This window comes from Anomaloglossus baeobatrachus, chromosome 5 (genome assembly GCF_048569485.1).
Source record: "Anomaloglossus baeobatrachus isolate aAnoBae1 chromosome 5, aAnoBae1.hap1, whole genome shotgun sequence".
NCBI classification, from domain to species: Eukaryota; Metazoa; Chordata; class Amphibia; order Anura; family Aromobatidae; genus Anomaloglossus; species Anomaloglossus baeobatrachus.
The window spans coordinates 295,312,414-295,599,980 of record NC_134357.1 but is presented as its reverse complement, the minus strand read 5'-3'; the positions used below and the strand labels follow the sequence as shown (position 1 = coordinate 295,599,980).

The following is a 287,567-nucleotide window of genomic DNA, read 5'->3' as shown; positions in this document are numbered from 1 at the left end:
GGGGCACGGCAGGGGCTATCACGGCAGCGCGCAGGGGCACCACGGGAGCGCGCACGGGCTGCAAAGTGAGCACAGTACTCACGTGCAACAGCAGCGATGACCTCAGCTACGGCGTCGGCGGCAGCAGCAGCGGTGGCGTGGTACCACAAGTACCAGCCACTGCACGCTGCAGACATGTTGGGGGAGGGCTCGCAGGCCAGCACAGGCCTGGGGAGGGCGGCCACCGGCAGATCAGACCGCCCCACTGCACACTGATTGGAGCGATTGCGCGTCATAGCACGATCGCTCCAATCAGTGCTGCAGGGGCTGGGGGCGGCATGTTTGAGGTCCACCTATGATATGCTGCAGCAGCTGCGGCATCTCATAGCTGGATCTCACAGGATCGCACTAATTCGGGCATTATTTTTGCCGAAATTAGTGCGATCGATGTGGTTAGCGGTTCAGATTTTGAACAGCCAATCACATCGATCGTCGATAGGGGGTGGCGATGCCGCCCCCCCCTGGGGTCAAGCAAAGGTCCCCTGCTGTAAGAAACAGCAGGGGACATCATTTGAAAGCCGTTGCTATGGCCACGGCAATCAAATGAAGTTTAGGCAGTAAAATTACATCCCTGGTCGTTAAGTCACGTTAAAAATAGGACGTAATTTTACTGCCCGCGGTCGTGAAGGGATTAAGCCAGGAGAGGCTTCATTGTGTTTTGGAAGGGCAGTTTATGTTGGTTACTAATAAACTGCTGCATTTTTGAGAGAGACTGTGCTGCCTGTGTATGCCTAAGCTACCCTGCACCGCTGCAAGCGAGTAAAACCCCCGGGTTGCGGTAAGCAACGTTCACATATGGTGGAGAATGCGGGCAGCAATCCAGGCAGCACGTCTAGTGGATCAGCCGGGTCTACGAAGGTTGTTTTTTTTTTTTTGTTTTTTTTTTTTCTGCTGTCTACACACTGCAAGGAAGTGTTGCCTGTGGATTGGCGGGTCCACGAAAACAATTTTCGAAGCTGTCTGCAGTGCATCGGCGGGTCCACGAAAATCGTGTTGGCGCACTCAAGCAGCTGGCGGTGGATCGGTGGGTCCACGAACAGGGACAGCGTACTCCAGCTGCTGGCGGTGAATCTGCGGGTCTGCGGGGTTCCGTGCTGCAGTGGCGAGAGACCAGTGACTGGAGGTTCCAGGCCAACCCAGAATTGCGGGGCCCTGTTTGGTGAGCAGTGATACACCACAGGTTGGAGATCCTGGTTGTACGGGCGGTACAACCTGGAAAGGTTAGTGGTTCTCTAACCCCCCCCCTCTTTAGACCACCGGGTATTACCCATTGGAGTGCCCCTCCTGTTTGTTTTCTTGTTTCAGCATGGAGGGCGCACAAATGGATGCTATGGAGGAGCTGTACCAGTTCCTTGTGCGTGGACAGCAGGAGCCGTCAGTGCGCACTGATGTGGCAGCAGTGGACCAGTTGATGAACTCCCCTTCTGGGGGCCAATACGAACACAGGGTGCCCAGCGAGATAAAGGGGAACTGTGTGAATTCAGGTCTAAAGACACTGCAGGGGAAGCCACAGAAACCCCAAAAGGAGGCGGAGTCCCAGAAAGGGGTGGTTAGCCAAAAGGGGACAGAGGCCCGGAAAGGGGTAGTCGCTCAAAAGGGGGCGGAGTCCTGGAAAGGGGCGGTTACCCAAACGGGGACAGAGGCCCGGAAAGGGGTGGTTACCCAAAAGGGGGCGGGGTCCCAGAAAACGGTGGTGACACGAAAAGGGGCGGAGCATCCCAAATCCGAAGGTGTAGTGGCACCAATGGACAGTAGCCAAGGACAATGGTGTTCATGCTATTCGTGTCCGGTCTGCGGTACAGACTGCCCGGCTGACGAGAAGTCACGTCTGTGTTCTGTGGAAGTTGATGGCAAATGTGTGACTGGGCTGGTAGACTCGGTGAGCTTGGTGTCCCTGGTGAGGGCCACGCTCGATACCTACCCGATTCTTGGAAGGATGGAAGCCCGCTGCAGACATGGGAACATTGGAGAGTATCCACGGGTCCCGAGTGGTCGTTGAGACGGATGGGGTGTTTGGGATCCGTTAATGTTGGGGGTAGTGCCTGACTTACCGCATCCCATTATAATAGGCCGGGACTTTAATTTTTTTTGAGGACTTGTGGTCGATGGCAGAAATGGCCAGCTGCTTGTGTAAAAGCCGGAAAGGCTCAAAAGGAAGCCCTATCACAGCGGGAGGCTGAAAGTGTTCCTAGTAGTATGATATTGTGTAATAAGGGGAAGACCGTTAAAAATGGGAGAGCTCCACACAGGGGGTTCAACACTTGGTTAAGTGGGGGCTTGTTAGTCCAGGACACAGGAGTGACACTGACTCTAGTAACCTGACGACTGAGTACAGTGAGGTACAGACAGTTGAGAAAGATAAAATCTCCTCTCGACGCCGAAGACGTAATAAGCGCCGAGGGGTAGTGCAATGTATATCGTCTGAGTGGGGAGAGAAGGTTGAGGAAGGCACGTTGACAGTAGCAACCGCTAATGTAGAGTCAGACAGTGAAATCCTGAAAAAGAAAGTCAGAAACTGAACAGACACACTGTAACGACAGAAATCAGCAGGGTGAAAGTGCAAAAAAGGAGCCGACCAAAACAGTATTGGTGATGTCCCCTATGATTTCCTGGTGTGAAGCTGATGGTCTGTTGAGTGAAAACACTATAGGAGAAGAAATCCTGGAGGCTGTTGGTGGAGGAAAAATCCACAAAGGTCATGGTGAGCAGACCAGTGATCCACCCAGTGCTGGGGTGAATAATAGTGCAAACGGCACAAAAGCTGTTGTAGACCCCAGAGAATCTGAGGTTGAAGGTATGGAGTGCAAGAAAGCCTCTGAAGTTGCAGAGAATCAAGAGGAAATTGAGGGAGATGCTGCAGAGTCCCAAGAGATGGCTGAAGCTGCAGAAATTGAGAGAACCCTTAAAGTAGGGAAATCTAGCCCAGAAGTCCCATCAGCAGCTGAGAGCTTAACTGAACTTACTGGTAAGACCAAGATGGAGGCCATAAAGATGGACTTGGTACAGAAGATTGAGAGAATCTTGAGGCCAAAGATGAGGAAAAATTCAAAGGCTCTGAGGCTATGGAAAAACCTGAGGAGAATGCAACTCCAAAGGTGGAGCCTGTGATAAGAAAAGAGGATGGATATGGGAAGACCCAAGGAACGGTCCGATGGCCTTACAGGTAAAGAAATTCGGCCAGTCTTTACGTGCATGGTAGAAGTCCCTGCAGACTTGAGAAAAGCCTGTGCCAGTGAGGCGGTACATGAAAAATTCAAGACGGCCGCAGGAGCCTATAAAGTGTACTTTGCCCCAGAGTCTTGTCGGTTGCTGGTGTGCTCTGTAAGTGATGTCACAAAGAAGCGGGTGGCTATCCTGAGTGGCATGCACCTACAGTGTCTTCGCACGAAGTGGCTCATCTCTACAAAGATGGAAGAAGACACCAGACGATTGGAGCATATGAAGCGGCTCACCGCAGCGTTTCAGGAAGTGGTGGTTGTGAAGAAACCATTAATTGGGCTTGCAATAAGAGCGCTGAGAAGTAACATTCAGCAAGCCAGGAAGGTTCCAGGTATTACAGCTATTGAATTGGAAAAAAACAGTGGAACATTCCGAATCTATGGGAAAACTGCAGGAGCAGTCAAGACAGCTCGGAAGTTGTTGGAGTTTGTGGAGGAGGTCACACAAGTGCCCAGAGAACTGGTTAAGAAGCTGATTGGAAGAAATGGAAGAGTCATGCAGGAGATGGTTGACAAGTCCAGTGTGACGAGAGTAAGAATTAATATTCATAATGAAGCCAAGATACTCTGTGAAGTCGGTATGGTTCCATGTGTCATTGTGGGAACAAAGGAGTGTGTTGAAAATGTACGAGTCCTCCTAGAGTACCGCCTGGGTTACCTGGAAGAACTAAGGCAGTTGAACCTAAAAAGGCAGAATATTGCAGAACAACTCCATCAAGTGGGTATGAGGAGACCGCTTTCAGGCTGGGGCCAGGAGAAGGGTTGCCCACATGATAAAGGTGTTGCTTCAGTTGGCACAGAAAGTAGGTCTTATAATGAAAGGAACCAAGGTCATGGAAGACCTAACTACACTTTGGGCTATAGCATAGACTCTGAATGGTCCAAGTCCTCTACTCTAAACTCCAAAGGAATGGATGAAGGGAGTGATGTATCTACAGCGAAGGATGGTCTTGAAAGAACACACCAACAGAGCGATGACAACCGAAGACGCCATGGCAGAACAAGCCATAGTATATCTGCAAAAAGAGAATGCAGACTGTCTAGATATAGCAGATCGTCTATCCGCTCAGTGCTGAGGTGCCCAGACAGTAGCCCTTCTAGTGGATTAGATAGCTCAGAGTTGGACCAGACAGTAGTTTCGACTGGAAGAGACTTTCGCTACTACACTAGCCGTTGGAGACAGTCATGGAGAGATAGGTCTGACCGGGGGGCATACCTGACAAGGAGGTTGACTGAGACGAGTCTGGTGACAATGACCGACTTTCTGTCAGGAGCTAAAGCTCAAATTTATCAGAGAGGGCCCTCTCAACTTGTAGGGCAAGGTAACACTAATGCCCTGTCTCAGGGCCCCTGTGGGTTATCAAATGTTAAACCCTACAAGTTTGAACAGAGGGGGGGATATGTGAGGTAGCGACCACCAATGTTGTGGATGGTCGCAGTGGAGAAGGATCCCCCCTGTGATATTGAACTGAAGGTGTGACGGTGGGACTTGTAGTTCCACAGAACTTGGGTTGTAATTAAGGGTTAGGTTCCCTTTAAACTGTGACCAGTGTGATGGACAGAGCTGGAGAATCACATACCTCCACCTGTGGGTATATCCGGTTGGGTTTTAAGAGACTGTTAGTTTTAGAAACAGGGGGGAAGCCTGAGAGTGCTGCACATGGAGGATGTGTGCTGGAGATCTCAGTCTGTGTGAAGACTGAAGAGAGACTCCTGGAAATCAGTCCCGGTGATGACTGGGGAAAAATACTGCAGCCTGGCTGGAGAGGGCTGGAGGCTGCAGGAAGCAACCACAGTGACTTGTGTTCGCTGGCTGGAGCCAGAGTGTGGAGAATCCACTATGGACACTTAATTGGACTGGAAGCCCACGGTATGTGGATGTTATATTTTCCTTTAAGCCAGGAGAGGCTTCATTGTGTTTTGGAAGGGCAGTTTATGTTGGTTACTAATAAACTGCTGCATTTTTGAGAGAGACTGTGTTGCCTGTGTATGCCTAAGCTACCCTGCACCGCTGCAAGCGAGTAAAACCCCCGGGTTGCGGTAAGCAACGTTCACACTATCTAGTATCGAAATACAAAAAGAAAACTAAAGTGGAACATTAACTTTTTTTATTTTCACACTGTGAAGTTGGGGATGATTTGAATTTCTAAGCAATTAAGTGATTGATAATGGTTTTCAATCCCTAGAGAGATCATTTGGTTACTGTATATAGTCCTAATCATGGTCTGCTATGGTTGGAGATCACAGGAGTACTAAGATGGCCTTCTGCAAGCTCTTCGCTACCATGGCAGCCCATGGACGGGGGCTGATAGACGCCTAAAAGAATATGTGATGATGAAGATTGAGTGTTATCTGCAGATTTTTCTCCATAGACTTCGGCGGGCTTTACACGTTGCGACATCGCTAGCAATTGCTAGCGATGTCCAGCGCGATAGCACCCGCCCCCGTCGCACATGCGATATGTGGTGATTGCTGCCGTAGCGAACATTATCGCTACAGCAGCTTCACACGCACATACCTGCTCGGCGACGTCGCTGTGACCGACGAACAATCCCTCCTTCAAGGGGGAGGTGCATTCGGCGTCACAGTGACGTCACCGAGACGTCACTAAGAGGCCGTCCAATAGAAGCAGAGATGCGGAGATGAGCGGGACATAACATCCCGCCCACCTTCTCCCTTCCGCATTGCCGTCGGGACGCAGGTGAGGAGATGTTTGTCGCACCTGCGGGTTTACACACAGCGATGTGTGGAGCTGCAGGAACGACAAACAACATCGTACCTGCGGTCGACCCGACATTATGAAAATGAATGACGCTACACAGATCACCGATTTTCGACGCTTTTGCGATCGCTTATCGTCGCACCTAGGATTTACACGTTGCGATGTCACTACCGGCGCCGGATGTGCTTCACTAACGACGTGACCCCGCCGATATTTTGGAAATGATGTCGCAACGTGTAAAGCACCCTTACAGTAGATGTGGAAAATCTGCAGATAAATATGAGTTTTTAGTGCATCCCTGCAGCAGGAACACACTAAAAATGCATGGAATCTGCTCTTCAGTAAATCAGTAAGGATTTGTCAAAGCCACATACCAGGAAGAATCAAAACAAAGCAACTTTATTTATTTAAAACATGACATACCAACAAGAGACAAAAGATATAAAAAAAACCAAAACACACAAGTCCCAGAAATCTTTCAGAAAATCTGCAACATCAAAGATTCACCAAATACTCATCGTTAGGCCACATGAACTCATTAAAGGGGTTTTTCACTACTTGGAGAACCGCTACTCATTCCCCTTATTTGCCCTCATAGAATTAAATAAATAGTACACTCCCCTCTGGTGCGGTCGCGGTTCCAACGATGTCTGAGGTTGTGTTCCCGGCGCCTAAACGACATGGTTATGACACGCGGGCAACCAATCAGTGCCGGCTTCCTTCTCCTCGTCTTCGGACATTTGAGCAGGAAGTCAGCGCAGTGCTCACATCGTGCTGAAATGTCCGCAGTCTGGGAGAGACGCCGGGCGCTGATTGTTTGCAGGGTTCTCATGTCATAGCCATGTCACGTTGTCCCCGGGAACGCGACTTCAGAGATCGCTGGAACCGTGGCCCCACCATAGTAAAGTATAGGCTTATTACGCCTAAGTTTTTATGCAAAAAATGTTCAAACATGTCTTATTACATTTGATATACATTTAAAAGGACACGCATCAGATTCAGTGTGATTAACAAGCCAGAAAAGGTTACCATAACCCCAGAGACATGCAGATAGAAATAACAATGCTGTTTAAGGCCTCTGCCACGCATATGTGAAAGTCACGCAGTGCCGCGAGACACATATTTTCCCTGCGTGTTGCGTGTGGTAAGTAAGTGTCTCCGGTACGTGCGGGCCACGTGTGTTCTACGTGTGCTATTCGCGATAACACACGGAGAACCGGTAATTTGCATACTCACATGGTCCTTCCTGCTGTCCGTGGTGCTGATCTTCAGTCTCCGGTCCTGCCGACTCCCCGCTGCTGCTGCTTCCGGCCACAGTGAAGTGAATATTAAATGAGCATAATGAGCGGCGGTCGGAAGCAAGTGACAGCAGCGGCAGAGACTGCAGGCCAGGAGAAGGGGAGTAAAGATTTGTTATTTTTTTCGCTGACCCGTGCGTTTTCTCTGGCATGTATCACACGGGACCGCATCCACACTACATCCGTGTGGTACGGGCTGTGTGACACCCGTGATGCGGGAAAAAACGGACAAGTCAGCGTGAGAAACTCATGGACACACGTAAGTACGGAACTGACACACGTTCCATTCCAAAATACTTACGTGTGTCCAATAAATTAGGAAAACATTGGACAACGTGTGTACGTCTCCGGTACGTGAAAAAACTGCCAAACACGTACCGGAGGCACGAACGTGTGACAGAGGCCTAACAGAGGTGATCCTGGTCTGTTAAAAGTCCAGCTATATGTGGTAGTACAAGTACATTGACGTAATTATCATTAAGTACTGTATATTAACTATCTACAGCTAAATATTTTAGGACCATATAACCACCATAAGTGCTTTTAGAATTAAGGGTGATGGTCATCCATTGGTCCAAAATATAGCATAAGTACAAAAGTACATATATTTAGTGCTTCACAGTAACATTGTCTGCAGCCACATTTTTGGTGACCATATGTTTAGAACATAGAATCAGTGCGTAGATCTCAACTTCAGTGGGGGTTCTCAGCTAAGTTCCCGGACCTTACTCTTTACTCACCTTCTGGCATCTTCACCCTCTAGTGTCAAGGAGCTGTTTGTGATCTGCCGGCTGCTCCAGTGTTTCCTGAAGCTGGAGGTCACACCTCAATACAAGTTTATGAAAGCCTCGTTCTGGCTCTCATATACACTTATGAAGAAACGTTTGACATACAGTCAAAAGTTGCGCTCACAAGATGCCGGCCCAAGGGGGGGGGGGTGCAGGGTGAAAACACCAGTGAGTGAGTATAAGGCCTCTTGCACATGTCCATGAAAAACGCGCACGTACGTGTAAAAGGTGCGTATGGCCCTCAGTGTGCCATGATATCGGCACATGAGCGTTCTCCGCGTGCTATCCGTGATAATACATGGAGAACAGGAACTTGCATGCTCACCTGTCCAGGTCGCTGCTGTCCATTGGGCTGATGTCTTCCTCTCTGTCGTGCCGACTCCCCGCTGCTGCCGGTCCTCAGTACAGTGAATATGCGATGAGCATAATGAGCGGCGGTCGGAAACAAGTGAGAGCATCAGCAGAGACAGCAGCAGTGGAGAAGGGGAGTATAGAAATTAATTTTATTTCACAGACAGGTGTTTTCCCTGGTACGTGTCACACTGATGTCACAAGGAGCACATCCATGCGGTCCGCGTGACACCCGTGCTGCCAAAGAAAAACTGACATGTCTACGTGTCGAGCACATGGACACACGTTTGCTCCATACGGTCCATGTGAAAACACACATGTATGCGCAGACCCATTGATTGTCATGGGTCTACATGTGCCTGTGTCTACGGTACGTGTGAAAACGGACGTCACACATACCAGAGACATGGATGTGTGAAGGAGGCCTAAGAGTGGCAGAGAACTTGGGTTAAAAGCATCTCTCCAGTGGTGAAAAAAAAAAAAAAATTGCTGGAGTGGTGTATTAACCCCTTCACCCCCGATTTTCCGTTTTTCAATTTTCTTTTTTCCTCCCCTTCTTTCGAGAGCTAGAACTTTTTTTTACTTTCAATCAATATTACCACGTGAGGGCTTATTGTTTACAGGACAAGTTGTACTTTAGAATGAAACTATTAGGTTTACAATATAGTATACTGGAAAACGTGGGAAAAAAAAAAATTCAAGTGCAGTGGAATAGCAAAAAAAAATGAAAAAAAAAAAAGTGGAATTGCACAATTGCTTTGGGGGTCTTTATTTACCACTATATGGTAAAATTGATGAGTCATTATGATGCCTTAGGTCGGTATATGTTCGTAGACACCAAACATGTATCGTTTTACTATTATCTAAGGGGTAAAAAAAATTCAGAAGTTTGTCCAAAAAAAGAATTGCGCTTTTGTCACCATTTTCTGAAACTCGTAGTGGTCTCATTTTTTGGGATCTATGGCTCAGTGATGGCATATTTGTTGCGTCTTGAGGTGACATTTCTAATGGTACCATTTTTGCGTAGATGCTACATTTTGATCGCCTCTTATTGCATTTTTGAAAAAATATTGCAGTAACCAAAAAACGTCATTTTGGCATTTAAAATTTATTTCTCGCCACGCCATGTACCGATCAGATTAATTGATTTTATATTTTGATAGATCAGGCATTTGATTGCGGCGATACCAAATGTGTATTTTTTTTAACTGTTATTTTCAAAGGGGCAAAAAGGGGGGGGCGATTTGACCTTTTAGGTTTTTTCTTTTCATATTTTTTAACTTTTTTTTTTTACATTTTTAATGTTAATATGCGCAGGTGGATCTCTGATCTCTGATCCACCCACGTCTGTAGGCCACACATGTCTCCTGATGAGATCAGCAGACGTGTGGGGAATACAGGGGGCTCGCCGCAGGAACCCGTGGTCAGGGCTGCCACTAGGAATTTCAGGGCCCCATATTGGCAAAATTTTCGGGCCCCCTTTGGACTCCGCCCAGCCTCCACCCCAGCTCCGCCTCCACCCCTCACTGCCACCCTTGGAAAAACGTGTGTGTGTATATATATATATAATATATTAATAATATGAATATATATACCCACCCCCCCTGGGCACATGCGGGTATATATGTTCCCAGCCTGGTTTCTGACCCTTCCTGGTGAATATGTCCTCCTCCCGGTATATATGTCAACAGATTGGTAAATCATATACATCATGCAGGAGATGCTGAAGGCACGTACATCACAGAAGGGAGTGGGGGCATATATATATATACACATCACAGGAGTGGCTGGGGACAGATATACACGTCACAGGAGGTGCTGGGGACATATATACACACACACACACACACACACACGAGGGGCTGTAGACATACACACACACACACACACATCACAGGAGGGGCTGTAGACATACACACACACACACACACACACACCACAGCAGGGGGGGCTGGGGACATGTATATACATCACAGGAGGGGCTGGGGACATATATACACACACACACACACACACACATCACAGCAGGAGGGACTGGGCGCATATACACATCACAGGAGGGGCTGGGGCTCGGACAGTACTGGCGGTGGCACAGACAACATTAGAGGGGCACAAACTGGACTGGAGGACATGAACAGGACTGAGGGGAGGGTGGCTCACAACATCGGGAGACAGCAGGCCCACAGGAGAGAGGCAGGAGGCCCACAGCAGAGGGGCAGGAGGCCCACAGCAGAGGGGCAGGAGGCCCACAGCAGAGGGGCAGGAGGCCCACAGCAGAGGGGCAGGAGGCCCACAGCAGAGGGGCAGGAGGCCCACAGCAAAGGGGCAGGAGGCCCACAGCAGAGGGGCAGGAGGCCCACAGCAAAGGGGCAGGAGGCCCACAGCAAAGGGGCAGGAGGCCCACAGCAAAGGGGCAGGAGGACCACAGCAGAAAGGCATGAGACCACGGGCCGGGGGTTTCCCACCCCTGATCTAGCTGAAGCAAGGCAGGGGTCAGCAGGCCTGCAGTCGGGGGGCCTGTGGTCAACGGGCTTGCGGCCGGCGGGTCTGTGGACGGCGGGGCCTGTGGTTGGTGGGTCTGCGGTCGGCGGGTCTGCGATCCGGCAGTCGGCGGGTCTGCGGGCGGCCCCAGGCAGAGCTTAGCGGGCACCCCTCGAGCTGGGATCAGCACCTCACCACCCCGACGATCGTCTTCAGCTTACAGCGCTTACCTGTCCCCGCCGGATGCCAGGTCCTCGCCACCTCCGCGTTGTACGCAGCACTGTGATGAGGCGCAGAGTGATGACCTCATCACAGTGCTGTGTGATGACGCGCCGCCTCCCTGCTCTACTCGCTTCCAGCCACATGGCTAATTTGCATGCGATGTCCTAGAAGGGCTTCGCCTGCAATTTAGCCGTGTGTGCAGTGGAAGTAACGACACGGCCGGGCCCCTCTGCTGCGCCTGTGACTGGGGCCCGGTGAAGAGAAGGGGCCTGGCCTGCCTGGGGCTTAACAAACCCAAGTAATTACCCTGGGCCTGACCGGGCCCCCTCTCTTCACCGGGCCCGGTACACCAAGCACAGTAGTAATGCCATGATGGCGGCCCTGCCCGTGGTAACTGGAGGGAGGCGTTCAATGACATACCAGTACGTCCCTGGTCTTAAAGGGGTTAATGTTATAGAAAGAGCTAGCGCCCACATTTTGGTGAAAACTCAATGATAAGTGTACCCTGATGTGTAGTAACCACAAAATGAATTGACCGATGCTGCAGTTTTGACATAAAAATGCGTCAATTTATGCTGCGGATATTCACTTCTGATTTCATCCTTTGCAACACAAAAGGCAGAGGTCAGTGGTAAAGGTGAATGAACCATTTGTGTACTAGTAAACACAGCAATATCTACACAATATTTGCGTGGATATTACCTCTGTTAATTTGCTGTGAGATTTCCATTGTAGAAATTCTGCAGCAAATACATTATGTGAATCTGCATACTATGTGTACTAAAAGTGGTGGGGGTGCTAAATCAGTGTGTGATATAAAAGTCTCTGTCACCTATAAGACCATAACTTTTGATGAAAAGTCTCATTTTGTTACTGGTGGGGGAAGAAAACCAAAGTCAGTCAGGGTTGATACAGGGGGAGGGGACGAAGTCAGTCAGGGTTGATACAGGGGGAGGGGACGAAGTCAGTCAGGGTTGATACAGGGGGAGGGGACGAAGTCAGTCAGGGTTGATACAGGGGGAGGGGACGAAGTCAGTCAAGGTTGATACAGAGGAAGGGGGCAGAGTCAAAGGTGATACAGGGGAGAAGGGGCTCAATCAATCAGTCAGGGGTGATACGGGGAGGCGGCGCTGTCATTCAGGGGGATGTAGTCAGTGTGTGGTGATACAAGGGAAGAGTGTGCAGTCAATCAAGTCTGATTCAGGAAAAGGGGATGCAGTTAGTCACGGGTGATATAGGGGAAAGGGTAGAGTCAGACGGAGAGGAGGTGCAGTCAGTCAGGAGTGATACAAGGGAAGAAGGGGCAAAGTAAGGCAGGAGGAAGGGTGATACAGGGTGAGGTGACAAAATCAGTCAGGGCGGATTCAGGGAGAGAGTGCAGTAAACAGGGGTGATACAGGGGGAGGGTACATAGTCAGTCAGGGGTAATTCGGGGAGAGGGTCTGAGTCCGGTGTTATACAGGGGGAGGGGCTGAGTCTGTTAGGGGAGATACATGAGGAGAGGGCTCGGTTAGGGGTGAAAGGAGAAATAAGGATATAGGGCCCTCATTCATCCTTAACCCCTTTACGACCGCCGATACGCCTTTTAACGGCGGTAAATAAGGGTACTTTTTCCGATCCGCCGCTTTTTAACGGCGGTCGGAAAAAAGGGTCTAGCGCCCCCCAGAGTCAGAAAATTTCCGGGGTCTCAGCTGCCGGGGGTAGCTGAGACCCTGGAGATCATGATTCGGGCCGGTTTTTCCGGTCCCCAGTCACGTGATGACCGGTATACACCGTATACCGATCATCAAGTTATAGTAAATGACCGCGCCGGTAAAAAATGATTTATCTCCCATCTGGCATGATCAAACATGCCAGATGGGAGATAAATCTTTTTCCCGGTTCCCTCCGGTCCCCCGGTGTCCCCAAAGTGCCCCCCCCGACCCCCAACCCCCTCCCGAAAATCCAAGATGGCCGCGCGCACCGGCGATCACAGCAGCGCGCCGGCCGCATTTCCACTGTTCCTATGGTTTCTGTCGTATGTGCCATAACACATACGACAGAAACCTGCTCCCTAGGCCCCGCCGGGTCCCCCCCTACCCCCCCCTGGTGTCCCCCGGTGTCCCCCGGTGTCATACATACCTGTCGGAGCCCTGATCCCCCGCGGCCCCCTCCTCCGGCTCCTTCTCTGCAGACTCCGGTCACATGAGCAGAGCGCAGCTGTCAGCTTCCTGTGTTCAGGACGCTGGCTGCTCGCACTCTGCAGCTGTGACCCAGGGAGGGTGGGTGCAGATTCTTTGCACCCACTCTCCTAAAATGGAGGGTCTGCCCTCCTAGAAAATGGGGGATACGTTCCCTGAACGTGTCCCCCATATTCTAGAAGGTCCAGAGGCGACGTGGGACATCCAAATGGATTATTGTGGATTTTTTTTTTCTTTTCAATAAATTGGTCAATCAGGGAATGTTTGGGGGAGTGTTTTTTCAAATAAATTTTTTTTTGTTGTCAATTTTTTTTTTATTACTGTCAATTAGTTATGTCGGGTATCTGATAGACGCCGTGACATAACTAATTGCTGGGCTTGATGCCAGGTGACATTACACACCTGGTATCAACCCCATTCATTACCCCGTTAGCCAACGCACCAGGGCGCGGGATGAGCTGGGGCGAAGCGCCAGAATTGGCGCATCTAATGGATGCGCCACTTCTGGGGCGGCTGCGGCCTGCTATTTTTAGGCTGGGAAGAGTCCAATAACCGTGGCTCTTCCCATCCTGAGAATACCAGACCCCAGCTGTCAGCTTCACCTTGGCTGGTGATCTAATTTGGGGGGACCCCACGTTTGTTTTTTTTTTTAATTATTTATTTATAAATAATTAAAAAAAAAAAAACAGCTTGGGGAGCCCTCCAAATTGATCACCAGACAAGATGAAGCTGTCAGCTGTGGTTTGCAGGCTACAGCTGTCTGCTTTACCCTAGCTGGCTATCAAAAATAGGGGGGACCCCACGTCATTTATTTTAATTCTTTTTTTTTTTTTTTGGGCTAAATACAAGGCTAGGCATCCTTTAGTGTCACATGAAAGGCAGGTAAGGGGAGCTTCCTCGTTCCTGCGGCGTCACACATAGCGATGTGTGCTGCCGCAGGAGCGACGAACTACATCGTTACTGCTGCAGTAACGATAATCGAGAATGGACCCCCATGTCACCGATGAGCGATTTTGCACGTTTTTGCAACGATGCAAAATCGCTCATCGGTGTCACACGCAGCAACATCGCTAATGCGGCCGGATGTGCGTCACCAATTCCGTGACCCTAACGACTCCGCATTAGCGATGTCGCAGCGTGTAAAGCCCCCTTAACAGTGAGAAATTTTTTGATACAGCAACAGTTTTGTGAAGTACCTGTGGATTCAAAATGTTTACTATACTCCTGAATAAAATCCTTGAGGGGTCCAGTTTCCAAAATGAGGTCACTTGTGGGGGGTTTCTGATGTATAGGTGCCCAAGGGGCCCTGCTAATGTGACATGGTGCGCGCAATTTACTTCAACTTTTCCAAAATTCAAATGGTGCTCCTTCCATTCCAAGCCCTCCCATTTATCCAAACAAAGGTTTTTGGCCACATGTGTGGTATCCCTGCGCTCACAAGAAATTAGATAACAACCTGTGGGGTACACGTTTTGTTGTTGCCTCTTGAAAAAGTGAAAAATGTGTCGCTAAATCAACATTTTTGTGAAAAAAATGAAAATTTCAATATGGCAACCTAAGCTTATCAAATTCTGTGAAGTATTCGTGGATTCAAAATGCTCAATATACACCTAGATTAAAGCCTTGAGGGGTCTTATTTCCAGAATGGGGTCACTTGTGGGGGACCTCCACTGCTTAGGCACCTCAGGGGTTCTCCTAATGCAACATGGCGTCCGCTATTGATTCCAGCCAATTTTGCAGTCAAATTGCACTCCTTCTCTTCTGAGCCCTGTAGTGTGCCCAAACAGTTGATTTCCACCACATACAAGATATCAACAAACTCAGGAGAAATTGCGCAATAAATTTCATGGTGATTTTTTTCCTGTTACCCTTGTGAAAAAAAAAGCTACCTGGTTGAAGTAACAATTTTGTGGTAAAATTTTATTTTTTTATTTTCATGGCTCAACGTTATAAACTTCTGTAAAGCACCTGGGGGTTCAGGGTACTCACCAAACATCAAGATAAATTCCTTGAGGGGCCTAGTTTCCAATATGGGGTCACTTGTGGTGTTTTTTTGCTGTTTACGTACCTTAGGGGTCCTCCAAATGCGACATGGTGCCCGCAATCTTTTTCAGCCAAATTTCCTTTCCAAAATTCAAATATTGCTCCTTCCGTTCCAAGCCCTCCCATTTCTCCAAACAAAGGTTTCAGACCACAAGTGAGGTATCACCGCGCTCATAAAAAAGTGGGTAACAAACATTGGGGTCACATTTTTGGAATTACCTCTTGAAAAAGTGAAAAAATTGATGCTAAAGCAACATTTTTGAGAAAAAAATGAAAATTTTCAATGTGACAACGTAACGTTATCAAAATCTGTGAAGTACCTGTGGATCCAAAATGCTCACTATACCCCTAGATAGAAGCCTTAAGGGGTCTAGTTTCCAAAATGGTGTCACTTGTAAGGGGTTTCTGCTGTTTAGGTACCTTGGCGGACATGTAAATGCAACATGGTGCCCGCAATCTATTTCAGCCAAATTTGCTTTCCGAAATTCAAATATTGCTCCTTCTGTTCCGAGCCCTCCCATTTGTCCAAACAAAGGTTTCTGACCACATGTGGGGTATCGGCGCGTTCATAAGAAAGTGGGTAACAAGTTTTGGGGTTCATTTTGTTGTGTTATTTCTTCTAAAAGTGAACAAATTTGGGGTAGAGCAACATTTTAGGTAAAATTTTATTTTTTGCTTTTTTTCATTCCACTTTGCTTTAGTTCCTGTGAAGCACCTGAAGGGTTAATAAACTTCTTGGATGTGGTTTTGAGTACTTTGAGGCGTGCTGTTTTGAGAATGGTGTCACTTTTAGGTATTTTCTGTCACTTAGGCCTCTCAAAGTCACTTCAAATGTGATGTGGTCCCTAAAAAAATGGTTTTGTGAATTTTGTTGAAAAAATGGGAAATTGCTGATGAACTTTGACCCCTTCTAACTTCCTAAGCCCAAAACATTTTGTTTCAGAAATTGCGCTAATGTAAAGTAGACATGTGGGAAATGTTATTTATTAACTGTTTTGTGTGACATAACTCTCTGGGTTAAGGGCATAAAAATTAAAAGTTTGAAAATTGCAAAATTTTCAAAATTTTCATCAAATTTCCGATTTTTTCACAAATAAAAGCAAAAAATATCGTTCTAAATTTATAACTATCATGAAGTACAATATGTCACGAAAAAACAATGTCAGAATCACCGGGATCCGTTGAAGCGTTCCAGAGTTATGACCTCATAAAGTGACACTGGTCAGAATTGCAAAAAATGGCCTGGTCATTAAGTACAAAACTGGCTTCGTCCTTAAGGGGTTAAGTGACTTAGCCCCTAGCCCTGCTATAAACTCTGACTAAAATCTCCCATTTACACTTACTCACAGTTAGGCTGGCAGGGGAGCCCTCCATTATTCTTTGGTGCAGTAGCAGGCAGCCATTTATCTCTCTGTGCTCTGTACACTGTGCCTATGATGGTGCGGCGGGGTAGCACGCTTTATGAATCCCAGCACAGCTCATTGCCTGAGCTGTGCTGTAGAGGAAGGCACAAGCAAAACAAAACACCGATTGTCTGCCCTGTGGCCAATCAGTGTTAGTCTTATCAGTAGCAGCCCAGCTCTCCCTGCTCATTCAACACAGAAAAGAGCGGTGATAAGAAGACTTCAGAGGAAACAGTGTTCTGTTCTTTACCACTAGAAAACGGCAGTCTGCAGCTGACTATCCTGTCAGCAGTGACACGCACCGCTCTCCAATGTTGTCTAACTCTGAGAGGAGCATGCACAGTACATCACTACTACCCTCCCAGCGTTAGACAACGTTGGAGAGCACAGCTTGCGTCACTGCACAGGATCGGCAGCTGCAGACTGCTAGAGGTAAGGAACAGAACGTTGTCCCTTCTTGATGACTTCTTATCACTGTGCTTCGCACAGAGTTAGACAACCTGGGAGAGTGGTGAATGCATCACTGACAAACAAGTGTCATATCTATGCGATGCCAGCAGGTGCCAGTGCCTGGGCCCACCGGAGGATTCTCCGATGGGGCAATCCGACCCTGCCATGCTATAAGATTGCCAACACCCTGAAACAGATCTGCAACACGGTGGCCAAGACCATACAGTGGTTTATCAACACTGGTTCCATTCAGATCAGGCCTCGCCATGGTCAACCTAAAAAGTACAGTACACATGCTCAGCATCAAATCCAGAGGTTGTCTTTTCAAAATAGACGTATGAGTGCCAGCATTGCTGCAGAGGTCACAGGGGTGGGGGATCAGCCTGTCAGTCTTCAGAACATATGCCATACATTGCATCAAACTGATCTGCATGGCTGTCATCCCAGAAGGAAGTCTCTTCCAAAGATAATGCACAAAAAAGCCCACAAACAAGTTTCTGAAGTTTAATCAGACCAAGGACATGAATTACTGGAACCATGTCCTATGGTCTGATGAGACCCAAGATAAACTTATTTGGTTCAGATGGTGTCAAGTGTGTGTGACGGCAACAAGGTGAGGAGTACAAAGACAAGTGCGTCTTTGCTAAAGTCAAGTATGGTGTTGGGAGTGTCATGGTGTGGGGCTGCATGAGTGCTGCCGGCTGAGGAGAGCTACATTTCATTGAGGGAACCATGAATGCCAACATGTACTGTGACATACTGAAGAAGAGCATGATCCTCTCGATTTGGAAACTAGGCCGCAGGGCAGTATTCCAACATGATAACGACCCCAAACACACCTCCAAGATGACCACTGCCTTGCTAAAGAAATTGCGGGTAAAGGTGGACTGGCCAATCAGGTCTCCAGACCTAAACCCTATTGAGCACCTGTGGGGCCTCCTCAAATGGAAGGTCTCTAACATCCACCAGATCCGTGATATCAGCATGGAGTATGGAAGCAGATTCCAGTGGCTCTTGTGAAGGTCTAGTGACCTCCATGCCCAGGAGAGTTAAGGCAGTGGTGGAAAATAATGGTGGCCACATACAATATTCTCACTTTGGGCACAATTTGGTCATTTTCACTTAGGGGTGTACTCTGGTTGCCAACTGTTTTGACATTAATGGCTATATGTTGAGTTATTTAGAGAGCACAGCAAATTTACACTGTTATACAAGCTGTACACTGGCTACTTTACATTGTATCAAAGTGTCATGTCTTCAGTGTTGTCCCATGAAAAGATATAATAAAATATTTCCAAAATGTGAGGGGTGTACTCACATTTGTGATATACTGTATAAGTGATGGAGTGGGAAGGGGTTAAGGGCCAAAATTACACGTCTTTTTTCCTCCCAATGAATCATTTGATGATGCACTATAACAAATGTATTTGTATCATGTAGCCTCCAGCTTCACAGGGCAATTCCAACTGTTGTATAGAAGGCACAGACCATCTCCTCTGTACAAACAGCGAAAATCGCCAACTGATGGAAAAATACCGCCGTTGAAAGAAATGAGAAGGCTGGTTATGATATACATATTACCCATATCTACATGGAAAGCACATATACGGTAGTTTTACACTGGTGCTTATTAATCTCTATTTCCACAACAACAAGTAAACAGTGAAGATTCCACACTATATTGCCAAGGTGAAAATAATAATAATATTTATTCATTTATATAGCGCTATTAATTCCATAGCGCTTTACATACATTGGCATCACTGTCCCCATCGGGGCTCACAATCTAAATCCCCTATCAGTAGGTCTTTGGAGTGTGGGAGGAAACTGAAGAACCTGGAGGAAACCCATGAAAACACAAGGAGAACATACAAACTCCTTGCAGATGTTGTCCTTTGTGGGAATTTAACCCAGGACCCCAGCGCTGCAAGGCTAACCACTGAGCCAAAATCTGCAACTAAACAGGCAGATCCGGAGAACTGGTCCCTTTCTGCGGCAGATTTTCATACAATCTGTCCCGTCACCGTGTGGATGTACCATTAGGCTGTGTGCACACTGTTTTGTTTTATTGGCGTGCAGATTTGTCACAAAACCTGAAGGGGAACCTGATACCAGCAAAGTGACTGAGAATCCTGACGTATCATGCATACATTGCTTATTTGGGACATAGATAATAATCTCAGCATGTCAATTTTTTTAGAGTTTTTGCAGCGTTTTGTTTTTACCCCATTCAAGTCCACCGTTCCATGGGGTCATCAGGTTACCCCAAGGCACCATGGGAACGATCGGTCCATGCGATTACCATCACGGGGGTGACGATCTTGCCTTGGGTGGGGGGGCTTTTAACCTGTTAAATACAGCTATCATGATTGTCAGCGGTATTTAAAAAGTTAATTGGCTCTGATCTGGTGAGGGCCGATGTCCGTGGGTGTCAGCTGACACCCACATGATTTCCAAGTGCAGGGCCGCGGTATTCACTTATTCATCAACCCCATTAGAAAGCGGTGCTGAGGAATAAGGCCCATCAATGACTGCCATTAAAAGGCGTATTGGCGGTTGTTAAGGGGTTAACATATTATAATGGTTATTATTTGATTCTGCTCATTTGATTACATTGGCTTAGTTCTCACTTTGTGAGACTCCCATACTTTCACACCTTGGGGCAATTATTCACACACAGTTTACTTCCTTTTATCTTTACATATACACACACATTTACCTATTTACCCCAGGCATCACATTTCCATTCATTAATTAAATGTTACTTGTACAACCAATGTGATGGTTCAATTCAGACAATGTTTTTAGTTTTTGCCCTGGGCCTGTTTTTTTGCATTCTGCACATTTCCATATTTTCGCTCTGTATATAGTTTTAATATGTATATCTCTTTGAACTGATGTACCAATAAAGGATTTTTACATTGATCATTGGAGACGAGTCTTTATTTCTGTCAGATCTATTGAGATAGACAGAGCGAGTGAAAGACATATACTAAAATTGCACCCTGTGGAGCATATTGCACACCTTTCTATAATTACGGTAAATAAAAAAAAAAATGATATGGGATCCCCATTTTGATAACCAGCCAAAATAAAACATGCAGCTGCGGGCTGATATTATCGGGATGGGAAGGTCCATGGTAATTGGGTCCTTCCTAGCCTAAAAATAGCACATTGCAGCTGCCCCAGAAGTGGTGCAGCACATTAGATGTGCCAATTCTTGAGCTTCACTTCAGCTCTTCCCGATTACCCTGGTGCGGTGTCAATTGGGGTTAGGGTCAGCTGTGTAAGGTCAGCTGGCATCAAGCCCTGGTGTTAACATTGCAGAGGTGTCTATCAGACACCCCCCATTACTAAGGCCCCTTCACACATCAGTGTTTCCAGTACGTGCGACGTTAAAATTATTGGGTCTGCGCACACGTGCATGTTTTCACATAAATAGTGTGTCTGTGCGGAACATACAGGTGTCTGTGTGCTCCACACGTAGACATGTCCGTTTTTCGCCAGCAGAACAAGTGTCACACTGACCGCACGGATGTGATACGTATGACACGTACCAGGGAAAACCACGTTTCTGCTAAATAAAATTAATTTTTACACTCACCCTCTCCAGCGCTGCTGTCTCTGCCGCCGCTGTCACTTGCTTCCGACTCCCGCTCATTATGCTCATTGAATATTCACTGCACCGAGGACCGGAAGCAGCAGCAGCAGCAGGGAGTCAGCAGAGCGGGAGACCACAGAGCGGAAGACATCAGCCCCACTGACAGCAGTGCCAGGACAGGTAAGCATAAAGTTCCTGTTCTCCGTGTGTTATCATGGATAGCACACGGAGAACACTCATGGGCATAAATCAATCATAGCACACGGAGGGCCATATGCACCTTTTACACGTTCATGCAAAATGTGCGTGTTTTTCACGGACGTGTGAAAGAGGCCTAACACAGTAAGTGAAAAGAAAAAAAAAATACTTTTTGATGAAACACTCATACTTTCCCTGGTTGACACACACACATATATAAATATATAGATAATTCAAGCAGGTCTGCTGTAGTCCGGTGATTGTTACGTAGTCCACAAGTGGAAATCTAAAAGACATAAAAAGATAGACAAAAGCAAGACACGGTCCCTGGTTCACCAATTTATTAGAAAGCAAAGTTCCCGGGTCTGACATAGTCCAGCGCTTCCCACGGCTTTCCTCGATTACATGGATTAATGGCTATGAAACCTCCGAATGAGGCTCCGTAGACCTTGAGAAGCAGCCAGACCCGGCTCATGCTGCACTCCGTGACTGTGATAAGCGGTGACATTCCTGACGTCGCTACCCATTAGTGTCCTAAGTACAGCGGAGCACTGTGTGAACCGGGACCGGCTGCTCTCAAAGTCTATGGAGCCTTGTTCTGAGATTTTATAGTCTTTAATCCATGTAATTATGGATCCCTGTGGGAAGAGCTGGACTACATCAGACTCGAGAACTTTACTTTCTAATAAACTGGTGAATGAGGGACAGTCTCTTGTTTTTGTTTGGTTTTATGCCTTTCAGGTTTCCACTTGTGGACTATATTGGATTCCTGGTCTACAGTGGACCTGCATGGATTTTGTTTTATAAAATTTGTGAACCAGAGAAAGTGTGGAGGAGTGTTCTTCAATTAAACTATTCTTGTTTGTGTTTTTTTTTTTCTTTCCACCTACTGGAGTAGTAATGGGGGTGTCTGATACACACCTTGCCATTACTGACACCGGGGCTTGATGCCAGCTGACATGAACCCCGATTGCCACCGCACCAGGGCAATCAAGAAGAGTTGAAGTGACGCTCCAGAATAGTGCCTCTAATGTGATGCTCCACTTCTGCGGTAGCTGCTATTTCATTCATAAAAAGCTGTCCGATAGGCTCCACAGGGTGCAATTATATATGTCTGTAGGTCTATACAGTATATCTGTCTATCTCCATAGCATTCATTGGTGATCAAAACCGCATGCATAAATGAGGCAGAACGCAAAGGAGGCAGAAATGGATCCAAATACTGGTGTGCACATAGCCTTATCCTATGCAGTGATCAGATGTAGAACTACAACTCTAAGCATGCTTAGAGAGACATATGTTGGGAACTACTGCACCAGACCTGCATATACGTTATTCTTAATATTGCTAATCCCACAAGTGCCAGGCGGAGTAACAGAGGAACACGAGGGTGACCCTCACTCACCTTTAAATCCACTCTTGTTTTTGAAGGCCTGAAATATAGAAGAGTGCTCAGTAAATGACAGGTGGTCACACGGCCATGATGGGTGGCTAGTGCTACACATCCCGGGGCTCACTCACCATACTGCTGCACTGGCCGCCTTATACACGGCTCCTGCCAGGAGTAGAGGCCATAAGGCCGCATTCAGACCAGTATTCCAGCACACAGAGCATGAGGCGTCTCCCGGTTACCATGGCAGCCGAGATTTCCCAGTCTCCTCCCCTCCCACCATGGCCGTGCATTTACACGGTATCTGGGCCACTCACATTAACCGCCACTCTATCCATATCCTGCAATAGCAGGACTTCCGGCCGAGAGCACGGCATTATGGGGAATGTAGTTTACTGTTAGTGACGTCTGGACTCGGGAGAACCGATAGTGCGGCACTGGACTTCCGTCCGTCATCTGTGTTAAATGGTCTATTTTGTCAAGTGTTATAGCAAATGTCTAGGGAAAAACAAAAGGAAAACGTAGCAGGTACCCATAACAGCCTATCAGATGCTGGCTCTCATTCTTCATAGCACCTTTTGAAAATGAAAGCAGCCACGTAATTGGTTGCTACAGACAACTTTTGTCAACATGATAGATCTACATACTGAGGAAAAATGAACAAAACAGAGTAAATGCTTGTTCATGCAATCCAGTCACCCTTGGGCAAGGTTAAAGGGGTTGGCCAAGACATTGCTGGGGTGTGACACCTGGTGCCTATGGTGGCCAAAACTACTCAGCTGTGGAGCTGCTTGGCTCTGACAGCTATATAATGGAGACAGCTGGATACTGCATGTCTGCCCCCTCTATTTCGGTCCATAGGGGCGGATATGCAGCTCCCAGCCGCTGCCACCATTCTATTGACGGAGCTGTGCTCTGCAGGGTCAGGCACCCCCGGCAATCAGACATTGGCTACCTATTCTACAGATAGGCCAAGAATCTAAAAGTCCCGACAACCCCTTTAAGGGTCTGTGCGACTTTTAGAAAGGACAAATTCTTATGGGTAGACTACCGGGTCAGAAAAATTACCAAAATGGACGGTCCGCCACTCTGCTGGTGGCAACCGCCCACCACTTTCCTGGCTTCCTCTTCTAGATGGGGGTGTCAGGTGACCACTGCAGCCAATCACCTCCTCCTGGAAAAGACCACATGCGGGTGCTTTAGGTGAGTAATATTTTTATTGTTTTTTTACCACCACCATGAGCCCATGAATACAATGTTTATTAGTGTCCGGCAACCACCTAACGTGCTATATTTCCACAATTTGTAAGCTCCGCTAAAAGCTCCTTCAATGATGGACAATAAAAGTGGGTCATGGAGAAGTAGACGAAGGTGACCTGGCTAATAAATCCTATTTTCTTTTACATCAGGTGTGAAGAAATGGCACAAGGACAGTAAATGAAGAAGGCAAAGTGGCATAGGCAATATTCTGGTAAACATTTGGTCCTGGCAGTCATACGGATGTTACTTTTTACATGTAGCACCTACCTGTACAATTAATGGGTTTTCAAAAATGGAAACCATTGGCTAAACTAGGGAGATACCTTAGAATACCAAAAGAACCATTAGGCCATGTGCACACATTGCATTTTTCTTGCATATTGGTTGCGCTTTTAATTGCACCGTGTCAATGATAGAATGCATGCATTTTGCTTCCCCAGCAAAGTCTATGAGAAGTCAGAAATTTCCATGCGCACGTTGCTATTTTTTAAGCCCCCTTCACACATCCGTGAAATACGTGCGTGTTTGTTCCGTTTCCGTATATACCAGAGACACGGACAAACATGCACCAATGTTAATCTATGTTTGAGGTCACACGTGCGTTATTTCATAATGTGCATGTCCGTGATCCGTATGTTTTTCCGTTTTGAACGGAAGCATGTCCGTTATCTGCACGGAGCACGCACACATGGACCCAATGAAAGTCTATGGGTATGTGCGCACACGTTAGTAAACACGTATGCATCTCCCTATGGTCCATGTCCGTTTGGTGTTTTTTTTTTCTAGCGATGTCGGTCATTCTATTTCTGTGTATGTAGGTCGGTCTCTGTCTGTCTGTCTGTCTCTCTGTCTTATAAATAGGAATAACGTTTGGAACACCATTCTAAGTCTGAACTGGGTGCAAAAACCTAAAAAAACATCACTATGGGGAGATAAGGTATGCACACCAGTGACTATGTAAGGGGAATACATGAAATAGCAGAAACTGCTGTGTGAATACTGACTTGAAAAATCCAATAGCTATATGTAAGAGTGAATATGTGAAAAATGGAATCTGCATTACTGCCATGAACATATGAATCAAGAGAAATTTAGCTACTGAATTGATCAATGCAATAGAGCCCCAACACTACGCCAAAGTATTTCAATCAATTAAGTAGCTAAATTTCTCTTGATTCATATGTTCATGGCAGTAATGCAGATTCCATTTTTCACATTTTCACTCTTGCATATAGCTATTGGATTTTTCAAGTCAGTATTCACACAGCAGTTTCTGCTATTTCATGTATTCCCCTTACATAGTCACTGGTGTGCATACCTTATCTCCCCATAGTGTCTCTCTGTCTTGTCTGTCCCTCTCTAAGTCTGTTGGTCAGTCTCCCCCTCTCTCATACTTACTGATCACCGAAGCGGCGCTGCACAGCTGTAAAATAGACTCCGTCGGCTTTTACTATTTTGAAAAAGCCGGACGCTCATTAATCAATCTTGTATTCCCTGCTTTCCCTGCCCACCGGCGCCTATGATTGGTTGCAGTGAGACATGCCCCCACGCTGAGTGACAGATGTCTCACTGCAACCAATCACAGCAGCCGGTGGGCGTGTCTATACTGTGCAGGCAAAAAAATAAATAATTAAAAAAAAACGACGTGCGGTCCCCCCCATTTTGATAGCAGCCAGGGTAAAGCCACATGGCTGAAGGCTGGTATTCTCAGGATGGGGAGCACCACGTTATGGGGAGCCCCCCAGCCTAACAATATCAGCCAGCAGCTGCCCAGAATTGCCGCATCCATTAGATGCGATAGTTCTGGGACTCTACCCGGCTCTTCCCGATTTGCCCTCGTGCGTTGGCAATCGGGGCAATAAGGAGTTATTGGCAGCCCATAGCTGCCAATAAGTCCTAGATTAATCATTGCAGGCGTCTATGAGATAAACACTACAAAAAAACCCTCGTTCACCAATTTATTAAGCCCCAAAAACCCCTCCAGGTCCGACGTAATCCACGGAGGTCCCTCGTCGCTTCCAGCTCTGCTACATGAAGGTGACAGGAGCTGCAGAAGAACACCGCCGCTCCTGTCACCTCCACGCAGCAACTGAGGTGAGTATCGCGATTAGCTGAGCTGTCACTCAGGTAACTCGCGGCCACCGCTGGATCCTCCAACTGTGACAGCAAGTCGCCCGAGTGACAGCGATGAAGTCACAGGTGAGTTGCGCTCATGAGTGGAGGATCCAGCGAGCCACGGGTAACCTGAGTGATGGCAGCGCTAATCGCGCTGCTCACTACAGTCACTCAGGGGATTAGCGGTCACCGGTGAGTCCTTCACGGGTGTCTGCTAATCAGTATGCGACACAGACAGAGCCACTGGATGACAATGAAGTCGGGTGAAGTTCACCCGAGTTCATTCTCAGCACACGACTCTGTCTGCTGTCAGCGGGTATGCATCAATGACATGTTACATCACACACGGACATTTCACACGGACAACACACACACACGTCAGTTAAGTTTCACACGGATATTACACACGCACACACGGCTAGCATACGCAGTTCACACAGATGCCACACGGACCTTAAAAACGGACACAAAAACGGGACAAGGACCCGAAAAACGGCCCGTAACACATGTGCGTGTATTTTCACGGACGTGTGAAGGGGGCCTTAAGCAGCGTTTTGTTTGTCAAATATTTGTCAAAATCGATGCCTAAAAAAAAGCAGCATGTCACTTCTTCATTGCGTTTTGTGAACATTTTACACCCATTGAAATCAATAAGGTGTGTCAAGTCACAACCAAAATGTTTAGCTGTGCGCTTGCACTGCATTTTGGTTGCATTTTGGATCCGTTCTTGTCAACAAAAATGCAGGTCTCTCGGTCTCTCTCTGCCGGTAGATCTTTCTCTGTCTGTCTCTCTGTCGGTCTCTCTCTGTCGGTCTCTCTCTCTGTCCGTTTCGGTCTCTATCTCTCTCCCTCTCTCCGCTTCATACTTACCAATCACTGGCGCGGCGCAGCGCAGCTGTCACACTGTTCCCATGGCCTCTCCTGCTTCTGAAAGTGCCGGCCGCTCATTAGGCTCATCTCATATTCACTGCTTCCCCGCCCACCAGCAAATATGATTGGTCGAAGTCAGACGCGCCCCCACGCTGAGTGACAGCTGTCTCATTGCATCCAATCACAGCCACCTGTGGGCGGGTCTATATCGTGCAGTATAATAAATAAATAGAATTCTATCTCATTACCCCTTCTTTTCAAAGGTGCTTACACAGACCCTGTCCACTACCTGCGGCATCCTAACTATTCAAGTCTCCCAGTTAATTAAATAAATTACTTGAATTGATTCATTCACAGCTTTTTTTTTTTTCCTTTTTTGAGTGCCAGTGTTTCACCTATATACATTTTTAAATAAATAAATAATTAAAAAAAACAGCGTGCGGTCCCCCCCCAAATTTTAATACCCAGCCAAGATAAAGCCACACAGCTGAGGGCTGGTATTCTCAGACTGGGGAGACCCACGTTATTGGGAGCCCCCCAGCCTAAAAATATCAGCCAGCAGGCGCCCGGAATTGCCGCATCAATTAGATTCGACAGATACGATATAGACCCGCCCACCGGCGACTTTTGATTAGTTGCAGTCTGACAGCTGTCACTCAGCGTGAGGGCGTGTCTGACTACAACCAATCATAGGTGCTGGTGGGTAGGGGAAGCAGTGAATATGAGATGAGCCTAATGAGCGGGTGAAGTGAATATGAAATGAGCCTAATGAGTGGCCGACAGTCTCATAAGCAGGAGAGGCCGCTGTGATCGGTGAGTATGAAGTGGAGAGAGACAGAGAGAGAATGGAGAAAAGTTGGTGACCTGTGTTTTTGTTGACAAAAATGTATCCAAATCGCAACCAAAAGGCAGTGCAAGCGCACAGCAAAACATTTTGGTTGCGATTTGACACACCTCATTCATTTCAATGGGTGGAAAATGTTCACAAAACGCAATGAAGAAATGACATGCTGCCTTTTTTTTAGGCAACGATTTTGACAAATATTTGTCTAATAAAACGCTGCCTAAAAAAAGCAACGTGCGCATGGAAATTCTTATTTATGAGAGACTTTGCTGGGGAAGCACAACACATTCATTTTGTCAATGACACAGTGCAGTTTAAAACACAACCAAAACGCACGAAAAAACGCAACGTGCGCATATGGCCTTACTCACTTGATAAAACTTCCATTGCTTCTGTGCCTCCTCTTCCTCCAATTCCCTGTTTGCTGCAGTACTGAGATGTTTCTGGTTTCAGGAGGAGACAGCTGAGGGGAATGACTGGCTGCAGTGGTCACAAAAGCATACGTCGGTACTGCAGCAATCTCAAACCATTAGGTGAACATAAATAGAAAAGATCTATAAGACCCGATTCAGATGGATGTATTTTCGGTCCATGTAGTGTCCGTGTGAATGATGGATAGCACACTGCAAAGCAGGCTGAGAAGAGAGTAACGTCTGCGTTGCAATGTGCTGACCATTAGATACCGTAGTATATTACATCGTACGATCTTCACATTACCATGCTTGTCACATGAAAGCACCTCACTGTAACGCAGGCTGAGAAGAGAGTGACATCTGCTTTGCGATGTCCGATCATTAGATACCGTAGTATATCACATCACACCATCTTCTTCACATCGCCGCGCTTGTCACATCAAAGCACTGTACTGTAAAGCAGACTGAGAGGAGTGAAGTGTGATCTGGGCATGCGTATCTGTGGGTTCAAGGTGTTCACTACACATCTAAATAAACTTCTTCAGGGGTGAAGTTTCCAAAATGAAGTGATTTGGGGGGGTTGTCATTATTTAGGCAAATCAGAGGCTCTGCATACACGACATGGCGTCTGCTATCTATTCTATCCAGCTTTGTGCTACAAAATTCAAATAGCGCTCTTTCCCTTCCGAGCCCTGACGCGCACCCAAACAGTAGTTCTCCACCACATATGGGGTATTGGCATACTCAAGAGAAATTGCACAAAAAATTGTATGGTCCATTTTCTCCTGATCACCAGGATCCGTTGAAGTGTTCTAGAGCTTTTACCTTATAAAGTGACGGTAAAAAGAGACTGGGTGGTAAAAGGGTTAAGGTACATCCATTTGAATATATTTTTGGTCTATATGCATTAGGACTGCACACACAGCGCATTGATCAATAAAAGGAAAAATGTAGAAAATCAGATTGCACTCACCATCCCTGCGCCATTGCCATGCAGTTCTGCCTGCAGTTTTAATGTACTCTGAATTAAGATGTATTTTACGGATGGTGAGTGCAATCTGATTTTCTACATTTTATCTTGAATGTCATATGACCTTTTTTCTACATGTGTTGCACCACATCCTCTTTTTTTGTTACCACTTGTTTTTTTTTTTCTATGATACTGAGTGCCATCGTTTTATCTTTGTTACTTTGATTAATATTAAGCAAATGTGAAAGTGCACAAGTGATTTGCCACACAATGTCTCCTTAGATTTGTGGACTATACAGTGCCTACAAGTAGTATTCAACCCCCTGCAGATTTAGCAGGTTTACACATTCGGAATTAACTTGGCATTGTGACATTTGGACTGTAGATCAGCCTGGAAGTGTGAAATGCACTGCAGCAAAAAAGAATGTTATTTCTTTTTTTATTTTTTTTTTTAAATTGTGAAAAGTTTATTCAGAGGGTCATTTATTATTCAACCCCTCAAACCACAAGAATTCTGTTTGGTTCCCCTAAAGTATTAAGAAGTATTTCAGGCACAAAGAACAATGAGCTTCACATGTTTGGATTAATTATCTCTTTTTCCAGCCTTTTCTGACTAATTAAGACCCTCCCCAAACTTGTGAACAGCACTCATACTTGGTCAACATGGGAAAGACAAAGGAGCATTCCAAGGCCATCAGAGACAAGATCGTGGAGGGTCACAAGGCTGGCAAGGGGTACAAAACCCTTTCCAAGGAGTTGGGCCTACCTGTCTCCACTGTTGGGAGCATCATCCGGAAGTGGAAGGCTTATGGAACTACTGTTAGCCTTCCACGGCCTGGACAGCCTTTGAAAGTTTCCACCCGTGCCGGGGCCAGGCTTGTCCGAAGAGTCAAGGCTAACCTAAGGACAACAAGGAAGGAGTTCCGGGAAGATCTCATGGCAGTGGGGACATTGGTTTTAGTCAATACCATAAGTAACGTACTCCACCGCAATGGTCTCCGTTCCAGACGAGCCCATAAGGTACCTTTACTTTCAAAGCGTCATGTCAAGGCTCGTCTACAGTTTGCTCATGATCACTTGAAGGACTCTGAGACAGACTGGTTCAAGGTTCTCTGGTCTGATGAGACCAAGATCGAGATCTTTGGTGCCAACCACACACGTGACGTTTGGAGACTGGATGGCACTGCATACGACCCCAAGAATACCATCCCTACAGTCAAGCATGGTGGTGGCAGCATCATGCTGTGGGTCTGTTACTCAGCCAAGGGGCCTGGCCATCTGGTCCGCATCCATGGGAAGATGGATAGCACGGCCTACCTGGAGATTTTGGCCAAGAACCTCCGCTCCTCCATCAAGGATCTTAAGATGGGTCGTCATTTCATCTTCCAACAAGACAACGACCCAAAGCACACAGCCAAGAAAACCAAGGCCTGGTTCAAGAGGGAAAAAATCAAGGTGTTGCAGTGGCCTAGTCAGTCTCCTGACCTTAACCCAAGTCAAAACTTGTGGAAGGAGCTCAAGATTAAAGTCCACATGAGACACCCAAAGAACCTAGATAACTTGGAGAAGATCTGCATGGAGGAGTGGGCCAAGATAACTCCAGAGACCTGTGCCGGCCTGATCAGGTCTTATAAAAGACGATTATTAGCTGTAATTGCAAACCAGGGTTATTCCACAAAATATTAAACCTAGGGGTTGAATAATAATTGACCCACACTTTTATGTTGAAAATTTATTAAAATTTAACTGAGCAACATAACTTGTTGGTTTGTAAGATTTATGCATCTGTTAATAAATCCTGGTCTTGTTTGAAGTTTGCAGGCTCTAACTTATTTGCATCTTATCAAACCTGCTAAATCTGCAGGGGGTTGAATACTACTTGTAGGCACTATACATCGCTACTTTAATTGGGACATAGCTCCTACACCCGTTCACTATGGGGATGTGAGTGAAATAGACTCCTATGCCATTGCAACTCCAAATTAGTAAGATTTATTTTACAAGCGCTTGGGAAATCATTGCAGCACACACGCTTTGTGGTGCACTGAACGTTTCTGCTTTATTACACCATGTGATCAGTTTATATAGTATCCAAAACAAATAAATAGTTCTGGGGAGTTATGTGTAGCGCACCACGGGGCAGGCAGTTAATCTACTCATCTGCCGGGCCGTCGACTGTCGTTGTCACGGGCGGCCTAGCCCGGCTCCGTTGCCCCGAGGCGTACAGAAGATGGCTAGGGAAGCATGATGGGGGTAGTAGTGAGGGGAATGTTGTGACTCCACCTGTGGTATGCGGCAAGGGAATGGGCCGCCGCTTCTGTCGCTGTTCTCTGGGGCACATATCCTCTGCATTTTAGACAAAAAAAAATATATTTTTTACATTTTTAAATGCACAACAAAAAATAAAGTTGGCCAATGCAAAATATTGGGTACCCTGCATGGTTAGTACTCTGCAGCACCCACTTTGGCAAGTATCAAAGCTTGTAAATGTTTTTTGTAGCCAGCCAACAATCTTTCAATTCTTGTTTGAGGGATTTTCATGCTTTCTTCCTTGGAAAAGTCTGCTTGTTCTGTAAGATTCCTGGGTCCTTTGCATGCATTGCTCTTTTGTGGTCTAGCCACAGCTTTTCAATGATGTTCAGATCAGGGGACTGTGAGGGCCATTGTAAAACCTTCAGCTTGTACCTTTTGACATAGGCTAATGTGGATTTTGAATTGTGTTTAGGATCCTTATTCATTTGTAGAAGTCATCCTCTTTTCAACTTCAGCTTTTTTTACAGATGGTGTTATGTTTGCTTGAAGAATTTGTTAAACTTCAATTGATTCCATTCTTCCCTCTACCCGTGAAATGTTTCCAGTGCCATTGGCTAGAACACAACCCAAAGCATGATTAATCCACCCCCATGCTTAATGGTTGGCGAGATGTTCTTGTCATGACATTCTGTCTCCTTTTTTTTTCCCCAAACATTTGGTTTGATCATTGTGGCCAAGGAGTTCTATTTTAACCTCATCAGTTAACACGACTTGTTTCCAAAATACATCAGTCTTGTTTAGATGTTATTTTGTATACTTCTGATGCTAAATTTTATGGTTAGGACGCAGGAGAGGTTTTCTTCAGATGACTCTTCCATGAAGGCCATTTTTCTGTAGGTGTCTCTGAACAGTAGAACAATGTACCACAACTCCAGAGTCGGCTAAATCTTCCTGAAGGACTTTTGCAGTGAAGTGAAGGTTGTGATTTGCCACTCTAGCAATCCTACTAGCAGCTCTCACAGAAATTGTGCTTGGTTTTCCAGACCTTATCCTGACCTCCACTGTTTCTGTAAGTGCCATTTCTGAATTACTTTTTGAACTGAGGAAAGGGCAACTTGAAAACGCTTTGCTATTTTCTTCTAGCTTTCTTCTGCTTTGTGGGCCTTCACCATTTTGATTTTCAGAGTGCTAGGCAGCTGCTTTGAAAAACCCATGGCTGTTGTTTTATTTGCACAAGGTTAGAGGAAGCTGGGTTTTTATAAAGCTGTGAAATTTGCATCACCTGCCCTTTCCTAACTCTGGTCATGAACAAGCCACAAACCTAACAGGCTAATGAAGGTTTGAAATGATAGTCAAAGTTATCTGAGCACACAAATCTCCAAGGGTGTTCAAACTTTTGCATTGGCCCATTTTCATTTTTGTAGTTTTTAAAATGTTAAAGATGAAAAAAAATTTTTTTGTTCTTACCTAAAATATAGAGGAAATGTGTCATCTTTAACTTTATGCCTTTTAGAGATCATTTCATTTTCAACTTGATTAACTGTTCACAATAACAGTAATTTTGACCAATGGTGCTCAAACATCTGCATAGCACTGTGTATATATATATATATATATATATATATATATATATACTGTATATATAATATATAAACCTGAGTGTATGTGTGTATGTCCGCTAAAGGAATCCGCACCGTCGCATTTACAATCACGAAATTTTGCACAGACGCCTCATGTGACCCAGGGACCGTCGTAGACTATGTTTTGACAGGAAAATTTAACCCTGCGCTTTACAGTTACTCTCCAAAAAACATGCCTCCATTAAAGTGAATTAATAGGAACTGTGATTGATTGCTATAGGAACAAAGGACATTGTTAGTATAAGAAATTATGTTTTCATAGTTTTTCATAGTTTTTAAGGTTGAAGGGAGACTCTAAGTCCATCTAGTTCAACCCGTACCCTAACATGTTGATCCAGAGGAAGGCAAAAAAAACCCAATGTGTCAAATAAGCTCCAATGGGGAAAAAAATTCCTTCCTGAATGCACATACGACAATCAGACTAGTTCCCTGGATCAACACCCTGTCATAAAATCTAATATACATAACTGGTAATATTATATTTTTCAAGAAAGGCGTCCAGGCTCTGCTTAAATGTTAGTAGTGAATCACTCATTACAACATCATGCGGCAGAGAGTTCCTTAGTCTCACTGCTTGTACAGTAAGGAATCCTCGTCTGTGGTTATGATTAAACCTTCTTTCCTCGAGACGTAGCGGATGCCCCTGTGTTCCAGTCGCAGGCCTAGGTGTAAAAAGATCTTTGGAAAGGTCTCTGTACTGTCCCCTCATATGTTTATACATTGTGATTAGATCCCCCCTAAGCCTTCGTTTTTCCAAACTAAATAACCCCAAGTTTAATAACCTGTCTTGGTGTTGCAGCCCACCCATTCCTCTAATAATCTTGGTCGCTCTTCTATCTACCTGTAAGATTATGCTATTTATTGCCTTCTATACTTTTGCTATCAAGAAAAGCATCCATTCCTCTCTTAAAATCATTCAGTGAGTTGGCCATCACCACTTCCTCGGGAAGAGAGTTCCAGAGCCTCACTGCTCTTACCGTGAAGAACCCTCTTCTATGCTGATGTAGGAATTTTCTTTCCTCCAATCGAAGAGAATGCCCCCTTGTTCTTGTCATAGTCCTTGGTACAAACAGATCATGGGAGAGATCTCTATATGGCCCTCTGATATATTTGTACATATTTATTAGATTTATTAGGTCTCCCCTAAGTCTTCTCTTTTCTAGAGTAAATAGACCTAATTTTGATAACCTTTCCGTGTATTGTAATGCACCCACTCCATTTATTATTTTAGTAGCCCGCCTCTGAACCCTGTCAAGTTCAGTAATGTCTTTCTTGAGCACCGGCGCCCAAAATTACACAATACTCCAAGTGTGGTCTGACGAGTGATTTGTACAGAGGGAGAATGATGTTTTCATCTCGTGCCCCCAGACCTCTTCTAATGCATCCCATCACCCTATTTGCTTTGGTGGCTGCTGCCTGACACTGTGCACTCCACTCTTATTGACTAAGATGCCTAAGTCTTTTTCCATGTCTGATTTCCCCAGCGGTTTCCCATTTAGTAAGTAATCGTAGCATCTGTTCCTCCTTCCCATGTGCATAACCTTACACTTATCTGTGTTAAACCTCATTTGCCATTTTTCAGCCCAATTCTCCAATTTACTCAAATCCATCTGTAGTTGCAAACTGTCCTCCTTTGTGTTAACTACCTTACATAGTTTTGTATGACCTGCAAATACTGATATTTTACTCGGTAAACCATCCACCAGATCATTAATAAATATATTAAATAGTAGGGGGCCCAATACAGACCCCTGTGGCACCCCACTAGTAACCCTGGCCCAATCTGAGTATGCGCCATTAATAACCACTCTTTGTTTTCTTCCACTAAGCCAGCTACCTACCCATCTACACACATTTTCCCCGAGCCCAAGCTTTCTCATTTTACTTAGCAGTCTTTTATGTGGGACAGTGTCAAATGCTTTACCGAAGTCGAAATAAATGACATCCAATGATTCTCCTCGGTCCATGTGAGAGCTTACATCCTCATAGAAGCTGAAATCCATGTTGATATGGAGTTAAACAATTATTAACATTGAGACATTCCATAATAGTATCCCTTAAAAACCCTTCAAACATTTTACCCACAACAGATGTTAAGCTTACCGGCCTATAGTTTCCAGGTTCCCTTTTACACCCTTATTTGAATATTGGTACCACATTTGTTAGCCGCCAATCCAGTGGAACAGACCCAGTTTCTATAGAGTCTTTAAATATAAGGAATAGAGGCCTGTCTATCACATTACTTAACTCCCTTAATACCTGAGGGTGAATGCCATCAGTGCCTGCTGATTTGTCAATTTTAATATTACTAAGTCGGTTCTGCACTTCTTCCTGGGTTAGGCAGGTCATACTTAATGAAGCGTTTACATGATCACTCTGCATTTCCCGTGGCATATGCTTTTCCTGTGTGAACACAGTTGAGAAAAAAGTATTTAAAACATTTGCTTTTCCCACATCGCTTTCTATGATTTTGCCCTCATTATTCTTTAAAGGGCCAACACCACCAATTTTAATCTTTTTTCTGTTTATATAATTAAAGAATAGTTTGGGATTTGCTTTGCTTTCCTTAGCAATGAGTCTCTCAGTTTCTACTTTTGCTAAATGTATTTGTTTTTTACACATTTTATTTTTTTCTCTATATATTTTTAATGCTTCTTCGCTGCCTTCTTGTTTTAGCTTTTTAAATGCCTTTTTCTTATTATTCATTGCCCCTTTTACATCCTTATTTAGCCACATTGGTTTTCTCCTGTTCCTAGCCCTCTTATTTCTGTATGGTATGGCTAGCTCGCAGTGGGTGTTTAATACCGATTTAAAAATTTCCCACTTATTTTCTGTGCTCCCATTTTTGAGGACATTGTCCCAATCAATTTGGCGAAGGTCTTCTCTAAGCTGATCAAACTTTGCTTTCCTGAAATTCAGCGTTTTTATAACCCCCCTCCATGGCACCTTACTGAAGGACAAGTGGAATTGTATTACATTGTGGTCACTATTCCCTAGGTGCCCATCCACTCGTTCGTCTGTTATTCTATCTGGCCTGTTGCTTAAAATTAAGTCCAGAAGGGCTGCCCCTCTAGTTGGGCCCGGCACAAGTTGGGACAGATAATTATCCTTAGTTACTGACAGAAGCCGGTTTCCTTTCTGAGATACGCAGGTTTCAGTTTCCTAGTCTATATCGGGGTAGTTGAAGTCCCCCATAATAATCACCTCATTGTGATTTGCTGCTTTGTCTATTTGTTTCAATAATACAGTTTCAGTAGTTTCTGTTATATTTGGTGGCTTATAACAAACCCCTATGAGGATTTTATTAGTTTTCCCTCCTTGTATCTCCACCCATAGAGACTCCACCTCTTCATTTCCCTCTTGAATATCTTCTCTTAGTCTGGGCTTTAAACTGGACTTTATATATACACAGACTCCACCCCCTTTCCTTTTTTTACAATCCCTCCTAAACAATTCATATCCTTGCAGGTTAGCCGCCCAGTCATAACTGTCATCTAACCATGTCTCAGTTATTCCTACTATGTCGTATTTTTCCTCATACATTGCCAGCTCCAGTTCTTCCATCTTATTGGTCAGGCTTCTTGCATTGGTCAGCATGCAGGAAAGAAGTTTTGCTCCCCTTTTCTTAGCTTCCTTCTTAGTACCCTGTCTTGGGTCCTCTTTACGGCATCTAGTATCCTTGATTAGTTTGTCCTTCTGCTGCATGTTCTTGTCTGCTGTTTTTTCTCCCATCCCCTCTTCTTCTAGTTTAAAGCCCTCCTGATGAGTGTGGCAAGCCTTCTGGCGAACGTGTGTTTCCCAGGTTTTGTGAGGTGTATCCCGTCTCTTGCGAGAAGTCCATCGTAGAGGTAATTCACTCCATGGTCCAAGAATCCAAATCCTTGCTGCCTGCACCATCATCGTAGCCAGTTGTGTGAGGTAATAAGATGTCGGTGGGGAGACAGAGAGAGACAGACAGACATGCTTTGGCAATACCGATTGCATTTTGGTCCTGCCAATAAAGCCGATTTGATTTGACAGACAGAGACAGACTGGGAAAGAGACAGACGGGGAAAGAGACAGGCAGATAGAGACAGACAGAGAGACAGGCAGATAGAGACAGACAGAGAGACAGACGGGGGAAGAGATAGACCTTGATAGAGACAGACAAGGAAAGAGAGAGACAGGAAAAGACAGAGACAAAGAGATGGACAAAGACAGACTGGGAAAAAGACAGGAAAAGAGACAGACCTGGAAAGAGACAGATGGGGAAAGAAACAGAGAGATAGACAGAGACAGGCAGACAAAGAAAGAGACAAACCGGGGAAAGAGACAGGCAGATGGGGAAAGAGACAGGCAGATGGGGAAAGAGACAGGCAGATGGGGAAAGAGACAGGCAGATGGGGAAAGAGACAGGCAGACGGGGAAAGAGACAGGCAGACGGGGAAAGAGACAGGCAGACGGGGAAAGAAACCGGCAGATGGGGAAAGAGACAGGCAGACGGGGAAAGAGACAGGCCGACGGGGAAAGAGACAGACTGAGGGAAAGAGAGAGATAGAGAGACAGAGATAGAGACAGATAGACTGATACAAAGACAGAGAGATAGAAAAGTACAGACAGACAAGGAAAGAGACAGAGAGACAGCGACATACAGACAGAGACTGGGAGACAGAGAGATAGTTACTATCCCAGGTACTACAGCTAGTCCTAAATATAAATAAAAGAGACCATTTTCAAAATCTAGAGGGTTGAAAGCTAATATGATTGCTGACAGCATGTCACAGCTTATATATACGTGAAAGACAAAGTAAGGCTTTGTGCACACAGAGCTAAGGCTCTCCATAGAAAGGTATATGCTACTGATACCTCATTGGTTTCATAATAGGTGCATAATGGGGTCCCTCCTGCTGCTGATTCATGCCACCATGCCAACCTCATATAAAGATATTCTCCCAACTGTTCATCCATCCAACAAATAGGAATTGTGGTGCCTTCTGTTATTTTCTCGATTCTGATTCAGGCCCCATTCCATCATAGGCCCAAGAGCAGCCACCACTATGGTGTTTATGCCTAAGATTCACCATGTGCTGTTACATTTGAGAAATGCTGTAAAATGTTCAAAAAGAGAAATTGTGTGTATGTGCATTTATCAGGTGGGTTCAAGATCTGTACAAAGGGATGTTGTCATACAGGCACACATTCCCCCCCCCCCCCCAACAGGCACACATTCCCAGCCCCACAGGCACACATTCCCAGCCCCACAGGCACACATTCCCAGCCCCACAGGCACACATACCCTCCCACAGGCACACATACCCTCCTACAGGCATACATACCCCTCACAGGCAGTATATACCCCCCACAGGCACACATACAGCCCCAACAGGCACACATATGTAGGATGCAGGGCCTACCCTATGGGACCTGGAACACCAGTGCCAGTAACACCTGCACACACCAAAATCCTAGTTCCCACACTACACCAGGGGCATTCACTAGTGTATACATATATATATGAGACATGGCTAGAGCATCACAGGTGCTACCTTAGTCAGGTAGCACATAATGGGTTAATACCCTACCTCTGGCTAAAACAGAAGCTAGGTTAATAAATAATTAGCCATAGTTAACTAAAACACTCCCCCCACTATGCAATAAAGGGAGAATAAGAAACTAAATTAATAAAGGGAAGATAAACTACTGCCTATCGACTCCAAGTAATGAAAATTGCAGATGAGCAAATATTAGTTTTTATTGGATGTCCTACGGCAGCATATAATGGGATATAAAGAGTAATAAACAAATATTGAGGGAGAGAACAGGAACCAGTTGCTTGCTTAGGCAATCTTTTGCTGAAGGCTGAACACCCTGTGGCAGAGACATCTAACATACAGAGCTTCACAAAGGTAGACATAGAATCATAGATGATCACGAGACGGCTCTGTAGATGTGGAAGTTGCCTGGGTTTAGTCAGCTCTGACTAGCAGCGGTGGATCTTGGTGATTAAGCAGGTAAGTGTCAAATATTAAATCTCCGACAAGGGGCATAACGATCTCTGTCCCAGAGGGTTCAACCAAGCCTGTGCGTGAAGGGGGCCCACCGACACAGGTGCCTATTTCAGCTGGATATGTGTCAGAGAGCAAAACATTCAGCAGAAGTGTATTACAGCTCAGAGATCCACCAACTCTCTGCACTGCAGTTCACACTGCCAGCCAATCACAGGCCTGCAGCTGATGTCGGCCAGCCGATCACAGGCGGCGCATGGATGTGCCAGCTACTGAGGACGCTGTATATCGTGGGAGCGGAGAAAGATAAGAAGAATCATGTTTTTTTAAATGTGTTTTAAAAGAACAGAATAGGGGACATTATAATAGGAAGGTATGGGGAGATAAGGTATGCACACCAGTGACTATGTAAGGGGAATACATGAAATAGCAGAAACTGCTGTGTGAATACTGACTTGAAAAATCCAATAGCTATATGCAAGAGTGAATATGTGAAAAATAGAATCTGCATTACTGCCATGAACATATGAATCAAGAGAAATGTAGCTACTGAATTGATCACTGCAATAGAGCCCCAACACTACGCCAAAGTATTTCTCTACGTTGGGGTCCCTAGCTTGTGTGTTTCCTCTCATGCAGTTAAAAAACCTACCGTGTATGGGAAGCTGAGACCCAGGCTATTTATGCGTATGATATGGATTGGCAATAGGTGTGATTGGGGAGGGTTCACAAACGAAAAAATACTAACAAATAGGAATAACGTTTGGAACACCATTCTAAGTCCAAACTGGGTGCAAAAACCTAAAAAAACATCACTATGGGGAGATAAGGTATGCACACCAGTGACTATGTAAGGGGAATACATGAAATTGCTGTGTGAATACTGACTTGAAAAATCCAATAGCTATATGCAAAAGTGAATATGTGAAAAATAGAATCTGCATTACTGCCATGAACATATGAATCAAGAGAAATTTAGCTACTGAATTGATCAATGCAATAGAGCAATTGCAATAGGTTTTTGCACCCAGTTTGGACTTAGAATGGTGTTCCAAACGTTATTCCTGTTAGTATTTTTTCGTTTGTGAACCCTCCCCAATCACACCTATTGCCAATCATTATCATACGCATAAATAGCCTGGGTCTCAGCTTCCCATACACGGTAGGTTTTTTTTAACTGCATGAGAGGAAACACACAAGCTAGAGACCCCAACGTAGAGAAATACTTTGGCGTAGTGTTGGGGCTCTATTGCATTGATCAATTCAGTAGCTAAATTTCTCTTGATTCATATGTTCATGGCAGTAATGCAGATTCTATTTTTCACATATTCACTCTTGCATATAGCTATTGGATTTTTCAAGTCAGTATTCACACAGCAGTTTCTGCTATTTCATGTATTCCCCTTACATAGTCACTGGTGTGCATACCTTATCTCCCCATAGTGATGTTTTTTTAGGTTTTTGCACCCAGTTTGGACTTAGAATGGTGTTCCAAACGTTATTCCTATTTATTATAATAGGAAGGGGCCCAGGATTGGAAACATTTCTTACAAGCTGAATCCCAGGATGGGGCCATTATGAGAGGATGAGGCCCAGGATGGGCATATTATTGTAGGAAGGGGGCCAGGATGGGGGATATTTCTTATGAAAAGTGGCCCAGAATGGGGAACAATTCTCACAGGCTGCGGACCAGGATAGGGCATTATGATGGGCACATTATTGTAGGAACAGGCCCAAGATGATGGTCATTTCTTATAAGATATGGCCCAGAATGGGGGACATGTTTTATAGGATGCAGCCCAGGCTTGAGGACATTATAAGAAGTGACCAAGGATGCAGAACATTTATGGTAGGATGCAAACAACGATGGGGGATATCATAAGAAGAAGGGATCCAGGATGGGTGAAATTTCTTATAGGAAGCAGCTATTATGGGGGATATTATTACAGGATGGGCCCAGAATGGAGGACATTATTACAGGAAGGGACCCAACATATTTACAGGATGGGGGGCATTATTACAGTAAGTGGCCCAGGATGTCTCTTGAAAATAATGTTTGAATTTCCTCAACATTCATAACAATAGTAATAGCTACCAAAAATAGAACTTTAAAGGATAGATTCTTAATGGAAGTCTTATCTGGATCAAAATGAGAATCTTACAAGTCTTTGAGGAAAAAAAAAAGATACATCCCAGGAGGGCATCGGAGCAAGAATGTACATATAAGATGACCTAAGGAGGTTACTTGAGAAAGAGCAGACCAGGTGTAAGCACTAAGAGTCAAAAATTAAGTTTAAGGGTGTTGAGCTTTAAACCCTTATTGAAGCCAGACTCAGGAAAATGCAAAATTGAGGTTATAGATCTCTGATACAACTGTTCAAAAGTGTGCCATACAGTATAGTTTCACCAAATCCTGAAATAGTGTAACTAGCCTTCTAGCGGCAGCCAAAGTTGAAAAAACTTGATCTGAGAGTCCCTGAACTAAATTTTCCCATATATTCTCCTTGCTGTTCAATGCACTCTGACTGCATCTGGATGATAGATGTTCCCTAGGATCAACAAGTTTGGCAGAGGAGATAGCTCCCAACATCTGCCTTTCAATATATGCCAAACAAGTGGAGACCTAGCTCCACGAGGCCATAGGGAATGATTGCTATTGCCTCCGATTGTTCTTGTTCAGCACTTTCAGTATTAAGAGATGGTAGAAATAGATAAATTAGCATGCCCTTCCACGGAGAGTAGATACTGTTGCCATCCATGGAGGGCAGAAAGACTGGAGAGAGCAAAACTGGCAAGTCTTCGTCTTCCGATGTGTAGCCATGATGTCCAGATCAGAAGGGCTAATTTTGGTGGTAAGCTGTAAGAAAACCTCTCAACTGGATGAAGCCTGTTGCGGCTCAGCAAGACTGAACTGACATCGTACATCACCCAATTGTGGAAACCTGAAGTATTGAAAAGATTCATCTCTGCCTAGATAAGATCGGCTCACATTCTACTGCTAGAGATGGACTCCTGGTTTTTCCTTGTTTGATGATGATGTAATAGCGGCCAGATTGTCGGCCTGCACCACCATGGCCTGCTGGAAATGGATAGATTGTTCTTAGTTTTTTTTTTTTGATCATAGGAGGCTTTAGTATAATAAAGTTTGTAGAACCAGCTCACCCCATCTAATATTTGTGTGTTGTTCAATCTGATTCCTGGGCAATCTGCTGTGGATGGATAATGCTTGTGAGTAGTGATAGGCGAACCCATGAATTTTCAGGATCGGCGGGTACAACCGGATTTAAAAACAAAAAAACCCCACACAAAACAGATTCAGGATCGGAATTATTCCCGAATATATGCCCAGACGCCTATCCCCATATAAGTCTATGAAGACCCGAATATTGTGCTTTAAAATACTGGTAGAAAGTGTTAAGGGGATTAGAGCAAGTGTGTTATACTTAGAGTCTCCTGCACAGCACTAACACAACATCTGGGGCCGCTCATTACCCTCATGCATATTTCCCGCTTCCCCCGCCCACTGCCAGTCCCGGCGTCTGATTGGTTGCAGTCAGACCATGCTGCCACCCTGTGTGACAGCATGTCTGATTGCTTGGAATCATACACTTTGTGTATGTATCTATAGTGGTGTAAAATATATTAATTAAATTGGCATAGGGTCCCCTCATATTTTGATACCAACTACAGATAAAGAATACGGCTACGGGCTGGAACCCACTGCAGTGTGCTTATCTTGGCGGTGTATTAAAATAAGAGCGACCCCATGCAGCTTTTTTTTTTTTTTTTAATTCTTTAAATAAATCAATTTTAAAAAAAAACAGCGTGCTTCCCCCCCAATTTTGATACCCGGCCATGTTAAATCTGACAGCTGGGGGCTGGTATTCTCAGGCTGGGGAGACCCATGGTTATTGTGCACCCCCGCCTCCCAAACACAAACACCAAAAAATCCTTATTTTAAATAAAATACAAAAAAATCCACTCTTTCACCCCAAATACCCAGTTCTGACGTAATCCACACCAAGTCGCATGACAATTCCGTCTCTGCTACATACATACTGAAATAACAGCACGCGGGAACAAAACATAGCCACACGCTGTGGCTTCGGGCAGGCACTGATTGAGCGCTGCTTTGAGCAGTGACATAACTCAGTTTACCCGTGGGCATAGGTGGGGTACCATGGGAACCTACAGCTGTGACCGCAGATAAACTGAGTGACGTCACTGTTCACAGCTGCGGCTAACTCAGTCTCTGAAGAAGTCACAGTGCGCAGCTTATATGGGAGTATCTGTCCACAGGACAACTATAACAGTAGTTGTGTACGCCACAAATGTGACCTTTATGGAAAAGTAGCAAGGCAGAAAGACATTTTTGAAAGCAAGCCATAAGAAGTCCTATTTGTAGTTTGCAATTAACCATGTATGGAACACAGGTAGCAGGTGGAGGAAGCTGCTCTGGCCAGATAATACCAAAGTAGAACTTTTTGGGCTAAATGCAAAACGCCATGTGTGGTGGTAAACTATCACTGCACAGCACCCTGAAAACACCATCTGCACCATCAAACACGACGAATCATACACCCTATACATCTCCTCCTGTTTTGAGCTGCCTTTATGTACCCTCTTTCATTTGAAACCCCATTATGTTTTTAATATTTCCTGAAGAAAAATATTTAGCTTTCTATAGGCTACATTTGTGTAGGTTTAGGTTTTCTATGTTCATTGCCCATAGCCATATGTAACAATTTACTGATGCTTGGGTGTTGTAATATATATCTTTTACAACTTTGTGATTTACCTTACATAAAACATTCCCTTTACTTCAGAACCTCCCTAATAGGCTGATTCTTTGTTCTTACTTTTACGCGGAGGAGCATTTTTTGAAAATGGTTTCTCAATTTTTAGATGCAGTTCTCAGATTGATGGATCTCTGACTATCTTTGCTTCTGAAAGACTATGCCTCTCTAACATGCTCTTTTTAATCACTTAGTTAAAAATTGTCCCTCTAAGTATATTAGTACCACTCACTTCTCCAGCCTTTTATTAACCTTTGAGAGGTGTTGCTACGATCAATTGCTAAAATTAGTTAATTTACAAATTAAATGAAAAAATGTCTAAACTTTAAACTTTCTGATCTATGTGCTGTTGAGAATATATGGCTATAAGAGATTTAAAATTAGTGGCATTCTTGTTTTATTTACATCTTACACAACATCCTAACTTTTGGAATTGGGATATTACATACAGATGATACATACACTCTTCCATCAGCATTTACAGTAGTTGGCAAACAAGGTGACAGATAAATTTTATCAGTATATTGTCTGTGTAACAATGTCCGCTAGTGAGTAGCGTGCGTGCTCAGCAGTGCTCGTTACGCGATCAAGCATCGGTTGCTCGTGGAGCTCAGCAGAGTATCGTGAGTGTTCTGATGTTTCGCCTATGAGATGACCACAATGCACAGGCTTGCTTCACTGCATGATGTATGCAGGCACCCCAAGGAGAGACATTCGCAGTCTCTGAATGGCTCTCACTGGGGGTAAGGCAATGTTTTTGGATGTAGTGTGTCAAAAGAAAAAAAAAAAAACGGTCCTCCCTCCTTCTGGAAATGGTCTCTTTGGCTGGCTGTATGTGGGCGAAGAGCCAAACTGGTCAATCATTGACTTCCATTATACTTGTTACTCGAGTTGAGCACTTTCACAGCGTCTGACCTGCTTGTTTCAAGGACCGAACACCTGAGTATTTTAGTGCTCGCCCATCTCTAATGATAGCTAGTTCCCCCTCAACTGCCCTCAAAATTACTTTTAAATGGACTCTTTTAGCCCAGAGTGACTGTTCAAATCAAGTACAGGCGCTCAGTGCACTGTGGTGTGGCCCAACATTTAAAGTGCACCTTCCTACCTGCATGTTTTCCCTCCCTCTTTTTTGATTGACAGCTCTGGCTTCATGCAGCCAGAGAAGGGTGGAGATAGATGGAAAACAAGAAAGTGAGAAGGTGCACTTTAATATTTGGTCACATCATGACACGCCAAGCTCATTGGGGAACTAAACTCTTTCTACTGCTTATGTGCACCAGTAGGTGACAGATGCCATCATTACAAATACCATTTTTTTTCTGAAATGGTGTTGCATGTCAAAGAAAATATAATCTAAACAGAGTGCCAAAAATTAGGCGATTAGACATATTAGTCATAGGAGCTGGTCCACTGGCTTTTACTCAACAGGTTCTGCTTGACTGACAGGTTTCTTTGTGTATAAAGGACATAAAATAAAGATACTTGTAAAGATGGAGACGCTCTCCGATTCAACGTGCCTTGGCACACTGTAGGTTCAGCATACTATTCCGAAACCAATGTCACAGTTTGCCTATGAAGGCACAACGTCTTTAATTTCTTTATAATGTATAGATACAATGCCACCCATCAATGAAACCATGAAGGAGAAATAAAAAATACAGACTGTTCGGTACATTTATTATTGCATTAAATTACAGTTTTCAGTGTGTCACCAGTTTCCAATATGGTGACATCACCGGATAGTGCAGAATATTACAGTAGTTACAATCTAGAATATCCAACAAATCCTAAAACATTTTACAGTTCATTCGAGTGGAAAGCTATTTAAAATATAAAATTATGTCTATTGTATACAGACACCAATATCCCCAAAATGGTATCCTAAAATGACGGGTGTGGGGTGCATGTTTAAAATGGAGGGAAGATTTAGGCAAAAATGTATGTATGTTATTAGAGGGCACTCAGTACAGGCCAATTCTGGAAAATTAAAAAAGTGATAGCAGTATAATTGGAAAGGCGTAAACCTTTATTATTCCCATAGGCTTACTCCTCCTACTTAACATTACTTCAAGGTAATTATTGGGAGAAAAGATCTTTGCATACGTTTTTTTTTACTCTTTTTTTGCAATGAATCGTGCTGGTCCTGTTTCTTTAATCAGTAGAAGAAGAATCACAATTTGGACTGAAGAGGCTTCAGATATTTATGGAAGGACGCATGAACCTTAGAGAGAAAAAGAAACATTAGTTAGAATACATTAATCAATAAAAACCAAATGAATACATTTAAACAAGAGATCCTATAATGCTGCTCATGTGCGGATTACTATAGCCGATAATGGGTGCTCAGATGCAGAAACAATGACACGGGTAATGACAAGGCATTAACCAACCTAGAGTGCCACAGTTGTTACAATTAAGCCATGTACCTCCCAAGGCTACCAGTTATCAAACCTCTACTATGCAGCAATGTAAGAGGTTCGTGGATAAGTTCCTTACCTGCGTTTTATTCAGGGGTGACTTTTTGGCCCATTCGAACATGTTTTCATAAACGTTTCCATCATATCTTCCAAGCACAGAGCCCAGCTGAGTGTCTGTGTAATCAAATGCATCCACCAAGGCTACTGCATTAGGTCGGACTACTACCAACAAGTCCTTAATCCGCTGCTGTACATGCTCCAACTGGGAAGGTGTCATGAGACCAGCCTGCAAGGTGGAAAAATGCCATTAATCCCACGTTACCCAGCACTTAATTTTATAGGTATACAGAATAGCTATGTACACTTTAGCAAACAATTTTTATTATTTATTTTAAATTGGAAAAAGTGAAACTAACCATACATTATTGTATAGGGCCATACACAATTGCATTGTGGGGAGTATTATTACTATAGCGCCATTTATTCCTTTGCACTTTAAAAGTGAAGAGTATACATAAAAAAACAAGCATAATAATCATGAACAATACAAAACAGAATGGTACAAAAGAAGAAAGGTCCCTGCCCACGAGGGCTCACAGTCTACAGGGGATGGGCGAGAATACAGTAGGTGATGGATGGTTGCGTATTGGTGTACTGGTTTGAGGGTTTTTGTAGGTTGTAGGTTTGTCGGAAGACGTGGGTCTTCAGGTTTCTTTTGAAGCTTTCCATAGTAGGCGAGAGTTTGATATGTTGGGGTAGAGAGTGCCAAAATATGGGGGAGGCACGGGAGAAATCTTGTATACAATTGCGAGAAGAGGAGATAAGAGGGGAGTAGAGACGGAGATCGTGTGAGAATCTGAGGTTGCGTGCAGGTAGGTACTGGGAGACTAGTTCACAGATGTATGGAAAAGACAGGTTGTGAATAGCTTTGTATGGTTAGGCTTTTGAACTGGATTCTTTTGGCAATGGAAAGCCAGTGAAGGCATTTGCAGAGTGGCGAGGCCAGGGAATAGCGAGGGGAGAGGTGGATTAATCAGGCCGCAGTTTTGGATAGATTGGAAGGGTGATAGAGTGTTAGGGTATGTGCCCACAATCAGGATTAACTGCGTCCTGGACGCAGTGGGTCCTGACCTGCGGGTCCGCGAGTCTCCTCCTCAGAAGACCACAGTTGCTTGTACTCACGATCAGGGTTCAGAGCGCTGCAATCTCTCGCTTGTGTTCTCGCTATGGAGGATGCATGCGAATCCACAGCAAATAATTGACATGCTGCGGTCTGGAAAGCCGCACCGCAGGTCAGTGTTTGGTGTGGAAAAAACAAGTACAGTGGGCACGGGATTTCTAGAAATCCCTCCACTATGCTTGTACTGTACAACGCAGCGTTTTGGACGCAGCTGGAGCATGGTGTGTCGAAAACTCTGCAAACACTAATTGTGGGCACGCACACTTAGAAGGGAGGCTACAGAGTAGGGGGTTGCAGTAGGAGGCGGGAGATGATGAACTCATGGACTAGTGTTTTACTGATTCTTGGTGTAAGGAATAGACGTATCCGGGAGATATTTTTGAGTTGTAATAGGCAAGAGGTAAAGAGGGCTTGGATGTGTGGCTTGAAGGATAGAGCAGAGTCAAGGGTCAACCCAAGGCAACAAGCTTGTGAGACTGGAGAGAGTAAACAGCCATCGACTTTGATGGATAGGTATTGTGGGGGTAGGATGTTGAGAGAGGCAGAGCAAAGTTAATGAATTCCATTATGTCCATGTTAAGTTTTAGAAATTGCGCAGAGTGGAAGGATGAAATAGACAGACATTGTGGGATTTTTGTTAGTAAGAAGGTGATGTCAATTCCAGAGAATCTCGTGGGACTCTATGAGCTGTCCCAGGCCGAAGGTGTAGATGGAAAAGAGAAGGGGTCCAAGAATGGAACCTTGAGGGACATCGACAGTTAGGGGGTGAGATGTGGCCTACAGTGCTACAGTTTGTGCACCAGTTAATCTTCATACATGCCTTATTTGCCTATGGTTGTCACCCCACATGGAGGATTCTCTTGCATGTATACCTGCAGAAAGTCTCCAGTATTTCGGCTGATTCCATGCAGTGCGTAGAGGAGACAGAGTGAACTCAAGATCCGTTGAGCAGCCACATCTAAGACCTCAGACACCTTGTCCACAAAAAGCTTCACGACCACATAATGACAATGTGCCTGGAATTTAAGGAAATTAAAGCATTATGGTAGCAAGAAAAGAAACTACTGACTTAAATGTGGGGTATAAAGAGGGTTATCTATTGAAGTCCTGGTCTTACATCAGTGGCCCGGACCAGATCCACGGAGTTTTTGTTCCAAGCATCTTCTTTACGCTTCCCTCGTTTCAGATCAACCTGGACGTTTTTACATGCAGCTATGACTAGCCTAGAAGATGGGTTTGAAAAAGGAATGACAGATCATAACAGATAAAAAGGTCTGATAAGTAATGTAACGCTAAATGTATTTCATATATGGAAAAACAACAAGGTAAGATTGAACATATGACAAACATGGACAACAGCCGACTATTGCCCCAAAATACAAGGTTTTATATGATAGGAGGAGCACATTACTAAAAGCATCTCTTCAAAAAACCTCCCACCAAATGATTACTTCTTACCTGTACAAAAAGACAGAATGCCAGCTATATTTGTGCAAGAACAGTATCTGATTCAATCATATACTAATTTTTAAAGATTGGCCCAAATCTCTTTTGCCTATGGTACAATTGTCCTTTTTCAGTTTTATATTTTTCCTGGATTACACAAGAGTTCTGGTCCTGTGACTGGGCCTGATCCATTTGCGTGATCAATTATAGACTATATCCACCTTCACTTAACGAGGTTGTCCACTACTAGGACAACCCCTTCTGATTCCACGTATCCCCCAGGTAAAATAATAAAGCCTATATAAACCTTCCGTACAGGAGCCTTTCAAGTGGTGTCCGGGCTCGGTGTAAGGGCTCAGGTGGGGTTGTGACATCACGCGAGCCCCTTGTCCAAACACTGCTGGCTTCCTTCTTCCCGCCTTCTAACCAAATGAGCAATCAACAGGAAGGGAGTCCTGTCGCAGCGCTCACTTCCTGGTGATTAATGCGTTTGGTCCGAAGGCGGGAAGACAGAAGCTGGGGCTGATTGGACGCAAACCACAGTTGGCGTTTTAAGCAGATTAAAAGCTGCTTTTTACAGTGCCAGTAAAAGCGACAGGATTTCAGAAATCTCATGCACATGCTTTTAATTTTCCTGACTGAATTGGAAAACTGCAGCAGTTTTAAAAATTGCTGTATGTCAATTCAGCATTTTATCACACATAGAAAAGAAGTGCAAAACGCAGCAAATACCTGGCTATTACTTTTTTCAGAGTTTTTGGCAAAGAAAAATCTAAACGCATGTAGAGCAAGATGTGAAACACTTTATTTTTAGCATTTTCCTGAGTACAAACCATAATGTCTTTGTATCCTCACAGAAGCATGGATTTTATTTTGTTTCTCCTGATGGCGTTTTTTTTTTTTTTCTTGTTATGCTGTTTACATTTCGGATTAATTTATATTAGATTTTGATATATTGGAAATTTTTGAATGCAGCTTTACCAAATACAGTATGTATATTTTAATTTTTATTATTAATGGGGCAAAAAGGGGGCAATTTGAACCTGTTATTTTATTTAATTTTGTTCATATTCGTAAGTTTTTTTTATAATTTTTTTTTTTTACTTATCTTTTTGGGAAATTGAAGTTACAATCATCCAATCGCTTGTCCTGCTCTTATAGCACAAATCACGGTCTCCTATGAACGCCGACTCGCAGTCTACATTCACAGGAGGATCATCATGACAGACACAGGGGTCACCAACTGACCCCTTGCTGTCAGGACAACCAATCGCCCAATGATCACAAGCCGCTAATGGGAGTGGGGGAATGGCGCCACCCCCACCCTCTCCCCGCCGACGTATGTTATATTTCAGTGTCAGATTGATAGTGGGATTTAACTGGCTAACAGCCGTGAGCGTATCAGATCTGCCCATGGGTGTCAGAGGCACATGTTGGCTGAAAAGATCAGCAGTCATGTGCGGGGAAAGATGCGGGATCAGAGCGTGAGCCCTCAAAAGGCAGGGACATAAACCATACATAGCACGAATACGTGTTAAAGTAAACAACCCCAACCAATTCAACTTTCCAAGCTGTTTTTATATTTTTTGCATGAACTCAAAAACACATCTCTTCAGACAAGCTTATCATCATAACTTACTAACCTAACTCTCCCGTCCCGCCTTCTAAGGCTAGGTTCGCACACTGCGTCTTTTTGACGCTGCGTTTGTGCGTTTTTGGCCGCTAAAAACGCACAAAAACGCACCTGCGTCGAAAAAACGCATAAAAAAAACGCATGCGTTTTTGCCGCGATTTGGTGCATTTTTGGCTGTGTTTTTCATCTCTGCGTTTTGCTGCGTTTTTCCAATGCATTGCATGGGGGGAAAACGCAGAAAAACGCAGGAAAGAACTGACATGTCCATTTTTTTTTTTTTTAACTCAAAAACGCAGGTAAAAAAACACAGATGTGTGCGGACAGCAAAAATGAAAACTCATAGACTTTGCTGGGGAAGCAAAGTCCTGCAGTTTTGAGGCCAAAAACGCACCCGAAAAACGTGCAAAAACGCCGCGAAAAACGCACTGTGCGCACATAGCCTAAATGCTATTCATAACCTTCTCGCTCCTACTTCGGTCCTCACATCCTCCATACAACCAATAGCACGTAAGTGCACCTAAAAGGTTACTGTCTATTGACCGCCTCATTCAACTAGATATGAAATCAATAAAATTATCATAATAATGGCCGGACCAGTTACTACACATACGCTTTACCTTTTGTGTCCACCTATTTCCCCATAGATTGTAAGCAGGAGCCCTCATTCCTACTGTAACTGCTGAACTATGTACTATTTTGTTTTTGGCTGTACAAGCCCCCATATGATTGTAAATTGCTACAGAATATGTTGGCGCCATAAAAAAAAAAACCAAAACATTATTACTACTAATATAACCTTACTGCACAGCTGAGCGTAATACATTAATCCAGCTTTTTTTGTTCACAATTTTTAAAGACAAAAAAAAAAAAAAAAATGACTTTTTCCCCTATATAAATTTGATCAAATTGTCCTTTGAAAGAAAAAAAAAAAGTTTTGGCAACATTTTTTTTTATTGCAAATAGAACAGGTTTTAGCTGCAGAAAAAAAAGCCGCAAAAAAGCAACATGTGAACAACATAGTCTTACACTTTAAACTTTAGTAACAATTTTTAAAAAGTAACTGTCATTTCAGGAGAAATCGTCTGGTCTGCCTCTAGCTCCCCCACCCCCTCCGTAGAATCTTAAACATACAGTGCTGGCCAAAAGTATTGGCACCCCTGCAATTCTGTCAGATAATACTCAGTTTCTTCTTTAAAATGATTGCAATCACAAATTCTTTGGTATTATCTTCATTTAATTTGTCTTCAATGAAAAAAAAAAAAATTGTCATAAAGCCAAATTGGATAGAATTCCACAATAAACATAAAAAAGGGGGTGGACAAAAGTATTGGCACGGTTTGAAAAAATCATGTGATGCTTCTCTAATTTGTGTAATTAACAGCACCTGTAACTTACCTGTGGCACCTAAGAGGTGTTGGCAATAACTAAAATCACATTTGAAGCCAGTTGACATGGATTAAGGTTGACTCAACCTCTGTCCTTGTGTGTACCACATTGGTCTTCTTTCTTTTCTCCATGCTCAAAGAACTGTCTCAGGACTTGAGAATCCAAATTGTGAGGAAGCATGAGCAATCTCAAGGCTACAAGTCCATCAACAAAGACCTGAAAGTTCCTGTGTCTACGGTGCGCAGGGTCATCAAGAAGTTTAAAGCCCATGGCACTGTGGCTAACCTCCCTAGATGTGGAAGGAAAAGAAAAATTGACAAGAGATTTCAACGCAAGATTGTGCAGATGGTGGATAAAGAACCTCGACTAACATCCAAACAAGTTCAAGCTGTCCTGCAGTCCGAGGGTACAACAGTGTCAATCCGTACTATCCATCGGCGTCTGAATGAAAAGGGACTGTATGGTAGGATACCCAGGAAGACCCCACTTCTTACCCCGAGACATTAAAAAGCCAGGCTGGAGTTTGCCAAAACTTACCTGAGAAAGCCTAAAACGCTTTGGAAGAATGTTCTCTGGTCAGATGAGACAAAAGTAGAGCTTTTTGGGAAAAGCCATAATAGAGTTTACAGGGAGAAAAAAAAAAAAAAGCGGCATTCAAAGTAAAAACCACGGTCCCTAGAGTCAAACATGGCGGAGGTTCCCTGATGTTTTGGGGTTGCTTTGCTGCCTCTGGCACCTCTACCAACAAATTTTGCAGCATAATGTAGGGCCCAGTGTGAGAAAGCTGGGTCTCCCTCAGAGGTCATGGGTCTTCAAGCAGGACAATGACCCAAAACACCTCAAAAAGCGCTAGAAAATGGTTTGAGAGAAAGCACTGGAGACTACTAAAGTGGCCAGCAATGAGTCCAGACCTGAATCCCATAGAACACCTGTGGAGAGATCTCAAAATGGCAGTTTGGAGAAGGCACCCTTCAAATCTTAGGGACCTGGAGCAGTTTGCCAAAGAAGAATGGTCTAAAATTCCAGCAGAGCATTGTAAGAAATTCATTGATGGTTACTGGAAGCGGGTGTTCGCAGTTATTTTGGCTAAAGGTTGTGCAACCAAGTATTAGGCTAAGGGTGCCAATACTTTTGTCTGGCCCATTTTTGGAGTTTTGTGTGAAATGATCCATGATTTGATTTTTGTTTCATTCTCTTTTGCGTTTTTTCATTGCAAGCAAAATAAGTGAAGATAATAATACCAAAGAATTTGTGATTGCAATCATTTTCAAGAAGAAACTGAGTATTATCTGACAGAATTGCAGGGGTGCCAATACTCTTGGCCAGCACTGTATTTATCTCCGTATTGTAAAATGTGTCTTTATTGAATACAGTTTTTAATAATATTTGACAATGGGGGAAATAAAAACAAAAAAAGTCTAGAAGAAAAACAAAAAAAAGCAGAGGTGTCTGATAAATTGCTATTTTCAAGCATACTATTGACCGGTTTTTATTTCATAAAAACAGTTATAGCCTGAATGTCAATTTTTTATTAATCAGTTATTTATATTACGTAATCTCACAAATTGGCTGTAAGGCAATGATCTTTTCATATGCATAGAGTGCTACCCTTTGTAATGGTGTGAGAGGGTGAGTACATTAGTGACCTTTATCCACTGTGAATATTGCAAAACACATTTTACTGTTCATTGTATGCATTGTTACTTACCAGCCACAATTCATGCAATCCACTTGCGTGAATTGTGAGAAGATTCGTGTTGGACTTTAGGGAGGAGGACCATGATTTATGTGAGCAGCACCCTGTGCCGGAGATCACCATTCTACAGTTGCTGGCTTCACTGGTCACCGTGAGAGGATCTCCAAGTGTATTATGGCAGCTGGACACCATAGTACCCAAGTACGGTAGGCTGGGCCCAGGACCGCGTGCACGCTACACTTTATGTTTTGGTACCAAAACACCTATCTGCTTGAGTTAGGCCAACTATATACACACAGTAAGGGGTACTTTGCACGCTGCGACATCGCTAGCCGATGCTAGCGATGCTGAGCGCGATAGTCCCCGCCCCCGTCGCACATGCGATATCTTGTGATAGCTGCCGTAGCGAACATTATCGCTACGGCAGCTTCACACGCATTTACCTGCCCTGCGACGTCGCTCTGGCCGGCGACCCGCCTTCTTCCTAAGGGGGCGGATCGTGCGGCGTCACAGCAACGGCAGGCGGCCAATAGAAGCGGAGGGGCGGAGATGAGTGGGACGTAAACATCCCGCCCACCTCCTTCCTTCCGCATTGGCGGTGGAGGCAGGTAAAGAGATGTTCCTCGCTCCTGCAGCTTCACACATAGCGATGTGTGATGCCGCAGGAACGAGAAACAACATCGTATCTCCTATTGGTGCAACATTATGAATATGACCGACACTACACAGATCACCAATTTACGACGCTTTTGCGATCGTTTATCGGTGCTTCTAGGCTTTATACGTTGCGACATAGTTACTGGCGCCGGATGTGCGTCACTTTTGATTTGACCCCGACGAGATCGCAGTAGCGATGTCGCAGCATGCAAAGTACCCCTAAGACTTGCCTACTCTGCTGTGTCAGTTTACAGTTACATGCATGGACTGTTGTTCTATAAGTTTTCCAAGACTGTTGCTGAGCTGCGTGGTTAGCCTTCCCACTTTTACCATTTGCCTTCTCTGTGAGGCTTCAGCAATTAAGGGTATTCCGGGGTTTATGGGATTTGTTTATGTTTTAGCTTTGTGAAGGTCTGTGCTGCACCACTGGTAGGACACACACACACACACACACACACACACACACACACACACACTTCCCAGAGGGATTACTAGGCACTAGACGACTGTTGAGACAGTCCCATGGTTAGGCAAAGGTTAGAGAGAAAGCAACAAATCGCCATGACTGGTGGTGCATCACAGGGGTGACAGCCTTAGGCATTGTATTTGTATTGTTTTGATTATGGATGCCTTTCTGTTTTTGTAGAGTACAGCAATAATTTATCAATCTAACTGGGTAGAGTCGCTTTCCGGTGCGTGGTTTGGCTGTATACTGGGGAGCCCATCCTGTACACGACTTACAATGCAGGAATCTGTTGCCTGAATCCAGCATCCTACAACCATTGGTTATCGATTGATTCTCTCTTCTTCATACCATAGCATCACGTTAGATTTCATGATCCCTCCACATGCAGTAAAATACATATGGAAAATACGGTCGTTGATTTTACATGACAGTTTGCCAATTACGTTGCATCGCAACTCCAAACCATTATGTCACGCTCCCCGGGTCCTCGGCTCCCCTTCCCGGGTCTCCTGTCCCGCTCCCCGGCTCACCTGCCACGCTCCCCGCGTCCCAGTCTCTTGTGCCCGTCCTTCCTAGGCTCCCTGGCCGCCGATCCCGGCGCCCGACGGCCTCCCAGGCCCTGGCCGGCTCCCCTGCGTCCTCCTCTCAGCCTCCTTCCCTGGCTTCTGGCACCCGGGCCGCGCGCATGCGCATTAGGGCGCGCGCAGCGGTCACTGACCCTTTCTTAAAGGGCCAGCGCCCATTAACAGGAAATGAGGTTAGACAGGTATGGGGTATAAAGGGGGTTCTTGTCCAAGGGGGCGGGGCCTGATCTTCGTGTTTCCTGAGCTAGGAGTCAGGTCTCCTTGTGTTTTCCTGCCATACTTACGTATCTCTCTTCTAGAGCTGATCCCGCCTCGCCATCCAGTCCTGCTGAATCCCGAGCCCCGCACGCTGTCCGTCTGCCATCTGACAGTCCGTACCATCTCTGATCCCTGCGGTGACCCGTCATCTCGCTCCAAAGGTTCCGGACCCCGCCTGACATCATCTTGGCTTCCGAACCTGAGCTACGTCACCCGGACTGCCATCTGTGACTCCGTGGTCCCAGGGACTCCTCCGCTACCTTCACTTGCACGGACTGTTCTGCTGCCCATCAGTGCTTCAGCTACCGGACTCCCTACCACCATCTTAGAGTTCGGCCCAGTGGATCCACCTCCTGGGTCTGCCCGACCGCCCGGCCCTGACAGTAAGATCAGGCCATGGATCCCGCTGCAGCACTATTGGCCCTGCAAGAGGAACTCCAACGCCAGCGTGAAGTCCAGACCCGCATGCTGCAATTTATGACCTCCGTGGACACCCGCCTGTACACGTTACAAGCATCAATGACGCCTGCAGCAACCAGGTCCCCCACTAGGCAATCCACGGCTCCCGCACCAGTGGCAGCCGCGTCGGATGCCTCCCGACTCCGTTTGGCATCACCACCTCGTTATGCTGGAGATCCCAAGACCTGCAGGGGCTTCATAAACCAATGTTCCCTTCATTTCACGCAGCTGCCACATCTGTTCGCCTCCGACCAAGCCAAGGTCGCCTTTATAATGTCTCACCTGGAGGGCGAGGCACTGGCGTGGATGAACCCCTTGTGGGAGAAGGAGGACCCCATGACCAAGGATCTTCAAGAGTTCCTGCAGGCCTTTCGCAGTACCTTTGACGAGCCGGGACGCGCCTCTGCGTCTGCTTCATCACTTCTCCGCCTACGTCAAGGAACACTGACGGTGGGCCAATACGCCATCCGTTTCCGCACTTTGGCTTCTGAACTCGGGTGGAATAATGAGGCCCTGACAGCCGCCTTCTGGGAAGGACTTTCGAGTCGCATCAAAGATGAGTTGGCGGGTCGTGACGTGCCCTCCACCCTAGATGCCCTGATTGCCCTAGCCACTCGAGTAGACATTCGTTTTCAGGAGCGCTCCAAAGAGCTGGTTCGTGAGCGACGTGCGGTACGGCACTCCTCCCCGCCACAGAAATCCTCTGTGCCGCAGTCATCAACAGCTGGGATTCCTGTCCACGAACCCATGCAGGTTGACCGAGTACGACAGTCTGACCAACGTCGAGCAGAGCGGCTCGCCAAGGGCCTCTGCTTTTACTGCGGAGAGGGCACACATCTCCTACGCTCCTGTCCGGAAAGGCCGGGAAACTCCAAAGCCTAGGGTTGGTAGGAGAGGCCACCCTAGGTGCTGGGACTCTCTCAGACCCAGTTATGTGGACGGTACAAGTATCAACAGGAGAGACGCGCTTCACGGCTGAGGCATACCTCGACTCCGGAGCAGCAGGCAATTTTATCCAGCAGGCCACGGTGGACAAATACCAGCTGCCTGTTACTCTACTCGAGAAGCCCCTACTGATTGCCTCGGTGGATGGGAGACCCCTCTCTGATACCATCTCCTGGATCACCAAGCCGGTGGAACTGCGTATCGGTGCTCTGCACACCGAGAACATCTCTCTCTACGTCCTTCCACACATGTCCCATCAAATCCTGCTGGGACTTCCTTGGTTGCGAACACACGAACCATCAGTCAGCTGGGGTACTGGCGAAATCACCCGTTGGGGCTCTGCCTGTCATGAAAGATGTTTAAAGTCTATACAACCAGTCCGACGACCTCCGGTTCCTGAGTACCTACCGGGTCTGCCCTCGGCCTATTGGTCCTTCGCGGACGTTTTTGACAAGAAGGAGTCTGAGGTACTTCCGCCACACCGTCCCTACGATTGCGCCATCGACCTGCTCCCAGGAACAACACCACCTCGAGGACGGATATATCCGTTGTCTCCAGCCGAAACCAGGGCCATGTCCACCTACATCACGGAAAGCCTGGCAAAGGGATTCATCCGGAGATCCTCCTCTCCTGCGGGAGCAGGCTTCTTCTTCGTTAAGAAGAAAGAGGGTGACCTATGCCCATGCATTGACTACCGGGGCTTGAATCAGATTACCATAAAAAACAAGTACCCCCTACCGCTCATCCCCGAATTATTCGATCGGCTCAGAGGAGCCCGTGTGTTCACCAAACTGGATCTTCGGGGTGCCTACAACCTAGTTCGTATCCGCTCTGGAGACGAATGGAAGACCGCGTTTAATACTCGCGATGGGCACTATGAATACTGCGTGATGCCCTTCGGTCTGTGTAACGCTCCTGCCGTATTCCAAGAACTGGTGAACGACATTTTCCGGGACCTCCTCTACGTATGTGTAGTAGTTTATCTGGATGACATCCTTGTCTTCTCTCCGGACCTCCAGACCCACAGAGAGAACGTAAAGCTGGTTCTACAAAGACTGAGAGAGAATCGTCTCTACGCCAAATATGAAAAGTGCGTCTTTGAGCAGTCTTCTCTTCCTTTCCTGGGATACATCATCTCGGGTACTGGGCTGCAGATGGATCCAAAGAAGGTCTCCTCCATCCTCCACTGGCCTCCCCCTTCTGGACTGAAGGCAATCCAACGGTTCCTGGGATTTGCCAACTACTACCGCCAGTTTATCCCTCACTTCTCCGCCCTGACTGCTCCTCTCTCCGCTCTGACCAAAAAGGAGGCTAATCCAAAGGACTGGTCACCTGCGGCCGACGCCGCGTTTTGCTCCCTGAAGCGAGCATTCGCCTCCTCTCCTGTACTCCACCGACCGGAGTTAAACCGCCAGTTCACCTTAGAGGTGGATGCCTCCTCCTCAGGAGCCGGAGCAGTGCTCATGCAAAAATCCTCCTCCGGGAAGATGGTGACTTGCGGTTTCTTCTCTAAAAGCTTCTCAGCACCTGAACGTAATTACACCATCGGTGACCGAGAACTATTGGCGGTCAAACTGGCTCTGGAGGAGTGGCGCTACCTCCTGGAAGGAGCAGTGTACCCTGTGATTATCTACACGGACCACAAGAACCTGGAATACCTGCGGTCCGCTCAGCGACTGAACCCACGACAAGCCAGGTGGTCCTTATTCTTTGCCAGGTTTGACTTCCAGCTTCACTTCCGACCCGCAGACAAGAATATACGCGCTGATGCCTTGTCTAGGTCTCTCATGCCTCTGGAGCAGGAGGAAGAGACTACCCAACCTATCATCTCTCCTAGCAAGATTGTTCCGGTGGCTCCTGTCACTCTGGCCCAGATACCACCCGGGAAGACCTATGTCTCTGAGACCGACAGGCAAAAAGTGTTACACTGGGGTCATGCCTCGAAAACAGCCGGCCATGCAGGCCAGAAGAGAACATGGGGTGCGATTGTACGCCATTACTGGTGGCCATCCCTTCGCACGGACGTTGCCGCCTTTGTCTCTGCCTGCCCCTCTTGTGCCAGGAACAAGACGCCCAAACACCTGCCCTATGGCCGTCTTCTGCCTCTGCCGATACCCTCAGTTCCATGGCAACACATAGCGATGGACTTTATTACGGACTTGCCAGTATCATCCGGACACACAGTCATATGGGTCGTGGTGGATCGGTTCTCCAAAATGGCTCACTTCGTCCCTATGCCCGGACTGCCCTCTGCTCAGGAACTCGCGGAAGCCTATATACAACATATCTTCCGCTTGCATGGCTTTCCTTCCCACATCGTGTCCGACAGAGGAACTCAGTTCACCTCCCGCTTCTGGAGGGCTCTCTGCAAACATCTGGGAGTGACTCTGGACTTTTCTTCCGCTTACCATCCTCAGTCTAATGGCCAAGTGGAAAGGGTCAATCAAATCTTGACCTCCTTCTTACGCCACTATGTCAACGCCCATCACGACGACTGGTCCACGCTTCTGCCTTGGGCTGAATTCTCCCATAACCACCACGTCAGTGAGTCGTCCTCCAAATCTCCCTTCCATGTCGTTTACGGACTGCAGCCTTCCGTCCCGTTGCCTATATCCCCTTCTTCGGATGTCCCTGCTGCTGATACTGTAGCCCGTGACTTCGCTACCATTTGGGACTCTGTCAAGGCGTCCCTTGGGCGCGCTTCCCAGCGGATGAAGAAACACGCTGACAAAAGGCGTCTAGATCCTCCGTGTTTCTCTCCTGGTGACCTGGTCTGGCTTGCTTCCCAGTACATCCGACTGAAGATACCTTCCTACAAGCTGGGTCCTCGCTACATCGGGCCGTTTAAGGTCCTCAGCAAGATCAATGAGGTCTCCTACAAACTGAGGCTTCCGACCACGATGAAAATACCCAACTCCTTCCACGTCTCTCTACTCAAGCCGGTGTTCCTTGGTCCCTTCTCCGCTGCTGCCACTCCGGCTCCTCCTCCTATTGCTGAGGACGACATCTATGCGGTAAGGGATATCGTGGCCATGAAGACTGTTCGTGGCCGGCAGTTCTTCCTGGTGGACTGGGAGGGGTATGGTCCTGAGGATAGATCCTGGGAACCCAGGGAGAACGTGGGCTCTCCTCTGATCCGTGCCTTCATGTCCCGGTTGCGGGGAGGGGGGCGTGGGGAGGGGGGTACTGTCACGCTCCCCGGGTCCTCGGCTCCCCTTCCCGGGTCTCCTGTCCCGCTCCCCGGCTCACCTGCCACGCTCCCCGCGTCCCAGTCTCTTGTGCCCGTCCTTCCTAGGCTCCCTGGCCGCCGATCCCGGCGCCCGACGGCCTCCCAGGCCCTGGCCGGCTCCCCTGCGTCCTCCTCTCAGCCTCCTTCCCTGGCTTCTGGCACCCGGGCCGCGCGCATGCGCATTAGGGCGCGCGCGCGGTCACTGACCCTTTCTTAAAGGGCCAGCGCCCATTAACAGGAAATGAGGTTAGACAGGTACGGGGTATAAAGGGGGTTCTTGTCCAAGGGGGCGGGGCCTGATCTTCGTGTTTCCTGAGCTAGGAGTCAGGTCTCCTTGTGTTTTCCTGCCATACTTACGTATCTCTCTTCTAGAGCTGATCCCGCCTCGCCATCCAGTCCTGCTGAATCCCGAGCCCCGCACGCTGTCCGTCTGCCATCTGACAGTCCGTACCATCTCGGATCCCTGCGGTGACCCGTCATCTCGCTCCAAAGGTTCCGGACCCCGCCTGACATCATCTTGGCTTCCGAACCTGAGCTACGTCACCCGGACTGCCATCTGTGACTCCGTGGTCCCAGGGACTCCTCCGCTACCTTCACTTGCACGGACTGTTCTGCTGCCCATCAGTGCTTCAGCTACCGGACTCCCTACCACCATCTTAGAGTTCGGCCCAGTGGATCCACCTCCTGGGTCTGCCCGACCGCCCGGCCCTGACACATTACTGTAATCAATGTACTTATCTTCCTGTAATAAAGTTTCAAATTGGTGCAATCCAAGAAAAATAGAAGACAGCAAAAGGACAAAGACAGGAGATTTGTATGCGCTTTCCAATTCAGTCCTACGTCAGGGGATTAGGTCTAAAAATTGGTATATGATTGAAATCAGATACTGTTCTGGCAGAAATAGTGAGGCTAAAGCTCATCGAGTCCTTTCATAAATGGTGAGAGGTCGTTTTGAGAAGAAGAGAAAGATGGCAAGATAAATTACCCTGATTAGGTATTCATAGATAACATAGCTGGTCATGCGGTCCCCACCACTGAATAGACGGAAAATACTGAATATGGTCCTGGCGTGTCATAGTGACTGACTTTATAACATGCAGAATAATCACGTTGTGTATGTGGTGGTCTGTTCTTGCAGATACAACATCAGCAATATGATCCAAGAATAAATATGCTTATTCAGAACAGGAGTAGGTTGCCCTTAAAGGAAACCTGTCATCATATCTTCTCCCCCTACATCATGTTGCTTTCAAATTTAGATAGCAGAGACCCCGATTCCGTGTCACTTACTGGGCTGATTTGCAGAGTTTTGATAAAATCATTGTCTTATCTGCAGATTTCACTAGAGGACAAGTAAACTTGCTTCCAGGTAATCAAGCATATTTATGAGTTCTGGATAATCCCACCCCCAACCACTAATTGGTAGCTTTCTGCCTATGCACAGTGTACAAAGAAAGCTGCCAATCAGTGGTGTGGGCGGAGTTATACAGAGGTCAGCATTCAAAGCATTGGTTCATCTCCAGCAGATAAAACAGTGATTTTATTAAAATGACAGCAAACAGCTCAGTAAATGACACATCACTGGAATCAGAGTCTCTGTATTATGCGGGTCTGAGATGGGGTAGCAAAAACCTGGTGACAGATTCCCTTTAAATCTAATAATTTTAGCAGGCACAATCCTAAAACAGACAGACATTCTCCTTTGCAGGGATTGAAAGCATGAGGAGAAATCCATCCACTGCAGGTTATCATTATTACAGGGAGAAGAATACTGGATTATGTGTATTATGGGCCAAAAAGACAGGGATGACCTATCCTCAGGATAAAAAAAAAAAAAAAAGTGCTGATGGCACTCCGAAAATGCAGTCTGTACAGGTGCAAAACTGAACATGACATATAATATCGAGTAACGAGATAAGCCTTGATGTGGCTACTGGGCAGATATAAAAACCGGCCATTTTTGTATGCTAAATATCTCCATTTTTTCTAGCTTTCCTTAAGAAGTAATGCAGATCTATATTCTTACATTCATTGTTTGCATGCTTTAGCATTTCAGAGTGTAAATGTCCTTTTTTGTTATTATATGTTATGTTCAGTTTTGCACCTGTACGGACTCCATTTTGGTCGTGCCATCAGCCTTTTTTGTCTAGATTATGGAGTCATCCCCTCTGACTGTGCACCCCTCCCCCATTAGCTTCAGGTGATTTTATTCTTCAGTAGCAGATTCCTACATGCCCTTACACATGGAGGTTTGTAACCCTGATACAGGCTTCAGTTCAGAGTAGGTTCCCAGTAACGAGATATGCCTTGACGTGGCTACTGGGCAGATATTAAAAATTGCCAATTTTTGTATGCTAAATAGCTCAATTTTTCCTGATTTCCTTAAGCTGTAATGCATATCTACATTCTTACATTCATATTTTACATGCTTTAGCATTTCAGAGTGCAACTGTTCTTTTTTTGCTATCCTCAGGATAGGCAATCAGTGTTAAAGTAGTGGCCAACCTCTTTAAATGCAGTGACCATGCCTGGTCATACCTCTTTTTACCTACCAAGATGCCCGTTGTTTATAGGCTTCCACTAGACTTCCCAGATCATTGATATCTGTCACCAATGATCGCCCAGACAGGGGTTGCGCTTGAACTCGCTGAGAGGACACATCATTAAGGTAGGAGACCATTCCTCCAAGGCGTTCTCCAGATAAAGCTGCAGTATAACTTTTAAACAAGAACCTATGAAGGAACACAAGGACGTCTAAATATGCAAGTTTTTAATTGTAGCAGAATTTAACTTTCTGGTGAGCCCCTCGGTTACCTGGCTGTCTGCAGCATCATCACCGTATTCTCACCCTCATAGGTACATGCAGGAGTGAAGTTCACATAGATGTCAGGGATTCCACTGCTGCAAGAGTATCCATGCCCTCCACATGCCATCCTGCACTCCTCAATACCGTAGCTTGCAACCCAGGTAGTAAAGGCTTTCAATCCAGCAGAGAGGGCATGAAGCTGTGAAAAGAGGTCACAAGTTATGCACGGTTGTTCTACATGACTTATACCATGAAACACTTGGTCAATAGCCATTGCCATCAGTTAACCTCACCTCTGGAAGCTCACTGAGGTTCCCTTGCTGGATGTCGCCTGTTATTCTATGGTATGTTTGGCTCATATAGGAGCCTACAAACTGGAATGCATAAGCTGTGGCTAATAGTGGGAACAACTTGTATTGCTGGGTCTGGAAGTCCAGGATCTGTGGTTCAGGCTCTCTGCAGAACCAGAAGAGAGTATACAATAAATTATGGCCGAAGGCATACACATTAGACAACTATGGCTGAAAGCCAACTCACCCAGGTCTGATCTCGGATTGATGTCTTACGGCACTGTAGCGAACAGCAATAGTGCAAGCTCTGGAGAGGCTACGTGCAGAGTCACCTACAATCATGGAGCGGATGAATACCATGGTGCCGTAGGTCAGTTTATCACTAAGTGGCTTTACGTATGTTCCATCTGGTTCCACCTAAGGAAGATATATAATGGCTGCACATAAAAAGAAGATGATATTTGAGGACGAAGCTTCAATAAAACATGTAAGCATCCCCAAAAAATAAAGAGCTCTAAACAAGAAAATGGGAGTATGATTAGCATTTATAGTCACATGTTAATGTTTATGTCGCGGGCGGGGAGGAGGGTGTCAGCACACTACGCTCGCCCCCTTCTGCTCGGGTCCGGCGGCCGCTGCTCAGTGGTGGCTCGAGCTGTAGGCCGGATCCCGGGGGTTCTCGAGCGGCACTCCTCGCCCGTGAGTGAAAAGGGGATTTTGGTTGGGGAGATTGTTTATTGTCCGTGACGCCACCCACGGTTGTGGTGATTTCACCACCGCTGCTCGGTGTGGGGATCCCGGGAGTGATGGTGGGGGAGCAGCTAGTTGTTGTGTTGCCCCTCCGTGGGTAGTGGTTGGTGATCCCGGGGCCCGGTGATGGTTTGGGAGGTGCAGGGCCTGGTGGGCGCAGGGACGCGGGGGCAGCGCTGTGCCTTGCGGCACGGAGGTACTCACTCAGCCAGTAACCACGACACAGTTCTCGGTAAACAAACGGCTGGTTGGACGGGTCCCTCGGACGGTTCACGGTGCTGCGGTTCCCTGCAGTTGGCGGTGATGGTCACTCTTCCCTGCACCTATGTTACGTCTATTGGTAGCGATGGATTCCCACCGGTTACCCGCTCCCCGACTACAATCTGGGCCGGAGGAGCTCCACACCTTGCCCGCAGGCGCTGGCCCTGGGGAAACTGGTGCCCTGGCGGTGGCGGTGTCTCCCCTGTAATGGTTGAGCTGTTGCCTTCAATCGGGACTTGGTTGTTGGGGGGGGGGGGGGATCTACGTCCCCTTCACTGACGGATTCGGCAAATTATGGCGACTCCTAGCCTTGCCGGGGTCCGAGAGGCCCCATGCCCTGGTACTGACTGTCCTTTGCACGCTGCTCCAGACCCCCGGGCACACAGCCTCCGTGGTCCTTCCAGGAACCTCCAGACAGTCCCACTCCAGACAATCTCCGCCGTCTGCTGACCTTGCTGTCTCTGTCCAGGCACACAGCCTCAGACCACTTCAGGCTGTACTAAACTGCCACTTTGCACTTTCTCTACTTTCACTTCTCTGTCACTTCAGCTTTCTTCTTCAGCTCCACTACACTTCACTTCCTTCCACTTCCTCCTCCCTGGCTGAACTCCTCTCTAGCCCTCAGCTAGACTTCCATTCTCTTCAAACTCCACACTCTGCCTGCTTCTTCCTGCCTCCAGGGCTGTGAACTCCTTGGTGGGTGGACACCAACCGCCTGGCTCCACCCCCTGGTGTGGACACCAGCCCCTGGAGGAAGGCAACAAGGATTTCTGGTTAGCTGGTGTACCTGCAGGGAATGTGGGGTGTGTGTGTTGTTGTGACCTGTGACCCCTGGCTTGCCCAGGGCGACACATTCCCCCTTAGCAAAATGCAGACCGTCCGCGGGCTGCCGTCCAACACCGGTTTTATTTTTCTGTAAAAGATAACATAATAATAACATATTTACATTTTTAATAACTCTTCCCAAGACGGGAGGCACATTTACTTTTAACGTTGCAAACGGTTTACGGTTACGGTTTCCGCTCTCTCCCACCCAAGCAACCTGGCCCTGATGCTGCCCCTAAAGCCCAGGCAGCACGCCTTGACCCACAGTCCAGCACACGGTACCCGAGCGGGATCTGTCCTTCCCTCCAGAGGGTAGCCACCGGTTCCTTTGGTGGCTGGGCCCTAGCCTGCTCTGCTCAGGGCCATCCCTCCAACCTGCCTCTCCGGAGGCGGCATTGCGGAAAACGGTAACGGTAAACAACATATTTACAAGCCACTAACGTTTGTGGTTGCCCTGCAAGTTCACGGGCTTGTCCATGGATAGTTCCCATGCAAAACTTTTTAAACGGTCCCCATGGGGACAACGGTGCCGGCTCCGGCCGGTTGCAAATCACAAAGAATCAGGTTAAACTTCGGTTAATCATTTTTCATCATTCACTGTAAACTTTTCAAACAAACACAAAAGGTGGTCCCAACGGGGACTGCTGCAGCGGGCATCCGCTGCCCTTGAGGCGGCTACCACCGCAGGGGGTCGGCCCTCTCCGGGACCGAGCGGTACATGGGGTTTTCTTCCCACTGGCAGTTCAACCCCGAACCGCTAACAGCAGTTAGGAATGGCGGCGGAGGCGGCATGCTTGGGACCTCTTCCTCCATCAACGACATTCTCTCCGGACCCCCAGCCGCGGTGCTGATGTCCGTCTCCCACTCAATCAGGGCCGGTTCTGGGGTTTGGGTGGACTGATCGCGACGCGGCACGGCTGCAGCGGCCCCTTGCTCACGGGCCCCCACTACGGCAACCATCCTTCGCATCTCTGCCTTCCAATCCATCAACTGCTGCAGGCTCTGCGCCCTCACCTTCACGCAGAATCGGCCCAACTCCCGCTCCAGTCACGCAGCGGTCCCGGCGGGGAGTTCACCCGGGCCGCAGTCCTCAAAAGCTACTCCGCCTCGTTTCCCCCAGAGCTTGGGTACTCCGGTGGCGGGTATTCCTGCACTCCAATTCGAGGACGCTGCCATTTCTCCATCTGCGTCCCCCTTAGCTCTTTTCGGCCCCTCCTCTCTCGGGGCGGGGTTTTGGCCTTCGCGCCTCTACTACTCGAGAAGACGCTCGAGCGGGAACTTTTCGCGCCAAAGATGGCGGATTCTGAAATTTTTCTGCCGGATACCTCCGGCGGTAACAAGGCGCACCTCTACCAGACGGCAGAGCGGTAAGATCCTGTTCGTGACGCCAAGTTGTCGCGGGCGGGGAGGAGGGTGTCAGCACACTACGCTCGCCCCCTTCTGCTCGGGTCCGGCGGCCGCTGCTCAGTGGTGGCTCGAGCTGTAGGCCGGATCCCGGGGGTTCTCGAGCGGCACTCCTCGCCCGTGAGTGAAAAGGGGATTTTGGTTGGGGAGATTGTTTATTGTCCGTGACGCCACCCACGGTTGTGGTGATTTCACCACCGCTGCTCGGTGTGGGGATCCCGGGAGTGATGATGGGGGAGCAGCTAGTTGTTGTGTTGCCCCTCCGTGTGTAGGGGTTGGTGATCCCGGGGCCCGGTGATGGTTTGGGAGGTGCAGGGCCTGGTGAGCGCAGGGACGCGGGGGCAGCGCTGTGCCTTGCGGCACGGAGGTACTCACTCAGCCAGTAACCACGACACAGTTCTCGGTAAACAAACGGCTGGTTGGACGGGTCCCTCGGACGGTTCACGGTGCTGCGGTTCCCTGCAGTTGGCGGTGATGGTCACTCTTCCCTGCACCTATGTTACGTCTATTGGTAGCGATGGATTCCCACCGGTTACCCGCTCCCCGACTACAATCTGGGCCGGAGGAGCTCCACACTTTGCCCGCAGGCGCTGGCCCTGGGGAAACTGGTGCCCTGGCGGTGGCGGTGTCTCCCCTGTAATGGTTGAGCTGTTGCCTTCAATCGGGACTTGGTTGTTGGGGGATCTACGTCCCCTTCACTGACGGATTCGGCAAATTATGGCGACTCCTAGCCTTGCCGGGGTCCGAGAGGCCCCTGCCCTGGTACTGACTGTCCCTTGCACGCTGCTCCAGACCCCCGGGCACACAGCCTCCGTGGTCCTTCCAGGAACCTCCAAACAGTCCCACTCCAGACAATATATAAGGATAAGGCTGCACATCAAACTTAGATAATGGTATAATGCCTCAAGCATATGGAAAAATATTGGAATATACAATGAAAAATGCTACTTGCTAATTTGAACATGTGAATAATGAATTGCATACCTGCCATGAATATTAGGAAAAAGGAGATATTTAGCAATCGCATTGACTTTCTTATATAGGAGATGGTTACATTGATCAATGCGATTGCTAAATATCTCCTTTTTCCTAATATTCATGGCAGGTATGCAATTCATTATTCACATGTTCAAATTAGCAAGTAGCATTTTTCATTGTATATTCCAATATTTTTCCATATGCTTGAGGCATTATACCATTATCTAAGTTTGATGTGCAGCCTTATCCTTATATAGTATGTAATTTTTGGCTTGCACTCATAATATATATATTAGTGCTCACTTCAGTTATCCTATTCAGCCACTCCAGACAATCTCCGCCGTCTGCTGACCTTGCTGTCTCTGTCCAGGCACACAGCCTCAGACCACTTCAGGCTGTACTAAACTGCCACTTTGCACTTTCTCTACTTTCACTTCTCTGTCACTTCAGCTTTCTTCTTCAGCTCCACTACACTTCACTTCCTTCCACTTCCTCCTCCCTGGCTGAACTCCTCTCTAGCCCTCAGCTAGACTTCCATTCTCTTCAAACTCCACACTCTATCTGCCTGCTTCTTCCTGCCTCCAGGGCTGTGAACTCCTTGGTGGGTGGACACCAACCGCCTGGCTCCACCCCCTGGTGTGGACACCAGCCCCTGGAGGAAGGCAACAAGGATTTCTGGTTAGCTGGTGTACCTGCAGGGAATGTGGGGTGTGTGTGTTGTTGTGACCTGTGACCCCTGGCTTGCCCAGGGCGACACATTTATGTCCACTTATGCAAAAGTTCAGCATTTTACCATAAAACAAACCAATATGTCTGAAAAATGCAAACCCGCCCAATCAATATGTCTCAGACACTTGCTTTCTGGGAGAAAAAAAACAAAAAAAAAACAAGAACAGGTAAAGCAAGGCTATTAGAGTTCTCTTCCTTAACCTACCTGTGCATATTTCATCAGCATGTTCTCTCGAGGGATGCGGACTTTGTTGAACTTTAAGAAACCATTGTCTGTTTCATCAAATCCAAACTTGGGCCCGATATCTCCAACAGTCACACCTAGTAGCGATAGGATGGTCAAGAGAAACACAACACGTAAGACCGTTACATTTCTTTAATGAGTTTGCAAAGTATTTGAAATGAAACCCACCTGGCAATGGCTCATGGGTACCCAGCTGCCGAATAGGAACAATAAAGGCATGTAGACCCTTGCATGCTCCTTGGGTGTACAGTTGTGCTAGTACTACAGCATGGTTTGAGGTTTTACCCACTGTGTATAAAAAAACCAAAAATTATTAATTTCCCCAATATCAATGGGTACTACTTAGAGTTGAGAGAGTACCTAACTAATCATACTCACTATACTCATAACGAGTACTGTCTACTACTCGCATATTCGTTCCTAATAGTGTGTGCAATGCAAGTCAATGGGGAATACTCGTAATGTAATGAATAACCAGAATGCCATACTTTTCATGCGAGTGGCAAATGGTGCGGAATTCGGGTTCCTCGTTACTTTGCGAGTTTTCCCCATTGACTTGCATTGCACATGCTATTCGGAATGAATATTCAAGTAGTAAAGTATTCGGTTAGGAGTATAGCGAGTACGAATAGTTAGATACTCTCTCAACTCTAGTACTACTCTTAAAAGGGGTTCTTTGTGACTAAGTCGTCAAGGACACTGAAGGGGGAAGTGACTTTTTTTTTTTTTTTTAAGACGCTGAGATCGTGAAGGCGAGACCTCTACTGATTAAACACTGATGATCTATTGTAATGTTAAAGTGTTGGAGAACCCCTTTAACTGTCCTCCAAGCTTCAATTATGATAGAAAAATCCATAATCTCCACCCCAACACTCTCTTACACCCTCCAGGCCACCACTTTATGGAGGAAACAGTAGGGCTGTTCAGAATGAACTCCTGCGTAGATGGGTCATAGGTGGCTGTTGTCTCCAGTCCTCTCAGATGGGTTCCTGGAAAGAATTAAATGAATAAAAAAAAGAATGGTAAGCAAATCCAGATAAAGCAACCCGTAGTACCTCCCAAATAATGTAAAGGGCATGGCAGTGCTAACCCTCCCAGAGAAACCTGCAGAACATCTAAGCTATGTACTTAAATCTAATTATGTGGGGAAACTCTATATTGTTACGATAAAACCTGCAATGAGGTCAAATGTGGCAAAAGTGTTGGTTACCATGTCCCATTTCAGTCTGGGCGTATGTTCCAATGATCTCCAGGTTCCAGGCAGGCATGAAGAAGCGTTCCTGCTGCTCGGAAGTAGCCTGGTTCAGCAGCGTGGGCAAGAACATGCCTAAGTGGAGGTCAAGGGGCTCAGGACGGCCCCGATGTACAAAGCTGCAGAGGAATGAGGATGGGGGGGGGGGGGGGTAGAAGGAAGTTTTGGAAGAAAAAAAAAATAAAAAATATGGGGCAATCATCAGACAGAAGGTACAAGGGAGTGCGAAGAAATTTGGAAATCGAATGGTGAAGTGATTTTAAGAGGAAGAAAAGAGGAGAGGAGAGAGGGAGAGAGAGAATAATATGGTAAGTGAAATGATTTCTATGGAAACAACAGAAGACTGAATTGGTGTAAAATCCCAATCATTTTACCCCATAACCAGATGTCATGCACCACTTAAAGGGTTATCCAATTTATTTATTTAGGTTTTATTTTTACAAACAGCTGAAATGTATACAATCTGACCCTTATTGTTCCACCTCTGACCCTCCCCCGCGGTGCTGGTTAGATAGAGAGCACCCCTGGAGGATCAGAGGTGGATTGTCGAGGGGGAAGAATAAAAAAGGTAATATTTATTACATCAGCAGCGGTTTGTAAAAAGTAAATAAATATAAAAATGATTGACTGGTTAACCCCTTTAGACAAGATCAATAAAATAGTGTGAACAAATCAATAAAAATAATAATAAATCGGCTGTATTAGTAAGGGATCACCAGGCCAGACAGATAAAGAACTATGAGCAAATCACTAAAAGTAACAAAAGATGCATTGTGGTACTGATCTACAAGATCAGGTAGTTTTGTCGCCATTGCAGAAATGATCCTCACACATGGATGTGACCAGGTCACTCATGGAATTAACAGATGGTAGACTCGACCGCTATCACAGTGTGCCGCTTCTCCAGGATCAGCAAAATGGCCATCATTGGGAGCAAATCTGCACTTTTCCTACAGTAGGGCCACAACTTAAAAAGGGAAGGTTTAGCCTTTATCACCAGGTCATTTAAATAGGTCCAAGTTTTCAGTTATTTTATAACAGTGGAAGCTCTGTATTCTCAGATACAAATCTACAAATCCCTTGCAAAGGTGGAGGCATCTAGAAGATTGCTGCAAATCTTTAAATTTGATGTTCCCACAAAATTCAATCTATTTCCCCTAAAGGTGGCAACATTTCATCATTAAAACATCTGGAAAGTAATACAAAAACCTATCTACTTGTTCAATCTGCCACAGCATTGACACCGACACTCAATGCTCTTTTATTCCCCTGCATGTGGTCACTGCAGACAATCACTTGCTATATTGATCCTTGCTTGAACTGCATGAAGCCCCCTATGCTTTTGGTAGCTGTCAGCCGAACGATGGCTCAACCAGTTATTCTGCCGGCAGTTCACAGCCTCTGCTCCATACGCAAGAGAACTCACTCTACCGAGCGCTCCTGTGTTTTCTAGGAGATTATCCGATAGAGAATAAAGAATCGGCAGTCTGTAATCCGACATGCCAGATACTTATCTCACCAGACAACCATTTGTTGGGGGCCCCCATACACAATAGACTTTCGGCTAAACCTGTCAATATCTGTGAGCTCGACTGACATGAGGCTCATGTGTATTGGGGCTTTGAGCCTGCTGAGATCAGTGACTGGCTGCAGTGGTCACATGGATGTACAAGACAACATTGCTACAAGGAATGGAGCTGACAACCGCCAGGCTCCAGAATATTGAACAAGTGACCATTTATAACTTTGTATGCAAAGGATTTGGAGATCTCTGTATATGAAAAAGAAGGAATTTTCATCTTGTGACCAATCTAAAAATTATGCGATCTCCGTCATGACTTGGAAGCATCTGCAGTCACCCCTGTTTAATGCAAGATTCAAGGATATGATGAAAATGATAAGACATCTTGAACATGTACCATGTCAGTAAACAGCAGAAGATTCAAACAAAAGTGATTCCAGCATCTGCAAAAAAGAGGAATGTTTGTTCCAAAATTAAAATATTACGTATAATTCAATAACTAAAACCAGGAAAATATAAAAACACACACACACACACACACACACACACACACACACACACACACGAGCTACTGGAGCCCTTAGTCATGAGAGACATGGTCTACGCGTTTCGAGCTACTGAAACCCTTAGTCATGACTAAGCTCCAGTAGCTCGAAACGTGTAGACTGTGTCTCATGACGAAGCGCTCCGTTAGCTCGAAACGTGTAGACCATGCGCCTATCTCTCATGATGAAGAGCTACAGTATCTCTAAACGCGTGGACCACGTGTTTTTATTCTTGCCTGGTTTAAATCATTGAATTACATGTGACATTTTTATTTTGGAACAAACATTCCTCCTGTTTGCGGTTGCTGGAATCACTTGTTTGATTCACCTGCTGGAGTCGGACTGGAGCTGCTCTGCACCGCACCCAAGTTATGGCATTCCTGGAACAATTGAGCTGATATTACCTATCCCCTTACTTTTCTCATTACAATGTCAGTAGCTCGAGTGTGTGCAAGAACGCCAAAAAGAAAAGACAGAAGAAATGGATAAAAGGACATTTTTTGTGTACTCACCGTAAAATGTCTTTCTTGGAGCCTTTCATTGGGGGACACAGAGTGGGTATTATGGTGTCTCCAGGGAGGCGTGACACTAGGTTTGAAAAAAGTGTTAGCTCCTCCTCCCACAGCATATAACCCCAGCTAAGCAGGAACTAGCTCAGTTTGTTGTAAAAGCAGTAGGAGAAGGACAACCAAAACCACAAGGGCGGGAGCTGTGTCCCCCAATGAAAGGCTCCAAGAAAGACATTTTACGGTGAGTACACAAAAATGTCCTTTCCTTTCTTGCCTTTTCATTGGGGGACACAGACAGTGGGACGTCCCAAAACAGTCCCTGGGTGGGAACTGAACTATTAACAGTGTAGAACATCAGACTAAGAGCTGACTAACAACTGCAACTGCAGGGAACACATAACAAACACTGTCAAAAAAAACGAGCAGTGGCCACTTATAAATGGGCCACTGCCGCCTGAAGGACTTGTCTTCCAAGAGCAGCATCCGCGGATGCATGCGTATGCACTCTGTAGAATTTTGTAAACGTGTGCACACTGGAGCAGGTAGCGGCCTTGCAAAGTTGGGCCGCCGAAGCCTGATGGCGGATAGCCCAGGAGGCACCCACTGCTCGTGTAGAGTGGGCCTGCACAGATTGAGGAGGAACACCACCTCGTGTTTTGTAAGTTTCACACATGGCAGTCCTGATCCATCGAGAAATCGTGGATTTAGAAGCCCGGTCGCCCTTTTTGTGTCCTTCTGAGAGAACGGAAAGGGCATTGGACTTGCGCAACGGCGCTGTTCTGGAGATGTAGATCCGCAGAGCCCTGACAAGATCGAGAGTGTGAAGGGCTTTCTCAAAAGGAGTGGACCGGGGCCGGGCAGAATGACGGCAACACAATGTCCTCGTTCAGGTGGAAAGAGGATACGACCTTCGGAAGGAAGGCGGGGGAAGGCCGAAGGACCACCTTATCATGATGGAATATCAGGTAAGGTGAGCGACAGGAAAGAGCTGCCAGTTCGGACACTCGCCTGATAGAGGTAATAGCGACTAAAAAGGCAACTTTCCAAGACAGCCGTCGAAGAGAGATTTCTCTCAAGGGTTTGAAAGGAGGAAGCTGAAGTGCTCCGAGAAGCAAATTCAGATCCCAGGGATCTAAGGGATGACGATAAGGGGGGACCAAATGTGCCACCCCTTGAAGAAAGGTACGGACCTGAGGGCGAGAAGCCAGCTGCTTCTAGAAAAAAAAAATAAATTGACAAGGCAGAAACTTGTCCTGTAAGGGTATTTGAGAGCAAGACCCGAGTCCATACCGTCTTGCAAAAAGGCAAGAACATTAGGGATTGGAAAGGTCAGGGCGACCGATTATGACGGTCACACCAGGACAGATAGGTCTTCCAGGTCCTGTGATAAATGCTGGCGGAGGAAGGCTTGCGAGCATTAAGCATGGTATGAACTACCCTGGAAGAAAGATGAGACTTGGCTAGAATCAAGGATTCAAGCGCCACGCCGTCAAATGCAGCTGTGCTGTATTCTGGTGGAATATTGGACCTTGCGACAGAAGATCTGGGCGGTCGGGAAGACGCCAGGGAGTGTCGCCGAGAAGGTGGAGGAGCTCTGGAACCAGGCTCTTCTGGCCAGTCCGGGGCCACGAGGATCACCGGGATTCCCTCCGCTTTCGTTTTCTTGATTACTCTCGGAATGAGAGGGAACGAAAGGAAAACGTATAGCAGGCGAAACAGCGACCACGGGAGGACTAGAGCGTCGGAGCCGAGCGCTAGCGGGTCTCTCGACCGGGATACGAAGGGATGTACTTTGGCGTTTAGCCAAGACGCCATGAGGTCCACAGCTGGGAGCCCCCAACGAAGAGTGATCTGATGGAACACCTTGTCATGGAGGCACCATTCCCCTGCCGCTAGACCTTGCCTGCGGAGAAAGTCTGCGGCCCAGTTGTCTATCCCCGGAATATGGACAGCTGAAATAATGGGGATGTGCTTCTCTGCCCAAAGAAGAATCCTGGGGACTTTTCATCGCTGCCCTGCTGAGAGTTCCTCCCTGACGGTTGACGTAAGCCACAGCCGTGGCATTGTCTGACTGGATCCGAACCGGGAGGTCCAGAAGCAAGGGTTGAAAGGTCTGAAGGGCCAGAAATATGGCCCTGATCTCCAGAACGTTGATATGAAGGGATCGCTCGGGGTGAGACCAGCGTCCGTGAGCAGTGTGGTGGAGAAACACCGCCCCCCAGCCTAACAGGCTGGCATCTGTCATGACTACGTGTCAGTGGACAGGGCGGAAGGACTTCCCCTGAGATAGGGATGAGACCCGAGTCCACCAGACGAGGGAGCTGAGGGCAGTCCGAGATAAGCGGACTGACCGGTCTAGAGAGGCTGGATTCTTGTCCCAAGAGGACAGAAGATCCAATTGCAGAGAGCGCAAATTGAATTGGGCAAATGACACAGCTTCCATGACTGCTACCATCTTGCCTAACATTTGCATCCCACTCCGGAGGGATGGGTAACGGCGGGAGCGGAGGGATTGGGCGGCCCGGATCAGGGAAGACCACTTGTCTTCTGGAAGAAAAACCCCGGGCCTGAACCGTGTCTATCAGCATACCTAAAAAGGTGATGCGCTGATGAGGAATGAGGTATGACTTGTTGAAGTTGAGAAGCCACCCTAGCATTGAGAGTGTGTCTGGGCAAATTTGCACGCTTTCTGGGCAAACTTGAGGAGAGCTCCCCTTGACAAGTAGGTCATCCAAATAGGGAACGACCAGAACGCCTCTGGGGTGCAAAATGGACATGACGGCCGCCATGACCTTTGTGAAGACCCGAGGCGCAGTAGCCAGTCCAAAGGGAAGGGCCCTGAATTGGAAATGACGGTGTCCTGCGGCAAAACGAAGGAACCGTTGATGCGATACACATATGGGAATGTGTAAATAAGCATCTTTAATTTCTATGGAAGCTAGGAATTCTCCCGGTTCCACAGCAGCTAGTACGGCTCGCAATGATTCCATTCGGAAGGTCCGAATCGTACGGACCTGTTTAGCCTTTTGAGGTCCAGGATAGGACGGACAGAGCCATCTTTTTTGGGGACGACAAAGAGGTTTGAATAGAAACCTTTGCCGCGCTGTTCCAGGAGCACTGGAATGATAACGTTTGCTTTCTGTAAAGAGGCTATGGCCTGAAATAAGGCCTGGCTTTGCGTTGTGGACTTTGGAAGCCGAGAACGCAGAAACCTGTTGGCCGGTAGGGAATGGAAATCGATCTTGTAACCTGAGGTGACGATTTCTCGAACCCAAGCATCGCGAGTATGGTTTAGCCAGATATCCCGAAAAAACAGAAGCCGCCACCCAACAGGAGTCGGCTCTGAGGGGTACCCGGCGTCATGCTGAAGGGGCCTTCGCGGGGCGAGGTCCCTTGGGTTTAGATTGTCTGGAGTGGGAACGCCAGGAAGAGTCCCTTGAGGGACTGGATCCCCGATCTGAGCGTTGCGACGACCCCTGTGATGGTTTTTGGGGGGCGAGCCGAAAGGACTGCCTGCGCCAAGAAGACTTTTTAAAATTTTTGGATACAGGCCGCTTTTGTGGTAGAATGGTACTTTTACCACCCGTCGTCTCAGATATAAGCTTGTCCAGGGATTCTCCAAACAGACGAAGACCCTGGAAGGGGAATGTGGACAGGGACTTCTTGGAGGCACTGTCCGCGTTCCATATCTTTAGCCACAGGACTCTGCGGGCAAAAACAGCGTTGGCTGCAGTTAGGGCTGACAAACTAGCTGTATCTAAGGAGCCGTGAAGCAAGTAATTAGAGGCTAGAGAGAAGAAATGAAGGATCTCAAGAGCCTCTGAAGGAATATTGCAAGAGCGAAGCAACTTGTGAAAGTTCCTACTCCACACACTCATAGCTCTCGCCACCCATGTCAAGGCAAACAGGGGGCGCAGAGAGGAGCTGGAAGCCTGGAAAATAGATTTGACCGCAGCATCAATTGCGCGGTCAGACGAGTCCTTGAGAGATGCGGTGTCTGAGACAGACATAACAGTGTGTTTAGCCAGCCTGGATGACTGGTGGATCCACAACGGGGGGTACTGCCAGAGCTTAACCAGTTGCGATGGAAAGGGATAAGCGAATGAAAAGGAGGATTTTTTATTAAACCTCCTATCAGGGTGATCCCACCGTTTTAGATATGATTTGATGAAAAATCGGATCCTGGGCAAAGGACTTAGGAGGCTTCTTGGCCCGCTTGATTGCCGACTGAGAAGTCGGGTCCGAAGGCTGATCAGAAATCGACAGAGAGTGATTGACAGCCGAAATTAATGTGGCTTCCATATGTCTAGACTCAGAAGGGACATCTGAATCAGAGTCAGAGTCTTGGGAATCGTGACTACTAAAGGTCACGGAGCCTGAGTCAGACTGATCATCGTCCGAGTCGGACGAGATGTAATGGTCGCAATGGCGCCTTTTGGAGACAGCCTTTTTACGTACTGGGAACAAGATACCAGACGAAGGCGGGCTCCCCTGGGGGAGCTGAGCCAGGGGGAGGCTGTGAGCCTGTGGAAGGCTGGGATATCTGAGCGGCCAGGTCATCTAACCTCTTAGAAGAGCCCAGGCAGGAATAACGTCATCAGACTGGGGTACTGCCTGGATAGTGGCCGCAGCCAAATCCACAGACTGCATGACCTCCTGGTCCGGCAGCGGAGGCTGTTGTGACACGGTAGTAGGGGCATCGCAGCCCCGGCATAGTGGATAGCTTCGGCCATTACAAAAACGAGCGTCCACAGGTGGTACAAGCATAGTACAGGTACATAGAGGATGCCTGGGAAGCTTTAATCACCCTTGCAGTTACGCATGTCAGCAACAGTTCCACAATAAGTACAGTGAGCCTCTAGCAGTATTATAAAAGGGACTGCTGTGGGTGAGGAGCTGCTAGCAGTATTATAAATGACTGCCATGTAGAGCCGGTATATACCGAGTTAAGTAGCACACCCTGTCAAAACAGTCGGTATATACCTACAGGCACAGTTATACTGCTAAAAGCTGATATACACCGCCAGCCAGCAGACACACCGCTAGAAAGACAGCGATATACCACTGAGCAGAGCGGTATGTAGTGCTGCAGAATCGCAGAGCCAAGGAGGCATCTCACCCGTGTCTGCTCCCCACATGTAATGGCGTCCAGTGTTCTCTGGCAGCATGGAGGGGAGAGACGGCCCACTTGAGGGAGCAGCTTCTAGAGCAGTGGAGGGGGCGTTGCTAGCAGGGCTGTGGAGTCGGTAAGCCAAACCTTCGACTCCGACTCCTCAAATTCTCTTGCACCGACTCCGACATATATTGCTTATAGTTAGGTGAAAAATTTATTGTAGTACATGAATATGTGTATGTGAACATCAGACATTTAATAATTTTTATGATACAATAATCAAGATATTTGGATAGAACATAAAATATATTTATTGGAATACAACTTTAGAACACAAAAAACTGTAATAAATTGTAAATATGTAATACACTATGTAATATACAGTAGATTACATATATATCTTGTGTGTGTATATACACTGTATATATATATATATATATTTTACATATTTACAATTTATTAGTTTTTTGTGTTCTAAAGTTGTATTCCAATAAATATTTTATGTTCTATCCAAATATCTTGATTATTGTATCATAAAAATAATTAAATGTCTGATGTTCACATTGTACTACAATAAATTTTTCACTTAAATATAAGCATTATACTAAATGTTATTATTTAGTAAAATATTCAGCACATTCTGCATTGCACTCCTGTCCCCAATTTATTATATATTTTAGGAGTCGGAGTCGGTGCATTTTATACCGACTCCGACTCCGACTCCACCAAAATGAGCTCCGACTCCGACTCCGACTCCACGACTCCGACTCCACAGCCCTGGTTGCTAGAATGCAGGTCGACGCCGGGAGCTAAATTAATGATGCTTTCCCGGGATTACGGCCTGCATCGCCCCACCGGCGCCGTTCCAGGCGGCGGTTTGGATGCAGGGGACTGACTCGTCGTCTCCCTACCTGCTCCTGGCTCCGTCTGAAGACGCGTCGGTCCTGGGATACGGTGATCTCGGGGACGCATCTTTGGCTCAAGGCTAGCAGGTGCTCGGCTCTGCCTAGCCCTCTGGAGCTACCTCTGTGAGGTGCTTCCAGGGAGCCTGGAGGGGTACGCAGACCCGACCACTTGGGCGCGAGGGAAGACTGACGGCTTGTGCACGCCAGGTTTCCTCTGCCCGTACACTGGGGGAACGGGGGTGGCAAGGCACCCTAGTATTGCCCCTATCAAAAATAGAATGAATAAGAAAAGAAAAACAAAATAAAAAGTAAAAATAAGCTGGCCTGAGGCACCTCTGGTGGAGCTCAGTCCAGACATGTCAGCCTCCCTGCTGACACTAGGAAAAAACTGAGCTAGGTCCCGCCTAGCTGGGGTTATATGCTGTGGGAGGAGGAGCTAACACATTTTTCAAACCTAGTGTCACGCCTTCCTGGAGACACCATAATACCCACTGTCTGTGTCCCTCAATGAAAAGGCGAGAAAGGAATGTTTAATTCTCAAACATTGGTCCATAACTAAGCCAAGAGCTGAAATCCCACAACAGCCTCCAATAGATAAAGCTACTTTAGTGTGTTTTATAATTGTGATTATCTACATATTTTTTCCTTATTACAGTATTGACGAGTAAGGAACATTCTGAAGAATGGTAAATTTAGCCTAAACAATCTGCATTTAAAGAGGACCGCCCAACGGCTACATAGAAGCTGATAGGCAGTCATGTAATAGCCCATTTAGACAGGCCGACAGCTTATGATAGCACAAAAGAATTATCACCAATAGATTGTCCTGTTTACACAGGATGTGCTGCCAAGAACAATGTGCTGCCGAGAATTTTTTTTAAGCCGGCCAAAAGATCATTTCATCAAGAAACAAGAGTTTGTTCGCTCACTGAGTGATCATCAGTCTGTTTACACAGCGCCAATTATCGTGAACAGAGCCTTCTTAGGAATGTTCATCCTGATAATTGTGCAATGGAAATGCACTATTATTTTTTTACTGATAAGGAAATAAGAGGTCAGTTTTTTTTGTCAAGCTATGGATCCTTCCTTCTCATGACACTCAGTCTGTTAAAGGAAACCTGTCACCACTTTTTTTTGGCCTATAAGCTGCGGCCACCACCACCACCGGGCTCTTATATAAAGCATTCTAACATGCTATATAAGAGTCCAGGCCGGGGGATAACATAAACACTTTGTAATACTGAACGAACGGTAGTGCGGTTGGCCATATGGGCGTCTCCGTTGTCCGGTCCTGGCACCGCCTTTTTTGACCATCTTTGTTCTTCTTCTCTAGCCGCGGTGCATGACACCTCTGACGTCATACACACTCGCCGGCATTCAGGTCCTGAGCAGACGTACTTTGATCTGCACTGAGCAGCACAGATCAAAGTATTGTAATGCGCCTGCACAGGACCGGCGAGTGTGTAAGACGTAGACGTGTCATGCACACAGGCTTCAGAAAGAGGACGAAGATGGCCGAAAGAGGAGGTGCCCGCACCGGACAACGGAGACACCCATAAGGCCCACTGCGCGACCATTAGGTATTAAAGTGTTTTTTATGTTATACCCCCGGCCTTGGCTCTTATATACAGCATGTTAGAATGCTGTATATAAGAGCCCAGTGGTGGTGGTCGCAGCTTATAGGCCAAAAAAGTGGTGACATGTTCCCTTTAAAGACAAGCAGACCACACTTCAGATTGCCACATAGCTATCAGTAATAGTGTTCAGTTCACATAGGCTGCCCTTGTTCTCGGCAGCACAGCTCCTGTTTAAAAAAAAGGCAAAGAGCTGCCCACAGTGATGATGTTTTATCAAACCAAAAAAAATCATTTCACCATACAAACAAAGCATTTTGGGTGATTGGCACCTTGTTTACAATCGCACATTTCCTGATGATTGTGCAGTGAAAAATGCTTGTTAGTAATCATCATGCAATGTGATTGAACCTTTAGCTGTAATGCCCAATTATTGTCATAGTCACATTTCTTAGATATCTTATCTGTAGTCGACTACGTTCGGGTGTCCATCTGCAGAAAACGTATATGTGCAAAAATGGCACAAAACAGAGCACACGCTAACGTAGTGTGCTCAATTACAGTGACTGGCCCTGCCGGCGCATGCGTCCGAAACATGCTTTGCGGGGTGGGGGAGGGGAGGTTCGGACGGATGCCCCGACGGGACCTGTGAATGTAAGGCAAAACGCAATGTGAAAGGAGCCTTAGATATAATAAAAAAAAAAAAAAAAAAAAAAAAAAAAAAAAAAATGAATAAATATCACAATTTTAAAGCACAATAAAGAGTGTTTAAATTGGATCTTCATGTAGTTAAGTAAAATACACAATTAATGGTGGCTTTGCTGCACCCATCTTTTTTTCAATGTGCACTGCCTGTTCCATCAATTGTAATGGCACAAGCTTCTTTTCATTTCAAAGTAGGTCAAGGCTACACCAGGAAAAGGAACGCACACTGTCAAAGCACATTGGCTATGGTTTCACATTCCAAAATCTCAGGAGAAAATATGCCTGAGCCTCAAAGACTGTATGTGTTCCCATTATTTGAGCCTACGTATCATTATCAGGGCTTAAAAAGGCTGAGATATTACAGTACACCATACCTCCATCCTAGCTACTGCCCACAAAGGGCAAGTGAACAAAAAGAACTGAACCATTGTTGACATTTTGGGTTTTTTTTTCCTTGCTGGGTCAATGTACTTTACAAGGTGGCTATGTAGGATACGGAGGCGGTCGGGCAAATTATCCAATGAAGGTAATGCTGTCCAGGCACAAAAGCAATAGATAGTGAGTCTACTTCATTTACATTGCAATGGCGACTAGTAAAAAAAAAAATACTCATTATGCAGATACAGTATGTCAGAGCAAGACACAGAAGAAAACAGTAAGGCCGAGTTCACACAGGGAAATTGGCTAGTACGATATTTTACACAAATCTATATATTACATCTTCTAGCATTTGAATTTTATGTATCGGCACATTTCAGTCCATTTCCCGGGACTTCTTATGATGGTTTGCTAACATGCATGCGTTTAGCATGATAGTTGGTGTTTCTTTTCAAACCACACTACAACCCTGTATGAATCCAGGGTAGGAGTCAAGAAAGTGAATATATAAAAAAAAAAAAAAAAAAAAAAAAAAAAAAAAAAGACAGTATAAAATTACAGACTATCCTCAGCTTTCAAAGCTCTGGTCAGTAAGCTGTGCCCACTGTCACTTTCAATGTTGACTTCATGAGTGGAGAAGAACTTGATTAAGAGGAGTGTAGCAGGGATTAATATGGAACATTGGGGGGGGGGGGGGGGACTGCTGCCTGAAACGATACAGATTGTGAGTTTGATTCCCAGAGAGACAAGATCATTATTTGTAATTGTTTTTCATTATTTTTTTTGTAGTTTTATAGGAAAAAAAAAAATAAAAAAAAAATTATTAGATATAGATATCTAATAATTTTTTTTTTTAATTTTTATCTATCTATATCTATCTATCCCTATATCTATATCTATATAAATAAATAAATAAATAAATAAATAAAATGTACCGATTTTCATCCAGAAATCTGGATGGTAATTCCATGCGCTTTTTTTTTTTGTCACCTACAATCTATATGACATCTGTACGCATATGACACTTTCCTAACCTCTAGAATGCAGGTACATAGAAATACGTCTGTATATAGCAGTGTATTTCTAAGTACCAGTATAATATGCCTGTGGATTCACTGCCGGCAATGCAGTTTCAAGTATGCCAAATTCTATACTGATTAATATAGATTGTGCTTCTTAATTTTAACTACTGCCTATAAAGTTGTGGGTTTGATTGCCTGGGAGACCAGATCTCAAGAGAAGAGAATTGCTTAATTAATGGCAGTGTCTGCTGAGACATGCCGGCCCTGCCCCCGAGGAGAAGCAGCTACGGTTCAATGGTGGAAGTCGGGACAAAGCTCTGACTGCCGGGACAGTGAGACTGACACCTCAAAAAATAAATAAATAAATAAATAAATAAATAAATAGGGACAGTCCGGCTGTATCCGGGACGGTTGGGGAGCTATGTTCTCGCCTACTGTAAGTACATAAGCGAGGTGAAAGGCAGTCACACATAGCTGAAAGTAAAGACTACATACAGTGGGGCTTTGTTTTGTTTTTTTATATAGTCAGAGACAGTTATATTTGTATATGACAAATAGACAAAACAGCCCAACAGTTTTATTCAAGAACAAGTAGCTTCATTTTCTAAACTTTGGTGCATTGGAAAAATATAGAGTGTATAGGCCTCATTTTCAAGACTGTGTTAACAAAAATACTGTATGTGTTACCCATAGCAAGAAATCACACTACAGGTGTCATATTAGCTAATCTCTTATTGGCTGCAACAGCAATAAATGTTTTTCTTTTAGACAGTTGATACAAGGCCTATTTTCTTTACATTAATGGTCAACATGGTGTGAATCATTGGCAGCAATCTGAGGGTTAGTGATTGTAACTAGAGATTACAAACCAACATTAGTGCAGCAGACTCACTAGTCACGTTCACCCTAGTCAGTACATAGCACATTGTACTACAAACCCTCATCACCCTCTCTGCCATGCCTGCAGGTCTCTCCCAGCACTGCCAGTACCACTTGCCACTCTGCCCAGTTCAAAACTAACCATGCCCCAGCTCGGTCTGTGCATAGGTGCCAATAACTTGTAGTCTCTTGGCAAGAGGCAGCCACTTCTTGCTCTGTGATTCACTGCACTGACTCGCCAGCATGTTGCTAAACATGCTGTAATGTAAGCCCAAGGGATCCGTCTGAGAGCCCAGACATGTTCTATAGGGGAGAGACAAAGGTCAGAAAATGAGAAGATTGATGGAGGACGTAACACAAAAATAAAATATAAGAAATGGAAATACAAGATGCAGTTTTATTAGTGTGGAGATATTTTTTTTGTTATAGTGCATTCACAGTAGGTAAGGGATATTCCAATCCCCAAGATGTAATAATAATAGCAGATTTTTCCAATTAGAAGTGTAGTATCGTTCTCCTGATTAGCCATGTGTCTTACCTCATGTGCAGGGTATTGCAGCTTAAAGGGAACCTGTCAGCAGAAATTTCACCCAAAACCTAAAAGATTCCCCCTCTGCAGCTCCTGGGCTGCATTCTAGAAAGGTCCCTGTTATTATTGTGCCCCATGTGAGACCAAAATAAAGACTTTATAAAGTGGTACCTTTTTGTATTCAGATACTGTAAATGTGACACAGGGGCGGGCTCTCTGGCGTCCGTTATTCTGCCTCCTGGTCCTGTATGCCGCCACCATCGCTCCTTTCCATAGCTGATGCACCGCCCACTGCTCCAGCCATCCCCGCGCATGCCCAGTGCCAGTCTCACGGGACTGAGCAGTGTGACCGCTGGTGACGTGTGCGCAGGCAAGTGATTATGGGCGGGGCTGTGATTGTTATCAGCAAGTACCCCGCCCATAATCTCGTGAGCGCGCAAACCTCACCAGCAGTCACACTGTGCTCAGGGTAGATGCTAGACTACATGGGCTGCTTCCAGGGATGACGTCCCTTTTGTCACGTGATAGTATTTTGAACACGCCCCTATCACGTGACAAAAGGGACGTCATCCCTGGAAGCAGCCCATACAGTCTAGCACTACCCTGAGCACAGTGTGAACGCTGGTGAGGTTTGCGCGCTCACGAGATTATGGGCGGGTACTTGCTGATAACAATCACAGCCCCGCCCATAATCACTTGCCTGCGCACACGTCACCAGCAGTCAAACTGCTCAGTCCCGTGAGACTGGCACTGGGCATGCGCGGGGATGGCTGGAGCAGTGGGCGGTGCATCAGCTATGGAAAGGAGCGATGGGGGCGGCATACAGGACCAGGAGGCAGAATAACGGACGCCAGAGAGCCCGCCCCCATGTCACATTTACAGTATCTGAATACAAAAAGGTAGCACTTTATAAAGTCTTTATTTTGGTCTCACATGGGGCACAATAATAACAGGGATCTTTCTAGAATGCAGCCCAGGAGCTGCAGAGGGGGGAATCTTTTAGGTTTTGGGCGAAATTTCTGCCGACAGGTTCCCTTTAAGCTAGGTTCACATTTCTGTTGTTTTGCATCAGTTACATGCGTTGCTTGACGCTTGTGACTGATGCGTTGTACAACAGATGACAAGAATAAGAATTCATTGTTGGATTCCATTGTAAAACGTGAGAGAGAGAGAACGATCAGCTGATCATTCACAAAAAGCCGGCCGGCGGGTGATCAGCTGATCGCCCTCATTAGCTGGCCGGTGGGTGATCAGCTGATCGCCCTCATTAGCTGACCGCCGGGTGATCAGCTGATCGCTCTCATGAGCCAGCCAATTAGCTGATCACTCACAGAAGCCGGGTGAGCAGCTGATCGCTCACAGAAGGCGGCTGCTGGGCAATCAGCTGATCGTTCGGCCACTGAGAGAGCATGCGCAGCGAAATCAAAAGGATTCCGCTGCTCAAAAAACATTACACTCTGCGTTCCTGTCGCCGACGGTCAGTCGTTCCACAACTGATCAGTCGGGCGGCGGATGCAACTCAGCGTCATCAGTCACAATCCACCGCTGATACAAGTCTACGGGAACAACGGAATCCGCCAAACGGATTGCGTTGTTTATCAGAGCGGTGGATTGTGACTGATCATTAACAACGGAAATGTGGACCTAGCCTTAGATATCTTTGGTTACATCCACTCATATAGTGACAATTAGTTGCTGTGGTTGTAACATGGATACCTAAGCTGCAATGCCCTGCACATGAGGTAAGAGACATGGCTAATCAGGCGAACTATACTATATTTCTAACTGGAGTAATTTGCTAATATTATTAATTATTATACCTACTACATAATGGGATAGGACGTTGGAGATTTAAGGCTCCTAATAAAGTAATAAAGAGATTATAACGCCAATGGGGGGGGAAGTTGTTCCCCAGTTTTCCCAGAAGATTTCAAGTAGATATTCATCAATAATGTTACTCAGGAGTTTTCCAAAACTAAACTCAAAGAAAAAATAAATAAATAAATAAATAAATAAATAAATAAAATAAATAATATGTGTCATATCTTTTAAAACAAAAACACTACATTCAGAGTTCCTTCCGCCCGATGCAGCGTCAAAATAATGATGCTGCGTCGTGCAGCGGATGCAATGCAGACACTTACATTAGAGTGCGTCGTCAATACAAGTCTATGGAGAATAGTGCAGTGCGTTAACTGACTGCGCTATTATCCATAGCGGCGGATTGCGCTGAACGCAGGTGTGAAATTCTGCCTAACTTTGTAATATATGTTATCCGAGGAATTTGCTTCTTTCTCTGACAGAATTATCAAAATTCTCAATTCTGAGGTAAAAGAAGGGAATTTTGTTTACTTACCGTAAATTCCTTTTCTTCTAGCTCCAATTGGGAGACCCAGACAGTGGGTGTATAGCTACTGCCTCTGGAGGCCGCACAAAGAACTACACTTAAAAGTGTAAGGCCCCTCCCCTTCTGGCTATACACCCTCCCGTAGGAGTACAGATTCCTCAGTTTTAGTACCAAAGCAAGAAGGAGGAAAGCCAATAACAGTTTCAAAAACAAATTCAATCCGATAACTAGATCGGAGAACTTAAGAAACAACGTGAACAACATGTGCACCCGAAAAAACGAAACCCTAAAAACAGATAGGGCGGGTGCTGGGTCTCCCAATTGGAGCTAGAAGAAAAGGAATTTACGGTAAGTAAACAAAATTCCCTTCTTCTTTTTCGCTCCTAATTGGGAGACCCAGACAGTGGGACGTCCAAAAGCAGTCCCTGGGTGGGTAAAAAGATACCACATGAACGGGCTGTCATACAGCCTCTTCCTACAGGTGGGCCACCGCCGCCTGAAGGACCTGTCTACCTAGGCTGGCGTCTGCCGAAGCGTAGGTATGCACTTGATAGTGTTTGGTAAACGTGTGCAGACTCGACCAGGTAGCCGCCTGGCACACTTGCTGAGCCGTAGCCTGATGCCTCAACGCCCAGGACGCACCAACGGCTCTGGTAGAATGGGCCTTCAGTCCAGATGGAATCTGAAGCCCAGCAGAACGGTATGTGTGAAGAATTGGTTCCTTGATCCACCGCGCCAGGGTGGATTTGGAAGCTTGCGATCCCTTATGCTGACCAGCGACTAGGACAAAGAGCGCATCCGAACGGCGTAGAGGCGCCGTGCGAGAAATGTAAATCCTGAGTGCTCTCACCAGGTCCAACAGATGTAAACCCTTTTCAAATTGGTGAACTGGATGCGGACACAAAGATGGCAAAGTGATATCCTGATTGAGATGAAAGGAAGAAACCACCTTGGGAGAAAACTCTGGAATTGGACGCAGTACTACCTTGTCTTGGTGAAATACCAGGAAGGGAGATTTGCAAGATAACGCCGCCAGCTCGGACACTCTTCGAAGAGACGTGACCGCTACAAGAAAAACTACCTTTTGTGAAAGCCGAGAAAGGGGAACCTCTTTCAAAGGCTCGAAAGGCGGCTTTTGAAGAGCAAGGAGAACCTTGTTCAGATCCCAGGGTTCCAATGGCCGTCTGTAAGGAGGAACGATATGACAAACTCCTTGGAGAAACGTGCGTACTTTAGAAAGCTGTGCCAAGCGCTTCTGAAAGAATACGGATAACGCGGAGACTTGACCCTTAAGCGAGCTAAGGGACAAACCTTTTTCCAACCCAGACTGCAGGAAGGAAAGAAAAATTGGCAATGCAAATGGCCAGGGAGAAACCCCTTGAGCCAAGCACCACGCTAAGAATATCTTCCACGTCCTGTGATAGATCTTAGCTGAGGATGGTTTTCTAGCCTGTCTCATTGTGGCAACAACTGCCTGAGATAAACCTGAGGCCGCTAGGATCCAGGACTCAATGGCCACACAGTCAGGTTCAGGGCCGCAGAATTCAGATGGAAAAACGGCCCTTGAGACAGCAGATCTGGACGGTCTGGTAGTGCCCACGGTTGGCCTACCGTGAGATGCCACAGATCCGGGTACCACGACCTTCTTGGCCAATTTGGAGCGACGAGTATGGCTCCCTGGCAGTCGGACTTGATTTTCCGGAGAACTCTGGGTAACAATGCTAGAGGTGGGAACACATAGGGGAGTCGGAATTGCGACCAATCCTGAACCAAGGCGTCTGCCGCCAGCGCTCGGTGATCGTGAGACCGTGCCATGAAAACTGGGACCTTGTTGTTGTGCCGTGACGCCATCAGATCGACGTCCGGCGACCCCCAGCGGCAACAGATCTGTTGAAACACGTCCGGGTGAAGGGACCATTCTCCTGCGTCCATGCCCTGGCGACTGAGAAAGTCTGCTTCCCAGTTTTCCACGCCTGGGATGTGAACTGCAGATATGGTGGACGCTCTGCTTTCCACCCACGTCAAAATCCGCTGGACTTCTTGAAAAGCTTGGCGACTGCGTGTTCCCCCTTGGTGGTTGATGTACGCCACCGCCGTGGAATTGTCCGACTGAATCCGAATCTGCTTGCCTTCCAGCCATTGTTGGAAGGCTCGCAGGGCAAGGTAGATTGCTCTGATTTCCAGAACATTGATCTGCAAGGTGGACTCTTCCTGAGTCCACGTCCCCTGAGCCCTGTGGTGGAGAAACACCGCTCCCCACCCTGATAGGCTCGCATCTGTCGTGACCACTGCCCAGGACGGGGGAAGGAACGACTTTCCCTGTGACAATGAGTTGGGGAGAAGCCACCAACGTAGAGAATCCTTGGCACTCTGAGAGAGGGAGACAGTCCTGTCGAGGGACGTCGATTTCCCATCCCATTGGCGCAGAATGTCCCATTGGAGAGGGCGCAGATGAAACTGCGCGAACGGGACTGCCTCCATTGCTGCTACCATCTTTCCTAGGAAATGCATGAGGCGCCTCAGTGAGTGCGACTGGCTCTGAAGGAGAGATTGCACTCCAGTCCGTAGCGAGCACTGCTTGTCCAGTGGAAGCCTCACTATCGCTGATAGAGTATGAAACTCCATGCCAAGATAAGTCAGAGATTGGGTTGGGGTTAGATGAGACTTTGGAAAGTTGATAATCCACCCGAAAGTCTGGAGAGTGTCTAGCGCCACCTTCAGACTGTGTTGGCATGCTTCTTGAGAGGATGCCTTTATAAGCAGGTCGTCTAGGTACGGGATGACCGAGTGACCCTGCGAGTGCAGAACAGCTACTACTGCTGCCATGACTTTGGTGAAGACCCGGGGGGCTGTTGCCAGACCGAAGGGTAACGCTACGAACTGTAGGTGCTCGTCGTGTATGACGAAACGTAGGAAACGCTGATGCTCTGGTGCAATCGGCACGTGGAGATACGCATCTTTGATGTCTATTGATGCTAGAAAATCTCCCTGAGACATTGAGGCTATGACGGAGCGTAGGGATTCCATCCGGAACCTCCTGACTTTTACGTGTCTGTTGAGCAACTTCAGATCCAGGACGGGACGATACGATCCGTCCTTTTTTGGGACCACAAACAGATTGGAGTAAAAACCGTGACCCTGTTCCTGAAGAGGGACGGAGGTCACCACTCCTTCCGCCTTTAGAGCGGCCACCGCCTGCAACAGAGCGTCGGCTCGGTCTGGTGGTGGAGAAGTTCTGAAGAAACGAGTTGGCGGACGAGAACCGAACTCTATCCTGTACCCGTGAGATAGAATATCTCTCACCCAACGGTCTTTGACATTTGCTAGCCAAATGTCGCCAAAGTGGGACAGCCTCCCACCGACCGCGGGTGTGGGCATCGGAGACCGCAAGTCAGGAGGACGTCGTTTTGGCAACGGTTCCTCCGGCTGGTCTTTTTGGGCGTGACTGAGACCTCCAAGAATTTGAACGTCTCTGGTCCTTTTGAGTCTTTTTTGACGAGGCGAATTGGGACCTGCCCTGTCCTCGAAAGGACCGATAACCAGACTGACCCCTCCTCTGTTGGGGCTTGTTTTGTCTGTGTTGCGGTAAGGAAGAGTCCTTACCCTTGGAGTGTTTGATGATTTCATCCAAACGCTCTCCAAACAATCGGTCACGAGAAAAAGGCAAATTGGTTAAGCACTTCTTGGAATGAGAATCTGCTTTCCAATGTCTCAACCACAGAGCCCTACGCAAAACAACTGAGTTGGCTGACGCCACTGCCGTGCGGCTTGTAGCGTCAAGAACAGCATTAATCGCGTACGACGCAAATGCCGCCATTTGCGAGGTCAATGGTGCTACCTGCGGGGCAAATGCACGTGTGACTGAGTCGACTCGCGCAAGCCCGGCCGTGATAGCTTGGAGTGCCCATACGGCCGCAAAAGAAGGCGCTAATGACGCTCCAATCGCTTCATAGATGGATTTCAGCCAGAGCTCCATCTGCCTGTCAGTGGCATCTTTAAGTGCCGCTCCATCTTCAACAGCAACCAAGGATCTGGCTGCAAGCCTGGAAATTGGAGGATCCACTTTTGGACACTGGGTCCAACCCTTGACCACTTCAGAGGGAAAAGGGTAGCGTGTATCTTTAAGTCGTTTAGGAAAACGCCTTTCAGGATAAGCGTGGGGTTTCTGGATTGCGTCTCTGAAGTCAGCGTGGTCCAGAAAAGTGCTTAATGTACGCTTAGGGTATCTGAAATGGATTCTCTCGTGCTGCGAAGCTGACTCCTCTACAGGAGGAGCTGGTGGGGAAATATTCAACATCTTATTGATGTTAAATATAAGATCATTAACTATTGCGTCACCATCTGGTGTATCTAGATTGAGAGCGGTCCCAGGATCAGAATCCTGATCAGTTAAGTCCGCCTCATCACCCATAGATTCATCCCGCTGGGATCCAGACCATTGAGATGAATGTGAAGGCCCGTCATAACGAGCCCGCTTAGGCTGCCCGGGGCCATCGTCCGAGTCAGAGTCTTCACCCTGAGGTGTAGATGCCCGTCCCGGAGCTAGGAGCTGAGGGGGACCAGGGGGCAATACATGCACAGTGTCCGTGGTCTGAAGTACAGGCCTAGCTCGCAATGTGTCAAGAATTTGTGACATAGTGAGAGACATTCTGTCAGCAAAAGCTGCAAACTCAGTTCCTGTCACCTGGACAGCATTCACAGGTGGTACACCCTGGGACACGTCCAGCAGAGGTCCCGACTGTGCAAGCGCCGCAGGGGCCGAGCACTGCACACAATGGGGGTCCGTGGAGCCTGCCGGTAGAAAAGTCCCACATGCGGTGCAGGAAGCATACAATGTCTGTGCCTTGGCACCCTTGCGTTTTACGGGCGACATGCTGCTGGCTCTCTGCATGTGAGAGAGTCTATAGCCAAAGGGCGACCAGCGCTATGTAATACCAAGTATTTGTAACAACAAAATACTAAGAATACTACGAGCACAAGAGGGGGTGAGCCCTGAGGGCTGCTTACCGCCCGCTGAACAGCGGGTAAGAGGCTGCAGAATGCCTTGTCTGGGTCTCCCCGGCTCCCCTCTGCAGCTCAGCGTGTCAGCAAGAATGGCTGCCGGCTACTGTGGAGAGGGGCGGTCCGTGGGAGTTCCCAAACAAAAGTGCGGGAACAGTGTCCCCTCTGTGCTGACTGTGAGGGCTGGAGTATGTAAAAACGACTCCAGCCCTCAGCGCTGATGCACTGGCCAGCGTCCCGCCCCTCTCCTGACTGGCAGGTCTGTGGGCGGGAACGAACGAAAGCAGGCCGCAAAAGCCGGGGACTCGAGTTATCAGCGCGGCCGCCGTAAAAGCGCGGGCCGCGCTGAAGTCCCCGGCGCACCGCAAGTGCCAGCCGCGCCGCTGTTCGAGCGGCCGGCGCGACCGAGTTCTGGACGTGGGCAGCGTCCCGCCCCTCTCCTGACTGGCAGGTGTGGGGGCGGGAACGAAAGGAAGCAGGCCGCAAAAGCCGGGGACTGTAGTTATCAGCGCGGCCGCCGTAAAAGCGCAGGCCGCGCTGAAGTCCCCGGCGCACTACAAGTGCCAGCCGCGCCGCAGTCCCAGCGGCCGGCGCGGCCTATTCCCATAAATGTGCCTGCTTCAGCAAAGCTGAATGAGGCCATGGCACAGGCGCCGTAGCGCTGATGTCCCCCGGCGCACTACAACACCCAGCATGCTGCGGTGTGAGCGCCAGATACACGGGGACACAGAGTACCTTGAGGAAGCAGGGCCATGTCCCTGATGTACTCCGCTCCATCCAGCATCTTCTCCAGGGGCTGTGGATGGAGCACGGTCTCTGTGCCTGGAGACCAGTAAATCCCACTTCACCCAGAGCCCTGTAAAAAGGGATGGGGAAGGAATCAGCATGTGGGCTCCTGCCGCCGTACCCGCAATGGGTACCTCAACCTTACAAACACCTCCGACATAAGTGGGGTGAGAAGGGAGCATGCTGGGGACACTATATGTGTCCTCTTTTCTTCCATCCGACATAGTCAGCAGCTGCTGCTGACTAAAAACAATGGAGCTATGCGTGCGTGTCTGACCTCCTTGCGCACAAAGCTAAAACTGAGGAATCTGTACTCCTACGGGAGGGTGTATAGCCAGAAGGGGAGGGGCCTTACACTTTTAAGTGTAGTTCTTTGTGCGGCCTCCAGAGGCAGTAGCTATACACCCACTGTCTGGGTCTCCCAATTAGGAGCGAAAAAGAAATCTGTATTCAGTGAAGACTTTCCCATTACTGAGATAGGAGATGGCAGTTATCATAAATGAGATACTATGATGAAAGGAGGGGGCAGCGCTCCTCCATCTTCAATCTACATAGAATCTCATGGTAACAGCTGCCATCTCCTATGTCAGTAATGGGAAAGTCTTCACCGATTACAGGTTTTACCTCAGAGTTGAGAATTTTGATAATTTTGGCAGAGAAAGAAGGATATTTTTCTGATAAGATATATTACAAAGTTACTTATTTTCAGGTGTACTATTGATTTATGAAATAAAAATGGCGGTTACACTTTAAGGCTCTTCCACCTGCAGCAGTTTATGGACCCCCTACAGCCCCACATGCTGCGTACGAGTTGGGGGAAGGCCCAAGTGCTACGCATGCGCCGGAGAGGCCAGTATTGGCACAATTTTCAATTTTAGCAGCCACCCTCAGAATACACGCAGGTCAATAAACCTCTCATGTAAAAGTAGTCACCGGCTATTTTGCAGACTGTTACTTTTATGGACACTAATATAAAATGTCTACTGAACCACTTTGCTCCAGGTAAACTCAGCCTCTACATGTTTGCACTTTGGTGCTAGGAGGATCCACTAACAACATAGCACTTTGGTCGGGGCAGTTATTTACTCAGCGCAAAGCAAGTCTCAGTCAGGCAGATGGCAGTGTACATGGCGGAAAGCCAGCAAAATACCAGAGCAGAGGTGAAGTCCAAGGTATCTACAGGTGACATAACACAGCGGGTAGTGTGCACAGAGGTGACAGTCACTGTACACATCCCACACCGGCAGCCTACGTGACATCAGACAGCACAAAGAGGAACAGAGGCAGCTCCCTCCATACCAAGAGGCGGTGACACGGCCTGCAGTCACACACATTCACTGTCAGCATGAGCCATACAATACAGTGCTAGAAACCAATACAATTACTGTTCACATGGGCTATTCTGCTACTGAGTGTTGCCCACGTCACCAGCATTATAAGGGTATGTCCATACACACCACCACATATCTGCAGTAAATGGGCTGAAAATGTGCATGTATTTCATGTAGATTCACAGCGAATTATACCTTTGTAACACTGCAAGGAGTTAAATCCGCTGGAAAAATCTGCCACTGAAACCGACATCTTATGGATGTGAAATCCAGTATTGCAGGTCTGTTTTTCCGCATAAAAAAAAAAAAAAAAAAAAAAAAAAAGGGAAAAGGAAAAAGGCTACAGCTTGTGGATGAAACGTGCCAACATGTCAACCTTGATGATCACTATTATTCTCTGAGAATTTTACCTTGCCAAATCCGCAGCTAAAATCCACAGAAATAATACTTAAAAGCACCACTCCAGCGTTATATTTTATTTCATTGCTGGCGTGGTACTTAAATCTCTGACCCCACTGTTATTCTCACCCTCCAGGAGCTGTTTTTACCGACACTTTGGTAGGTCTCCGGCCATTTGTGACCTGCCAGCTGCTCCAGTGCTTCACAGAACACACTGGAGGTGACAACTTAATATAAGTCTATGAGAGACGCTTTCTGGCTCTTATAGACTTTTATTGAGAACTTGTGAAGCAATGTCTAACTTCTGGCCAGTCAGAAGTTACGATCACAAGATGACGCCGTGGAGAGACACTAAGATAAGATGAAAATATCTACCGTATTTTTCGGACTATAAGACGCACCGGACTATAAGACGCACCCTGGTTTTAGAGGAGGAAAATGGGAAAATAAAACTTTAAGCAAAAAATGTGGTCATGACACACTGTTATGGGGCGAGGATCTGCTGCTGACACTGTTATGGGGGTAATGTCCCCAAATTCTCTACTAAGGTACTCCATCCTGGTAATGATCCTCCTGCCTTGTATAGGATCCTGCTATAAACCCCCATCCAGCCTGTTCACATACCCCCCCCATCCAGCCTGTTCACATACCCCCCCCATCCAGCCTGTTCACATACCCCCCCCCATCCAGCCTGTTCACATACCCCCCCCCCATCCAGGCTGTTCACATACCCCCCCCATCCAGCCTGTTCACATACCACCCCCCCCCCCCATCCAGCCTGTTCACATACCCCCCCCATCCAGCCTGTTCACATACCCCCCCATCCCTCCTGCTCATATACTCCCATCCTGCTATATGCCCCCATCGTGCTCATATACCATCCTGGTATATGGCCTGTATCCTATAGCACAGAGAAAAAAAATAAACGTTTATACTCCCCTTTTCCTCACTCCCTGCAGCACCGATCACATCTTCCTCTCTGGCACGCTGACCTGTGTGTGTGTGGAGCCGTTCCCCTGCTGCATCGCGATGTCTTCCTGTCTGTGCCGATCAGCTGACCAGCTCAGCACAGATCAGCTGACCGGCACAGATCGGAAGACATCGCGTGCAGCAGGGGGGTGGCTCCACACACGGGGACGGGTGAGTGTACTGATTCACTGCACCCCGCGCTGGTAATGACGCGCGGGGGGCAGTGAATACAGCCGCACATGATCACTCCAGGCTGTAATTGCCAGGGGTGATCATGCGGCCGGCTCTTTGCTATGCGCGCGTCCCCGCTCGTCCTCCCGCCCACCTGTCAGCGCCGGCTTCAGCGCTGAGAGATGGGCGGGAGGATGGGCGTGCATATGTAATGAGCGGGCCCACGTGGTCACGGCAGGCGCTGCTGCTGCCTGCTCGTGCCCCCGATGACCTGCAGCACCCTCATTCCCAGCCGCAGCCCTATAGTCAGACCATAAGACGCACCCCCAACATTTGGGGGAAAAAAAGTGCGTCTTATGGTCCGAAAAATACGGTAATAAATATATATGATATTATATATATATATCCATCTCTCTATATTATACACTAGAATGGTGTTTTTTTTTAAGGGGACTTCAAAAGAAAACATTTTAGCACATATTTTAACAGGGAAAATGCAAAGTCCTGCATCTGGGTACAAGAAAGGGGAAAAGAACTTGGGCATAATAGTGGATCCCAGATTCAACATGAGCCAACAATGCGGAGCTGCAGCTAAAAAGGCCAACAAAATTCTGGGATGTATCAAGACAAGCATCGAATCTAGATCAAGAGAGGTCATTATTCCCCAATACTCTGCCCTGGTCAGACCCCACCTGGAATACTGTGTACAGTTCTGGGCGCCCCAATTCAAGAAAGACATTGATACAGTATATTGCAGCAAGTCCAGAGAAGAACAACCAAGATGGTAGAAGGTCTGCAAACCATGTCAAATGAAGACCAGCTAAAAGAACTAGGAATGTTTAGTTTGAAAAAGAGAAGGCTGAGAGGAGACTTAATAGCGGTCTACAAATATCTGAAAGGTAGTCACAGTGCAGAGGAAACTACCCTATTATCATTAGCACAAGGAAGTACAAGTAGTAATGGAATGAAACTAAAAAGGAAGGAGATTCAAATTAGACATTAGGAAAAACTTTCTGACAGTGATGGCAGTCAGAGAGAAGAACAGGCTACCACGGGAGGTAGCGAGGTCTCTATCAATGGAAATCTTCAAACGGACGCTGGATAAACACACAGCTGGGATGGTTTAGGAAAACCTGCAGTCACAGGGGGTTGGACCCGATGGTTCTTGAGGTCCCTTCCAACTCTACCATTCTATGATTCTATGTAAGGGGTTGTAAGTGTTGGTAAGTAAGGGGCACCTGTCATGTCCCCTCCCTGAGCTTTCCAAACACGACTATAGCACCCAATATGGTGATAACTTTGTTCTAATAAGGATCTTTCATGTTGCAGACAAACCTTGCTAGGTTTTAAAAATGAGCTGCAGAAGAAAAGTTCATCATATGCCAACAAATCAGGAATATTGCAGAGGGGTACCTCTCCCCCAGAGAGGACCTGCCAATACTTAACATGGTAGTTGCCATATTAGATGCTATAGTGGCAGTGTATACCATTTGGGGGACCTGATACTTCCACATTTAAAGGGAACGTTTAACATCCCACCATGAACAACATCTGCAAGTGGTTTGTATAGGTTTGCTCGCACACTCCAAACACATACTGATGGTGAAGAACTCAAACCTGCGCACTCTTATTTTAAAAAGGGGGTGGGGGGGGGGGGGGGGGGGAATGTCACAAAACTCGATTAAGAATTAAATGATTTTTCTAATTATCATTAGCTAGTCAACCGCTTAATTTAGTAAAATGACCAACTCAGAAATAAGATAAGCGCTCAGGAGACAGAGCATCAGAAGGGATGATATAATGTAGAGATGGCCATTAGCTGGCCATACCCTTATGGAGGAAGATGGCTGAGCGACCATTTGGCTGTCAGATATTTTTATCGGCTTCCCTATACAATGAACATTTGACTCAGCCGAGCAAAGCAATCAAGTGTTTTTAGAGGGGAGAGAGGAGAAAGCCGCTTCCAGACAGCTCCGGCAGTGGTGGGGCTCCTGAAGAACACAAGGGTCGGGGAGTTGAAAATCAAACTGTGCAACCTCATCCCCCACAAATTCACCGGAGAATCAGGAAGCCCACCATAAACATTAGAATCTGACCAGCTTTAAATGTGTATGGGGACCTTTAGGCTATGTGTGCACTTTGCGTTTTCACCTGCGTTTTGAACTGCAGCGTTTTCATGCCAAAATGCATGCGTTTTGATTTTCAAGCAAAGTCTATGGGAAAAGTGGATTTCTTGTGCGCACTTTGCTGTTCAAAACGCTGCATTTAATTTGCATATTTTTGGTCAAAAACTCAGCGTTTAAAGAAGCAGCATGTCAAAATTGTTTTTGCCATTTGGGCTGCGTTTTGCTAACATTGAAGTCAATGAGAAATTGCAAAAAGCAAGCATCAAAATTCCAGCGTTTTACATGCTTTTTAGACTGCTTTCACACTACGTTTGCGTAGTGACATGCGTCCTGAACGTTTTTTTAACGCAAAAACAGATCCAGTGCAAATGCGTTTTCATTTCAATGCATTTGCAATGGACTCGCGTCAACATGCGTTCACCTGCGTTATAGTGAGGATCCAGCGAGTTGCAGTTTTTTAAACATTTTTCAAAAACGCTACTTGTAGCGTTTTTGAGCTGCGTCCAAATACTGCAAATTGCTGGATCCTGACTATACTGCATGCAAACGTATGTGAACGCTGGCATGCTGATAGACAGGATCCTGCTTGCTCTACTGAGCATGCACAGAAACCAGCCTCGGGTGATCAGTCCCTCTCGCCCCCTCCCTCTCTGTCTCTCTCCCTCTCTCTCTGTCTCTCTCCTCCCTCTCTTCCTCTCTCCCCACCTGAGAGCTGCGGACACTCGTAACCAAGATAAATATAGGGTAACCAAGCAAAGCGCTTCTCTTAGTTACCCGATGTTTACGTGTGCAGGGAGCCCGGCTCCTAGCAGCTGCGGTCACTCGTAACCAACGTAAATATCGGGTATCCAAGCAAGTTACCCGAGGTTTACGAGCTTCTGCAGCTGTCAGAAGCCGGCTCCCAGTAAATCAAGTTCAGTTCCACTGACTCCCGATCACATGACTCCAATGCCCGCCCATAAACTTAAAGTGACAGGATCCTGCAAAATAACATGCGTTTGCATGCGTTTTTTTTGCTGTAAAAGCAGGATCCGCTTTTACAGCAAAAAAAAAAAAAAAAAAAAAAAAGAAGAAGTTCATGACGCATGCTAAAAAAAAAAAAAAAAGTAGTGTAAAAGCAGCGATAGCTGCAGAAAACATGCGTTTCTGACCTAAAAATAATGGAATCATATGTCCCTTTACACACACACACACAATTAAATGAAAAATATTAAATTTGTTATTTTAGCCATAAATAGTATAAAACCGCTATTATGTTAAATATAACTCTTTTTGTTATGATTTAAATAATTTGTTTTCATTTTTTTTTCCTTTTTTCATAGTGTTTCTACGTTAAAACTTTATTTAGTAGTGTCTTTGTAATCAAAACGCATCTGACTTAAAGCAATGGAAAAGCATGTAAAAAGCGCTAAAAACGCGGCTAAAACGCACACGTATTTATCACGTTTGTGTGGTCAATAACAACTTTGGCAAAAACCATTTCTGCCAGAGAATGCATTTCGAACTGCAACTACCTCGACGCAAAGTGCGCACATAGCCTTAGATCCCAGCGACATAACATACAGTCATATGAAAAAGTTTGGGCACCCCTATTAATGTTAACCTTTTTTCTTTATAACAATTTGGGTTTTTGCTACAGCTATTTCAGTTTCATATATCTAATAACTGATGGATTCAGTAATATTTCTGGATTGAAATGAGGTTTATTGTACTAACAGAAAATGTGCAATCCGCATTTAAACAGAATTTGACCGTTGAAAAAGTATGGGCACCTCAACATAAAAGTGACATTAATATTTTGTAGATCCTCCTTTTGCAAAAATAACAGCCTCTGGTCGCTTCCTGTAGCTTTTAATGAGTTCCTGGATGAAGGTATATTTGACCATTCCGGTTTACAAAACAATTCCAGTTCAGTTAAGTTTGATGGTCGCTGAGCATAGACAGCCCGCTTCACATCATCCCACAGATGTTCAATGATATTCAGGTCTGGGGACTGGGCTGGCCATTCCAGAACATTGTAATTGTTCCTCTGCATGAATGCCTGAGTCGATTTGGAGCGGTGTTTTGGATCATTGTCTTGCTGAAATATCCATCCCCTGCGTAACTTCAACTTCGTCACTGATTCTTGCACATTATTGTCAAGAATCTGCTGATACTGAGTTGAATCCATGCGACCCTCAACTTTAACAAGATTCCCAGTGTCGGCATTGGCCACACAGCCCCAAAGAATGATGGAACCTCCACCAAATGTTACTGTGGGTAGCAAGTGCTTTTCTTGGAATGCCGTGTTTTTTTTCGCCTCCATGCATATCGCCTTTTTGTATGACCAAACAACTCAATCTATGTTTCATCAGTCCACACGACCTTCTTCCAAAATGTAACTGGCTTGTCCAAATGTGCTTTTGCATACCTCAGGCGACTCTGTTTGTGGCGTACTTGCAGAAACTGCTTCTTTCGCATCACTCTCCCATACAGCTTCTCCTTGTGCAAAGTGTGTTGTATTGTTGACCGATGCACAGTGACACCATCTGCAGCAAGATGATGCTGCAGGTCTTTGCAGGTGGTCTGTGGATTGTCCTTGACTGTTCTCACCATTCTTCTTCTCTGCCTTTCTGATATTTTTCTTGGCCTGACACTTCTGGGCTTAACAAGAACTGTACCTGTGTTCTTCCATTTCCTTACTATGTTCCTCACAGTGGAAACTGACAGTTTAAATCTCTGAGACAACTTTTTGTATCCTTCCCCTGAACAACTATGTTGAATAATCTTTGTTTTCAGATCATTTAAGAGTTGTTTTGAGGAGCCCATGATGCCACTCTTCATAGGAGATTCAAATAGGAGAAGAACTTGCAAGTGGCCACCTTAAATACCTTTTCTCATGGTTGGATACACCTGCCTATGAAGTTCAAAGCTCAATGAGGTTACAAAACCAATTTAGTAAGTCAGTAAAAAGTAGTTAGGAGTGTTCAAATCAAGAAATTGATAAGGGTGGCCATACTTTTGCACCGGTCAAATTTTGTTTAAATGCGGATTGTACATTTTCTGTTAGTACAATAAACCTCATTTCAATCCAGAAATATTACTCAGTCCATCAGTTATTAGATATATGAAACTGAAATAGCTGTTGCAAAAACCCAAATTGTTATAAAGAAAAAAAGGTTAACATTAATAGGGGTGCCCAAACTTTTTCATATGACTGTATAGTGTACGCTGCACCTTCCTCCAGTAGTGACCGCAAGAAGCCAAGCACAATTGAGGAGCTCCATTCTGGACTCTGGGGCAAGGTACAATTCAGGCTCGAAGTGACCTGGAGATACGATTTATAGGACTTTATCTGCAGAAAAGATTACGTTTTACAGTTATATACGCCATCAGTTGTACAAACTCCAAACTACAGGGATTTATCTTCACACACAAGGTCGATCTAAACAGATAATAGATTCAATGAGGTGGAAAGCCTCACCTAGCTTCAATGCAGGGCATCTACACAGAATCAGCTTTTCTATTTTGTCTATGGATCAGGAATAATTAGGAACCTTGTAATTGTTGAGATTTCCATGCCCTCTTAAAGGAGGAGGTTCAACCTATTAGAAAAACCCCATCAAACTGCTTTTATATTCCCAGCACTGACAATTACATGGTCTCCCATCAGTCTAGATTTACTTGGTAGCTATCATGATGCTACATACTGGACCAGAGCAGTGCTTCATTGGCCAGAGGTGACATGTTGTCCATACAGTCAGTGATTGGAGGTGGCATTCTCCCGTTGTCTCGGACATGTCAAGGCTGCAGATAAAGGGTTACGTGGCTCCGCATTGGAAGAGCATGGTGCTGATGATGCTACCTCCCACACACCACCATGGCTAATCCAATGAACTTCTGATCATCCATACGTCTTGGCAGGTAAGTGGGATTGCCAAGTAATCGACACCGCTCACTTCAAACACTGAAATGAGCGATTCTATATGGCAGAGGATAACCCCTTTAAGGGGCTTTTCCCAGCGATAACAGAATAGCTGGTATGTGCCCGATAGCTGATGATCCTACTGATCACAACAACGGGGGACTTATGTCCCAATTTGAGTACAGCGCTGGTCAAGCATGCAATGTGCGGCTTTGAGTGGAATCACACCGTGAATGGTCAACTTTGGGGCAGCGATTAGTCACTTCTCACCCCTCCTGTGATGTTAACCTGCATGATCTACCTTAAAAATAAACATTTTTATGATGTCAGCCTTGGAGGTTTACCTCTTGAACCAGTAGATTTCCTCAGGGTCAGATATTCCATGTTCTCGCATCTTCTGGACCATCTGAGCACTTTTCTTGATGGCCACCTCATAGCGCTCACTGCGGGACAAGAAGTTGGGGTCTTCATGCTGGAAGTCCGGGTCACTGATCACTAGGTTTTCTACAACAGTATCATATTACAACAGTCAGTATGAAGGATTCCGTAGTCTGCACCTTATAATAACACATAAGTGACCCTTCTGCCTGTCTACAATGAGCCACACGCCAAAATGTGGTCAGAGCCGATGCTTCCCATGGACGCCATGGAAACGTCAGCACTTTCTAGTTAAATCAGCTCTTTGGTGACGTCTATGATCAAAGATCACCACCGATTTCCTGACAATACAGATATCTTGGACATATTGGGACATTTGGATGGAACCTCCCTTTAAACTATAATATAATTTCTATAAAGCAACCAGATCACACAGCCTGCAGGTACCAGGAGGTTGTGATCTTCCCCAGCCATAGCACTGACAGCCTGTTATCATGCACAGCATCCCTCAGTGCCCACCTGCCCCAGTGACTACTTTTCCCACCTCCCCACCCCACAGTGGTCCCCACCAATCTCTCTCCTCCTGCGGGTCCTCTCTGGGGTCCCATCCAGGACATATGTGACGGTCTCCGGGTTGAAGGAGGCGGTGGCCCTCTCCCTGCTCAGGTCCGGATTCATTGCTCAGCTCTCACCTCTGCAACTACCCACTGCCGGCCTTTACCCCCTATTACATGTGACAAGGAAGCCCCGCCCCTGCGTCACGTGACCAGAGCGGGCGGAGAGAAGCGGGGAAACTACAACTCCCGAAGTGCACCGCTCGGAACATCGAAGACAGTGTAGTGCGGGAAGATTTTTTTTTTTTTTTAAAAGGTGAACTGATCAACTGAGGAGTGTTGATGTTACAGGACGTTGTGTCCACAGTCCTCAGAGAAATGGCTGTTCAATAAACACCTGTCCAGTACCTGCTGACTGACGAGGTACAGGAGCCCGGACACATACTGTAAGTACCAGACACTGACTCGCGGTATCCGTGGAGTGAAGTAGGGCACACATAATGCTTTATTTACTGTTATATACAGTGTCAGAGAGTGCCTCCTCCAACCTAACCTGTTCAACTCATCACCCCATAAACTGTATGAGGCCAAGGACTCCCCTCAGAAACCATATGAGGCTGCGGACCCCTCCCCCCAGAAACCGTACGAGGTAGAGAACATCCCCCAGAAACTACGAGGTAGAGAACAGAAACTGTATAAGGCACCGAACATCCCCCCCAAAAACTGTACGAGGCACAGAACATCCCCCCCCAGAAACCGTACGAGGTAGAGAACATCCCCCCAAAAACCGTATGAGGTAGAGAACATCCCCCCAGAAACCATACGAGGCACAGAACATCCCCTCCTAAAACGTACGAGGCAGAGAACACCCCCCCAGAAACCGTACGAGGCAGAGAATATATCAGAAACCGGACGAGACACAGAACATCCCCCCATAAACCGTACGAAGCACAGAACATCCCCCCCAGAAACCGTATGAGGTAGAGAACATCCCCACAGAAACCGTACGAGACACAGAACATCCCCCAGAAACCATATGAGGCACAGAACATTCCCCCAGAAACTGTACGAGGCAGGGAACATCCTCTCAGAAACTGTACGAGGCACAGAACATCCCCTCAGAAACAATACAAGGCAGAGAACATCCCCCCCAGAAACCGTATAAGGTAGAGAATATCCCCACAGAAACCGTACGAGACACAGAACATCCCCCAGAAACCATATGAGGCACAGAACATCCCCCCAGAAACTGTACGAGGCAGGGAACATCCCCCCCAGAAATTATACAAGGTAGAGAACATCCCCCCCAAGAAACTGTATAAGGCACAGAACACCCCAGAAACCATACGAGGCACAGAACATCCCCCCAGAAACCATACCACACACAGAACATCCCCCCAGAAACCGTACGAGGCAAGGAACATCCCCCCAGAAACCGTCCGAGGCACAGAATATGCCCCCAAAAACCGTATGCGGTAGAGAACATCCAGAAACCATACGAGGCACAGAACATCCCCCCAAAAACCGTATAAGGCAGGGAACGTGCCCCCAGAAACCATATTATGCACAGAACATCCCGTCAGAAATCATATGTGGCAGAGAACATCCCCCCAGAAACCGTATGAGGCAGAGAACATTCCCCCCATAAACCATACAAGTCACAGAACATCCCCCCAGAAACCGTACGAAGCACAGAACATCCCCCCCCAGAAACCGTACGAGGTAGAGAACATCCCCCCAAAAACTGTATAAGGTAGAAAACATCATCTCAGAAACCGTACGAGGCACAGAACATCCCCCCATAAAACGTACGAGGCAGAAAACATCCTCCCAGAAACCGTATGAGGTAGAGAACATCCCCCCAGAAACTGTACGGGGCAGAGAACATCCTCTCAGAAACCGTACGAGGCACAGAACATCCCCCCCAGAAACCGTACAAGGCAGAGAACATTCCCCCCCCCCACCCCCCGAAACCGTACAAGGTAGAGAACATCCCCCCAGAAACTGTACGGGGCAGAGAACATCCTCTCAGAAACCGTGCGAGGCAGAGAACACCCCCCCCCCAGAAACCATACAAGGCAGAGAACATCCCCCCCCAGAAACCGTACGAGGCAGAGAACATCCCCCCCCAGAAATTGTACAAGGTAGAGAACATCCCCCCCAAGAAACTGTATAAGGCACAAAACACCCCAGAAACCATACGAGGCACAGAACATTCCCCCCAGAAACCATACCACACACAGAACATCCCCCCAGAAACCGTACGAGGCAAGGAACATCCCCCCAGAAACCGTCCGAGGCACAGAATATGCCCCCAAAAACCGTATGAGGTAGAGAACATCCCTCCAGAAACCATACGAGGCACAGAACATCCCCCCAAAAACCGTACAAGGCAGGGAATGTGCCCCCAGAAACCATATTATGCACAGAACATCCCCTCAGAAATCATATGTGGCAGAGAACATCCCCCCAGAAACCGTATGAGGCAGAGAACATTCCCCCCATAAACCATACAAGTCACAGAACATCCCCCCAGAAACCGTACGAAGCACAGAACATCCCCCCCAGAAACCGTACGAGGTAGAGAACATCCCCCCAAAAACTGCATAAGGTAGAAAACATCATCTCAGAAACCGTACGAGGCACAGAACATCCCCCCATAAAACGTACGAGGCAGAAAACATCCTCCCAGAAACCGTATGAGGTAGAGAACATCCCCCCAGAAACTGTACGGGGCAGAGAACATCCTCTCAGAAACCGTACGAGGCACAGAACATCCCCCCCCCAGAAACCGTACAAGGCAGAGAACATTCCCCCCTCCCCCCCGAAACCGTACGAGGTAGAGAACATCCCCCCAGAAACTGTACGGGGCAGAGAACATCCTCTCAGAAACCATACGAGGCAGAGAACACCCCCCCCCCCCAGAAACCGTACGAGGCAGAGAACATCCCCCCCAGAAACCGTACGAGGCAGAGAACATCCCCCCCAGAAATTGTACAAGGTAGAGAACATCCCCCCCAAGAAACTGTATAAGGCACAAAACACCCCAGAAACCATACGAGGCACAGAACATCCCCCCCAGAAACCATACCACACACAGAACATCCCCCCAGAAACCGTCCGAGGCAAGGAACATCCCCCCAGAAACCGTCCGAGGCACAGAATATGCCCCCAAAAACCGTATGAGGTAGAGAACATCCCTCCAGAAACCATACGAGGCACAGAACATCCTCCCAAAAACCGTACAAGGCAGGGAACGTGCCCCCAGAAACCATATTATGCACAGAACATCCCCTCAGAAATCATATGAGGCAGAGAACATCCCCCCAGAAACCGTATGAGGCAGAGAACATTCCCCCCATAAACCATACAAGTCACAGAACATCCCCCCAGAAACCGTATGAGGCAGAGAACATTCCCCCAGAAACCATACAAGTCACAGAACATCCCCAAAGAAACCGTACGAAGCACAGAACATCCCCCCCAGAAACCGTACGAGGTAGAGAACATCCCCCCAAAAACTGTATAAGGTAGAAAACATCATCTCAGAAACTGTACGAGGCACAGAACATCCCCCCATAAAACGTACGAGGCAGAAAACATCCTCCCAGAAACCGTATGAGGTAGAGAACAAACCCCCAGAAACTGAACGGGGCAGAGAACATCCTCTCAGAAACCGTACGAGGCAGAGAACATCCCCCCCAGAAACCGTACAAGGCAGAGAACATTCCCCTCCAGAAACCGTACGAGGCAGAGAACATCCCCCCCAAAAACCGTACGAGGCACAGAACATCCCCCCAGAAACCGTATGAGGCAGAGAACATCCCCCCCAGAATCCATACGAGGCACAGAACATCCCCCCAGAAACCGTACGAGGCAGAGAACATCCCCCCAGAAACCGTACGAGGCAGAGAACATCCCCCCAGAAACCGTATGAGGCAGAGAACATCCCACCCGAAACTACCAGGCAGAGAATATCCCCTCAGAAACCATACGAGGCAGAGAACATCCCCCCCCCAGAAACCGTACGAGGCACAGAACATCCCCCCAGATACCGTACGAGGCAGAGAACATCCCCCCAGAACCCGTACAAGGCAGAGAACATCCCCCCAGAAACCGTATGAGGCAGAGAACATCCCACCCGAAACTGTACCAGGCAGAGAATATCCCCTCAGAAACCGTACAAGGCAGAGAACATCCACCCAGAAACCATACAAGGCAGAGAACATCCCCCCAGAAACCGTACAAGGCAGAGAACATCCAACCAGAAACTGTACAAGGCAGAGAACATCCCCCCAGAAACTGTACAAGTCAGAGAACATCCCCCATAAACTGTACGAGGTAGAGGATATCCCCTCATAATCCGTACAAGGTAGAAGACATCCCACCAGAAACTGTACAAGGCCAATTACACACACACACACACACACACACACCATGAACCGTACGAGGTAGAGAACTCCCACCATAAATTGTACAAGGATAATAACCCAACAGCTACATCCCACACCATGAACCGTATGATGTAGAGCAGGGGTGGGGAACCTCCGGCCCGCGGGCCGCATGCGGCCCGCCATGACCTTTTATGCGGCCCCCGGACAGATTCCCGGGGGTCGCAGTGCTCCCGCTACAGCCGTGGTTACCAGGCGCCGGCCCTTTAAGTCTTCACATGCGCTGCTTACGCGCACCAATGAGCTCTTTCACTGGCAGGTGCCAGCGTGCTCAGGACTGACTTTGTGGGCGGGTTTAGCGCTCTGCGCTTCCGTCCCACAGCAGCTTCACCATTTCCAGCATTGTGCCGCCCGCTCTCTTCCCCTTCTCCCGTGCAGCGTGCCCCAATCAGTGCTGTGTGCAGCCCGCTCCCCTGCGCTGTGTGCCGCCCGCTTTCTGCCCCTTCTCCGGTGCAGCGTGCCCCCTGCAGTGCTGTTTGCAGGTCCAAGTGCTGTGTGCAGCCCACTCCCCTGCGCTGTGTGCTGCCTGCTCTCTGCCCCTTCTCCGGTGCAGCGTGCCCCATGCTGTGTGCAGCCCACCCCCTGCGCTGTGTGCTGCCCGCTCTCTGCCCCTTCTCCGGTGCAGCGTGCCCCCTGCAGTGCTGTGTGCTGCTGCTCCCCGGCGCTGTGTGCCGCCCACTCTCTGCCCCTTCTCCGATGCAGAGTGCTCCCTGCAGTGCTGTGTGCAGACTCCCCAGCGATGTGGATCACCCCCACTGTTGAGTTCTCTCCAGTGCTCCGTATCACCCCAAGTGCAATGTACCCCCTAGTGATGTCTGTGCTCTGCAAGTGCTGTCTGTGCCCCCCAGTCTCCTCCTAGTGATGTTTGTGTACCCCCCCTTAGTGATGTCTGTGTGCCCCCCCCTTAGTGATGTCTGTGTGCCCCTCCCTTAGTGATGTCTGTGTGCTCCCCTTAGTGATGTCTGTGTCCCTCCCCTCTTAGTGATGTCTGTGTGCCACCCCCTAGTGATGCCTGTGCCCTCTTAATGATGCCTGTGCCCACCTAGTGATGTCCATGCCCCCCCTAGTGCTCTCTGTGCCGCCCTAGTGATGTGTGTGCCCCCCCCCCCAGTGCCTTCTGTGCCCCACAGCAATGCTTATGCCTCCCTGTGACCTAGTAATGTGTGTTCCCCAGCATCTCCTGTTATGTACAGTGCCTACAAGTAGTATTCAACCCCCTGCAGATTTAGCAGGTTTACACATTCGGAATTAACTTGGCATTGTGACATTTGGACTGTAGATCAGCCTGGAAGTGTGAAATGCACTGCAGCAAAAAAGAATGTTATTTCTTTTTTTCTTTTTTTTTTTTTAAATTGTGAAAAGTGTATTCAGAGGGTCATTTATTATTCAACCCCTCAAACCACAAGAATTCTGTTTGGTTCCCCTAAAATATTAAGAAGTATTTCAGGCACAAAGAACAATGAGCTTCATATGTTTGGATTAATTATCTCTTTTTCCAGCCTTTTCTGACTAATTAAGACCCTCCCCAAACTTGTGAACAGCACTCATACTTGGTCAACATGGGAAAGACAAAGGAGCATTCCAAGGCCATCAGAGACAAGATCGTGGAGGGTCACAAGGCTGGCAAGGGGTACAAAACCCTTTCCAAGGAGTTGGGCCTACCTGTCTCCACTGTTGGGAGAATCATCCGGAAGTGGAAGGCTTATGGAACTACTGTTAGCCTTCCACGGCCTGGACAGCCTTTGAAAGTTTCCACCCGTGCCGAGGCCAGGCTTGTCCGAAGAGTCAAGGCTAACCCAAGGACAACAAGGAAGGAGCTCCGGGAAGATCTCATGGCAGTGGGGACATTGGTTTCAGTCAATACCATAAGTAACATACTCCACCGCAATGGTCTCCGTTCCAGACGAGCCCGTAAGGTACCTTTACTTTCAAAGCGTCATGTCAAAGCTCGTCTACAGTTTGCTCATGATCACTTGGAGGACTCTGAGACAGACTGGTTCAAGGTTCTCTGGTCTGATGAGACCAAGATCGAGATCTTTGGTGCCAACCACACGTACACATAACGTTTGGAGACTGGATGGCACTGCATATGACCCCAAGAATACCATCCCTACAGTCAAGCATGGTGGTGGCAGCATCATGCTGTGGGGCTGTTTCTCAGCCAAGGGGCCTGGCCATCTGGTACGCATCCATGGGAAGATGGATAGCACGGCCTACCTGGAGATTTTGGCCAAGAACCTCCGCTCCTCCATCAAGGATCTTAAGATGGGTCGTCATTTCATCTTCCAACAAGACAACGACCCAAAGCACACAGCCAAGAAAACCAAGGCCTGGTTCAAGAGGGAAAAAATCAAGGTGTTGCAGTGGCCTAGTCAGTCTCCTGACCTTAACCCAATTGAAAACTTGTGGAAGGAGCTCAAGATTAAGTCCACATGAGACACCCAAAGAACCTAGATAACTTGGAGAAGATCTGCATGGAGGAGTGGGCCAAGATAACTTCAGAGACCTGTGCCGGCCTGATCAGGTCTTATAAAAGACGATTATTAGCTGTAATTGCAAACAAGGGTTATTCCACAAAATATTAAACCTAGGGGTTGAATAATAATTGACCCACACTTTTATGTTGAAAATGTATTAAAATTTAACTGAGCAACATAACTTGTTGGTTTGTAAGATTTATGCATCTGTTAATAAATCCTGCTCTTGTTTGAAGTTTGCAGGCTCTAACTTATTTGCATCTTATCAAACCTGCTAAATCTGCAGGGGGTTGAATACTACTTGTAGGCACTGTATATGCTCCCAGCCCCTCCTGTCATGGACACATTATGAATGCCCAGCACCCGAGCATGGTAGTGTTCGCTCATTACAGAAAACCAGAAAACATTAAGGAAGTTGTCCATTTACCAAAACTGATTTTTTTTCTCCTAAATCTTGCTATTATGTGCCACTCCACACATCTATTATGTTATATCAGCAATATTACCTTTTATCGTGCTGTAGCAGGATATACTCATTGCTGGCTCCAGCTATGATGGGGTTAATCATACCTCCCAACCGTCCCGGATACAGCGGGACTGTACCAGATTTGAGCTGGTGTCCCGGTATCACGATCGTGAGCCATGTGTCCCGTGGCTCCGCCCACCCACTTTCTCCCTGTCTCGCTTTCTCTCCCTCCTATCCACATGAGCAGAGCCGAGCGCTACTTCACTGCTCTGGCTCTGTGTGCTGCCACTGTTATGGGTGGGCGGCAGCAGCACTTTCCTGGCTGCCGGCGCTTTAAATCCGGCACCTGCAGCCCAGTGCACTGCTCACTGCTGGGCTGCTTGTGTACGGAAGTGCATCTTTGGGCGGAGCTACCGCGCAACATGCTGAGCTCTATCCACAGATGAATAGACTGGAGGGAGAGGAGCTGCAACACCAAAGAACGATGTATGTGACCCCCCCCACCTACCCAGAGCTGTATGCCCCAGCCCCCTCCTCACCAGAGCTATATATATGCCTCCAGCCACCCCCCTCACCAGATCTATATGCTCCCCACCCCCCTCCCCAGATCTATATGCCCCCCAGCCTCCTCACCAGATCTGTATGCCCCCCCAGCCCCCACACCACATTTGTATGCCCCCCAGCCCCCACACCAGATTTGTATGCCCCCCAGCCCCCACACCAAATTTGTATGCCCCCAGCCCCCACACCAGATTTGTATGCCCCCCAGCCCCCACACCAGATTTGTATGCCCCCCAGCCCCCACACCAGATTTGTTTGTCCCCCAGCCCCCACTTAAGATCTGTATGTCCCCCAGCCCCCACACAAGATCTGTATGCCCCAGCCACCCCCTCCACCAGATCTGTATGCCCCCTCACCAGATCTGTATATCCCCCAGTCCACTCACCAGATCTGTATGCCCCCAGCCCCCCCTCACCAGATCTGTATGCCCCCAGCCCCCCTCACCAGATCTGTATGCCCCCAGCCCCCCCCACCAGATCTGTATGCCCCCAGCTTCCCCCACCAGATCTGTATGCCCCCAGCTTCCCCCACCAGATCTGTATGCCCCCAGCCCCCCCACCAGATCTGTCCCCCCCCAGCCCCCCACCAGATATATATGCCCCCAGCCCCCTCCCACCAGATCTGTATGCCCCCAGCCCCCCCATCGGAGCTGTATGTGCCCCCAGAGCTGTATAAGCTCCAATACCAGAGCTATATGCCCCCTAGTAACATCTATGCTACCAGTAATTTGTATGCGCCACAGTAAAGTGTATTTCCCCCAGTAATGTGTATACCCCTTAGTAACGTGTATGCCCCTCAGTGAAAAACACAGACGTTCTTCACTGACGTGTTAAACACGCATATGTCCCTTCATACTCCGTGATTCACGGCACACAGTGGTTGTCCATGTGCAATCCGTGATGCGTGATCCATACCCTGTGATTGCACATGGACATATGCTCACCTGTCCCCGTGGTGTCCGTGGTGGTGAACAGTCCCGCGATTCAGCATCCAGCCACCGCTCTCTCTCGCTTCTGCAGCTACTTCCGGGTTGGCTCTGGCTGCATAAATGAATATGCATGCCATAATGAGCCAGGCGGGAAGAAACAGAGAGCAGCTGCCGAACTCAGCATCGCTGGAGAAGGTGAGTTGAAAAAGCTTTTTATTTTCAATGTCCGTGTTTTTCTGGTACGTGTTTCACGGATCACACCATAGTGTGGTCCATGGGATATCAGTGATGCCAGAAAAAAACGGACATGTTTCTGTGCGGCAATCACGGACACGCGTGTACGCCGCACGGAGACACGGTCAGTGAAAAATCACTAATATGTGTGCAGACCCATTGCTTATAATGGGTCTGCATAGGTCAGTGATTCTAGTACATATAAAAACTAGCACATACATACCAGAATCACTGACATCTGAAACAGGCCTAATATGTATGCCCCCTCAAGTACTGTCTATGCCCCAAGACCCTCCTGTGATGTATATACCATAACCCCAGCCCCTCCTGTGATGTATATACTGTAGCCCCCAGCCGCTCCTGTGCTGTATATACTGTAGCCCCCAGCCCCTCCTGTGCTGTATATACTGTAGCCCCAGCCCCTCCTGTGGTGTATATACTATAGCCCCCAGCCCCTCCTGTGCTGTATATACTGTAACCCCAGCCCCTCCTGTGATGTATATACTGTAACTCCAGTCCCTCCTGTGATGTATATACTGTAGCCCCAGCCCCTCCTGTGATGCATATACTGTAGCCCCCAGCCCCTCCTGTGATGTATATACTATAGCCCCCAGCCCCTCGTGTGATGAACAAACTGTAGCCCCCAGCCCCTCATGTGATGTATATACTGTAGCCCCCAGCCCTACCTCTGATGTATATACTGTAGCCCCCAGCCCCTCCTGTGATATATACTGTATACAGTCATATGAAAAAGTTTGGGCACCCCTATTAATGTTAACCTTTTTTCTTTATAACAATTTGGGGTTTTGCAACAGCTATTTCAGTTTCATGTATCTAATAACTGATGGACTGAGTAATATTTCTGGATTGAAATGAGGTTTATTGTACTAACAGAAAATGTGCAATCCGCATTTAAACAAAATTTGACCGGTGCAAAAGTATGGGCACCCTTATCAATTTCTTGATTTGAACACTCCTAACTACTTTTTACTGACTTACTAAAGCACTAAATTGGTTTTGTAACCTCATTGAGCTTTGAACTTCATAGGCAGGTGTATCCAATCATGAGAAAAGGTATTTAAGGTGGCCACTTGCAAGTTGTTCTCCTATTTGAATCTCCTATGAAGAGTGGCATCATGGGCTCCTCAAAACAACTCTGAAATGATCTGAAAACAAAGATTATTCAACATAGTTGTTCAGGGGAAGGATACAAAAAGTTGTCTCAGAGATTTAAACTGTCAGTTTCCACTGTGAGGAACATAGTAAGGAAATGGAAGAACACAGGTACAGTTCTTGTTAAGCCCAGAAGTGGCAGACCAAGAAAAATATCAGAAAGGCAGAGAAGAAGAATGGTGAGAACAGTCAAGGACAATCCACAGACCACCTGCAAAGACCTGCAGCATCATCTTGCTGCAGATGGTGTCACTGTGCATCGGCCAACAATACAGCGCACGTTGCACAAGGAGAAGCTGAGTGGTAGAGTGATGCGAAAGAAGCCGTTTCTGCAAGCACGCCACAAACAGAGTCGCCTGAGGTATGCAAAAGCACATTTGGACAATCCAGTTACATTTTGGAAGAAGGTCCTGTGGACTGATGAAACAAAGATTGAGTTGTTTGGTCATACAAAAAGGCGATATGCATGGAGGCAAAAAAACACGGCATTCCAAGAAAAGCACTTGCTACCCACAGTATAATTTGGTGGCGGTTCCATCATGCTTTGGGGCTGTGTGGCCAATGCTGGCACCGGGAATCTTGTTAAAGTTGAGGGTCGCATGGATTCAACTCAGTATCAGCAGATTCTTGACAATAATGTGCAAGAATCAGTGACGAAGTTGAAGTTACGCAGGGTACGGATATTTCAGCAGGACAATGATCCAAAACACCGCTCCAAATCGACTCAGGCATTCATGCAGAGGAACAATTACAATGTTCTGGAATGGCCATCCCAGTCCCCAGACCTGAACATCATTGAAAATCTGTGGGATGATTTGAAGCGTGCTGTCCATGCTCGGCGACCATCAAACTTAACTGAACTGGAATTGTTTTGTAAACAGGAATGGTCAAATATACCTTCATCCAGGATCCAGGAACTCATTAAAAGCTACAGGAAGCGACTAGAGGCTGCTATTTTTGCAAAAGGAGGATCTACAAAATATTAATGTCACTTTTATGTTGAGGTGCCCATACTTTTGCACCGGTCAAATTTAGTTTAAATGCGGATTGCACATTTTCTGTTAGTACAATAAACCTTATTTCAATCCAGAAATATTACTCAGTCCATCAGTTATTAGATATATGAAACTGAAATATCTGTTGCAAAAACCCAAATTGTTATAAAGAAAAAAGGTTAACATTAATAGGGGTGCCCAAACTTTTTCATATGCCTGTATATCTATGTATGTCAGTGTAAATGACTGTGTATAGATTTGTCTGTTAATATGTATTTTAGGGAATTTGTCTTCATATATGTACCGTATATGTGCGTATGCCTGTACCCACGATCAGGACTCACTGTGTCCTGGAGGCAGCGGGTCCTGACCTGCGGGGCTGTAAGTCTCCTCCGCAGGAGAACGCAGTTGTCAGTGCCCACGATCAGGGTTCAGTGCACTACGGTCTCTCGCTTGTGGTCTTCCTACGGAGGACGCATGCAACTGCAGCAAACAATTGATATGGTGCAGTCTGGAAAGACGCTTTGCAGGTCAGTGTTTACTGCAGAAAAAACAAGCACAGTGGGCACGAGATTTCTAGAAATCCCTCCACTGTGCTTGTACTGTACAACGCAGCGTTTTGGACACAGCAAAAACATGCTACATCCAAAATGCTGCAAACACTGATCGTGGGCACACAGCCTTAAACAATGTGATCAGCAGTGCTGAAAAGGATTGAATGTGGGCGTGACAGATTGCAAAATGGGTGTGGTTGGGGGGCGTGGCCTAAAATTGCCACGGCGCGCACGCTACATACATACACACACACACACACATTGTGCTCTGCACTCTACAGACACACACACACACACTGTGCTCTGCACTCTACATACATACACACACACACACACACATTGTGCTCTGCACTCTACATACACACACACACACACAGTGCTTTGCACTCTACATACACACACACACAGGGCTTTGCACTCTACATACATACACATACACACACACACACACACACTGTGCTCTGCACTCTACATACACACACTGTGCTCTGCACTCTACATACACACACTGTGCTCTGCACTCTACATACACACACTGTGCTCTGCAGTCTACATACACACACTGTGCTCTGCACTCTGCATACACACACTGTGCTTTGCACTCTACTTACACACACTGTGCTTTGCACTCTACATACACACACTGTGCTCTGCACTCTACATACACACACTGTGCTCTGCACTCTACATACACACACTGTGTTTTGCACTCTACATACACACACTGTGCTCTGCACTCTACATACACACACTGTGCTCTGCACTCTACATACACACACTGTGCTTTGCACTCTACATACACACACTGTGCTCTGCACTCTACATACACACACTGTGCTCTGCACTCTACATACACACACTGTGCTTTGCACTCTACATACACACACTGTGCTCTGCACTCTACATACAAACACTGTGCTCTGCACTCTACATACACACACTGTGCTTTGCACTTTACATACACACACTGTGCTCTGCACTCTACATACAAACACAGTGCTCTGCACTCTACATACACACACTGTGCTTTGCACTCTACATACACATACTGTGCTCTGCACTCTACATACACACACTGTGCTCTGCACTCTACATACACACACTGTGCTTTGCACTCTACATACACACACTGTGCACTGCACTCCACACATGCACACACACACACACACACTATGGTCTGCTCACACACACTGCGCTCTGCTCATCCTTTTGGAATTGGGCAGATTAAACTTTGCGAAGAACATATGAATCAAGCTGCATACAAGGTTATCCTGGAAAAACAGTTACTTCCTTCTGCTCAGGCAATGTTCCTCAACTCTGAGGACTGTTTTTTGCAGCAGGACAATGTGCCATGCCACACAGCTAGGTCAATCAATGGGTGGATGAAGGACCACCACATCAAAACCCTGTCATGGCCAGCCCAATCTCCAGACCTGAACCCCATTGAAAACCTCTGGAATGTAATCAAGAGGAAGATGGATAGTCACAAGCCATCAAACAAAGAAGAACTGATTACATTTTTGCACCAGGAGTGGCATAAAGTCACCCAAAAGCATTGTAAAAGACTGGTGGAAAGCAGCCAAGACGCATGAAAGCTGGGATTAAAAATCATGGTTATTCCACAAAATATTGATCTCTGATCTCTTCCTGAGGTAAAACATTAGTATTGTTGTTTCTACATGATTATGAACTTGTTTTCTTTGGATTATTTGAGGTCTGAAAGCAATGCATTGTTTTGTTATTTTGACCATTTCTCATTTTCAGAAAATAAATACAAAATGTATTGCTTGGAAATTCGGAGACGTTGTCAGTAGTTTATAGAATAAGAGAACAATTGACATTTTACTCAAAAATATACCTATAAAAACAAAAATCAGAAAATTTTGCAGTGGACTCTGAATTTTTGCCAGAATATATATACAAGTGGGAGCGAGGCCTGATGGTGATAACAAGTCACAAACATTTGTGCATTAACTTTTTTTTTTTAAAGGGTATTTTATTCCGGTTCATCCGACATTTTGAAATGTGACTAGATCTTTATGGGAAATTCACTGTAATTTATATCACAATAGTATCGTAAATTATAGAATGTATTCCAGTCCAGGATGTTTCTTAGTGAATTTTCGTGCATCTTACCTCTATTATATACCGTAAAACACGTCATGATGAATTCCTCATTAAATATGTGTAATGGAGAAACCCCGCGGATCCCGTTTTTGCCTATATGATTCAACAGCTCTGAGGGAATACTGCTACTACTGCCCTGCATTAGAATTCATACAAACTGTAGCTGTGCACACATTGTGGTTTTGATGGGGGTTTTTTTCTGCGCAGATTTGTCACAAAACCTGAAGAATTTTCTAGTCCCAGCAAAGGGAAAGAGGTTTCTCAAGTCTCATTCACACGTTGCTTATGTTTTACTTGCAAAATTAAATCTGCAGTACCGTATGTCAATTTTTTCACTGTTTTTGCTGCAGATTTTACTCATACTAATGAGTGGGGGAAAATCTGCACCAAAAATGTATGTGAAAATCACAGCATAAAGGCACCTGTTTTAGGCCATGTGCATACTCTGTGGATTTACCCACGGAATTGCCTCGGATTTCGCTGCAGACAGTGTTTATAACATTTCTGCAGTGCTTCTCCAGCAAAATCTATGGGGATAAAAAAAAAAATGCTGTGCGCACACTGCGTTTTTTTGTCCCTCCGGATCTACCCGCGGAATTTCCGCTGCAGAATTAATGTGCATATCACTTATTTTCTGCAGGTCCCTGCGGTTTTGCCATTAATTATTGGTGAAAACCCAAAGGGACCAACCCGCGGAAAAAACGCAGAAATTCCGCAACATCCCGCGGTAAAACTGCTTGCGGAATTTGCGTGCGGATTTCTGCTGTGGGTGCGGGAATCTTTCAGAGTCCAGAATTTTCTTAAGAAAATTCCATTTTCTTGTGCGCACATGGCCTTATGCAGCTGTTTACCTGCCAAGAAATGCAGAAATTTCTGCTGCAAATACTTAAAGGAGTTGTCCACTACTAGGACAACCCCTTCTGATTTCACATGTTTCCCCCAGGTAAAATAATAAAGCCTATACTCACCTCCCATATCGGCACCCTTAAAGAGGTCTCTGGTCTTGCGGTGCCGGGGCTCACGTGGGGTTGTGACGTCACGCTAGCCCTGCGTCCAACCAGCATCGGCTTCCTCTCCCCGCCTTCAGACCAAGAGAGCAATCAGCAGGAAGTGAACTCAGCCACAGCGCTTACTTCCTGTTGATTAATTTGTTTGGTCCATCCAAAGGCGGGGAAACAGAAGCCGACGCTGATTGGACGTGAAGATAAATAGGAGGTAATCCAGCATCCACCAATTGTATTAAAACATGGCTTTAATGAAAAATATATTAAAAAAAAATGTTTTTTGGCTCATGATTAAGAGCAGTTGTCCTGCTTGAAACGTGTAGACCAGAGGTCTCCAACACGCGTGCCGCATGCGGCCCCTGAGGCTGCTTGTTGCGGCCCGCAGACCCCAGTGACGATCGCGTCCCGCAGACCCCGTGACAATCTCGGCTCTATGCTGAGGGTCGGCACCAGCAGGACTTTACTGCATTTGAATCCATTTGCGGTGCTGCGCAGAGGAGCTGTCAGCTCTATTCCAGTTGCTGCTGCTGTCTGCCAATCAGATGCAAGGAGGTGACGTCATACAGCGACGTCACTTCCTTGCATCTGATTGGCAGGCAGCATCCATTGGTCCAGACACAGCTCCTCTGCGCGGCACCGCAAATGGATTTAAATGCAGTAAAGTTCCTGCCGGCGCCGACCCTCAGCATAGAGCCGCGATCGTCACGGGCTGCAACAAGCAGGTAAAGTACGTGCTCAAAATCAGGACCCGCTGTGTCCTGATCGGCGGGGCCACAAGTCTGCTCCTTAGGAGGCCGCAGCTGCCCGTGCCCGCGATGAGGGTTTGGAGCGCTGTGGTCTGCTTTCTGTGTTCTGCCTAGGGAGGACGCTTCTGGCTCCGCAGCATAAATTCACATGCTGCGGCCTCTGGAAGCCGCACCGCAGGTTCGTTTTCACTGCGGGCCATACACGGATAATGGTCATGGGGTTTTTAGAAATCCCATCCACTATGCTTGTACTGTACATAGCAGGGCTTTGGACGCAACTGAAGCATGCTGCATCCAAAACTCTGCAAATATTGATCGTGGGCACACAGGGAACGGAGGAAAGGTGAGAATTATTTTTTTTTTTGCATATTACTAAAGGATGGGCAGAATACTGCAGGGATGGCCACAACACTACAGAGCACAATACTACAAGGATGGGCACAATACTACAGGGATGGCCACAATACTACAGGGATGGCCAAAATACTACAGAGCACAATAATACAAGGATGGGCAAAATATTACAGGGCATGATACTACAGGGATGGCCACAATACTACAAGGATGGGCACAATACTACAAGGATGGGCACAATACTACTGTACAGGGATGGCCACAATACTACAGGGATGGCCACAATACTACAAGGATGGGCACAATACTACAGAGCACAATACTACAGGGATGGCCACAATACTATGGCCACAATACTACAAGGATGGCCACAATACTACACTGATGAGCACAATACTACAGGGATGGCCACAATACTACAGGGATGGGCACAATACTACAGGGATGGCCACAATACTACAGGGCACAATAATACAAGGATGGGCAAAATATTACAGGACACGATACTACAGGGATGGCCACAATACTACAGGGATGGGCACAATACTACAAGGATGGGCACAATACTACTGTACAGGGATGGCCACAATACTACAGGGATGGCCACAATACTACAAGGATGGCCACAATACTACAGAGCACAATACTACAAGGATGGGCAGAATATTACAAAGCACAATACTACAGGGATGGCCACAATACTGCAAGGATGGCCACAATACTACACTGATGAGCACAATACTACAGGGATGGGCACAATACTACAGGGATGGGCACAATACTACAGGGATGGGCACAATACTACAAGGATGGGCACAATACTACAAGGCACAATGATGGGCACAATATTACTGGCCACAATACTACAGGGCACAAGGATGGGCACAATACTACTGGGCACATACTACAAGGATGGGCAGAATACTACTGGGCACAATACCACAAGGATGAGCACCTTACTACAGGGCACATGGATGGGGACATTACTACAAGATGTTGGCTACAATTACTATATTATGCTGCTAATTGTAAAATGATTACAAGAAGGTGATAAATGTAAAAAAAAATCATAATAAAGCATGAATTTTTTTTGCCATTAAATATGCTTTTTTATATATAAACTTAACAAAAAACATGCAGGTTTGTTATAATATACAAGCAAAAAATGTTTTAAAAAAGTGATCCAAAGATGTATAGAAAAAAAACATGGAATCATTAAAAATGTCACTTTGTCCTGCAAAGAATGCGGCCGCTCTCAATTTTTTTTTCTACATGCGGCCCATGCACCCTGCGGAGTTTGAGACACTTGGTGTAGACGGACGTGGTCTACACATGCTTTCATGAATTTGATCCCTTTTTTAATTAAACCCATGTTTTAATACAATTGGTGGATGCTGGATTACCTCCTATTTTTCTTCATGTGAATACCTGGTTGCCGATCCAGGTCTCCGAGCACCACACCCATATCCATGCTGTCTGTTGAGCTGTTACAAACTCTTTTTTATGATTGGACATGGTGCTTGAGTGACGTCACAAACCCCCATGAGCCCCTGGAACATGAACCACAGCACCACTGGAACAACGCCGGTACTGGAGGTGAGTATAGGCTTTATTATTTTACTTGGGGGAAACGTGAAATCAGAAGAGGTTATACTAGTATTGGACTACCCTTTAACATGTGCACATACCCTAAAGGTACAGTATGTTAGTTTTTGGTGTGTTTTTGTGAAAATGACTGCAAATAAACACTATTGGCTACTATGTGAAAATAGCCAATCCTGTTTAAAATAAAAATGCACCATAAGCCAATAAAGGCAAAAAAAAGTTTAAAAAAAACGCACCTTATGAATGAAATTTTAGAGATATCTTTCATTTTACATATCTTCAGCTTGAAAAGAAGCATTAGAGGCACTATAAGTAGGATTTGGAGAGCACTTTATGCCTTCTCTGTGAAATGTGCAGTTGTAAGGCCATAAAGGTTGGAGCAGATGAGTCGCCCCAGTACCATGTTGCCTGTAGTGTAATCTTGTGTTATTTGTCTCCAGCTTTAAAGGGATCCTGTCACCACTGCTGTGGGCACCACCATATAAGCTGTGGGCACCACCACCGGGCTCTTATATACAGCATTCTAACATGGTGTATATAAGAGCCCAGGCCGGGGGTATAACACTTTATAATACTTACCTAACATTTGCGCGGTGGGCCTTATGGGCATCTCCGTTGTCCGGTCCCAGCGGCGCCTCTTTTGGCCATCTTTGTTCTCCTTCTTCTCTAGCCGCGGTGCATGACAGGTCCGACGTCATCCACACTCGCCGGCATTCAGGTCCTGAGCAGGCACACTTTGATCTGCACTGAGCAGGGCAGATCAAAGCATTGTAGTGCGCTTGCGCAGGACCGTCGAGTGTGTATGATGTAGCCGCGTCATGCACACAGGCTTCAGAAAGAGGACGAAGATGGCCGAAAGGGGAGGCGCCAGCACCAGACTACGGAGATGCCCATATGGCCACTGCGCGACCGTTAGGTAAGTATAAAGTGTTTCTTATGTTACCCCCGGCCTGGGCTCTTATATATAGCATGTTAGAATGCTGTATATAAGAGCCCGGTGGTGGTGGCCGCAGCTTAGAGGCCAAACAAGTGGTGACAGGTTCCCTTTAAGGCCACCATACACATTAAACTATTGTTGGCCAAACCCGCCGATATTGATGACATTACATTTTTAATGTGTATGAGGGGCGCTGGATAAGTGATGGTTGGTGAAGATGTCAATTGGCATCTCTGATTTTGAGCTGACGATCTTTGAGTTAAGACTCTGGCAAAGATATCATCCCGCGGCTTCCTTATAGAGAACTCATCCAAGCAAGCGCTCCTGTGCATGGAAGAGACAGTCAAGATCTCTGTCAGCTGAACGATCGGCCAAAGCATCGTTCAACCTCAAGCCATCTAACATGTATGGGGGCTTTATAATAGAAGTGTTGTGAACCTGTCTGTGATGATAATGAGATGACTGCTGAAAATTGATCTTTCAATAGCAGAACATTTATTGCGAGCCAAAATGAAAACTGCAAAATTTTGGGATTTTTTTTAAAGATTTTTTAATAATGAAATGGTTGATTGAATAGGTGGGTAAGAAATGTACTGCTAATAATGTTAATTGATAAGTCAGTGGGATGTAATCTAAGTCTTGCTTTGTAGACTAAGAGGTCACTACGTGAGGAGGATGCTCCCAGCTCCAGCACTGTATCGTTACTTGTGGGAGATCAGCTCAGGAGACGTGGCAGCTGGATCCACCGTGAGGACGTTCGGAAGGTGGGAATCTCAATCTTCTATTATATAAACCTTTTGTGTCCACATCTTAGATAAATCGATTTTCTGCTTTCACATAGTGGCACTCTGACTGCATTCAAAGTACTATGTACAGTAATGCAAAAGACAACACAAGAAAACAGAGTATGTCTGACCCTTATTTGTAATGTTATAAGCCAAGCTCTAACCGAATCCTCAGATCATCAGGATTTCAGGACCTGACCTATTGATCAGCAATGTGGTTTCCCTTTAACAAGCTCACAACACTTGGATATAGCGCTGCTTTAATGAAATGGAAAAAAGGAAAGTGTTCTTGAATATCAGTTTTACGTGACTTTATTGGATGTATTAGAGGGGAGGTTCCATAAACTAATATCCAGCTTCCATCAACTATTTTTTGTCTTTTCCATGCGTTCCCTTTGGTAGAGCTTCAGGGTCCTGTTCTTGACAAAATCACTGTTCTCTCAAATTGACATCTGACAATATAGTCACTTTTCCTTTTGAATGAGTCTTCTCAGCAGAGGCAGTGCTCCTTCCAACAAGCAGGGCAAAAAGCTATTTCTTTTGATCGATTTACAGGGTATTAGTATACACTGAGCTTTTTGTGGGGCAAGACACTGAGACAAACAGAGGAAACCAAAACTCAATCACACATCAGGTTCCCACAGAGTAATTAGACAAAAAGTGCTAAGGAGGAAAACTAAAGCAGGGAGCAAATAACCAGACAACAGGACCTGAGTAGTCTGGAAAGCTTGCTATTATTACCATCTTTTCAGTTAGCCATTAAAAGGTATCAACTACTGAGGACTCTCAGTTCTTTTAAACAAACATTTTTTACAGACAGCAGGAGGAATTCTTCAGCACACCAAATAAATCACCAGACTGGAAACCAGCACACTAATTGGTGTAGCAGAAAGCTATAAATGGCATAGGAAGGCAGATTTGTTGTGAATGTCAGTTATGCTTTGCTGCTGGGAGGCTCCCTCTTGTGGCCAGGAATGGTTTGGACATAGACCAGGTGTGTTGAGCAATGGGCGTTTCCATTGCTAACTGTCTGCTTATTTAAATCCTAGTCTGATAGCGGGCTATGCCGGATGTCAGTTGTTCTTTGTTCACCAGCCTGCTTCATTCTGCTCCACACCACATCTACCCCAGATAAGTGCTTTGCTCTTTATTTGTTGTTTGGTTCTTTTACTCTTATCTGAGTTTGTCATTTGCTGTGGTTGTTTTCAGTTTATTTGCATGCAGGGTTTTTCCCTTGCAGTTGCTTATCTGGGAAACTCCCTGCAGTTCTGTTTGGAGTATAGCTCCTATAAGTCCATGTGTTTGTGGCTTTTTGAATTTGTAATGATTCTTGTTTTCTGTTCATTGATATGACAAGAGCGCCTGGTATAGGACGGAGTTCAGATCGTGCGATCTGAGGGCCTTTTTGTACTATCAGACATTTTGAATTTTGCAGGGTTTTTCTCTGGCCACCATCAGCCCCTTTCCTGTCCTTTCCTATTTTAGTCAGGGGGGGCCTCACCTTTTGCTAATCCTATCATCTATCTGTGTATTGTGTTTTCCTATATCACCTCAGTCTTTGAATGTGGGGGGGCTTGGTATAACTTTGTCTGTTTTCTGAGGCAGAGAGTTATTCATCTTTCCTTCCTTTAGGATAGTTAGTTCTCCGGCTGGGTTCGCGGTGCACAGGATGTTAGTTCACCCCTCGCCTACTTCTAGTGTTGATGGTTAGTAAGGGGATGGCGGCCAGATTAGTTGCCAATGCTCTTGTCACCTTTTACCAATGAGTTATGGTGGTCTTCCATGGTTCCGGATCATAACACAAATTCCTCCATCTTAAAAATGAGGGGAGTACCTGTGATAGGTCTACTGCAACATGTGATCCAAAATGTAACCAGCAGGCTAGCAGAAATTAACTCCTGCTAGTCTGATCACTAATGAGCACACAGCTGGTCGATGCCTGAGCCTGCCTGTGCAACTCAAAAGCACCAGAGAAAGTATTGTGAGGAGTGTCAGTCTGTGGTCTGAACAGCATCTGATGCCGCCATGACACTCTGCGAGTTTAGAGCCAAACACTGTGTGACAATTCTTCACTGAATAATTTTTTACTAGCAAGGAAATGCTATTGCATATTGTACAATGATCTATGAGTATGAAATAAATATGTAATAGTTCAACAACCCTTTTAATGTACCAACCGTTTTTTCTGAATTCCGTGTAGAGACTTCTTATTCAGCTTATGGGATTTTAAAGGGTTATTCCCAAAATCGCATTTATTTTTTTCACAAAGTACAGGAAATGCACACTTATTAATATTTTGACTAAGCCCAACATAACATTTCCTTTTTTTTTGTACCTTTTGTGTCTTGTTTTCATTTCTATCTGCACCTTGGTGCATCCTGCTTCACATAGCTGAATGGGTAGTCCTATTTTTATCAGTTAAAATTACATTTCCCAGCAGCAGTTTCTCCCCCCCAGTGCTGCAAGACCTCTCCTGTAAGTCCTGACTAGCCACACCAGTATCCCACTAGCTACCGTAATCTAAGTGTAGAATTCACTTTAAGGCTGGTTTCAGACGTCCATGTTTTAGGTACGTGTGGCATCCATTTTTAACATGGATGCCACATGTACCCATGTTATTATTTGCTGATACTCACACGGACCATGTGACCTCTCATGACCCCGCATGCACACACGCAGGCATGTCCGTTTTTTCTCCGGCAGCACGAGTGTCACAAGGATTGCACACTTTATGTGATCTGTGTGACATCAGTGTGACACATACCGGAGAAAACACGGGTCTTTTTAATAAAAATATTTTCTATATTTATCTGTATCCAGTGATGCTGTCTCCGGCTCTGCTGCCTCCCGTTCCTGACCCCCGCTCATTAGACTCATCACTGAATATTCACTGTAGTGAAGAGCTGGAAGCCGGAACATCGCTGGGGACTTCAGTGCCGGGGACCGCATCGCTGGGTGAGTATACAGCAGAGTGTGTGTGTGTGTGTGTGTTCAGTGTATACATGCATGAGCGCTATGTGTGTATATGTGCTCGGTGTATCCATGTGTGTCTGCTATGTGTGTATACATATGTGTGTATATGTGCTCAGTGTATATGTGTGTGGTGAGAACCTGGAAGCCGGAGTATCGCGGCGACAGCATCGGGGACTCATCACAGTTCCCAATGAACTCTGATGAACCCGTGAAGCTGTAGCTCGAGTGTCGCGGGGGTCATCAGGATGTCATCAGAGTTCATTGGGAACTCCGATGACCTCCTGGATGTCACTGTGCTTGCAGAATACTCACCTTTCCCCGCGATGTTGTCCTCAGCGGTGCTGTACCCAGCGCTGTCCCCGTGATGCTCCGGCTTCCAGGTCCTGAGTGCGGTGAATAATCAATGAAATATAATGAGCGGGGGTCAGGAGCGGGAGGCAGCAGAGCCGAAGAAAGCAGGTAAATATGGAAAATCTTTTTATTTCACAGACCCGTGTTTTCTCCTGTACCTGTCACACATATGCAAACACAGATGTCACACATGTGACACATGTATGACACACGCATGACCATAACCATGCGTGTGACTGGTATCTTATTTTACGCGGATGTCTGATACCGGCCTAAGATTGTATGCACTCACTTCTCTTGTATAGTTACCCTCATGACCGATTTTTATCTTCAACCACTTACATCCTATAGCTGTGTGTGTTTTTACATAATTGTCAGCTGGAACTGGTTTTGTCACAGCTCAACCCTCCTGCACTTCTCTACAACTGCAGTGCAAAGTTGTTTGTTGCCTGCGGCCGACCGATCAATAATGTGAAATTGCAAATGCAGCTATATTGACGCATATGGCAAAAGATAATCTTCTGTCGTATGTATCATTTGAGTAGCATTGTAATTCACATCACTGGTCTATCAGCAGTAGGAGACTCCTTTCAGCCTCCTCCTGCAGTATATTTCTCATTTGCCTGTATACTGTCCCCTCCTGCAGTTTCTTTTCTTTCAGCCCCTTGTAAGCAGTCCCATACCTCAGTACATCACTTCTTTCAGCCCCTTTATGCAGAGCCCATCCTGCAGTAAATCAGTTTTCTTAGCTTTTCTAAATACAGTTCGGAGTGAGTGTATAGAGCGGGTTCAAAGCCTGAGCCCGCCCCATTCCCGGCAGAAGATGGCTGTATTAGGTATCCATTATCTGCCCTAGTGGTGTGGAACTGAGCTTCACCCTCTGCTGTTAACCTCTTAAATGCCACTGTTTTTAAAGTAAGTGATCATCTGGCCTTTTTTTGTATGTCTCTCTTCACAGACTTAGCAGCTATGACTCCGCTCGGTCAGAGGCAGTGCTCACAGCTCAGCACTCTGCAGCTCAGCACAAACTTCAGTTGAACACTCTATTTGTGGAGCCTTTTTCTGCTCAACTTGGATCATTCTACCTAGCCCTGGGAGAGCTGGACACCGTGGATGGTGAGTTCACGTGTGTGAGCATTAATTCACGTTTACACCCTTTCCAAGGTAACCTTGGTACTGACACTTTTGTTTTCCAGAGGTGCATCCTGTTCTTTGTACTCGCCTGCTGACCTGCATTGAGGGTGTAGACCTTTCCCTTTTACAGAATGCAGTAGAAGAACAGAGAAGATACTTTCAAGAGAGAGAAGCAGCCAAAATAAACACTTAAACCCCCTTTTAGGATATGGGCTTATTGTATGTGTCATTTAGCCTTTGATGTTTTCCATAAGTAAGTAGACATTGATCTAATTGTATGGAATATTCTTCTTGACAAAAGAGCCAAGTGGAGGCTAAGCAGATGTTTTATATACTCTAAGGGTACCTTCACACTTAGCGATGCAGCAGCGATCCGACCAGCGATCTGACCTGGTCAGGATCGCTGCTGCATCGCTACATGGTCGCTGGTGAGCTGTCAAACAGGCAGATCTCACCAGCGACCAGTGAACAGCCCCCAGCCAGCAGCGACGTGCAAGCGACGCTGCGCTTGCACGGAGCCGCCGTCTGGAAGCTGCGGAGACTGGTAACTAAGGTAAACATCGGGTATGGTTACCCGATGTTTACATTAGTTACCAGTGCACACCGCTTAGCTGTGTGTGCAGGGAGCAGGGAGCCGCGCACACTGAGCGCTGGCTCCTTGCTCTCCTAGCTACAGTACACATCGGGTTAATTAACCCGATGTGTAATGCAGCTACATGTGCAGAGAGCAGGGAGCCGCACACACTGCTTAGCGCTGGCTCCTTGCTCTCCTAGCTGCTGTACACATCGGGTTAATTAACCCGATGTGTACAGCAGCTACATGTGCAGAGAGCCGGCAGCACAGGCAGCGTGAGAGCTGCAGAGGCTGGTAACTAAGGTAAATATCGGGTAACCACCTTGGTTACCCGATGTTTATCTTGGATACAACTTACCTCAGCTGTCAGACGCCGGCTCCTGCTCCCTGCTCGCTTCATTTGTCGCTCTCTTGCTGTCACACACAGCGATCTGTGTGTCACAGCAGGAGAGCGGCTTTGAAGAAAACGAACCAGGGCTGTGTGTAACGAGCAGCGATCTCGCAGCAGGGGCCAGATCGCTGCTCAGTGTCACACACAGCGAGATCGCTAATGAGGTCACTGCTGCGTCACAAAAAGCGTGACTCAGCAGCGATCTCGGCAGCGAGCTCGCTGTGTGTGAAGCACCCCTAAGTCTGGAAAGAAGTGACCTAGGTAGGTTATATGTCACATTTGTTTCCAGAGATTTCTGTATCTACTTGTACAAGGCGTGCTGCATATTTCAGCAGCTATTTGGCTTTAGGGATAGGATTGCTTCCAATTACTATAGTATAAAGACTAATGAGTCTGAGTCTTTTCTTTTTGTAAATCCTCGAAATATCTTATGTAATTAAACTTGTCTGTTGGCAAAGTGACATGAGCCAGTTAACATCAAAGAAAAAATGAGTGTTCCCCATTGTAATTATTCATAATACAGTGCATTAAATTTGGTAATACAAATAAAGTGAAATCTTTTCAGAAGAACACATCCCATGAGGATTAGATCTTTATGTGATTGATTTATATTAAAAGGAACCTGTCACCAGATTTGGGGCCTATAAGCTGTGGCCACCTCCAGTGGGCTCTTATATACAACATTCTAACATGCTGTAAATAAGAGCCCAGGCCGCTGTGTAGCACAAAAAAGCACTTTATAATACTCACCTAACAGGCGGTGCGGTGCAGACTGGTCAGATGGGTGGCGCCGTTCTCCGGGACCGGCGCCTCCTCTTTCGGCCATCTTTGTTCTCCTTCTTCTGAAGTCGGCGTGCATGACGTGTCCTACATCATACACCCTCGCGGGTATTGAAGTCCCGCGCAGGCGCACTTTGATTTGTCCTGAGCAGGGCAGATCAAAGCATGTAAGTGCTCCTGCACAGGTCCTCAATATCAGCATGTGTGGATGACGTAGGACGCGTCATGCACGCCGGCTTCAGAAGAAGGAGGACTAAGATGGCCAAAAGAAGAGGCATCGGTCCCGGAGAATAGCGCCACCCATCTGACCAGTTTGCACCACACCAACCCCCTAGATGAGTATTATAAAGCGTTTTCTTTTTCGCTCCTAATTGGGAGACCCAGACAATTGGGTGTATAGCTACTGCCTCCGGAGGCCGCACAAAGTACTACACTTAAAAGTGTAAGGCCCCTCCCCTTCTGGCTATACACCCCCCCCGTGGGAGCACGGGTCCCTCAGTTTTTGCTTTGTGCGAAGGAGGTCAGACACGCACGCATAGCTCCACTGTTTAGTCAGCAGCAGCTGCTGACTATGTCGGATGGAAGAAAAGAAGGCCCATATAGGGCCCCCAGCATGCTCCCTTCTCACCCCACTTTCTGTCGGCGGTGTTTGTTAAGGTTGAGGTACCCATTGTGGGTACGGAGGCTGGAGCCCACATGCTGATTCCTTCCCCACCCCCATTAGGGCTCTGGGTGAAGTGGGATTTACCGGTCTCCAGGCACAGGAGACCGTGCTCCATCCACAGCCCCTGGAGAAGCCGCTGGATATGGAGCTGAGTATCGTCAGGGACATGGCCCTGCTCCGTCAAGGTACTCTGTGTCCCCGTGCATACGCGCGCACACCGCAGCATTGCTGGGTGTGTTAGTGCGCCGGGGACATCAGCGCTGCTGCGCTTGTGCCATTTCCTCACTACAGCTCGGCTGAGTGGGTAGATCAGGGCGAACGGTCGCGCCGGCCGCTGGGGTCAGTCGCACTGTGACACGGCTGGGACTTGTGGTGCGCCGGGGACTTCCGCGCTGGCCATGCATATATCTCGGCCGCGCTTATTACTACAGTCCCCGGCTTTTGCGGCCTAGTTCGTCTCGTGCCCGCCTCCGCACCTGCCAGTCAGGAGGAGGGCGGGACGCTGTACAGAGCATCAGCGCTGAGGGCTGGAGTCTTTTTTACATACTCCAGCCCTCACACTAGGCACAGGGGGACGCAGTTTCCCGCACTTTTGTCTGTGGCACGCCCACGGTCCGCCCCTCTTCACAGGACGCCGGCAGCCATTCCTGCCTGCACGCTGAGCTGCAGAGGGGAGACGGGGAGACCCAGACACGGGATTCTACGGCCTCATACCCGCTGTTCAGTGGGCGGTAAGCAGCCCTCAAGGGCTCACCCCCACTTGTGCCGTTTGTGTACCTGGTATTTTGTGTTTGCAAATACTGACACTGTACGGTCGCTGGTGTTCTCGGCTATATACCCTCCTAGATTACAAGGAGGCAACAGCATGTCGTCCGCAAAACGCAAGGGTGCCAAGGCACAGACGTTATATGCTGCCTGTACCGCATGTGGGACTGCTCTACCGGCAGGTTCCACTGACCCCCATTGTGTGCAGTGCTCGGCCCCTGTGACACTTGCACAGCCGGGGCCTCTGCTAGACGTGACCCAGGGTATACCACCTGTGAATGCTGTCCAGGTGACAGGAACGGAGTTTGCAGCTTTTGCTGACAGATTGTCTATGACTATGTCTAAAATTCTTGAAACATTGCAGTCTAGACCAGTAACTCAGACCACGGACACTGTTGAATCATTGCTCCCTGGTCCCCCTCAACTGGAACACTTCCGTGCTCCGGGGGTGTCACACGCACCCCAGGGTGACGTCTCTGACTCGGACGACAGTCCCAGACACCCTAAACGGGCTCGCTATGAGGGGCCCTCAACTTCGTCTCACTGGTCAGGATCCCAGTGGGATGAATCTATGGGTGATGAGGCGGATGTAACTGACCAGGATTCTGATCCTGGGACCGCTCTCAATCTGGATACACCGGATGGTGACGCCATAGTGAATGATCTTATAGCGTCCATCAATAAGATGTTAGATATTTCTCCGTCAGCTCCTCCTGCGGAGGAGTCAGCTTCACGGCATGAGAAATTCCATTTCAGATATCCCAAGCGTAAATTAAGCTCTTTTCTGGACCACGCTGACTTTAGAGACGCAATCCAGAAACACCACGCTTATCCTGATAAGCGGTTTTCCAAACGGCTTAAAGATACACGCTATCCTTTCCCCCCTGACGTGGTCAAGGGCTGGACCCAGTGTCCCAAGGTGGATCCTCCAATCTCCAGGCTTGCAGCTAGATCCTTAGTTGCAGTAGAAGATGGAGCGGCACTTAAAGATGCCACTGATAGACAGATGGAGCTCTGGTTGAAATCCATCTATGAAGCTATTGGAGCGTCGTTGGTGCCAGCATTTGCAGCCGTATGGGCACTCCAAGCTATTTCAGCTGGGCTTACGCAAGTCGACTCAGTCACACGTACATCTGCTCCGCAGGTGGCACCATTGACCTCTCAAATGTCTGCATTCGCGTCTTACGCGATTAATGCTGTCCTAGACTCTACGAGCCGTACGGCGGTGGCGTCAGCCAACTCCGTGGTTTTACGTAGAGCCCTATGGTTGAGAGAATGGAAGGCAGATTCGGCTTCCAAGAAGTGCTTAACCAGTTTGCCTTTTTCTCGTGACCGATTGTTTGGTGAGCGTTTGGATGAAATCATTAAACACTCCAAGGGTAAGGATTCATCCTTACCTCAACACAGACAAAACAAACCCCAACAAAGGAGGGGTCAGTCTGGTTTTCGGTCCTTTCGAGGCTCAGGCAGGTCCCAATTCTCCTCGTCCAAAAGGACTCAAAAGGATCAGAGAGGCTCAGATTCTTGGCGGACTCAATCACGCCCAAAAAAGACAGCAGGAAGAACCGTTACCAAGACGGCTTCCTCATGACTCTCAGCCTCCTCTCTCCGCATCCTCGGTCGGTGGCAGGCTCTCCCGCTTTGGCGACATTTGGCTGTCACAGGTCAAAGACCGTTGGGTGAGGGACATTCTGTCTCACGGGTACAGGATAGAGTTCAGCTCTCGTCCTCCAACTCGTTTCTTCAGAACTTCTCCACCGCCCGACCGGGCCGATGCTCTGCTGCAGGCGGTGGCCGCTCTAAAGGCGGAAGGAGTGGTGACTTCCGTTCCTCTTCAGGAACAAGGTCACGTTTTTTACTCCAATTTGTTTGTGGTGCCAAAGAAGGACGGGTCGTTTCGTCCCGTCCTGGATCTAAAGTTGCTCAACAAACACGTAAAAACCAGGAGATTCCGGATGGAATCTCTCCGCTCCGTCATCGCCTCAATGTCTCAAGGAGATTTCCTAGCATCAATAGACATCAAAGATGCTTATCTCCACGTACCGATTGCGCCAGAGCATCAGCGTTTTCTACGCTTCGTTATAGGAAGCGAACACCTGCAGTTCGTAGCGCTTCCTTTCGGGCTGGCAACAGCCCCTCGGGTCTTCACCAAGGTCATGGCAGCAGTAGTAGCAGTCCTGCACTCACAGGGTCACTCTGTGATCCCGTATCTGGACGATCTGCTGATAAAGGCACCCTCTCTAGAGGCATGCCAACACAGTCTGAACGTGGCACTGAAGACTCTCCAGAGGTTCGGGTGGATTGTCAACTTTTCAAAGTCAAATCTAACCCCGACCCAATCACTAACATATCTTGGCATGGAGTTTCATACTCTCTCAGCGATAGTGAAACTTCCACTGGACAAGCAGTGCTCGCTGCAGACAGGGGTGCAATCTCTTCTTCAGAGCCAGTCGCACTCCTTGAGGCGCCTCATGCATTTCCTAGGGAAAATGGTGGCAGCAATGGAAGCAGTCCCTTTCGCGCAGTTTCATCTGCGCCCTCTACAATGGGACATTCTCCGCCAATGGGACGGGAAGTCGACGTCCCTCGACAGGGATGTCTCCCTCTCTCAGACAGCCAGGGACTCTCTCCGGTGGTGGCTTCTTCCAACCTCATTGTCAAAGGGAAGGTCGTTTCTACCCCCATCCTGGGCGGTGGTCACGACAGATGCGAGCCTATCAGGGTGGGGAGCAGTGTTTCTTCACCACAGGGCTCAGGGTACGTGGACTCAGAAAGAGTCCACCCTTCAGATCAATGTTCTGGAAATCAGAGCAGTTTTTCTTGCCCTGCGAGCCTTCCAACAGTGGCTGGCAGGCAAGCAGATCCGGATTCAGTCGGACAATTCCACAGCGGTGGCGTACATCAACCACCAAGGGGGAACACGCAGTCGGCAAGCCTTCCAGGAAGTCCGGCGGATTCTGACGTGGGTGGAAGACACAGCATCCACCATATCCGCAGTTCACATCCCAGGCGTGGAAAACTGGGAAGCAGACTTTCTAAGTCGCCAGGGCATGGACGCAGGAGAATGGTCCCTCCACCCGGACGTGTTTCAGGAGATCTGTCGCCGCTGGGGGATGCCGGACGTCGACCTGATGGCGTCACGGCACAACAACAAGGTCCCGGTTTTCATGGCACGGTCTCACGATCACCGAGCTCTGGCGGCAGACGCCTTAGTTCAAGATTGGTCGCAGTTCCAGCTACCTTATGTGTTCCCACCTCTGGCATTGTTGCCCAGAGTGCTCCGCAAAATCAGGTCCGACTGCCGCCGCGCCATTCTCGTCGCTCCAGACTGGCCAAGGAGGTCGTGGTACCCGGATCTGTGGCATCTCACAGTAGGCCAACCGTGGGCGCTACCAGACCGTCCAGACTTGCTGTCTCAAGGGCCGTTTTTCCATCTGAATTCCGCGGCCCTGAACCTGACTGTGTGGCCATTGAGTCCTGGATCCTAGGGACCTCAGGTTTATCTCATGAAGTTGTTGCCACCATGAGACAGGCTAGGAAACCATCCTCCGCCAAGATCTACCACAGGACGTGGAAGATATTCCTATCTTGGTGCTCTGCCCAGGGAGTTTCTCCCTGGCCATTTGCATTGCCTATTTTTCTTTCCTTCCTGCAGTCTGGGTTGGAAAAAGGTTTGTCGCTTAGCTCCCTTAAAGGTCAAGTTTCCGCGCTATCCGTATTTTTTCAGAAACGCCTAGCGCGACTTCCTAAGGTACGCACGTTCCTGCAAGGGGTTTGTCATATCGTTCCCCCTTACAAGCGGCCATTGGAACCCTGGGATCTGAACAAGGTTCTAATTGCTCTCCAGAAGCCGCCTTTCGAGCCTATGAAGGAGATTTCTTTTTCTCGGCTTTCACAGAAAGTGGCTTTTCTAGTGGCGGTCACGTCTCTTCGGAGAGTGTCCGAGCTGGCGGCGTTATCTTGCAAATCTCCCTTCCTGGTGTTTCACCAAGATAAGGTAGTTCTGCGTCCAATACCAGAGTTTCTTCCCAAGGTGGTATCTTCCTTTCATCTCAATCAGGATATCACTTTACCATCCTTGTGTCCGCATCCAGTTCACCAATTTGAAAAGGGTTTGCATCTGTTGGACCTGGTGAGAGCACTCAGGATCTACATTTCCCGCACGGCGCCTATGCGCCGTTCGGATGCACTCTTTATCCTGGTCGCTGGTCAGCACAAAGGGTCGCAAGCTTCCAAATCCACCCTTGCGCGGTGGATCAAGGAACCAATTCTTCACACCTACCGTTCTGCTGGGCTTCCGATTCCATCTGGACTGAAGGCCCATTCTACCAGAGCCGTGGGTGCGTCCTGGGCATTACGGCATCAGGCTACGGCTCAGCAGGTGTGCCAGGCGGCTACCTGGTCGAGTCTGCACACTTTTACCAAGCATTATCAGGTGCATTCCTACGCTTCGGCGGATGCCAGCCTAGGTAGACAAGTCCTTCAGGCGGCGGTGGCCCACCTGTAAGAAAGGGCTGCTTGACAGCCCTATCACGAGGTATTCTTTTACCCACCCAGGGACTGCTTTTGGACGTCCCAATTGTCTGGGTCTCCCAATTAGGAGCGAAAAAGAAGAAGGGAATTTTGTTTACTTACCGTAAATTCCTTTTCTTCTAGCTCCAATTGGGAGACCCAGCACCCGCCCTGTTTTTTTCTTAGGGTATTTGTTTTTCGGGTGCACATGTTGTTCATGTTGATAAGTTGTGTTCTCCGATATTATCTATCGGATTGAATTTGTTTTTGAAACAGTTATTGGCTTTCCTCCTTCTTGCTTTTGCACTAAAACTGAGGGACCCGTGCTCCCACGGGGGGGTGTATAGCCAGAAGGGGAGGGGCCTTACACTTTTAAGTGTAGTACTTTGTGCGGCCTCCGGAGGCAGTAGCTATACACCCAATTGTCTGGGTCTCCCAATTGGAGCTAGAAGAAAAGGAATTTACGGTAAGTAAACAAAATTCCCTTCTTTTATGTTCTACACAAAGGCCTGGGCCCTTATATACAACATGTTAAAATGCTGCATACAAGGGCCCAAAGGTGGTGGCCGCAGTTTATAGTGACCAAATCTGGTGGCAGGTTCCCTTTAAATCTTTGTACACTGACTCTGAATCCAACCTCTGACCACGCTTATTAAAGGAAATCTGTCTCTAGGGTTTTGCTATGTAATCTGAGAGTAGCATGATGTATGGGCTGACACCCTAATTTCATCAATGTGTCACTTGCTTGTCTCATTGCTGTTATTTTGATACAATGAATGTCTTCTTTAATGCAGATCTACTAGATCCTGTGTATAACCCCATACCACTGATTGGTAGATTTCTGTGTACACTGTATGTTAAGAGAAAGCTGATAATCAGTGGTTGGGACTGAGTTGCACAGAGCAGTTGACCAGTAGGCACAAGACTCCTAGTCTGGCAGTGATAATCTCCTGCTAATAAAACATATTTTATTGAAAAACAGCCTAGTAAGTGACATATCGCTGGAATCAGGCTCTCAGCCTCTACATCATGCTGCTCTCAAATTACATAGAACAAAACCTGCTGACAGATTGCCTTAAAGCGTGCTATTTCTGGTATCCCAGCACTTCTCAGATTTGCAGTGTGAAATTTTTAGGTAATTTGTTTCCTTAAAGTTGAGTGAAAAATTTGAGTGTTTTATATTGAACATATTTGGCCTCAAATCCTATTTGATTTATTTACACCTCAAAGATAATAAATGTATTGATAGATAATATTTAGATTTTATTAATGATCAATGACTTAAGGCGGCGTTACACGCTACAACTTATCTGACGATATGTCGTCGGGGTCACGGATTCCGTGATGCACATCCGGCATCGTTAGCGACGTCGTTGCGTGTGACACCTACGTGCGACTCCGAACGATCGCAAATAGGGTGAAAATCGTTGATCGTTGACACGTCGTTCAGTTTCAAAATATTGTTCATCAATTGGAACACAGCAGACATATTGATACGTTTGACACCCTGCAAACGACGAACAACATCCACACGACCGCCTTGGTCAAACAATATATCGCTGAACGATTTTGCGTCGCTTGTGAGATCGTTACGTGTGACCGCTAATAAACGAGCTATGTGCGATCTCGGCAAATTGTAACTACGATCTGGGCGTGTCACATCGCTAATGAGATCGTCAGATAAATCGCAGCGTGTAACGGGGTCTTTACACAGCTATATCTGTCATACACTAGGTTTTTTAAATGATTAGCTAACCACCAAGAATTCATGGGACAGCTTCCATTTTTCCAATCTGAATGATGACCTCGTGTTTTGTGTACCAAAAGTTTGGAGGTTTATTTTTTCTTTCTTTTTTATGTTCAACCCGGTTCTAGTAGATAAAACGGCATGACATTTGTAGCAGTAACCGGCCATTACAAGTGTAAGTGTAAAAAACAGACTCTCTCATTTCGATATAATAAAGATAAGTTCCCGTTTATTGAGCGGCACAAGACATACAATATACACCACAGGCATAATTTCTCCCTCAGAGGAACAATATCATTATTAAAAAGGGTACACTTACATAGCAGAAAATAAAAACACAGATATAACGGCAACCATCACCACTAGTACTTGTAGGATGTCAAGGAAGGTACAACATTCACAGGGCGGTATACAGCATGCTGAAAGCTCTCTGATGCTCCTTGGAGGAGAAGCAGGCCACTGACTGGGTCTTTCCGGCATCGTGCTATGGCCTCCTTGTAGTTCACCTTCTCTTTAGTTGAAGGATCTACGAGGTTCTTTTCATATGTGGACTCATCTTGGACCTGAGCAGCCAGTTCTTTGGTTATCAGACCCTGCTCTGTTGCTTCTGCCAGTGGAATTCTGCCTGTCTTTTTGGGATCAATTAAGCCACCTGTAAGATGCTGAACTACTAGGTATGGCATGGCTGTCTCCTTGGACATTAGACCCTTCTGCACAGCCTCGCCTACTGACAAGCGCTTTTTGGTGACTGGGTCCTCAACACCTGTAAAAGCTTTCTGGGCATTAAATAGGCTCTGTGGATTGCTGCTATCTATCACCCCCCTGTCTATTGCTTTATTAACTGAATACCTGTCCTTGCTAATGATGTCAACTATACCCCCTGTAGCTGCTTGTGCTTCCAGAAGCTTCTGACCAGTTGCGGGATCTAACAGTTTTCTTGTTATTGCACTCCTGACTGTGCATTTGCCGTCTGTGTTGGTATCATACACACCAGCAATGGGAAAGCTGTCATCATGGAAAACTTTTGGTGCACTTTGTGTGAAGAAGCTACGACTTTGGGATTGGCTTGTGGGGGAGGTGGCTGGGGACTTGGATCCAATTATAGATCCAATTGACATTGATTGCGGCTTGTTCTCTCCAGCCACAAGTAAGGCAAATTCTGAAATTGGGAGTTTTCCATCTCGATATAATTGCAGCTCTTCTTTTGTAATTTTTCTAGATCTTAGAGCATCTTCGATAGAATATTGCTTGCCACTCTTTTTATCTAGTAGAACAGAAATTTCACCACTGGAGCCCATTGTAGAAATCTCTTCCCAGTCACACTCCAACTCTTGCAACTGAATATACTGATGACGGTCTATTATGCCTCTCTTATAAGCTTCATATGGTGACATTTCCTTACCATTGTCAGGATCCAAGATGGATATTTTTGTGGAGACGTTAGTTTCCCTCATTTGTGTCTCTTGATTGCGCTCCTCACGGTTTACACGTGACACCAGATCTCTGATATTTCTTTCTTTTTCATAAATGCAATCTTTTTCTTTTAGAATTTTGGATTCCAAGAGAGAGAGCTCTTGTCCCAGCTGCATCTTCTTTTGACGGTCATTTTCTGCTTTTTGCGTCAGCAACTCTGATTCTTTGCTTAAGAACACACTCTTTTGCTGCTGCTGCCTCCTTAGTTCTAATAATTCCTTTTCTATGGATGACTTTTCTTGTTGTGCTTGGAGTCTGGACTTTTGAAGATCAGTTTCTTCCTTTGACCATGTGTTTTTCATGGCACCTACCCTTTCAATCTTTTCTTTCAGTCTTCTGCACTCATCTTCCATGTCTTGCTTTGCAATACGCTCCTTATTACACATCTCCCGTAATCTGGTCCACTCATTCTCCAGCACTTTATCCTTCTCCACTCTAATAACTTCCTTGTAAATTGTTTTTTCTAATGACTTCTCCCTCTGTAAGATATCAACTTTGACCTGCAGATTTTTGCATTCTCTATCAATGTTGAGTATCTGTGTCCTTTCCTTATCCAGTTCACTACGTAGAGCATTAGCTGATTGTTCTAATATGGGGTCCTTTTCCACTTTAACTACTTCTTCCATTACAATCTTCTCCTGTACTGGTGGTGGGCTTTCTTCAATTTCCTTTATTCTAAGAGTGATCTGCCTCAACTCTTTTTCTGCAGTCAATTTCTTATCTCTTTCTTCCTGGAAATTCAGGAGTCTCTCCTTCTCTTCCACTTGGGTACGTAGCTGTTGTACCTCACGTTCCAGGCGACGCCTGTTTCCAACCTCTTCGTCTAGAGTTCTGTTTAATCTATAGTGTTCTTCTGCTACCTTAGGATCCTTCTGTAAATGAACTACCTCTTGAACCACTACCCGCTCTTCTGGTTTCCGTCTTTCTAGCAACATGTACTTGCTTTGTAGGTCATAAACTAGATCTTCCACTTCTCTTCTGTTCTGGGATTCATTGCGCACTTCTTGACGCAGTTGCTCTGCCTCTCTTATCAGTACTGGGTCATTTTCATACTTAACAATCTCTTTGTTCACAACCTTTGTTTCTACCTTTGACCGTTCTTGTTTCCAGTCATCTCTCTCCTTGCTTAACTTGGATTTTTGGTCTTGATACCTGTTGTTTGTGGACTCCAGGTCTTTAATTTGTGACTTCACTCTTTCAATTTCTTTCATAACTTCTGGGCTTTTCTCTAACTTAACAATTTCTTGAACAATTTCTTTATACTCCACCACCGGCTTTTGTGATCTCAGCACAAACATTTCACTTTGTGTTGTGTTGAGTTCTTTTTCAAAGGAAGATTTTTTGGAATTGACCTGTTGCAAAGCAATTTTCAGCCTGGCAATTTCTTTTTCTGTCTCAGGCTGGACAACATACACTTCATTGACTCGTTCCTTTATCTCTACCTTTGGTTTTTGCTTCTCCACCACCACATATTTTGATTGCAGTTCGCTTAACTCCCGGGTCAGAGTAACACTTTTGTTACGTTCCTCTTCTATTAATGTTCTAAGCCTAGCAGCTTCCTTTAGAATTTCTGGATCTTGCTCTACTTTCTTTACTTCCTTCACAATGACTTTGGGTTCTACTGACTCAATTAGTCTCTCCAGTTCTTCAGTCTTAGTTCTAAGTTTCACAATGTTTTCTTGAAGAGACCTTCTGCGGAAGCTCTCATCATCAATCTGCAATTGTAGTGCCTTAGTAGCCTTTAACATCTCGGGATCCCTCTCGACTTTAACTACCTCCTTCAGTACCACTTTTTCTTTCACATTAGGTTGTTTCTGCTCTAGTACCATTACTTCCATTCTCAGGCGCTCTAACTCTAGTGTGATAGAATTGTTCTCTTCTTTTAGTTGTTTTATCTCTTTTCTGAGGGTTTGGGCCTGAGCCTCTAGATTGGCATCTCTCTCTATCTCTGTCACTTCTTTTGTTAATAGCTGTGGTTTGATGTTCTTTCTCTGGTTTTCCAGAGTAACCAACTTCTTGCTAACCACCTCTATCTCAGACTGTGTGCTTTCCCTTTCACTTGAGGCACTATTTGCTTGGTTCTTCAGAGTTGCTAGTTCACTCTCCAGCCTGGGTTCTCTGTAGTATTGCACCATTTCCTTTTCTTCCAGTCTTTCCACTGGCCTCTGTGTCTTCAGCAGAAGTATCCTCTTTCTGTTTTCCTCCAGTGTCTTCTGTACTTCAGCTACCTTCCTTTTCTCCTCCTCCAGATCCTTTGACAGAGTTTCTGATTCCCTTGCTGATCGCAACGTATTCTCCGAGCGCAAGTTGTTCTGCATTGACAATTGGACTCCATCATGTGTGTCTGACTAAAGAAACAACAAGAACATCAGAGATTATTTATTCAGTAATTAAAAATTTAAAGCAAGGTAATCTATATTTTTTTCTGAACATGTATAATTGCCATCTTTAGCATCATAATTTTAATATTGAAATTCTTTTTGTGTACCCCAGCAAAATATTTTGAAGAGGTTTTTTTGCCTTTGAAGTAATAAATTGTGGATAGCTACAGACAGATCGGATGTATGGTGGCTTCTATGTATTATAAGTGGGTGAGATAATATCTTGATCAAATAATTCTTCCTATAGGTCCCAGCCCCCAACAAGATGTGGAACCAGTCTTGGGCTTGAGGAAAAAAACCCAGGGCATTTGGGCTTCTTCACACAATAATGAGATTTTTATGTCTTAAAAGAATGCCTTTCGAGGTGTTAACCCTCTTATTGAAATGAAAACAAGATACCTTACTTTTTAATTTGAAGGAGAGGATTAACCCCTCAAAACACATTATTTTAAGATCTAAAAGCCTCATTATTGTGAGAAGAAGCACGACTGCCTTGAGTTTAATTTCCTCCAGCCGACTGGCTTCACAAATGGATATCTCGGCACATTGGTTACCTTTTTACCAGCTACCACAAGCGTTCCTATTGAAGTTAGCTGCTCTGAACTTCCACATACCCATTACATGAAAAAATCAGTTGTTGCAACTTGACATAAGGTGAGAGATTTTCCAATCATTTTAAACCTACACCTCATCTTCCATATGGTACACGCACTGTGTTTGTACCTTTTGTTTTCTCTGCCTCTATACAGATACATATCTCTTAACAAGAGTAGCTAATGGCAAATATAATAAATATCTCAGCATACACATCTGTAAATTTGTACAATGATACATATATCTTCAGAATGATGTGGCACCAGATCACCTCAATGCAATCTTAAGGTGCTCATATGCATTAAGTTCCTCCAGGCAAACCAATTTTTTGTGTGTGCAGGTTTTGTTGTCCTGTTTGCAACTAAAGAAAGAAGGATCAGGCACATGGGATTCAAATGTTCTATTAGTGATGAGCGAGCACTACCATGTTTGGGTGCTCCGTACTCAGAACGAGCAGTTGGATGCTCAGACGGGCATGACTCTAGTGCCTGAGTATAATGGAAGTCAATGGGGCACTCAAGCATTTTTCTGCTAGACTTCCCAAAAAATGCTCAAGTCCCACATTGACTTAAGCCTGCTTTACACTGTACGATCTATCGTGCAATTTCACGATCAATCGTACCCACCCCGGTCGTTTTTGGTTCATGGGCAATTAGTTGCCCGTGGCGCACAAAGTCATTAACCCCCGTCACACTCACCTGCTGTGCGACATCGCTGTGGGCGGCGAACATCCTCTTCCTGAACGGCGTCACAGCGACGTCACACAGCTGCCGGCCAATAGAAGCGAAGGGGCGGAGATGAGCGGGACGTAAACATCCCGCCCACCTCCTTCCGCATAGCCGGCGGGTGCCACGGGACGGAGGTAAGCTGCTGTTCATCGTTCCCGGGGTATCACGTGGAGCGGTGTGTGCTACCCCAGGAACGATGAGCAACCGGCACCATTTTAATTAAACGAGATTATGAAACCGAGCGACGATTACACGACTCACGAGATGTGAGCGATACTGCGTCGCTCGGAGGTGTCACACAGCCCGACGTCGCAAGCGATGCCGGATGTGCGTCACAAAAACCGTGACCCCGACGATCTATCGCATGATAGATCGTCTCGTGTAAAGCACCCTTTACATTATACTTGGTACTCGAGTCACTCCCATCCGAGCATTCAACTGCTTGTTACGAGAACCGAATACCCGAGCATGGTAGTATGCGCTCATCACTAGTGCCAAGCCACTCTTACAGCAGATAAGCCTATGCTAAAAGTGGCTGGAGGTAGCTTGTTTTCCTCTACCTTTTGAGAAGAGTAGAGTTTGTATCTTTATGGAGGAGTCAAGGGTAATAGCTGTATGACAGTTTTTTAAAGTGTATGGACATCTTAAGAGCTATGCAACCCCATTTCCAAAAAAGTTGGGACTCTGTGTAACATACAAAGGGCCTGATATCACGAGCATCCAATATTTACCATTTGGCCTTGTCCTTTGTACACATGGATTTCTGCAGCATCTCTGAATCTTTTGATAATATGCAATGTGAGTGGTGAGATATTCAAAGTCTTTATAATTTTACAGTGACAAGACTCATATGTGATAACAACTAGGGAATAACAAAATACATGCACATAGGCTATCCCTATAAAACTTAAATACTTTATTAAATCACTTAAAACCACACCGTGATTACTAAAAGTGCACAGGATAGATTGCTAGCCCTCAATAGCTGCACCTATCTGTGCACTGCCTTACAGCGGGGGTTGGCACCCTAAAAATGCGATGTGGCGCCCCCACTCCGCAACGACTTTCCCTGCTGCCCCTGAAGTCCCTGCCGGAAAAAAGGTGCAGTGCCTAAGATAAGTGCACTTATCTTAGGCACTGCACCTTTTTTCCAGCAGGGACCTCAGGGGCACTTATCTTAGGCACTGCACCTTTTTTCCGGCAGGGACTTCAGGGACAGCAGGGAAAGTCATCGCGGAGTGGGGGCGCCACATCGCATTTTTAGGGTGCCAACCCCCGCTGTAAGGCAGTGCACAGATAGGTGCAGCTATTGAGGGCTAGCAATCTATCCTGTGCACTTTTAGTAATCACGGTGTGGTTTTAAGTGATTTAATAAAGTATTTAAGTTTTATAGGGTAGTCTATGTAATTTTACAGTGAGGAATATTTTTTTTTTAACTGTACTATTTTTTTTCACGTTGGTATCCCTCTGATAATCTTTGCTTCTGGGAGACTTTCCATCTTTATCATGCATTTTTGTACATAAGGTAGTAATGTGATTTAGTTGAAAATTAGCCCTCCAGATATATTGGTATCACTTGCTTTTCCAACCACTAACCACTTAAGAATCGGGCGCTTTTTTTTTCATTTTTGTGTTTTTGTCTTTTTTTCTCCTTATTCCAAAAGCCATAACTTTTTAATTTTTCCGTCGATATAGCTGTGTGAGGGCTTATTTTTTGCGGGACGAGTTATATTTTCGAATGATTCCATTAATTTTATTATACAATGTGATGGTAAGTGGGAAAAAAATTCCAAGTGTGGCGAAATAGCAAAAAAAGTTTAAATTTTGCAATTTTTTTTTTAGTTTTTTTTACTTAGCGTTCATTTTACCATAAAACTGAGCTAACAGTGTGATACCCCAGGCTAGTATGATTACATAGATAACAAACATGTATATTTGTACATAAATAAATGTTATCTAGATAACAGCTGTTGTTCTTTACCCGTTGGGGTACTTACTTTTCCAGAATTTATGTCTATGCTGTGGATGTTTTGACATGTTATGTTTGTATGGACACTTTTGTTGCTCTTTTAAAACTTTAATAAAAGTTTAATAAAAGAGATTAAACATAAATTTTATACATAAAGTGTATATTTATGTAAATGTTTGTGTTTTCGTTAAGTGGTGAAAAAAAATCTCAAATTTTGAAAAAAACATTGCTTGTGTCACGACTTTTTGAGAGCGTACGATTTTTAACTTTTGTGATATGGAGCTGTGTGACATTCTGTTTTTTGCTCCCCAAGCTGATGTTTTTATTCATATTATGTTGGTTTATATACAGTTCTTTTGATCAACTGTTATTACATTTTTTTCTGTTGTTGCAATGGCCGAAAAACTGCAATTCTGGCGTTTCCTTGTTTTTGTTTGTTACGCTGTTTGGTGATCAGATTATTTTATTTTATATATTGATAGACCGGACCTATACAAACCTGCAATAGTCTGACCACATATTCTGTATACAGCAATGCCTGCTGTATATAGAAGAAATCACAGTCTCCTATGAATGCCAGCCACAGGCTGGTTTTCACAGGAGTACTTAGATGAAAGAAATGAGGGGTCATCAGCTGACCCTAGCTGTCATGACAACACATCGGCGTACTGTGACCGATTTGCAAGCATGCTGTTGAGGACTCAGAACAGTGCGCACCCCTGCTAGCGCGCGTTAAATGCTGCTGTCAGAGATTGGTCACCGACATTTAACAAGTTAATAGCCATGGGCAGAGTGCTGCTCCACTCCCGGCTGTTAGAGGCAGATGAAGTTTTTCAAAAGTAGTACTTACGTTTACTTAAAGGGGTTTTCCAGGACTTTGACCATTCATATTGGTGGGAATCCAACACACGACACTCCAAACGATTTAGCGGTCTGCTACTCACATAACTGTAGAATGTACACTGTGTACAGAGGCGGGACACAACAGCTCTGTACACCGTGTAGTAGAGTCGGACCCCCACCAATCTGATAGCTATTACCCAAGTTCTGAACGGTTTAGTTTGTGAAGATCTCAGCGTGTCCAAGGCATAACAATCATACACTCTGCATACAGTGCATTTTCACTGCATTATGATTTAGTTTAACAATCATGAGGGTGCTTACATTTTGGGGTCCCACTAGGTTTGCCTGGACTAATCTGGAAGGCAGTCCTAATGTTTCCCTGTTAGCTTTGTTAATTAATACAAATCCTACTATTCTGCTACTCTAAAGGATAGAGAAAGAAATGAGAAACAAAAACACAAGTTGCGAATTTTGCATTACCTTATCTAGAACCTTCTTTGCAAATTCCATTTGATTTAGTTGCTGCTTGCTCTCCACTGCTGCCTCGGTGTACCGTTTTACCAAATCTTTTTCCTGTAAAGCAAAATTAGATGGTAAGCTTGCATACCAAATTATTCTCCCGTCACTTAAATTTGGAAAAAAAGAACAACCTTGTTTTCAATGTTCTCCTGAAGGGAGGCAGCCTTGGATGTTCTTCGAGAAGATGAGGCAATGGATGGATCCAGGGTAGAGCGATATCGATCAGCCTGAGCCTCATAGTCCTGTAAGAAATGAATACATTATTAGCATGTCAGTTGTGTGTGTATATATAAATTTCTGTTTTCGGAATTCATGGACCTTTTGGGATATACTTTTGATGGGTGAGGCTCTGACCACCATCAACTCCACCTATCATCATAAAGAAAGGGCCCCTAATTCTTTGTCTAGAAGCAGGATGATCGTACTTTGTAGTGCAGTTCAGTCCTGCTTGATTCACACCTGTATGTACACTGCTGAGTTGTAAAGAGCCTGTGAGTGCTGCTGGTCCCCCATTCGGCTAATAGGGGGAAGTCTAAAGGGTAGTCAAGCGTTCCATTTGATTTCCTTTATTTAAGAAGAAATAAGTTAATACGTCTCAAAAAGGAGAAGGTGTTTATATCAATCACAGCTTGGGATTCTCTAGTAAATATTAGATTTTGGTGGTTTATAAATCATTGTGTTTTTTATTTTTTTTTTGCTTTTAGATGCAGTTGTTGCTTAAAGTGCACATACAGTAGGTTCCCTTTTAAAACAGCAGACATTTAATTTCTTCATCAGGTTACACGTTGTCTTGACGAAAAAGCAGTTGAGGCTTTAGGCCCCGTCACACTAAGCAACATCGCTAGCAACATCGCTGGTAACGAACAACTTTTGTGACGTTGCTAGCGATGTTGCTGTGTGTGACATCCAGCAACAACCTGGCCCCTGCTGTGAGGTCGTTGGTTGTTGCTGAATGTCCTGGGCCATTTTTTAGTTGTTGCTGTCCTGCTGTGAAGCACAGATCGCTGTGTGTGACAGCGAGACAGCAACAACTAATGTGCAGTGAGCAGGGAGCCAGCTTCTGCTGAGGCTGGTAACTAATGTAAACATCGGGTAACCAAGAAGCCCTGTCCTTGGTTACCCGATATTTACCTTTGATACCAGCCTCCTCCGCTCTCACTGCCTGTGCTGCCGGCTCCTGCTCTGTGCACAGATAGCTGCAGCACACATCAGGCAATTAACCCGATGTGTGCTGTAACTAGGAGAGCAAGGAGCCAGCGCTCAGTGTGCGCTGCTCCCTGCTCTGTGCACATTTAGCTGCAGCACACATCGGGTTAATTAACCTGATGTGTGCTGTAACTAGGAGACTGGGGTCTGGTCACTGGTTGCTGGTGAGCTCACCAGCAACTCGTGTAGCCACGCTCCAGCGATCCCTGCCAGGTCAGGTTGCTGGTGGGATCGCTGGAGCGTCGCAGTGTGACAGCTCACCAGCAACCTCCTAGCAACTTACCAGCGATCCCTATCGTTGTTGGGATCGCTGGTAAGTTGCTTAGTGTGACTGGACCTTTAGAGAAGCGTAATCTCAATAGCTGTCCTTGCTTCCGTATGCGTTGGAGCTTTTTATAGTACATGCAGTCACTGGCATTGTGTCTAATCTAGAATAATCTAACATGATCAGTATTTCAATTCAATGTCCACTTATCAGAAATCATGGTTTATTTAACCCCATGATGAATATTCTGGTCTTTTATTCCTTTACAGTGTCTATCTCATATAGTTTACAACAAGCATGGAAGAACTTACATTAAGAGAATTTGACAAGTCTTTGGAAATCTTCACTATGTTATTCTTCTCTGGCTCCTTCCTCTGGATCTCTTCTATCAGCCTCTGCAATGATACATGAATATACAATTATATATAACATATGTGTAATATGTTGCCTCCAGTTTAAAATTTAACAGTAGAAGCCTATGAAGCTTTGGTGTCTATAGAGACACCAAGGGACTTATCTGCCCATACTTTCCTTCCTTGTTCCCTAGACATTTCGTTCTTCTGGAGCTTGCCTATTGGTTTAGCTGGGTATTTTCCAGTCCAGGCTATTTCTGTGTCCATGACAATTTATAGTTATATATATTGTTTCATTCCTTGAAGTCCATTACTATTCATTGTTCACATTGATAACATCAACAAATGCTGAGAAGATATTTCCATACTCTTTTTAGCTGTCTGGGAAGTTTAATTTTGGATGTTCTTTTTTTGTCAGCTATTATGAAATGTATATATTTTGGCAGTGAAAATAATTTAAAACATTGAAATCAGTAACGGTACATTTTGAAGCTTATTCTTTACTAAATAATGCTTCTGATTAGCTCTAAACATTTTCACTTCCATTCAACCCCGGGCTAGTATGTAGGAAAAGGTCTTCCTATCTTTCCCCCCCCCCCCCCTCAGGTCTCTATCTCTCCCTGCCCAGGCCTCTCTCTCATTCCCCTGTTTGGGTCTCTCTCCAACGGTCCAGGTCTCTCCTCCCCCCCCGTTTGGGTCTCTCTCTCTCTTTTCCCCCGATTGCTCTCTCTCTCTCTCCCCCGCCAGGGTGTATCTCTCTCCCCCCCCCGGGGCGCTCACTCTCACCCCCTGGCCAGGTCTCTCTTGCTCTCTTCCCCCCGGGTGTCTCTCGCTCTCTCTCCCTGCCCAGGTCTCTCTCTCATTCCCCGCCTGGGTCTCTCTCTCCATCCCCGCCCGGGACTCTCTCTCCATCCCCGCCCGGGTCTCTCTCCTCCCGCTCTGGTCTCTATTGTTCCCCCCCACCTGGTTCTCTCTCCCCGCCCAAGTCCGTCTCTCTCTCTCTCCCTGCCCAGCCCTAACAGAAAAGTGAGAGAGAATATGCTGGCAGGGAAATTGAACATATCAAGTGCCTAGTGTCTGGAGTACCCTGTTACTCTATGGAGTATCTATCGAGCAGTTCCAAGCATGTGCACTCATCACTACTATGTATGAAGAGTTTCTCCTTGTACCTTCCTTATTTATTTTCTATGCATACCCCCTTACCTTCTGGCTTTGGAGTTTGTAATTGACCTGACTAGGAGAATCTGATGGTGTAATCTGGTTACGTGGGAGGCCATTCAGCCAGGATTCCATGCCTTCACTTGAAGATTTAAACTGCTGGTAAGGCAAATTGGTATCTCTGAGCATCTTCTCCCTAAAAGAACATCAAATTGTTTTGTCTTAGTCGCTGAACATTAAAAAAAGTCAAATACAGAACAGTTCTCTCCTATAACAGAAAGACCTTTGACCAATATTCGCTTTAAGAAAAATTCAATTGGAGGATATATCACTCCCGTTCTTGTGATCCGTTGAGGTCAGATATCCAAATGCTTTATAACATGCAATCTTCAGCCCATTTCATAAAAGTGTTAAATGTTATAATTGCTTTTTGGATCTCCTGCGCACCCACATTCTATTTGCCACGTTCTGTGGTTGCCTCGCTCCCACCAGCTTCTGCTGCAGGTCTCTACCCCCATTCTTCTGGTTATGCCAGCCTAAGGTGGGCTACTGGCCAATTTTCTGGCTAGGGATTGAGCCACACACTACCTTATGCCTACATGGGTTTGATGGGGTACATTTTTGCTTGGGCTCCATTGGATTATATAGAGCACCTATGATATTTTTCTGGCAACATTATTTATTGCTATTATCTTTGCATATATGCTTTCTTTATACTCGGGCATACTAGCCTTCTTTGTGTTGTACAGAATTTGCTGTAATTCATACTGCCTGTACTGGTATCATTCACACATGTCAATATTCATATATTATACACCTTACTGTACAGGCCATTATGCATGTCATTCAGGTGGTTGCAGGCATTTTATCCTCAGTATATATACAATTTGCACTGTGACATGTGATTGTTGACTTTTTCTTACTACAAATATTTTGTGGGTGCCTGGTGTTGGCAGTGTGTTCATGTTTTAATTGTTTTTATATGTACAAGTGTACTTTAAATAAAGGTGTTGTTACTTTTGTATACAGGTTGTGCAGTTATGTGCAATGTCTTTTTCTCCTTTTTCTTCTGATAATTGCTTTTTATATGATGTCAGGGACAAATATCCTTATTCTGCCATGACATCCTTTCCATGACTATCACATTTACCGCATCTGAGTGGTAGTCATGGTGAGTAGCCAAAATTCCACACTACTGGAATCGCAGGTTTTACCAGACTCAAGACCATTCATATGTTTAGTACGACACATTTACTTTAAAAGTACTGAACTCCAATACCAGACACACAGCTCAGTCAAGAAAGGACCACGGTGCTTAGTTTCATGATCCATAGGAATCCCAGTAGTTGACACAGCACTTATAATGATTAACAAATTAATGGCATAACTTACAGATATTCTATCAATAGGTAGACCCTTTAATATAATTTTCATTATGATCCCAGTACCACAGGTCCATACTCAATGACATTCTCAAAATATTTGTCTCGAGAAATCACAAAATCTCCATAATTTCAAAGTCAGCTGGCATTTATCTAATAGAAGCAATAGCAGAGTGTCACACCTTTCTTTTATCACCATATGGTCTTACCTTTGGTCCAGCTGGTCAGCAACAGCATGGTATCTGTCATTTAGTTTCTGGACCTTGATGCGCTGACGTGGCAGATCAGGACTGTGCTCGTTAGTGTTACTCTGGAGGGAGTTACATGCCAATTCTGTGTCCTTTAAGCTCCGGTTTAGTTTCAGGAGATTGTCCTGTTTGTCCACAAGGTCTCTCTTCATTTTCTGGAGGAGACAAAATTTTCATTAAAAAACTATTGAGTCAATGAAGGAAAAGGTGTTCTGTTTTCTAAAACATATTCAAAGGTATAAGTCTTGTAAGATGTATAAATGGTATTGTAGACTATGAACTTTCCCTTCAAAAGGTTGGCTTCATGGCAATCAGAAACATGGACACAAGGCTGCAAATGGGCATTAACCTTGTTACTTTACCAGTTCATTTTAAGTCACTTTTTGTATTTACAAAGCTTTCTTTCTTAGGCCTTACAATGTACAATACAAGTTAATATTTCTTAGGCCTTAGCATTTTTCCTCTGTTATCTCTGTTGGAAATATATCAATACATTGAAAATAAGGTGTTACCAATGGAACACGCTCAGTGTGGACAGTAATAGGCTATGTGCCCATGGGGAAAGTGTCCTGTGGAATATCCGCAGGACATTCCGCAGGAGCTCCCAGAAAACCGCAGCACAACTTTGTCTGTTTACATGCTGCGGTTTTATTGCGGAATGTCCTGCGGATATGCTGCGGGCATTCTGCATTGATGATACAGTACCATAGCTTCGGCATAGCTTCGGCACTGCATCCTCAATGCAGAACAAGTGCTGGAGTGATGGGGGAGTTCATACTTACCTCCATCATGCAGCACTTCCCTCTCCGGCCGTGTCTGTCTGCACATTGCCGGAGAAGGTGGGCGGGCCTGAACTAGCTCCGGCTGTCACATGACTGGAGCTCGTGCAGACCCCCACCCACCTCCTGCTTCTTGGCTCCACCGCGCTCCTCTGCATCGGAGGAAGTGACTCGGGTGTCTTCTATCAAGGCAGGTAAGTATAGATCGTGCGGAAAAATCCGCAGGAATAATTCACATGCTGCAGATTTTTCCGCGGGGAAATCCGCATTATTTCCGCTGCAGAAAAAAACGCAGCATAGGCACAGCAGTTCCAAAATGCCATAGAAATGGCTGGGGACTCGCTGTACTGCAGAGTTTTGAAAAATTTGCAGAATTTCCGCGAAAATATCACGGCAAATTCCGCAAATTTTCCGCAGCGTGGGCACATAGCCTAACAGTGTTTAGAGACACTCCTTATTGACAAGAAGTATGGTAACTTTCAGATGTTATAAGTTTATTTGTATATTTCCAGGGGGAATAATCAAGGTAGGCTTAATAGATAGGTCTGAAAAAAGATGGCACCAAATTATTACTTCATGAGGAATACAAGTTTTTATGAAACCAGACTTTTCAGAATTCTGACCGGTCCACTTTAAGTGTATTCATCTAGATATAAGCCATGACTAATGTACAATTGACAGCTGAACAATGCTTTATAGTGCAATGAATTGTACATTAAGTCTCTTTGGTTCTATCTCTTATTTATTGTGTGGGGCTTCAAAGCACAATGATTTCTTACTTGAATCTGACTGGCTTGTTCTTGGATACCATTGGGTGTAGAAGGAAGAACGCCATCCTGGGCCAAGAAACTCTCAAAACCTTTGATCATATCTTCAGTCTTGTTAATCTGATTTTCTAAGTTCAGTGATGCTTTAGCTCTGTAAGAGTAGAATACTTTCAATGCAAATGTAATGGGAGCTGTGAAGTTTTTAGTATATCCCGCCCTACTGTTTAGTAGCACTGGGGTCCTCGGTTGCAATCTGACAGGGTCAACAATTTCCCTTGTGTGAGTTTTCTCTGACTACTCCAGTTACCTCCCACATTACAAATATACCCATAGGTAATTATCCCTTAGATGACATTGACCCTGCTAAGTGTAAGTTGTGAGCCCAACTGGAGGCTTGGGCTGATATACATGATGGTACTGTGCGTCACAAAGTGTTGTTGCTATATATGCTATAAACTGTGTATACACGTCTGTCCACTTACTCTTCTCCATAGAGTGATGACAGGGCTTTAACATCGTTGTACTTGTTGTTCACATTGGCCAGTGTTGTAGGCAGCTGAGTGGCCGCTGGTCCTGTTGGTTTCTTCGCCAGGAAATTTTCACATTCTCTTTTTGCAGAATCCGTCTCTGATGCAATCGTTTGGAGGCGCCGGGCAGTTCCCTACGTTAACGGGTAAAGGCTGTTATTGTGATAGGTTTTTTTTTAAGTATGTGTGTGTGTATATTATGTTACAATTTCCTCCTTCATTTCTGGACACCACCCATATTTACAGAAAGTATATGTTAAAAATATGATATAAACAAGACGAGATATAAAATGCATGAGAGGTATTGTCAGCACTCTCGATTTGCTGTACCCACCTCCTGTTCTTTTAGCCTCCCAGTTAGATCCTGGTTTGGTGACGCTTTGTTCACAGGGGTGCGCACTCTTGTCAGTACCTCCTGCTCAGTGCCTTGTAAGTCTCCATAGATTTTATTCAACTTATTAAGAATCTGTGTTCCCTGAGGGTCCTCACTAGAGACACTTGATGTGCGAGTTGGCGGTATAGGGGCACCACCCACTGGAGCTGTACAGATAGTGTAAAAACATGACCATTAATTTAAAAATCGTAAACCATAAGTCACATCCACAATACTCCTGGCTGAATATACCAGGATGACTTTTTACACTTGACATGTATCAGCATCTTACCCAGTTGAGTGGCTTTTTGAGGCTCGCGGCTGCTTGATTTCAAAGTATTTTGCACTGATGCCTTTTTCCTCTTCACATCATTTAATTCGGCATCCAGCCTAATAAACATATGGACCATGGTTAAAAAAAACATATATATGAAATAGACTGTAAGAATGCAGAAAAGAAACAATTGCTGAACCAACAAACAACTGAGCCAAAGAAATGTGAATTATCATGAACATGGCCACCATATTGATGATTGTGAACATAACCATGTAAGAGGTCAGCCTCCATTTATATCCTCCATCCTGCCCAGTATAGATCCACTGTTGGTTTTTATAACTAATATCCTTAGAGATGGTCAGTTACCTCCCATTCATAATATAGTACTCACCTCTTTAACCTGTCCGCAGACTCTGGGTCTGGTGGAGGGATGATAAAACAGGCAGCTGGAGCTTCCTTGGTTCTTGCATCACCAGAACCCTGCACAGCCCAGTTCTCTTTCTTGCTGTTATCTTTCAGCATGTATGTCTCCCCTTTATTTAGCTGGACCTGAAATAGAGGTAGCTGATTAGACATTGCTCTATAGATTAGTCAACTATTCAAAAAGTTCCAGATTAACATCTTAATCAAAATAAATTATTGCCTATAGGCATGACGTCTCACTTAGATTGTCTTTAGGATTTGCCCATTTAGAAATTGGTATTCCCTATAACAATGGGAATACCACATTGAAAACCTCAATAGATTGTATGAGCTGAAAAGACAAAAGGTGTAGATAGTCTTACCCGGGTGAGGGTAATGTGCAGTTAGGGCGAGTACCACTCACCTGAGGTAGTGTTGAAAGTCACAAGTACTATAGACGCATGAATATTGAGTATCCAGCTGCAGCAGTCCCCATAGCATATAATAGGATCAGTTGTAGAACTGAAAGGGTTAACACTGTGCTGCCATGCAAGTAACAAACACTTCAAAGGTTCATTGAAGATCAAAAGTGATTTTATTTTTCTACTCAAGGAATAAATCGGTACATCTGTGATTTTGTGTCCTGAAGAAGGAGCTTTCCTGCTTCGAAACGCGTAGAATAAAAAATCACTTTTGATCTTCAATGAACCTTGAAGTTTCTGTTTCTGCACGGCAGTGCGTTGTTAACCCTTTCATTTCCACAACTAATCACATTAAAAACCTAACCGTTCCGGAGACCCCTTCCTACGTGTTTCTTTTGATTATCACTGCATTATGTCATAAGGAGCTGACAATTTATTAAATAATTGTTAGTTTAAGATGGTATAGAGCATGATAGCGCAACGGTTGCAATCGGTTTCCAATCGTGCAGAGGCGCTATGATGTTCTATACCACTTATCTTAAACTTTATAGGGAATACTAATTTCTAACTGGACAAATACTCAATACCATATGCATCACATCTATCATTCAATCTCACAGTCACAGCTTAGTCTCTGTATTATGTTAGGTATACCATAACCATACTTGTATATACTCAGTTGAACTATATAGTTCGGCTTCTATATACAGTTCATTATTTATTCCAAGTAGTGCGGCTTATTTTAGATACTGTCACCATTGAATCATTGTAAAATGTCTTGTTTCATATAGTACTGTTTGCTATCATTATAGCACAGTCCTTTTTGTTTTGTTTTTTACCTCCTCATACAGACCTTTTTGGTTAGAGCTATTAGTCATCAAAACCTAGGGCAGACTTGGCAATCTATGATCAATAACAAGTCATCTATAAGGATACTAATAATATATTGTTCTACCAAGGCACCTGTAATTCTCATAATTCAGTGTTAGGATCTGTCATAACTGGATACACAGTACCATGGGTCACATTCATTTTTATATGTGTTTGTCACTTTAGTGCAAAATGTCACCTTTTTAGATTAAATTAAATAAATGTTACGTTTTAGAGTTTACTCCAGTTGGATTAGTCAATGAATGAATTTGTATGATTTTGGAGATATTTTTACATACGTTACTCTGTGAATCTCTACGTTAATGCTCTACTTCCATGATAAAATATCACTGTCATGTGCGCCTTTTACGTTTTACATAAATTTCACCCGAAAACCAAATATCTCTAACTTTTTCTGAGTAGTGTACCTAATTTAATACTGTAGTTTTATGGGATTTAAGAATTTAGGAACCGAAAGGTGAAAAAGTCATGTTAGTTTCTAATGTAAGCCTTTTCTATTTGACCTTTCTCTTCAGGCCAATGTAACATTGGGCATGGAGAGGTTGTGCTGCATGCCAGGTTGGAGAGTTGCCCATGAAGTAAACCAGTGCTTAAAAGGTAACGTGCAAGTGCCCTCTCAATTAGAATAAAGGGCACATTACACGCTACGATATATTACACGATATGTCGTCGGGGTCACGTCGATAGTGACGCACATCCGGCATCGTTTGACATATCGTAGCATGTGACAGCTACGAGCGTCTGTGATCGTGCAAAAATACTCACCTTATTGTTGCTCGTTGACACGTCGCTCATTTTCTAAAAATCGAACGTCCTTCTGTGCGTCGGTTGTTCATTGTTCCCGAAGCAGCACACATCGCTCCGTGTGACACCCCGGGAACGATGAACTGCAGCTTACCTGCGTCCCGCCGGCAATGCAGAAGGAAGGAGGTGGGCGGGATGTTACGTCCCGCTTATCTCCGCCCCTCCGCTTCTATTGGCCGGCCACTGTGTGACATCGCTGTGACGCCGAACGTCCCTCCCCCTTCAGGAAGTGGATGTTCGCCGCCCACAGCGAGGTCGTTTGTAAGGTAAGTAGGTGTGACGGGGGTTCACGACTTTGTGTGACACGGGCAACAAATTGCCCGTATCGCACAAACAATGGGGGGCGGGTGCGATCGCACATGCGAACGCACGATAAATTGATACGTGTAAAGCGGCCTTTAGGCACATGCACAATACGTGTCCATCAGTTGTGCCTGTATCTGTCCCAACCGGTGTGCAACAGCCCTCTCTGCACCCCATGCAGATTACATATTCCCTTTAATATTCAGTATGAATTAACAAAAGGTTGTGGACTTTTGGTTTAGCAGACTATAACTTATGGTTATACATTTTTTCACAATGCTCAATAATTGCATGGGAAACGTACATCTCCTGAGTCCCAATCACAGATTGTGTCCAAATTAGCCGTCTGTTTCGGTCTCATCCTCCTCTGTTTGATAGGATGTATTTCTGGTGCTCTTTGCTTGAGTTCAGACAAGGTCTTCTCAGCTTGGACCAGCTGCTTATCCTCTTTCTCCAGCTGTAGAAGTAGATCAGATACTGCCCCTGGCACCTGCGTGTTGGGCTGGGAGTATTTGGTATCCAGGTTTCTCTTTACAGTATTCAGGGTTTCAGCCACAGCGTCTGCATCATCATGAAACTTTACAAAGAGGATAGAGGCAATTGTTATTTTTCTTAAGGATAATACTAAATAATACACATTTATTTTATAGGTACCAGGAGTATCTGCTTTACACTAATGCATAAGTAGGTACTCCTTTACTCGAATACACAAGGAGCTTCTGCTTTACGAAAATGCACCAGGAGGATCCACTTTACAGTAATGCACTAGGAGGTTCAACTTTATACTAATACACCAGGAGGCTTTACTTTACAGTAATGCACCAAGAAGTTCCGCTTTACGCGAACGTACCAGGAGGTTCCCCTTTATGCGAACACATCTGGAGATTTTGCTTTATGCTAACGCACCAGGAGATTCTTCTTAAAACCAACAAACTAAAGAGCTCCATTTTATGCTATCGCATCAGGAGATACCGCTTTACAATGATACACCAGGAGCTTTTGCTTTACAGTAACACATCAGAAGGTTTCACTTTACACTAATGCACCAGGAGGTTCTGCTTTATGGTACCACTTTATGTTAGCTCTCCAGGAGCTTTGGCTTTAAAGGGAAGCAATCACCAGGATTTTCGTATATAACCTAAAGCCAGTGCTATACTGGCACTATCAGGCTGATTCTATACATACCTGTAGTGGTCAGCTCGGATGTATAGTTTTTGAAATCCAAGAAAGTAAAGTTTATAAAACCGGCAGCTTCTTGAGTGACAGCAGCTGTGGATTAGATAATATATGGGGGGGTATGCATAGTTATCCCCTCTCCCTGTTAGAATTAGCATAAGTATTATACCATTGATTTAACATTTCACTAGGAGGACCTGTGTGAGGTCATACCCATGTGACCAGAAGGGACGGGGCCTCAGCAAACAGAAAAATGTTGCTTCCTTGTATCAGCTTTCTTAGCTGAGGCCCTGCCCGTTCTGGTCACATGGGTATGACCTCACACAGGTTCTGCTAGTGAAAAGTTAAATCGATTGTATAATACTTATGCTAATCCTAACAGGGGCAGTGGATAGCTATGCATACCCCACCAGATATTATCTGATCCTCAGCTGCTGTCACTCAAAAAGCTGCTGATTTTATAAACTTTACTTTCTTGGATTTCAAAACTTATATATCCGAGCTGACCACTAAAGGTATATATAGAATCAGCTTGATAGTGCTAGTATAGCAATGGATTTACATTATATACAAAAATCCTGGTGATTGTTTTTCTTATAGGCTGCTTTCACACTTCCGTTTTTTGCAGTCAGGCACAATACTGCAAAATGTGGATAAAACGGATCAAATGCCGGATCCGTTTTATTCCCCATTGACTTGTATTAGCGCCAGATTGTGCCGGATGGCCTTGCGTTGCAAGCAGCATCCGCCGGATCTGGCAAAAATGTCTTCGTCCGGCTGCCGCAACGGACGCAGCATGGAACGTTTTTTGACAACGGCAGAGAAACGGAGTTCGTCGGATCCGGCGCCGTCCGGCATGTTTTCTAATGGAAGTCTATGGGCACTGTATCCGGCCTCATCCGTCATATGACGGAATCCAACGAGAGATTGCGTTTTTTAAAACTGAGCATGCTCAGTATCACAACGGATCCGTCAAAAAACAGAAGAAACGGATGGAAAAAACAGATACGACAGATCAGTTTTTTCGACAGATCCGTCACATCAGTTTTTCTACCGGATTGTGCATGATGGAAAAAAACTGATGTGTGAAAATAACCTAAGCTAATCCACCTTGAGGTTCTGCTTTAGACTAATCCAACAAGGTGCGCCACTTTACAGTAACATACCAGGAATTCTGCTTTACACTAACCCACAAGAAGGTTCTGCTTTCTATTAATTAATGATTTTTTTTATAAAGGAACATGGAGTTTTCAATAAACTTCACTATAAAAAATCCTAATAATTTTATTTTGGTTCTGGTGCATCTACAGTGGGTGAAAAAACTATTGAACATGTCACAAATTTTCTAAGTAAATATATTTCTAAAGGTGGAATTGACTTTAAATTAAGTTATATATTATAATGAGAATTGACACAGGAAAAAAATATTGTACATTCTTACTGAAATTAATTTAATGCTTTGCACAAAACCTTTGTTGGTGATGACAGCTTCAAGACGCCTCTTTTATGGAGAAACTAGCTGCATGCATTGCTCAGGTGTGATTTGGGCTGATTCTTACACACAAACACTTCAAATTCTGAAGGTTGTGGGCTCCTTCTATAAACTCTGAGCTTTAGTTCCTTATATAAATTTTCTATTGGATTCAGGTAATTCTAGCAGCTTTAATTTCTTACCATAAAACCAAATGAGAGTTTCCTTTTCTGTCTCTTTGGGAACATTGTCTTGCTGAAATGTCCGCCCTTGTTTCATTTTCATTATCTTGGTTGATGGCGGCAAATTTTCTCAACAATGTCTTGCTACATTTGTCCATACATCCTTCTTCAATCATATGAAGTTTGCCAGTGCTGTATGCAAAAAAGAAGCCCCCACCTTCAGTCTTCATTGTTGGTATGGTGTTATTGGGATGATATGCAGTGCCTTTTGGCCTCCAAACATAGTGTGTATTATGACACCTAAGAGCTCAATTTTGGACTCATATGATCATACTATATTCTCACAGCATATCACAGGCTTATCTAAATGCTAAGCAAAATTTAAACTTGCTTGATCATGCTTTATAGTCAGCTATAGAGTGTGTGCATACAGGCCATGGAGGGTGAGTGCATTACTTATTGTTTTCACAGAAACAATTGTACCTGCTGAATCCAGTGCTTTGTGTAGCTCTCCACAGTTGTTTTCTGGCTCTTGGACAACCCTTCTGATAATTTTTTTCACTCCTCTGTCTGAAATCTTGCTGGGAGCACCCGGTTGTTTATTTGTGAAATTATGCTCTTTCCAATTCCAGAATATGGCCCGAACAGTACTCACTGGAAGCTTCAGTAATTTACACATTATTCTGCAACAAATGCTATCCGTATATTTTGCAACAATAGGGTTGCAAAGGTCTTGAGACAGCTCACTAGTTTTACCCTTGTTTGTATGTTTCTTGTGTGCCAACTTTAAATGAAAAATCAGCTGTTATTATTTTTAACTATGTTGCAGGATTGCTTTCTAATTAGATTTCAGCTGGCATCATGACTTTCTTTGACTTTTTATACCTCTCTTTCTTCAAGTGTTCAATACTTTTTTCCTGTGTCATTTCTCATTACTACACATCACTACATTTATAGACATCTATGGTTTAATATCTTTTCTTATGTGGATTGGATGGGTTATTACTGACATCTGGTGAGGATTTCATGTCAATAGCACCTTTTAGAAATATATTTATTTAGAAACTTGGTGACATGTTCAATAGCTATTTCACCCGCTGTTTATAATAGCCTCTGGCTGCCATCATAATATCCACTCCTAATAGAGCCATGAATTCATATAAAAAAACAAACATTGACATGTAATAAAGTTTGTTAGCTTTTCTTGAAGATTTTCATTATTTTTAAGTGCATAATTTACTTTGCCAACTAAACTATTTTGATTATCAAAAACATTGGAAATCAGAAGGAATGTAAAACAGTTGATATGTAGGGCTGGCTTCAAATGGCTAATTTTCACAATCTGTGTATGGGCCATGGTTTCTAGACCAGCAGCAGGTCTATTGACCGAAACGCGACAGCCTATGTAAAAACAGACCGGGAAATGTAGATCTGTGAAAGCTGCCTACCATGAGCTGAAAACTTTAATACAAATCTCCTTACCTTCTTGTAGTCTTCAGCATTCTTTAGATGGTTCTCTTGACAGATGCACAAGTTCAGAAAGTTTTGCCACTCTCCTTTCAGTGCTTCGTCATGGGCCTGTGGCACAAACATTAATGATCAGATTTTCCACAATGAAATTCAAAAGTGTCAAAACAATAACTAGTAATGCATATATAAAATGCATTTTATAGCAACAAAGAATTGTTAAAAAGTCTGTTCATCTTACAGTCTGGATTCAGTTGACCAGAGGGGAATGACAATTTTCATTGACTGTTTCCTTACTGATTAGGCAAAGTGCACATAGAGTGCTCTGGCTGATTATAGAATGAATTTTGTGGTTGTATCCATCATTTGATGACAAGGAGACACCATTGTTCTCTTTACCACTATGCAATTAAACATTAATCCATCCATGTAGGTATTGCAGTATATTGTGAAAACCACTGGCTCCTTTAAAGCTCAGCCTATGTACCGGCTTTACAGGAATACTAAGATGGCAGAGTTGAAGGCATTCATAAATATTGCTGCGCTCCCCTGTTTCTGCCTCTCTTTTCCGTTTTGTGTTGCGTCACTCCACGGCAGAAATATTCACATATCTTTATTCTGGAGCTCAGTATGTGAAATTTCTGCATGAAGACGAAAGGGGCATTTCTAAATAGTTTTCTCTTGTGGTGTGTACTTTTATTCCTATTCCTGATTCCCAAATGATGCCAATTGCAGTTTAGTAACTGTTCTAGAGGTCCATCAGTCTGAGATGTTGCTAATCTGTGATTTATAGTAGCATCTGGTAGGGAGTGGTGAGAGTGCATGCATGGCCCCAGAAAAGACTCTGAAAAAACGTCCATTGCCCTAAAAGCAGAGATTTCACATATGCTCCTTAAGAAAAAGTGGGGCATGGAATAAAATGGAATAGAGCAACAAAATTCGGGGAGATTGGGGAATTTAACTACATTTTTTTGAGAAAATGATAGCCTCTATTTAATAGAGTCAGAGATTGACGGCGACATTTTACATGGTTAATTAACAGTGGCAATCGGAGCTCAATTCTGGCTGCTGCTTTTCAGACATAGATGCCAGCTATGTAAAATAGCCAATATCCGCAGTGTGCGGAGAGATCACAGCCTCCTCTATACGCAATCAATGCATTTACATTATCCACAGCTTTGCAGGTAATACGCAGCTAAATCCAAAACGGGGTTGTATCCTCAACAAACCTGTAGCCATTCCACAGCATAGATTGACATGTTGGGGGTTTTACAAATCTGCACCATAGGTTCAGTTCTATAATTCATGGATGTAATTTGTTCAGATCTCATCTACTTTGTGGCTACTCTTTCCACACAAATATGGATGGAAAATAGGTCACAATTTAAGTAGGTATACATGCACCCTAATCACGTAACTTTAAACTTATGTACATTTTTAGGCAATGATATAGCAGACAGTGGCAAATCTTCCATAAAGTATACACAAAAATGTAGAAACAATATGCAAAAAAAACCCAAACATTTTTTCTTTTGACTTGTAATGTTAACATCGATCAGTAATTTTTGGGCAGTGATTGCTCGGTGCATACCTGGATGCAGCTGGAAGCGGGATGTTTCAGCTCTACCATTCTGTCTCCATCATCCAGCAGGCTGTTCACGTTCTCCTCCTGGGGCAGCAAATCCTCTGTCTTGAAACGCTGAATTTAAAATAATTGCACTTCATTATAATCTTATTGGAAAAGAAAACAAAACAGAGCCCCCCAAACTCTTACCGTATTACCCTACAATTTTTCAATCACATCAAATATTAACCTACTCTCCTTTTATTAGTGATGTCCTGTCACTTGGTCATAAAAATATGTAATTTTTTACTTGGTGTTAATGCCTCTGTTCTCCTGAATCTGGCATTATTATTTTTTTTGCTCCGTGCTTCTTCTCCTTTCCTGAGATATGATCTCCGCTTCCCTGAAAATGAATCTAGTATTTTTATCCATCTGGGTGTAATCCTCTCGAAGGCATCAACCAATAAGAGTTGAGGACCACACCCATTTGGCTAAAAAGACTAGATTTACATACAGGGGATAAAAGGGCCATACCTAAAGCGGGCTTTACACACAGCGACATCGCTAGCGATGTCGCTGGTGAAAGCTCCCGCCCCCGTCGGTTGTGCGTCACGGGCAAATCGCTGCCCGTGGCGCACAACATCGCTAGGACACGTCACACGTACTTACCTGCTTAGCGACGTCGCTGTGGCCGGCGAACCGCCTCCTTTCTAAGGGGGAGGTTCGTTCGGCATCACAGCGGTGTCACTAAGCCCACCTTCTTCCTTCCTCATTGCGGGCGGCCGCAGGTACGGTGATGTTCCTCGTTCCTGCGGTGTTACACATAGCGATGTGTGCTGCCGCAGGAATGACGAATAACCTGCGTCCTGCAACAGCAACGATAATCGGAATTAGAACGACTGGTCAACGATCAACGATTAGGGGAGTAATTTTGATCGTTAACGGTCGTTCCTGCGTTTCACATGCAACGACGTCGCTAACGAGGCCGGATCTCGTTAGCGATGTCTTTGCGTGTAAAGCCCGCTCAAGGATCAGGGAGATGCGTAGGAACATTTCCAGATTCAGGAAAATGAAATATAAGTTAGGTAATGGACAAAGATCACAACACATCATTGGTATGTCCCCAGTTTTTTGCCGTAAAGGCCCCCAAAAACATTAGATGGTTGTTAGCCGAACGATATTTCAACCAATCGGCTGTCTCTTCTAAGTGTGATGTCAATGTGTTTTCTAAGGCCCCTTTCAGATTGCACTTTTACTTACGTTCAGTGGTCCTGTCGGGACATCCGTCCGAACCGCCCCCTCCCCACCACACAAAACGTGTTTCGGATGCATGCGCCAACTGGGCCATTGACTGTAATGGAGCAGACTCAGTTGGCGTGTGCTCTGTCTTGCACCATTTTTGCACATATACGGTTTCTGCAGGTGGACAACCGAACGTAGTCGACTACTTTCAGGTGTCCGCCTGCAGAAAATGTATATGCCTGAAAATGGAGCAAGACAGAGCACACGCCAACTGAGACTGCTCCATTATAGTCAATGGCCCTGTCGGCGCATGCGTCCGAAACACGTTTTGTGGGCTAGGGGAGGGGCGGTTCAGACGGATGTCCCGACGGGACCACTGAACTAAACTAAGGCCATGTACCCACGGGAGCTTTTTGCTGTGGAGTTTGCCGCGGAAAACCTGCGGATTTTTCTGGATTTTCCAGATAAATCCGCAGGTTCTAGCATGTACAGGCACTCCCCATGTTACCCTATGGGACATGGGGAGTGTCTGTGTCCACGCTGCGGAAAGTGCGGCTGCGGAATCTCCTGCCGAGATCCCTCAGCCGCACCTAACTGCATGTCAATTATTCATGCGGATTTACTTGCGGAGATCCCGGCCTTCCGCTATGGAGATAGAGGCCGGGACGTCCGCAGGTAAATCGCGTGAAACTCTGCATGTTTACCGCAGCTATTCCGCTGGAAACTTGCAGCTTAAAATAGCTGCGGCTGCCGGCGGGCAACTGCGGGAAACATGCGGCCGTACCTGCGAATATATCCGCAGGTACGAGCATCCCGTGGGCACATGGCCTAAAAGTACAATGTGAAAGCAGCCTAAAGGGGGCTTTACACGCTGCGACATCGCTAATGCGGAGTCGTTGGGGTCACGGAATTTGTGACGCACATCCGGCCACATTAGCGATGTTGCTGCGTGTGACACCGATGAGCGATTTTGCATCGTTGCAAAAACGTGCAAAATCGCTCATCGGTGACATGGGGGTCCATTCTCGATTATCGTTACTGCAGCAGTAACGATGTAGTTCGTCGCTCCTGCGGCAGCACACATCGCTATGTGTAACGCCGCAGGAACGAGGAAGCTCTCCTTACTTGCCTCCCGGCCACTATGAGGAAGGAAGGAGGTGGGCGGGATGTTACGTCCCGCTCATCTCCGCCCCTCCGCTGCTATTGGGCGGCCACTCAGTGACGTCGCTGTGACGCCGCACGGACCGCCCCCTTGGAAAGGAGGCGGTTTGCCGGTCACAGCGACGTCGCCGGGCAGGTAAGTATGTGTAACGGGTCTGGGCGATGTTGTGCGGCACGGGCAGCGATTTGCCAGTGTCGCGCAACAGATGGGGGCGGGTACCCACACTAGCGATATCGGGACCGATATCGTAGTGTGTAAAGTAGCCTTAAGAGAAGGCTATCAACAGACATCTCTGCCAGAGGCTTATATCTGGGAGCATAAATAGATTGGCAGTACAGAATTGGACATACCCAATAGACATCTTTCCTGACAATCAGTCAGCCAGCGCCCCAATAAACATTAGAGTGTCTTCCAAACCCGTCCATATCGGTGGCTGTAGCCAACATTTGTCTCGTGTATGGAGGTCTTAATGTGCTCTGTTTTAGTGGCTTTAACATTTTTACATTGTTTTTCAAGTCTTTTTTGACACTTTCATGAAATGCGATTTTTACCAAATGTCACAATTTTTGGGTGCATCTCAATCCATTTCTCTACCTGGAGTATTTTTTATATTGGAGATTTTAGTTTCATGTATTTTTAGACAAACGTGACACTTTTTAAAGGATTTGTACATTTTTCCTCTAAAAAATAACAAAAACACAGTTAAAGAACAGAGCATGTTTTTATTTTGTGCCATATTCTTGAACCACTTAGAAGAATTTGGCGCAAAAAATATTGGTGAATACCACAAGACAAAAAAAGAAAAGTGACTTCAATAAATCACAATGAAAAATCTGGGTCAAATTCTCCAATGTACATCTTCTTAAAGCACCAATTTGAGTGCAGGAGTGATGCTTTATATCTAAGCCCCCTGTTATATACTTACCTTCCGGCGGCTTCACCTTTTACCAACGCCGTTTCGGTCCAGAGGTGCCATTTTTTACTTTAATTTCTGACTGGCCGTAAGTCAGAAGTTACTTAACAAGCTCCCAATGCAAGTCTATGAGAGCCAGAACGAGACTCTCATAGACTTGTTTTGAGTTGTTACTTCCGGTGTGCTGCATGAAACAGTAAAGTTGCCGGCAGGTCACAAATCAGAGAAGACCGACTTGAGCAGCGACAATAGAAGGTAAAGGCACTGGAAGGTGAGTAAAAAACTGAAAGCAAGTGATTTACATTTGGTGCTATAAAGGCTGGAGTGGTGCTTTATCAGCCTTGATTACCTTTTTTTGAGTTCACCTGCATGCAGGCAGTACATTCCACATATATGATAGGATCTTAAACATTCAGATTGTTAGATGTTTACCTCGTACTGCCTGCGGGTGCCAGGCAGATCAGTGATTTGATCACTCCAGTCCTGTTTAATAATCTTGTTTTGTTCATCACTCAGGTAAAGCAGCTGTTTTGTGCTTCCATGAAGGTGGTTGTACAGGCTGCCCAGGTGCCTGCCCCGCCATGCCGAATCTTCCTGTAATTAGCAATAACGCTACAGATTATTTTACAAGATAGAAACCTAAAATCTTATAAAAGTGCCCCTTTAAAGAGGACCTGTCACCAGGTCAAAATAGGACAGTTTTTCTTCTTATTTTGTTCCTATTTCTCCACTATATGTAGGTTTGTTTTTTGTTATTTTTTAAAATATCGTACTGTTAATTGGGTCTTTTTGTTAAGCGCGAACCATTATGGTCTTTATCAAGGGGGCTGATCACAGGTTTCTCTAGGGGTGTGTTTTAGGCTATCATTATATTATTACCCTCTGAGCTCCCCTGTGGTAAAGACCATAAAAATTAGCACTAATTAAAAAGGCCTATTTTTTCAGAATAGCTGATATAACTAATTAAATAAATAAATGGAATACTTAGGGGAGCAGCAGAAATAAAATACGAGCAAAATATTGTCACTTGACTTAGTAAATGTCTACTTTCAATACCTTTTTTGAGGTTCTTTAATTCAAATATCTGTTAATTTCTGTGCTGATTAATTTTTTAATGTATCTTTATAATATAGGGGCTCTATTATTCTGATATAGAGTTCCAAATCAACAGATAAGTCCCTTTAATTGGAAAAATAATTTTTAGTCCCAACAGCCACCACTAGAGGGAGCATATTGAATTCTGGTATAGCGCAGTATACTATAAACTCCCATGCTCCCACTAGTGGCAGCTTAGGGTAGTCAGCATCATTTAAATCCGTGTCTTCACAGGGAATTTTGAGCTCCAAATGTATATTTGATAGTCATTTGATATGTATATTTGAAAGTCATTTGATAGTATATTTGATTTGTATTTGATTTGTATATTTGATATCAGAGCAGAACGTTGCATCTAAAAATAACATGGTGTTAAAAGGTGCACAATTCATTTAAGCCTAAAAGATGTTTCATTTCTGTGCCTAAAAATTACCAATTATATTAATGGTGTGACTAAGATTTGAGTGTGATCAATAATTGTGTCTAATTGTTACATTGTTCATTGTGTTATCATGGAAACTATTTTTTTTTTATTGGAGTCACACCACAAATGATGGGATTATTAAACTATCTGGACAATATGTTTCCACATATGTAGCAATAATTTTGCAAGGTTCTACCTAAACTGTTAAAGGGGTTGTTCAGTCTAAAACCAAAGTTTGAAGTCACTTTATGTACCTGCAGGCTGCTGAATTGTGACAACGTGTAATAGGAAAATTTTTGCTATTCCCATGATAGTGGGCAGTCACGTGTAACATGTGATTTAAATACTCCCGACCACATGCCAACTAGTCTTATCTGGCTTTGCTGAAATAAAAGAGAATTGAGAGCAGCTGGGTAAGACTAGTTTCTATTATTATTATTATTATTATTATTATTATTATTATTATTATTATTATAGTTGGCATGTGAGCACAAGTATGACTGCAAATAGTGACTTCAGAAATGTCTTCATAGCCCAGAAAATTACTTTAACACTAGAAGTCCCAGAGAGGGGTCATTTAACATTTCTACCATTGGAACCCTATGGAGCTCGAAATCTCGGACTTCTAGTGTTAAGGGGTTTTCTTTGATTTTTAAATTAATGACCGCCACTAATTGGCTGATTAAAGGGCATGTAAGCGCCAGCAAGCGCTGTATCTGCTTAATAGTTTGCCGGACAGAGTTTTGTATATTTTTTGTAGTATCTGTGTATGGTACAGTACCCTGCGTCTTGTAAAAATGGGTAGGATCAACGCCATGAGTACACAGTCACTTAAATCAACTCTTAGGGTTTTCATGAACCCAAACCTCACCAAAATAATATTGATGGACTATCTTAAGTCAATATTTAAGACTTGAAAAAACCCTTTAAGATTTCCCTTTTGTAGCTCAAAATAATAGATATCCCTTCCAGAAGTTAAACTTATGTTGAATAAGTTGAATTGGTAGAGCGATCCCTTACCTGCAGGCTCCGATACTGGTTCTTAACAGCAGTTTGATCCTAAAAGATCAAAGAAGATAAATTCCACATTAGTTTAGCGTTTTTTTTATTCTTCTGACAGATATAAATATGATTACGGTTTTAGAGGGGCTCAGATTTTCAGGTTTCCCTTAACTATCTCAGAACTCTGATGTAGCCAATTCCTGCATCATGAATGCTATAGCCCAGGGTCACCCGAGCGAGCTTGGTAACAAAACACTAAGAGGCCAAAGAACACCCTGTGCTAAGAAGTGTTCTGGACATGCTAAGAGTATGGAGAGTTGCTCAGTAAATTTATGGCTTTCTTTGAGCTTTTATGCACCATCTGTTCAGTAGAATGATCACCATAGGACTTGCTGATGGCTTCTTTGTGATACAACAAAGGCGAACGCAGACTACCAGCTGAATTACTATGATATTCTGGTAAAAATATCTGTTTTTCCACCAATAACATTGATGACATATCTAATAAATAAGCTATCGGTGTCCTGTCATTGGGGATACAACGTCCAGGCCTGATGACACCCCAAGGGCGTAAACCTGCATCAACTTGATATAGAAATTCTGTTGCCATGAGCTTCACGCTGAATTAATATTCTGTAGTATGCAATAATAAGAAATTACTACCTGAGGGAGGCTGCGGATGTCTGTTCCATACTCATCAATCTCTCTCTGTAGAAGGTTGTGCTCGGCAATTTGACGTTCCACATCTGCCAGGCTGGGTCCATATGTAGAATTATCGATCACTTTCTGGAAATAGCATAAAATAGATATAAAATGCAGTAATAGAGTATGGTTATAAAACACTTTCACAACTTCTCCATATTGCAGCTGTCTGACATATCTGGTACTTCACACAAACAGGAATCAATGCAATGTGTCCACGCTTTCCGCAGACTCATGTCTCCTAATAACCTCTGATTTTATGCTGTCCTCCTGCCAGTTCCCATTTCTTGAATCTCTTCTGCTCTCAATCTCAAATTAGCCTAAATTTTCTTATATACTTTTATCATATCCCACCTATGTACTACAGACTACTGCCACTTCTTATTTTGTGGCCTCCAATCTATCCCAAACTTTTCTGCCTGCTTAATCCACTACCTTCTCAACTTTTCACTACTCCTCTTGTCCATGGTTGCCAACTTGCCTTTTTAATTTTTTCTGGACAGCTTCTCAAAAAATCACGGACACCCAACTTTTTTTTATGGACACATTGTAAAACCATAATAAAACATTATGATTTTAAGAGATCTATGTCTATAGACCATAAATTCTAAGTAAAGAGATTAGCTGCATTTACAGTCATAAAAATCTGTACAAATTCCTCCAGCTTCAAAAAATTAATGGAGACATCAAGTTTTTTGTCCCAGACAAGGGAAAAAGGTTCCCTATTTATCAGACTGTCTTGGAATTTCTGGATGGTGGGCAACCCTGATCTTGTCTCTGCCATTCATTGCCTATCCGCCACCTATAAAATTCAGTTCAAAATATTACACTGATTAATAAGGCAATGTCTCCTCCAGACACCTCTGGCCAAATCTCCGATACCTCCCCACAAGTAATCTCCGATCCTTGCAAGACATTCTATGCTCTTCTTTTGTCTGCTTTTCACACTGGTAGAAATTTCGGAAATGCCCATGCCAAATTTATTAGTGTTTTACACCATTTATCACACCGTTTTTTAGTACCTATGACAAATCTTAACAATTATGAGAAAAACAATAGCTTTTTACCGTGAAGTACAACCTATCAATAGCTGCAATAGAAAAACAATAGTAATCCACCACCACCAAATTAGTAAAAAACCCCTCTTTATTCCATAATTTCATCCATCCAGAATAAAAAATCCATAGTATACAATAAAACTTTAAGCGTTTCTAATCTCTCAGAGTTCAGAGTGATCACTTTTATGACTAAAGGGTGTTTTACATGCTGCAACATCGCTAACGATATATCGTCGGGGTCACGTCGTTAGTGACGCATATCCGGCGCCTTTAGCGACATCGCAGCGCGTGACACCAATGAGCGACGATCAACGAGCGCAAAAAAGGGAAAAATCGTTGCTCGTTGACACGTCATTCATTTCCTTAATATCGTTGCTTCTGCAGGTACGATGTTGTTCGTTGTTCCTGCGGCAGCACACATCGCTATGTGTGACACCGCAGGAACGACAAACTGCAGCTTACCTGCGGCCGCCGGTAATAAGGAAGGAAGGAGGTGGGCCGGATGTACCGCCCGCTCATCTCCGCCCCTCTGCTTCTATTGGACGGCTGCCGTGTGAAGTCGCTGTGACGCCGCACGAACCGCCCCCTTAGAAAGGAGGCGGATCGCCGGCCAAAGCGACGTCGCAGGGAAGGTAAATCCGTGTGACGGGTGTTAGCGATGTGCGCCAAGGGCAGCGATTTGCCCGTGTTCAACAACCGACGAGGGCGGGTACGCTCGCTAGCGATATCGGTACTGATATCGCAGCGTGTAAAGTACTCTTAAGACTTCTGAGAAGTTCGAAAAGCTTAAAGTTTTATTGTATACTATGGATTTTTTATTCTGGATTGAGGAAATTATGGAATAAAAGAGGGGTTTTTTTTACTATTTTGGTGGTGCAGGATTACTATTTGTTTCTATTTTGACTATTTCATAAGGAAGAGGCCTGGGTATTTCGTGCATTACTACCTTTGATTTGTTGGCGTGAGCTGATAAACTCCTTCTCTTTTTCATACCAATAGCTGCATTTTAGATATTCTAGACTGGTCAAAGCAGTCTTAGAAAGGTGTGGAACAAATACACTTATGTTGCGACCTTTTTAGCTTACATAAAAAGTTGAAAATACCACAGTAACGTGACATTTGACATATTGGTCTTCAACTCTTGTAACTTTGAAAAGTGTATCAATTAACATACAGAAAAAAGTGTCACATCTCCACCAGAGTCTGCTCCTGCGACCTCTGCCCCGGTCACCAGGCGCCGCCGTATATCTCACTGTAGACGGTGGTGGTGATAGGGGAGGAGTCAGTACCAGTAGCTTTGGTGGGCTCAGTCACCACCCATTCAGCAAGCTTGGTCTGGCTGGGACTTGCAGTACTACAGGCTGCCTGTAGTGATGTGTGCCTTCCAGCTGAAGTTATCAACTCCCACCCCAGCCAATTTGAAGGCACCACACCCTTTTTATACCTTCAGTGATCTGATGTTCTCTGCCAGATATAGCCTTTGTTTCGCTTGAGCTACACCCTTTACTGGTACTGTGCACACCTTGTTGTTTTGTCCCTTGTTTAACCTCAGCATGTTTCCCTGACGTTCCTCTTGCCTACATATTCTGTACCTCACCTGACATCTTGGTTTTGACCATGGCATGTGTTCTGGACATTCCTCCTGCCTTCTGATTTTATACCTTGCGGCTATCCTTGTTTTGACCCTGCCTGGCAAGTATCCCCATTTGTGGACTGCAGCCTCTCCATAGGCAGCAAGCTCCAGTAAATCCAGATCCCTGTATAGGGGTTAAAGGGTTTCAGGGTACCTCAGGATCCTGTTAAAGTGGGCGGCTTGCCCTAGTCGGTTCGGGTTAACCATTTTGTGTCTGTGGTTCCGGACTGCTGTTACAATAAGTCTCAATTTGCAGGAAGAAAAATTTGCATTGAATTGTACAGTGGCTTAGGTTCTTATTTACTACTGGGATGTCAAATGCAAATTTATTACAACGCTACAGTATTTGCTAAATGTGAACTGGTAGAGTTGAATTGAGTGCACTAAAGATTTGGTGCTGATGGCATTATATTTGATAACTATAGACTAGTGACTCCTCAATGCATTGCACATACTCTGAAACTTGGTAACATATCCGGTTCCGTTTCATCATCTGAACCCTTAAAAGTAAACTGAAAATTCAGATCTTAAAAAAAATAAAATAATAATAATAGTTCTAGACAACTTTATAAGCTGCTTTCAATTTCATACACTGTCTATTTCTCCTTGCCCTTGTAGACAGGGATTTCTGTGCTTCTGTCACTCAGTAAGCCCATGTTTATTGCACTTTCTTACTTTTTATGATACAGTGGCTACAAGTAGTATTCAACCCCCTGCAGATTTAGCAGGTTTACACATTCGGAATTAACTTGGCATTGTGACATTTGGACTGTAGATCAGCCTGGAAGTGTGAAATGCACTGCAGCAAAAAAGAATGTTATTTCTTTTTTTATTTTTTTTTTTTTTTAAATTGTGAAAAGTTTATTCAGAGGGTCATTTATTATTCAACCCCTCAAACCACAAGAATTCTGTTTGGTTCCCCTAAAGTATTAAGAAGTATTTCAGGCACAAAGAACAATGAGCTTCACATGTTTGGATTAATTATCTCTTTTTCCAGCCTTTTCTGACTAATTAAGACCCTCTCCAAACTTGTGAACAGCACTCATACTTGGTCAACATGGGAAAGACAAAGGAGCATTCCAAGGCCATCAGAGACAAGATCGTGGAGGGTCACAAGGCTGGCAAGGGGTACAAAACCCTTTCCAAGGAGTTGGGCCTACCTGTCTCCACTGTTGGGAGCATCATCCGGAAGTGGAAGGCTTATGGAACTACTGTTAGCCTTCCACGGCCTGGACAGCCTTTGAAAGTTTCCACCCGTGCCGAGGCCAGGCTTGTCCAAAGAGTCAAGGTTAACCCAAGGACAACAAGGAAGGAGCTCCGGGAAGATCTCATGGCAGTGGGGACATTGGTTTCAGTCAATACCATAAGTAACGTACTCCACCGCAATGGTCTCCGTTCCAGACGAGCCCGTAAGGTACCTTTACTTTCAAAGCGTCATGTCAAGGCTCGTCTACAGTTTGCTCATGATCACTTGGAGGACTCTGAGACAGACTGGTTCAAGGTTCTCTGGTCTGATGAGACCAAGATCGAGATCTTTGGTGCCAACCACACACGTGACGTTTGGAGACTGGATGGCACTGCATACGACCCCAAGAATACCATCCCTACAGTCAAGCACGGTGGTGGCAGCATCATGCTGTGGGGCTGTTTCTCAGCCAAGGGGCCTGGCCATCTGGTCCGCATCCATGGGAAGATGGATAGCACGGCCTACCTGGAGATTTTGGCCAAGAACCTCCGCTCCTCCATCAAGGATCTTAAGATGGGTCGTCATTTCAGCTTCCAACAAGACAACGACCCAAAGCACACAGCCAAGAAAACCAAGGCCTGGTTCAAGAGGGAAAAAATCAAGGTGTTGCAGTGGCCTAGTCAGTCTCCTGACCTTAACCCAATTGAAAACTTGTGGAGGGAGCTCAAGATTAAAGTCCACATGAGACACCCAAAGAACCTAGATAACTTGGAGAAGATCTGCATGGAGGAGTGGGCCAAGATAACTCCAGAGACCTGTGCCGGCCTGATCAGGTCTTATAAAAGACGATTATTAGCTGTAATTGCAAACAAGGGTTATTCCACAAAATATTAAACCTAGGGGTTGAATAATAATTGACCCACACTTTTATGTTGAAAATTCATAAAATTTAACTGAGCAACATAACTTGTTGGTTTGTAAGATTTATGCATCTGTTAATAAATCCTGCTCTTGTTTGAAGTTTGCAGGCTCTAACTTATTTGCATCTTATCAAACCTGCTAAATCTGCAGGGGGTTGAATACTACTTGTAGGCACTGTATGTATGTATGTTTTAATTCCCACTATATTTCCTGCATAGGTCGTATAACCTTAACAACTGAGAATGACAATAATAATTTCCAAGTATACCTTTTTGAGGTTTAGGATTTGTGGCCAGTTGACTTTTGGCTCAGGTGGTGCAATATTATATTTTTCATACACTTCTCTGTATTCTGCACACTCAGATGTAAGTCGATCATGGAGCTGGCGAATGCTGGAGACAAAGTGTAAGAAGAAAAGATAACTATAATATCTGAAGACCTCACATGTTGTCTTCTAAATAATAAAAATCACCATCCTGTCTATTTTCCAGAATTCTTCAATTCAATTTTCTATCTGGATCTCAACAATCAAGGTTTTATCATGGTTTGATGGCAATACCCATTAGATGTAAATTGACCAACGAACATGGTGAATGATCATTGTCTGGCCAATGATCATTCACCATGTCATGGCCTCATGCAACTATAAGAAAACAATCAGTGGCAGAAGATCAGGGAAAAGGGTCTAGATTAAATTATCTAGATCACACAACGAAGATTTTTTGGTCACTCAAGTGACCCATCAACATTTCATCTGTGCTGATCAAGGCTCGACTTGGGTTTTGGATGACTAAGAATGTTCACCAGACAAGACAAATGATTGTTCCTTCCATCCATCTAACTAGTGATCGTTTGTTTTAAGGGGGTGTTACACGCAGCGATATCGCCCCCGACGTGTCAACGATGGACGATAAGGTGAGTATTTTCCATCGTTAACGGTCGTTCCTTGCTGTCACACGTAACGCCATCGCTAACGATGCCGGATGTGCATCACGGAATCCGTGACCCCGGCGATATATCGTTAGATACGTCGCTGCGTGTAACGGGGCCTTTAGTCAAAATTAGCTATTTCCATCAACTCTTATCTATTATGTATGGGCTTCTTTTGTCTTACTTACTCTCTATCTATCTCCTCGGCTTGTGGGTGGCTATATTTCTTTGCTTTGTCCACATCAAGGAAAAGATCTTTAAGCAGGAGCTCCGAGTCCTTTAGGTTCTTTGCATTCTCTTGCTGATGTTCAAATGACTTCTTCAGAGTGTAATTACTGGCATCCTAATAAGTAAAAATAAATATAATCTTGTGGATTTAGAATATAACACCATTAGATTGAATGATCCCAATAGTGTAGGTCATACCATGAGGAGAACTAGTGGCCTATTACTTAAGGATCAGGTTGTTTTTTCAATTTCATGGGTGATCTTTTTTTTTATTAAAGCATGGTGTTTTATGTTGCACAATATTGATAATAATGATGTTATTTTATCACATTTTCTATGATTTCTTAATCATTTTCATAATTTTATCTATAGCCAATGTGCTTATCTAACAGATATTGCTCAAAAATTGATTTCCGATTTCAAGATCTCCAAATTTAAAGCGGAATTATTAACCCAAGCTTATGACTGTGGTGCATTTTTAGAAGTCATGTTCATACCTGCTTCAGTTTCTGGTGAGTCTCCAAAATATTTCTTTCTACTTGGTCTGCATTTTTCTGCATACGAGAGATCAGCAAAGCCAGTTCATTGGCAGTCGCCCTAGAGAAAAGGGAAGTCAAAGTTAGAGGGGCTGTCTGGTGGAAACACATTATCATCAATCCATGTGACAGGTAATAAGTTATTGATTAGTGGAGCTCCGACCATTGGGACCTGCACCAATTGTCAGAATTGGACGCTTATTCACGTTGAAATTAAGTGGCAGTGCACATGCTGAACTAATGCTCCATTTATTCTCTCTATAGGGCTGCTGAGCACTACACTCTGGTTTTTCTGGGAGCCCCAAAGTGAATGAATGGCGTGGCGGTTGGTCATCCAATATTCTGGTCCCTTTTGTAATGGGGATAAAACTTATCCATTAGTGCAGGTCCCGGCAGTTCCCGGGACCTGCACTCAGCAGGTCCCACTCCCACTGATCAATTTAGTTATCATCTATCCTGTGGATAGGTGATAATTTATTTTCACTGGCCAACCCCTCTAAATACGAAACAAAAAAGTGATGTGAAAAGTGATAAAGTATTTAAAGAAAAACAACATTAATTTAGACGGGTTATTGAAATTCTAAACACTTATGGCATCACTACATGCCATACAATGAGTAGTGCAGGTTCCAATGTTGGCACCCTCAGCTACAAAGGGTGGTGCTCTTTACATAATTCTTATAGGCTTGCAAACTTTGCAAAAAATTATTGTATAAGCAAATATAAGAAAGTTGTTTGTTTTTTTTTATCAATACATACATAAAAAACACAAGTAATAAACAACACTTATCTAAATACCCACATCCAACAAAGTAAGGAAACAAGAAATGGGTATGAATTTATATATTTCGAGAGGCGCTACACGATCATATAAGAAACTTTCTGATATGCCTCATCAGAGAAATATTCTTCCTTCTCAACTTATGAGCCATATTGTGATGACTGTCACGATGTGGCACTAGACACTACTTGTATGCAGTAAATGTAGAGGTAGTCAGACAGGCCGAGATCATAAACCAGCAGGACAAGACAGAACACAGGGCAGACAGAGACGAGGTCAAGATACAAGCCGAAGGTCAGGGTTCCAGGAGAGTATGTATAAAATACAGGGAGTAGGTGGGGACGTGGTCAGGAGAAAGTCCGAGGTCAGAAGCTGGGAAGTCACAGAAACGGGAGGACAGGCAGAAATGGGTAAATAGCAGTCCGGTGTCGAGAGTCCAAGATCTGAACAGTGAGCACCAGGGGAGTCAACAGCACAACTGTAAACAGTAAGTATGATTGGTGGCGTCCTGAGCTAACATGCTCCCTAATGAAGGAAAGCAATCACCGGAAATGAGAAGCATCTGCGAGAGAACTTTCCAGGACCAGCATGAAACACAGTGCTTGTGAAACAACCAGCAGAGCCTTCATCCTACAAAACGCTCCGAACCATAGCAACATATACCGGCTCAGCAGAAGAGCATAGCAGAACGATACAGAATCTTCTGCACTTTGGAATAGTGACATATCTTCTCATCCCCTTGCATTCTGAACTCATCTTTCACTCTGGGAAAAGCAACTCTATATTCTGTGTCTTTTAATACAAAAGGGACTATCAGTTCACTAAGGTGTCAGGTTACACAACATATTGAAGTCTATGGAGAGGGGAAAAGGAGGAGGAGTAAGAATTAGGTTCAGCAGATTCTAGCTAATTCATCCCAGTTCTGGATTCACAGCTACATGGCTCAGTATTGCTGTTTAATTGTTTTCATGCTCTGCTGCTTTTGTCTGAGAGTTGAAAAGACACAGCAGGAATCCATCTATATATTTGTACTCTGCATAAGAGACTATTAAAGCACCATTCCAGTATTTTTAATTTTATTTTACAGCTGGAGTGATGCTATAATTCTAAGTTCCCTGACCCTACTTTTATACTTACCTGTCACTGATTCATCTTCTATCACCGCCGCTCCTGACGGTCTTCTGTAGTTTGTGACATTCCAGCTGCTAGAGTGTTTCATGGAGTGAGCCAGAGGTCACTGTTCAATGCAAGTTTCTAAGAGCCTCGCTCTGTGTCATGAGTGTGTCACATTTAGCTGAGACCTTTGCGGTATCTATGATTAGAAGGTCACGGCAATTAGCAGATCATAGGTTCTGTTTAACATGAATAAGGTGGATTTAACTTAATTTAGTGCTGAAGGGGTTAAGAGTTGCTTTTTGATTCTGCTGAGATTCCATTTAGCGCTAATCTCAGCTGCTGCACCGTTATGCCACCCCGCTTCATTATTTAAACTCACTCCTGGCTCTCCGACATGCCAGTGATATTTCGTCTATACTGACATCCCTGGATAAGTTGTCTTTGTGGAAAGCTGTGGAAATCCGATTGTTGTTGTATTCCCATGTCTTTGTCTCGCTCAACGTGTTATCTTTGTGTAGTAAGACTAGTGTCTTGCTGCCCAGTTCACTAGCCAGGGCTAGCCCACGGTCAGCCAGGGCTTAGGCACGTGATCGAGCACAGGGTGAAGGACCCATCTAGGAACAATAGGGAGTGTAGGATTCAGCCTCTGTCAGTATTTAGGGGTCAACCATACCCCCTCTCTTTATCGCCAGGGCCCCTTTGTGCCTGTTTCATTTCCCTTTGTGCCACATGCTGGGTGTCATTCCGCCCTGTTGTGACATTCTGGCCTCGTTATGGAAAATTGCGATCACAAGATGGCATTGTGGAACTGGAGTGGTGCCAATGAAAAGTGAAGATGAGATTGGAGAAGTATATTACTAGGGGAAGGGACCTTAGATTAAAATAATCACTCCAGCGCTGAAGAAAAACAATGCTGGAGTAGTGCTTTCAGCTGCTTTCCACCCACCAGCTTAGATTTGCAAATGAAAGGAAGAGCTTCACAGGAGAAAACTGGTAGAAAACACAGTTTTCAAGACCTATAACGGCCAGAAATAGTGTTATTTCCCATGTAAACCTAAGTGACAATCTATTCTGAAAATGTACTTGAAATTATATTTAAAGGGGTATTACAATCTCCAAGATCCTATCCCAATATGTAGTAGGTGCAATAATAATAATATTAGCAAATGCCTCCAATAAGAAATGTAGAATAGTTCTCCTGATTAACTATGTGGCATATCTCATGTACAGGGCATTGCAGTAGCTTAGGTATCAATGATTGACCAAGCATATAGAGACAGTTAGTTGGTTGCTAGTGGTTATAACCATGGATAACCAAGCTGCAATGCCCTACACATGAGGTAAGTGACATAGCTAATCAGGAGAACTATACTATATTTCTAATTAGAGGTATTTGCTAATATTATTATTATTACACCTACTACATATTGGCATAGGATCTTGGAGATGGGAATACCCCTTTTAAGTACTTTAAGTTTTTCATACACATTACTGTACACTGTGTGCAGAATTATTAGGCAAATGAGTATTTTGATCACATGATACTTTTTATACATGTTGTCCTACTCCAAGCTTGAGAGCCAACTACCAATTAAGTAAATCAGGTGATGTGCATCTCTGTAATGAGGAGAGGTGTGGTGTAATGACATCAACACCCTATATAAGGTGTGCTTAATTATTAGGCAACTTCCTTTCCTTTGGCAAAATGGGTCAGAAGAGAGATTTGACAGGCTCTGAAAAGTCTAAAATTGTGAGATGTCTTGCAGAGGGATGCAGCAGTCTTGAAATTGCCAAACTTTTGAAGCGTGATTACCGAACAATCAAGTGTTTCATGGCAAATAGACAACAGGGTCGCAAAAAAAGGCGCAAAATAACTGTCCATGAATTGAGGAAAATCAAGCGTGAAGCTGCCAAGATGCCATTGGACACCAGTATGGCCATATTTCAGAGATGCAATGTTACTGGAGTATCAAAAAGCACAAGGTGTGCCACACTAAGGGACATGGCCAAGGTAAGGAAGGCTGAAAAACGACCACCTTTGAACAAAAAACATGAGATAAAACGTCAAGACTGGGCCAAGAAATATCTTAAGACTGATTTTTCAAAGATTTTATGGACTGATGAAATGAGAGTGACTCTTGATGGGCCAGATGGATGAGCCAGAGGCTGGATCAGTAAAGGGCAGAGAGCTCCACTCCGACTCAGATGCCAGCAAGGTGGGGTACTGGTATGGGCTGGTATCATCAAAGATGAACTTCTGGGACCTTTTCGGATTGAGGATGGAGTGAAGCTCAACTCCCAGACCTACTGCCAGTTTCTCGAAAACAACTTCTTCAAGCAGTGGTACAGGAAGAAGTCGGTATCGGTGAATAAAAACATGATTTTCAAGCAGGACAATGCTCCATCACATGCATCCAACTACTCCACAGCGTGGCTGGCCAGTAAAGGTCTAAAAAAATGAAAAAATAATGACATGGCCCCCTTGTTCACTGATCTAAACCCAATAGAGAACCTGTGGTCCCTCATAAAATGTAAAATCTACAGGGAGGGAAAACAGTACACCTCTCGGAACAGTGTTTGGGAGGCTGTGGTGGCTGCTGCACGCAATGTTGATCGTAAACAGATCAAGCAACTGACAGAATCTCTGGATGGTAGGCTGTTGAGTGTCATCATAAAGAAAGGTGGCTATCTATATTGGTCACTACTTTTTTTGGGATTTTGTTTTTGCATGTCAGAAATGTTTATTTCTAAATTTTGTGCAGTTATATTGGTTTACCTGGTGAAAATAAACAAGGAGATGGGGACATATTTGGTTTTTATTAAGTTGCCTAATAATTCTGCACAGTAATAATTACCTGCACAAACAGATATCCTCCTAAGATAGCTATATCTAAAAAAAACAAAACACTCCAACTTCCAAAAATATTAAGCTTTGATATTTATGAGTCTTTTGGGTTGATTGAGAACATAGTTGTTGATCAATAATAAAAAAATCCTCCAAAATACAACTTGCCTAATAATTCTGCACACAGTGTAGATTGTCGGAAAAATCCACCGATTATCAATCTTTATAGGGATATCTCAACTGCAATTATACATACAATAGTCATAAAAATGGATGTCTTGTTCCTTTTATTTTTTAAAAGTACGTTGTTTTCAGGTACAGTATGTTCATATGTAGGTGGAAAGAGATCTAAAATGGAATATAGATACTACAGAATGCTACATCTGAACAAAAGTTCCATAGGAAAACTGGGTCCAGAGACCCAGGATGGGGACATATACTAGGGTGGGCCAAGGCTGGGAACATATGTACCAGGATAAGGACATATATACCAGGATGGGGGACATATTCACCAGGAAGTGGCCCAGAATGATTGGGGACATTACTATATAATGAAAGGGGGGGAGCGGCAACTTATATGTCTTTATAGGAATTAGAATGCTACAATGGCCCATACATATGACCAACATGCAGGCAGATGGGGAGGGCCAGGCACACACTTTGCACTGGGGCCCACTGCACTCTAGTTAGGACACTGAGTACCATCATGCAAATTAGCTAATCTCCAAGAGGAATAAAGCTGGCTTTCTAGTGTCATTAAGCATATTAGCACTTATTCAATAGGAAATTGAACTGGCTGTCTAGTGCCATTATTCAAAATAGCTCCTCTCCAAGAGAAAAAAAAAAACAGTCTTTCTAGTACCATTACTCATATTAGGTTACCTCCAAGAGGAATAGCTGGTTCTCTTGTGTCATTAATGCATATTAGCTATCCTCCAAGAGGAAGAAAACTGGTTTACTAGTGCTATTATGCAAATTACCTCTTTTCCAAAAGGAAAAATATCTTGCTTTCTAGTGGCATTCACTGGTGTCTGTAGAAAGCAAGTTTATTTTTTTAACTCTTAGAACTTATCTGCATAATGGCACTAGAGGGCTAGCTTCCTCTTGGATAAAAGCTGATTTGTCATATTATTTCTCCCTTGGAGCATTGCTTGGTCTATATGACCTTGTCTGTCTCCACAAGGTGAAACAGTACTTCCTAGAAGACTAATGCAGAGTGCAACTTTAATTCGAAACCAACTCAACTAGAAAGGATCCCTCCGTCAGTATGTTTTTCATGACATTTTTTAACAGTCTGTGACATACAGCATTTCATGAATCATTGCTGATTTGATCACATGATATAGAAACCTGAAAGCAACAGCTGAGTACGTGTCATTTTTGTCTCATGCGATAATATGAAGATTTACATCCTCGCTATACGTAATCCATGTGCCATATCTGGAGATCCTTCATAAAAAAAGAACTAGTGCTTTACTATCCGATTGTGGAGCGCGTATTATTTCTGTTATTCAACTGAAGACTTAGGCGGGCTTTGCACACTACGACATCGCAGGTGCGATGTCGGTGGGGTCAAATTGAAAATGACGCACTTCCGGCATCGCATGCGACATCGTAGTGTGTAAAGGTTCGATGATACGATTAACGAGCGCAAAATCGTCGTAATCGTATCATCGGTGTAGCGTCGGCGTAATCCATAATTACGCTGACGCGACGGTCCGATGTTGTTCCTCGCTACTGCGGCAGCACACATCGCTGTGTGTGAAGTCGCAGGAGCGATGAATATCTCCTACCGGCGTCACTGCGGCTTCCGTAGGATATGCGGAAGGAAGGAAGTGGGCGGGATGTTTACATCCCACTCATCACCGCCCCTCCGCTCTGATTGGCCGCCTGGCGTGTGATGTCGCTATGACGCCGCACGACCCGCCCCCTTAACAAGGAGGCGGGTCGCTGGCCAGAGCGACGGTCGCAGGACAGGTGAGTCCATGTGAAGCTGCCGTAGCGATAATGTTCGCTACGGCAGCTATCACAAGGAAATCGCTGCTGCGACGGGGGCGGGGACTATCGCGCTCGGCATCGCAGCATCGGCCTGCGATGTCGCAGTGTGCAAAGTACCCCTTAGCCTAAATACTGAAGGTAAGTACTTGGAGCTTGGCAATATAATTTTATGTCTTGAGGATAAAGAATAAGTAGCTTTACGCAATGCCAGTCCATTGGTGAGATATTTACTACCTTTTAGAATTTATGACAGACACATTTTTTTGGCAAACCAAAATAAAGTTGGTATTTTATCTAATGATCTTCAATTTACTTCTGCTCTACAAATTATAAGCTATCATTTAAAGTGTTTTTACGATTCAGCAAACTACAGTCACATAGAATGACTGCAGAACATTCTTTTGAACCCGTAAAACCCCTTTAATTTGTCATTGCCATTTGGTATATCTAAGAACACAGTAGAGCAGGGGTTCCAAAAAAGTGGCTCGGTAGCCACATGTAGCTCACAGGCCCTTGATGTGTGGCTTGCGGCTTTCTGCCAGTTTGGAGCATTAGCATTAAACCTACCAAACAGCCATTAAGAGCAAGTTTCCAGATGGAGATTTTTGTGAGTAGCCTCTTCACGGAGAAGAATATACTGGCTTTGGTCTAAGATAATACTGCCAGTCAGATGAGGTGCTTGAAGCTGGTTCTGATAGTGTGGTATGACGGCCTGACAGAGAATACCAAAGATAGGTAAGGTGAGAACCCATGGATCCAGAAATACTGTCACGGAAGAGAATATACTAGCTTTGGTCTAGGATGATACTGCCAGTCAGATAAGGTGCTCGAAGCTGGTTCCGATAGTGTGGTAGGACAGCCTGACAGAGAATACCAAAGATAGTTAAGGTGAGAACCCATGAATCTAGAAATACTGTCACGGAAGAGAATATATTAGCTTTGGTCTGGGATGATACTGCCAGTCAGATGAGGTGCTTGAAGCTGGTTCTGATAGTGTGGTACGACAGCCTGATAGAGAATGCCAAATGAAGGTAAGGTGAGAACCCATGGATCTAGAAATACTGTCATGGAAGAGAATATACTGGCTTTGGTCTAGGATGATACTGCCAGCCAGAGGAGGTGCTTGAAGCTAGTTCCGATAGTGTGGTTGTACGGCCTGATGAACAATACCAAAGGTAGGTTAGGTGAGAACCCATGGATCCAAAAATTCTGCCTCCATGTGATGGGTTAGTCTTGGCTGTCAGTATACCGGTCATGGGAGCTCTTAGTGTCACTACTGTGGGGAAGAGAGAGAGCAGGAGGTGAACGTCACTACTCAGATGGTTAAGTTGGGGGCAGCTAAATGTGGCTCGCGACCCTCTATCATAGTTGAAGGTGGCTCTCAAAATAAGAAAGGTTGGGGATCTCTGCACCAGAGGAAACTGAGAATAGATTGGAGCTTCCAGAATATAACCTGTTGTTACAGAGAACAGCAATATAATTCATAGTATGTATAAGGCTCTTAGCAAAATCCATCCTACAGTTCCCACCTATCATATACACAAGAATGCTGAAAGGTAACAAGCTCTGGGGAAAACGTGAGGCTGCTACATGTTTATTGTGGCCAGCAGTGCGAAAGGGTGTGATCACAGGCTGGGTGACTTGCTGTCAAACTGGATGATACATATTTTGTGGTTCAAGGGACAAGCCTAGCTGCCACACCTTAGCCTGAACTATACAGGGCAGTGTGCACTTCCCGTGCCAAATGTATTTCATGTACATTACTATATGAATAATATTTAGCATATATATAGATCTGACACCCAGATCCTTTGTTTTAGGTATTGTGTTAATAATAATTGTATTTATATAGTGCCAATATATTCTGAGGCACTTTACAATTGAGTGGGGACATATATAGACAATAAAGACAATACAAAGTTTAGGATTATATTTATAGTTGGTTCTGCCTTACAAGCTATAGCTATATATGCACGGCGTGAATCTCATCCACATATTTTTCTGCAGGGGAATGCTATATGAGGCTAATTCAGATAAAGGGTATATGAACATGGGAGGTTCGTCTTTTACATTGCAGAGGGTTGAATCCACAGTACAGAACAATTTATGACTTTGTAAAATGACATCGATAATGTTCGCACTGCAGATTTTCAAATGCTACTCCACTAAATATAATAGTTTGGTTGGTGGCGGGTTCCCACATGATGTCCAATTTCCATAATAGAATATGCAGAGGGGTTAAATAGCATAAACTAATATGAACAGTGGCAATGAAGAAATGATCATCATGAAGGCTAAAGGGGGCTTTACACGCTACGACATCGCTAATGCGAACTCGTTGGGGTCACGGAATTGGTGACGCACATCCGGCCGCATTAGCGATGCCGTTGCGTGTGACACCTATGAGCGATTTTGCATCATCGCAAAAACGTGCAAAATCGCTCATCGGTGACATGGGAGTCCATTCTCAAAAATCGTTACTGCAGCAGTAACGAAGTTGTTCCTCGTTCCTGCGGCAGCACACATCGCTCCGTGTGACACTGCAGGAATGAGGAACCTCTCCTTACCTGCCTCCCGGCCGCTATGCGGAAGGAAGGAGGTGGGCGGGATGTTACGTCCCGCTCATCTCCGCCCCTCCGCTTCTATTGGGCGGCGGTTCAGTGACGCAGCTGTGACGTCGCTGTGACGCTGAACGAACCACTCCCTTAGAAAGGAGGCGGTTCGCCGGTCACAGCGACGTCGCCGGGCAGGTAAGTAGTGTGACGGGTCTGGGCGATGTTGTGCGGCACGGGCAGCGATTTGCCCGTGTCGCACAACAGATGGGGGCGGGTACCCACGCTAGCGATATCGGTACCGATATCGCAGCGTTTAAAGCGGCCTTAACTCTAGAACTGGTCATACTCTTTCAATGAATATAAAACACATTGGTAACATTAAAATCAATCAATTACTACATTCACAAATTTAAAATGAGTCAATTAAAAATAAAAACCAAATTCATGGAAAAGAGATGTCGTAGTCTTTGACAGCTAAATCTAAAATAGAAAAATCACTAGGAGTGATGGTTTCCTTCAGTATTAGAGATATTGTCAAGCTCACTATTCAGTTGAAGCAACCATTCTCCCAAACGTTAGAACAAGTACATCCATATTGGTTGTCAAACTTAAAGAGGTTGTCCACTACTTTGACATTGATGGCCTATCCTTAGGATTGGTCATCAATGTATAATCGGCTGGGGTCTGAGACCCTGCCAATCAGCTGTGCTCGGTCCCAACGGCAGCAGGCAGCCGGAAATGCTCAGTTCTGGCGCTGCTCCGACGTCTGATAGTGGACACAGGTGAGTACTGCACTATCTACTCCCATTCTACTAAATAGGAGGCGGATGTGCAGTACCCAGCCGCGGCCGCTATCAAAAGACCGAATATTTCCGTCTGCCTGCTACCGCCTCCGGGACTGAGAACAGCTGATAGGCGGGTGTGCGGAGTGTTGGATCCTGATTAATCAGACATTGATGACCTGTCTTAAGGATAGGCCATCAATGTAAAAGTAGTGGACAACCCCTTTAACACGCAATATCTATACTGTACCTTGCAAAAGTCACAAAGCAAATACGATTGGCTTGGTTATATATGACAAACCAACAAGCACAATCAACATGTACAGTATACGCTCTTTACCAAGGACAACACTTGAAAGTAGTTGCATGTTCTCCCCGTTTGTTGGCTTTCCTCCCACACTCCAAAGTCATACTGATAGAAAATTTCTGATTTTGAGCCTCAATTGGGAAAGTGATGAAGATGTCTGTAAACTGCTGTGGAATTAATGGCGCTATATAATTGACTAAAATACATAATTAAATTGTCATACTGAAAATTCCCAAGGGCCGGAATAAAACGTAGAGTAGTATTACCATCTGAGACATTTCTGGCATAGCAAAATTATATGCGTAAATGCCTGATAAGTAGGAGTCAAAAGAGTGAGATCTGCACCTGTAGAAAGAATTAGGGGTGTCATTTTCACCTAGTTAGCACCTCAGAAGAATAGGTCATGGGTGCATTTGATTTGCCTCTCTCAATTGTAAATTGTACTAATATGAACTAATGGAGAGAGTCACATACATATACATCCACGCGTAACACCTTTTGGAAGAGCCAAACAGGTGTTAAGGGATCTCTAATATTTATGGGGAGGGGCAATACAGTAGATGCCTGTATGCCACTTTTTTCCCCTATGCAATTAATCCACAATTCAAGGAAGCATGTCTATTACCAGAAGGTTGGGGGCCGCACAGAATGGCATTGAATACACCGCTACTCTAGGTGCTACATACTCAAATAGCAAAAAAATACACCTGTAAATAAAAAGACCAAGAGCTATATGAATAATGGTAGTGCAGACAAGTCTCATGGAAAATACAAGTTTTGCCTAAGATTGCCCTGTGGTACCATTCCAGTTAATATACAACGCTATAGAAGTCTATGGTGCCCTAGTGTACCTCCATAACAGGCATATAGAGTTCTTCTGCGGATTCTATTAAACACATGGACATAATGGGCACCAAAATACACCCTGTATTGTTCGTCATGCCTAGTTTAGCCCCACCTTAAATGATTGTAGACCTTCAAATCCAGCTGAAGGGAATTGGCATGTTCTAGTCAAGAGGTCAAGATTGAGGGCGGCACTGATCCAGAAATGCTAGTAGATAGTTTTACAAAGTGATAATCAGAAGTAAAGCCACGTGATGCACCTCGTCCAACAGCCAGAGAGCACAAAATATTCTGAATTCCTGGCTGGATTCTAGCTCAAGGGCTTTAGAAGAAAACTCATAGAAGACTGAAGAGCAAAGTAATGCAAATAAGATGCAAATATTAGATATGTCTTCCGAAAGACAAAAAATATGCAAAGCAATTAAAGTGATATTTGTTTGACCTTTGACTGTATTAAGCCAAATCTCCCATGTACTGAGATTACATAAAAACGCTTATATTACTCTCTTTAAGGCCCCAACCTTCCTTAGGAATCTGCAGCATACAAACACACCCTAATAAAAAAAATCTTTAATTGGGGAATAAAGTATATTTACATGGTGTCTTTAGAAACTGTTTACGTTCCTCAAGAAAGTCTATGACAGTTATTGGCCATTTACTTGTTTTTGACTTGAAAATCCCAACGTGCCCATTTCAGCAGAAGCTAAAGTCATATTACAGATGTAAAAAATGTAGATGTAAAAAGCAAAAATAAAATTACCATTCAACTCCTAACTAACATCAAAAGTGCTATCCTTTTATAAAGGAGCCTATAGATGTCACGGAGTGCACCGTTTTTAAGCTAGAGCCCTTTTTTGATCCGATAACAATCAGTAGCTAGTGTTTTGGTTGACCCAACTAAAGTTGTACTGTACTGAAGGGTCAATTATTTTCATGTATCAGCTAATATTTGCCTATTGGCAATATTAGATGGTTATTTACTGGACAGGGTGTCATTTTCCAACAATTACAAGCAGGTCCCATAATCCTCCCATCCACATAAGAGATCAGTTTAGAAGGAGGTCATGTTAGGCAGCACTTTCTCACCAATCAAATGAATATAATGTATTATGTTTAGATTCCTATCACTAGATACAATGATATGTGACTTCATTGGTATTTAGGTGGAGGGCCAAGTTGCCCAAGGGTCTAAAATTTAGCAGCTATGCCATCCAAAGCAATCACCTTCTGGTTTACCAAGTCTTACTTTTAGGCCTCTCTTCTATTCAAGCAACCATCTGGTGCTAATTTAACTGTCTTGGTACAAAAACTCCAGAGATAAACCAATGAAGGAAAAAATCCTAAAAATTACTATGGGATCTTCCCAGTTATCCAGCATATCAGTTATTGTGCCTATTGGGTCTTGTAGTAGGATCAGAAAACTTCTTCTGAGTGCAGCTTGGTTCCTTCTGTCCAATCTGGTAAACTCAGTGTATGTCCTTTTCTGATCCATTATTGCGGATCAGAATCTGCTATTTAAAGGGAATCTGTCATAGGATCAACCCTCTTAATTCATCTACATGGGTGTACAGGTCATAGAAAGTTGAATACAGGGATACCTTGGTATTTGCAGTCTGATTTCTTATTTCAGAGAAATCCACATTTTCTTTATATATAAATGAGTTATTAGAGCCGGATACAGACCTTCCCGGCAAGCTGCCTCCAGAGCTTATTTTATATGAAAGGGGGCACTACCAGTGTGAGACATGTAATGACTGACAATCTTTTATCATAATTACAATCAGTTGTACATATCTAACACAGTAAAGCAGAAGTAAACTTTGTCTCATTACAAACATTTGCAGCAGCACTTGTCTTCTCATATTCCTGTCACTCTGTTACAGAGCTGTGCCTGATTATAACTAAAACAGTACAGCAGAGCTGAACCTTGTCTCATTAAAAACACAACAAAGACATTTGCAGTTGTCCTTTCACAATTTTATTAGATCACCTGTATTGCCCTTCTCTCACAGTGGGTGCCTGTGAGATGGAAGCTGCAGCACAGTGAGAGGACAGCAGCTACAAATTTTTTGTAATAATACAAAGTTGACCTCTGCTGTACTATGTTAGCTCAGAACTTACTGCAGAGTTGTGTGTGATTATGAGAGCAGACTGTCAGTCATTATATGTCTCACACTTAGCTCAGAACGTGCTGCAGAGCTGTGTGTGATTATGAGAGCAGACTGTCAGTCATTATATGTCTCCCACTGGTAATTCCCAGTTTCATTGAGCATAAGCTCTGGAGGCAGATTCTTGTGCAAATCTATGACTGGCCCATAGATCTTAACAGCTCATTTACATATAAGAAAAATGTGTATTTCTCTGGAATAGAACTTCAGACCTCAGATATCAAGGTATCATATCATTCATCATCCTATGACGCTCACACCCATGTAGACGGTCTAGGAGGGTTGATCTACTGACAGATTCACTTTAATGTATCATCCTACGTTAAAAAGGGATGAAACTTGGGAGCATCCGCTCTCAACGAATTGGGGGTTTTGAGTCCACATAAACAAAAATGAAATGTGCTCTTTGAGTTTTCTGAAGATGATCTTACAGTTTTGTCTGTTTTATTGAATTTCTGTAGATCAAGCTTAATCATTGTAGCGTGAAATATTCAGCAAATCTTTCATACAATGTATTATTTCACTTTACCATTACGGAGATATCTGCTTGCTGACAGTGAATAGAAGCATTTTTTTAAAATCCAAAGGCTGAATGGCCCCATAGACTATGTACTAAAGCTTAGTTGGCAACAATAGTATTTTGACTAGACAATCCTCCATGAGCTAAGCAGTATGGCTTACGTTTAGCCTCCTGTCCTGATACAATGTAACATATTAATATAAGAGACATTTTGCTCCCAAAAGATAGTCTAGATAACATTGTAGCAAATGATTAACAGTTATACACTGATACAGTTTCTATAATAACAGGGTTCTGTGGTCCAGGCTCCTCGAACAGGTAGAAAAGGGGAGACTGGGTGGGTGGGTGTTGCTGCCTTTGATTCATTGTCTACCGGCTAATCTGGTTCTTTACAGCATCCTGTCACCGCCTAATTTCAGTGTCACCTTTACCATTCCATTCAGACAACACCCCAATACTGTCCTGAATCACAGCAGGCCAGTGGAGTTAACCCCTTTGCTTCGGATAATTCACAAGTTCTAGCTTGTTTCTCTAAGAATGTGTGCAGGTCTCCATTCAGACATTTAAACGCAAGATCTGAACTATTTTGGGAAAATTCGGATTTGGTTCAGTTCCTTTCTAAAGATTCGAAATGTTCGAATGAGCAACATGATTATAAGTGACACTTTTTGTATTTCACTTTTGATTTTTTTTTTGGGTGGGGGGGCAATATTGAATATATAACTATTTTTTGAGTTGTTAGAATGACAACAATGTAATAGTTGTCACCTGTGTACTAGAATAAAGATCATATTGTAGGCATACAATCCACAGATATAACTTTGGAATCTCACAATCGGTTATACCAAATAACAAACTCAATTCTGGTACATTTATATGCATGTCATCATGAACAGCAATGTCTACTTTATTCTGGAAGTTTAATAATTATAATAAATTAATAAATATACATTATATGACTATATGTAACACATAGAAATGCCAGGCCAGCAGAAGAAGCCAGAATATCGGTGGTTGTGGGACAATCAGGACCAGTCACAGGCCTATTGCAATGAGGTTCACAACTATCACAACTTACACATTTTGGATAACCACCCTGCACCCCACACTCACTTGTTATACTTTGAAGGAGACTTGCTTGGCGACTTGGTGGGTGACTTGGTAGGTGACTTGCTTTGTCCCTTGAACATGGTGCTGCTTTGCCCCCTTTGCTGTCCCTCCCTGCGGTCCTGGAGCCTTTGTCCTAGTGTGCGCTGCACCTGAGAACCTGACAGTGACAAGCAGAGAAGAAGAGGTATGTGAGACAGGACAGTACAGAAACAGCAGGCTCCTCCCAAAACTTCTAGCCTAGGCAATGAGAGCAGAATGTGCATCTAACTTGCTAAACCAGTTGTGTCGGACAGAAAGATGTCTCCACCCAGGTAGAGTGTCCCATTTTAAGAGCATATTGTCAATACAACTCATGACAATATTTAGGAGGAGAATTGCGTATGATTTGTAATTGAAGATGTAAAACAAAATTTTTGATGTTTTGAAGGATGAATCCACTTGGATGAAAACACGTCAGGCGAGTTGTGCTACAGCAGTAAATTGATTCTTGAAAAATGATAGCTTTTTTGACACAACGCGTTTCAGTGCCATACCGGCAACTTTATCAAGTGAATAAAAATCAAATATTTCTAATGAGGGGCTAATAGAAAAGCTGTAGATTATGGCTGCCTTTTCCACTTCTTTTTTGGTTAAATTTGCAATTGACTGTCATGTTAGTAGGTTTATCAACCATTACTTTTTATTGACCAGCTTAGCTAAAAATCACTGTTAGGCAAGGTTCCTTTATGGGTTACAAAGCCAAGAATTAATCATTTTGAGGTTGTAATATTAAAAGATGCCGTAACTCTATGATATGCCTCCAGTGTCTGATTGGCCTTGGGCTAACCTTTACTAATTAACAGAATGAAGTAGCAGTGGTTGTGGAAAATTGTCCTGCTACTGTTATGCTAGGTATGGGGAAGAAACACGCATACGGATACAGGGAAGGTAAGGGAGAGACCATGTCTAGGGAAGGGAGAGATCGTGACCTCTGAACAAAGCTTCCACTGTCCCCTGGCTCCCCTGACCACCCTAGATAGGTTCCACACCTATGCACCAAGCAGGATACCTGGTCCTGTCTGACCCTGAACTTGGCCCTAGGGAAGGAACCGATGATATGAGCGCTTAGTCAACCGCACTAAGCTCAAAAGAAGAGACAGAGAGCACAAACAGGGGGAAGTCAACAAATAACATATCTCCAAGAAGACTCAGGGAGAGAAACAGCAACAAACGAAAATGTTTCTTCAGATGATTGCAAGCCAACTGCTTGCATCCAAGGCCTGTACAGGAATATAACTCTATCACCAGCAAACACCGAAGGACAATGTGAGTATTTAAGGACACAAGCGGAAGTGATAATGATTAGCAGCTTAAATTTCAGTATATCCGCAGGGTCTTAAAAAGAAAGGGATAAACCCCAAGCAGAAAAGGTACATAGGATTTCATTTACACCACAGAAGGAAGAATCAAATGTCACAGAGTAGTTTGTGTAGCCAAACGCTGTGACCTTCTACAGTCGGACAACATGGGACTGTTTGTCAATTGTGACCCACACATAACAGTTATCTCATGTATTGTCGACTGCAGTTGTCTTTTCCCTTGCAGTTGCATGGACAACTATTGATTATAAAGGCCAGCCTTACAAAGTACCTGGAAACTTTGTAAAGCCAACAGCAAATGAAATAAATGGCATGGCACTTTAATTGCACTGGATTCACAGTATTCTAGTGCTTGGCAGGACCCCAAAGAGTAGAAATTGGTGACGGTTTATTAGTCAACTCATTTAAGATAACTGTCCAGTATGGCAAAAGGAAAAGAAATGGCCTCGGAGAACTTTCTGTTGCTTGTTTAGCTCAGGAAAATAATTACAAATTCCTGTTGAGGTGGTATCACTACCCAGCAATGTTACACATAATTTTTCCATGTTTCAGATTTCTGCTGGTGTTATGATCTTAAAATAAGGTACTATACTTCACATTTAGTGGGAATGCAGTAAGATTAAGCCCTTTTAGGAGAAAGTGTTTAGGAACTATATCTTAATTACTGTGGAGACTATTGAATGTGTGACGCCCTGGCCTATCAGGTCGTTACAGGGTATTGTGTAATCTGCCCTTCTGTACAGTATCCAACCCTCCTTGGTTACGGGTCCTGGTCCTTTGGTGTTGCTAAGTACTTAGCCAGTCAAAACCCTAGAAACACTTTAACCCCTTTAAGGTTGTTCAAAATGCGACACCGGGCAACCCCTGACTGCCCGCGGTGCTATGGAGGGGATGCTGACTTCCTTCACATGATATGGGGCTGTCTGGTGGCTGTCACCTTTTGGAAGGGGGTTGTGTCGGTCTTATTCTCCCTGGCTCTTTTTCCTATACCCCTTGAACCACTTCTCTGTTTGTTTGGGGTTATGGATGAAGGGACATGGTCACACTATCACAAAATATTTCTGCAGGAATCCCTTTTTATTGCTCGGAAACTCATAGCCATGTGGTGGATGGACGGTTCTCCTCCTACGGTGTGAGCGTGGATAGAACTGGTGAACAAAATACTCCCGTATGAGCGGACTGTATATCAAAACAGAGGGTGTCCGGAGAAATTCAACCGGATATGGGAAATGTGGAATTCCTCCCCTTTGACCTTAACTGATTGAGTATAATATATTCACATGTCTTTACCAGTACTGACTAAAAAACTGACTGTGGAGGAGGGCAGTTTCCAACGTCCAGGATGGTGTTATCGGCAGAGCTAGTTATTAGTTATTTACTGGTTTTCTTTGTCTGTTTGTAGTATTCACCATACACTCAAATGCAATGTAATCAGCTATCTCATTGTCCGTAAGACATCATAGCAGTTTTAAAATGAACATTTATTTAGCAATATAGCGACATGTCTACTTGTTGAGCCTAATTGAATGGCTCGTAGCAAACCTGTATGTGCATATCTAATGTCTTTTGCTCTGTATTTGAGAAATTCTCTACTGTTTAATAAACGAATTTAAAAAACAAACAAACCCTAGAAACACTTTACACCACACCCACCAGACACACTATTGGGGGCCTGAAGGGAATAGGGCCGCCCACTTGGGGGGTTGGTAGGGGAAGGTGAAAAAGTGAAAGGAGAACTGACAAAGGAGTGGAATGAGTAGGAGGTAGAGTGGTGACTCTCTGAGAGGGAGAGGTCACTGGGTTGGAGCAGGGCTCCTTGAGTTCTAGGTGGCAGATGTTGGTCTGGGCCTGGTAGGAGCTGGAACCCTGGTCGCAGGGGATCGTGCCAAGGGGCACGGATTGCCAAGGAGGGCAGCCGGCGACCTTGAGCCATCTCAGGCAGGGGCCAGGGCACGACGGGGTACGCGGACCCAAGGCCGGGAAGTAGCTTTAAGCGTCCTGGTAATTTACCCGACGAGGGGAAGCCTTCAAGATTCATGCCTCACCCGCTCCAAAATTGGGGTACTAGCGCACCGATGGGATAGGACTTTCCCTGACACAATCCACCAAATCCCAAGTGTGAACCCTGAGAGCAAGCTCACTCTGTTAGCCATACGGGTGAGCGGGACCCGACTAGTTCCACACTACAAGGGCCAAACAGGGAACAAGCTACCACGTAAAAGGCAACAGGCTAATAAGCAACACCAAGGGCACAGACCCAAGCGTGCTCCCTCCTTGCTGCAGCGGTGCTCAGAATTCTGGTTTACAAGCTGTCGGTGTCAGTATTCTTGGACTGAATGAGTATGCAGAAACCCTTCCTTTTCCCAACGGCACCCCACTCCTGCACTACCAACACCGGGCCACGGGGTACAAACACCCTAGCCACGGAGGGGTTAAACACCTTGCTGCCATACCATCGCCACCGAGCTCCCCCTTTCCCCAACAGCAGCGGTGGTATCCCCCCTTACCACGCACCGTGGGTGGCGTCACGAACTTCTAACACCCCTGTACATACTCCCCTTTTCAAACTCGAGTGTCTGCACGAACCCCCGGGTTCGGAGACCCCTCGAGCCACTGCGGTTCCGGATCTGAGCTGCTCGGCCGCTGGCATGGGGGCGGTACAAATGCAGTTCACAGATCGCTTTTCTCTCCATTCCACCACATTCGATAAGCTATCAAAAGAAAGACATACTTCTCTTTGCTTAACAGAAGCATGCTCTGTGACCCCTAGATATTGGAAATCGTCTCAAACCCGTACTATTTCTAAATGGTACACCGAAATGGTTAACATCTGTAGGATAGAGGAGCTTTCTGCTGAATGTTCTAGGCTCTCTGACAAATTTATTAAGCTCTAGAGTGGTTGGATTTTGTTTCAGGATTCCCCAGATTTCCATAAATGATTTCAGTAGTTGCGGTGTGCACTGATGGGCTGGACCTGGGTTGGAGCTGTGGTTTGTATGCTGTGTTGGCTGCTGGGATTCATGTCACCCTCCCAGTTTTCTTCCCTTTCGCTTTACTTCCTGCACATTTTCCCTATCACTTTTCTTGTCAAAAGCTCTTAAGACTACCCCCCCCCTTTTTACTCTTTCTTTTTTATTTATTTATTTTGATAGAAAGGTATTGGATTTTACACTTGTTCTTTAATGATAATCTTAATGTTTTGATTTGTTATTTTAAGATGTAATTTTTTAAAACTTGATGGTCTTACTTGACCTAACTGTTATAATGCAATACATTTTCATTGATGTTTTACTGATGTTTTCAATGAAAAAAAGCTGAACATAAAATGGCCCCTGAGAATGTGCAGATTATGGGAAATGGGACACCTGAGAAAGGCTGTGTGCGCACTTTGCGTTTTTTCTCATTCGTTTCTGCAGCGTTTTGAACTGCAGCATTTTAATACAAAAATCCACGCATTTTGATTTTTAAGCAAAGTCTATGGGATATAGGGCTTTCTTGTGCGCACAATGCTGTTAAAAACGCAGCGTTTTAGTTGCAGAAAATTTGTCAAAATCTCTGCATTTAAAGAAGCAACATGTCAATTGTTTTTGCCATTTTGGCAGCGTTTGCTAACATTAGAGTCAATGAGATTTTTCAAACCGCAACCGTAATCAAATTCCCAGCGTTTTACATGCTTTTTAGACAAAATAAAGGCATGCGTTTTTGACAGTATATTAAGGGCATGATATGTCCCTTTACACACACAGATAGTCCGACAATTAAATTAATGAAAATCAATAGTTTAATGTTATTTGAAACATAACTATTAGATCACAGTTATCATTTTAATAAAATAAGCTATTTTATGTATGATTTTAAGCATGATTTTTGTTAAAAATTTTTACCTTTTTTTCATAGTGATGAATGTTTAAACTTTATTTAGTTGTGTATTTGTATTGAAAACGCATCTGACTTTAAGCAATGAAAAAGCATGTAAAACGTGATCAAAACGCGGTAAAACGCATGCGTATTTTTAGCGTTTTTGTGGTCAAAACCAAATTTGACAAAGACAATTTCTGCCAGAGGATGCGTTTAGAGCTGCAAGTAACTCAATGTAAAGTGCACACATAGCCTAATACACACGAGATGAGTGCTCCACATCGGGAAGGTGCTCTATTTCATGTGGTGCCAATTTCTGGCTAAATGAGAGGTGTCTTCAGATGGGCTGCAGTCATTGTATTTCCAAGACGGCTTTCTCAGGTAGAAAACCCTTTAAAAATTTATAGGTATATTAGGTTCAACACATTAGGAATATTGTATGTGAACGGTAGCGTTGTAATTACATAATTATGTACACAATAATGAGCCAACGAACCTGCATTTTGTTACATGGGGAAACTATAAACTATATAGCGGTTATAAAATTTATTACCAAAGTTTTACCACCCACCGTGCACATACAAAATAGTACAATACTTTTTCCCCCTAACAATTATACTCATAAAACAGAGTACAAAACATGTTACCGGTCACAATGCCCATACAACATTGACACTGGGCAGCCATAGCTCTCCAAAACAACTGCAGTGTGTGTGGATGTGAGGGAATGTCTTAGAAACCTTCTTATTCAGGCTTGGACTGGACCACAGGGGAACAGGTGAATTCCCCGGTAGGCCTCCCTACAGAAGCAGTAGCTGGCACAATACATTTGATTTACTATGTACAGACAAAGGCAGCATCTATCTCATCACTCATTTATCAGTATCCAACTCATTATTAGCAGCATAGATAAATATGTGAATGTGAGTAATGCAATATCTGCATGTAGCTGAACATTGGGGTCCCAGAGTCAATGTTTCTGGTGGGCCCTTGACACCCCAGTCTGACACTGGTCTATAATTTTTAAAGTAATAACATACTTCAACTGTCTGTGAATTTATATATTTGTACTTGACAATCACGACCATGAGCCACTATCTAAGCAGATGCAGTGTTCATTCCAGTCAGTGCCTGTAGTTATTTTTCCACTTTGGGGGCCACTATAATATATTATGTCGAGGGCGAGGGCCAGCTGTCCCCGTCGCGGGGGCTGCTCGGGGAGATCGCGCTCGGATCCGGTACCTTCTCCTCGGTGGCTTGAGCGGGGCCGGACCCGGGGCTCGAGCAGCGCTCCTCGCCCACGAGTGAAAAGGGGATTTGGATTTGGGATAGAGTTTGTGATGCCACCCACGGGCTGTGGCGATGGTGGGCACCACCGCTGCTGGTGATGGGGTTCCCGGGAGCGATGGTGAGCATCTAGGTGTTGGCCCCTCCGTGGGTAGTGGCTGTTGGTCCCGGGGCCCGGTAGGAGGTTGGGTTCCCCAGGATGGGTTTTGGCAGGGTGCAGGGTCGCGGTGCAGTGCAGCGCGGTGCCGGATGACACTGGTGTACTCACTCAGACACAGACAGACAGAGTCTCTGGTAAACCAAACGGCTGGATGGACGGGGCCCGCAGCCGGCTGCGGTGTTCTCCCTGGACGGGTTGATGGTGGCTGTCGTTCCCTGCACCTGTGTTTTGTGTTTTGACTCCAATGCCTGGGCACCGGGAGTCCGCTCCCCGACGTATATGTGCCGGAGGAGCCCGTTTGCCCGCAGACGCTGGCCCTTTGGATCTCTGGCCCTTGGCGGTGGCACTTATCCGGAACGGTTGGGCTGTTGCCTTCAATCGGGACTTGGGTGGGAATGAATCCCTGAGGTCCAGACTGCAATCAGAGAATTTGACTAAAGGTTGGCTTTAAGCCTAGTCGGGGTCTGAGTACCCTGCCTGGTGCTTGGCTCCAATCTGCTCCCCGGTTCGGTACCGGCGGGCCACCGCCCGACCCCGGTCCTACGGTTCCGCTGACCTTCGCCAACTCCTGCAGACGGCCACCACCGTCCGCCAACCTTGCTGAGTGTGCCTGGGTTCCTACCCAGCCACAAACAGTTTTCACTCCTCACTCACTACAGACCAAAACTGGACTGACTGCTGTGTTTTTCCCGCCTCCAGGCTGTTAACTCCTCGGTGTGTGGGGCCAACTGTCTGGCTCTGCCCCACCTGGTGTGGTCATCAACCCTGGAGGGTGGCAACAAGGGTTTAATGTTTGACTGGTGTGCCCTGTCCAGGGAAGGGGGTGTCTGGTGTTGTGTAGTGACCTGTGACCCCTGGGGTCCAGGGCGTCACAATTACAGAGTGACATACAGTATATAGCAATTTGTTCATATAATATTATCAGGAGAATCCGCCACTAATTGGAGCATAACGTGCTTTACAGACTACATACTGTAGATTAGACTCAAGATATCAAAACATAGTCACCCTTTATCCTATTCCCATCCTTAGGAAATAACTGGCGTATCCTGATACAAGTATGGTAGTAGAATTTATAAATTTGTGGCACTAAGTATACAGTATGCAACAGTCTAGGGACTTTGACGCAATGTGAGGCTATGCTAAAATTTTGTGACTCTTCGTGTTCTATGCCATTTTTACCCAGCTCAGAGCTGGAGCAGGACTGAAGTGTGGTAAATTAATGATGAGTGGTGGCGTTCTATACACCACAAATCTTACTCCAGTCCCCAATTGGAGTAAGATTTCTGGCAAAGCGCATGCTGAGCCATACACCACTTTTCAGACATGCCGGTCTTGATAAATCAGGGCCATTGTGTGCCACTTTCTGGCAACATATTATAGGTTTGCACAGAACAAATTTGCAATACAGCCTTATGCATATTTCAAAGGTTGTGTTCATAATGGAAGCCACGGCACTATGATGGATCCAAACTATCAGTGATGACCCACATTCATTTTAATAGCTTCCTTCATAGTTTCATAATGTTTTTAACAGTGGGAATATAGCTGTATGCTCCATTAATCTTGCTATTGTGAACTGTTGCAGATTTCTGCTTTCAGCAGACTCAACAGCATACAGAAAATGAACTGTCTTACTTGGGACATACAGCAACCAATATATTCATCATCATCAATCATCAGCAACATGTAGGATACAGGGAAAAACTGAAAAAAAAAATAAAATAGACAGGCCATATAGTAGAGTTTAGAGAGGAACCACACACAAATCAAAAAGCTGAAACAACCACAGGTATGCAAAATTTGCATTTATGATTTTTTTTTTCAAATCCAGTGACTGATCCTTCTGTTTTCTTATGCCCTGACTTTTATAAAACACTTCTATTTTAAACCATCACATATTGATTTTGCAAAAACCGAGTGTGATATTAAATACAAGCTGGATGAACAAGAAGAATCTTTATTGTAGCCCAAAATGTACACCATATTCTATATAAAAATCTATTGAACATTAATTCTGCAACTTTATTGGAAATTAATTATTGCACCTTTTCCTATTGCCTTCAAAGCAAAATATATAGAAGACGTGCCGATCTGCTCTGTGAAGCATCCAGCAGTATTCTCCCATTATCTTCACCTTCCATCTACCTTGGTATTGTCATTCCATCTTCTTGATATCCTGATGAAATCTTTCTCCTTGCTCTTTGCTAGCAGCACCAAGGTTTTCAAGGTAGTAGTCCAAATGGGAATGTAAAAACTGTAACTTTAAATTCTTCAGACAAACAAGGCTTTGAAACGTTTCAGCATGTTCTCCACAATGGACTTTTAGATCTTTGTTATTACCAAGACATTTCTTCACAACGCTAAAAGAATCCCAAGCCGTTTTCTCAACAGCTTTCATTTTTGTTCCGAATACGTAGGCCTTCATGAATTTCCAAATGTCTGGAGTCACAAAAATGCCATCCTTCAGGTTTGCTTTAGAAAGTCCCTGAAATTTGGTACACAGGTACTATAATGTCTCTTCTTCTTTTGGTAGAACTTTCACAAACTGCTTCATCAGTCGAAGGTTGGTTAATGTGGAGTGGTGGCAGGAGAACTTTAGTGAAATCAACTAAACTTTCTGCAACTATGTTCTTGAGTCCAGGTTGCATAGATGTTCTTGTTGGTAAACTTTTTTGGCTCCAGTGATGAGTCCTGTCCCAGCTTTCCCGTTTACACAAAAATCATGGGTACTTTGTGGTTCCTCCTTGCTTCAAGTTTCTCCGGAGGTGAGGGGAAAGGTATTCCTGGATCGTGAGGCATAGGGTGAATCACAGACTGGAGGTCCAGGTGTATAATTTCCTTATTTTTAAGTTTGAATCTCTTCATGTTGCATGTACAAAGGTAGCCGCCATTACTATAATTTTGTGGCTCCCTCCAGATCATAGGCACGCCAAAACTAAAGCTCTCTTTCATCCCTTTAGACCACTGTCATAGTTCTACCCAAACAGAACATACATGTGAAGCCCACGACTTGTCCTTATCACCTAGTTTGGAACGCATAATACACTTTTCTAATGAAGTCCTTAATGTTCCTTCATTGTTTCATGTTTACAAAATAACCGCAAATGTAGCAAGAGTTGCCAGGTGAATTACGACACCCCCTTCTAGCCATTTTGATCATGTTGTTAGAAATAGAAGCTTAATCCACCAAAACCACTAAATACTGGAAAGAATTGTGGTAAGCGCATCACCACATTCTTATGAACTGTCTAAAAGAAAATCTGTCTTTGTTTCTCTTATTAACCAATCACAGTGCAGCTTTCATTTCTTATACTGCTGAGGTAAAATGAAAGCTGTGCTCTGATTGATTGCAATGACACCACCAGACTGTTATGAACTGGGACTGGAAAAAAAAAAATCTATCTTTAATGCCAATAACAACCAATCAAAGCACAGTTTTCATTTGTTATACTGCAAAGTTAAAATGAAAGATTTGCTATGATTGGATGCTATGGACACCACCACACTCTTTGTAAGCTATGTTAAGAAAATCTTCTCTGCCCACAGCAGCCAATCACAGCACAGTGTCCATTAATTTCTAACCAGCCTAATGACACCAAGATTATCTACCAAAGGTCACACAATGGGGTCAAAGTATGGTGCAAACCTATGGAGTCAGTGTTTGTGAAAAACTACATGATGGAACTTTTTTTGAGTTCACCACTCGAAAGTATGAAAAAATCACCTCTTACTTTTCAAACAATTTTACCCTGGCAGACCTGTGCAATTAGCACAAAGCCATCAGCTGTCTGCTGAGCACAGTCCCCACAGCATAAGCCTGCAGCTGCTGTGAATCCCAACCTAAACCAGGCATTACACTGGATTAACACATTCAACATTATGGCGAACAATTGTCCTTTTGACAGTGGTTCAGGTAGTATTAAATCAGCATGCATTGTATTCATTCATTCTTGTGCATGACATTTTATGGCTGACTATGATTAAAGCTTTAGTTATTGTAGGAAGATAAGCTCTGAAAAACTAACAGCTGCACTAAATACATTGTAAACCAAGAGCAGTAATATAATAAATTGTATCACTGTATTTGGGTGGAGAACTGCTTTCAATGAGAGCAAATGGAAACTCCACACAGCTATACTGCATTCTTATTAGCCTTATTCATTCAGGAAAATATATCCCTCCTCTATGATGAAATATTTATGATGAAGGTAATAACTGATGAAATATCAGGAGTGGTAGTTTCAGTCACAAACTACTCTAATTCAGATCTAGTAAGTTTGTGATTTTGGAAATGAAGAAAGAAATCTATATATTTAGCATTTATAATTATAATAATAATAATATAAATTGTGTAATATTCTGCATTGTTGCTGCCCCCATCAGCTGCCCCCCCCTGCAGAGCGAGCGTCAGTTTTCCACATCATAATACAAGGTTTACTGAACTAAGACTGGCAGGACACATGACTGAACATACACCAACGAGCAAAAGGGTAACAGTGTTTTGAACTGTTGACTTTCAGGCACCATATCTCACCATCCACTACAGATACAACTGTGAAAAAAGTACCTTCATTTTATAGACAGTCATCTTGGTTATCACATACATAAATTTTACTTACAACTATTTAGCATATAATTAGTTCTGCAGATTCTTGACATGTGACTGCATTGTTACTGTTTCACTCCTGGTGGAGAAAAAATATTTTCTGCCTGCATACTACAAATCACAACCTGTTCTACCATTCCCTAATAGCTCAATGTGTTATTAGGTTGATTCCCAAGCAAGAGGTCACTGGTTCGCATCAAGGAGCAGCCATGAAGATTTCCCAAGAAAAGAGAAACAGCATCATTCAGCTCATCCATAGCGGTCACTCGCCAAGAAAATTAGCAAACTGCTTCATACGAGTGCCATGACAGTTGGAAGAATATGAAATGAAGTTGGTGAATCCATTCAAAAGCCAAGAGGTAGACGTCCAGGCACAAGTCAACAAGTTGGCACATCAGTATGTCTTTCAAAAGCCAAGAGGTAGACGTCCAGGCACAAGTCAACAAGTTGGCACATCACTATCAGTGCTGGCGCGACAAACACGACCGTTGAGGTGGCTCGTATGCTTCATAATAAGGAGATCACAGATGTCCATGCAAGAACTATGTGACACATGTTACACAACTCTGGAATGGTGGCCCCAAAAAAAGAAGAAGAAACCCTAACTTCAATATCATCATAAGAAGCATCAGCTGGAGTTTGCAAAAACGTACGAAGAGTAGACAGTAGAAGATTGTAAATGGGTGATTTGGTGTGATGAGATGACAGTCAACAGACTAAGCTCTGATGGGTGCAAATGTGTCTGGAAAAACTAGGGAAAAAGGGGCTAATGGATTGAGACATTGAAGGAACTCTGAATTTCGGTGGAGGAAGCCTGATGACATGGGGTTGTTTCACAGCCAAAGGCATTATCCAGGATTGATGGCGATCTCAATTCCGAACTATATGTGAGCATCCTACAAGATGAGTTACTACATATACTCGAGTACTATGGGTATTAAAAAAACGACACTGTGTTCCAGCAGGAAAACAACCTGAAACATTCTTAAATATTTTGATGACAATGAAGTAGAGGTGCTGGATTGCCCCCCATAGTCCCCAGACCTCAACCCAATCAAACACTTGTGGGTAGTGTTGAAGAAAAAGCTGTATACACACCCAAGTGAGACAACCAGTATGCACTAACATTGGGAACGTGTAAAAGACACCTAGGATCAGAATAAGGTCAAGACACACTTGAAACTGATTGAGAGCATGCCCAGAAGGATTCAAGCAGTGTTGAAAACCAAAGGTGGATTTACAAAATATTAATAGAATAGGAGAAATTAAAATTTTGTTTTTTAGGAGCAAAACAGTAACAATGCAGTGACATGACAAGAATCTCCAGAACTAATCATAGGCTAAATAGTTCCAAATTTATGTATAAGATAGCCAAGATGATTGTCTATAAAATAAAGGTAGTCTCATGCTCAAAGCTGTAGTGGATGGTGAGAAATGAAGTGCATAAAAGTCAGAATTTCAAAACATTGTTACCCTTTTGCTTGTCATTGGGTATATATAAAAGATGCACTTTTCCTGCCAAAAATTTGGGAGGAAAGTGAGGTGTTGTCTGTTCTCTGTTGTGGGGGTGCTGTCTGTGCAGCTCTGTGTGCAAGCGGCCGGGTGCGTTTGGGCGGCAAGGTGCATGCTGGCGGCCAGGTGCGTGTCGCTGCGTGCCGGGTCGGTGCCGTTTGGGAGCGAATTTGTTCCTCTGGGGGGGTATTGCAACTTTTGGCCATTTTGAGGCAAAATTGTTTTGAGGCTGCCTCTCTGTCCTTGCTGCCTCTCTGTGCGGGTGGGCGGCCTGCTGGCTGCCACTCTGTGCAGGCGGGTGGCTGTGCGGACTGTGGTCGCTGTGCGGTGAGTGTCCCAGTCTGTCCACAGTCCCGGTTTCAAATGATGGCGCCCGGGAGTCAGCTCGTGCGCAGATGGAGCACTTGGATGAGAGCTCCATCTGCGCACGCGCCGCTCCGGGTGCCATCGTTTGAACCGGGACTGCAGACAGACTGGGACACTCACCGCACTGGCCTGCTCCACCGCTGCCGCTGTCACTGACCCACCGCTGCCACTGTCACTGACCCGCCACTGTCACTGTCACTGACCCGCCGCTGACACAACTGACCCGCCGCTAACATCACTGACCTGATGCTGAAACCACGGACCCGCCGCCGCTGCTAGCACAGCCTCTGCCTCCTGTGACCCCACTCCACCACTGCTGCTGCCCCCTCCGGTAAGACAACACTGGAGTATAAGATGGACCCCATTTTTATTTTTTTACCTTTTTTATCTCTAAATTTGGGGTGCGTTTTATAAACCGAAAAATAAGGTATTTCTTCCAGAAGATTATTGTAATTACACATGTCAACTTAAATTGAAAGTCATAGTAGATGTGGTTTTTCACCCACTAAATTTCATTGTATATATTCTAGTTCAGCCCAAATTATCATTTGTTGCCAATGATCCTGAGGGGATCCATGTTTTACCTTTGTGAAAATTATCTTCTGTTTACAAACTAATTATATATGGACAACTTTTTTTTTAGTTTTCCTAAAACTTTTCCCTGGCTATTTTCTAAGTCCTTCCTTGCTGTCAGTGAATTTAAGCCTTCCTTGTTTATCTTCAAATGCTACTTTGACATTTCTGCCGATTCTGATTTTTAACCCAGTATTCTATTTTTCGGGTACGATCACACCGTCATATATGCAACGTATTTTCCATGTAGATTTTTGCAGAAAATGCATTGTGTATTTTTTAACCAGCAATCAGAATCCACCGTGTAAATTGACCATCTCAGTGGTTTTGACATCCGTAGCATGTACATGTTATTTCAGGGACTTCACCTTTGCATCAGGAAGGGTATAATCTGCAGAAAATTGGAAAAAGAATTCACAGCAAAATCTGCGTTGTGCAGCCAAAGTTCGCTATATGTTGCTGATAGACCGCAGTATAATGTATGTGAATTGGGTCATAAGGTAAGGTGACTGTGACAAGTTGTAAAAAAAACAAAAAAAAACCCCAAAACATTTGGTTCTGCCGTTTTGTGACTTGCTTATTACAGTCTCAGTACCTTGCAGGTCGAGACCCCATTCACCTGCATTGTGCTGCAATCTAAAAGTCCAATACAGTGGTTTATGGCCATTTGACCTGTGTTGCTGCCAAAGTGGGCGTATATACCCAGCCTTTATGCACGTTTTGTTGCAGCTGATACATTCCAGCCGTGAGGACCTAACCTTCCGGATCAACATTAAAGGGTTATTCCCATCTCCAAGATGCTATGCCAATATGTAGTAGGTGTAATAATAATAATATTAGCAAATATCTGCAATTAGAAATGTAGTATAGTTTTTCTGATATAGCCATGTCTCTTACCTCATGTGCAGGGCATTACAACTTAAGTATCCATGGCTACGTCCACTCATAGAGTGACAATTAGTCAGTTAGTTGCTCATGGTCATAACCATGGATACCTAAGCTAAAATGCCCTGCATATGAGGTAAGAGACATTGCTATATCAGGAGAACTATGCTATATTGCTATTATTATTATTATTATTGCACCTACTACATATTGGGATAGGATCTTGGAGATGGAAATACCCCTTTAAGTTCCAATATGAGATCCCAGCTCTATAGATACACACAATAACATACGTAAAGCTATGACCGCAGAGGTTTTGGAGAGACTCTGTAGCCTTATTCACTCTTTATACCTGTTTCTAGGTGTGGAGTAGAGTTACTGCCCTGAGGAATCTTCTCCCTCCACCTTCTTTCTCCAGGCCCAGAAAGGAAAACATGCAGGTACGGCAGAATTTGGAAAAAATGATTGGTATTTCTTCAGCACACAGAGAATGGAAGGGGGCAGGACAAGGGGAGTGGTGTCTCAGGTGAACTTCACAGCACAGGAGGCCGGTTAAAAATAGGTGACAGCTAGAAACACCCAGTAGCACTACGAGGGCGCGTGTATATTACCTGTGAGGAAGTGCTGCAATGTTCCCGAGTGGAAGTGGCTGTGGGACCCTAAGTACAGCACAGTGTATAACACAGCACTACAGGGCATACAGAAAGCAGCAACTACTGACACGTGGCAGAACTATGTCATTGTAAACTCAATCAGCCGGTGACTAGAAAGAGTACCTCAAGTCTACACTTAGTTGTCACCCCCAAGCTAGTCACCAAGATATGCTGTCAATGTTTGCATGCTGGAGGGTCTCATCCCTGTTTGCAGGAGTCATCTGGACTGCAGGCTCTTATATGGTCAGCAGAACTACCACATAATGGCCAATGTATGCTGGTGTTATTGGTCTTGGTCTTTGTGTAATGGCTTTTATTCATTATTGGGTAGGAGCATGTTGTGGTATGACGCAGGGGTAGTTGTAGCACCCACGGGGCAAGGGGTTAAGTTATTCGTCACCGGGCCGATGATGTCGGGTCAGGGGGATGTCACGGGGTGGCCCTTTTGCCCAGTTTCATGGCCCCGAGGTGTACAATAAAGGAGGGGGTGGTGGTGGTGATGATGGAGGTTTGATTTCGTGATGCCACCTGCGGTATGTGGCCAGGGAATTAGCCGCCGCTGCTGTTGTTGTAGTTGAACCAGGGCAGAGCTGGATGCTCCAAGCCACGGGTCCTATGGCGCTCCCAGAAGTGTGAGGTAAAAGAAGATTGGACCGAGGTCCCAGGTGCATGTCTCACCCCAAGCTGTGCCTGGGGCTAACTAACTATGTGTGAAGATGCTCCTTCCCTTTTTCCCAAGTGGTGCCCGCCCCCCAGGTGTTTGTCCTAGTGACCGGGAAAGTCCCATGCTTTGTGATGGCCACCCGCCTATCTACCCCAAGCCAACCCTTGGTGGGAAGGCACCTAACTGTTTGTGGTGTGTGAATGTGAGAAACACCAACGATTAACCTCTCCTTACCCGGGATGAATACTACATCTTAAGGGAGATGCAGTTGTGACGCCCTGGACCCCAGGGGTCACAGAACAACATCACACACATACACACCACCTTCCCTGGTAGGGAACACCCGTCAACAAAACCCTTGTTGCCTCCTCCAGGGTCTGATGTCCACACCAGGTGGGGCGGAGCCAGGTGGTTGGCCCCACCCACCGAGGAGTTCACAGGCCTGGAGGCGGGAAAAGTAGTTAGTTCAATTTGGAGTGGAGGAGTGAAGTGAAGACTGTATGTGTCTGGGTCGGAGCCCAGGCACAGTCAGCAAGGTCGGCAGACGGTGGTGGCCGTCTGCATGAGTTAGTGGACGTCTGCGGAACCGTCGGACCGGGGTCGGGCGGTGGCCCGCCGATACCGAACCGGGGAGCAGAGTGAAGCTAAGCACCAAGGCAGGGTACTCAGACCCCGACTAGGCTCGGAAGTCGCCGTAGTGGTCAAATTCTTTGATTGCAGTCTGGACCTCAGGGGTTCATTGCCACCCAAGTCCTGTCAGAAGGCAACAGCCCAACCCGTCCGGATAAGAGCCACCGCCAACGGCCAGAGATCCAAGGGCCAGCGCCTGCGGGCAAAACGGGCTCTCCCGACACATACAAGCTGGGGAGCGGACCACCCGCGGGAATCCATAGGGGTCAAACACTTACACACAGGTGCAGGGAAAGACAGCCGCCATCAACCCGTCCGGGGAGAGAGAAGACGCCGCAGCCAACTGCGGGCCCCGTCCATCCAGCCGTTTGGTTTACCAGAGACTCTGTTATTGACTACCTGAGTGAGTACACCAGTGCCATCCGGCACAGTGCTGCACTGTAACGCTGCCCCGTTTCCGCGCTGCCTCCCCGCACCAGCACCTGCACCGTGCTCGAGCCACTGAGGAGCAGAAGCACCGGACCCGAGCGCCAGCGATTCCCAGGCGAGCGGTGTTCCCAACCCCTCCGCCCGTGACACAGTACCCTGTGGCGACTGAAGCCTCAGGGGCGCCACATGGACATATCACTGGTGCAACCTGAGCAGCTGTACAGGGCCCAAGAGGTATAGGGGCCCATTTCTACCTTCAAAGCAGGTGGAGTTTTGCATTTTAATGAGTTATTGAACTGAAAAGGGCCCATATACTGTTCTTGCACAAGCATCCTTTTCTGTCTGAGTCCACCAGTGGTAGGGTGTGGTGTTCTTGCGCGCTCCCCTACCGGCACTTTGATGGACCATGTGACCGATTCCAGATATGGTTTTGACAAGTAATGGTACACACCTAATATACTCTGTACCTTCAGAAGCACATGATATGTGTGCTATGGTGGGTATGGCAGACTTAGGGGCGCTTTGCACACTACGACATCGCAGGTGCGATGTCGGTGGTGTCAAATTGAAAGTGACGCACATCCGGCGTCGCAATCGATATCGTAGTGTGCAAATCTTTTTTGATACGATTAACGAGCGCAAAAGCCTCGTTATCATATCATCGGTGTAAGGTCCGACATTTCCATAATGCCGGTGCAGCGACGGGTACGATGTAGTTCCTCGTTCCTGCGGCAGCACACATCGCTGTGTATGAAGCCGCAGGAGCGAGGAACATCTCCTACCTGCGTCCCGGCTGCAATGAGGAAGGAAGGAGGTGGGCGGGATGTTTACATCCTGCTCATCTCCGCCCCTCCGCTACTGGCCGCCTGCCGTGTGACGTCGGTGTGACGCCGCACGACCCGACCCCTTAGGAAGGAGGCGGTTCGCCGGCCACACCGACGTCGCAGGGCAGGTGAGTGCATGTGAAGCTGCCGTAGCGATAATGTTCGCTACGGCAGCTATCACAAGATATCGCTGCTGCGACGGGGGCGGCTTGCGATGTCGCAGCGTGCAAAGTACACCTTAGACTTATCCCATAATTCTTGTGCCTTAGGCCTGTTTCACATGTCAGGGAAAAACACAGACGTTTTTCACTGACGTGTTAAAAATGCATATGTCCCTCCATGTGCCGTGATTTACGGCACACAGTGGTTGTCCATGTGCTATCCGTGATACGTTATCTGTCATCTGTGATATGCACATGGACGTATACTCACCTGTCCCCGCTCCGGCTGTCCGTGGTGCTGAACTCTTTGGCTCTGCTGTGTTTCCGCCCTCGCTGCAGCTACTTCCGGGTCGGCTGTGGCTGCATACATGAATATGCATGAGAATAATTAGCCGGCTCTGAAGCAGTAGCATGCAGAGGCCGGAGGCAAGCAGCACTGGAGAAGGTGAGTTAAAAATGCTTTTTATTTTTATTGTCCGTATTTTTCTGGTACGTGTTTCACGGATCACACTATAGTGTGGTCCGTAGGACATCAGTGATGCCCGAAAAAAATGAATATGTCTGTGCGTAGCACACGAACACGCGTGTACACCGCACGGAGACACGGTCAGTGAAAAATCACTGATGTGTGCGCAGATCCATTGATTTTAATGGGTCTGCGCATGTCCGTAATTCTGGTACGTATAAAAACTAACACATACGAACTAGAATCACTGACATGTGAAAGAGGCCTTACTTGAACCCTTTGTGTTATTCCTGTTTCACACGTCTAGTGAAAAACACAGACGTTTTTCACTGACGTGTAAAAAAACCATATGTCCCGCCGTGTGCCATTATTCACGGCACACATGGGTTGTCCATGTGCAATCCGTGATACGTGCCCCGTTATCTGTGATTGCACATGGAGATAAACTCACCTGTCCCTGCTCCCTGCTCCTGCTGTCTGTGGTGCTGAACTCTTCGGCTCTGCTGTGTATCCGGCCCGCTGCAGCTAGTTCCGGGTTGCGGTGTCATGCATAACTGAATATGCATGTGTGACGCCCTGGCCTATCATGTCGTCACAGGGTATTGTGCAATCTGCCCTTCTGCATGATATCCAATCCTCCTTGGTTACGGGTCCCTGACCTTTGGTGTTGCTAAGAACAAGCTAATTAAAATCCTAGGAACACTCTGCACCACACCCACCAGACACACCAGTGGACAGCCAGGGTCAGGAGTGTCAGGAGACAGTAGGAGTTGAGGAGAGACTCTCAAGAGGAGAGGTCAGGAGCTGGGCTCCTCGTTTACTAGGTGGCAGACGTTGGTCTGGGCCTGGTAGGAGCTGGACCCCGGTCGCAGAAGATCGTGACAAGGAGCAATGACTGTCGAGGAGGAAAGCCGGCGGCCTTGTGCCATCACCGGGCAGGGGCCAGGGCACGACGGGGTACGTGGACCCCAGACCAGGAAGTAGCTTCAGGCGTCCTGGTAATTCACCCAACGAGGACAGAGCCTTCAAGATCCGTTCTCCACCAGCTCCAAAATCGGGGTACTAGCGCAACGAGGGGAATAGGACATTCCCACTGCCTAGTTCAGAAAATCCCAAGCGTGAACCCTGAGAGCAAGCTCACTCCGTCACTGCCTCAGCCATACGGTTGAGCGGGACCCGTTCAGTTTCAAGCTGAAAGGGACCAACTACAGTAAGGTGCCAAGGTCAAGGTCACAGGCTAACAAGCAATATCAATGGGCACGGGATCCAGGCGTGCCCCCCCTTGCTGTAGTGGCATCAAGAACTTTGGTTTACCACGGTTGTCAGCATCAACATTATTGGACTGAGTACGCAATTAACCCTTACTGACCCGACGGCACCTCCCTGACACCATACAGAGTCCCGGGGCATCCCCCCTACCCGTGGAGTGCTAAACACCTGGCTGCCCACACCATCGCCACCGGGTACTCCCAGCCGCAGCAGTGGTACTTTACCCTTACCACACACCACGGGTGGCGTCACCAACTTTCCACATTGTCTCCTGTACATACACCCCCTTTATTTGAGTGGCCGCACGACCCCCGGGTCCGGACATCCCTCGAGCCACCGCGGATCCGGATCCGAGCAGCCCGGCTGCTGACGCGGGGGCGGCACACCTCGAATTCCCTGGCGTCATGACCAGGATCCGAGCAGGACCCACTTACCTGGGTGACGTGCGCCTTGAAGCCGAAAACCGCAAGTCAAAATTCCTCTTCCCGTCAATTCTGCCATTTTCTGCCATCTTTTCGTGCCAAAACGCCATCTTCCCCATGAAAGTGCATGAAGCAGAAGCCCTGCCCTTTGTCCTGCGTGTGAGGCCGGAATCGGAAGTTCCCAGAGGGCCACAGCGCACGAAAGAGTGCTGAGTGAAAACCAAGGAAGCACGCGAAGATGTTGGCTCCAGACAATGGAAGTGTGGCGGCGCTGCCTCCGCCCGACCAGGGTAACGCCGGTGCGGCGGCACTGGGACCTGAGCCGGTTGTTCCTATAATGCCGATAACCTTGTCGTATGTACCGGGCGCTGCCTGGCTCCCACAGTATGGTGGCCGACCAGACTTGCTGCAGGGATTCAAGAGAAAAATCTGTAACGTCCTTGACATGTATGCCCTGACTGGATGCCAGCGGGTGTTGGTAGTGCTCAGGTAGATGACTGGCGCTGCCAAGCTGGAAGTGGAGACATGGACTGAGGCAGATCGGATATCCGTAACTGCCATTTTCAGGAGACTGGGAGCTGCGTTTGAAACCCGCACGAAAGCGGAGCTGAGGATCGAGACCCTGCGATCAAGTTAGTCAAAGTGTTGCTGGCCAGAGCTGATGCCCGTCTTGAACCAGGCGCCCAAGAGGAGGCCAGGAATTTGTAGCAAGACCGGAGTCGGCTTTATCTGCACCAAGGCAAGCTATGCAGGAGCTTGACCAACCCTAAGACCCACGAGAGAATCTGCCAGATTGTCGTCCCCAAGTCGTACGTTCCAGGGGTGCTGGAGGCATATCATGACGGAGCCAGGCACTTCGGGTGGAAGAAGCTGGAAATGTTGCTCAGAAGTCGCTTCTACTGGATAGGGATGTGAGACTCTATAGAAGCCTGGTGTAGGAATTGCGGCCCCTGTGCCTTGAGGAGGCAAGATGGCACTAGTCAGCGAACACCACTTCAGCCGATTGTCACCAAGCAGCCCCTGGAGATCGTGGCTCTGGACTATGTCAAGCTGACCCCCAGCCGAAGTGGGTACACATATGCGCTCACGATGGTTGACCATTACTCACGATTCCTGGTGGTGGTACTTGTTAAAGATTTGACAGCCAGTATTGCAGCAAAGGCGTTCCAGGCCCACTTCTGTAGACCGCATGGGTATCCCGACCGAGTCTTGATGGATCAGGGTCCTGCGTTCGAGGTTGAGATCTTCCAAGAGTTCTGCAGTCTGTACGGGTGCAAGAAGATCCGCACTACTCCCTATCATGCACAGACGAATGGGATGTGCGAGAAGATGAACCACCTGGTGAATAATCTGTTGAAAACCCTTCCTTTAGAAGAGTGGAACCAGTGGCCTGAAAAACTACCAGGCCTGGTAGACATCTACAACAACATTCCGGTGGGATCCACCAAGTATACCCCGGCATACCTGATGAGAGCTCGACCTGGAAGACTCCCGGTGGACTTGGAGATGGAGGTTGAATTGCCTGAGGCTTACGCACCCGGAGAAAATTGGGACTCACGTCGCCAAGTCCAGTATAAGCAGATTCAGAAGTGCGTTGAGGAAAGCTTGAATCAAACCCGGGAACGGCAAGAAAGAAACTTTAACAAACAAGCTAAAGCAGCCCCCTTTGCCCCTGGTGAAATCGTGTTGAAAAGAAAGAGGAAGCAACACAAGTTGGATGATCAGTGGGAGAAGGATCCGTATGTGGTACAGCCATCCAACCAAAAGACCTGTTTGATGAGCTTGGATCATGGGAGAACTACGGCTACGGTATCTCGGGACCATCTGAAAAAGTGCCCAGAACCTCTAAGAATGGCAGAAGAACCTCAGCCCCAAGTGGTGGAAGAAAGGAAAAGGGTGATCCATACCATTCTAGGTGATTTTCCGGAAGATTGGCCTATGCAGAATGGAGCAGTAATAGCACCTGTGTTAACATTCCCACAACCCGTGGAAGAACCAGAACAGGAAAGGCTTACTGACACTGCACCCACTCCAGCACCTAGGCTATTGCCTGTCTCCTTGCCACGCACACATAGGGTTTTGCCAGTTACACCCAGCACTGAGAGCGAGGGACCTGCAGGGAATGTAGCCATGTCATCAGAAGGGGATGAGAGTCCAACATTAAGGCGATAAACCCGTGATAACTTTGGCCAGCCTCCACGGAGGTACAGAGAAGAGTATTGAAATTAAATGCCAGTAGTTATACGATGCCATAGAACTGTTAGGTATCGGTGATTTCGTTTATTGTTTTCCATTGTTTGTTATTTTCCATTTAGAAAATGTTAGCAAGTAAATGTTTTAATTAACCAATTGCAAATGAACGAAGAAGTTACCTGATTGACAACCAGATTCCTTTACAGTGTGTACACCCGGTACATGGACTCCGTTGATTTTATAGTTAGTAAAAATGGACTACGGTCACAGGACTGGCGTGACCAACACAAACTTGTGTTTTGTACATAGTTGCACCTCCTGTGCCAACCAGAGTCGACTAAAGACCACACCTGGGACCTTAACCTGGTCATGGACCCGCGGATAGGTTTCCAGGGGTCAGGTTTGTTTGGGTAGGGTTATTGGGATCTGGGACATTGGGACTGGACTGTCACAGGAAGAGGCTGCAACGGAGCAGGTTGAGTCTCCGTTGCCAACAAAACTGGTAGCGTCCCATCGTTGGGAGATGAACTCTTTAAGATTTCAGTAATCTTTAAGTAAAGTGCCTCCCCTGCGTGGGATGAAAATTCAAATAAAACAATGTTAATCCCTTTTTCTACTTTTTTCACAGTTAAAAAAAAAAATAAATAAATAAACCTCTGGTGTCCTGTAGCTCGGGGATGAGCTACGTTTAACTAAGGGGGAATGTGACGCCTTGGCCTATCAGGTCGTCACATGGTATTGTGCAATTTTCCCTTCTGCATGATATCCAATCCTCCTTGGTTACGGGTCCCTGACCTTTGGTGTTGCTAAGAACAAGCTAATTAAAATCCTAGGAACACTCTGCACCACACCCACCAGACACACCAGTGGACAGCCTGAAGGGAATAGGGCTGCCCACTTGGGGGTTGGTTGGGAGGGTCAGGAGTGTCAGGAGACAGTAGGAGTTGAGGAGAGACTCTCGAGGGGAGAGGTTAGGAGCTGGGCTCCTCGTTTACTAGGTGGCAGACGTTGGTCTGGGCCTGGTAGGAGCTGGACCCCTGTTGCAGGGGATCGTAACAAGGGGTACGGACTGTCAAGGAGGACAGCCGGCGGCCTTGTGCCATCACCGGGCAGGGGCCAGGGCACGACGGGGTACATGGACCCCAGGCCAGGAAGTAGCTTCAGGCGTCCTGGTAATTCACCCGATGAGGACGGAGCTTCAAGATCCGTTCTCCACCAGCTCCAAAATCGGGGTACTAGCACAACAAGGGGAATGGGACTTTCCCACTGCCTAGTCCAGAAAATCCCAAGCGTGAACCCTGAGAGCAAGCTCACTCTGTTAGCCATACAGGTGAGTGGGACCTGTTCAGTTTCAAGCTGAAAGGGACCAACTACAGAAAGGTACCAAGGTCAAGGTCACAGGCTAACAAGCAACACCAATGGGCACGGGATCCAGGCGTGCTCCCTCCTTGCTGCAGTGGCATCAAGAACTTTGGTTTACCACGGTTGTCAGCGTCAGCATTATTGGACTGAGTAAGAACGCAATTAACCCTTACCGGCCTGACAGCACCTACCCGACACCATCACCGAGTCCCGGGGCATCCCCCCTACCCGTGGAGTGCTAAACACCTGGCTGCCCACACCATCGCCACCGGGTACTCCCAGCCGCAGCTGTGGTACTTTACCCTTACCACACACCACGGGTGGCGTCATGGACTTTCCACATCGTCCCCTGTACATAGACCCCCTTTATTTGAGTGGCCGCACAACCCCCGGGACCGGATGTCCTGCGAGCCACCGCGGATCCGGATCCAAGCAGCCCGGCTGCTGACGCGGGTGTGGCACACTTCGTAATAAGCAGCTGGCTTTGAAGTTGAGGCAGCAGAGGCCGGAGACAAGCAGCACTGGAGAAGGTGATTTTAAAATGTTTTTTATTTTCAATGTACGTGTTTTTCTGGTACGTGTTTCACGGGTCCGTGGGACATCAGTGATGCCAGAAAAAAATGTACATGTGTGTCCGTGATTGCCACACGGAGACACGGTCAGTGAAAAATCACTGATGTGTGTGCAGACCCATTGATTATTCTTACTGACCTGAGGAATCATACTGACACATTAGTTTTACCATATAGTGAAATGGTATATATAAAACCCCCCCAAAATTGTACAATTGCACTTTTTTTGCAATTTTGCAGCACTTGAAATATTTTTTCCTGTTTTCCCAGAACACTATATCGTAAAACTAATGGTGTCATTCAAAAATACAACTCATCAAACAAAAATACAAGACCTCAAGTGCAATCAGTCATTTCTTATAGCTATCAACAAGCTTTTTATACCTCTCAATTGTAGTTTTAGACCACTCTTCTTTAGTAAACTGCTCCAGGTCTCTTTTATTTGAAGGTGCCTTCTCCCAACAGCAATTTTAAGATCTATCCACAGGTGTTCAATGGGATTTAGAACCAGACCCATTACTGGCCACTGATTGTCAGTGGGGGCACACAGAGATCAGCAGCGCTGCTGATCTCTGTGTGCTCCCACTGACAACCAATCCTGTGTAAAATACTCGAATTAGACGGAAACCCACGGTGCACTCCCTGAAAGCAGTTGATACCGCTTGTCATGCTCCCGCCAGTGTTCTATACATCTTCCACAATCCAGCACATGAAGTGAGGAAGGTCTGATTGACCAAAACGTCTTCACCGACTGAACTGCACCAATGTTTTAAAAAATAAAAAGTTTTTCATTATTAAAGTTAATTTGGAGTCATTGGTTATTCACTTTTTGTAGTCACAGAGAGACTGCAGACTTGTACTTCAAGTCTGGACATCCCCTTTAGTCTCTTCTGATGAAGCGCCACTGCTTCATCGATGTCTAGTAAATGGAACCTGTTAGCTGATTCATGCTGCCCATACCACAACTGGGGCGGCACTGGAGTAGTCTTGCTTCTCCCTATTGTCTCCGGACGGATTTTCTAACTTTATTACCATGAAAATATACCTGTCTACAATTGCACAGCCAGCACCTGGGTCATACTGTCTGTAGTTTGGGCACGAATCTGCTGTTAGGTTACCTTTAAACCTTTAAAGTGTTTATGGCACGTTTTTTGCATTACCCTATTCACAGAGTAGGTTATAATTTCCAGATGGGAACCACAGTGATCTTTTTGCTAGTAGTGCTGTAAGGTTAAGCACCCTTTCTTGCCTGGCTGCTGGGTGTAGTTGTCAATCCCAGGTGTGGCTCTTTGATCTCACTCCCCTTCACTATTTAAGATCATGTGCCTGATCAGCTGATGCCTATGATAGAAACTGAATCCTCATTTCTATGTGGTCCATTTGGAAGGAGCCTGTTTTGGAAGAATTTTGTCTTGTGTGCAGAGGTGGTGTTTGCTGCACTGAAGCTGCCTGGATTGTTTTCCTTTTCATATCTATTTCCTCTGTCTGTTTTCCTAACCTTGCGTTTCTGTATTGTAGAGGTGAGACTAGTGATCTCGTCAGACTGCTCACTAGCCAGGGTGAGTTCAGGGCAAATGAGGGCTTAGGAATGTGGTCAGAAATGGAGTAAAAGAACCTATATAAGGACATAATGCAGTACTGGGTTCAGCCACACGTGAATGCAGGTGCTAACTCGGCCCCCCTCCCTAACACCAGACCTCTGTGCGATGCTGCCTACTTATTATTGGTCAGTGTCAGAAAGAGGAGAGAAATACACGCCCACAGTGAAATTTCTCTGGTAACACCCATGTTGACTTACATTTTTTTAACTGTTTAAGTGTTTGATATTTGCACAACAGAGAGAAGAAATAAAAAAAACAACATTTTATTTAGCTTTATAGTGCCTATTACATAATATGTCCAGTTCAACATGAAAAATGTGATAAATGGTCCTCTATAATACAGATAGAAGAAACACTGGCGCTCACCCTGGAAAGAAGCCTACAGCTGCTGGTAGAAAGATACCGTCCCCTGGAACTCCTCAGAAAAGCCAGCACAGTAGCATCTTTTGTATAATTAGTGGTTTTTATGACAATAATTATGAGAATTGGAATCTAAGTATATAACCTGTATAATGTCATATTTATATAATATTTTTCTAAAGGTAAGTTTAAGAATGAACAAACTAATTTGTACTTATATATATCTATTAATTTATGTTCCGTTTTTACAACCAGTATATTTTGCTACACACTGGCTGTGTGATGAGCGCATCGCCTTGTGTTCTCCGGGAGGTGCAGGGCTCCGGCGCAATAGGGGTTAACGCGCTGGCCTGTTGCTTTAGCAACGGGAGGCGCGTCTCTCCGCCGGTCCGGAGTCTGAAACTTCTGTTATCGGAGTGCAACACAATGCGCAGGCGTCGTCATATCTACTCACATGACCGCTGTGTACAGCCCCTTCTGTACCACGTGTGCGCTCCACTCGCTAATCGCTGGTGGAACGCAACATTTATCAGCACTGGCCATTGGTTTTTAATGAGGTGGTAACCAGCTGTACTGACGTCACACTTACATCCAGATCTGTCTCAATGCTGTGATCTGTTACAGCTGCTCTGATAGACACGTGTTCTCCACTCATGCTTATGACTGGTCAACAAGCCCTTTATATACCTACGTGTTTAACATTGAAACCACACCTCCTGATGAAGATACCATTGTTGAAACATATGTTTTAACAGTTTTGTATTTGTATTTTATATTGTCTATGTCCACCTTTTGTATGTTTAAGATTCTGTCTAATAAAGCATATAACATTTTAGCCAAATACTTTTGAGAACTTGTGTGATACATGTTACATAAGTTTATAGGCTATTGCTATTGATTGATAGGCTTGTGTACTCCTTGTGCTAACCTGTCATGGTAAAAATAGTAATGATGAAAATACTATTGAACTAAATAGGTTCCAATAAACTTAAAGCTAAAAGGGTATTGACATGTAATGGTGAAGGTAAATTGCAGTAGATGTTAACCGATATAAATTTTTTGGTGCGGCTTCAAAACTTACGGTAAGTGTATTCGTGGGTTTGCTACAAAGTGGTTAATGTCTTTGTAAGTAAGTGTGACGCCCTGGACTAGCCAGGTAGTCACAGATAGCGCCCTGCACAACACCAGTCCCACACAAGGTAACACCAGCCAAACCATAAACCCTAGTCACCTCCCTCAGTGCTTAATGGACACACCAGGGGGGCGGAGCCAGGTGGTTGGCCACGCCCACCGTGGAGTTCAGTTGGCCTGAGGCAGGAAAAGTTCAGTTCAGTCTAGTTTGAGTGTCTGAGTGAGGAGTGCAGGGTCGGAGCCCTGGTACCTTGGCTAGGTATACGGTGGCCTTAGCCTGCAGGAGCCGGGAAGACGGCTTGGTGGAACCGTGGTGGACCGGGACAGGGTAGCGGCCCGCCGGTACCGACCCAGGGAACCGACTGGAAACCGGAGCACACAGGGGGGTACTCAGACCCTGAAACGAGGTCCAGAATCCACTGGACTGAGTTAATTCACTGATTGCGGTCTGGACTAGAGGTCCTTTCCCACCCAAGTCCCGACTAAAGACAACAGCCCACCGAGGGGGATAGACAGCCACCGCACAGGCAGAGAGATCCCACGGGTCAGCGTCTGCGGGCAAACGGGCTCCTCCGACATATACACAGCCGGGGAGCGGACTCCCGTCGCTGAAGCGCAGGCAGTCTACAAATACACTACACGGTGCAGGAGAAAGGCAAAGACCACCGAACCGGCTGGGGAACCAGATGCAGCTGGCTGCGGGCACCGACCACCATCAACTTTGTTTACCAGAGACTTGTGCGTGTCAATAACAGTGAGCAGCACACCACCCTGCACCGCTCGGCTACTCTCCCCAACGGATCCCGGGGCCATCATCCCTGCCCACGGAGGGGTTAACATCTTGCAGAATCACCATCTCCCCCGGGTGCCCCGTAACCGCAGCGGTGGTGTCTACACCTTCACCACATCCCGTGGGTGGTGTCACGAACTCAAACACGGCTCCGGCCATACACCTACCTACTACACCCCTAATAGCGCCAGCACCCTTTCAGAGCAATGTGACCCGGGTCCAGAGGCGCTCGAGCCACCCACCAACGAGCCCGGATCCGAGCGGCTCGGCTGCAGCCGAGCGCGGGGCGGTACATATATATACATAAATCGGCTAAACAATAGAATAAATCATATATTGGCGATATCACAAGTAGACCCCTAACTGATATCTGCAACAATGGTGGTATAATATTTGAAAACAATACAGTCCATTACAGTTTCCGATCACTACACATGAATGATAATGGCAGGTTTAGTGTTAATATTCCAAGAATACCTGCTTTGAGGTTGTTGATGTGGAGAAGTGGATGAAGGTTTGACCAATGTTGTCACATTAAATTATTCATAGAATTGAGTTGCGGAAGCAAGTTCCCGTCTTGCGGTCCTCACAATCCAATTTGCAGAGTGGTCTATACCACAAATTACACATTCCAGTACTTTTTTTTATATATAAATACATACAAATGAATATGAAAAAGTAGGAGGGAACATATTTTGGGTACATCAAAATCAAGTTAATTAAGAAATGAACTGTAGACATTAATCAAATGCATATAATTCAGTTTTATGGTTTAGCCCATTAGCAGTTAGACTTTTTAACATGAATATCCACTTGGATTCTAAACTTGACATCTGATTCATGCAGTTACCTATGTGGCACCCCAGTGGTCAAGGGAGCCACAGTGGCGTTGTTCTACTAATTAGGAGGCAATGCTATGCCTGAAAGCAGTGGGGAAATCTCCATGTCAGGTATAAACACACACATTTCTTAACTCAGGCCAGAAGGGGGAGCTCATGTCCTGGTTGGGACGAGCTCCCTGTGCATTCTGGGCTGGGGAGGGGTTAGACAGAGAAACAGGAAGAGAGACCTGAGAACTCTAGTAGCAGGCAAAGAGAACAGTTGCTGTTAGAGAGCTGTCTTCAAGCTTTCCAGGACCCAGCGCTGAATCAGGACACCGGGGTCCTCAACTGTCGGGTGCTAATGGCCCAGCAGTAGACCCGGAGGGCAGGAGATTCCACACCTCATGGCCCAACATAGACTCCAAAGGCACAGTAGCATAATAGAGCCCGGGGCCGCGGAAATACCGGCGAACCCTATATATGGCTCGCGCTGCCCGCCACAAGGGACAAGGAAAATCACATCTAGGAAGAGGGACGCTGTGCTGCTCCAGGCCACAGCGACCCACAGTCAGAGCGCAGTAAGGAAGGCTTCCAACGTACCTGGCAAAGAAGAGATTCCTCACTGCTTCCCGGCTGACCGGACCACTGTAACCTGGGAACTTAACATCTGACTAGTAAAAGGTAAAGGAAACTACTGACCTCTGTTGTCCAGTTACTGTCGGAGTCCTCAGCCCCGCTCTCCAGTGTACAACACCATAGACTACCACCCTCATCATCCCCCTGGGGCCTGCTCCACCTGTGGAGAGCGTAATCATCCTTGATGCAACACCACCAGCCCTGGAGGACATCACCCGCAGCGGCGTCTAATCCCTGGCCACATTCCACAGGTGGCGTCAAGAGACAATCCTCCTCACCCTCATCCACTACTACCCTCATCCTCTCCATCCCATCATCTCCATTCCCTCATCTGTGGACACCTCGGGGTCACGAAAGTGGGCAGGCCACCCGTGACATCCCCCCTGACCCCTGACCCTTCACCGGCCCGAGGACGAGTATCCTCCCTGGCCCAGTGGGGTGCGCCACCTATCTTCCAGTTTTTGAGGACCTTTTGAATTCCAATTAAACTGGTACCTCTGCAAGATTGATTGTGCACCTGTTTAAAGTGTCTAGAAAGGTGTTGAGCCAAAAACACTTTAGAAATATTGTTAAAATGTTCTTTTATTCTAGTTGATAGACTACGTTTGGTACGACCCACATAGAGTTTACCACATGGGCATTAATTTGCATAAATTACCCCATTGTGTGACAGGTAATTCTAGTCTTTATGTTAAAGTGTTCTGTCCTGTTTGAATTTGTGAAGGTATATAGTGTTGATCTTTTCATGGGGGTATTCTTGCAGCATGAACAGTGTACACATGGTGTAAAGCCTGTTCCAGGATTTTGTAGGGATGTCTGAATACTCCCTTCCTTGTTTATTTGGGTTACTCAATTGTTTCACAGCAGGGGCTATTAAATTACCCAATGTTTGGGCTTATGCCGGTAGAAGTCTCCCAATTAGTTTATTTTTTCCAAAATAGACCAATGTCTATAAAAAGAAATTTAAAACCCCATAATTGGGTAATGATTGGGAGGTGACCAATCTGTATGTGCAGATTTGGGGGTGTCTCTGATTCCCTGCATTTATGTATTGAATACGATTTAGGATGAAATTGAATTTCTTTTAAAGATCTTGTCAATTGCTGTTGATCAGAGCCTTTGCTGATAAACTATTCCTTCAAATGTTCAGTTTCTTTGATATAGAGGGCCAGATATGTGCAATTTCAGTGAATGTGCGTGAATAGTACCTTGGGGATGTTAGTCAATGCTGGCAGGTGACAGCTAGACAGGTGCCTAAAGCTGTTTGAGTCCACCTCCTTTCAAAAGCTTTTAGTAGCTAGACGATTCTGGTCTGCAAAAATAGTTAAATTGAGGAAATTGATATGGGTTCGGCTGCATTTAGGCATAAATTCAAGACCAAAATCAATCTGATTCAGGTTGTCTATGAAGGAAATTAGTTCTACCTCAGGAGCATTCCAAATGAAGAAAACGTCATCTATGAATCGGCACTATAAAGTCAAGTTTTGGTGTAGGCGGCCTTCCGGGTAGATGGTTGATTACTCCCACCTGTCTACATACAAATTAGCATAGCTTGGTGCAAATTTTGTGCCCATTGCAGTGCTCCATTTTTTATAAATAAAATTGTTTATTGTAAATAAAATAATTATGGTTTAATATGAAACAAATGCTATCCAACAATAACTCAATTTGAGTAAATTTGTAGAGCTTGCTTCATTGTAAAATATAATTAACTGCCTCACACCCTTTTGTCTGTTCAATTACAGTCTATAAAGATTTAATATCCAGAGTTCCTAGGATGTAATGATTCTTCGGTATTCTCAAACATGGCCCACATCTTTCATATATGCTGGTCAATGGGGTTCACAGCTTTGCAAATGTTTGTTCTCAAACTGGGAGATTTCATCTGTGAATTGAAAGTAAATGATCAGTTCAGGAGGTAAAATTAGCAGATTTCTCTAATAAGATATACTATAAAGTTTTTCTTTTTCAGTGGTACTAACTTGCTGTATATTACAGTAGAAGCATTGTAGGAGAGATCTTTTAAAATCCCATTTACACCCGGCAGATTGCAAATCCATTGCACAGCAGTTTATATAACCACAGATTTCACTCTTTGCATTTCTGCAACTAAAACTGCATTTTTGGTTTGCTGTTGTGGATTTTGCAGAGTTTATTTTGAATGCAGAAAATGCCTATGGTAATGTAATACTCAAGTAAGTATACAGTAATATTCTGTTCTACTGTCTGCACTCTCCTTATTCACACAGTTAGATCCAAGAACTAGGGCTACAAAGTTTGGCATGGAAGAGCTTGACCCACTTGAACAACCTCTCATCAATCTCTTCAAATACTTGATGAACTGGAATGCTGACTTCGTGCCCAGCCTTACTTCCTATCCTAAGTGCCTGACCTTGCTAATGCTCAGGATGAATTGATGCGGGTCTTTGCCGTCACATTCCAAAATCTTTTGAAAAGTCTTAGAAGAGTGGTGGCTGTGGCTGCTTCGTAAAGGTGTGTCCGACAAACACTTATGAATGTGATCTTCCAGTATTCACATACCTTTTCACATACTTTTTTCCTATGTCTGTCTGATAGATCTTCCATTTATAAAGTGATAGAAAATAATCGTCTGAATGCAGTAAAATGAGAGAATTGTTGAAATAAAGAAGTAGTTACGCAGTTCTGTGTACTGTCAATGGGGGAGAGGGCGAGAGGGGCTCAAATTTATATTTAAATTATTAGATGTTGTTAGGTCTGTCCAAAATTTTAACATTCTGAATAATGACAAAAGTATTTGTCGCGGGCGGAGGAGGGGACGCTACGCTCACCCACTGCTCGGGTCCGGCTGCTGCTGCTGCTCGGTGGTGGCTCGAGCGGTGGGCCGGATCCCGGGGACTCGAGCGGCGTTCCTCGCCCGTGAGTGAAAAGGGGGGTTGGTGTGGTTTGGGGATATATTGTCCGTGACGCCACCCACGGTTGTGGTGAAGTTGTGACACCACCGCTGCTCTGGACGGGGATCCCGGGAGTGATGACAGGGAGCAGCTTGGATGTTGTTTTTCCCCTCCATGGGTAGGGGTTTGGTTGTCCCGGGGCCCGGTGAGGGGTTTAGGGATGGCAGGCGGGTTAAGGGGCCTGGCGAGGTGCAGGGTCGCGGGGGCAGCGCTGTGCCGCAAGGCACGGTGGTACTCACTCAGCCAGTAATTCACACAGAGTCTCTGGTCAAACAAACGGCTGGATGGATGGGTCCCACAGACGGCTGCGGTGTTTTCCCCTGACCCCAGGCTGGTAGTGTAAGTCTTTTCCTTCACCTTCGTCTACGCTCCTCCTGCGCTCCGGTTTCCAGCTTGCTCCCCGGTTCGGTACCGGTGGGCCACCGCCCAGACCCGGCTACCTACGGTTCCACCAAGACTGTCTTCCTGGCTCCCACAGATGGCCACTACCGTCTGCCTCACTGGCTACACGAGGGACCTAGGCTCCAACCTAGGCCCCAGTCCTCGCTCTTCCTCTGCCTGGACTTGTCTGAGCTGGTTTTTGCCTCAGGCCAGCTAGACTCCTCGGTGGGTGTCTCCATATGCCTGACTCCGCCCACCTGGTGTGTCTGTCTGAACCCGAGGAAAGAAATCAGGTCTCACTGGGGATGACTGCTGTGAACTGCTGGGGGTGGGTGTGTGTGTGTGTTGTTACCTGTGGCCCCTGGCTTGTCCAGGGCGCCACATATTCTAGGAGTGATGATACTTTCATTGGCTAACCAGAAATTTATATTTGCAAGTTATCAGAGCATAGAGGCTTCTTCTAAATTCATGCTCTGAAAGCATGCAAATGTAATTTGTGTGGTTAACCAATAAAGGTATCACTTCTAGAATACTTTTGTCATTTTTGGGCATAAAATAACTTACATTGATATTTCTGGCTAACATGTTACCACAATATAATTTTGCATTGTACATCTTAAGAATGGAAGATACTTCAATGTACCGAACACAGATGGCAGTTTCTTGCCAGTCAATAAGAACACTCTTTTTAATTCATTTGTAAACTTTCCTGAAGAAGGAGCCTTTGTTCTCTGAAAGCTTGCGCAAATTTTTCTGGTTAATGAATAAAGATAGCACTCCTAGAAAACTTTTGTAACTTTTGGGCATAGACGTATTTACATCTAATATTCTGGATATAAAATTGTCTGCTCAGGGGTGGCGGTGGGGGGGCGGGAGTTCTAGTCTGAGGAAAAGTTCACCTATGGCAATTCCAAATTATGTGAATTTCACTGTGGAAATGCTAAGAAATTACTACAGATTGAGGGTTCCTTCAGATGAGCATAGAAAATTAAACTCGAACAATTTTTTTTACATTTTCATCAGATTTTCAACCATGTCCCATCCGTGTATCCATTTTTTTCATCCATGTGAAATCCGTTTTCAAACATCTACAGTAAAACATGTACACGATCAATTAAAGTTTTTTTAGGTGTATAATATAATGGAAATCTATCCGTAAAAATCGAATACCACTTGGATAGTCCATGTGGGATCCGATTCTTTTCTCGCACCCATAGATTTGAATGTGTGAGTCTCATCCGAGACTTGGATGAAAGTAGCGCAATGTTGCAATTTTTTCTCATGGACACTTGGATCAACAAAAAAATCATACACCTGCATACAAAATTGAACCGGGGTGCCTGTGGCCCACAGGAGAAACCGGGGTGTCTAGGGGCCCACCCTACAGCTATGCAAATACCTATTAGCTGGTATTCGAGCTATAATGGAGTGTTGACCGTAAAATACAGGTGGCTCTATTGTGCGCATCCCATAGATGCAAGTTTGCATTAAATACCGTAGGTTCTTTGTTGAAAACAAGGTATTACTTATCTGTAGGATAGCTATTAACTTATTAATTGGTGGAACCTGACCATTGGAAAGTGCACCAATTGGAAGAAAAATAAACTTTTATCACTGACAGGGCACTTTTAGCACCATTGTAAAATGCAGCGGCAGATCTGATGTGTGCCCCCAGCATCATTCATCCTCTTTGGGGCTGCCAGAAGAAGCCAAGTGCAGCGATCACAGCCACTGCGAGAATGAATGGATCAGTGGTCAATTCGAACTCGAGCTCCTGTCTAATGGGGATAAAAGTTCCCCACGCTGCCGATCAGTGTGGTCTCAGCAGCCGGAACCACTGCAATCAATAAGCTATCACTTATTCTGTGGAGAGGTGATTACTTGTTTTCACAACTCCTGTAAGTTCAGCTCTGCCGTTTTGTAATAGTCACAGGACAGGGAGGGGTTAAACTTCCAAGAATTTACTCTCTAATGGAAATAAAGAATCTTCTACTAATTAACATCAGAGTGAACAAATGACCTCCACACTTAACACAATCCACTACACAAAGAACAATAATTCCACATACATGGGACAAATACCGCCACACCATGACCAGACCACATATTACCACCCACATAGTGACTGAATAATACCACAGACAATGGACAAATACTGCCACACCATGACCAGACCACATAGTCACCGAATAATACCACATACAAGTGACAAATATCACCACACTATCACCAAACAACATAATACCATCACATACTAACTGCATTATACAATAATGATCAGAAATGAAAACCACAATACTAATAAACACTAATATCACCACCATTATACACAGGAGGTTTGTATATACTGTATAGCGTATTTCATAGGTTGATAATTCACTGTTGTAGAGATCTAAACAATAGGCTGAAATTATTTTTTCACAATATTAATAATAACATATTAATTATTATTATTTTAGATTATTATTAATTGTATCACTTCATGTTGAGCAGAATGAAGTATGCTGACACACACAGCCCCCCTATATGCAGCATGAGCCTACACACAGCCCCCTATATACAGCATGTGCCCACACACAGCCCTTTATATACAGCATGAGCTCACACACAGCCCGCCCTATATGCAGCATGAGCCCAAACACACACTCCCTAAATACAATATAATCCTACCCACAGTTCTACCGCATATACACTGAGCCCACACACAGCCCCCTATATACAGTATGAGTCCACAGAAAGCCTCCTATATACAGTATGAGCCCACACATAGTCCCCTGTAGACAGTATTAACCCCCTATATGCAGTATGAGCTCCACATAGTCTCCTGTGGTCAGTATTAGTCCTCTATAAACAGTATTAGCCTCCACATAGCCTCTTATATACCAGCCACATTGAAAAAAAAATATTGAAAATGAAAACAACATATACTCACCTTGCTCCTCTTCCTGGTTCCTCTCGCTTGTGCAGTCGTTAAATTGGCCGCCGGCCTATGAGAGCTTGGTAGCTAATGTCAGCGTGTGGAGCATGGCAGTGGTGCTGCTATTGGCATATAGGCCGGTGGCCATATTTTACTGCTGGGAACCAGTAATCGGCGGGCCCCCTGTATGTTCTGTTCCGGGGTCCAACAGAGCATCATCTGGTGTCCCACCAGGCAAGACCAACGCTGTCTGAACAGCACTATTGAATAACATATGTCAGTTTTCGATCCGATTAAAAATCAATAGCACACAGCCGTTTTATTCGGTAATATGAATGAGCACCTAGGCTGCAGAATTCTCAGTGCTACTCAAATTTTGGAAAAACTGTTGCCTATATGGCCTACACTTTGGCCTTGACTCATCCAGGCTAGAATTTTGCATACTAGTCTTGATTGTGCATGTGTTAAAGTAAGATATAAAAATTAATCAAAAAGGCATGGACCTCTTAATGCATTTGGCCCAACTGTCATCTGCCATGCGCCACTGCAAGAAACGTTACTGCACTCAGTAAATGGAGTATATTTATATTGTAATGTATGCCATTATAGTGCGTATTCTGGGCTTTGCTCGGGAACAGCCTCTCTAAGGCTATGTGCCCACAGGAGATTAAACCTGCAGATTTATCTGCGGAAAATCCGCAAATTTTCTGGATTTTCCAGGTAAATCCGCAGGATTCAGCATGCACAGACACTCCCTATGTTATCCTATGGGATTTGGGGAGTGCTGTGTCCATGCTGCGGATACGTGCGGCTGCGGAACATGCTGTGGATGTCCCGCAGTCGCACGTAATTGCATGTCAATTCTTTCTGCGGAATTACCTGCGGAAATCCCGGCCCTCTGGAGATAGAGCCGGGACGTCCGCAGGTAATCTGCATGAATGTCCACAGGTTTTCCGCAGCTACAGTATTTCGCTGTACTACCGCAGCTAAAAATAGCTGAAGATTCCAGCGAGCAGCTGCGGGAAACCTGCAGCCGTACCTGCAGATATATCCGCATGTACGAGCTCCCGTGGGCACATAGCCTAAAGGGGGCTTTACACGCTGCTATATCGCTAACGATTTATCGTTGGGGTCATGGTGTTTGTGACGCACATCCGGCGTCGTTAGCGACATCGCAGCGTGTGACATGTACGAGCGACCTTCTATGATCGCAAAAGTGGTAAAAATCGATGGTGTTGGAGAGGTCATCCAAAAACCAAATATCGTTGTCTAGTGAGTAGCGATGTTGTTCGTTGTTCCTGCGGCACCACACATCGCTATGTGTGACACCGCAGGAGCGACGAACATCTCCTTACCAGCGTCCACCGGAAAAGAAGGAAGGAAGTGGGCGGGATGTTACGTCACGCTCATCTCCGCCCCTCTGCTTCTATTGGCCGGCCGTTAGTGACGCCGCAGTGATGTCGCTATGACGCCGAACGCACCTCCCCCTTGAGGGAGGGATTGTTCGGCGGTCACAGCGACGTCGCTGACAAGGTATGTGCGTGTGACGCTGCCGTAGCGATAATGTTCGCAATAGCTAGCGATGTCGCAGCGTGTAAAGCACCCTTAAATGTCTGGCGTTTTGGAGTTGGCTGGAATCGGCATAAAACCGATAGAATGGAGCAGGGAAGCATAGTAGGTGTCATCACTCACAAGGGCATGCCCATTTGCACCATTTTACTGGAAGAGGAGTCATGGAGGAACTAAGGCGTGGGGAACATTCACTTTTTTGTAAGTCTATTATATTATCCACGGAGTAGACAATTTCTAAGGTTACATGCAAAATTAGCTTTTTGAGGAGTCTCTTGGAGACCCCTCCACAAAATACTTGAAAAAAAGTAATAATTTCCATTGCAAAACAATTGTTTATATTTTCATTTTTTTGGATAATTTTTCAGGATTTCTACAACACTAACATTTTAAAAGTAGTGATCTGACCATTCTTCAAGTGTTTTCCATCCACTATGAAGCCGCTCCATATTTTATAATACAACTCAATGGTAAGGCTCAATAAGGCCACAAAGACACCATCAAAGTGTTTTTGAGCCTTTTTGTCTGAATCAGCATCCAGACATAGCATAAATGTTTTCTACCGCTTTTTACCTGCATTTTTTTAAGGTATCGATGCCAAAATAGGCAATAGCAATAATCATTCTTTTTGGCATTTTTTATGGGTTTTTTCATGCTTTCTCGCTTTTTTAATGTCATTTGATGCAGGTTTGAAGCATCATTTTTATGTGATTTTTAGGGCAGAAATAAGGAAATTCTCAACTTAAAAACTCTTACATGTGTTTTTTTCAAGCTCCCTCTAGAGCAGCCTTCTGATGGTACCACCACTCCCCCCCAATTGAACAGCATCTTTAAACGCACAGTGGATATGATGACTTTTTCTGAAAACACATCCACTTTGCTTGAATTGTTAAATGCGGTGGATTTCCTGTACAAAAGAACAGCAGCAGAAAAAATGCTGCTCTTCACTGTAGAGGGAATATGGCCTTAATTGCTAGCATTTTATTCATTAATAGATTAAAAAAATGAAAAAAAAGGGCCAACAAAAAAATATTATAAACATTTAGTAAATATTTGTAGAAAACACTTCAAGAAAAATGTTAGAAAATAATAATAATAATTAATAAAACACTTTATGACAAAAAAAATGCCTAGAAAACGCCAAATAGAAGCAGCGTTCCCTAAACTGGAGTTTCCTCGGAAAAAATTCTGTGTGCATATACACTTAAGGCCGCTTTACACTCTGCGACATCGCTAAAACGATGTCGTCGGGGTCACGGAATTTGTGACGCACATCCGTCCGCTTTAGCGATGTCGTTGCGTGTGACACCTACGTGTGATCGAAAATCGTCGCAAACACGTGTAAAATATCTAATCGTTGATATGCTCCCCTATTCCCAATTATCGTTGCTGCTGCAGGTACGATGTTGTTCGTCGTTCCTGCGGCAGCACACATCGCTATATGTGACACCGCAGGAACGAGGAACCTCACCTTACCTGCGGCTGCCGGCAATGCGGAAGGAAGTAGGTGGGCGGGATGTTCGTCTCCGCCCCTTCGATTGGGTGGCCGCTTAGTAACGTTGCTGTGATGCCGAACGAACCGCCCCCTTAGAAAGGAGGCGGTTCGCCGGTCACAGCGATGTCGCTAGGCAGGTAAGTAGTGTGACGGGTCCGCGCGATTTTGTGCACCACGGGCAGCGATCTGCCCGTGACGCACAAACGATGGGGGCGGATACTCACGCTAGCGATATTGGTAACGATATCGCAGCGTGTAAAGCGGCCTTTACGCAGGATTCACATAGCAATTTACTCATAAGTAGAGATGAGCAAACTTGAGGTTCAGTTTTCAAACTGAACACCAAATTTAAAAATCAAGGCCTGGGTTTGTGGTTTGAATGCTTTACGTGCAAACAAAAGTCGCGCAAGCAAAGCTGTGCTCAGGTATGCTTAGTGCTCAACCCTGTGTGAGCCGATTGCAGTGTTTGAATGGCTCAGACTGGGGGTAACAACAGAGTGAGCTCATGTAGTGGGGATCAAAAAAAAAAGTTTGAAAAAGCCCGTTCACCCTCCCCGGAAGTGATCTGCTTATGGCTAGTTGTATGTGGGCTCAAGACTCAAACTTCCGGGTCAAGCTCGAGCCAGTAGGCTTGGCTTGTTTGCTGTGGCGAACAGAGCCTCGACGGAACTGCTCATCTCTTCCCATAAGTTCAGTGACTCCATCGAGGCTTAAGTCTGAACCCCTTCAAAATGAGATTCAGGTGAATGCGCTGACATGGCCATTGACTATAATGATGCAGACGAAGTCACAGTAGTCTCTACCGAGCATCAATTTTAGCCATAATCGCCTATTAGAGGTGGGCAGCAAGACTTAAGGCCGCTTTACACGCTGGGACATCGCTCAAGCGATCTCGTTGGGGTCACGGAATTTGTGACGCACATCCGGTCGCTTTAGCGATGCCGTTGCGTGTGACACCTATGAGCGATTTTACATCATTGCAAAAACATGCAAAATCGCTCATCGGCATGACATGTCATGGGGGGTCCATTCTCTAATATCGTTGCTGCAGCAGTAACGAAGTTGTTCCTCGTTCCTGCGGCAGCGCACATCGCCATGTGTGACACCGCAGGAACAAGGAACCTCTCCTTACCTGCCTCCCACCCGCAATGAGAAAGGAAGAAGGTGGGCAGGATGTTCATCCCGCTCATCTCCGCCCCTCCGCTTCTATTGGGCGGCGGTTCAGTGACGTTGCTGTGACGCTGAACAAACCACCCCCTTAGAAAGGAGGCGTTTCGCCGGTCACAGTGATGTCGCAGGGCAGGTAAGTAGTGTGACGGGTCTGGGTGATGTTGTGCGCCACGGGCAGCAATTTGCCCATGTCGCACAACCGATGGGGGCGGGTACCCACGCTAGCGATATCGGTATCGATATCACAGCGTGTAAAGTGGCCTTTAGTTGAGTATGTTTTCTCACCCACTTCCAATAGGCGTATACTGTGACTCCGTCTGCATCATTATAGTCAATGGCCTCGCCGGCGCATTCACCTGAATCCAGTTTTGGGGAGGTTTGAACATAAGCCACGACGGAGCCATTGAACTTAGTGCCAAACACTATATGAACCCAACCTTAGAGGTTTATTTGCTTAAAACCAGAAAACCTGGAAAAGAACAAGTATGACTGGAAGTTACTAGGTGATGTATTAGGTGAGCCAAAACTGAAATATGCTCCAATAACATACTACATAAAAAACCATACAGAGAAATAGTTAATGTGAACCTGTCAGGTGCAATATGCACCCAGAACCACAAGCAGTTCTGGGTGCACATTTCTAATCCCTGCCTAATCGTCCCTGTAGACATTAGCATAGATAAAGAGATCTTTAGGGTACGGTTCCACTTACGCATAGCTTCCGATGCAATATGCTAATGACCCTCTGCTGCGAGCGTAAGCTGAGGGTCAAGCGACTGGGATGCGATCTTGCGATCATATCACAGCTGCGGAGGAGAGGGAGGAAGCACTTTCTCCCTCTCCTCCACCGCCTGTCTCTGCATACATAGCACTGCAATCAGATGACATGCGAGTGCGATGCGATGTTTCACACGCTCCCATAGACTTGTATGGGGGTATGTGAGCCGAAAATCGCTGCTAAACGCAGGCCGATATAGCATGAGAAATCAATTGCAGATGGACACTACCCCAAAGTTTTGCACTGGTGCAAGTGCAGTCTGATGTTTTATCGGATTGCACTCATCTGTGCAAAATGCAATTGGAACTGTACGCTTAGAAAAAGGATTTCTAAAGATGCTTTATGACATGCTAATAAGCGCAGGTACTAGTCGCAAGGGCTTTAGTTTCTGCGCTCATTATACACAGGGGCGTGCTAACATGCTATTCAATGCCCGTTGCCTAACGTCATCAGTGGTGACGCGCGTACCTGTGTCCGTTGTTGCCGCATCAGACACCAGGCAGTGCACATGATCAGAAGTCACCACATTTCTGGTTATGCGCACTATGAAGCTGGGTGTACACGTTCCAGCTTCATAGTGGTCTAGTGCGCATGAATTGCTGGAAATTCTGATCATACGCACTGCCCGGAGTCTGATGCGACAACAATGGACACAGGTACGGGTGTCACCACCGATGATGCTGGGCAGTGGGCATTGAATAGCATGTTACACGCCCCTGTGGGTGTGCTAACATGCTAAGAAGGCGGAATGAGCGCAGGAACTAACACCCTTGCGACTAGTCCCTGTGTTCATTAACATATCATAAATGATCTCTAGAAATACTTTTTCTAAAGATCTCTTTATCTATGCTACTATTGCCTGGGACAGTTAGGCAGGGATTAGAACTATGCACCCAGAACTGCACCTGACAGCTTCACTTTAATTAGTATTTTTAACCCCTTCCTGCCGCAATGAATTTTCATTTTTATGTTTTATTTTTTTCTACCTGTTTTTCCAAGAGTAGGAATTTTTTTTATATTTCTGTCTACATGGCCACTTGAGGGTTTTTTCCTTTTTTTTGGAGGGGGGAAGGAGCTGAAGTTTTCAATGACACCAAGTGTAATGAAATGGTAGAAAACAAACAGAATTCTGAGAAGCATTTTAGTTTTTTCTTTTACGTTGCTCATTCTGTGGTACAGACAACCTGATTCTCCAGCAATACCAAACTTGTAGTTTTTTTTTATTTATTTAAAGGGAATCTGTCTCACCTCACTATGTACCCGACGATATAAGATATATAAGATTAATCTGCTAGATAATAATGTTTTGAAGGTGATCGGCCGTAGTACTGAAAGCGGTGCTCCCAGGAGAAAATTAATTTTATTCCTCCTGGGAGCCGCTAGCTTTCAGTCATATAAGAATGTCATTATGGCTAGAGTCGCTGCTCAATATACAGTCATATGAAAAAGTTTGGGCACCCCTATTAATGTTAACCTTTTTTCTTTATAACAATTTGGGTTTTTGCAACAGCTATTTCAGTTTCATATATCTAATAACTGATGGACTGAGTAATATTTCTGGATTGAAATTAGGTTTATTGTACTAACAGGAAATGTGCAATCCGCATTTAAACAAAATTTGACCGGTGCAAAAGTATGGGCACCTCAACATAAAAGTGACATTAATATTTTGTAGATCCTCCTTTGGCAAAAATAACAGCCTCTAGTCGCTTCCTGTAGATTTTAATGAGTTCCTGGATCCTGGATGAAGGTATATTTGACCATTCCTGTTTACAAAACAATTCCAATTCAGTTAAGTTTGATGGTCACCGAGCATGGACAGCACGCTTCAAATCATCCCACAGATTTTCAATGATATTCAGGTCTGGGGACTGGGATGGCCATTCCAGAACATTGTAATTGTTCCTCTGCATGAATGCTTGAGAAGATTTAGAGCGGTGTTTTGGATCATTGTCTTGCTGAAATATCCATCCCCTGCGTAACTTCAACTTCGTCACTGATTCTTGCACATTATTGTCAAGAATCTGCTGATACTGAGTTGAATCCATGCGACCCTCAACTTTAACAAGATTCCCGGTGCCGGCATTGGCCACACAGCCCCAAAGCATGATGGAACCTCTACCAAATTTTACTGTGGGTAGCAAGTGCTTTTCTTGGAATGCTATGTTTTTTTGTCTCCATGCATAACGCCTTTTTGTATGACCAAACAACTCAATCTTTGTTTCATCAGTCCACAGGACCTTCTTCCAAAATGTAACTGGCTTGTCCAAATGTGCTTTTGCATACCTCAGGCGACTCTGTTTGTGGCATGCTTGCAGAAACGGCTTCTTTTGCATCCCTCTCCCATACAGCTTCTACTTGTGCAAAGTGCGCTGTATTGTTGGCAGATGCACAGTGACACCATCTGCAGCAAGATGAAGCTGCAGGTCTTTGGAGGTGGTCTGTGGATTGTCCTTGACTGTTCTCACCATTCTTCTCCTCTGCCTTTCTGATATTTTTCTTGGCCTGCCACTTCTGGGCTTAACAAGAACTGTACCTGTGTTCTTCCATTTCCTTACTATGTTCCTCACAGTGGAAACTGACAGTTTAAATCTCTGAGAAAACTTTTTGTATCCTTCCCCTGAACAACTATGTTGAATAATCTTTGTTTTCAGATCATTTGAGAGTTGTTTTGAGGAGCCCATGATGCCACTCTTCATAGGAGATTCAAATAGGAGAGCAACTTGCAAGTGGCCACCTTAAATACCTTTTCTCATGATTGGATACACCTGCCTATGAAGTTCAAAACTCAATGAGGTTACAAAACCAATTTAGTGCTTTAGTAAGTCAGTAAAAAGTATTTAGAAGTGTTCAAATCAAGAAATTGATAAGGGTGCCCATACTTATGCACCGGTCAAATTCTGTTTAAATGCGGATTGCATATTTTCTGTTAGTACAATAAATGTCATTTCAATCCAGAAATATTACTCAGTCCATCAGTTATTAGATATATGAAACTGAAATAGCTGTTGCAAAAACCCAAATTGTTATAAAGAAAAAAGGTTAACATTAATAGGGGTGCCCAAACTTTTTCATATGACTGTACTTTGAGCAGCGGCAGTAAAAACGCTCCAGCATTTTGATTGACAGATGGCTCTGCAGCGTATCAGTGCAGAGCTGAGTGTCGGGGAGTGCTTACAGCTGCTGTTCACAATTCTGATCACTTTCTCCATGACAGGGTTTACACAGATAGGAAAGCCAACAACCATGCCTGTTCCACAGGGGCATTCCATAAAGGCAATATTTACGTCTTAGGTGAAATTATTCTGAGAAAGAAGAATTTGTCCACCAGTCCTTTGATATATCAGAGATTCCATGCGAGGGGGCTATCCAGATTGGTTACTTAAAACTTGTCAATATGCCCTTAAAAGACTTATCCACGACTGGACACCCCCTATTTAATTATTTCACTAATGTAATTAAGCAGTGGTTGTTTAGTAATAGCTACCCCTTAAAAATGGAAAGACAGCACCACTTGACTCAAGTCTCAAGAGCGAACTCATGGAAGTTCGGTTCGGCGGGTGCACTGAGACTTTTTATAAAGTTCGTTAAGGGACACAGGGTTGACCTGAACTTCATATGAAGTCACTGATTGACAGTTCAGGTCACCGCCCAAATGCAGCCAGCCATAAACAGATCACTTCCGGGGGCATGATTTTTTAAAAAATTTTTTCATTTGGTGCACACCACATACGATCACGCTGTTGTTAGCAGCAGTGCGAGCTCTTCAAATACTGTAAGTAGCTAACACAGGGCCGAACATCATGCGTACCCGAGCACAATGATGCTTGAGTGACTGGTTTACATGCGTAATGCACCCAAACTCCAAACGTGAGCCTGTTTTTTTGGGGAAAATTCTGTGTTCGGTACGGACAACAAACACTGAATCTCAGGTTTGCTCATCTCTGCTCAAGACTGATGCACCAAGAGATAAATAGACCATAAGAATGATAGCCACCGTTGATAATAATGAAGCAATGGAGGCACAATGTATCTCATGAAAGTAGTGGAAAATAGTCTACATAGATGAAGTGACTCAGAAATGCTTTGTCATTAAAGAATTAATTGTAGGATCAAAGGGGTAATATAGGGTCAAATATAAGGCCACTTGTATTTGGAAAAAGGAAAACATTTTGCAACTGGAAGAACAGGTATTCACATACCTGAAATGGTCAAACTGCTTGCGGCATCATTGTCAAAAATCTTCTACAAAAGAGACAAGGTGGATTTTTTTGCCTACATATAACATGTGAGGGCCTAAATAAATAACTAAATTATAGTTGTTTCATATAAGTCTCATCTGTGCATGCTGTTCTACCATATAAATTGCTTGAACAACTATTACCTATAGTTGCCAAATGGTGGTTTTTAATTGCTTTTCCATCCATAGAGCTCAACAGTCAGCTGTTTGTGCATATATAGGAATATATAACACTATATTTTAGGATAATATGTATTTTTATTCCCTCACTTTTTGCTATCTAAACTGCTTGCCTGTTGCCACCTTATGTTCGTTATTCATAATGATGCGAAGTTCCAAGATGGCAGTGTCTGGCAATGGAATCTAAACGATTAAACGGAAGCAATCTGAGCAAGCTCTGCGCACTGCTCTTACAGGCAGATGTCAGCTGCGGATAAAAAGGAAAAACCCAGCAACCGCAGAGAAAAAACATGATGTATTAAAACATCACATTTATTATGATCTTATAAAGTCAAGGAAAAAGATAAAAATACATAGCATGACATGAGGTCTATGCGTTTCGAGCTACCATAGCTCTTAAGGGGGCTTTACACGCAGCGATTTCGCTAGCGATATCGCTAACGAGCGTACCCGCCCCCGTCATTTGTGCGTCACGGGCAAATCGCTGCTCATGGCACACAATATCGTTAGGAGCCGTCACACTACTTACCTGCCTGGCAACGTCGCTGTTGCCGGCGAACTACCTCCTTTCTAAAGTGGCGGTTTGTGTGGCGTCACAGCGGCGTCACTAAGCGGACGCCCAATAGAATCGGAGGGGCGGAGATGAGCGGCCGTAACATCCCACCCACCTCCTTCCTTCCTCATTGCCGGCGGCCTGTCACACATAGCAATGTCTTCTGCCTCGGGAACGACGAACAACCTGCGTCCTCAACAATCAACGATTTTTTGAAAATGAACGACATGTCAACGATGGACGATTTGGTGAGTATTTTCCATGGTTAACGGCCGCTCGTTGGTGTCACACGCAACGACGTCGCTAATGATGTCGGATGTGCGTCACAGAATCTGTGACCCCGGCGATATATCGTTAGATACGTTGTTGCGTGTAACGGGGCCTTTAGTCTTTATACAGAGTGTCTTAAAGATTAGGAGTTTATTCAAACACTTATTTTGAAAGGAAGGAAAGGGAAGGAAAATTACCATAATTGTTCTCAAAAAGATTTTTCATTAACCATATGTAGAAAAGTATTTGATAAACTCATATATGGTAAATGACAGTAACAAAAAATATGGAATTGTTGAAAGGATGTAATCCCTGAAACTACATTTGATACATATTATGCTACTGTATATATATATATATCTGTTCAAAACCACTACAAATATAATACATGAATTTGTCACAGAAAAATCTAGATAACAATATATGGCTGCATTTGTTTAATTAAAGCCATTGGGGGATCTAGTGTCCATTCTTAAAATTCAGTACGCTTCATATTGTAAGAGGAGCTGAGTCCAATTACCACCCCTTGTTGGTCCATTAACTCTCTCTATACCAGTAACATTTAGTGAGGAAACATTACCTTGATGCTTGTCATTTTCAAACAGACAAAGAGAGAGACAGAGACAAAGAGACAGACAAAGAAAGAGTAAGACAGACAGGCAGAGAGCGAGAGAAACAGACAGAGAGGGACAGACAGAGACTGGGATAGAGACAGTTACTATCCCGGGCAACGCCGGGTATTACAGCTAGTGGCTGGATAAACCTGACATTGAACATCTTATTTTTAAAGGACCTGGTACCGCATAATATGCAGTGGGGAAAATAACTATTTGATATACTGCTGAAGTTTTCCCACCTAGCCAGAAAATTACATTGTATGATTTATTAATAATAAATTAGCATTTTGTTACAGGAAATAAGTATTTGATCACCAACCAACCAGCAAGAATTCTGACTCTCACAGACCTGTTATTTTTTCTGTAAGAATCCCTCCTACTCTGCACTCATTGCCTTTATTATTATTGGGTACTGCTGTGGCCTATGCATCTTTTATATTTTCCTTGACAGCTTTTCACTTCCTTTCCTTTTTTATTTTTCTTCACTTGTCCTCACTTTCACTTCCCTGATCTTTTTCTGTTTATGTTTTGTTTTGTCACCATTCTTCACCTCCCTCTATATCACATGCTGTCATTTGTACAACCATATTGATACATAGGCACCAGCAGTTGCTGTAATGATAATGGTCAATTTGTGTGCATTCAATTTTATTATTTTTCATTATTATTTTTCACTATAGTTATTCTTCTGCATAAACTTTTGTTGTTCTTTTTTTCGGAATGTTGCTTTATGCAATCTCACTTTTTCTACCATCCCACACATATGTTTTTCACTGTTTTTTACTGATTGTTCATCCAATTTTCTCACACACTATTTACGCATACTTTATTCTCTTTGAGCATACCATATTTTCTTTCAGTCCCCCCCCCCTCCCCCCACCCCTCTCCATTATTCATACTAACCATTTCAACCTTTTTGATCCCATTGATATCATGCTTTAATTCCCATATTGGGTGTTTGTTATTTCATGGGTTATTTAATGGGTTGTGAGATTAGCACTCCGTACCTCCCTCCTGAGTGCTACCATATTTATGTTTGACATCTCTGGGGTTGATGCGGGTGTGGGGTGCTGATCTGCATTCCATCGATGTTTCTTTCGGCCGTGCGTTACTATGTCCGCGCCCCCCTGTTTTCCCTCAGATTTCGTCACGATTCGTGACTGTTCTTTTGGGAGGACGGGGCGGTGTGATGTGTGCACGCCCCTTTGTGGGTTACTCCTGGCCGTACACTCCCTCTCTGTGAGTGACTTACACTGTAGCCACTCATGGGGCTGGATGTGGGAATGCACTCCCTGAATGCGCTCTTTGGCCAGCGCGCCACTACATCCACGCCCCCCTGTATTCTCTTAGGTGTTTTTTACGATCTGCGACCTTCGCCTGGGTGGGTGGTTTGTTTGTGATGTGCGCGCGCCCCACTGAGGGTTATTTTTGGCCGTACAATTTTCGCTTCCCTGTGATTGACATATATTGCAGCCAATCATGGGACAGTGGGCTGGCCCGCACTTCTGGTTCATTTTTTCTGGTCGCGCGTCACCATACTCACGCCCCCCTGTACTTCCCCAGGTGTCGTCACGATTCGTGACTGTCTCCTGGGTGGGCGGGATGGCGTGACGCGCGTTTACCCTAATGAGGATCACTTCCGTCCACATACTTCCGGTTTTTGTTGAGTGACATACACTGCAGCCACTCATGGCGTTTGCTATGTTTGTCACATGATGTATACATCCCCACACCATTCCTTTCCATTGGTTCTTCAGCCAGTCTTTCTAATATATATATCGGGACCCTGACCATGATGACTCCACCCCCTGACGAAGGTGACGCCGAAACGTGCGCGTCGGGGCTGGCATCACATGCGAGCACTGGTATCTCTGTGTCCAGGTAAAAAAACCCTCTTCATATGCTTTCTTGTACTTAAACCCTGGCTGAATTCTTTGCCTCAGTTACCCCTTGCACCATAGATCTTATAATCCTCATGCATGTTATCAACTGTTCTTGCATATGCCTCACTGGTACACTTCCTTCATTTAAACCTTCACTCATTACTATTATTCACATTAAAATACATGTGCAGGCTGTTATCTGTTGGTTTTTCCCTGTATGACTACACTATTGATGTTGAATCATTTTGGTACTCCACCACCCCCCCCCTTTTTTCATTGCATTCTAACCAACTATCAGCTGAAGTTTTTACATTTTTGTATGCCATTTTTTGCCTCAGATGAATAATATAGTACCTGTACCTTGATACCGGCTCCCACTGTACAAAATATTTATACATGTGATGCCACTGTTTTTAGGTTCTCTGCCAGTTGGCAATCATTTTTAATAATAAAATTGTTATACTGTTTGACTTAATCGGTTTTCTCTTGAATTTTTTGTTCTGTTTTGGTGCCTTGTTATGTTACCGTAGGTCAACCACGTCCATATGACCCACACACTATTATTATTTTTGGATATGTACCAATTCCCTTACACTTTAATTATTTAGTGTTGTTGTACGGTCTGTGTTTTTGATCAAATTTCTGTGTTTACTGTATATATATATATATCTGTTCAAAACCACTACAAATATAATACATGAATTTGTCACAGAAAAATCTAGATAACAATATATGGCTGCATTTGTTTAATTAAAGCCATTGGGGGATCTAGTGTCCATTCTTAAAATTCAGTACGCTTCATATTGTAAGAGGAGCTGAGTCCAATTACCACCCCTTGTTGGTCCATTAACTCTCTCTATACCAGTAACATTTAGTGAGGAAACATTACCTTGATGCTTGTCATTTTCAAACAGACAAAGAGAGAGACAGAGACAAAGAGACAGACAAAGAAAGAGTAAGACAGACAGGCAGAGAGCGAGAGAAACAGACAGAGAGGGACAGACAGAGACTGGGATAGAGACAGTTACTATCCCGGGCAACGCCGGGTATTACAGCTAGTGGCTGGATAAACCTGACATTGAACATCTTATTTTTAAAGGACCTGGTACCGCATAATATGCAGTGGGGAAAATAACTATTTGATATACTGCTGAAGTTTTCCCACCTAGCCAGAAAATTACATTGTATGATTTATTAATAATAAATTAGCATTTTGTTACAGGAAATAAGTATTTGATCACCAACCAACCAGCAAGAATTCTGACTCTCACAGACCTGTTATTTTTTCTGTAAGAATCCCTCCTACTCTGCACTCATTGCCTTTATTAATTGCATCTGTTTGAACTCGTTACCTGTATAAAAGACACCTGTCCAACAAAGAGCTGTCTAAGGACACCAGGGACAAAATTGTAGACCGGTACAGGCTGGAATGGTCTAAAGGACAATAGGCAAGCAGCTTGGTAAGAATTCAACAACTGTTGGTGCAATTATTAGAAAATGAAATAAACACAAGGTGACTATCAATCTTACTCGGTCTGGGGCATCATGCAGGATCTTGCCTCGTGAGGTAAGGGTGATTTTGAGAAAGGTCAGGCAGCAGCACAGAACTACACGGGAGGACCTGGTCAAAGACCTGAAAGAGCAGGGACTACAGTCTGAACGATTACAGTTAGTAACACACTATGCCGTCATGGATTAAAATCCTGCAGGGCAAGCAAAGGTACTCCTGTTGATGACATGTCCAGACCCAGTTGAAGTTCTCCAATAACCATCTGGATGATCCAGAGGAGGCATAGGATTTGGTCACATGGTCAGATGAGACCAAAATAGAACTTTTTGCTATCAACTTCACTTGCCATCTTTTGAGGTAGAATAAAGATGAATACAACACCAAGAACATTATCCCAACCGTTAAATATGGGGGTGGAAACATTATACTTTGGGAGTGTTTTTCTGCAGAGGGGACAGGACAACTGCACCATATTGAAGGGTGGATGGGGTCATGTATCGCAAGATTTTTCCCAACAACCTCCTTCCTTCAATAAGAGCATTGAAGATGGCTCGTGGCTGGGTCTTCCAGCATGACAATAACTAGAAACACACAGCCAGGGCAACTAAGGAGTGGCTCCGTAAGAAGCATTTCAAGCTTTTGGAGTGGCATAACCAGTCTGCAGACCTGAACCCAATAGAAAATCTTTGAAGGGAACTGAAGCTCAATGTTGTCCTTTGACAGCCCCGAAACATGAAAGATCTGGCGAAGCTTTGTATGGAGGAATAAGCCAAAATCCCCGCTTCAGTGTGTGCAAACTTGGTCAAGAAGTATTGGAAATACCTGACCTCTGTAATTGCAAACAAAGGTTTCTGTACCAAATATTAAGTTCTGTTTTTCTATTGTATCAAATATTTATTTCATGCAGTAAAAGGCAAATTAATTGTTTAGAAATCATACAATGTGGTTTCATATGCTCTGCTATCCTAACCTTAAGTTTGTGTACGGTACACTCTATGGTATGTATTTCATAGAACATGTATGACATTGGGCTAAATAAATTACATGGCTGGTATTGCAATTAAAAATACAATTTGATATCATATGTGTATTTAGAATCCTGAGACGCAAAAAAGCTATTTTATTTATATGTTTCCATAAACCACATCCAGTAAGCTCACCTCGAGAGTTGCTCTTGAAAGATAACCATTGTTGATTAGAACCATCGTGATTACTAGATAGAAAGAATAGGTGACAATATGTTTCCTAGAGAAGTGGATCTAAAATAAGAGGTTGTCCTCGTGTAATACAGGTAAGTTTTTATGGATGATATAGTTTGAATAGCATGAAAATGATTGTGATACGTCGTAGTAAATGTGACTTGATTGGAAAAATGTAATTTTTTAGTATCCCTGGTACCAGGTTTAGACAAGAGCAACTGCCGTGTTTTGGATTTCGCAATGGATTGTGCTCTTTCCAAAACTGGCTTGTTGTATCTGTCGCGGGCGGAGGGGATGCGCTCGCCACGCTCGGGTCCGGGCTTCTGCTGCTGCTGCTCGGTGGCTCGAGCGGTGGGCCGGACCCGGGGACTTGAGCAGCGCTCCTCCCCCGTGAGTGAAAAGGGATAGTTTGGTTAGGGAGATTGTTCGTGACGCCACCCACGGGACGTGGTGATGATGGCACCACCGCTGCTGGTGACGGGGATGCCGGGAGAGATGGTAGGGAGCAGCTAGGATGTTGTCCCCTCCGTGGGTAGGGGGTTGGTGATCCCGGGGCCCGGTGGTGTAACGGGGAGGCTGGATGGCTGGGTTGCAGGGACAGCGTGGCACGGTGCCGGACGGCACTGGTGTACTCACTCAAACAATCACTGACAGAGTCTCTGGTAAACCAAAACGGCCGGATGGACGGGTCCCGCAGCCGGCTGCAGTGTTGTTGTGCTCTCCCCGGACGGCTGATGGTGGCTGTCATTCCCTGCACCTTTTAGAAGTGTTCTAACTCCTGTGATTGCCCACCGGTAGTCCACTCCCTGGCGTATAGGTGCCATAGGAGCCCGTTTTGCCTGCAGGCGTTGGCCCTTGGATCTCTAGCCTGTGGCGGTGGCTGTATATCCTCACAGTGTGGACTGTTGCCTTCTGTCGGGACTTGGTTGTTGGGGAACCCCTGGGGTTCCTGTCACACTCGGATTTGACTATTGGCGGCGGCTCCAAGCCTGGTCGGGGTCCGATGGCCCTGCCTGTGTGTGCTTAGCTTCACTCCACTCCCCGGTTAGGCACCGGTGGGCCACCGCCCAGCCCCGGTCCTTACGGCTTTGCACAGTTCCACCAACTCCTGCAGACGGCCACCACCGTCTGCCAACCTTGCTGTCAGTGCCTGGGCTCCTACCCAGGCACACGCAGAGGTTTTACTCCTCTCTCTTTCACCTCCAAAACTCATCTGTCTCCTTTTCCCGCCTCCAGGCCTGTGAACTCCTCGGTGGGTGGGGCCAACCGCCTGGCTCCGCCCCACCTGGTGTGGACATCAGACCCTGGAGGGAGGCAACAAGGGTTTTTTGTCTGACTGTTGTTACTGTCTAGGGTGGGGGGTGTGTATGTTGGTATGTATGTGACTACCTGGCTAGTCCAGGGCGTCACATATCCTCATGACATCTGTTGTTAATGATGTCACATTCTTTAGCGAAACGTCCTAATAAATTCTACAACTGGGAGGTTTTTTATATATATATATATATATATATATATATATATATATATATATATATAGCACAGCCAACATCTTCCATGTATGGAGCAGGATCTGCGATCTGAGCCCACTCCATTCATGTGGAGCCCGGTGCAGAACGTACACGACTCTTGATGAAAAATGCGCTGGCTTGTGCCTCAATGAATGGGACGCATCTTTCAGCTGTCATCTACAAAAAATATACTCCAAAAAATATATATTTCTGTTGTAATGTATGCCTCCTTTTGGAATAAATTATGATAACTTTGTCTCTCGAACTCAGTTATGCCCCCATCCAGCTAAATTATGCCCACTTTTCAGAGAGGTTCGCAAAAGTTTTGCGACATTTCAAACAATTTTATACCAGAATTCAAGCAAATACTGTTTGATGAATAGGGGCCTAAATGTTTAAAGAGAACCAACCACCAGGATTTTCATATATAACCTTAAGCCAGTGCTATACTGGCAATATAATGCTGATTACAAACATACCTTTAGTTGTGAGATTGGATGTATACTTTCTGAAATATTGGCAAGTAAAGTTTGTGACATGCACTGTTACTTGATGAGAGGTGGGTCGGGTTTTGCTAGTTATTTCCACCCTTGTCTGCCTGCCTGTCCATCCTCCCTCTGTCTCTGTTATTACAGAGGGAGGAAGGACAGGGGGAGGAAGGACAGGCAGGCAGACAGAAGTGGGAATAACTAGCAAAACCCGACCCACCTATTATATATTCCATTGCATCTCTCATCAAATAACAGGACATTTCACAAACTTTACTTGCATACATTTCAGGAAATATACATCCAATCTCACAACTAAAGGTATGTTTAGAATCAGCATGATAGTGCCAGTATAGCACTGGCTTTACTTTATATAAGAAAATCCTGGTGGTTGGTCCTCTTTAAGTACATGAGACTGCAAGTGCACTGAGGGAAGGACTATTACTTACTAGTGAATCAACCAATCACCAGCCTAGCACCACTGCAATGTGCTTTATTCACATTTATTTAGCACTACTGGTAACGGTGACATCATGGCTCAGAGGAGGCCTAAATCAACCCATGGGTATAGCGTTAGAAGAGCAGAAATGTGAAGAATCAGTGCAGTAATGAGGTATTGGCCCGCCCAACCTCAGTGCACTAGCAGCTTCATTTACTAAAATATAATATTTTCCACAATGGAGCGAGCTACTACCCTAGCTAGCAATGAAATTAGTTTGGTGAGCTTACATTTTCTGACATATTCCCGTAAAAGAGATCAATGGCTAAGACTGGTAAATTTACACTGGCACCTAACCAAGGATTGCTGACAGTTCCTAAAAATAGTGGACTTTTGGAAGGTATCAGGGGCTTCTAATACCTAGTGATTAGAGTTGAGCGCGGTTCGTGGTTCTCCAGTTCGCGGTTCGAGTGATTTTGGGGGCTGTTCTAGATCTGTGACTCACACTATTATGAAATTTCAGCGTATAGTGTGCGGGAACAGTGCGTTCAGATCACTGCTGCTGGGATAATGGCGATCACCATTTTTTTCTGTTCTTCCTTCCCTCCCTAAGCGCGCTTGTAGTGTGGCGGGCCAGCATGTCAGCCAATCCCAGACACACACACATCTAAGTGGACTTTTAGCCAGAGAAGCAAGGGCATGTGTCATAGGCTGTCCATGTCACATGTCCCTGCATTATAAATACGGGCATCTGCCCGTCTGGACGCCATTATCTGCCTTCTGCGTCTGGGTGTCAGTCACCGCTGGCGTAGCTCCTGTCTCCGATACTGCTGTGTACGCTCTACACACAGCGCTATACAAAATAGGGATAGAAGTTTCTTTCAGCCCTTGTAAGGGCTAATTACAGCAGGCTAAGAGCCATAGGTGACAGTCAGGTCCGTGGAAAGAGTTTTTAACAGCTATAGATAAGAGCGTCTGTGTAACTAAGGTCATGGAGTTCCTTGCTGCATTTCACCATTAGGAGGGATAGAAAGTGAGGCTTCCTTTCCTCTACACTGACCCACAACCCGGCCACTGTACCCTCTTGCCCTTTGCACAATCAAGCTCATTGTTACTAAGCCATTCTACTAGCAAACACTGAGGAAACTTAGTGGCATCCTAAAAGTGGCTGTTGGACTTCATTAGTGTCCCACTGGTGCAAATCTATTTGCAGCACCTCTGCATTGCACACTCAAGCTCATTGTTCCAAAGCCATTATAATACCAAACACTGAGGAAACTTAGTGGCATCCTAAAAGTGGCTGTTGGACTTCATTAGTGTCCCACTAGTGCAAATCTATTTGCAGCACCTCTGCATTGTACACGCAAGCTCATTGTTCCAAAGCCATTATAATACCAAACACTGAGGAAACTTAGTGGCATCCTAAAAGTGGCTGTTGGACTTCATTAGTGTCCCACTAGTGCAAATCTATTTGCAGCACCTCTGCATTGTACACGCAAGCTCATTGTTCCAAAGCCATTATAATACCAAACACTGAGGAAACTTAGTGGCATCCTAAAAGTGGCTGTTGGACTTCATTAGTGTCCCACTAGTGCAAATCTATTTGCAGCACCTCTGCATTGCACACTCAAGCTCATTGTTACTAAGCCATTATAATACCAAACACGGAGGAAACTTAGTGGCATCCTAAAAGTGGCTGTTGGACTTCATTAGTGTCCCACTAGTGCAAATCTATTTGCAGCACCTCTACATTGCACACTCAAGCTCATTGTTACAAAGCCATTATAATACCAAACACTGAGGAAACTTAGTGGCATCCTAAAAGTGGCCGTTGGACTTCATTGGTGTCCCACTGGTGCAAATCTATTTGCAGCACCTCTGCATTGCACACTCAAGCTCATTGTTCCTAAGCCATTATAATACCAAACACTGAGGAAACTTAGTGGCATCCTAAAAGTGGCTGTTGAACTTCATTAGTGTCCCACTGGTGCAAATCTATTTGCAGCACCTCTGCATTGCACACTCAAGCTCATTGTTCCAAAGCCATTATAATACCAAACACTGAGGAAACTTAGTGGCATCCAAAAAGTGGCTGTTGGACTTCATTAGTGTCCCACTAGTGCAAATCTATTTGCAGCACGTCTGCATTGCACACTCAAGCTCATTGTTCCAAAGCCATTATAATACCAAACACTGAGGAAACTTAGTGGCATCCTAAAAGTGGCTGTTGGACTTCATTAGTGTCCCACTGGTGCAAATCTATTTGCAGCACATCTGCATTGCACACTCAAGCTCATTGTTCCAAAGCCATTATAATACCAAACACTGAGGAAACTTAGTAGCATCCTAAAAGTGGCTGTTGGATTTCATTAGTGTCCCACTGGTGGAAATCTATTTGCAGCACCTCTGCATTACACACTCAAGTTCATTGTTCCAAAGCCATTATAATACCAAACACTGAGGAAACTTAGTGGCATCCTAAAAGTGGCTGTTGGACTTCATTAGTGTCCCACTGGTGCAAATCTATTTGCAGCACCTCTGCATTGCACACTCAAGCTCATTGTTACAAAGCCATTATAATACCAAACACTGAGGAAACTTAGTGGCATCCTAAAAGTGGCTGTTGGACTTCATTAGTGTCCCACTGGTGCAAATCTATTTGCAGCACATCTGCATTGCACACTCAAGCTCATTGTTCCAAAGCCATTATAATACCAAACACTGAGGAAACTTAGTGGCATCCTAAAAGTGGCTGTTAGACTTCATTAGTGTCCCACTGGTGCAAATCTATTTGCAGCACCTCTGCATTGCACACTCAAGCTCATTGTTACTAAGCCATTATACTAGCAAACACTGAGGAAACTTAGTGGCATCTTAAAAGTGGCTGTTGGACTTCATTAGTGTCCCACTAGTGCAAATTTATTTGCAGTACCTCTGCATTGCACACTCAAGCTCATTGTTACAAAGCCATTATAATACCAAACACTGAGGAAACTTAGTGGCATCCTAAAAGTGGCTGTTGGACTTAATTAGTGTCCCACTAGTGCAAATCTATTTGCAGCACCTCTGCATTGCACACTCAAGCTCATTGTTCCAAAGCCATTATAATACCAAACACTGAGGAAACTTAGTGGCATCCTAAAAGTGGCTGTTGGACTTCATTAGTGTCCCACTGGTGCAAATTTATTTGCAGCACCTCTGCATTGCACACTCAAGCTCATTTTAACTAAGCTATTATACTAGCAAACTGTGCTGCCATTTTAAGGGCCATAGTTTCATTGTCTGGGATAGTTATTGTTGTTTATTCTGCTGTCAATAAAGGTAGACCACCGCTGCAATCTACACCACCTCTCAATTTTTACTACCACATTTTAAGTGGACATTCTTGTCGCTAGCAAAATGAGTGGCAAAATGACAGATGCTGGTGGAAAGGGGAACAGGCGTGTTGGAAAAGGAAAAAATATTGTGTCCGTGGGGAAGGTGGCAAAGCTCCATTAACATCTGCTGAAGATAGGCCATGTTCCAGCAAAAGTAAGATGTCTACTAATTTCCGTGGACAATCAGATGTGCTCCCTTTTTTACGAACACGAACAACTGGAACAAAGGTAGATGTTGCCCAAAAAAAGAAAATGCTTGAATGGATCTCAAGTGGTCCAACAAGTGCCCTCTCCTCCACCTCAACTACCGCATCCAAAAAAAACCAGTCCTCTGAGTTGTCATCCCAATCACACTTGCTTTCTCCCAGCTCTCAAGTCTCTATCCGCCCTGCACAGTATGGTGGAACAGAGATGGCTGAGTCTGCAGAGCTGTTCAGTCACACTATAGCCTGGGAATCAGAGGTCTGCTCCCAAGCTACAGTGAGTACAGACCAGGAAATGGTCTGCAGTGATGCCCAGAACCTTTGTGACTCAGATTCAGGCCGTGATGACCAAGTTTCTGAGCATAATGTTGACCCTTATTCACAAACTGAAACACCTGTTGTAATAGACAATGAGGAACATACTGATGACGATGAGACGCAGATACCAGATTGGGATGACAACTTAAATATTCGGTCAGGGCAGGAAGAGGCTCGGTCTGAGGGGGAGGGGAGTGCAAACACAACGCTTGATGAGGAACTTCTAGATCCCACCTACTGTCAACCCACAGTCAGGCACTCGAGGAGGTCAACAGAGGCGGTGGAGGAGGATGCTACTGATGACGAAGTTACCTTGCGCCTTCCTGGACAGAGGAGGAGTACTGGTAGCACATCTACAACTGCATCCTCAGCCACCACTCTGCCTCTGAGCAATAGTCGGGGTGGCTCAGCAGGTCGCATGCCCTCTAAGCCTTGCCTAGCCTGGTCCTTTTTTGACATAGAAAAAGATCGCCCAAATCATGTGATATGTAAAAGTTGTCGTGATTCTGTTATTAGAGGGCAAAACCTCAGCAGTTTGACAAATTCTTCCATGAATCGTCACATGAATAAATATCATATGTCCCAGTGGGAAGCTCACCGTGCTGCAATGCGGCCTAGCGGAGCGGACCATCCACCGCCTGCCCCTTCCAGTGCATCCGCGCGCTCTTCATCTTCTAGGACTGTGGGGACAGCTGTCACACCTGGTTTTCCATGCACAACTTCCACCACTGTAACCGCAACAGGCAGTTTGCTTGGTAGGTCGTCAGTTGGTTTGGAAGGGGAAACAAGTGTGTGTGTACAGCCCTCTCAGACATCGATAGCACCAACGTTGGATGAAGGCAACATCATGTCTACGCCTGCACTTTCCTCACAAACCTGCATTTTTCCAGGGACACCCTACTCACCCCCGTCTACACACAGCAGCCAGATCTCTGTCCCTCAGATGTGGACAAATAAAAGGCCATTTCCTGCGACCCATGACAAAGCTAAGAGGTTGACTTTATCCCTCTGTAAGCTCTTGGCTATCGAAATGCTGCCTTTCTGCCTGGTGGACACACAGGATGTTAGAGACCTTATGTCTGTCGCTGTGCCCCAGTACCAGATGCCCAGTTGCCACTACTCTAAGAAAGGTGTGCCTGCGCTACACCAGCATATCGCACACAACATCACCGCTTCCTTGAGAAACTCTGTGTGTGAGCGGGTGCATTTTACCACAGATACTTGGACCAGTAAGCATTGACAGGGACGTTACATGTCGCTGACTGGGCACTGGGTAACTATGGTGATAGATGGTGAAGGGTCTGCTGCACAAGTCTTGCCGTCCCCACGACTTGTGTGTCAATCCTCTGTCTGTCCAAGTTCCTCCACTGTTTCTGCCTCCTCAACCTCATCTGGGTCCTCCACCTCTGCCCCAAGCATGCCTGGTCAGGCCACCAGCGTTGTAACTGCGCAGAAGGAATCACGCACCCCTCATTACTATGCTGGCAGCAGAGCGCAACGGCATCAGGCGGTCTTTGTCTTGAAATGTCTTGGAACTAAGAGTCACACAGCGGCTGAGTTGTGGGCAGGTCTGGAGACTGAGTTTGGTAAATGGTTGTCTCCACTCAACCTGCAGCCTGGTAAGGCCGTGTGCGACAATGCTGCAAACCTGGGTGCGGCCCTTCGCCTGGGCAAGGTGACACACGTGCCTTGTATGGCTCACGTGTTGAACCTTGTTGTCCAGCAATTTTTAACACACTATCCCGGCCTAGATGGCCTTCTGAACAGGGCACGAAAACTGTCTGCTCACTTCCGCCGTTCAACCGCCGCAGCTGTGCAACTTGCATCGCTCCAGAAGTCTTTCGGCCTGCCGGTTCATCGCCTGAAATGCGATGTGCCGACGTGCTGGAATTTGACTCTCCACATGTTACAGTGACTGTGGCAGCACCGTCGAGCCCTGGTGCAATATGTCATGACGTATAGCCTGGGCCAACGAGATGCAGAGGTGGTCTCAGATCAAGGACCTATGCACCCTTCTGCACAGTTTCGACATGGCGACGAATATGTTTAGTGCTGACAATGCCATTATCAGCATGACAATTCGAGTCATTTACATGCTGGAGCACACGCTAAACAGTATTCGGACTCAGGGGGTGCGACAACAGGAAGGGGAGGAACTACAGGAGGATTCATATGCGCAAGAGACAACAACATCACCAAGGTCCAGACGTTCATCATCACCAAGGCGGCAGGCATGGGACCATGGGGGACAGGGATCAACAAGGGCGCATGGTAGCAGGCGAAATGTTGAGGAAGGTGCAGGAGAACATGAAGAAATGGAGGACGAACTGTGCATGGACATAGAAGACTCAGCGGATGGTGGAGACCTTGGTCAAATTTCAGTTGAAAGAGGTTGGGGGGAGATGTCAGAGGAAGAAAGAACGGTTAGCACCTCTATGCCACAAACACAGCGTGGACTTGGTCCACATGGCTGCGCCAGACACGTGAGCGCCTTCTTGGTGCACTACCTCTAACATGACCCTCGTATTGTCAAAATTAGAAGTGATGATGAGTACTGGCTTGCCACACTATTAGATCCCCGGTACAAGTCCAAATTTTGTGACATAATTCCAGCCATAGAAAGGGACGCACATATGCAGGAGTATCAGCAAAAGCTGTTACTCGATCTTAACTCGGCTTTTCCACAAAACACCCGTGGTGCACGGAGTGAATCTCCCAGTTGTAACTCGAGAAACATGGGACGGTCTCGTCATCTTCAACAGTCTAACCGTACCAGCAGCACCGTATCTGGTGCTGGTAACAGCAATTTTATTGAATCTTTTCATAATTTTTTTAGACCATCCTTTGCAAGGACACCAGAGACAACAAGTCTGACACATAGTCAACGGCTGGAGAGGATGATACAGGAGTATCTCCAAATGAACATCGATGCCATGACTTAGCAACTGGAGCCTTGCTCATTTTGGGCTTCAAATCTTGAAAAATGGCCAGAGCTCTCCACTTACGCCTTGGAGATCTTGTCGTGTCCAGCTGCCAGTGTTGTCTCTGAACGTGTCTTCAGTGCTGCTGGGTGTGTGCTGACAGATAAGCGCACGCGTCTGTCCAGTGACAATGTGGACAGACTAAAGTTCATCAAAATGAACAAGTCATGGATCCACAAGGAATTTACTACCCCTGTGTCATCCTGGGGAGAGTAAATGCTTGTGTATTTTGAATGTGCTTGATGCAAATCTACCTGTGAAGTGTACAACTGGGGCACAAGTGCTGCCACTGAAGGGGTGGGTGTCTGTGTGGCCCAATTTTTGGAAAAAAGGGAGACTCTGCTTGGAGTAACCCTTGCTTACTGTGTTTTTAACAAGGAGCCAAGATGAACAAGTCATGGTTCAGCAAAGACTTTGCTACCTAACCCGGTGTCATCCTGAGGAAGGTTAAGGATAGCGTATTTTTGAATGTGCTTGATGCAAATCTACCTGTGAAGTGTACAACTGGGGCACAAGTGCTGCCACTGAAGGGGTGGGTGTCTGTGTGGCCCAATTTTTGGAAAAAAAGGAGACTCCGCTTGGAGTCACCTTGCGGTGTTTTAGATGATTTTAGAAGGGCGTGCCATGCCTATATCTGTGTCTCGTCCTCTTTTTCCTCGTAATGCTGTTTTGTTTTTGCATGAGAATTTGTTCTTGTCACTTTCCCATGTGTTTGTGTTGTGTTGTGAGTTGTTTGTCACCTTTTGGAAACCTTTGAGGGTGTTTTCTAGGTGTTTTTATGTGTTTGTGATTGCCTCCCATTGTTTGCTATGCGGTTCGAGTGGTTTGCCGAACCTGTTCGCCGAACCGAACTCGAACGAGACCTCCGTTCGCCGAACCGAACTCGAGCCGAACCACGACCGGTTCGCTCATCTCTACTAGTGACTCTTTAATATGGCACATTGTGTAGGATCCTTAGCATAACACAATATCAGAGATCTGCAAAGCCTACAATCATAGGAAACCATGTGGGTATATGATCAGTGGTTTAATTACAGTACTCGCTCATCAGGTTTGTACACTTGTTCAGGAGAGTTAGTACATTAGTATAGCATATCCACGGAGTGACAAACAGCTAAAGAATCTCTTTGACTCACAAGTTGTGTCTTAGTGATTCACTCCTGGAATATGTGTTCTAACCTCCAAACGCCCATCTGGGTGGGTGAACCGCACACATCCATCACTTTTTTTTGGCTTTATCTCCATATAATCCAAATTCTCAGTGACAGACTCCTCAATGGTTAATTTATATTTACGAAAACAAATTAAGTTTTTCTAGCTAATTAACATTCTGTTCTATAAGCAAGGCATCAGATCCAGGGGAGATGTTCTCAGTACAAGAGAAATGCATTATGAACTGTTCTCAGACCATAATAAAATAATAATTTCAGACGTATCATAATAGAAAATAAATTCTAATGATAAATTCTAATGATGCTAATTAAATGCATAGAAGACAAAAAGACCATGGCAACTATTTGGTGCTGGTATTGCCACTACGCTGTCATACTGGGACATCATCACCGTAAATAAAATGGTCTGCCAAACCCAATTGGTTTTGTTTGCAATTCAGACCCATTCAAGTGAACCCAGTCTATACCCAGGAGTGGCACTACTATTACTATTTTTTTTTACTAAGCAATAGTAAACAGTATACGCTGGAGATCAAAATTAGAGAACGATGTATGATCACTTGCTTTTTTCAGAAATAATGTAATCTACGTTGATCAACATTTGAAGTTTTTTTGTAAGGGGTACACGATGCCACTAGAATGGTGTTTTACAAAAGATCCAAAGTTTATCAACATAAAACCTTTATTTTGCCCAAAATGTGAAGATCATAACTAAAGAACAGCAATGACTGTAGCACAGAGAAAGATTATAAATACATTTTCTGAAGGTAACAACAGTCACCAATCAGTAGGATGTGTACAGGCTTTTGTTTTGAATGACTTAAGCACATCTGCGGCCACATGACATCACTAGTCTCTCACACTGCTCTGGTGTGATTTTGGACCACTCTTCCTCCAGTCTCTTCCATAGTTCTTTGACTGTTATTGGTTTCTTGGCCATAACCTTGTCACCAAGGATTTTCCCGAGGTTTTTTTTGGTCTATTGGGTTTAGATCAGGACTCTCGGCTCTCAATTTCATTGTTTCAATGTTTTCTGTTTCAAGGAACTGCTTTACCATTTTGCTGTGTGACAGGGGATATTGTCCTGCATAAAAATTGCTGGCGGATTGAGTGATGAACATAAGTAAGGAACCACATGTTGTTGAAGAAGGTTCTTATCCACACTTGCATTCACTCTGCCATGTAGCTGTATGAGAGGATCAATTCCTGCTGCAGAGAAGATTCCCCAAACAATAACACTTCCTACACCACCTTTCACTGACTTCTTAACACACTTTGGGCTCAGTCTTTCCCCAGTTTGTCGACTAACATACTGTTCCCATCAGACTCAAATAAATTAAACTTGCTTTCATCATTAAAATGAACTGTGGACCACTTCTCCTCTGTCCACACAACATGCTCCTTTTGATTCTTTCTGCTAATGAGAGGTTTGGTCACTGCAGAGTGGGCTTTCAGTCCAAATGCTCTTAAACGTCATGACACTATGACGAGACAGATTCTTACCCTGTTCAGGGCTGAACTGGGGAGCAATTCCAGTTGCAGTATTGAAATGATTACCCATGGAGAGTCTCAGCATTATCTTGTCCTCTCTTGCATTTGTCTTTCAAGGGCGACCAGCCTTCTTGGGGGACTTGAAAGAGTTTGTGATGTTAAGAAACAATATTCTAGAAATCACACACTTGGAATGACCAACTTCTCTTGCTATGGCCAATAGGGTCACCCCTTTGGCCTTAATCTGGACACCCTGCTGCCTGAGGGTTTCAGTCACTTAGGCTGCTAGTTAAATAGGGTTTGTCCACTAACTAAGGAAATTAGTACCAGGTGCCAGATTAACACCAATAACTTGCAGGTATCTGAAACTGTTCTATAATTTTGATCAGTGTTCATTTTCATTTATCTCATTTACATTTTTATTATGTGCTTACAATAAATTCAATTTATGAAATAAGCTTAAAATACTGCTAGTTTATCATGTTAGGATATAATCGCATAGGACTACAGAATGAGCTTAACATTTAGTGTGTTGTTCTCTAATTTTGATCTCTAGTGAAGTTACATAACAAAAATGGCCAAAATTATGTCGACACCCAACCTTCATACCTATCTGAGCTTCTTGAACATCTTATTCCAAAGCCATACGAAATATTATGTAATTTGGCCTTCATTTTCATCTATAAAAAGCCACCATTCTACCCACAAAGCTTTCTACTTGATTTTGGGGTGTCTGTGTGAATTTTTGTTTATTCATCAAGTAGAGCATACAGTCAGGGCCAGAAATATTTGGACAGTGACACAAGTTTTGTTATTTTAGCTGTTTACAAAAACATGTTCAGAAATACAATTATATATATAATATGGGCTGAAAGTGCACACTCCCAGCTGCAATATGAGAGTTTTCACATCCAAATTGGAGAAAGGGTTTAGGAATCATAGCTCTGTAATGCATAGCCTCCTCTTTTTCAAGGGACCAAAAGTAATTGGACAAGGGACTCTAAGGGCTGCAATTAACTCTGAAGGCGTCTCCCTCGTTAACCTGTAATCAATGAAGTAGTTAAAAGGTCTGGGGTTGATAACAGGTGTGTGGTTTTGCATTTGGAAGCTGTTGCTGTGACCAGACAACATGCGGTCTAAGGAACTCTCAATTGAGGTGAAGCAGAACATCCTGAGGCTGAAAAAAAAGAAAAAATCCATCAGAGAGATAGCAGACATGCTTGGAGTAGCAAAATCAACAGTCGGGTACATTCTCATAAAAAAGGAATTGACTGGTGAGCTTGGGAACTCAAAAAGGCCTGGGCGTCCACGGATGACAACAGTGGTGGATGATCGCCGCATACTTTCTTTGGTGAAGAAGAACCCGTTCACAACATCAACTGAAGTCCAGAACACTCTCAGTGAAGTAGGTGTATCTGTCTCTAAGTCAACAGTAAAGAGAAGACTCCATGAAAGTAAATACAAAGGGTTCACATCTAGATGCAAACCATTCATCAATTCCAAAAATAGACAGGCCAGAGTTAAATTTGCTGAAAAACACCTCATGAAGCCAGCTCAGTTCTGGAAAAGTATTCTATGGACAGATGAGACAAAGATCAACCTGTACCAGAATGATGGGAAGAAAAAAGTTTGGAGAAGAAAGGGAACGGCACATGATCCAAGGCACACCACATCCTCTGTAAAACATGGTGGAGGCAATGTGATGGCATGGGCATGCATGGCTTTCAATGGCACTGGGTCACTTGTGTTTATTGATGACATAACAGCAGACAAGAGTAGCCGGATGAATTCTGAAGTGTACCAGGATATACTTTCAGCCCAGATTCAGCCAAATGCTGCAAAGTTGATTGGACGGCGCTTCATAGTACAGATGGACAATGACCCCAAGCATACAGCCAAAGCTACCCAGGAGTTCATGAGTGCAAAAAAGTGGAACATTCTGCAATGGCCAAGTCAATCACCAGATCTTAACCCAATTGAGCATGCATTTCACTTGCTCAAATCCAGACTTAAGACGGAAAGACCCACAAACAAGCAAGACCTGAAGGCTACGGCTGTAAAGGCCTGGCAAAGCATTAAGAAGGAGGAAACCCAGCGTTTGGTGATGTCCATGGGTTCCAGACTTAAGGCAGTGATTGCCTCCAAAGGATTCGCAACAAAATATTGAAAATAAAAATATTTTGTTTGGGTTTGGTTTATTTGTCCAATTACTTTTGACCTCCTAAAATGTGGAGTGTTTGTAAAGAAATGTGTACAATTCCTACAATTTCTATCAGATATTTTTGTTCAAACCTTCAAATTAAACGTTACAATCTGCACTTGAATTCTGTTGTAGAGGTTTCATTTCAAATCCAATGTGGTGGCATGCAGAGCCCAACTCGCGAAAATTGTGTCACTGTCCAAATATTTCTGGACCTAACTGTATGTGAGGTCAGGTAGCTGTTAGATGAGAAGGTCAGGCTTAATATTGGTGCTCCAATTTATGCCACAGCTGTCTGATGGGGATGTAGTCAGGATTCTGCAGGTAACTAGATTCTCCACATAAAAGCAAGTGTTTATGAACTTGTGCACAGGGGATCAGTTATGCTGTAACACGAGAGGCACTTCAGAAACTGTTGCCACAAAGAGCGAGCCATACATTACAAAGGGTTGTACATCAAAATGAAGTTATCACCTAGCCACAGGACAAGTAATAGCATAGATTGGTGGATTTCCAACCACTTGGACCCCAACTGACCAGCGCAATGGGGCACCTTTATCCCTATTAGAATGGATAAGCAGTGCACATCCTCAACTGCCACTGTATCCATTTTCTATGGGAGAGCTGTCCTCGACAGTTCCATATCGAATGAATGAAGTTTTACTACTCAGCTCAAGCTATTTATCTTTCAGCTGCTGGTGTCTACTGCCCCTAGTTTTCTTCCCATTGCAGTTACTGCAGGGTGTTTCTGTTTCTCAGGTTCTTTTGCATTCCTCTATCCAGCGGCTACTATTCAGTTTTTGCTCTCCATTTTTCAAACTAAAAGAAAAGGAGCCATGGAAAGGAGTGTCAATCAGAGAAAAGGGGCTGGAGCATTTGTGCTTTGCTTTGAAGGCACTGTATCTTGCTGTGGCCTGTCGACTTGAAGTCCGCAAAGCAATACACAAGCATCGCAGATGGGATCACATGCTTGTCGGACACAGCCATGACTCGAGACATTTCTGCCTTTAGAAGCTATTAGGAAAGTTGCTTTGACTGCTGCTTGGGAATTACTAAAATGGGAAACCCCCTCTAATTATTAGGTTGTGATGCTAAGTGACAAAAGAGAAAGTCTATGATCCATGTTAAAGAAAATTGGTCATTGTCTAAATTGATGTGTTCCACCACAGGTCATCACGCTCGCGTTCCACTGCACTGCGTCCCAGGTTTCCTTGCTGGCCAGAAGCAATCAATATCGCCGGATGTGGTGAGTGTGTGTGATCTGATGTGTGATTGTGTGTGCCATCTGATGTGTGTGGGTGTGCCATCTGATGTGTGTGGGTGTACAATCTGATCTGTGTCGGTGTGCCATCTGATCTGATATGTGTGTGTGTGTGATCTGATGTGTGTGGGTGTACAATCTGATCTGTGTGTGTGTGTGTGTGTGTGTGAAATCCTCCAGATGATGGAGCAGTGGACCAGCGAGGTGGAGATGCTGACTATGACTGCCCCGAGGTACGGAGGGGGAATGGATGTAGCAGAGTCGACTGGTGACCCACGTCTCTATGTCCTACCTGGACCGGCCGCTGCGGCTGAGGGGCCCGGCCTAGTCTCAGCCTATGCATCACCCTTGCCGTTACTTATGGGGCGCCTCAGTGTAAGCTCGCCTTATCTGCTGCTCAGTGCTACCGCAGAAGGGGCTGAAGTACTGGATGTTGGAGGCCGGGAGGCTGCGGCAGCTGGCGGCAACCCGCCTAACGCAGGAACAAGAGATGACGACTCTGGCCCTAGTCCCGGGTCCGCTGTTGAGTTGGAAGAGGCAATGGAGCGTGCCCGTTAAGTAGGAGGTCCAGTGGTCTTCCATACCCCGCGTACCGGTGGAAATGGGTACCGGGTGCCCCTGTCACAGCAAGCATGTCAGTGCATGCTGGATATGCTGGTGGAGGGGGATGGAGCTGCCCTAGCTGAGGACTCAGAGTAATGGCAGCGGAGCACCGCTGCACCGTCCCCGTTGGGACCACCACTGTGTTTGTTTGAAAAAGTTTTAAAAATGATGATAAGTAAAATGAAACCGTGAAGTTCACCTGATTCACATGTGTTTGAAACCGGCCGTTGCCGACACCGTTGTCCCCGTGGGGACCGTTTAAAAAGTTGCATAAGGGACTCCTTATGGACAAGCCCGTGAACTTGCAGGGCAACCACAAACGTTAGTGGCATGTAAATAAGTTGTTTTACCGTTACCGTTTCCGCAGTTGCCGCCTCCGGAGAGGCAGGTTGGAGGGAGGGCCCGCAGTAGAGCCGGCTGGGGCCCAGCCACCACAGGAACCGGTGGCTACCCTCTGGAGTGGCAGGACAGATCCCGCTCGGGTAACTTGTGCTGGACTTGGGTCAAGGGGTGCTGCCTGGGTTTTAGGGGCAGCATCAGGGCCAGGTTACTTGGGTGGGAGAGAGCGGAGACCATAACCGTAAACCGTTTGCAACGTTTAAGTACTGAACCTCCCGATGTGGGATGATGTCATAAATTGTTATGTTTACCGTTTTACCTTTTATATATTTTCAGAAAATAAAACCGGTGTTGGACGGGCAGCCCGCGGACGGTCTGCATTTTGCTAAGGGGGAATGTGACGCCCTGGGCAAGCCAGGGGTCACAGGTCATAACACCACCACACCCTACACCCCAGTTAGGAACACCTAGGCTAACCAAAAATCCTTGTTGCCTTCCTCCAGGGGCTGATGTCCACACCAGGGGGTGGGCCAGGCGGTTGGCTCCGCCCACCGAGGAGTTCACAGCCCTGGAGGCGAGAAGAATCAGGCAGTTGAAGTCTAGCTGAGGGCTAGAGTGGAGTCAAGCTAAGGAAGTGGAAGGAAGTGGTAGAGGAGCAAAGGAGAGAAGCTTGAGTGAAGGAGTAAAAGTGACAGTTAAGAAAGCCTGAAGTTGGTCCGGGTGTGTGCCCCGGACTGAGAGACAGCAAGGTCAGCAGATGGCGGTGACTGTCCGCAGGGGTGACTGCTTGGAGGTTGCTGGAAGGACCGCGGACGGGTGGTGACCCGGCGGTCTGGAGCAGTATACGAAGAACAGTCAGCACCAGTGGCAGGGGCCTTTCGGATCCCGGCAAGGCTAGGAGTCGCCGTGAATTTGCCAAATCCGTCAGTGAAGGGGACGACTGTCTCCCAACAACCAAGTCCCGATTGAAGGCAACAGTCCAACCGTAACAGAGAGACACCGCCACCGCCAGGGCACCAGTTTCTCAGGGCCAGCGCCTGCGGGCAAAGTAGGGCTCCTCCGGCCCATATCCAAGCCGGGGAGCGGGTTACCGGTGGGAACCCATCGCAACCATCATCATCTTAGGTGCAGGAAAAGGGACCGTCACCGTCAACTACTGGGGAAAGCAAGTGCAGCCGTCCGTGGGAACCGTCTTTCCAGCCGTGTGTTTTACCGAGAACTGTGTCATCGTCTCAGGCTGAGTGAGTACCACAGTGCCGCAAGGCACAGCGCTGCCCCCGCGTCCCTGCACCCCACCAAGCCCTGCATCACCCACCTCATCACTGGGCCCCGGGACAACAACCCCCTACTCACGGAGGGGAGAACCAACAACTTTGCTGCTCCCTGTCATCAGTCCCCGGGATCCCCATACAGAGCAGCGGTGGTGTCAACAAATCACCACAACCGTGGGTGGCGTCACGGACAATAAACTATCCCAAATCCCAATCCCCTTTCACTCACGGGCGAGGAGCGCCGCTCGAGTCCCCGGGATCCGGCCCATCGCTCGAGCCACCGAGCAGCAGCAGCAGGCCGCAGCAGCAGCGGCAGCCGGACCCGAGCAGTGGGAGAGCACGGCGTACCCTCCTCCGCCCGCGACTACTTGGCGTCACGAACAGGATCTTACTGCTCTGCCGTTGGGTAGAGGTGCGCCTTGTGACCGCCGGAGGTATCCGGCTGAAAAATTTCAGAAGTCGCCATCTTTGGCGCGAAAAGTTCCCGCTCGAGCGTCTTCTCGAGTAGCAGAGGCGCGAAGGCCAAAACACCGCCCCGATAGAGGAGGGGCCGGAAAGAGGCTAAGGGGGACGCGATGGCGGCTGGACGCATGTGAGGTTGCTATAAAAGCAGGGACGCCAGGACCCTGTGGCCATCTTGTTGCTAGTTCCTGGAAAGCACGACTGCCGAGATGTCCGCTCCAGCTAATAACAGCGAGACCCCCGCACCCGACACGGCGACGTGGTTTAGGGACCGGACCGTCCCGCTGAGTAATCGTCTGCAGGCCCATATGCAACTCCTCCTGGAGGAGTGGGAGACCGACATGGCGGATGTGGTGGCTGTTATGTGGAGACGCGAGGTAGAAGAGGATTTGGAGGAGCGGGTAAGCGACCCACGCCCCTGTATTCCTGAGGGATCGGCCATTGGAGCTGAGGGGCCCGGCCGGCTTCCGCTCACCCTGCCTCTCTCCCCGCTACCCGTGATAGCTGCTGCCGCTCCGCCATTAGGCCCGCTACCTGCCCAACCGGTAGCGATACCCTGCCCAGCCGCTCCGGCGGACCAGCCGGCTGCAGACGTCCGGGACGTCCCTGAAGTACACCAGGGGGAACCGCTAGAACCGCGGCCCCTTAACAGCATGGTGCCAGAAGTCCCAGTAGAGACTGTGCCAGACCCTGAGCCCGGGACCGTGGCCTGGATGAGGGCCCGGGTGATTCAGTTCCACCAGCGTCAGCAGGAACAAATCCTCCAGATGATGGAGCAGTGGACCAGCGAGGTGGAGATGCTGACTATGACTGCCCCGAGGTACGGAGGAGGAATGGATGTAGCAGAGTCGACTGGTGACCCACGTCCCTATGTCCTACCTGGACCGGCCGCTGCGGCTGAGGGGCCCGGCCTAGTCTCGGCCTATGCATCACCCTTGCCGTTACTTATGGGGCGCCTCAGTGTAAGCTCGCCTAATCTGCTGCTCAGTGCTACCGCAGAAGGGGCTGAAGTGCTGGATGTAGGAGGCCGGGAGGCTGCGGCAGCTGGCGGCAACCCGCCTAACGCAGGAACAAGAGATGACGACTCCGGCCCCAGTCCCGGGTCCGCTGTTGAGTTGGAAGAGGCAATGGAGCGTGCCCGTTATGTAGAAGGTCCAGTGGTCTTCCATACCTCGCATACCGGTGGAAATGGGTACTGGGTGCCCCTGTCACAGCAGGCATGTCAGTGCATGCTGGATATGCTGGTGGAGGGGGATGGAGCTGCCCTAGCTGAGGACTCAGAGTAATGGCAGCGGAGCACCGCTGCACCGTCCCCGTTGGGACCACCACTGTGTTTGTTTGAAAAAGTTTTAAAAATGATGATAAGTAAAATGAAACCGTGAAGTTCACCTGATTCACATGTGATTGAAACCGGCCGTTGCCGGCACCGTTGTCCCCGTGGGGACCGTTTAAAAAGTTGCATAAGGGACTCTTTATGGACAAGCCCGTGAACTTGCAGGGCAACCACAAACGTTAGTGCATGTAAATAAGTTGTTTTACCATTACCGTTTCCGCAGTTGCCGGCTCCGGAGAGGCAGGTTGGAGGGAGGGCCCGCAGTAGAGCCGGCTGGGGCCCAGCCACCACAGGAACCGGTGGCTACCCTCTGGAGGGGCAGGACAGATCCCGCTCGGGTAACTTGTGCTGGACTTGGGTCAAGGGGTGCTGCCTGGGTTTTAGGGGCAGCATCAGGGCCAGGTTACTTGGGTGGGAGAGAGCGGAGACCGTAACCGTAAACCGTTTGCAACGTTTAAGTACTGAACCTCCCGATGTGGGATGATGTCATAAATTGTTATGTTTACCGTTTTACCTTTTATATATTTTCAGAAAATAAAACCGGTGTTGGACGGGCAGCCCGCGGACGGTCTGCATTTTGCTAAGGGGGAATGTGACGCCCTGGGCAAGCCAGGGGTCACAGGTCATAACACCACCACACCCTACACCCCAGTTAGGAACACCTAGGCTAACCAAAAATCCTTGTTGCCTTCCTCCAGGGGCTGATGTCCACACCAGGGGGTGGGCCAGGCGGTTGGCTCCGCCCACCGAGGAGTTCACAGCCCTGGAGGCGAGAAGAATCAGGCAGTTGAAGTCTAGCTGAGGGCTAGAGTGGAGTCAAGCTAAGGAAGTGGAAGGAAGTGGTAGAGGAGCAAAGGAGAGAAGCTTGAGTGAAGGAGTAAAAGTGACAGTTAAGAAAGCCTGAAGTTGGTCCGGGTGTGTGCCCCGGACTGAGAGACAGCAAGGTCAGCAGACGGCGGTGACTGTCCGCAGGGGTGACTGCTTGGAGGTTGCTGGAAGGACCGCGGACGGGTGGTGACCCGGCGGTCTGGAGCAGTATACGAAGAACAATCAGCACCAGTGGCAGGGGCCTTTCGGATCCCGGCAAGAGTAGGAGTCGCCGTGAATTTGCCAAATCCGTCAGTGAAGGGGACGACTGTCTCCCAACAACCAAGTCCCGATTGAAGGCAACAGTCCAACCGTAACAGAGAGACACCGCCACCGCCAGGGCACCAGTTTCTCAGGGCCAGCGCCTGCGGGCAAAGTAGGGCTCCTCTGGCCCATATCCAAGCCGGGGAGCGGGTTACCGGTGGGAACCCATCGCAACCATCATCATCTTAGGTGCAGGAAAAGGGACCGTCACCGTCAACTACTGGGGAAAGCAAGTGCAGCCGTCCGTGGGAACCGTCTTTCCAGCCGTGTGTTTTACCGAGAACTGTGTCATCGTCTCAGGCTGAGTGAGTACCACAGTGCCGCAAGGCACAGCGCTGCCCCCGCGTCCCTGCACCCCACCAAGCCCTGCATCACCCACCTCATCACTGGGCCCCGGGACAACAACCCCCTACCCACGGAGGGGAGAACCAACAACTTTGCTGCTCCCTGTCATCAGTCCCCGGGATCCCCATACAGAGCAGCGGTGGTGTCAACAAATCACCACAACCGTGGGTGGCGTCACGGACAATAAACTATCCCAAATCCCAATCCCCTTTCACTCACGGGCGAGGAGCGCCGCTCGAGTCCCCGGGATCCGGCCCATCGCTCGAGCCACCGAGCAGCAGCAGCAGGCCGCAGCAGCAGCGGCAGCCGGACCCGAGCAGTGGGAGAGCGCGGCGTCCCCTCCTCCGCCCGCGACATGTGGGTCTGCATTCCACCGCGGGTCCTTGATGCGTTCCACTGCAGGTCCTCCCGTTCAGCGTCTGGCGAGTATGATTGTGGGGTCTTTTGTCTTTTTCTTCTCTCTTTTGGGGGAATTTGCTTTCTATAGTGAAGTGTCTTGCAGTATTCTTTAACTTTTTTTAGCTGTATGGACACTTCATTATTGAACCGCGACTAGGGCTTATTTTTATTCTGAAAATTTCTACTAGGGCTAATTTTCGAGGTAGGGCTTATTTTCAGGGAAACACAGTGGATAACACAAAATACACCATTCACAATTGTTGACGTCACTATTTCCCCCTTCTTGCACACTGGCCACTGCACAGACTACACCTAAAATGCTCTCCCATTGAAGTCAACGGGTCAAAACCTGTGTATTGCTGTCATGTTGCTGCTGTAAAGCATATTTCTAATTTTAAATGGTATAATTATAAACAAATTCTGCAACTTAAAAAAAAAATTAAAATAAAAAAAATATAGGAAATAGAAACGTATTCATTTGGTTTTAATTCTTAAAAAAATATGTGATACATTCAACGTAAAGCAGTGCAGGAAAAATAATTCTCCTTGAAAACATTTATAGAGAATGGACACAAACTGTAGCTTGTTCTCCTGTCATCTCCTGGTATACTGAGTTACTGCAATGCTTTTGACTCTCCCAGAAACCAAACAGACAAGCCAGTTCTTTCTAAGCCGTTTATGCTCAAAAACAAAGACTGCTTGATGCCAACTCACGCCCTGTAGAGTCTGGCAGAGAAAGGTTGTGTCACTTGTCCTTAAATTTATATGATACTAACCACACCCAACCATTGTAATGGAGGGAGGGTTGAACCGATGTCCCACCTACACCCGAGCTAGTCATCAATCTCTAAGCAAAACTGTAGAAATAGATAATTGATGACAGATATATGTCCAAAACACAAAACCAACGCCAAGTTTTCCAATTCTGACCAGTGCCACTTTACGATGTAATAATTCTGGAACGCTTCAACGGATCCTGAATATTTTGAGATTGTTTTTAGTGACGTATTGTACTTCATGATAGTGGTAATTTTTAGTTGTTATGATTTGCCTTCATTTATGAAAATATTGAAAATTTGACTTTTTTTTTAAATTTCACAATTTTCAAATTTTTAATATTTATGCACTTAAAGGTATGCTCACACTGGTGTGTGCCGCCCCCGTGGAAGCAGCCGAGTTGCTCGGGTCCAGGTTCGCTATGGCTCAAGGATCTCCGGACCCGGGGGTCGTGCGGCCACTCAAATGTAAGGGGGTATTTACAGGGGAGTTAATATGTAGTTCGTGACGCCACCCGTGTTGTACGGTAATTTGGGGAATACCGCCGCTGCCGCTGGGAGTACCTGGGGTGATGGAGTAAAGCAGCCAGGTGTTGTAGCCCTCCACGGGTAGGGGGGATGCCCCAGGACTCGGTGAGGGGGATGTCGTGGGATGCAGGGGTCACTCTCGTACTCACTCAGTTCGTAAGCAGACACTGACAACCGGGTAAACCAAGTCTCTGGGTACCGCTGCCGCTGAGGGGAGTTCGTCCGGGTCCTGTCCCCAATGGTGCTGCCTGATGATCCATCACCTACCTCCTGGCACTTAATTTGACTTCAACTTGATGGCCTAGTAGCATGGAACTAGCCGGGCCCCACTCCCTACTATGGCTAAGTATGGGAGCTTGCTCTCAGGGCTCACGCTTGGGATTTTCTGGACCGTTTTGGATTGGAAAGGCCTATCCCCCTCGTTGCACTAATGCCCCAATTCTGGAGTGGGTGGGATTGGATCTCAAAGGCTCCGTTCTCCTCAGGTAAATTATCGGGTTGCCTGAAGCTACTCCGCGAACAAGGGTCCGTGTACCCCGTCGTGTCTTGGATCCCAGACCGGTGATGGTGCAAGGCTGCCGGCTGTCCTCCTCGAAAGGTCCGAGCACCTTGCCATGATCCCCTGCGACCGGGGGTCTGACTCCTCTAGGCCCAGACCACCGTCTGCAACCTAGACAGCTTCCTTTCTGGAGCCACTGCTCCCGACTTCTTCTGAGCTCCTTACAGCTCGAGAGCTACCTCCCAACTCCCTCCTTCCTTCTCTACACACACTCTCTCTCTGACTACACTCCTCACCTCCCCTCCCTCTCCCCCCAGGTGGGTGACTCTATTCCACTCAAGCCGTCCACTGGTGTGTCTGGTAGGTGTGGTGCAGGGTGTATCTAGGATTTGATTTGCTGTTGGAGGGGCAACACCATTTAGTTAGGGACCCAGAACCAAGAGGGAGGTGGAATACTGCACGAGAGGATAGGTTGTGCAATACCCTGTGATGACCTGATAGTCCAGGGGCGTCACATTCCGACTTGGTTAAACGTAGCTCATCCTCGAGCTACAGGACATCCAAAGGTTTATTTTTGCAACTGCAAAATAGAAAAGGGGATAACATTTTATTTACAAGGTTTCATCCCACATTAGGGAGGCACATTCCTTAAACGTTACTTAACAGTCAGAAAGTCTGCGACAGTCCAGTCCCAACGTCCCCGTTCCCATCAACCCGCCACCCAAACAACCTGACCCGCTGCATACCTATCCGTGGGTCTGTGACCAGGTTAAGGTCCCGGGTGTTAAAAAGACGACTCTGGTAGGCACAGGGGGTGCAACTATGTACAATAACACAAGTCCGTGTTGGCCACAATCAGTCCCGTGGCCATGGTCCATATTTACTTAGTAAAATATATAAATGTAACCGAAGTCCATGCACCTCGTGCAAACATTATATTAACTTTTCTCAATCTGGTACAATTCTCTGTTGATTAAACCAGTATGATTATTCAACATTTTTCATAAACATTACTATGCATTACTTATTCAAGAAAAATAACAAACTGTGGAAAATAACAAAGGAAAACACAGATTTTTCATTCTAACTTTAAATAGCATTAAATGGCTGGGTCCCGTAACCATGCTTCCTTGTGGCTACGCACCACGGATGCCGGCACAAACTCTTCCTCCATCATTACTTGCTTGATCACATCCAGGGCATACCAGCCCTGCTCTCCACAATGCCGGGTATATGTGACCACATCCTCCGGCTCCAGATTCCGTCTAGGGTGTCCTCTGGGAAGGTGCTGTGCCACATCCCGCCAGGACACAAACACCCCAGCTGTGAGGCCCGCTTCCCAGATGAACCCCCATCCCTGGTCAGGGTCAAAACGCTCCACGAGGCCACGACACCACGGGCCTCCGGCTCGGGAAGCGGCACTTCTCACCTGCTCCTTCTCTTTTTGGGTACGGGTGGCAAGCTCCCATCGTCGCTGATCTCGGGTTGTCATCTCTTGGTAAATCTTTTGCTGGTGTCGTTCCCAGTAGGGGGTGTCATTGTCCGGCCTTGCCTCCCTTGCTGGCATGGGTTGGAGCTGTAGTCTTGCCATCCCAACAGCCACTGGGGTGCCGCGCGGCGGCAGAACAGGTATCTCTTCAGGTTCCACCTCCGCCATTATGGGAAGAAGGACCAACTGCTCCGCAGCCAGGGTTGCAGAGTCCGGGTGCTTCACCTCTAAGGACGGGCCCGGTGATGCGGTCGGGTCTGGTTGGGCTGGTGCCGGGGTGACCGTTGCCATGACCTGATTGAGTGACGGGGCCAGGAGCTCCACAGCTGGTTCTTCATAGATCGGGGCTGAAGGTTCCGCTGCCGGAGTTGGAATGAGCAGCTCGGCGTCCGCCGAGGACGGGGGTGGTGGTGGTAAGGTGTTTTACGTAAGCGGGGGTGGACCGGATCCCACAGCTGCATCGGCCGGATTAGTGGAATCAACTAGGACTGGGTATCCGCTTATCCGCTCCTCACGTGGGATTTCGATCTCACGGGCTCGCACCGCCACTGCCAGGCTCCTCATCTCTTCCCTCCAGTGGTCTAGTATGAAGAGGAATTGCGTCCGCATCCTCCTTCAGAGCTGCTCCGTTTCTTGTTCGATCCAGGTCACGGTCCCGGGAGCAGCACGCTCCGGTGACCAGTCTCGCGCAGCCGCCATGTTTCCTCTGCGAAGTCCAGGAACGTTATGGCGAGTCCTGGTGACCCTGCTTCTCTTCTGCTGCTACATGCCGTCACGCCCCTCAGTTTTCGCCCACCACTCACTTCTGTGCTGTAGCCCTCTGGGAACTTTTCGTTCCAGGCTGACTCTCAGGACGAAGGGCGGGGCTTCGGCTTTGCGCGCTTTCGGTCGAGAATATGGCGTTTTGGCGCCAAAAGATGGTGGAAGATGGCGGGAAATGGGACTCTTAACTTGCGGTTTGAACTTTCAAGGCGCACGTCACCCAGCTAAGTGGGTCCTGCTCGTATCCTGTTCGTGCCGCTAGGAATTTGAGGTGTGACGCCCCTGTGGAAGCAGCCGAGCTGCTCGAGGATCTTCGGAGCCGGGGGTTGTGTAAGGGGGGTATTTACAGGGGAGTTAAAATGTAGCTCGTGACGCCACCCGTGGTGTACGGTAATATGGGGAATACCGCCGCTGCCGCTGGGAGTACCCGGGGTGATGGAGTGGGGCAGCTAGGTGTTGTAGCCCTCCACGGGTAGGGGGGATGCCCCGGGACTCGGTGAGGGGGATGCCGTGGGATGCAGGGGTCACTCTCGTACTCAGTTCAGAAGCAGACACTGACAACCGGGTAAACCAAGTCTCTGGGTACCGCTGCTGCTGAGGGAAGCTCGTCCGGGTCCTGTCCCCAATAGTGCTGCCTGGTGATCCGTGACATGCCTCCTGACACTTAGTTTGACTTCAACTTGATGGCCCGGTAGCATGGAACTAGCCAGGCCCCGCTCCCTACTATGGCTAAGTATAGGAGCTTGCTCTCAGGGCTCACGCTTGGGATTTTCTGGACCGTTTTGGATTGGAAAGGCCTATCCCCCTCGTTGCACTAATGCCCCGATTCTGGAGTGGGTGGGAATGGATCTTGAAGGCTCCGTTCTCCTCAGGTAAATTATCGGGTTGCCTGAAGCTACTCCGCGAACAAGGGTCCGTGTACCGTGTCTTGGATCCCAGACCGGTGATGGTGCAAGGCTGCCGGCTGTCCTCCTCGAAAGGTCCGAGCACCTTGCCATGATCCCCTGCGACCGGGGGTCTGACTCCTCTAGGCCCAGACCACCGTCTGCAACCTAGACAGCTTCCTTTCTGGAGCCACTGCTCCCGACTTCTTCTGAGCTCCTTACAGCTCGAGGGCTACCTCCCAACTCCCTCCTTCCTTCTCTACACACACTCTCTCTCTCTGACCACACTCCTCACCTCCCCTCCCTCTCCCCCCAGGTGGGCGACTCTATTCCACTCAAGGCGTCCACTGGTGTGTCTGGTGGGTGTGGTGCAGGGTGTATCTAGGATTTGATTTGCTGTTGGAGGCAACACCATTTAGTTAGGGAACCAGAACTAACAGGGAGGTGGAATACTGCATAAGAGAATAGGTTGTGCAATACCCTATGACGACCTGATAGTCCAGGGGCGTCACAGGTGTATAGCTAGCATATAACTCAGACGATTGCTATCTGATGTTTCATTGAATAGCACTCACTCCAATGTTATGCTATAGAGCAGTGCTGACTAATGTTTATTTTCTCATGCCAAATCAGCATGTATAAAAAAAAAATCACTGCATGCTGCGATTGCCAGTGTATATTGAACAGCGTGCACCCATACAAGACTATGAGTGTATTTAAAATATCAGACTGCACTCGGATGTCATACAAGTGCAGTCCGATATTCGCCAACAAAGATAATGGAGAAATTACGCTCTCCATCTTCTCCACATCTATGCTCCGATTCCCACATGTGAGAGAATCAGAGCACAGTGTATGACACTTGGCTCATGCTCGCAGCAGAGTTTGAACTAAGTGTCATTAGCATATCACATCCGACTCTCTCGCATGAGAGAATCATTGGATGCTAACAAAATTTGCAAAATATTTTTTTTAGGGACCACATCACATTTGAAAGGACTTTGAGGGACCTATGTGACAGAAAATACCAAAAAGTGAAACTATTTTAAAAACTGCACCCCCCAAAGTGCTCAAAGCCACATTCAAGAAGTTTATTAACTCTTTAAATGCTTCACAGGAATTAAAGCAATTTCCTTAAAATATTGCATTAGTCCCAAATTTTTGGGAGAAAATGGACAGTATAATTTGTTATTCAATTTCTTCTGAGTGCACCGTTACCCCATATGTTTTGGAAAACTATTGTTTGGGCGCACTGCAGGGCTCGTAATGAGAGGAGCTCCGTTTGAACTTTGTAGTACAAAATTGGCTGGAATAGATAGTGGACATCATGTCTCGTTTGCAGAGCCCCTGATGTACCTAAACAGTGGAAACCCCACACAAGTTACCCCATTTTGGATCTACACTCCTTAAAGGGAACTTGTCACCAGATTTGATGCAACCACCACTGAGCAATTATATACAGCATTCTAACATGTTGTATATAAGAACCCAGGCCGCTGTGTAGAACATAAAAATCACTTTATAATACTCACGTAAGGTGCGTTGCGGTGCAGACTGGTCGAATGTGTGTCCCCATTCTCCAGTACCGGCGCCTCCTCTGTCTGCCATCTTTGTCCTTCTTCTGAAGCCTGGGTGAATGACACGTCCTATGTCATCTACACTACCTTGCATTGAGGTCCTGCGCAGGTGCACTATGATCTACCCTGAGCATGGCAGATCAAAGTATTGTAGTGCGCATGAGCGGGACCTCAATGCCGGCTAGTGTGGATGATGTAGGAGATAAAGTTATTTTTACGTTCTACACAGTGGCTTGGGCTCTTATATACAGCATGTTAGATTGCTATATATAAGAGTTCAGTGGTAGTGGCCGCAGCTTACAGTCGCCAAATCTAGTGACCGGTTCCTTATAAGGAATTTATTTAGAGGTGTGGTGAGCCGTGGAAATAATAAAATACATTTGCTAACAGAAATATTGCTTTAGCCTCAAATTTTTGATTTTTACAAGAGTAACTGGAGAAAATGGACAGTATAATTTGTTGTGCAATTTCTCCTGAGTACACTGATATCCCATATGTGGTGGAAAGCTACTTTTTGGATGCCATGTCATGTTTGCAGAGCACCTGATGTGCCTAAATAGTGTAACCCCCCCAAGTGACCCCATTTTGGAAACTACACCTCTCAAAAAAGAGCACTTTTAACCCACAGGCCATTCATAGAATTGCATAACATTAGGCTGAGTGATGAAAAATTCTTTCACCCCCCCAATTTCTTTTCTTTGGCCCCAAGTTTTTAATTTTTCAAAAGGGTAATAGGAAAGATGAACTGTAGAATTTGCTCTGCAATTTCTCCATAGTATGTCAATACCTCATATGTAGTTGGAAACTACTTTTGACACACAGTGCAAAGCTCAGGAGGAAAGGCGCACCATGTTGCAGTGTTGATTTTGCTGGAATGGTTTGAGGTTGCCAAGTTATCCTGTGTTCAGTGCTGATCAATGTGAACTGATTCAAAATGTTCTGTACTCCAAATTACTATTGATATAATTCAACTCAACCTGCAAAAAAAAACAAAACAAGTCCCCACTCAGATCCATCATCTGAAATATAGGGGCTTCCATGTTACTTGTAGCACAAATGTTCTAGAAAACAGCTATGGCTCCTCCACAAAAAGAAATCCAAAATTCAAATGCCCCTCTCCCTTCTAAGCCCCACAATGTGCCTAAATCACAGTTAGGGTATGTGCGCACGTTGCTTTTTACCTGCTTTTTACCTGCTTTTTTGCTGCTTTTTCTTCTGCGCTGTTTAATGCCAAAATGGATGTGTTCTTCTATTCAAGCAAAGTCTATGGGAATTTGGGTTTCTTGTTCACACTATGTTGTTCAAAATGCTGCCTTTTTGTGGCAGAACTTTGGTCAAAAACTCAGCTTTGCAGTTCAAAACCCAAATGGCAAAAACAATTGACATGTTGCTTCTTTGAAAAGCTGAGTTTTTGACCAAAGTTCTGCCACAAAAAGGCAGCATTTTGAACAACATAGTGTGAACAAGAAACCCAAATTCCCATAGACTTTGCTTGAATAGAAGAACACATCCATTTTGGCATTAAACAGCGCAGAAGAAAAAGCAGCAAAAAAGCAGGTAAAAAGCAGGTAAAAAGCAACGTGCGCACATACCCTTAACGTCCATGTGTTTGTTATTGTTGTAGTAAGGAGAGTCCACTTAATATATGTGGGGTGTTTCTCCAGAAGCATGAGCTGCGCACAATTCTTGGAAAATCTGTGCTCCAAGAGTAAAATGGCACTCCTTCTCTCCTGAGTTTCATTGTGTGGCTAAGTAGTAGTGTAGAGCCACATGTGGGGTATTGGCACCTTCAACAGAAATTGTGTGACAGACTTTGGTGCAATTTGTACCCATTCCCCATGTCAAAATGTAAAATCTGGGGCTAAAACAAAATTTTTGTGGTAAAAAATTTTTTTTTTTTTTCACCATCCGATGGTATAAAATGATGTGACACACTTGTGGTATCGATATGATAATTGCACCCCTACATGAATTCATTGAGAAGTGTAGTTTGGAAAATGGGGTCACTTATGGGAGGATTCTTCTGTTCTGGTACCTCAGGGGCTCTGCCAATGTGAAATGGCACCTGCATACCATAACAGCAAAATCTGAACTTTATTATAGAGCTCCTTGCCATCCGAGATTTACACTGTGCCTGAAAACTAGTTCCCGATTACATGTAGGGTATTGGTGCCCTCAAGTGAAATTACACAACAAACTATGTTGTCCATTTTTTTCCATAGTAGCCCTTATAAAAATTAAAAACTTGGGGCTAAAACTAAATTTTAGTGAAAAAAAAGTAATTATCCTTTCTTCTCCGCCCAATGGTATAAAATTATGTGGCACACCTGTGGAGTCAATATGCTCACTGCACCATTAGATAAATTCATTGAGGGATGTAGTTTGTAAAATGGGATCTCTTCTATTAACCCTGCTATTCTGGCTTCTCAGGGGCTCTTCCAATGTGATATGGGACTCCCAAACCAATCCAGCTCAAGCTATATGCGCACGCTGCAGTTTTAACTACACCCAAACTGCAACCAAAACTGCACCTTGTTCCAGAGAGCCTGTTGCTTATGGCAATGTGGCGCTTCTGAGGCTTCAGGCGCCGCAGGGTACTGCACCTCCATTAGGGCGTAGTACTTATCCTGAGTCCAAGGATGGTCGGTACAGGTTTCCAATCACAATACACACAGTAACATTGGGTTGCTCTCCCCAATGGGGACCGGGTCAGGGTCGGGTCACAGTAGGAGGTCACTACTGCGGTTGGGTTTACAGGACGCAACCGCACCAGGGGTCCCCGATCCACTGGAATCGGGGACTCAGAGTTAGGGTGAAGCAACCACCAGGGGGAGTCAGGAGCACACAGTGGGAAGAGCAGGTTGACCTAGTGAGAGTAGTGAAGCAGCCGGTGATAGCGGCTTGGGGCAACAGCTTGGAACACACAACACAACTACAACAAAAGGAGAAAACAGCTACAAACACAGAGCAGAGCGGACGTGCCACTAGGCAGCTCTGTGGGCCAAGGCGTTTTCAACATGGTCGCTGGGGAGAAGCAGGCGGCTGCTTCCACAGGTCCGGCGCTGTCGGGGTACAGAACCCTAAGGCAGGCATACTTCACATTGTCTACCAATTCTGCAAGGGTCGCGGGAATGGCTAGAAAAGTCACCGGACCTGTCCCACCGAGTCTGGAGCCAAATAGCATATAGAATCCGGGTCTGAGGTCTTCAACTGGCCCCACATCGGAACCGCGCTATCAGCATACAGAACAGGATACTTTACTGACACTGGGATTCTCAAGTGCTTCACGCCACAGGGATCCGATACTTAGCGCATCAAAGGAGGAAGGGCCCATAGGCTGACACACACCTGACCTGACCTTCTACGGATTCGGGATCGACTGGAGCCCATTGTGGCAGAGGTCTTACTCTGGGGCAGCGCCAGTAAAAGACCTGGAACTGCAGTCCCTGTCTCTGCCTCTCCTTTACCGTCGCCCAGCACTGCGGCGCCAATGGGCGGGAAAATGAGGCTTGTTACATTTTCTGACTAGCAACTGATCATATTAAGCCACAAAATTGCATATTAAAGTAACTTTCACCATGGCGTGAAACAAAGACACCCCATCCTTCCTTGACACTTTACAAAAGTGGCAATTAGGGAACAAGGAGGCAATTTTTTTGCACAAAAAAATGTCATGTACAAACGTTTTCAACTTTTTTAAGCCGAAAACAAAGAAATCAGCTGGGTGGTGTGCAGAAATGGCCACAGTGTGAACGTACACCTACACTTTGTACTTAAATCAACATATGATTCAACTCATTTCTTTGGGTTTCGCTTTAGTTTCTTGTACTTTGTAAAGAGAAAAATAAAAAACAAAACAGGAGTGGCACTCCCTTTTTAATGGCATTTAATCCATACACCTTTCCAAGGCAGGTGTCTGAACAGTCTGGCCTATGTCCTCCTCTGCCCCATCTATACTGATCTGTTGACATATAGAGAGGTTTAATATTAGACATAGGACCATCCTGACTGAGTACACCTTGTCACGGTGGGATGGCTTTTATGCTTTTTTTTTTTATATGAAAATGGTGTTAACTAAGTATCCTTTTATTTACATTTAGTATTTGGTTTTACTAAATAAAATTGATTAAGGCCTTGATCAATTACTGTCCTAAGTCTTTCCAAGCATAGCAATTGTCAAGAATATACTAATCAAAGGGCTCCATGGTAGAGCTCAAAGCAGGCTTTAACTTGAACTTGACATCTCTATGTCTGAATGGGCCCTTCAGTAGCAGGAGGAGGAAGACTGCCTGGGGGTTTGTGGCTAGATTATTTCTATATACAGTTATTCCTATTGTTTCACAACTTTGAGGTTGGCATGGTTGGCAGGCGTATATTGGCTGCCTATGGACTCTGCACTGCACAACTGTATGTGAACTCTAGCTCAAACTCTCACTGTGCTGGCATACTTCTAGTATGTTCACAAAAAGTATTTTTCAGGTGGAATAACTCCAAAACCCACCTTAGAAAGGGCTAAACAAACGCTGTAAAAACAACTTGCTGTGCACATATTCATATAATCTAATATAAGAAGAAGTCGTGTCTGTGCCACGCTAATACTCAATATGATGTGAATATAATTCCTTTATTGTTCGTACAGGTCGACCCGTTTCAGAGACATCAGTCTCCTTCATCAGGACAGCAAGGGAACAAAGCTGTTTATCTCCCTACCAAGTAAGACCCTATTGCGCTTCTCTACTCCACAGTATCAGTACCTATGCACATATTCAGTCATTTGAGTTGCTAACCACTAGAGATGAGCGAACCGGTCGCGGTTCGGCTCGAGGTCGGTTCGCCGAACGGGGGTCCCGTTCGAGTTCGGTTCGTCGAACGTTCGACGAACCGAACTCGAGCCAATAGGCTATAATGGGAGGCAATCACAAACACATAAAAATGCATGATAAATGTACACAAACAGTTAATAAACATTGCCATAACACTTACCGGTCCTCGCGATCCCTTCTGCACTCTGTCTCCTGCCGCTATTCCATCCGATGATCGCTGAATCCTCCCGGTGACGGCACTGCCAGCAGAGAAGCAGGACCTATCGTGACGTCAAAATAGCCATGTGACCAGTCACGTGGCTATTATCTCATTGGCTACAGACTGGTCACATGACTATGACGCGTCATGTAGGACCTGCGAGTGCATCTCTCCGGTACACGGTGCACATATGTGTATCGCCGTGTACCGGCGACATGCTCTAGCACACGGTCGACACCCCGTTCCGTTAGGGACCGGCTGACACAGCCGGTCATTAACGGAGATCACCGTTGCCATAGCAACGCAGTTAGCGGTGACGTCACCACTAACCGCGGCTCCGAGAGCACCGTTGCTATGGTAACACGTCTGTCAGCGTTACCGCTGACAGCCAGCACTGATCACTCACGGAGTGAAGGCTGCACGCTGCTTCCCGATTGTAGTGAGGATTGTACTGAGGATGAGGTTCCCCAGCCCCAAGTGATGGGCTGGTGAACCTTATCCTCACTACAATCGTCACTACTACTACACTAGTGAGGATTGTAGTGAGGATGAGGTTCCCCAGCCCCAAGTGATGAGCTGGTGAACCTCATCCTCACTACAATCGTCACTACTACTACACTAGTGAGGATTGTAGTGAGGATGAGGTTCCCCAGCCCCAAGTGATGAGCTGGTGAACCTCATCCTCACTACAATCATCACTACTACTACACTAGAAAGAAAGAAGACAGAAGAGCAGGATCGTGGAGGGCTGACAGGGGGTAATAAAGATGGAGTCTCTAATGTGTCTGTGTATTTATTTTTATTAAAGTATTTTTTCTCTGTGTGGTGTCTTTTTTTTAACCCTTTATTGGAGATTCTTAATGGCCGGGTCAAACGTGCCTGACATTAAGAATCTCTGGCTTAATACTGGCTAGTAAAACAAAGCCAGTATTAACTCATGATTACCCAACAAGCCACCCGGCTCCAGGGCTGTTGGAAGAGTTGGATACAGCGCCAGATGATGGCGCTTCTATGAGAGCGCCATTTTCTGGGACGGCTGCGGACTGAAATCCGCAGCAGAGGCGCCCAGAAACCTCGGGCTAACCTGTGCTGCGGATTCCAATCCCCAGCTGCCTAGTTGTACCCGGCTGGACACAAAAATGGGGCGAAGCCCACGTCATTTGTTTTTTAATTATTTCATGAAATAAGTGAAATAATTAAAAAAAAATGGGCTTCCCTATATTTTTGGTTCCCAGCCGGGTACAAATAGGCAACTGGGGGTTGGAGGCAGCCCGTGGCTGCCTGCTGTACCTGGCTAGCATACAAAAATATGGTAAAGCCCACGTCATTTTTTTGGTGGGCAAAAAACTTCTGCATACAGTCCTGGATGGAGTATGCTGAGCCTTGTAGTTCTGCAGCTACTGTCTGCTCTTCTCCATACAGACAGACAGCAGCTGCAGAACTACAAGGCTCAGCATACTCCATCCAGGACTGTATGCAGAAGTTTTTTGCCCCCTGAAAAAATTATGTGGGCTTCGCCATATTTTTGTATGCTAGCCAGGTACAGCAGGCAGGTACGGCTGCCCCCAACCCCCAGTTGCCTATTTGTACCCGGCTGGGAACCAAAAATAAAGGGAAGCCCTTTTTTTATTATTTCATGAATTTCATGAAATAATTAGAAAACAAATGACGTAGGCTTCGCCCCATTTTTGTGTCCAGCCAGGTACAACTAGGCAGCTGGGGATTGGAATCCGCAGCACAGGTTGGCCTGAGCTTTCTGGGCCCCACTGCTGCGAATTGCAGTCTGCAGCCGCCTCAGAAAATGGCACTTTCATAGAAGCGCCATCTTCTGGCGCTGTATCCAACTCTTCCAGCACCTGCCTGCTATACCTGGCTAGCATACAAAAATATGGCGAAGCTCACGTCCTTTTTTTTTGTAGTTTTTTGGCAAAAAAAATAAAAAATGCTTCCCTGGATTTTCCATTGCCTGTGAAGGTAACACCAAGCAGTGGGGGTTAGCAGCCAGTAGCTGCTTGGATTACCCTTAGCTAGCAATACAAAAAATGCAGCGGGAGCCCATATATATTTTTTTTAATTATTTATTTAAATAACTAAAAATAAAATGGGCTTCCCTGTATTTTGATTGCTGGACATCACAGTGCTGTAAAAATAAATCTTTAAAAAAATGACGTAGCGCTCCGCGGTATTTTTGATTCTCAGCAGATAAAGCAGACAGCTATGGGTTGCCACCCCCATCTGCCTGCCGTTACCTTGGTTGGCAATCAAAATACAGGGAAGCCCATTAATTTTTCTATTTAAAAAATAGTTAAAAAAAAAATGACGTTGGGTCCCCCCATTTTTGATAGCCAGCTAGGGTAAAGCAGACGGCTGTAGCCTGAAAACCACAGCTGGCAGCTTTACCGTGGTTGGGGATCCAATGTGGAGGTCCCCTCAGGCTCTTTTTATAATTATTTTCTAAATATTAATAATTACACAATAAAAGTAGGGTCCCCCCCAAATTGGATCACCAGCCAAGTTAAAGCGGACAGCTGTGGTCTGGTATTCTCAGGGTGGGAAGGTCCATAGTTATTGGGCCTTCACAGCCTAAAAATAGCAGGCCGCAGGCACCCCAGACGTGGCGCATCCACTAGATGCGCCAATCCTGGCGCTTCACCCCAGCTCATCCCGTGCCCTGGTGCAGTGGCAAACGGGGTAATAAATCGGGTTGATACTAGCTGTAAAGTCACCTGAGATCAAGCCCAGCAGTTTGTGATGTCATGGCGTCTATTAGATACCCAACATCATAAACTGTCAGTACTAACAAAAAAAAAAAAAAATCGACAAAAGAAATTTATTTGAAAAAACAGTCCCCAAAACATTTCCTCTTTCACCAATTTATTGTAAGAAAAAAAATAAAGGGGTCCCACGACGACTCTGGACCGTCTAGAATATGGGGGGGAGACACTCAGGGAACGTATCCCCCATTTTCTAGGAGTGCGGACCCTTCATGTGAGGAGTGTGGGTGCAATGAATCTGCACTCACTCTCCCCGGGTCCACAGCAGCAGAGTCCATGTCGTAATGGTTGCTACCAAAGCTGCAATGCCCTGCTCATGAGGTAAGGGCATGCCTAATCAGGAGAACTACTGTAGAGGAAGCTCTGCTCACTGGTATGAAGGTGCTCAGAGGTAATAATAGATAAAATTAGTGAGTAACCTCGGCACTCTAAATCTCCCAGACTAAGTCAGTAAGTCACAACGGATAGTAATGCAAAATCACTCTTTATTGGTCCGTATTAAGAAATTTTTTTTTTCATAAGCATATATGTTTTTGTCCAAAACAAGTTACAAATGACGTTTCGGCCTCAGCCTTCGTCAGATTGGACTTATCTGCTTGTAATCATGAAAAATGACAATAATCAGTATCACATAAGAGTGAGAGAACAATAACATAAACACGAACAATGTAGAGGTACAATTGGGATGCAGCAAAAAAATTGCAACACAGCAAGAAATGAAACACATGATACAAATGTCATAATACAGTACAAGGACAATATAGTAATGACAAATATGGGGTCAGAGTAGGCTTAGACAGCTCTGGTACGAAAGAGATGTCAATCATAAAGTAACATGTGCAGTAGGTGTAGAGCTACAGTATGCATGGCAGAGCTAATGGGTAGACTGACCATAGAAAAAGAACGGAGAAAAAGTGGAGAAAAAGTAGAGAAAAAATGGACAAAAAGTGGAGAAAAAGTGGAGAAAAAGTGGAGAAAAAAATGGAGAAAAAGTGGAGAAAAAGTGGAGAAAAAGTGGAGAAAAAAATGGAGAAAAAGTGGAGAAAAAGTGGAGAAAAAATGGAGAAAAAAATGTAGAAAAAGTGGAGAAAAAATGTAGAAAAAGTGGAGAAAAAAATGGAGAAAAAGTGGAGAAAAAGTGGAGAAAAAAAAATGGAGAAAAAGTGGAGAAAAAATGGAGAAAAAGTGGAGAAAAAGTGGAGAAAAAAATGGAGAAAAAGTGGAGAAAAAAATGGAGAAAAAGTGGAGAAAAAGTGGAGAAAAAGTGGAGAAAAAAATGGAGAAAAAGTGGAGAAAAAGTGGAGAAAAAGTAGAGAAAAAGTGGAGAAAAAGTGGAGAAAAAAATGGAGAAAAAGTGGAGAAAAAGTGGAGAAAAAGTGGAGAAAAAAATGGAGAAAAAGTGGAGAAAAAAATGGAGAAAAAGTGGAGAAAAAGTGGAGAAAAAGTGGAGAAAAAAATGGAGAAAAAGTGGAGAAAAAGTGGAGAAAAAGTGGAGAAAAAGTAGAGAAAAAGTGGAGAAAAAGTAGAGAAAAAGTGGAGAAAAAGTGGAGAAAAAAATGGAGAAAAAGTGGAGAAAAAAGTGGAGAAAAAAGTGGAGAAAAAAGTGGAGAAAAAAGTGGAGAAAAAAGTGGAGAAAAAAGTGGAGAAAAAAGTGGAGAAAAAAGTGGAGAAAAAAGTGGAGAAAAAAGTGGAGAAAAAAGTGGAGAAAAAATGTAGAAAAAAGTGGAGAAAAAAGTGGAGAAAAAATGTAGAAAAAGTGGAGAAAAAATGTAGAAAAAAATGTAGAAAAAGTGGAGAAAAAATGTAGAAAAAGTGGAGAAAAAATGTAGAAAAAAAATGTAGAAAAAGTGGAGAAAAAATGTAGAAAAAGTGGAGAAAAAGTGGAGCACCCTTTGGTGCCTTTCATGTGGCACTAAGGGGTGCTTAGCTTTGTATTTAGCCAAAAAAATGAAAAAAAAAATGACGTAGGGTTCCCCCTAGTTTTGTAGCCAGCTAGGGTAAAGCAGACGGCTGCAGCCTGCAGACCACAGCTGGCAACCTCACCTTGGCTGGTAATCCAAAACTGAGGGCACCCCACGCTGTTATTTTAAATTAAATAAATAATTAAAAAAAAAACCACATAGGGGTCCCCCAAAATTGGATCACCAGCCAAGGTAAAGCAGATAGCTGGGGCCTGATATTCTCAGACTAGGGAGGTCCATGGTTATTGGACTCTCCCCAGCCTAAAAATAGCAGGACGCAGCCGCCCCAGAAGTGGCGCATCCATTAGATGCGCCAATCCTGGTGCTTCGCCCCAGCTCATCCCGCGCCCTGGTGCGGTGGCAAACGGGGTAATATATGGGGTTAATACCAGATGTGTAATGTCACCTGGCATCAAGCCCTGGGGTTGGTGAGGTCAGGCGTCTATCAGATACCCGACATCACCAACCCAGTCAGTAATAAAAAAAAAATAGACGACAAACACATTTTTATTTGAAAAAACACTCCCCAAAACATTTCCTCTTTAACCAATTTATTAGAATGAAAAACAAATCCAGGTCTGCTGTAATCCAAGGGGTTGCCATGACGATCCACACTGTCCCAGTCAATGAAGAGCAGGATGTTCCCCATTGGCTGGGAGAGCAGTGCAGTGACCTGAGCTAACATCAATGGGTCAGCCCAGGTCACTGCAGGGCATGACAAGTGCTGCTGTCAGCGAGGTACATTACCTGCGCTGATCTCCAGCACACTGACAGCCCCTGTCACTGAGTTCAATGACCGGCGCCTTCACACCAAGTATCGCGAGAGGCCCGTGACGTCACCGCTAGTCAGTCTCGGGTCGGAAGCGAGAGGTGATGTGACAAGCGGCGGCCATGGAGGAAAGTGACAGCGCTGAGGTCGGGATGGTGGGACTTCATCACCGCAGGTAAGCCGAGCGGGACCATGTGTGTGTGTGTGTGTGTGTGTGTGTGTGTGTGTGTGTGTATGTATGTGTACATGCCGCGGCAGGAGGGGGCGGAGCGAGCTGAGCGGGGAAGTATGGGCTTCCTGCACGTAACTAGCATAAACATCGGGTTACTAACCAAAGCGCTTTGCTTGGATACCCGATGTTTATCTTGGTTACCAGCTTCTGGCAGGCTGCCAGCGATGGCTCCTGCACACTGTAGCTGTAAAAAGCCCTGCTTTTTGCTGCTAGAACCGTTCTCGAACGTATCTAGAACTATCGAGCTTTTGCAAAAAGCTCGAGTTCTAGTTCGATCTCGAACAGCCCCCAAAATCACTCGAGCCTAGAACTGGAGAACCTCGAACCGCGAACCGCGCTCAACTCTACTAACCACCTCATGTTTCCAAAGATGCGGAGTGGTTAAAACAATTAACCATTCTTCAGTAGGCTTCAGATGTCACTCACTAGCATATTCAGTACAAGTTAAAGAAAAAGAAAAAAAAAAAAAGAAAAAGGAAAAGAACACTACAAAAAAAAGCCACTCCAGAAAAGATACCAAAAACTATGTATCAGGACAAATGCCAGTGTATCATGAACAGTCTACCTCCTGAAAAACGCTCTGGGTTTCACATGTCTAAAAGATGTCATATACACGCATCTAAGATACATCGTTTTCACACCCCTTGGATGTACACCAGAAGGAAATGTGAAATTTCATCTTGCTCGGCCTAGCTAAAGGAAATAAATCAGTGTGGAATTACTGCCAGTTACAATAAGAAAGCCTCAGTCGGCTCCACTTTGCTTTCTTCTTTTCTAAGGCTGTATGTTTGGACCATTATAGTCAATTGCCAACTTATCCTCAAAGAGTACACTTCTCCATATTTCTAGCAAAAAAAATGTAATACATGTAGTTATTGTCTGAATTCCCTCATGTAATCTTTTAACAGGATATACCCATGTTTAGGCATAATTATCTATGCGTAAGAAAATTGATACATTACATTGAATGCTGGGACCCTTAATGATCCTGAGAACAGAGTTCTGCAGAGCCCCTTCTGACTGGAATGGTGGCTGGATATGTGCACCACAGCTCCATTCATTCTCTATTTGACTTCCTAAGATAGCCAAGTACAGGACTTTAAAGGGGTTTTTCAAAAATAAGATAAAATGGCGCAAACCGTCATAGTAACATGTCAGTACGGGCTGTAGACTGAAGATGTATAGCTCCCATTTCATCTCATAAGAGCTGTATCCCAGATACCTCAGTCAACTGCAAGCTCTGATGTGTGAAGAAATGTTTTAACATACATTGTGCTTGCCGAGGAGATCTCCAGCTATATGCAGAAACAAAGGCAGATCCAGTGCCTTAGTAGAAAGACTCAGGAAGTAAAACTCCAAACTTTATTAAGTCCAGTAAAAAAAAAATAAAATACAAAAGGTACAGACCACCTTGTGGGGGGACAGAAAAAAATAGATGACCCAAGGACAGAGGAAAATTCCTACATGTTTCGACCAGTGAAGGTCTTAATCATGGAATGAAGGAAAGTCTCTGATAGGAGATAAAAATAAATAAATAATATAAATAACTCCTATCAGAGACTTTCCTTCATTCCATGATTAAGACCTTCACTGGTTGAAATATGTAGGAATTTTCCTCTGTCCTTGGGTCATCCATTTTTTTCTGTCCCCCCACAAGGTGGACTGTACCTTTGTATTTTTTTTTTATTGGACTTAATAAAGTTTGGAGTTTTACTTCCTGAGTCTTCCTGCTAAGGCACTGGATCTGCCTTTGTTTCTGCATCGTTTGTTCCCGCCCGGGTCTGGGCGTTTTACCGTGTGCCGCCGATTTTCCATGGTGTGAAGAGGGGAGAGCTGGACTTTTTCCTTTTTTACCAATCTCCAGCTACATTCCCCTCCTCCATCAATCTGACAGCTTTAGAGCAGTGCACGGCCTCTCAATTATGGAGAATTACCTGGAGAGAACCCTCCCCAATCAGGGAAGGAGATATATTTCTTTACACATAGCCTCCAGTACTGGAGAGGAGAAGGGGTTAAAGCCAGGCTGTCATCAAAAAGGATGAAAAAAATTGTTGATTTATTAATATTTTATTCCATAGGTCTACATAGGTGTTTCAAGGTTCAAGATCTCTTCAGGACCAAAAAAAAGAAAAAAACAATACATTTTTTTTGGTCCTGAAGAAGAGGTCTTAAATCTTGAAAGGCGTAGACCTATGGAATAAAATATATATTAATAGAGCAACAATTTTTTTTCATCCTTCTTGGTGACAGCACAGCTTTAACCCCTTCTCTTCGCCAGCATTGAAGATGCATGCACGTGGGGCTGTGGCAGCCGCCATTATCTGTATGCTATTTCTGGTGGTTGTGACCCTCACAACCCCATAAGGTGAGTGTACAATATTACACACTGCTCTTTCAATATCTGGTAAGACCCTATTTGTGCTCGCTTTTCCCCAGTCTTTACACATAGCCTGACTGAGGTGTACAGTATGTGATACAGCTCTTGTCAGTTGAGATGGCACACAGGTCTTATGAGCTATATATCGTCAGTCTGCAGCCTATACTGATCCGTGACTAGGACAAGACGCAGTTTGAATTATACCAGGGACGATATTTTATCTCATTCTCGGAGAACCCCATTAACACTACCCAAAACTAAACATTTAAAAGAGGAATTCCCATCTCCAATAACAGGCTCCTAGAGGCAGGACTCAAGTCATGTAAAGCTAGAGAAAGCTTTTCATCAATGAGAAGTAAAGGAGAGCCAGGCTGACGTTTGCCAAAGACCATAAGGATTGAACTACAAAGGACTGGAGTAAGGTAATCTTCTCTGATGAGTCTAATTTTCAGCTTTGATCAACAGGTGACCTGGTCATCTAATGGTTAGACAGAGACTTGGAGAGGCGTACAAGCCAGTGTCTTGCACCCACTGTAAAATTTGGTGGAGGATCGGTGATGATCTGGGGATGCTTCAGCAAGGCTGGAATTGGGCAGATTAAACTTTGCGAAGGAAGAATGACTCAAACCGCATACAAGGTTATCCTGGGAAAAACAGTTGGTTCCTTCTGCTCAGGCAATGTTCCTCAACTCTGAGGACTGTTTTTTCCAGCAGGACAGTGCACCATGCCACACAGCTAGGTCAATCAATGTGTGGATGAAGGACCACCACATCAAAACCCTGTCATGGCCAGCCCAATCTCCAGACCTGAAACCCATTGAAAACCGCGGGAATGTAATGAAGATGGATAGTCACAAGCCATCAAACAAAGAAGAACTGCTTAAATTTTTGCACCAGGAGTGGCATAAGGTCACCCAAAAGCCGTGTGAAAGACTGGTGGAAAGCAGCCAAGACGAATGAAAGCGGGGATTAAAAATCATGGTTATTCCACACAATATTGATATCTGATCTCTTCCGGAGTTAAAACATTAGTATTGTTGTTTCTAAATGATTATGAACTTGTTTTCTATGCATTATTGGAGGTCTGGAAGCAATGCATTTTTTTTGTTATTTTGATTATTTCTCATTTTCAGAAAATAAATACAAAATTTATTCCTTGGAAATTCGGAGACGTTGTCAGTAGTTTATAGAATAAAAGAACAATTTACTCAAAAATATACCTATAGAGAGAAAAACTTGAAAAACTGAAAATTTTGCAGTGGTCTTAAATTTTTGCCAAAGCTGTATGTTTTTTTAACTGCTTGCAGATCGGTAGGGATCCGGGTTCCTGGGACCCTTACAGATCGCTCAAAACATATCTGAGAAGTGTAAAGCTCTGGAGGCAGTAGTACATACAGTGTATCCACCGCCATTAATTTAAGAACGGCAGCAGCTATAGGCATAGATGTGGTGTCTAGGTATAATAAAGTAGCCATGCGCTGCGCAATTAATCCACCTATTGCGCCACCTGGTGGAAAACAACGGAGTTAGCATTTTTATCTCTAAAACGGAACGAGATAGAGGAAAAAAAAAGTGAATTAAAAAATTGTAGGGCATCATCAATTCAATACAAATCGACACCTTGCATACAGAAACGCTATGATATGAAACCCATGACCCCCCAAAAACATTGAATGCTGGTCACGCATATAGTGCTCATTTCATTTTGATGCTCAAAGTGGCCACCGTCAGCTGCAATGCACATCAGGCCTCTGGACAGCATACTGTATCTTGCTGCACGTTGTGCAATATGGTAGGTGACACGTTTGCACAAGCATCTGTGATACATCGTCGTAGGTCCTGCAATGTTGGTGGAGGGGTCGCATACACCTGCTGTTTGAAAGAAGACCAATGGGGTCAGGTCAGGTGAGCGTGGAGGCCACTCCACGCAGCTACCATACCCAATGACTTGTAGGAAGGTCTCCATGAGGTATCGCTTCACTTCCGCAGCCTTGTGAGTTTTACACGTTCTAATCATAGCATTTCTGTAAGCAAAGTGTCGATTTGTATTGAATTGATGATGCCCTACAACTTTGTAATTCACTTTTTTCTCTCTCTCGTTCCGTTTTCGAGATAAAAATGCTAACTCCATTGTTTTCCACCAGGTGGCGCTATAGGTGGTTTCATTGCGTAGCGCATGGCTACTTTACTATACCTAGGCACAACTTCTATTCTTATAGCTGCCACCGTTCTCAAGTTAATGGCGGTGGACAGGATCTGGGTGGACACACTGTATACAGAGTGGAATACTGATTTAACAGAAAGACATTAGGTTTTCTATCGATTCCCATACTTCGCTCTCTGTTGCCTACCTCCTGTGATGCACACTTCTAAGCCTTATTTGGGCAATCAGTGAAGGTCTGACCTGCAGGCAACTAAAGTGCATAAAAAAAAAAAATTAAAAAAAAATTACTAAATGTTTAGTTACTCTTTAAGCTGAAAAACAGCTTCTCCACCCAGTATCTATCACTGGACCAAGCTCCCACAGTTTTACCCACCTGCCCCCCACTCCATATATTTACTTGACACTTCAAAGAGAAGTGTCTGCCACCAAGATTTATAGGTTGGGCATGTATGTGATTTAATTATCACCCATGTTTCAACAACTCTATGTAATGGGTATGATCAGTGTGTCAGAGTGTGACATAACTAATTCTAGCAATCTCCACACAGATATTCACAGGTATGGAAAGTTATGCAATGTGAGGGCGTAGTCCCAGAAAATAAAGATTATTGTGAAAACACTCGACTTTCTGGAGTGCCTTCTGTTTACTTAGGCATGAGTAGAATGTGAGTCTCAACAGCGCCTTTGTATACTGTGTCCCGGAGATTGTTGCGGATTGCTGTTGTCACTGTTTGGGTGAAGGCAGTTCTCAGCCTGTTGTATAAGAACATTCTACAGTCACATACCGAGCTCTGCCTGTAATGCTATCAGTGACTCGATCCTGCATATTGCAAAAAAAAATGCCGCTAACTACGACACATTCCTAGCATTAAAGGAATACTTAGTGTTACATATATCATCATGATGCCCCACCTACTAGAACCTACAAAAACTGCATATTTGGAGTGTTTTTCATTATGAATTGCAGGTATTCCTACTAATATGAGGGCATTTATCATATATAACTAGCCATGTGCTTAGAGAAATGTCAAAGTATCTCCGGCCTTGTCCATTCATTACAGTCTTGATACAGTTTTTGCACTTGGTGGTTTTGTAAAATCTAACTAAACAAAGTTTATGCAGACCTTTTTTTCAGCCCGTGCATTAGGTTAGGAGAGCTGTGTTTGGTACTGTGTTTTTCCAAATATAAGCCCTACCCCGAAAATAAGCCCTAGTCGCGGTTCAATAATTAAGTGTCTGTGCAGCTAAAAGAGTTATATACTGCAGGACACTTCATTATAGACAGCGGTCACTCCGCAATCACACTCCCCAGACGCTGAGCAGAGGACCTGCAGTGATCGTACCCCCGCACACATCAGATCTCACACACACACACACAAAATCAGATCTCACACACAAACATCGGATAGCACACACAATCAGATCTCTCTCACACACACACAAAATCAGATCTCACACACAAACATCAGATAGCACACACAATCAGATCTCTCTCACACACACACACACAAAATCAGATCTCACACACAAACATCAGATAGCACACACAATCAGATCTCTCTCTCTCTCACACACACACATCAGATAGCACACACAATCAGATGTCACACGCACACACATCGGATCTCACACACATACTCACCACATCCAGCGACACAGATTCTTCTCGCTGGCAAAATCCTGAGGGGCAGTGCAGTGGAGCGCAAGGACCTGCCGCAATGCTTGCTTACAGGTCCTGCGGACACGCGTGACTTCCTCCCATCATTCCCTGCGGCCGGAAGCATTGTTTAAAGCTGGATGTGATGTATGTGATCTGCGATCTGGTGGGGGTGAGTGTGTGTGTGTGTTAGCCAGAAGCAGGGGAGGATGGAGTGTTGCACCTACTGGAGATCACAAGGAGGACCTGTGAGCCACACAGACGTCCAAGTCTGGTAAGTATGAATCTCCTGGAAAGTGGGTGGTCTGCTTTTTTTTTGGGGTAACTTACCCCTCAACCGTGTTTCTCCAAGACTTCCTCCAAAAATAATCCCTAGTGCTATTTTGGGGGGCAAAAAAAAAAATAAAAATAAATATAAGACAGTGTCTTATTTTTGGAAAAACACGGTATTAGCATTGCGGCCCCGTCATGGGGTGTATAATGCAACCTAAATACAAAATTTATGAAAAACATGGTAATTCTCTATACTGGAAGTTACGTGCCATTCTAGATACAGACCCATATAATGGCACTGGAAAAAGCTAAAATATTCTTACAAAAATGCACCTCTGCATATAGAGACTAAGAATATGATGGAGGAAAGTGGCCTTATAGGTGCACATCTGAAATGCACTTGTCAGTAAAAACTCATATCAAGCTCCAAAAGCAAATTCTTACTAATTACTAGTGACACAAGCAAAACGTATTCTATAATGATGGTTACACTGTGCTGCTAATAACGCCCAATCTTTTATATAGGTCAGTAATCATATAGGGCACTGTACTTTTCTGTGCATTTCCATAAAGGGCTGAAAACAAAATCACAACATCCCCACACTGTTCACTAAGGTGTAACTAATACATAATGTAAATTCTGCCAATGGGTGCACCTGAGGTGTGGCATTCAGCTAAAAAAAGATATTTTACTTCTCATTATGGCATTAGCATGAAATTACTCCTAAAGTTCAACCCAGCTGAAACAGTGACTCATTGAAAGAAATGAATGCCTGCACGCAGCGTCAGCAGCTGAGCCTACTGCCTCTTCCAATGGTCCTTCTGCCTATTGTAACCCAATTAGCTCTGCTACATCTGTGCCAGTATGGTAAGTATAGCTGACATAATTGGCTACATCATTAGCTTGTCAGTGGTGGTTTTCCCATAAAACTGCATGTAAGCATACAGTTTTCCCAGTGCATAATAGAGTAAGGGCGGCATTACAGGCAACAATTTATCGTACGATCACATGAGCGATCACACCCACCCCCGTCATTTGTGTGTCACGGGCAATTCATTGCCCGTGTCGCACAAAGTCATTAAACCCCCTTCACACGTACTTACCTCCCCAACGACGTCGCTGTGGGCGACGAACATCTTCCTGAAGGGGAAGGGACGTTTGGCGTCACAGCGACGTCACACAGCGGCCGCCCAATAGAAGCGGGGGGGGGGGGAGATGAGCGGCATGTAACATCCCGCCCACCTCCTTCCTTCCTCATTGCCAGGGGGACGCAGGTAAATTGTTGTTCGTCGTTTCCGGTTTGTCACGCGTAGCGATGTGTACTGCCACGGGAACAACGAACAACCGGCGCGCAGAAGGAGGAACGACATTATGGAAGTGAACGAAGTGTCAACAAGCAACGATAAGGTGAGTATTTTTGCTCGTTAACAGTCGTTCGGAGGTGTCACACGGTACGATATCTCTTAACATTGCCGGATGTGCGTCACGAATTCTGTGACCCCGACGATATATCGTACCGTGTAACGCCGCCCTAAGACTCTGCTACATCTGTGTTGAGAAGTTATCTTGGATAGAAGGGGTTAACCACTGTGCAGGAAAAGACTTCAGAGTTCGATATGCCAAATGAGGATTTTATTTCTCTGCAAGTGTGATTTTTCCTGATGGAGCCTGAGCTCTGAAACGCATAGAGCACTTAAATCACCATTTGGCATATCGAACTCTGAAGTCTTTTCCTGCACAGCAGTACGGTGTTAACCCCACCCATCCAAGATATCTCCTCTACATCCACTATGGGAACTGCAGCAGCCGAGAACCACTCACTACATAACATCCAGTAGTTGTGACTGTTCACAACCATCCCGGGTAAGCACATCCCACTAATCCTACACCCAAAATCCATCTGGTTAAGACCCTGCTTGTGCCTTTTTATCTTTACTAGTGTTGAGCGAGTAGTTGACTATTCGTACTCGTTATGCGGTTAGCGAGTACTCTCCGCTACTCGCATATTCGTTAGAGTAGCGGACGCAGTGTAAGTCATTGGGAAATGCTCGCTAAGTAGCGAGTAACCCGAAAGCCAAACTATCTGCTACTTGCATGAAAAGTACGGCTTTCGGGTTACTCGCTACTTAGCGAACATTTCCCAATGACTTACACTGCGCCCGCTACTCGTAACGAATATGCGAGTAACGGACAGTACTTCCTGACAGCATAGCGTGTATGAATGGTTAACTACTCGCTCAACACTAATCTCTACAGCTACTTCATCTGATACATCTGTGTTGAGGGGATACTAGCCATGACCCATTAATCCTTCATTACAACAGCTTTTACCATTAATTTTAGTAAGTGGACTTACAAACTCAAACATGGGACAGATATGGCACACACATACTGTCACAAAGTTCATAGACTATGATCATTTTATTAGACACTTGACCTTTCACAATTACAACTGCCATGTATCAAAATTAGAAGTTTGACCCCCGAGTGCAGATTGAACTCAAGTGAGCAGGTATCTTCTTGTGCAATAGTATTGAGATTAAACAGAAGAAAAACTCATGAACCTGTAGATGTCAGAGAAGGATGTCAGGACTGGTTCTGATGAACAGGCGGTGTGCAGACCAGTACATTGCAGCTGGGTACAATGATGGTGCTACAAGTAGTGTGCCTGAATGCACAATGTTGTTCCTTAGCACAGATTCGATATATAAGCAGAAGTGATGAGCGAGCATGCTTGCCAGTTTGTTACTCAATCGAGCCTCGGAGTTTGAAAATTCTCGAGTTTCCCATTGACTTTAATTACGTTCGGTATTCGAGTCGCGTTGGAGAGACCCCGATGCTTGATCGAGTAAGGAGCAGTGGTGAGCATGCTCGCCCATCACTAATAAGCAGACAACTAATTTGAGTGAAGTTACTAAAGGGAAATTAGAGGGCAAAAAGTGTAAAAAAGGCATCACAGTGCAGATAGACAAAACATGGCCTGGTCCAGATTTCTCTTGTACAGTCCAGATCAGAGGTGTTAGAATTTGGTACTCGTACAAGCACCATGAATTGATTAACCTTTCCTTTCAGTTGCCAATGGTGTGGGCTGGTGGAGTGATGGTAGAGGGAATGTTATCTTGTGTCCTCCGATAACCACGGATAACTGTTTGGATAATAGGACCTATTTTAGGCATTGTGACTTACCAAGTACATTAGCAGCTGTTTCCTATGGAAAACTGAAGACTCATGAATGGGTTCCAGAAACAAGTCCATGCGTTTTCCTTGCTTGCCTGGTCTTTTTAACCCCAGATTTTAATTTTACAAAGAATCTCAGGAACATCGGGCTTCTCAGGAAGTATGAGTGAGTAGCTTCAAGTAAATTAAGGCAACTACTAGAAGCTATTCTGTCCGCAAGGACCAATATTTCTGGAAAACTATGAATTTCTCTGGTTCTGTTCTGAAGTCCAATGCACTACTATAGATGGGAGTCTTCAATGAGGTGGCCATTCGGTATTGCTTATTAAATGTCTAACCACTGCTGTTATGGCAGGTCATTAGTATCCCTGGCTAATATACCACCCATACCTTCCCCATCCTTTGGCCAACAAAAAGCTCCTGCTGTGCGATCGGGCTCCTTTATATCAGGGCACTTGCACAGCACATGCCCTGAGCTTGCCCCTATTTCTTTAAATTGGAGCAATAAGGGTGATGGCGGTGAGGATAAGCATCAAGTAGTAATCCCAAAACAAATGTTTTTGAAGAAAAAAAAAAAATGTACATTTAATGATTTATCTTGGATGGAAAAGGAGATTGAAACAGTTTAGCGAATGGATCTGCTGCTTATAGACATAAAATGTATAAGGTTGGATTCATAAAATGCATATATTTGTGAATAAGTACACCTTTAACTCTGTGTTTACAAGGAACATTTTTGGTTCTGCAGCCAGATGTTACTTTATAGAGCAACGTAGACACTACCTACAAGTAGTATTCAACCCCCTGCAGATTTAGCAGGTTTACACATTCGGAATTAACTTGGCATTGTGACATTTGGACTGTAGATCAGCCTGGAAGTGTGAAATGCACTGCAGCAAAAAAGAATGTTATTTATTTTTTTATTTTTTTTTTTAAATTGTGAAAAGTTTATTCAGAGGGTCATTTATTATTCAACCCCTCAAACCACAATAATTCTGTTTGGTTCCCCTAAAGTATTAAGAAGTATTTCAGGCACAAAGAACAATGAGCTTCACATGTTTGGATTAATTATATCTCTTTTTCCAGCCTTTTCT

The 287,567-nt window shown here is 45.4% G+C and overlaps 4 protein-coding genes across 5 annotated transcripts in view; 1 reads left to right on the top strand and 3 right to left on the bottom strand.

Annotated features, from left to right (window-relative positions):
• Nucleotides 1-22,753, bottom strand: part of FBF1 (Fas binding factor 1) — a 159,209-nt gene extending 136,456 nt beyond the window's left edge. The window contains exons 1-2 of the mRNA XM_075349603.1: nt 22,516-22,753; nt 22,400-22,427 (exon numbers count right to left, since the gene is read on the bottom strand). Of these exons, the coding sequence (XP_075205718.1) occupies nt 22,400-22,427; nt 22,516-22,518 (31 nt within the window). The 5' untranslated portion in view covers nt 22,519-22,753. The remainder of the gene's footprint in view (nt 1-22,399; nt 22,428-22,515) is intronic.
• A 22,432-nt stretch (nt 22,754-45,185) lies between these two features.
• ACOX1 (acyl-CoA oxidase 1) lies at nt 45,186-101,268 on the bottom strand. 2 transcript variants are annotated; one of them, XM_075349600.1, is made up of 14 exons: nt 101,087-101,268; nt 100,484-100,643; nt 82,719-82,879; nt 69,054-69,161; nt 68,341-68,460; nt 68,134-68,249; nt 63,229-63,398; nt 62,985-63,147; nt 62,700-62,890; nt 62,438-62,617; nt 48,244-48,349; nt 47,999-48,142; nt 46,026-46,232; nt 45,186-45,750 (listed from the first exon to the last, which is right to left on the bottom strand). In XM_075349600.1, the coding sequence occupies exons 1-14, from the start codon at nt 101,193-101,195 to the stop codon at nt 45,700-45,702; spliced, it is 1,986 nt and encodes a 661-aa protein (XP_075205715.1). In that variant the 5' UTR covers nt 101,196-101,268; the 3' UTR covers nt 45,186-45,699. The 2 variants fall into 2 exon arrangements, with proteins under 2 accessions (XP_075205715.1, XP_075205714.1); XM_075349599.1 differs by lacking the exon at nt 82,719-82,879 and adding an exon at nt 69,383-69,543.
• An 8-nt stretch (nt 101,269-101,276) lies between these two features.
• Nucleotides 101,277-125,299, top strand: TEN1 (TEN1 subunit of CST complex). Its single transcript, XM_075349602.1, has 4 exons — nt 101,277-101,517; nt 120,334-120,447; nt 124,751-124,908; nt 124,989-125,299. The coding sequence occupies exons 2-4, from the start codon at nt 120,359-120,361 to the stop codon at nt 125,117-125,119; spliced, it is 378 nt and encodes a 125-aa protein (XP_075205717.1). The 5' UTR covers nt 101,277-101,517; nt 120,334-120,358; the 3' UTR covers nt 125,120-125,299.
• Nucleotides 125,300-134,560: 9,261 nt separating this feature from the next.
• Nucleotides 134,561-187,097, bottom strand: EVPL (envoplakin). Its single transcript, XM_075349598.1, has 21 exons — nt 186,944-187,097; nt 171,877-171,976; nt 171,340-171,494; nt 170,490-170,613; nt 165,385-165,507; nt 164,740-164,778; nt 162,633-162,794; nt 158,911-159,018; nt 157,335-157,430; nt 153,328-153,600; nt 150,593-150,750; nt 150,217-150,314; nt 149,886-150,091; nt 149,507-149,685; nt 149,037-149,175; nt 147,440-147,633; nt 145,894-146,044; nt 144,649-144,732; nt 142,998-143,108; nt 142,828-142,920; nt 134,561-138,180 (listed from the first exon to the last, which is right to left on the bottom strand). Exons 1-21 carry the CDS (start codon nt 187,018-187,020, stop codon nt 134,722-134,724), a joined length of 6,129 nt encoding a protein of 2,042 aa, XP_075205713.1. The 5' UTR covers nt 187,021-187,097; the 3' UTR covers nt 134,561-134,721.
• Nucleotides 187,098-287,567: the final 100,470 nt, after the last annotated feature.

Bases quoted from the DNA above. Each gene is read 5' to 3' on its own strand.
- ACOX1 (XM_075349600.1), bottom strand. From the start codon at position 101,195: ATGAATCCGGACCTGAGCAGGGAGAGGGCCACCGCCTCCTTCAACCCG. The intron at 82,880-100,483 runs GTAAACCTCCAA...TCTCCCCTATAG, and splicing joins GAAATCTACTGGTTCAAGAG to AACATGTCTGGGCTCTCAGA. The intron at 69,162-82,718 runs GTTAGTTTTGAA...AATTCTTTCCAG, and splicing joins ACAGACCGAGCTGGGGCATG to GAACCCATCTGAGAGGACTG.
- TEN1 (XM_075349602.1), top strand. From the start codon at position 120,359: ATGCTCCCAGCTCCAGCACTGTATCGTTACTTGTGGGAGATCAGCTCA. The intron at 120,448-124,750 runs GTGGGAATCTCA...CTCTCTTCACAG, and splicing joins ACCGTGAGGACGTTCGGAAG to ACTTAGCAGCTATGACTCCG. The intron at 124,909-124,988 runs GTGAGTTCACGT...TTTGTTTTCCAG, and splicing joins AGAGCTGGACACCGTGGATG to AGGTGCATCCTGTTCTTTGT.
- EVPL (XM_075349598.1), bottom strand. From the start codon at position 187,020: ATGTTCAAGGGACAAAGCAAGTCACCTACCAAGTCACCCACCAAGTCG. The intron at 170,614-171,339 runs GTAAGTAAGACA...CTTTGTCTCCAG, and splicing joins GCCGAGGAGATAGATAGAGA to CATTCGCCAGCTCCATGATC. The intron at 147,634-149,036 runs GTAAGAAATCAT...TGTCTCCTCCAG, and splicing joins AACAAGCCAGTCAGATTCAA to AAAATGAAGAGAGACCTTGT.